This window comes from Hemitrygon akajei, chromosome 9, assembly GCF_048418815.1.
Source record: "Hemitrygon akajei chromosome 9, sHemAka1.3, whole genome shotgun sequence".
Taxonomy (NCBI): domain Eukaryota; kingdom Metazoa; phylum Chordata; class Chondrichthyes; order Myliobatiformes; family Dasyatidae; genus Hemitrygon; species Hemitrygon akajei.
In genome coordinates this window covers 88,895,898-89,184,255 of record NC_133132.1, presented here as the reverse complement: position 1 = coordinate 89,184,255, position 288,358 = coordinate 88,895,898, and the positions used below count along the sequence as shown (strand labels likewise).

The window sequence follows — 288,358 nt, the reverse complement described above, 5'->3', positions numbered from 1 at the left end:
CCTCAAAGCATGGGAGAAACACCACCAGGATCTTTGAAGTCTATTGTAAAGATAACCAAACCAATGTTAGAGTCTTCTCCTTAGCCAACATTCACAATACTGAGAGCCTGATACCAGACACTATCATGAGTTTGTACATTTTGCCTGTGACTGTGAGTTGCCACTTTCCTCACACATTCTAAAGACATATGAGTTAAGGTTAGTAAATTGTCTGCCTGATAAGATTAGCTTTATTTGTCACATGTACATCAAAACATTAAAGCTAATAGTAACTTAGCAAGGGCCAATAAAAAGAAGTGAGATTTAAGCAGAGTGGTATTTGTTGATGCAGTCAGGCTTGGGCGAAAACATGTGCAGGCTAAAATTTGTTTTTGAGAAGTTAGAGATATGTCAAGTGTAGTGTGGACAGTAAAATGCTCCTCGTGAGAGATGAGATTTCAGGGTACTGAAAGTGGAAAGTAGCCAGTGAGGCTTTGACGAGAAGAGGCGGAGGACGAGCTTGTTCCCAGTTAGGCTTTACAATGCCTCCTGAGACGGTGATGTGCCTCTCATGTGAGATGTGGCAGTCTTGGGGGAACTCCCCTCTTCCATAGAGTCACAACTGCCAGAAGTCCATTCGGCTGGGCGATATGGAAGACTATGTGAGGAATCTGGAGCAGCAGCTGGATGACCCTCGACTCATAAGGGAGAATGAGGCAGTCATAGATGAGAGCTACAGGGAGGTAGTTACACCTAGGCTGCCGGAAGCAGGTTGTTGGGTGACGGTCATGGGGGGGGGGGGGGGGGAAAGCGAAGGTGAGTAGACAGGTAGTGCAGAGCACCCCTTTAGCCATTCCCCTGAGTAATAAGTTTACCGTCCTGGATACTGTTGGTGGGGATGACCGACCAGGGGTGAGCCACAGTGGCAGGGCCTCCAGCACTGAGTCTGACCCTGTGGTGCAGAAGGGTGGGACGGAGAAGAGGAGAGCTGTCGTCATTGGGGACTCTATAGTCAGGGGAACAGACAGGAGATTTTGTAGACATGAGAAGGACACCTGCCTAGTTTATTGCCTCCCAGGTGCCACATCCTGGTACGAGAGGGAAAGCAACCAGAAGTCGTGATATATGCTGGTACCAACAACATAGGCAGGAAGAGGGATGAGGTTCTGAAGTGTAAGTTTTGGGAACTAGGCAGAAGGCTAAAGAACAGGACCTCAACGGTGACGTTCTCAGGATTGCTGCCAGTACTCCGTGGTAGTGATGGTAAGAAATGGAGGAGATGGCAGTTGAATGCATGGCTGAGGAGTTACTGCAGGGGGCAGGGTTTTAGATTTTTGGATCATTGGGATCTCCTCTGGCGAAGGTGGGACCTGTACAGATTGGATGGGTTTCACCTGAACTCGAGGGGGAGCAATATCCTTGCAGGTTAGGTTTACTAGCATGGTTCGGGAGGGTTTAAACTAATTTGCAAGAGGGGTGGGACCCGGAGCGATAGAGCAGTGAAAGAAGTGAATGGAGTAAAGGCAGATCTAACAGATAGAGAGGCTTTGAGGAAAGAGAAGCAGAATAAAAGGTGTAAAGGTGGTAAGGTAGAAGGGCTAAAGTGTGTGTACTTCAATGCAACTTCAATACATCAGGAACAAAGGTGATGAACTGAGAGCTTGGATACATACATGGAATTATGATGTAGAGGCCATTACAGAGACTTGGCTGGCACCAGGGCAAGAATGGATTCCCAATATTCCTGGATTTCAGTGCTTTAAAAGGGATAGGGAGGGGGGGAAAGGGGAGAAGAGGTGGCATTACTGGTCAGGGATACTATTACAGCTACAGAAAGGGTGGGTAATCAGAATCAGAATCAGACTTTAATCGCCAAGTACCTATGCACATACAAGGAATTTACTTCTGGCAGATGTTGTCTCTCTGCTCATAACAATAATAATGATAAATATAAATGAAAATATAAATTGTACATACAGCTAGTGCAATCCAAGTAATAGTTAGCTGACAGTTAACCGGCAGTTAACTGTTCAGCAAAGTGACCGCAGTAGGGAAAAAACTTCTCCAGTGCCTATTAGTCTTAGTCTGGAGGGATCTGAAGCGCCTACCAGACGGAAGCAGATCAAACAGTCCGTGCACAGGATGGGAGGAGTCCTTTATGATGTTCCCTGCCCTCTTCTTCAACCTGGAAGAGTACAGGTCCACAATAGAGGGCAGGGAGGCTCCAATGATGCGCTCGGCAGTCCTCACTGTGCGCTGTAGTCTGGTTCTATCCTGCTTGGTGGCGACTCCAAACCACACAATGATGGAGGTGCACAGGACAGACTCAATGACTGCAGTGTAGAATTGCAGCAAGATCCTCTTTTGAATCAGTATGGGTGGAAGTCAGGAACAGGAAGGGAGCAGTTACTCTACTGGGGGTATTCTATATGCCCCCTCATAGCAGCAGAGATACCAAGGAGCAGATTGGGAGGCAGATTTTGGAAAGGTGCAAAAATAACACGGTTGTTATCATGGGTGACTTTAACTTCCCTGATATTGATTGGCACCTGATTAGTTCCAATGGTTTAGACAGGGCAGAGTTTGTTAAATGTGTCCAGGATTGATTCCTGTCACAGTATGTTGACAGGCCAACTAGGGGGAATGCCATACTGGATCTAGTATTAGGCAATGAACTGGGTCAGGTCACAGATCTGTCAGTGAGTGAGCATCTGGGGGACAGTGATCACCGCTCCCTGACCTTTAGCATTATCATGGAAAAGGATAGAGTCAAAGAGGACAGGAAAATTTTTAATTGGGGAAGGGCAAATTATGAGGCTATAAAGCTAGAACTTGCGGGTGTGAATTGGGATGATGTTTTTGCAGGGAAGTGTACTATGGACATGTGGTTGATGTTTAAGGATCTCTTGCAGGATGTTAGGGATAAATCTGTCCCGGTGAGGAAGATAAAGAATGGTAGGGTGAAGGAACCAAGGGTGACAAGTGAAGTGGAAAATCTAGTCAGGTGGAAGAAGGCAGCATACATGAGGTTTGGGAAGCAAGGATCAGATGGGTCTCTTGAAGAATACAGGGTAGCAAGAAAGGAGCTTAAGCAGGGGCTGAGGAGAGCAAGAAGGGGGCATGAGAAGGCCTTGGCAAGAGGGTGAAGGAAAACCCCAAGGCATTCTTCAATTATGTGAAGAAACAAAAGGATGACAGGAGTGAAGGTAGGACTGATTAGAGATAAAAGTGGGAAGATGTGCCTGGAGGCTGTGGAAGTGAGCGAGGTCCTCAATGAATATTTCTCTTCGGTATTCACCACTGAGAGGGAACTTGATGACGGTGAGGACAATATGAGTGAGGTTGATGTTCTGGAGTATGTTAATATTAAGGGAGAAGAGGTGTTGGAGTTGTAAAGTACATTAGGAAGGATAAGTCCCCGGGGCCCGACGGAATATTCCCCAGGATGCTCCACGAGGTGAGGGAAGGGATTGCTGAGCCTCTGGCTAGGATCTTTATGTCTTCATTGTCCATGGGAATGGTACTGGAGGATAGGAGGGAAGCGATTGTTGTCCCTTGTTCAAAAAGGGTAGTAGAGATAGACTGCATAATTATAGACCAGTGAACCAAACGTCTGTGGTGGGAAAGCTGTTGGAAATCAAAGCAAGAGGCTGAGAGTAAAGGAATCTCAGAGAGAAGTCTTTTTTTTTTTACACTCCTCGGGGAAAAGAGGCTAGACTGCGCAGGAACGTGATGTAGAGCGCCAAAGGTTTAAAAAAAGACCACCATATACAATGGGCAGCGGAATGAGAGGGAGCAGAGTGGCACGGCTTTGGCATGAACAGGCAGAGGCGAGGGTAGGTTCCAGTAAGTTTTGTTTGTTTAGAGTAGAGAGAATGCCAGGCAGGATGTTGGAAGTCAGGAAGACCTCCAGTGTCCCTGACAACGATACCTGCAAGAAGTGCATCCAGCTGCAGCTCCTAACAAATCGCGCTAGGGAACTGGACCAGGAGCTGGATGACCTCCGGATCATTTGGGCGAATGAGGAGTTTATAGATAGTGGTTTCATGGAGGTAGCTACGCCAAAGGAGGTAATTGGGTTACCCTCAGGTGAGGGAAGTGGAAAGGGCAGGCAGAGCAGGTTTCCCCTGTGGCCATTCCCCTCAACAACAAGTATACCGATTTGGATACTGTTGGGGGTGATGACTTACCTGGTATAAGCTGTGACAGCTGGATCTCTGGCACTGAGTCTGGTTCTACAGCACAGAAGGGAGGGTGGAAGAAGAGGAGAGCGGTAGTGATAGGGGATTCGATTTTTAGAGGTACAGACTGGAGGATTGTGGTCATGACAGAGACTCCCAGATGGTTTGCTGCCTCCCGGGTGCAAGGGTCAGGGATGTTTCTGATCGTGTGCACAGCGTTCTGAAGTGGGAGGGTGAGCAGCCAGATGTCATGGTACTCATCGGTACCAATGACGTAGGAAGAAAGAGTGAGGAGGTCCTGAAGAGTGACTATAGAGAGCTTAGTAGGAAGTTAAAATGCAGGAACTCAAGGGTAGTAATCTCAAGATTGCTACCTGTGCCACATGCCAGTGAGGGTAAGAATAGGATATTCTGGCGGATGAATACATGGCTAAGGAGCTGGTGTAGGGGGCAGGGTTTCAGATTTTTGGATCATTGGGACCTCTTCTGGGGCAGGTGGGACCTGTACAAGAGAGACAGGTTACACCTGAACTACAGGGGGACCAATATCCTTGCAGGGAGGTATGCTAGTGCTTTTGGGTGGGTTTAAACTAGATTTGCAGGGGGATAGGAACCAGAGTACCAGAGCAGATAGTGGAGCAGGGGTGAAAATAAATGATGTTAAAAGTTCCTGCAAAGTCAGAGATAGAAGGGTTGTGTGTGATGGTGGTAATCTTCTGAGGTGTGTCTATTTCAATGCGAGCAGTATTGTGGGGAAGGCAGACGAGCTGAGGGCATGGATTGACACATGGAATTATGACATTGTAGTCATTAGTGAAACTTGGCTACAGGAGGGGCAGGACTGGCAGCTTAATGTTCCAGGGTTCTCATGTTTCAGACATGATAGAGGCAGAGGAACGAAGGGTGGGGCGGTGGCATTGTTAGTCAGGGAAAATGTTATAGCGGTGCTCAGGCAGGACAGATTGGAGGGCTTGTCTACCGAGGCCATATAGGTGGAGCTGAGAAACAGGAAAGGTATGACCACATTAATGGGGTTATATTATAGACCACCCAATAGTCAGCGAGAATTGGAGGAACAAATCTGCAGAGAGATAGCAGAAAACTGCAGGAAACAAAGTTGTGACAGTAGGGGATTTTAATTTTCCACATATTGATTAGGACTCCCATACTGTTAAAGGTCTAGATGAGATAGAATTTGTAAAATGTGTTTAGGAAAGTTTTCTAAAATCAATATTTAGAGGTACCGACTAGAGAGGATGCAATATTAGATCTCCTATTCGGAAACGAGTTAGGACAAGTGACGGAAGTCTGTGTAAGGGAACACTTTGGGTCTAGTGATTATAATTCCAATTAGTTTCAATTTGGTCATGGATAAAGATAGATCTGGTCCTCGTGTTGAGGTACTAAACTGGAAAAAGGCCAAGTTTGAAGAAATGAGAAAGGATCTAAAAAGCATGGATTGGGACAGGTTGTTCTCTGGCAAGGATGTGATTGGTAAGTGGGAGGCCTTCAAAGGAGAAATTTTGAGAGTGCAGAGTTTGTATGTTCCTGTCAGGATTAAAGGCAAAGTGAACCTTGGTTCTTTTTTTTTTTTTAATTGATTTTTTAATGCATTTCTACAAACCAACTACAAACAAAAAAATCCAACAACAAAGTGAAGATTAATACAGTGCCAAATAAGCATATCAATTATATAATTCATAACAATAAGGAAACAGCACGCAGAATAAAATCACATATAGTATCCTTCACTCCCTCCCACTATGAAACTCCAGGCCAACCATTATAATATGTAAAAAAAAATTAATCCGAACTTTTGGCCCCACAAAACTGTAAATATAAATTAAGAAAAGAATAATAGTGCCTACTACCAAAACTATAATGTAATTTCCATCAAAAAGAAACCATAAAACTTACAGAGAGGAAAAAAAAGCTGAAAGTAAGGGATTAAAAAGAATAAACTTAATCTAAAGGGGTGGGAACCTTGGTTCTCTAGGGATGTTGGAACTCTGATAAGAAGAGAGAGATGTATGATATGGATAGGCAACAGGGAGCAAATAAGGTGCTTGAGGAGTGTAAAAAGTGCAAAAAATACTTAAAGATATCAGGAGGGCTAAAAGAAGACATGGCAGTCAAGGTGAAGGATAATCCTAAGAGCTTCTACAGGTATATTAAGAGCAAAAGGATAGTAAGGGATAAAATTGGTCCTCTTGAAGATCAGAGTGGTCGGCTATGTATGGAACCAAAAGAAATGGGAGAGATATTAAATGGTTTTTTTGCATCTGTATTTACTATTTACTAAGGAAACTGGCAAGGAGTCTATTGAAACAAGGCAAACAAGTAGGGAGGTCATGGAATTTATACAGATTAAAGAGGAGGAGGTGCTTGCTGTCTTGAGGCAAATCAGAGTAGATAAATCCCCAGGACCTGACAGAGTATTCCCTCCGACCTTGAAGGAGACTAGTGTTGAAATTGCGGGGGCTCTGGCAGATATATTTAAAATGTCGATATCCATGGGTGAGGTGCTGGAGGATTGGAGGATAGCTCATGTTGTTTAAAAATGGCTCTAAAAAGTAATCCGGAAAATTATAGGCCGGTAAATTTGATGTCAGTAGTAGGTAAATTATTGGAAGGAGTACTAAGAGATAGGATCTACAAGTATTTGGATAGTCAGGGACTTATTAGGGAGAGTCAACATGGCTTTGTGTGTGGTAGGTCATGTTTATTTAACAAATCTATTAGAGTTTTTCCAAGGAGGTTACCAGCAAAGTGGATGAAGGGAAGGCAGTGGATGTTGTCTACATGGTCTTCATTAAGGCCTTTGACAAGGTCCTTCATGGGAGGCTAGTTAGGAAGATTCACTCGCCAGGTATACATGGTGAGGTAGTAAATTGGATTAGACATTGGCTCAATGGGAGAAGCCAGAGAGTGGTAGTGGAGGATTGCTCCTCTAAGTGGAAGCCTGTGACTAGTGATGTGCCACAGAGATCTGTGCTGGGTTCATTGTTATTTGTCATCTATATCAATGATCTGGATGATAATATGGTAAATTGGATCTGCAAATTTGCTGATGATACAAAGATTGGAGGTGTAGTGGACAGTGAAGGTTTTCAAAGCTTGCAGAGGGATTTGGAACAGCTGGGAAAATGGGCTGAAAAATGGCAGATGTTGTTTATACAGACAAGTGTGAGGTATTGCACTTTGGAAGGACAAACCAAGGTAGAACATGCAAGGTAAATGGAAAGGCACTGAGGAGTGCAGTAGAACAGAGGGATCTGGGAACACAGGTACAAAATTCCCTAAAAGTGGCGTCGCAGGTAGATAGGGTCGTAAAGAGAGTTTTTGGCACATTGGCCTTTAAATCTAAGTATTGAGTATAGGAGTTGGAATGTAATGGTGAGGTTGTATAAGATATTGGTGAGGCTGAATTTGGAGTATTGTGTGAAGTTTTGGTCACCTAATTACAGGAAGGATATTAATAAGGTTGAAAGAGTGCAGAGAATGTTTACAAGGATGTTGCCGGGACTTGAGAAACTGAGATACAGAGAAAGGTTGAATAGGCTAGGACTTTATTCCCTGGAGTGTAGAAGAATGAGAGGAGATTTGATAGAGGTATATAAAATTATGATGGGTACAGATAGAGTGAATGCAAGCAGGCTTTTTCCACTGAGGCTAGGGGAGAAAAAACCAGAGGACATGGGTTAAAGTTGAAGGGAGAAAAGTTTAAAGGGAACATTAGGGAGGGCTTCTTCACACAAAGAGTGGTGGGAGTGTGGAATGAGCTGCCAGATGAAGTGGTAAATGCGGGCTCACTTTTAACATTTAAGAAAAACTTGGACAGGTACATGGATGAGAGGGGTATGGAGGGATATGGGCCAGGTGCAGGTCAGTGGGACTAGGCAGAAAAATGGTTCGGCACAGCCAAGAAGGGCCAAAAGGCCTGTTTCTGTGCCGTAATGTTCTATGGTTTTATGGAAAAGATTCTTAGAGATAAGATCTATGGGCAGTTAGAGAATTCTGGTCTGATCAGGGACAGTCAGCATGGCTTTGTGAAGGGCAGATCGTGTGTAACAAGCCTGACAGGGTTCTTTGAGGAGGTGACCAGGCAAAAAAATATCGGATAGGTATATGGACAGGACAGGAATGGAGGGTTATGGACTGAGTGCAGGTAGGTGGGACTAGGTGTGAGTAAGCGTTCAACATGGACTAGAAGGGCCGAGATGGCCTGTTTCCGTGCTGTAATTGTTGATGGTTATATAGATGAGTGTAGTGCAGTGGATGTGATCTACATGGATTTTAGTAAGGCATTTGACAAGGTTCCACACAGTAGGCTTGTTCAGAAAGTCCGAAGGCATGGGATCCAGGGAAGTTTGGCCAGGTGGATTCAGAATTGGCTTGCCTGCAGAAAGCAGAGAGTTGTGGTGGAGGGAGTACATTCAGATTGGAGGGTTGTGACTAGTGGTGTCCCACAAGGATCAGTTCTGGGACCTCTACTTCTCGTGATTTTTATTAACAACCTAGATGTGGGGGTAGAAGGGTGGGTTGGCAAGTTTGCAGACGACACAAAGGTTGGTGGTGTTGTAGATAGTGTAGAGGATTGTCGAAGATTTCAGAAACATTGATAGAATGCAGAACTGGGCTGAGAAGTGGCAGATGGAGTTCAACCCAGAGAAGTGTGAGGTGGTACACTTCGGAAGGACAAACTCCAAGGCAGAGTACAAAGTAAATGGCAGGATACTTGGAAGTGTGGAAGAGCAGAGGGATCTGGGGGTACATGTCCACAGATCCTTGAAAGTTGCCTCACAGGTAGATAGGGTAGTTAAGAAAGCTTATGGAGTGTTAGCTTTCATAAGTTGAGGGATAGAGTTTAAGAGACACGATGTAATGATGCAGCTCTATAAAACTCTAGTTAGGCCACACTTGGAGTACTGTGTCCAGTTCTGGTTGCCTCACTATAGGAAGGATGTGGAAGCATTGGAAAGGATACAGAGGAGATTATGATCAGAGATTAAGGGAGCAAGGGCTTTACTCTTTGGAGAGGAAGATGAGAAGAGACATGATAGAGCTATACAAGATATTAAGAGGAATAGAGTGCACAGCCAGCACCTTTTCCCCAGGGCACCACTGCTCAATACAAGAGGACTTGGCTTTAAGGTAAGGGGTGGAAAGTTCAAGGGGGATATTAAGGAAGGTTTTTTTACTCAGAGTGGTTGGTGCATACAATACAGTGCCTGAGTCAGTAGTGGAGGCAAATAATATAGTAAAATTTAAAAGACTACTAGACAGGAATATGGAGGAATTTAAGGTAGGGGTTTATATGGGAGTCAGGGTTTAAGGGTTGGCACAACATTGTGGGCCGAAGGGCCTGTACTGTGCTGTACTGTACTATGTTCTAAACAGACTCCCTGATATCCACATCTGCAGGAAGTGCACCCAGTGGCAGCTCCTGACTGACATGGTCAAGGAACTAAAGCTGGAGCTGGATGCACTCAGCACCGGAAAACTTCATAGATAAGTCTTTTACGGAGTTGGACAGACACACAAACAGTGCAGGCTTCAGATAGTAGATGGGTGACCAGCAGGAGAAGTAAGGGGAGTACAGAGCTTACCTGTGGCCATTCCCCTCAGAAACAAGTATACTCCTTTGGATACTGCTAGGGGAGTGACCTATGAGGGCACAGCAGTGGCAGCCAGACCTGTGGCATTGTTCACAGCCCTGATGCTCAGCAGGAAGCGCAAGGTCAGGCAGAGCGATGGTGATAGGAGACTCAATACTTAGGGAGATGGAGAGCAGATTCTGTGGCCACAAAAGAGAAGCAAGAATGGTACATTACCTCCCAGGTGTGAGGTTCTAAGGCACAAAGCGGTTGCAGAAGATTCTCAAGAGAGAAGGTGAACAGCAGAGGGCCTGGTGCACATTGGTACCAATGATATAGGTAGAAAGGGGGAAGAAGTCCTGTGCAGTGAGCATAGGGAGGTAAGGAAGAGGCTGAGGAGCAGGACCTGCAAGGTAGTAATCTTTGGATTACTTCCAGTACCATGTGCTATTCAGGGCAGGAATAGATGAAAGCACTGATGAATGAGCGGCTGAGGAACTGGTGCAGGGAGCAGGGTTTCATATTTCTGAATCATTAGAATCTCTTCCGGGGAAGGTATGACCTGTACAAAACAAGCAGTTTACACCTGAATCCGAGGGAGACCAATATCCTTGTAGGCATGTTTGCGAGAGCACTTGGGGAGGGTTTAAACTAAGTTGGCTGGGGGATGGGAACCTGAGTGATAGGGCTGAGGATGGGGAAATTAGTACTCAAGTTTATGCGGTGTGTAGTGAGGAAGGACTGGCAGATGAGAGGGCAAAAGTGCAGTCAGTGGAGTGGGATGAAGTGAAGTTTAATGTGAAGGCAAAAATAAAAAGGGTGATAAAACTGGACTGAAGGTGTTATATTTGAATGCACAATATACGGAATAAAGCAAGTGATCTTGTAGCATAAGTAGAGACTGGCAGGTGTGACACTGCAGGCATGACTGAGTTGAGGCTGAAAGCAGATCATAGTTGGGATCGTAACATCCAAGGATATGCCTTGTAACAAAAGGACAGGTATGAAGGCAGAATGGGTGGGGTGGCTTTGTTGGTAAAAAGAAATGGAACCAAATCCTTAGAAGAGGTGACATAGGATCAAAAGATGTAGAATCCCTGTGGGTAGAGTTAAGAAACTGCAAGGGTAAAAAGACCCTGATGGGTGCGAAATAAACGCCCCCAAAAAGTAGCAAGGATATGGCATATCAATTTCAGCGAGAAATAATAAAGTCCTATAATATGGACAATATTATGGGGGATTTCAACATGCCGGTTGATTGGGAAAATCAGGTTGTTGCTAAATCCCGAGAGAATTTGTAGAATACCTACAAAATGGCTTTTTAAAAGCACCTTGTGGTTGAGCCCACTAGGGGAAAGGCAATTCAGGACGAGGTGTTGTGTAATGAACCAGAATTGACTTGGGAGCTTAAGATAAAGGAACCATTAGGAGGCTGTGATCATAATATGATAGAATTCACCCTGCAGTTTGGAAATGGAAAAGATAAAGTCAGGTATACAAATTTTACAGTGAAGTAAAGGAAATTACAAAGGCATGAAAGAGGGGCTGGCCAAAGTTGATTGGAAAGGGTTACTAGCAGGGATGACAGCAGAACCGCAATAGCTGCAGCTTCTGAGGACAATTCGAACAGTACAGAATAGATACATCCCGAAGATGAATAAGTATTCTAAAGGGGCAGGGAGGAGTAAGGGGGAAATGAATCAACCATGGAGGACGAGGGAAATCCAGAGGGCATATAGCAGAACAAACATTAAAGGGAAGTTAAAGGATTGGGAAGCTTTTCAAATTAATAAAAGGTAACTAAAAAACATAAGGAAGTTGAAAAATGAAGGTAAGGTGGCCAATAATATCAAGAAGGATACCAAAAATGTTTTCAGATATACTGTATAAAGAGTAAAAGAGTAGTGAGAGTGGATATTAGACCACTGGGAAATGTACTGCAAAGGTCGTAATGGGGAACAAAGAAATGGCAGACGAATGTAATGTATTTTACATCAGTCTTCACTGTGAAAGACATTAGCTGTATGCCAGAAATTTGAAATTGTCAAGGAGAAAGAGGTGAGTGTAGTTGGTAATACTAAGTAGAAAGTGCTTGGGAAGCTGAAAGGTCTCAAGATAGATAAGTCACCTGGATCAGATGGACTACATCTCAGGGTTCTGAAAGAGGTAGCCGAAGAGAGAGTGGATGCATTTTTAATGATCTTTCAAGAATCACTAGATTCTGCAATGGTTCTGCAGGACAGGAAAATTGCAAATGTTGCTACATTCTTTAAGAAGAGAGAGAGAGGCAGAAGAATGGAAATTATAGGCCATTTAGCCTGACTTAAGTGGTTGGGAAGACATTGGAGTCGACTATTAAGGATAAGATTTTGGGGTACTTGGAGGTGCCTGATAAAATAGGCCAAAGTCAGCATGGTTTCCTTAAGGAGAAATGATGCCTAAAAAAATAAGTTGGAATTCTTTGAAGAAATAACAGTCAGGATAGACAAAGGGGAGTCAGTGGATGTTGTTTATTTGGATTTTCAGAAGATCTTTGACAAACCACACATGAGACTGCTTAACAAGATAAGAGTCCATGGTATTACAGGAAAGATACTAGCATGGATCTGATTGTCTGGCTGCCGGTAACTAGTGGTATTCCACAGCAGTCAGTACTGAGACTGCTTCTTTTCACATTATACACCAGCAAATTGGATAATACAATTGATGGTTTTGTGGCCAGGTTTGTAGACCATACAAAGATAGGTGGAGGGGCAAGTAGTGTTGAGGAAGCAAGGAGTCTGTGGTAGGACTTGAATAGGTTGTGTGAATGGGCAAAGAAGTTGCAGATCGAATGTGGTGTAGGGAAGTGCATGGTCATGCACTTTGGTAGTAGGAATAAAAGCATAGACAATTTTCCAAACAAGGAGAACATTCAAAAGTCAGAGTGTAAAAGGACTTGAGAGTCCATGTGCAGGAATCCCTAAAGGTTAACTTGCAGATTGATTCTATTTTAAGGAATGCAAATGCTATGTTAGCATTAATTTTTGAGAGGACTAGAATATAAGAACAGGATGTGATGCTGAGGATTTATAAGGCACTGGTCAGACTGCATTTGGAGTATTGTAAGCAGCTTGGGGCCCCTTATCTAAGAAAAGGTGTGTTGGCATTGAAGAGGGCCCGGAGGAGGATCACAGGAGTTATTGTGGCAATTAAAGGGTTAATGTTCGAAAAGCATGTGATGACTCTGGGCCTGTAATCACTTGATTTTAGAAGAACAAGGAGAGATCTCATTAAAACCTATCAGATGTTGAAAGGCTTTGATAAAGTGGATTTGCAGAGTCTGTTTCCTATAGTGGGTGAGTCAAGGACCAGAGGCTACAGCTTCAGAATAATTTGATAGATTCTTGATTAGTCAGGGCGTCAAAGTTACAGGTCAAAGGCATGAGATTGGGGTTGAGAGGGATAATAAACCAGTCATGATGGAATGGTGGAGCAGATTCAATGGGCCAAGTGGTCTGGTCTAATCTTACTAGGTAGACATAGGAAGATACAAGTGTTGAAAGTTTCCTTTGATAAAGTGCAACATCTACACTGACTCTTATGAATCACTTGTTCCTGACTTCTCAAAGTGGAAAGCATTCAGGGTGACACTGAGGCCCTCAAGTCATTGGGAGTGCAGGAACCCAGCAAAGGACAGCACCACCTCACAAACATCAGGTATCTCCTGGCCCACCTGCAGAAAAGTTTGCAATTCCTGTAATGGCCTCATCGGTCACCATCGAGCCCAAGGACGAGACTGGAAGCAATTATCCTTATTCCTTGAACTGTGAGAAAAAAGACAATACTTTAGAGATGATATTCTAGGCTTTTCAGAGCTAATGGGGAAATACAAGAAACTGTAGTTGAGAAACAAGATGGTAAACCACTGTGGGGTTGGAGAGAGTTAGAAGAATGGGAAGGATAAGGCTATGAAGGGAATTTGAAAACTCAAATAACAACTCTATAAATGAAAATTTCAAGACACTAGAACATTCTGGTAGAATATCTGCAGAATATTTAACAGGTTTAAAAGTAAACTAGTATATTTGATTTACTACATGCTTTGCATAATTGAAAATAAGACATTATCATAATAGAACCATAGAACATTACAGCACAGAAACAGGCCCTTTGGCCCTTCTTGGCTGTGCTGAACCATTTTTCTGCCTAATCCCACTGTCCTGCACCTGGACCATATCCCTCCATATCCCTCTCATCCATGTACCTGCCCGAGTTTTTCTTCAATGTTAAAAGTGAGCCCGCATTCACCACTTCATTTGGCAGCTCATTCCAAACTCCCACCACTCTCTGTGTGAAGAAGCCCCACTAATGTTCCCTTTAAACTTTTCCACCTTCACCCTTAACCCATGTCCTCTGGTTTTTTTCTCCCCTAGCCTCAGTGGAAAAAGCCTGCTTGCATTCACTCTATCTGTACCCATCATAATTTTATATACCTCTATCAAATCTCCCCTCATTCTTCTACACTCCAGGGAATAAAGTCCTAATCTATTCAACCTTTCTCTGTAACTCAGTTTCTCAAGTCCCGGCAACATCTTTGTAAACCTTCTCTGCACTCTTTCAACCTTATTAATATCCTTCCTGTAATTCGGTGACCAAAATTTCACACAATACTCCAAATTCAGCCTCACCAATGTCTTATACAACCTCACCATAACATTCCAACTCCTATACTCAATACTTAGATTTATAAAGGCCAATATAACAAAAGCTCTCTTTATGATCCTATCTATCTGTGACGCCACTTCTAGGGAATTTTGTATCTGTATTCCCAGATCCCTCTGTTCTACTGCACTCCTCAGTGCCTTTCCATTTACCTTGCATGTTCTACCTTGGTTTGTCCTTCCAAAGTGCAATACCTCACATTTGTCTGCATTAAACTCTGTCTGCCATTTGTCAGCCCATTTTTCCTGCTGGTCCAAATCCCTCTGCAAGCTTTGAAAACCTTCCTCACTGTCCACTACACCTCCAATCTTTGTATCTTCAGCAAATTTGCTAATCCAGTTTACCACATTATCATCCAGATCATTGATATAGATGACAAATAACAATGGACCCAGCACAGATCCCTGTGGCACACCACTAGTCACAGGCTTCCACTCAGAGAAGCAATCCTCCACTACCACTCTCTGGCTTCTCCCATTGAGCCAATGTCTAATCCAATTTACTACCTCACCATGTATACCTGGCGACTGAATCTTCCTAACTAACCTCCCATGCAGGACCTTATCAAAAGCCTTACTGAAGTCCATGTAGACAACATCCACTGCCTTCCCTTCATCCACTTCCCTCGTAACTTCCTCAAAAAACTCTAATAGATTGGTTAAATATGACCTACCATGCACAAAGCCATGTTGACTCTCCCTACTAAGTCCCTGTCTATCCAAATACTTGTAGATCCTATCTCTTAGTACTCCTTCCAATAATTTACCTACTACTGACATCAAACTTACCGGTCTATAATTTCCTATATTACTTTTAGAGCCTTTTTTAAACAACAGAACAACATGAGCTATCCTCCAATCCTCCAGCACCTCACCCATGGATACCAACATTTTAAATATATCTGCCAGGGCCTCTGCAATTTTAACACTAGTCTCCTTCAAGGTTCGAGGGAATACCCTGTCAGGTCCTGGGGATTTATCTACTCTGATTTGCCTCAAGATAGCAAGCACCTCCTCCTCTTTATTTCTTTCTTTATGTATTTGCACACTTGTTGAACGCCCAAGTTGATAGGATCTTTCACTGATTCTGTTATAGTTGAATCTGCAAATGGTGGCATAGAAACATTGAAAACCGACAGCACAATACAGGCCCTTCGGCCCACAAAGTAGTGCCGAACATATCCCTACCTTAGAAATTACTAGGCTTACCTACAGCCCTCTATTTTTCTAAGCTCCATGTACCTATCCAAAAGTCTCTTTAAAGACCCTGTCGTATCTGCCTCCACCACCAGTGCCAACAGCCCATACCATGCACTCACCACTCTGAGTAAAAAACCTACCCCTGACATCTCCTCTGTACCTGCTTCCCAGCACCTTAAACCTGTGTCCTCTTGTGGCAACTGTTTCAGCCCTGGGAAAAAGCTTCTGACTATCCACACGATCAATGCCTCTCATCATCTTGTCCACCTCTATCAGGTCACCTCTGTCACTCCAAGGAGAAAAGGCCGAGTTCACTCAACCTATTCTCATAAGGCGTGCTCCCCAATACAGGCAACATCCTTGTAAATCTCCTTTGCACCCTTTCTATGGCTTCCACATCCTTCCTGTAGTGAGGCAACCAGAACTGAGCACAGTACTCCAAGTGGTGTCTGACCAGGGTCCTACATAACTGTACCATTACCTCTCAGCTCTTATACTCAATTCCACGATTGATGGCCAATACACCGTATGCCTTCTTAACCACAGAATCAACCTGCGCAGCTGCTTTGAGCGTCCTATGGACTCAGACCCCATGATTCCTCTGATCCTCCACACTGCCAAGAGTCTTACCATTAATACTATATCCTGCCATTATATTTGACATACCATAATGAACCACTTCACACTTAGCTGCATTGAACTCCATCTGCCACTTCTCAGCCCAGTTTTGCATCCTATCAATGTCCCGCTGTAACCTCTGACAGCCCTCCACACTATCCACAACACCTCCAACTTTTGTGTCATATTATGTATGTACTTTGATAATAAATTTACCTTGAACTTTTTGGAGACTGTAGTAAGTGAATGAGAACAGTTTCCCTCCAGTGTAGGATTGTAAGATTGTGACTGGAATTCTTGTAAGGCTAGAGTTATTAAGGGTTTACACAGGTGAATTGGAATTGGGTCATAATCAATGTTGACAACGGCACAACGGCAAAGACTGGAGCAGTCACTGTATTACCCCACATACCGTTCAGAAAAGAAGAATTGTGCCTTGTCGTGCTGGGCTATGAGCAAATGATAATATCCCTCGTGGTTAACTTCAGAGAAAATGAACCTTTATCACTTGACATTTAGAGGCCACTTCATACTTTTAAAGTGGATAATACAATATCAAGGACACCTTCAAAACACAATGCCTCATAAAAAAAGACTGCTTCCATCATTAAGAACCCCTGCCACCCAAAACATGCCCTCCTCTCATTACTCCCATCAGAGAGGAAGTACAAATTCTGAAGACTCAATGTCTTATGAACATCTTTTCCCTCCTCCATCAGATTTCTGAACAGTGAACCCATGAACACTACCTCACTATTTTCTCTTTTCCGCTACTTATTTTACATTCTATACTGTCTATATTTCTTAATACACTGTACTGCTGCTACAATTTCACAACATACGTCAGTGATAATGATTCTGATGTTCAGGCCTTTTCATTCTATTATAGGGGTTGATTAAAAGTCAGTGCTCACTTAGCATCCCTGTCATTACAGACTACAAACCAAGCCAGAATCCTTGGTATTGCGATGGACTGATTGAAATTTTAACTATCACATTAAGATAATTGCAAAGTCAGCCTACAACCACCTTAAAAATATAGCAAGAGTTAATGGGCTTATGTCTCAACAAGATCTATAAAAACTTGTTCATGCATTTATTTTTAGTAGTCTTGACTTCTGTAATGGCATTTTCACAGGACTCTTAAAAAAAAATCCCTCAGAAAGCTGCAGCACATTCAGAATGCAGCTGCTAGAGTCCTCACTAAGACCAAGAAAGTAGAACTCCAGTTCTCAGATCGCTACACTGGCTTCCTGTTCAGAGGATTGACTTTAAAATATTACCACTGGTTTAGAAAGCACTGACTGTGTAGGGCCAAAATACATCTCTAATATCTTACTGCATTATGAACCTTCCCGAGCTCTCAAGTCACCTGGGGCAGGTCTGCTTACCAACCCAGGGTCAAAACTAAACATGGTGAAGGAGCTTTTAGTTACTATGGCCCACATATCTGGAATAACCTTCCAGAGGATCAGAGGTCTGCTCCATCTTTAAGCTCTTTTAAATTGAAACTTAAACTTTTCGCTGTAGCTTTTAGTTAGTCTCCTGCACTGTAACTTCTGTTTATCAAATCTATTTTTGTGTGATTTGTCTTTTCTCATATATTGTCTGAAATTTGATTTTTGTATCTGGTTCTATGTAAAGCACTTTGAACTGCCTTGTGTTTGAAAAGTGCTATACAAATAAACTTGCTTGCTCTTCCATTCTGTATAAACCTTTATAAATCCATGGAGATTTTACATTAAGAGCTGGATTCTGTTCTTTATGGCTGAGGAGTGAAGTTGGCCAACATCTGACACAAAACTTGCAGAAATAAGCCCCTCTCAATTCGGCAGTAGATTTACTTAATATTTATTTTCTCAGTTCTCTGAGGCTGTAAGTGTAACTGATGGAATAAACACATCTCTACACGTAACCACACTGCTATAAAATAAAAAAGTGTATTATTACCTGTCGAGGACTTGATGGGAAAACAACTGCAGCCAGTCTTCCAAATCATCACCTTCAATGACAAGAATAGCAAGATAGTATTTAATTGTATAGGTAGTTTATTTGAATGGGAATGAAGAGAGCATAGGGAAGTGTTGTTGAAACCATAACTGAATTAATATCTATCTAATTAAAATGAGAGCAACCTTGGGATAGTTTGGTCTGCTTTTAATATATTTGTTCTACAACAGCTGTGATGTACATACCAAGATGTTCCACTGGAACATCATAAACCAATTGAAAAGGTGCTGAGCCACAGAACCTTGTCATCACATTCTCAATTTTATATACTGACATGTTTGAGATATACAAAAGGCCACATGCTAGTTCTGCATGCTTTCTTTTGGGTCATTGATGTGTTTTTTTTTAGGAAGGCATTCAAAATAGAAAGAGAGAGGATGAGGGATTTGGGGATAAAATGCAAGAGTTCAAGGTCCTTGTAGCTAAAAGTGCAGCTGCTATTAATCGAAGAGTTAGACAAGGTGCAGAGATTATGGAGGACTGGAGTGGGTCATGGGGGGAAGGAGGACTGAGGCCACGGAGAAAAGAGACAAAATGAATATTTGTACAGCAAATGAAATAGTATCTCTTTGATGATAGAGGCTACTGAATAAAGTTTCAGAAGTGTGCATGGGTTCAGACTGAAAGGAAGAACTGCTAATACTACGTTAATGTATTTTTCACAGGACAACCCAACACCGAGCAAGCATGAATGGGATACTTACAAGAACCCGAGTGACTACCAACACTATTCGCCAATGAATGTACTGGATACAGACACAAAAGAAGCATTAGAATTGAGACAAGCAGAGTGGGAAAAGTGTCTCTCTATACCCTTGGACGTGCAGGAAGGGGATTTTCAAACTGAAGTTTAAATTCAAGTCAATTATAAATAAAATCTCTTGCACTTGCACTTCAGAAATTTTTACAAAAACCTGGTCAGTATGTCTGGACTCTCTTAAGAGTAATTTAGGGACTTTATGCACCAGGAATAAGATGTCCATGTCTTTAACATTTCTCACTACCTTACTTAGTGAGAATACAAGATGTACAATTATTACCATCATGTGTTGTACGTTCATGTGGAATGAATTTGTAAGGTAATCTTTATAGATAAACCTCAAGCAAAGATACATGTTGTAATAGCTTCATTTGGTTTAGTTTTACAAAGAAAACTTCACCATGAAGCACAATGTATATATTTATGCAGTTTTTAAGATTTATAACAGTCTGTTTGGCCATTACTACACTTTTTACTTTATAATATAAAAGCAAACAATTTTCTGTCATTTAAATGAATGGTTGTTGAGCTGCGTTCTTCATTGCTTTCAATGCAATAAAGTAATACTCTCACTTTTATATGAATAATATATTTCACATCTTTATTATTGCAGATCTCACATGAAAGCACAGAAATAGCTTTCTTGGCTGCAAACGTGTATAAAATATTTAAAATGTTGTATGGTGTAAATAAATTTTTGTCTACATATTAGTTTCATCTACTTCCTACATTTTATAGATTAGTCATCACTTGGTGCAGTTCCTCAGTTGTATTGTCTGCCCCACAAACCAGATGTCACACACCAATTTCATTAAACTCCTAATGAAGGGTCTCAGCCCAAAATATCGACTTTTTAAACCCCTTCATAGATGCTGCCTGACCTACTGAGTTCCTCCAGAATTTTGTTTGTGTTGTAGCCCAAGGTTATTTAGCTCAAGGTGCTGTTGAGTTAGTAGTTTCATGATGGTGACCAGTGAGGTAAAAACATGCTGACGAGGTGAGATGCAGAACACAGCAAATGCTGGAAATTTGAAACAAAAGAATCCATTTCCTGTACAACTGTATTTCCCTCAAATCTGCACTCACAGTCTCAGAAAGGGAGTTTTCCCTTTGTGGCTCTTTCAAATAATGTTCTAAAGCAGTCACAGGCTCCAAAATACTTCCAAAGTGCCGGCACCAATAATTGGAAACATTCATCCCCTTTCTTTGCAACAAAGCTCCACAGTCAATTCAAAGATCTATGTGGAGGTAATCTGTTCTTGTGATATTGACACAAAAAAAAAAACTTGGCCAAGATATCCGGGAGAATTCCCTACCATTCTCTGAATGGATGGTGTTAGTCATAAAAAGAGGGATTCTATATGATGCAATGACTATTTGTGATCTGGAGTGCACTGCTGTGGTAGGTAATGTAAGGCGATCAATGATCTAAAGGGAGATCAATAGGCATCCAAGCATTAGTGCACAAGGATATAGATCAGGTGTTATTTGTTTGAACAGAAGAAAATCATGGCATATCAATGAGAAAGTGGATGATTTAATCACACAAGTTGATGGGTTCAACCATCTGAAAGGAATGAATAAGTCCCTTCAGTCATTCATGTGGATGCTCCTTGCACTGTTCACTGGTTGGCACTTTCCAAGCCAAAGCTACTTTGTTCCTGACTGAAGGATCTGCTGCAGGCTGAGAACTAGGATGCCTATCAGACAGCAGAGCAACAGTCGTAAATCCTTTGCCTAGCGGTGGAAACAGATAACATGGGGGTGGTGTGAACTTGAGTTTCGCTAACAATAGACATTTTGAACGAAGACAAATTATTGACCTAAACTTCAATTCTGTTTCACTCCTCTACTGCTGCATGGCTTGTTGAGTATTTCTGGCAATTTTATTTCAGTTTAACAGTATCCACAGTATTTGACCTGTTATGGTGATCATGTATTTCAGCTGATTCTAAGCACCCAATCCAATTCTGCTAACAAATGAATATTACTGTACTTCAGCTCTATACATTGGTGTTCCAAGTAGTTCAAGCTATGCCTAGAATTAAGTTTTTCCACAAAACAAATTCCTCGGTCAAAGACCTACATCAAGTGCTCTCAGAGTGGTTCTAACTGTGCTTGATTGGTGTTAACACTATAGCTTCCAGGTCACTACACTTTATATTAGAATATAGAACAATACAGGCCCCTCGGCCCATAATGTTTAACCTACTCTAAGATCAAGCTAACCCTTCACTCCCACATAGCCCTCCACTTGTCTTTTTTCAGGAAAATATTGCAAATGTTTTGAATCCAAATGAAAAGCAATGCTGGATACACTGAGATGTGAATGGATGAACTATACAGCTGTTGTTAAGGTCTAATTGAGTTCGCCTCTGCAATTTCACTATGCAAGTTCTCAAAAGCAATAATTAGATCTGTTAGGATGAACAATGACTCATATTAAACACAAAGTACACTGCAGATGCTGTGGTCAAATCAACACGTACAAACAAGCTGGATGAACTCAAAAGGTCGGGCAGCATCTGTGGAAACGAGCAGTCAACGTTTCGGGCCGAGACCCTTTGTCAGGACTTTCATATTGCTCCCTCTAGCTTGTACTCCTTCTCCTCCCCATCTTATTCTGGCTTCTTTTCCCTTCCTTTTCAATCCTGAAGGATCTCATCCTGAAACATCAACTCTTTATCATTTCCACAGATGCTGCCTGACCTGCTGAGTTCCTGCAGCATTGTGAGTGTGGTACTCTGACTATATACCCTGTATTTATTTTATATCATTCAAACAGGTCACCCCTCATCCCTCCAGAGAAATAATCCAAGTTCGTCTAATACACCATATGGGTCCCATTTCTCTCATGCCAACTTTACAACCAATTTTCTGATCCATTGATTCTGTGCTAATTTGAAAATGAGGCCATTAGGTCATTATGAGCAGCCCTGCCACAAGAGCTTAGTGCAGCTCAGGAGTTGCACCATATAAAGGGGAGTGGGTTGACTCGCATATAATCAATACAACCTTTTAGATCAACAACCTTTTGCCATCAATTCCATGGCAGGTCATCAGCTTCAGACATTATATCTTTTCCTTCACCACCCGCAATAGTGGTGCTGTTGAAGATCCTTACCAAGCTGGCTGAGTATATCGTATAATCATTTAGATTTACGATGTACCGTCTGAGAAGCAGATATAATTCAATACTTTGCCTCAGATTAATGACCTCATCCATCTGCTGTAGTGAGCAGTGTGATAAGCATCTGATCTAGAATAACAAACATCACACAGCCAGATGTGATTCAGTTACACAGATTGTTGCAGGTTGAAGTTGATTTTGACTCAAGTTCAAGTTTATCGTCATGGGTATACGTACCCAAGGGGTAAATGGCATGGAAATTAGCTTTTTGCAGCAGCAGCTCAGTACATTGCAACCATGACATACACAAGTTGACGCAAGTTAACTTAGGTGTAGTTGTGATTGAGAAAGAAAGGGAAGACATTAAACCCAGATTGTTTTTGGACAATCCTTGTTGGAATCTTCTGGAGTTATCTTCCCCTCAGGCTTGCCCAAAAACCCAGTAAGAATGGCCACAAATATATACAATTATGCAGCCAAAAGAGAAAACATGCCAAATTCCTTCAAGCAAGGGAGGGAGGGCAGAAAACTGGGGAAGAGATATTGCCACGTGGGCACCAATTGCTTTACTGTGCAAGGGGAGTTTAATTTCACACAATCACCTGAAATATGTCATCTTGAATCTATCATCTTCACAGAATACAAAGATAAAAATGAACCACTTGATCTAACAAGGTTATGTGAATTTAGCTTTTCTACATCATATCAGATCGATTTACATAAATCTTACAGCCATGCCTGCAGAATTTTAAATAAAATAGAGAGCTCTTCTTTACTCTAGTAGTGTTTTATGACCCATTGATGAATAGATCTCACTGCCAATAGATCATCGGGTTTTGCACACTTAGAGAGTTTAGTTATATGAAGAAATAGATGTTTTCATATGCATAAATTTTAAGTATAGAGTTATATTTAGGAAATTCCCTCCCTTAATGAACTGTTGAAGCTGGGGAGGGGCTTGGCAATTTAAAAATTTACAGCGGAGATCAATAGGTTTTTGTTTGTTAAAGGTTAAGGAGACATGAAAAATGGGAACAGGATGACCATTTTATTGGGCCTACTTCACAATTCAGTATCATAATACAGTCATTTCCCCATCATAACTTTGGTATAAAAGAAACATACAAGACCTAGGAGCAGAATCAGGCCATTTGGCCTATCGAGTCTGCTCCACCAGTTCATCACGGCTGATTTGTTAACCCTCTCAACCCCATTCTCCTGCTTTTTCCTCACAACCTTTGATGTCCTGATTAATCAAGAACTTATTAACCTCTGCCTTAAATATACCCAAAGGCTAGCCTGCAGAGTCATCTGTGCCAAAGAATTCCACACCCTCTGGATAAAGAAATTTTTCCTCAGCTCTGTCTAAATAGTCATCCATCAATTCTCAACTGTGCCTTCTCGTCCTAGACTCTCACACTAAAGGAAACATCTTCTCCACATCTACTCTATCCAGACCTTTGAATATTCAATAGGTTTCATTGAGATCCACCCCCCCCCCCCATTCTTCTAAACTCCATTGAGTGCAGGCCCAGGGCCATCAAGCCCTTGTGATATGTTAACCCTTTCATTTCTGGGATCATTCAGTATTGCTGTTGTCTGCGGTTTTTCACAGATTCGATTGTGTTTCTATTTCTATACTCTGAATGCCCGCAAGAAAATGAATCTCAGGATAGTGTATGGTGGCATAGATGCATTTTGATAATAAAGTTACTTTGAAGGTTACATAAACAGGCAGGAAATAAAGGTACAAGAATCATGTGCAGGTGAGATTAGTTTAAATTGACATCATGGTTGGCTTAGACATAGTGGCCTGCAAAGTTCCTATGCTGTGTCGTTCTGTGTTCTATGTTTATTAGTCAATTCCAGCATCCTAGCTATCATCGCAAAACAGTCGGGGATGGGGGTGGGGTGGGGGGTAAGATGGACTCAATGTGCAGATGGTCTGTTACATTTTAATGGGAAAAGGCTTGTGAGGCTGAACAGTCACCAGTTTTTCCTCCTGTTCGGAAAGAACTGATTTCACAAAATTTTTTGAAAATAACTTCTTACATTCTATTTTGCCATCCATCCACTGACCAGAGGGTAAAATATGGATATACTAATGGATATCACAGAATGATACAGCAAGGACAGACTGTTGTCCCCACATCCTGTTGTCATATTCACCTGGATCTTCCTGAGAAATGCCACCTCTTCATTATGCTTTGGTGCTTCCCTTTGTGAAAACAGGTTTGGATTCAGTGTCTGTGTGCACAAGTGTGGCTGCTCTTTATCTCCTCATAGCTAATCATTTACATTTTACTGAATACATCTTGTCACTGATCCTCAAGTACATTGGAATAGCAGCACCTGGATATGTGGGGAAGAACAGCTAGAGGGACCAAGGTAGGTACAGGATTAGGTCATTTATATCCCCTTAAATTAATAAAGTTAAATAAATTTAATTATTTTGAAGTGGCTTGATGTATAAAGGCCTTTGACAAAGTGCCACAGGAGGCATCTTAACAAGTTAAGAGCCCATGGTCTTACAGGAAACATGGATAAAGCAGTGGCTGATTGGCAGGAGGCAAAGAGTGGGGATAATGGGAGCCTTTTCTCTTTAGATGCTGGTGATTAAGTGGTGTTCCACAGGATTCTGTGTTGGGAATGCTTCTTTTTACGTATGTGCCAATGACTTGAATGACAGAACTGATGGCTTTGTGGCACAGTTTGCAGAGGACATGAAAATAGGTGGAGGGGCAGGTAGTTTTGAGGAAGCAGAGGCTACAGAAGGAGAATGGACAAAAGTGCCAGAAGGAATACAATGTTAGGAAGTGTATGGTCATGCACTTTGGTAGAAGAAATAGAGGGCAAACTATTTTCTAAATGGAGAGAACATTCAAAAATCTGAGGTGCAAAGAAACATTGGAGTCCTCGTGTAGGATCCCCTAAAGGTCAATTTGCAAGCTGAGTCAGTGGTGTGGAAAGCAAATGCAATGCTAGCATTCATTTCAAGAGGACTAGTATATAAAAGCAAGGATGTAATGTTGAGGCCTCACTTGGATTACTTTGAGCACCTCATCTAAGAAAGGATACACTGACATTGGAGAGAATTCAAAGGAGGCTCATGGGAATGATCCTGGGTTGAAAGGCTTGTCATATGAAGAGCAATTGATAGTTCTGGGATTCTCACTGGAATTCAGAAGAATGAGGGGTGACCTCATTGAATCCTATTGAATGTTGAAAGGCCTCGATAGAATGGATGCGAAGAAGATGTTTCCTATGGTGGGGGAGTTGAGATCAGAGGACACAGCCTCAGAATAGAGGGTGTCTTTTTAAATTGTGGCTAAGACAGAAAATGGATCAGCCATGATGAAATTGCAGAGCAGACTCAATGAGCCAAATGGTCTAATTCTGCTCCTCTATCTTATGGTCATATATTAATTTATTTGTTTTTATTTTGAATGATATTTTCATTTAAATAGTTTGTCACATTTGAATATGTTGAGTGTTTCATTCAGATTAGCACACCAGATTAGCCTGTTGGGTTACACAGCTGCCTGTCAATGTATTATTTTTCCTGACAGACATTTCATCTCCAAAATAATCATTTATGGCATCAAGGGGCTCTGCAGTGAAGCTTTAGATCAAGCAAGCATGTTTCAGCTGGCTGATGAGGTCCTCCAAAAGTAGCTGAGAGCGGAGATTCTCAGTGGGTTCTGAGGAAGTGACTGGCTGCAGCACCATGCTAACCTGAAAAGTACAGGGTATGGGAATGTACTCATTGTATAGTTGATATTTATATCAGTCTTTTTCCAAGAAAGATCTTTCCTGGTTATGCCACTGAAGGTGCACCACAACATTTGAATCAATTGTTTTCAGAACAATCCATTTCAGTTCTGACTGAAGTCCAGATGCCATTCTTTGGCTGATTAGTGGAATCTTCATTTCCCTTGTGGGGTCAACTCTGCTCCAGAGGCAGAGCACACAGTATCTAAACTGATATCCCAAGGCAGTGCTGAGGAAATGCTGCACTGTTAGGCTGTTTTCAGGCAAGCTACAGAAGATGTCTTCTCACTGATTTAAAGAAGTTCTCCATGAATCCTGTGGCTGGAGAGGGCAGCTCTGAAGGCAGGTCCCCTGGAGATCGCTCCGCCTGCTCCACAACCATGCAGAGCAGCAAAGGCGTGGGGAAGGGAGCGGGACACGAGGCAGAGAGATACGAGAGTAGGAGAGTGATACAAACATGAAAATAAAATGTGCAGGAAGGAGGGAGCTGAGTGGGATGAGGGAGCAGGGTGCGTAGAAGAGAGAAACATGGGAGTGTGAAAGAGAGTGGCATATGGGATTACGGGAGAAAAGAAGAGAGTAGGATGTGAGGGAAGCAGAGTGACAGGCTGTGAGGGAGAAGTGTAGGGACACAATACGATGCATTCTTTGCTACAGGAATACCAGAAAAAAAGTGATGATCTCTTGTGCTCTGAAACTATTGGAGAATGGCAGATAGAGGGAAGCCCATTATCAAGCATTTAGCACAGTAATCTGAGCATCCACATGATCCAGAAATGGCCGAGGACTGGGAGTAGGGATCCTGGCAAATGAAGCCCTTACATTTCTTTTCCAGTTACCTGATCTGTCTAAGCTTTACCGCTTCAACTGGGCTATTAATGCAGACCATTCCAAGTCTGACACTGACAACTACTGTTGATTGAGGACAAAACAGCTGGAGCTTTTTATTTTAGTGGATTAGCAGGGCATGCAAAGAAAGTCTTTCAATTGCATCTTTCACAACCTTGGGATGTCTGAAACTGTTTTGCAGCCAATATATGAAAAACAAATTAAGTTTCACCATCCTTAATCCGCTACAATTTACTGTCAAGTTCTAGGCTTGAGTGAAACTGAAAGTTGGAAATGTTTGTGGTCAAGAAGGAATTATGAAGAAAAATACTGGATGTTCATGTTGGTAGCTGCAGTGATGCTGCTGACAGCTTTAAATTCCAGAAACCATCTCAAAAATCAAATGACATTGACAGTCCCAAGTCCAAGAGTTGTTTGATCTTAGCCACATTTTTACATATTGAATATTTGAGGTTTACGTCCAATCCAAGACGAATCGATTTTGTTCCCAATCTTACAGTAATAATAGCAAATGTAGACATTGATCAGCGCCAGGGCAGAGCTGTGATAATAGACCTTTGTGCGTTCAGTGAGGATGAAGATACCAAACTAGTTGCATAAATTACTTGAAACATAATGTCCTCTTCATCTGGCAGCATTCAAAAGAGCAACAATGCTCATAAGGGCTCCTCCTAAACAAAGCATGGAGTAAGTACCTTGATATAGCATGGAATTAGGAAATCAAAAATGTGTTGGGTTTGGAATACAAGAATAAAAGTCTTAGAAAATCTTGAGACAAGCAGTGGTGCGCAGATTTCCTGGACCAGAATAAATACGATTTCATTGCCAAGCTTCTTTGCACCAAATATTTATGCCATTCTGACCTTATGATGGTTCTAGAAAAAAGGTTCTTGTTTAGAATTTGCCTAGGCACTATATAAATTGTACTTTTAACTCTCCAGCACTAATCACACTCAAGCTCTCTTCTTTATCAAGTTATTGTCACTTTAATATTCAGCCTAACGAAGGGTCTCAGCCTGAAACACGACTCTTTATTCTTCTCCATAGATGTTGCCTGACCTGCTGAGTTCCTCCAGCATTTTGTGCATATTAATTGCTCAGATTTCCCACTCCCTATCACGGCATTTCTGGACTCAAGACTTCTGTCCAATTTTATCTGTCTGCACCTCTTTCTGGATGGTATTGCAAGCAGCTGAGGGGGCAATGAGAAGAGCCACAGGAAGGCTCATTACCCAACTCCAGGATTAACAGGCTTGTCACAGGCACAGCTAGACTCCTCTGAGAAGCAATGTCCACACAGCCAATCTATATCAAGACAATCTGCCCTGTGATTTTCTGCAACACTTCATACATGTGCCTGGAGGGTTTTGGTAGTGGAGATTAAGGTCACAGTCACTCAAAGTTCAAAGCAAATTTATTATCAATATGTATATGTCACATTATTCTATCCTGAGATTCATTTTCTTGCAGGCATTTACAGTAGAACAAAGAAATACAATAGAATCAATGAAAGACTACACACAAAAACAGACAAACAACCCATGTGCAAAAAATACAGCCCAATCCATCACCGGAGAAGCTTTCCTCATGTAATGCCTTTGTTCACATCTTTACTGTTATGCTGTAGGTATTTCATTTAGCAGCTCTGTAAGAGCTGGCATTCTGCTTTCAGCCTGTTTGAGTTATTGTTGAAGATACTTAAAGGGTTGATGGTGGATATGCAATAGCAAGCATTTAAAGATCGCGTGGATAAACTACAACAATTGTTCATCCCAATTTGGCAAAAGAATAAACCAGGGAAGGTAGTGCACCCGTGGCTGACAAGGGAAATTAAGGATAGTATCAAGTCCAAAGAAGAAACATATAAATTAGCAAAAAAAAGCGGCACACCTGAGGACTGGGAGAAATTCAGCGACCAGCAGAGGAGGACAAAGGGCTTAATTAGGAAAGGGAATAAAGATTATGAGAGAAAGTTGGCAGGGAACATAAAAACTGACTGTAAAAGCTTTTATAGATACGTGAAAAGAAAAGGATTGGTCGACAAATGTAGGTCCTTTACAGTCAGAAATAGGTGAATTGATCATAGGGAACAAAGACATGGCAGACCAATTGAATAACTACTTTGGTTCTGTCTTCACTAAGGAGGACATAAATAATCTTCCGGAAATAGTAAGGGACCGATGATCTAGTGAGATGGAGGAGCTGAGGGAAATACATGTTAGTAGGGAAGTGGTGTTAGGTAAATTGAAGGGATTAAAGGCAGATAAATCCCCAGGGCCAGATGGTCTGCATCCCAGAGTGCTTAAGGAAGTAGCCCAAGAAATAGTGGATGCATTCGTGATAATTTTTCAAAACTCCTTGGATTCTGGATTAGTTCCTGAGGATTGGAGGGTGAAGGAGGGAGAGAGAAATCAGGGAATTATAGACCGGTTAGTCTGACATCGGTGGTGGGGAAAATGCTAGAATCGCTTATCAAAAATGTGATAACAGCACATTTGGAAAGAGGTGAAATCATTGGACAAAGTCAGCATGGATTTGTGAAAGGAAAATCATGTCTGACGAATCTTATAGAATTTTTTGAAGATGTAACTAGTAGAGTGGATGGGGAGGGCCAGTGGATGTGGTATATTTAGATTTTCTAAAGGCTTTTGACAAGGTCCCACACAGGAGATTAGTGTGCAGCCTTAGAGCACATGGTATTGGGGGTATGGTATTGATGTGGATAGAGAATTGGTTGGCAGACAGGAAGCAAAGAGTGGGAGTAAACGGGACCTTTTCAGAATGGCAGGCAGTGACTAGTGGGGTACCGCAAGGCTCAGTGCTGGGACCCCAGTTGTTTACAATATATATTAATGATTTAGATGAGGGAATTAAATGCAGCATCTCCAAGTTTGCGGATGACACGAAGCTGGGCGGCGGTGTTAGCTGTGAGGAGGATGCTAAGAGGATGCAGGGTGACTTGGATAGGTTAGGTGAGTGGGCAAATTCGTAGCAGATGTAATTTAATGTGGATAAATGTGAGGTTATCCACTTTGGTTGCAAGAACAGGAAAACAGATTATTATCTGAATGGTGGCCGATTAGGAAAAGGGGAGGTACAACGAGACCTGGGTGTCATTGTACACCAGTCATTGAAGGTGGGCATGCAGGTACAGCAGGCGGTGAAAAAGGCAAATGGTATGTTGGCATTCATAGCAAGAGGATTTGAGTACAGGAGCAGGGAGGTTCTACTGCAGTTGTACAAGGCCTTGGTGAGACTGCACCTAGAGTATTGTGTGCAGTTTTGGTCCCCTAATCTGAGGAAAGACATTCTTGCCATAGAGGGAGTACAGAGAAGGTTCACCAGATTGATTCCTGGGATGGCAGGACTTTCATATGAAGAAAGACTGGATTGACTAGGCTTATACTCACTGGAATTTAGAAGATTGAGGGGGGATCTTATTGAAACGTATAAAATTCTAAAGGGATTGGACAGGCTAGATGCAGGAAGATTGTTTCCGATGTTGGGGAAGTCCAGAATGAGGGGTCACAGTTTAAGGATAAAGGGGAAAACTTTTAGGACCGAGATGAGGAAAAACTTCTTCACACAGAGTGGTGAATCTGTGGGATTCTCTGCCACAGGAAACAGTTGAGGCCAGTTCATTGGCTATATTTAAGAGGAATTTAGATATGGCCCTTGTGGCTAAATGGATCAGGGGGTATGGAGAGAAGGCAGGTACAGGGTTCTGAGTTAGATGATCAGCCATGATCATACTGAATGGAGGTGCAGGCTCGAAGGGCCGAATGGCCTACTCCTGCACCTATTTTCTATGTTTCTATAAGGGATGATGTGGAACATGTGCTATCCAATTGGCAGGAGGTTTTCTTAGTGAAAGACAATAAGGTTGGGCTTGAGATTTATTTTTTGTTCGAGAGGAGATGAAGAGAGAAGACGCTGGGAGAACTGGTTGTAGCATACGATCGGTGGGGGAGCCATTTGCTCGAGATGGATTGTGAGCGACGTTTGGAAGGTGGTATGTGCTTTCACGTTGACCAAGGGCCCAGCATATGAGTGACAGAGAAGTTCAAGATGAGCTCCAACTTGTGCACATTTGACTGTTTAATTAGAATGGGCCCTTTTCTTTCTGTTATTCTTTACTAAACCTTTAGTTAAGATTCATAAATATAATTCCTTTAATCTTACACAGTGTACTGTCTGTTATTTTGTGGCATTAATTTGTAACAGGGTAGTAAATGACACAGCATCCACACAAACTGAGGTTTGGGGTGGGGTCAAGCGCGCCTCAGTCTCACGAGTTTGGCAGGGCCGGAGGTTGTCTTCCCTGGACTTACGCAGCCAAGGATACCGGCGTGTTTCACTCACTACTGAGCACATCCACGAGAAGCGCTGCCACAAGAAAGCGGCGTACATCATCAAGGAACCCACCATCCTGTCAATGCTCTCTTCTCGCAGCTGCCTTCAGGAAGGAGTTACAGGAGCCTTAGATCCCACACCACCATGTTCAAGAACAGTTATTACCTTTCAACCATCAGGCTTCTGATCCAAAGTAGGTAACTTCACTCACTTCAACATTGAACTGGTTCCACAGCCTACGGACTCACTTTCAAAGACTCTGCAACTCATGTTCTCAATAATATTTATTTATTATTAATTTGGGAGTTTTTTTTGAACTCTTGGTTTTCCAGCCTTAGCAGCAGTCCAGCCCACTGCTGCTGATCTCTGCTACAGCTCACATTTTGCTGCCAACGGCTGCACATTCAACAAGAGGAACCCCTGTCTGCTTTTCCTTTAGGACATGGGAGCTTCAGCGCTTGTTCCCTGGAACTAGCAGTCTTTCCATTAGGTAAGCTCAGAAAAATGTATCTCCAAATTAGTTATATTATAAAGTTCATGTTCACAATTACTGGTGTGTGTGCATGTGTGTCTGTCTGTGTGTGTAGCATAGTGGTTAGCATGATGCTTTACAGTACAGGTGACCCAAGTTCAATTCCTGCCACTGCCTGTAGGGAGCTTATACATTCTCACTGCGGCTGTGTGAGCTTCCTTTGGGTGCTCTGGTTTTTCCCAACAGCTCAAAGACAATACCGTTGGTAGATTTGTTGGTCATTGCAATTTATCTTCTGATTAGATGAAGATTAAATTGGGGGATTGATGTGTGGTTCAGCTCAAAGGGCCAGAAGGGCCTACACCACACTGTATCTCAATAAGTAAATAAATAACAGATACGGTGTGTTGTTTTTGAAACTGAATGCTAATGCAACTTAGGAACCTCAAAACTATGGTCAAGGACAAGGGACACTTATAAATCTGGCTCCTGTATCCAATAATTAGCTAAGGAAGCTACAGAGAACAGGAGAATTAACATTTCAGAACAAGGAACAGATAGAACATGAACATGTCCTGTGTTACAGAGAAGCAGGAAGAGAGATTGACCATACCACATTGAAACAAATGAATGTTGCCAGCTGAGACAGAGTGGTGAAGGCTTATTAATCTGCTCGGTCTGGAGGAGATGTAAACAAACAAAAACAAGAGAGAAGGAAAATAACATCAGGCATCTCCTCTTGCAAGGATCATTTGTCGGTAACCCTGGGATATCTGCAAGGCCACTTTGCAAGCAGCACATCTCTCTGGTGGCTCATTAAATTCCGCCAGTTCCTCTGGGCCTCTTTCACTGAACCTTGGAGCATCCTCTCCTCTGCCCTTGTACCACCATACCTATTCCTCACAGAGCATCACTGTGGGCCTCTTGTACAGTGACGATGTTCCCTTCTGGTAACACTCCTGAGGTAGCTAAGTTGCTTAATATAGAAACTCATTGGTTTAAATCAAGATTAACTGAACTGGTAATAACATGCCGTTACAACAGGGAATCAACCAAGGCCACATTTGACAATCACAATCCCAAGAATATTTTTCAAACAGTTTCAATGTGCTATGAAATGATGTTTCAGAGTATCTGGTGTAAAAATGGAGTGTTTTGACCAGAAAATCTTGCTGCAATTGTATACATGTTTAATAAGATCACAGACATAATGTTAGACAATTTTCTTCTCTGTGTAGGAGGAAAGGGTTAGATTGATCTTACAATAAGTTAAAATGTCAGAACAACATCATGGACTGAAGGACCTGCGTGGTGCTGTAGTGATCTATATTCTACACAAGACCATGAGACATAGGAGCAGGATTAGGCCATACAGCCCAAGTTTGCTCCAACATCCCATCATAGCTGATCTATTAACCCTCTCAACCCCATTCTGATTTATCCCTGTAACCATTGTCCTAACTAATCAAGAATCTATCGACATCTGCTTTAAATATACTCAAAGACTTGGCCTCTACAGCTGTTTGTGGCAATGAATTCCACAGATTCATCATCTGGCTAAAGAAGTTCCCTCTCATCTCTGTACCAAATGGAAACCCCTCTATTCAGAGACTGTGTTCATTAGTGGCAGACTCACCCACTAAAGGAAACAACCACTCAACATCTGGTCTATCTCGGCTTTTCAATATTCGATAGGTTTCACTGTGATCTCCCCATCATTCATCTGAACTCCAGCAAGTACAGGTCCAGAGCTATTAAAACAGTCCTCATATGTTAACCGATTCTTCTGAACCTCCTCTGGACCCTCTCCAACACCAGCACATCTTGTCTTCAGATAGGAGACCAAAACTGCTCATTATATTTTAATGCATTCTGACCAATGCCTTGTAAAGCTTCAGTTCGAAATCCTCACTCTTATATTCTCGTCTTCTCGAAGTCATTGCTAACATTGCATTTTCCTTCCTAAACACTGACTCAACCTGCAAGTTAACATTTAGGGAATCCTACAGAAGGATTCCCAAATCCCTTTGCACCTTTGATTTTTGAATTTTCTCCCCATTTAGAGAATAGTCTCTGCCTTTATTTCTTCTATCCATGTGCATGACCATATACTTCCCTACACAATATTCCATCAGACACTTCTTTGCTCATTCTCCCAACCTGTCCAAGACCTTTTGCAAACTCCGTTTTCTCAACACAACCTGTCCCTCCACCTACCTTTGTATCATTTGCAAACCTGGCCACAAAGCCATCAATTCTGTCATCCAAATCATTGACGTCAAACATGAAAGGAAGTGGTCTCAATACCAACTGCTGCGGAACACCACCTGTAACTGGCAGCCAACCAGAATAGGCCCCCTTTATTTTGATTATCTTGCCTCCTACCAATCAGTCAATCAGATACTATTTATGCTATCATCTTTTCTATATCATTGGCTCTTATCCTGTTAAACAGCCTCATGTGCAGCACCTTAACAAAGGCCTTCTGAAAATCCATGTAAACAACATCCACTGACTCTCCTTTGTCTATCCTGCCTATTATTTCCTCAAAAAAATTTAACAAATTTGACAGGCAAGACTTCCCCTTGAGAAAATTATGCTGACTTTGGCCTACTTTATCATGTGCCTCCAAGTACCCTGAAACCTTATCCTTAATAATGACTCCAACATCTTCCCAAACTGATGTCAGTCTATAATATCCTTTCTTCTGTCTCCCTCTCTTCTTAAAGAGTGGAGTTTCATTTGCAATTTTCCAGTCCTCCGAAACCATTCCAGAATCTAGTGATTTTTGCTAATGCCTCAACAATCTCTCAGCTACCTTTTTCAGAACCCTGAGGTGTATTCCATCTGGCCCAGTGACTTATCTACCTTCATATCTTTCACTTCCCAAGCATTTTCTCTTCAGTAATAGCAACTACACTCACTTCAGTCCCTTGACACTTGAATTTCTGGCATACTGCTAGTGCCATGCTGCTAGTCATATTGAAGGCTGATGCAAAATATTATTAACTTCATCTGCCAGTTCTCTGTCCCTCATTGCTATCTCTCCAGGGTCATTTTCCAGTGATCCAATATCCACTCTCGTCTCTCTTCTCTTTATACATCTGAAAATACTTTTTGATATTTTGGATAGTTTACCTTCATATTTCATCTTTTTTCTCCTTGTTTTTTCTTCAGTTGCCCTCTGTTGGTTTTTAAAAAGGTTCCCAATCCTCCAACTTCCCACTAATTTTGCTATATAATGTTTGCTCTTTTGCTTTTATGCTTTGACTTCTCTTGTCAGCCTTGGTTGCCTCATCCTCTCTTTGGTATACTTCTTCATCTCTGAGGTATATCTATGCTGTGTCTTCCAGAGTTTCTGGGGACAATTCAGTATTATGGTTCTCTGCTAGTGACTGCATCCCATCAGCTGCCGCCAGCTCCTCTTTCATGACTCCAATTCCCTTTCATCCACTGTAATGCTGATTCATCGGACTTTGTCTTCTCCCTCTCAAACTGCAGGGTGAATTCTACCACATAATGATCTGCTCCCCAGGGGTTCCTTTACCTTAAGATCCCTATTCAAATCTAGTTCATTACACAACACCTAATTTCTCTCATGGATCAATCATAAACAGCTCTAGAAAGCCATCACATAGGTATTCGACAAATTCCCTCACTTGGGATTCAGCACCAAACTGATCTTCCCAATCTACCCGATATGAAATTCCCCGTGACATCGCCCTTATTACAGGACTTTACTATTTCCCATTGAAATTTATATCCCACATCCTGGCTACTGTGTAACTCCTATCAGGGTCTTTTTACCCTTGTAGTTTCTACACACAAGGAGTCTATATCTTTTGTTCCTATGTCACCTCTTTTTAAGTATTCGATTTCATTTTTACCACCCTAACCCCTCTGCCTACCTGCCTGTCCTTTCAGTGCAAGGTGTATCCTTTGATGTTAAGATTCTAACTATGATATTCTTTTAGCCATGACTCAATGACACCCACAAAGTCATACCTGCCAATCTCTAACCGCGCTACAAGATCACTTACTTTATTCCATATATTGTGCATTCAAATGTAACACTTTCAGTCCTGTATTTATCACCCTTTTTGATTTTGTCTTCATGCTACACTTAACCTCATCCCACTGACTGCAATTTTGCCTTCTCATCTGCCTGTCCTTCCTCACTGTCTCACTACACACTGCATAGACTTGAGAACCAACTTCCCCATCCTCCACCCAATTGCTCAGGTTCCCATTCCCCTGCGTACTTGGTTTAAACCCTCCCCAAGTGCTCTCGCAAACCTACCTACAAGGATATTGGTCTCCCTCGGATTCAGGTGTAAACTGCTTGTTTTGTACAGGTCATACCTTCCCCGGTAGAGTTTCTAATGATTCAGAAATATGAAACCCTGCTCCCCGCACCAGTTCCTCAGCCGCTCATTCATCTGTACCATCATCCTATTCCTACCCTGAATAGCACATGGTACTGGAAGTAATTACTACCTTGCAGGTCCTACTCCTCAGCCACTTCCTTACCTCCCTATGCTCATGGCACAGGACCTTTTCTCCCCTTTCTACCTATATCATTGGTGCCATTGTGCACCACAACCTCTGCTGTTCATCTTCCTTCTTGAGAATCTTCTGAGGCCGCTTTGAGACATCCTAGAAACTCGCACCTCGGTGGTAACACACTGTTCTTGCTTCTTCGTAGCCACAGAATCTGCGGACTGTCCCCCTAACTATCAAGTCTCCTATCACTATCACTCTACCTGACTTTATGCTTCCCTGTTGAGCCTCAGCTGTGCACAGTGCCACAGGTCTGGTGCCTCTGCTGTGCCCTGACAGGTCATTCCCCCAGTCGTACCCAAAGAGGTATGATGTTGCTGAAGGGAATGGCCACAGGGGAACCCTGTACTCCCCTTACTTCGCAAACACGAGGAAATCTGCAGATGCTGGAAATTCAAGCAACACACACAAAATGCTGGTCAGGACAAAGGGTCTCGACCCAAAACGTCGACTGTACTTCTTCCTATTGATGCTGCCTGGCCTGCTGTGTTCCACCAGCATTTTGTGTGTGTTGCTCCCCTTACTTCTCCTGGTCACCCATCTACTATCTGAAGCCTGCACTCTGGGTGCGACCACCTCAGTAAAAGGTTTTATGAAGTTTTCAGTCTCCTGCATGGTCCCGAGTGCATCCAGCTCCACTTCCTTGACCTTATCAGTCAGAAACTGAAGCTGGCCAAACTTCCTGCAGATGTAGTTATCTGCATGAATCTAGATGTTGATCTGGGATAAAGCTGTATCACAGGCAAAGTAGTGTAGACCACTGGGCCTTACGGTGAAGCAGAAAGCTTGTTGGTCGGTTGAACTTCTGCTGATTCTGGAAAAATGCCAACCAGTTTATGCCTCAGGCTTTCTCCCACACACAACTGCTTTTAAAATGTGTCTCGAGAATTCAGCACTTTTACCTCCCTGACTTAAGGATTGCAGAGAGGGAGAGTCAGGGTTTAAACGAGGCCATCGTTCGACAGAATTGATGGCTTTGTGGCCAAGTTTGTGGATGATATGAAGTTAGGTGGAGGGATAGTTAGTGTTGAGGAAGCAGGGTGTCTGGTTACACAGATTGGGAGGATTGGCAGAGATGTGAATGCCCATCCACTTGGGTAGAAGGAATAAAGGCATTGACTATTTTTGAAACAGGAATTCAGAAATCAGAGGTGCAAAGGGCACTCTCCTACAGGATTCCCTTAAGGTCAACTTGTTAGGTTGATGGTAAGGAAGACAAATGCAATGTTAGTATTCATTTCGAGAGTATTAGAAGATAAAAGCAAGGACGTTTTCCTGACTGGGAGACCATCTCGCTGGTTCTTGATTAGTAAGGGCGTTAAGTGTTATGTGGAGAAGACAGAACAAGGAATGATAAATCAGACATGATGGAATTGTGAAGCAGACTGACGCTCTGAATGGCCTCATTCTGCTCTTATGCCTTATAGCGCTATGGTCTTGTGACAGGCACATCACAATAGGACTGAGAAGTTGCATTGAAATGGGTTGACACCAGAAATTCCTGCCTTTTGAAGTGGACAGAGTGAGGTTCTCGACAAAATGGTTCTCCCTATCTGAGTCAGGCCACACGAGGAGTGCCAGGTACAATAGATGACCCTGACAGGTTAACCATCACCTTACCTCGAAGGACCGTTTGGGACCCTGAATGGTGGTGAGGGAAGAGGCATAGGGGCATTTGTAGAACTTGTTGTACTTGCAGGAATAAGTTTCAGGACGGAGAGCACCGAATATGGATAAGGGAGTCATGTAGTGATTGATCCCTACAGAAAGCAGAGAGGGCTTAGAGGAGGCCTTTGACAAACATGTCACAATGAGAATGGAAAGTAGAATTAAAATGAGTGGCCATTCAGAGACCTTGCCTTTTACAGTGGAAAGAGTGAAGGTGTCTGTTGAAGCAGTCCTCCAATCTGTGTCAGATCTCACTGATGTGGGGGGGGGGGGTACAGTCGATGATAGACTCATAGGTGAAGTGTCACCTTGCCTAGAAGGACTATGTGGGGCCTTGCATGGTGAGGGAGGAGGTATTTTGCAAACATCAATCGATACATATATTTCTCATTTTCAAACAAGTTCTTTTGAAGATTGTTTTAAATGTACAGAATATTGACATCACTGAACTGACCAATGATTTAGAGATGGGACAGAGTGGATAATTCACAGCACCAGTTACTCTGGTTGATTACGTTACTGTCACTAGTGAGGCTTACACTTCTTTATTAGAGATATAATGCAGAACAGGCCCTTCTGGCCCACAGAGCCACACCACCCAGCAACAAGCCGAATCACAGGACAATTTACAATTACCAATTCACCTAATAATTTGTACTGTAGGAGGAAACTGGAACACCCAGAGGAAACCCATGCATTCCTCGGAAAACCAACTTCTTACCAATTTCTTATTGAGAGCTCTGGAATTGAACTCTGATCTCCGAACTCCAATGCCCTGTGCTGTAATAGTGGCGTGCTAACCTCTATGCTATTGTGGTGCCCCTCAGCACACTAGTTATCAAGCTTCTCATATGTGAAAAGAGCTTTGATAGAATCGCCTCTAATGCACAGTGACATAGCTAATCTTACCTTCCTTTCTCCTATGGTCCACTCTCCTTTTCAATCAGATTCCTTTCTCTCCAGCTCTTTACCTTTCCTACCCACTTGGCTTCACATATCACCTTCCAGCTACCTCCCCTTCCCCTTTTCTTCCCAGTCTTGAAGAAGGGTCGCAGCCCGAAGCTTCGACTGTTTATTCACTTCCATAGCTGCTGTCTGACCTGGTGATTTCCTCCAGCATTGTGTGTGTTGCTTTGGATTTCCAGCAAATCCAGAATTTCTCATGTTTATAATCAATTAGCTGTCTCACAACACTAGAGACTTGGGTTTTATCCTGGCCTTCAGTTTGAAATCTACACAGTTTCTCAGGGTTTTTTTTGCACTTTTGTCACCTTTTGCAGATTGGCTGTTTGGCATTCCTTATGTATGTTTTTTTAATAAATTCGATTGTATGTCTTCATTTTCCTATAAATGCCTACAAAAAATGAAACGACATACTTTAATAATGAATATACTGTATGTACTTTGACTCCCTGTTATCACATTGGTCTCTCCCAGTGTGCTCCAGTTTCCTCACACATTCTAAACACATGCAGGTTTGAATGTTAATTGGACACTGTAAATTGCTCCTCTTATGTAAGTGAATGGTAAAATCAGGGGAGAGTTGATGGGAATGTGGGGAGAACAAAGTGAGTTGGGCTAATATTGGATCGTTGTAAATATTTGTCTGACAGGCAGCATAGTATTGGTGGGCTGAAGGACCCGTTTCTGTGCCTTCTCTTTCTACAACTCTATAAAGGCCATTATTATATTAGTAGTATTACGATCACTCAAGTTGAGTATGATGTTTTCCTATGGTGTTGTCTATTGATGGGTCCTCGGGTGGCTGTGAAGGCTGATCGAGGATGTTAGGGTGGATTTTCGTAATGGAGTTTGCCTGTGTTTAACGTAAAGAGGATGATATACAAGCAGCTTGGAGTCGGGGTCTAATGGCACAGAACGCTAGATGATTGGGAACCTTTCACCGCTGAGCCTTCATCCACCTTCACTGCCATTGTGATATTTCATCATATTCTGCCAGCTCCACCATTGCGGCTTTGCCTGGAACCTCTCCCTCATCATGCGTGACCCTACCAGAAGCCAAGTGACAGACAGCTAAACCCCAGATGACATTGCTCTCATAATCGCAGGAAGTCACAAGCCTGTCCAACATGACAAAGTGATGATCCACGAAGATAGTAGGTGCACACATGATCGGTATTACATTGTACGTTGTCATGACTTCATTTCGTCAATCTTCAACAAATAAATTTAACTAAAAATATTATGTTGTTTGCAAGAAATGATCCAAATGGGGGATATCACGTGATGACGTAGGATCGAGACGTGGAAATCCAGATCTCCCGTAAAAAAGTTAAATAACGTTTAAGTGAAGAAAAGTTAGTAAATACTTTTTAAAAACTACTTATAAACTATTCAGGATTGTCTTAAGATATGCCTCCTAAACAGAAGCAGAAGAAAACTACTACTTTGAAGACAACACAAGTTGGAAAAGAATCAAGGCCGGTCGCTATGAAAGAGCCTCGGGCTCAACTGCATTTTACCTCTGGTGATACAGAACAGGAAACTGCGGCAACATCAACCGTTTCCAAAAAAAAGAGCAACAGGAATTGCGCATGCGTGAAGGAAAGGGCATGCGCAAACATGAGCAACCCAAACTACAAATCCCAGCTACGATCGGAATTGAAAGTAAAAGTGAAGATGAGGTGGAATCAGCTTCTCTGGATAAATCAGATGAAGATGAAGAGACAAACAAAGAGCAACAGGAAGAGGTTGGAGGTGATGGAGACATAAGAAAAACTTTGATGCAAATAATGCATGAATTAAAACCATTAAAAGTAATAAAAAGATATTAAAAATATGAAGATTATGTTTGATAAAATGATGAAAAGACAGGACAAAATGGACAAGAAAATTAAGAACTTGGAAGAAACAATGGGAGACACCATTGATATAGTGAATAAAATGGAAGATAATATTTCTGCCTAGACATCAGAAAGAAAACAGTTGTTGGAAAAAGTGGATGTGCTTGAAAATTTTAGCAGACAAAACAATATTAAGATTGTTGGACTTAAAGAAGGTATAGAGGGAGAGGATCCCATAATTTTATTCAAAAATGGATCCCAGAAATTTTGGAAATGGAAGAAGGAACCCAGTTAATTGAAATTGAAAGGGCTCACAGAGCCTTAAGACCAAGACCTCAAATTGATCAAAACCCATGATCAATCTTGATAAAATGCTTAAGATATCAAGATAAAGAAAAGATCCTGAAGGCGGCTGCCCAACGTGCCAGAAAGAGAAACAATAGACAATAGGTGCAGAAGTAGACCATTCGGCCCTTCGAGCCTGCACCGCCATTTTGAGATCATGGCTGATCAATTACTATCAATACCTGGTTCCTGCCTTGTCCCCATATCCCTTGATTCCCCTATCCATAAGATACCTATCTAGCTCCTTCTTGAAAGCATCCAGAGAATTGGCCTCCATTACCTTCCGAGGCAGTGCATTCCAGACCCCCACAACTCTCTGGGAGAAGTTTTTTCCTTAACTCTGTCCTAAATGACCTACCCCTTATTCTCAAACCATGCCCTCTGGTACTGGACTCTCCCAGCATCTGGAACATATTTCCTGCCTCTATCTTGTCCAATCCCTTAATAATCTTATATGTTGCAATCAGATCCCCTCTCAATCTCCTTAATTCCAGCATGTACAAACCCAGTCTCTCTAACCTCTCTGCATAAGACAGTCCAGACATCCCAGGAATTAACCTCGTGAATGTACGCTGCACTTCCTCTACAGCCAGGATGTCCTTCCTTAACCCTGGAGACCAAAACTGTACACAATACTCCAGGTGTCGTCTCACCAGGGCTCTGTACAAATGCAAGAGGATTTCCTTGCTCTTGTACTCAATTCCCTTTGTAATAAAGGCCAACATTCCATTAGCCTTCTTCACTGCCTACTGCATTTGCTCATTCACCTTCAGTGACTGATGAACAAGGACTCCGAGATCTCTTTGTATTTCTCCCTTACCCAACTCTACACCGTTCAGATAATAATTTGCCTTCCTGTTCTTACTCCCAAATGAACCATTGATGATAGAAGGGAAAACAATTCTTTTCTATCCTGATATAAGTTATGACCTTTTGAAGAGAAAGAAGGAATTTAACCCAGCAAAAAAGGTTTTATGGGAAAAAGGCTATAAATTTATATTGCGCCACCAGGCAACCCTGATAATTTTTTTGGATGACAGAAAAAGATGATTTTTTTTACTAATTATCGGGATGCAGAAGAATTCACACAAGAACTCCCAAATATTCGCTAATTACAGTCAAAGATTTAAAAGTGAAACGGATTAAAGATGAAGATAGGGACAGTGAATGGAACTGAGGGATGTTTAAGGACAGAAGAATATTTAAATATATTCTTGATTATATGATACGGGGCAGAAAGGTTAAAATTTGAGAAATATTAATCGAGAGTAGTGATATTATTTTTTTTCTTCTCATATATACTTTTTTTATCTTACGGGGGAGCTGGGGGACCTTCGGATCGATTGCTACGGGATTCATGTGTGTAATCATGGCAATTGCCATGACCCGCACAATGGAGGGGGGTAATGTGTTTTTTTTTCCATTCGCAACATTAGTAGGGGGGTATTTTGTTATTTTTTTCTTTATAATCTATTTTTCTTTTTCTTTCTTTGCCTGGACAATCGGCGGGGGGGGGGGGGGGGGGTGGGGAGACACATAGCAACATGAAGAATTTTAAAAAGATTCCCCAAGGTACTATGAAAGTTGAAAGATTAGGTATTATTATAGATTGGAGTAACCCTGTTAAAAGTAATGACTAATTTACTGAATTTTTAAAGTTTTAATGTTAATGGGCTTAATGGACTGGTGAAAAAAAAAGAATTTTAACATATATTAAGAAAATGAAAACAGATATAGCTTTTTTACAACAAACACACTTAACAGAGATAGAACATCAGAAATTAAAGAGAGATTGGGCCGGAAATGTTATTGCAGCTTCATTTAACTCAAAGGCGAGGGGAGTTGCAATTTTGGTTAATAAAACTTTACCACTTAAATTACAAAATGTATTAATTGATTCTGCGGGGAGATATGTAATTATACATTGTCAAATTTTTTCAGAACTATGGACTCTTATGAATATTTATGCACCAAATGAAAATGATGTAAAATTTATACAAGAGGCCTTTTTGAATTTGGCTGACACATATGACAAAATATTAATAGGTGGAGATTTTAATTTTTGTTTAGACCCAGTTTTAGATAGATCAACAAAGGTTGTTACAAAATCAAGAGTAGCAAAATTAACTTTATCATTGATGAAAGATTTAAATTTGATTGATATATGAAGAAGAATTAATCCAAAAGAAAGAGATTATTCATTTTATTCAAATAGACATAAAACTTATTTCAAGGATAGATTTTTTTCTATTATCAATGAATATTCAAGACAGAGTGAAAAATATGGAATATAAAGGAAGAATATTGTCAGATCATTCCCCCTTGATAATGACAATGATAATGATGGATAAAGAGGAATCGCTTTACAGATGGAGATTTAATTCAATATTATTAAAACATCAAGATTTTTGAGATTTCATGAAAAAGCAGATTCAGTTTTTTTTAAGATACAAATTTACATTCAGTTGATGATAAATTTATAGTATGGGAAGCAATGAAGGCATATTTGAGAGGTCAGATAATAAGTTATACTTCTAAAATTAAGAAGGAATATATGGTAGAAACAGATCAATTGGAGAAAGATTACAAAATTAGAAAAAGAATCTCAAAGATATATGACAGAAGAAAAAAGACAACTTGTTAACAAGAAGTTACAATATAATACACTTCAGACATACCGAACAGAAAAAGCAATTATGAGAACTAAACAGAGATATTACAAACTAGGTCAAAGATCACACAAGATTCTTGCTTGGTGGTTAAAAATAGACCAGACTTCCAGAACGATAAATGCAATTAGAACAAGTGTAAATAAAATTACTTATAGACCTTTAGAAATTAATGAAATTTTAAAGAATTTTTATTCTGAACTGTGTCAATCAGAATCACAAAATGATAATGTTGAGATAGAAAGGTTTTTATCACAAATAACCCTTCCAAAATTGAATTCTGAAGAACAGAAGGGATTAGATATGCCTTTTACATTAAAAGAGGTCGAAGAAGCTCTAGGATCACTTCAGAGTAATAAATCCCCAGGAGAAGATGGTTTTCCGCCTGAATTTTACAAAAAGTTTAAAGATTTACTAATTCCTCCTTTTATGGAGTTAATACACCAAGCGGAAAGAACGAATAAACATCCAGAATCTTTTTCGACAGCTATTTTAATAGTATTGCCAAAAAAAGATAGAGATCTTTTAAAGCCAACATCATATAGACCTATTTCTTTGTTGAACACTGACTATAAAATAATAGCAAAAATTTTAGCTAATAGATCATCTAAATACTTACCAAAATTAATACATATGGATCAAACAGGATTTATCAAAAATAGACAATCGGCAGATAATGTAACTCGGTTACTTAGTATAATTCATCTGGCACAAAAGAGGGAGGAAATGAGGGTGGCAGTTGCTTTAGATGCAGAAAAAGCATTTGATAGATTGGAATGGGATTTTTTATTTAAGGTATTGGAAAAGTATGGGTTAGGAAAATCTTTTATAAAACAGATTAAAACCGAAAATACTAATCCCAAAGCTAAAGTAATGACAAATAGTCAAATTTCAACATCATTTCAGTTAACAAGGTCAACTAGACAAGGTTGTCCATTATCACTTGCTTTATTTGTGTTGGCGATAGAACCATTAGCTGAATTAATTAGAACAGACCCAGATATTATGAGTTTCAGAGTTAACCAGGAGGAATATAAGATTAATTTATTTGCTGACGATGTTTTGCTTTATTTAACAAACCCATTCTATTCGCTGCATAAATTATCTTCTAGATTGGAAGAATATGGGAAAATATCAGGCTACAAAATAATTTGGGAAAGAAGTGAAATTCTACCCCTTACTAAAGGAGATTATAGTCAATGTCAATTAATAACTCAATTTAGATGGCCGATAAATGGTATAAAACATTTAGGTATAAGAGTTGATAATGATATAAAGAATTTATATAAATTAAATTATTTACCATTATTGAAAAAAATTCAAGACCTTGATAAATGGATGATGTTACCAATAACATTAGTAGGCAGAGTAAACGCTGTAAAAATGAATGTATTCCCTAGATTACAATATTTATTCCAAACACTACCAATACAATTACCACAGAAGTTTTCTCAAGAGTTAAATAAATGTGTGAGGAAGTTCCTTCGGAAAGGTAAGATGTCAAGAATATCATTGGAAAAATTGACATGGAAATTTGACCTAGGAGGGTTACAACTTCCAAACTTTAAAAATTATTGTAAAGCAAATCAACTTAGATTTATTGCATCTTTTTTTGATGAAGATAAACCGGCATGGATTAGAATAGAACTAGATAAAATAAGAGAAAATATACCAGAAGATTTTATTTATAAGTGGGAATCTAAATGGATACGGGAAAAGAAAGAATCTCCTATATTAAAACATTTGATTGATTTATGGAATAAGATAAATGTTGATGATAAGATAAAGAAATCTTTATTAGCAAAAGACCTTGAATTCAAAATAAACTTATTCCTTTTACAATGGATAACCAACTTTTACACAACTGGTTTCAAAAAGGGATTAGATATATAGGAGATTGTTTTGAAGGAGGTATATTAATGCCATTTGATCAATTAAAGAATAAATATAAAATATCAAACAACACTCTTTTTTGTTATTTCCAATTAAGGGCTTATTTAAGAGATAAATTGGGTCAAACAATGTTATTGCCGAAACCTAATGAAATAGAAATTTTAATTCAAAAAGGAAAAATTAAAAAATTTATTTCTTGTAAGTATAGTTTGATTCAAAAGCAGGCAATTGAACAAGGAATTCATAAGTCAAGACAAAAATGGGAAACTGATTTGAATATTAAAATTGAAGAAACAAATTGATCAAGACTATGTCTTGACAGTATGACAAATACAACAAATGTCCGGCTAAGACTAGTGCAATATAATTTTTTACATCAATTATATATTACACCACAAAAAATAAATAAATTAAACCCAAATTTATCTGATCAATGCTTCCGATGTAATCAAGAAATTGGTACTTTTTTACACTCTACTTGGTCTTGTTTTAAAATTCAACCTTTTTGGACAAATTTAAGAGTTTTACTGGAACAAATTATTGGAATACAACCCACATAATTCAACATTATTTTTACTAGGCGATATTGAAGGGATAAAATCAAAATCCAAATTGAATAAATATCAGAAAGAATTCATAAAAATTGCATTGGCAGTAGCCAAAAAGGCTATTGCAGTTACTTGGAAATCGGATTCATACTTAAGTATAGATTGTTGGAAGAATGAATTTTTAGCTGCATTCCACTTGAAAAAATTACTTACAATTTAAGAGATAAATATGAAATATTTCTGAAAATTTGGCGCCCTTATTTACAAAAGATAGGATTAAATATATAGGTGCTCCAAAGATAAAATTATTGGTTATCTGGGGAAAGAAATAAATATACATATTAAAGCTATTATGAACTCCATGGAGCATGTGGGGATCTTACGATATCCAGGCATTCTATCTTTCTTTTTTCTTCTCTTTTTTTCTATAGGGATATGTTGGGGGGGAGGGGTTAAGGGGGGGGGGGGAAGTGTTGATAATTTTTTTTCTTTCTGTAACCTATTTGAAAATTCAATAAAAAAATTTATTTTAAAAAAATGATCCAAATACTTGGGGAATGAGCCAGTCCAGGTGACAGACTTGATAGTGGGTAAACATTTTGGGAATAGTGGCCACAATTCAATATTTTAAGAGTTATGAGTAAGGATAAAATTGGATCTTGCAGTCAGGTTCTAAAAGTTGGAGTAGAGCAAATTATGACAGGATAAGACAAGGGGTGTTGATTGGAAGTAACCACTTTGCAACAATTTAACATCAGACATGTGGGAATTGTTTAGAAAAACCTTGCCGATCAGAGTTCAGGACTGGCATGTTCCAGTGAGGAATAAGGACAGGAATGGCAAGGTCAAAGCTTAAGAAGGAGAGGATTTGCGGGCTTTTTCAGCTTTTTAAAATGGCTAACCAATTGGGTGCAGAGGAGCTGAAGACAGCGGGTCAGCTAGCGCACTATAAAAGAAGTTTCATCTAGCAAAGCGGCCATTGTTGGAGTGGACTGAGTCCAAGTGGGACGGCTTTGGCTCAACAGGCTTTGGCGTGAACAGGCAGAGGCGAGGGTAGGTTCTGGTAACTTGTTGTTTATTTTCTCATTCAATTTCTTTTTTTAACTAGTAAGTTTAGAGAGAATGCCAGGCAGGATGTTGGAATGCTCCTCTTGCAGGATGTGGGGAATCAGGGAGACCTCTGGTGTCCCTGACAATGACACCTGCAAGAAGTGCATCCAGCTGCAGCTCCTAACAAACCGTGTTAGGGAACTGGAGCAGGAGCTGGATGACCTCCAGATCATTTGGGAGAATGAGGAGTTTATAAATCGTAGTTTCAGGGAGGCAGTTACACTAAAGGAGCAGAGAACAGGTAACTGGGTTACTGTCAGGCGAGGGAAGGGGAAAGGGCAGGCAGAGCAGGGCTCCCCTGTGACCATTCCCCTCAACAACAAGTATACCAATTTGGATACTGTAGGGGGGTGACTTACCTGGGACAAGCTGTGGCAGCCAGATCTCTGGCACTGAGTCTGGTTCTGCAGTGCAGAAGAGAGAGTGGAAGAAGAGGAGAGCGGTAGCGATAGGGGACTCGATAGTCAGAGGTACAGACAGGAGGTACGACACAGAGGTACTGTGGTCGTGTCAGAGACTCCCGGATGGTTAGTTGCCTCCCGGTGCCAGGGTCAAGGATGTCTCTGATCGCATGCACAACATTCTGAAGTGGGAGGGTGATGCACCATCAATAACTCTCTGAGACGTGAGGCGAGATATTGGCTTTTATTGACTGGAAGGAAGAAAGAACAAGCAGCAATTGACCACCATGCTACATCCTGGAGACTGAGAGGCAGGGCTCAGGCCCCAAACGCCTTTATACAGGGGTCTGTGCAAGGAGCCACAGGAGCAGTCAGCAGGGGGGCGTGTCCAGACAGGTATATGTAGTTCACCACAGAGGGTGAGCAGCCAGATGTCATGGTACACATCGGTACCAATGACGTAGGAAGAAAGAGTGAGGAGGTCCTGAAGAGTGAGTATAGAGAGCTTAGTAGGAAGTTAAAATGCAGGACCTCAAGGGTAGTGATCTCCAGATTGCTACCTGTGCCACGTGCCAGTAAGGTTAAGTGTAGGATGCTCTGGAGGATTAACATGTGCCTGAGGAGCTGGTGTAGGGGGCAGGGTTTCAGATTTTTGGATCATTGGGACCTCTTCTGGGGCAGGTGGGACCTGTACAAGAGAGACAGGTTACACCTGAACTACAGGGGGACCAATATCCTTGCAGGGAGGTATGCTAGTGCTTTTGGGTGGGTTTAAACTAGATTTGCAGGGGGATAGGAACCAGAGTACCAGAGCAGATAGTGGAGCAGGGGTGAAAATAAATGATGTTAAAAGTTCCTGCAAAGTCAGAGATAGAAGGGTTGTGTGTGATGGTGGTAATCTTCTGAGGTGTGTCTATTTCAATGCGAGCAGTATTGTGGGGAAGGCAGACGAGCTGAGGGCATGGATTGACACATGAAATTATGACATTGTAGCCATTAGTGAAACTTGGCTACAGGAGGGGCAGGACTGGCAGCTTAATGTTCCAGGGTTCTCATGTTTCAGACATGATAGAGGCAGAGGAACGAAGGGTGGGGCGGTGGCATTGTTAGTCAGGGAAAATGTTATAGCGGTGCTCAGGCAGGACAGATTGGAGGGCTTGTCTACCGAGGCCATATAGGTGGAGCTGAGAAACAGGAAAGGTATGACCACATTAATGGGGTTATATTATAGACCACCCAATAGTCAGCGAGAATTGGAGGAACAAATCTGCAGAGAGATAGCAGACAACTGCAGGAAACAAAGTTGTGACAGTAGGGGATTTTAATTTTCCACATATTGATTGGGACTCCCATACTGTTAAAGGTCTAGATGAGATAGAATTTGTAAAATGTGTTTAGGAAAGTTTTCTAAAATCAATATTTAGAGGTACCGACTAGAGAGGATGCAATATTAGATCTCCTATTCGGAAACGAGTTACGACAAGTGACGGAAGTCTGTGTAAGGGAACACTTTGGGTCTAGTGATTATAATTCCAATTAGTTGCAATTTGGTCATGGATAAAGATAGATCTGGTCCTCGTGTTGAGGTACTAAACTGGAAAAAGGCCAAGTTTGAAGAAATGAGAAAGGATCTAAAAAGCATGGATTGGGACAGGTTGTTCTCTGGCAAGGATGTGATTGGTAAGTGGGAGGCCTTCAAAGGAGAAATTTTGAGAGTGCAGAGTTTGTATGTTCCTGTCAGCATTAAAGGCAAAGCGAATAAGAATAAAGAACCTTGGTTTGAGGGATATTGGAAATCTGATAAAGAAGGGAGAGAGATGTATGACAGGTATAGGCAACAAGGAGCAAATAAGTTGCTTGTGGAGTATAAAAAAGAGCAAGAAAATACTTAAGAAACTCAGGAGGGCTAATAGAAGACATGAGGTTTCTTTGGCAGTCAAGGTGAAGGATAATCCTAAGAGCTTCTACAGGTATATTAAGAGCAAAAGGATAGTAAGGGATAAAATTGGTCCTCTTGAAGATCAGAGTGGTCAGCTATGTATGGAACCAAAAGAAATGGGAGAGATATTAAATGGTTTTTTTTGCATCTGTATTTACTAAGGAAACTGGCAAGGAGTCTATGGAAACAAGGCAAACAAGTAGGGAGGTCATGGAATTTATACAGATTAAAGAGGAGGTGGTGCTTGCTGTCTTGAGGCAAATCAGAGTAGATAAATCCCCAGGACCTGACAGAGTATTCCCTCCGACCCTGAAAGAGACTAGTGTTGAAATTGCAGGCGCCCTGGCAGATATATTTAAAATGTCAGTATCCACAGATGAGGTGCCGGAGGATTGGAGGATAGCTCATGTTGTTCTGTTGTTTAAAAATGGCTCTCAAAGTAATCCTGAAAATTATAGGATGGTAAACTTGACATCAGTAGTAGGTAAATTATTGGAAGGAGTACTAAGAGATAGGATCTACAAGTATTTGGATAGGCAGGGACTTATTAGGGAGAGTCAACATGGCTTTGTGCGTGGTAGGTCATGTTTATTTAACAAATCTATTAGAGTTTTTCCAAGGAAGTTACCAGCAAAGTGGATGAAGGGAAGGCAGTGGATGTTGTCTACATGGTCTTCAGTAAGGCCTTTGACAAGGTCCTGCATGGGAGGTTAGTTAGGAAGAATCACTCGCCAGGTGTACATGGTGAGGTAGTAAATTGGATTAAACATTGGCTCAATGGGAGAAGCCAGAGAGTGGTAGTGGAGGATTGCTTCTCTGAGTGTAAGCCTGTGACTGGTGGTGTGCCACAGGGATCTGTGCTGGGTCCATTGTTATTTGTCATCTATATCAATGATCTGGATGATAATGTGGTAAATTGGATCTGCAAATTTGCTGATGATAAAGCTTGGCGGTGTAGTGGTCAGTGAGGAAGGTTTTCAAAGCTTGCAGAGGGATTTGGACCAGCTGGAAAAATGGGCTGACAAATGGCAGACAGAGCTTAATGGAGACAAACGTGAGGTATTGCACTTTGGAAGGACAAACCAAGGTAGAACATACAAGGTAAATGGTAGGGCACTGAGGAGTGCAGTAGAACAGAGGGATCTGGGAATACAGATACAAAATTCTCCAGAAGTGACATCACAGGTAGATAGGGTCGTAAAGAGAGCTTTTGGCACATTGGCTTTTATATATCAAAGTATTGAGTATGAGTTGGAATGTTATGGTGAGGTTGTACAAGACATTGGTGAGGCTGAATTTGGAGTATTGTGTGAAGTTTTGGTCACCTAATTACAGGAAGGATATTAATAAGGTTGAAAGAGTGCAGAGAAGGTTTACAAGGATGTTGCCGGGACTTGAGAAACTGAGTTACAGAGAAAGATTAAATAGGTTAGGACTTTATTCCCTGGAGCGAAAAAGAATAAGGGGAGATTTGATAGAGATGTATAAAATTATGATGGGTATAGATAGAGTGAATGCAAGCAGGCTTTTTCCACTAAGGCTCGGGGAGAAAAAAACCAGAGGACATTGGTTAAGGGCAAAAAGGAAAAAGTTTAAAGGGAATGTTAAGGGGAGCTGCTTCACACAGAGAGTAGTGGGAGTGTGGAATGAGCTGTCCTTTGAAGTGGTGAATGCAGCCTCACTTTTAACATTTAAGAAAGACTTGGACAGGTTCATGGATGAGAGGGGTCTGGAGGGATATGGTCCAGGTGCAGGTCAGTGGGACGAGGCAGAAAAATGGTTCAGCACAGCCAATAAGGGCCAAAAGGCCTGTTTCTGTGCTGTAATTTTCTATGGTTCTATGGTATGGGAACCTTGTGTGATGCAAGACATCCTAAATTTAGTCAGGAAGGAAAAGGAAGCTTATGTAAAATTTAGGAAGCTAAAAATCAAACTGGACCCTCGTGGAATATAAAGACAGTAGAAAAATACTCAAGCAGGTTATTAGGAAGGGCAAAAGGGGCCATGCGATGTTCTTGGTGAACAGGGTCAAGATAAATCCCAAGCCATTTTATGCTTCTATTTAGACAAAGAGGATAATTAAGAGAGGATAGATCCACTCAGGGATCACAGATTGAATTTGTGCTTGGAAGCAGAGCCAGTAGCTAAGATGCTAAATAAATACTTTTCATCAGTACTTACCAAGGAAGAGGACTTGGAGGAGAGCAGTAACAATTACATCCCTAACCTTTTATGAAAAGAAGATCAATTTATTTCACCACTGGACTAGTACCTACTGTACAGTAAGCCTACCTCTTCCCTAGGCTTACTGGGATTTATATCCATCACAAGATTTTATTTGTCTAATACTCTCTTAATGCTCCTCTTAATGCATCCACAGTGTAGAAGTGTCACAGATCAATCACTTGACTGCTGTTATGCTACCATCAAGAACACACACTATGGCATCCCATGTCCACACTTTTGGAAATGCTGATTATCTGGCTGTACTTCTACTCATGCTGTACAGATAGAGACTAAAGACCACAGCACCAGTGGTGAGGACTAAGGTGGCACGTTCACAGGAGGTGAACAAGCACTTGCAGGACTGCTTTGAATTGGTTCACTGGATAATATTCAGGGATTTATCTTCATATCTGTCACTGACTTCATCAAGATCTATATGGATGTGTGTGCCTTTGAGAACATACCGGACATACCCAAACTAAAAGCGATGGATAAACCAGGAGTTTTATAATCTGCTGAGAGCTGGAGCTGTGGTATTCATGACCAGTGATCGAGAATTATACAAGTCCAGATATGACCTACGGAAAGCTAATTTAAGAGCTAAGGCTAAGTTGGAGATGGAATCAGATGCACATCAGCTCTAGAAGGGTTGCAGAATAAAACTACACCTCTGTAAATTCTTGCAGTATCTGGTGACCCTGTGACCTCTATCTTGGAGACCGACATCAGAACATCATACAAGACAGTGAACCCTCATAAGGAGTCAGGCCATGATGGCGTACCTGGTAGGACACTGAAAACCTGTGCCAACCAAATGGCGAATGTGTTCAAGGACATCTTCAATCTCTCACTGCTTCAGCTGGAGGTTTCCACCTGCTTCAAAAGGGCGACAATCATACTGCTAACCAAGAAGAGCAGGGTGAGCTGCCTCAATGACCATTACCCGTGGCCCTCACAACTACCATGATGAAATGTTTTGAAAGGTCATAGACAGAATCAACTCCTGCCTAACCAAGGATCTGGACATGCTGCAATTTGCCTATTGCCACAATATGGTGATGAACTGTCTTCTATATTGCATTGTTGTCATAAATTGCTATTTGACTATTTGCTATTGTTCTTCATTACTCTAGTCTGAGGGACAATCTCTCCTCCGTTTCCATTGCCCCTTTCAATTATATATGGACGATGGCAATACATACATCAAACTCAAACACAAGGAAATCTGCAGATGCTGGAAATTCAAGCAATACACACAAAGTGCTGGTGGAACACAGCTGGCCAGGCAGCATCTATAGGAAGAAGCACAGCCGACGTTTTGGGCCAAGACCCTTCTTCCTGACGTCGAAACATCGACTGTGCTTCTTACTATAGATGCTGCCTGGCCTGCTGCATTCCACCAGCATTTTGTGTGTGTTGCATACATCAAACTGCTGTTTATTGATTACAGCTCAGCATTCAACACAATTATACCCTCCATATTAACCAACAAGCTCCAAAACTTGGGCCTCTGTATCTCCCTCTACAACTGGATCCTTGACTTCCTCATCGGGAAACCACAATCAGTGCAGATGGAAAATAACATCTTCCCAGATACAGAAGCCTTAAGATACCGCCTCAGCGATTCAGGGACAGCTTCTTCCCCTCTGCCATCCAATTTCTAAATGGGTATCAAACCCATGAGCACCACCTCACTACTTTTTTTATTTCTGTTATTTTATTCTTATTTTAGCTTACCTATTTAATATATACAAACACACTTAATATAAATCAGTTTTTTCAACTATATTTATCATGTACTACCGCTGTAAAGTCAACAAATTTCATGACATATGCCAGTGATATTGAATCTGATTCCAATTCTTCACTGGCAATTAACCCTGAGGCACTTCATGGACATTTGCTTAGGGCAACTCCTCTACTCTCTTTACACCCACGACTGTGTGGTTCAGTACAGTTCAAACAACATTGATAAATTTACTGATGACACAACTCTTGTTGACAGAACTTCAGATGATGATAAGGCATACAGGAGGGAGATAGATCAACTGGCTGAGTGGTACAGCAACAACAACATTTTACTCAACACCAGTAAGACCAAGGAATTGATTGTGGACTTCAGGAAGAAGTCAAGGGATCAGCAGTGGAAAGGGTGAGCTGTTTTGGAGTTTCTGGGTGTCAACATCTCTGAAAATCTATCCTGGGTGCAACCTATTGATGAAATTACAAAGAAGGTACAACAGCAGCTAATTTTTGTTAGGAGTTTGAGGAGATTTGGTGTGTCACAAGTCTTGTAAATCTCTACTGATGTACTATGGAGAGCATTCTAACAGCTTGCATCACCATCTGGTATTGTAGAGCCACTGCACAGGATTGGTAAAAGCTACAGACAGTTGAAAACACAGCCAGTTCCACCATGGTCATTAGCCTCCCCAGCACTGACAACTTCTTCAAAAGCCAATGACTCAAAAAGGCAGCATTTATTATTAAGGGCGCCCATCACCCAGGATATACCCTCTTCTCATTGCTAATGAGAAGGTGGTACAGGAGCCTGAAGACTCACACACAGCACCTTAGGAACAGCTTCGTCTCCTCCACCCATCCATGACCAATGAACATAATCTCACAAACGTTTTCCTTTTTTTAAAAACTACTTATTTAAAAAATTTACATTCATATTTCTTATTGTAAGTTATGTAATGTTTTATTATGGTTACATATTGCCATGTACCATACCACAAAACAACAAGTTTCACAACATATGCCAGTATATTAAATCAAAATCTGATTCTGATTTATGGAAACAGGCTATTTAGCTTAACAAGTTTGCTTCAACCATCAAGCACCCATTTAGTACAAAACTTCAGGAATCCCATTTGATTCTCCTCACATTCCCAATAATAACCACCAGATTTTACTACTCAACTACACAGCAAAGATAACTTACCATTAAATTTCTCAACCTATGCGTCTTTTGAATACAGGAGGAACTGGAGCACCAAGGGAAGATGCTGTCAGGCCTGCACAGGGAGGCACCTCCCAGTAGCCATCCAGCTAATAGGAATCACCTGCAACTCATTTCCAACTCACCAGGTGTCACCTATTTAAACCCTGCTCTCATTCATTGTCCTTTGTCCACCCATTGATCTAGCCAGTCTCAACCAGTTGCTCCTAGCCTTCAGTTAACTTGTTGCCTTATTGTGTTAATTATCTATTCTCTCTTTTTTGTAGGCCCTTGTGGCTTGTTATTTTGTAGTTTATTATTAAAGTGATTACTCACTTCTAAGTTGTCTCTGGTGCTCTGCATTTGGTTCAAACCTCCTCTATATTTCCTGAGATATATACATGGTCACAGGATAACATGCAAAATCCATTGAGACACCACTGAACTTGGTTTGCTGAGACTGTGTGGCAGCATCTCCTCTGGATGTGTCGTTCTGCTCCCTATAGATTCCAATGCACGTGATTTTACTTCTAACCTTACCAAAGACCTGTCACGTTTTCTTCTCCAGAGTCGAGGTTGAAAGCTTTGTCCTTAACTTTTCCTTCATTCATTTCCATTATCTCCTCTCCTGTTGCCACAGCTGACTGTTCCATTTCCTTACTTGTTCAGGGATTGTCTTTTCTTGCCAGCTGTCATAAAGAAACTAAGACCCCTCTCCCTTGCCTCCTCCCTAGTCTGTTTCCAAAAGCTCCTAAATATCTTTCCCTTCAATGTTATTTTGCAGTTCAATGGCTTATTCACAGAATTCCATTACATTTCTGCAGAGGGCTCTCAACAACCATGATGTTGTTCCAGCATTAAAATATTTAGGGAGTATTTCTAAAGTTGTAAAGTAATTTGCTGGTTTTTTTTTTACTACTGCATGTGGTTCATTTTCCACATGAAGAAAATATTTTTCCTCTTGGAAGGTAAATTGAGAAAAGAGGTTGCATGTTGCACAGTGTGAAATATCAAATTATGGTAATATTGTTGGTGAATGTTTAGTTTGTATCATATCTGTCATTTGTTATGAGTAACTTCAAATGCCAATTAGAGCAAGGAAGTAAGACTACAGAGCAGAAAGTAAAATAGTCGCTATAGGAATTCTTCTGGTTGGTAAAGGCTGGGAACTTCAGTAAAGTTTCCATAACTTGTTCACTGTCTGCTTGTATGATATAGTTTCACAACTTAGAAATACAATTTCTAAACCTAATGTGGTGAAGGCAAATGCTAAAAGCCTTTAATTTTCAAAGTGTGGTATTTTGGCAAGAACATATAATCCATTCCAACACTCAAAAATATCAAAGTGAATTCTAATCAGCCTCCATTCTCCCTCAACCTCTGTGGATATTTAACTCAAGTGTTGTATTTGTTGTAAAATGGGTTATTGTACAATGATTTTGCTTTTAGTACAAATGTATTCAAGTTAGAAGTTAATGCGTCAAATTATTCAACTTGCACCAATAGGTTTAGCAGCAGAGTGGATATGCTACTAAACTGGGAACCAGAGTACTGGACCAGTAAACCAATATTCCGAGTTATTACCAGAACATGGTAACTGGGAAATTTAAATTCAAGCAATTAATTAATCTGGAATTAAAATTAGCCTCAGTAATTTATAATAGAAAATTAATTTACCTATCCACACATCAAGATATGAGAGGAAATTGGAACACTTGAATAAAACCTTTCATAGATCCCATGTATATTAATCTTCTGGGTAACCTACCGCAATGGATCTTTGCAAACTCGTGACTGAAGTCGATGCAGGCAACATCCACTACCTCTGTTTAACTGATCAGGATTTTGATTCCCACCTCAGTCTATAAGGAGTTTGTACATTCACCTCATGACTGTGTGAGTTTCCTCCGGGTGCTCTGCCCACATTCCAAAGACATATTGTTAGGGCATGCGATGTTGGCACCAGATGTATGGTAACACTTGCCTGCTGCCCCCAGCACATTGCAAACGATGACATAAATGACGCATTCATTTCAATGCACAGTATATGTGTCAGATAAAAACTAATTTTTAATCCTTAACCCTGTTTTTACATCTTTCTATGGTTTGCCTGCATAGGCATTTCTCTGGCCTTTGCTAGCTATTAGGAAGTCTTTACTATAGCCCAATCATTGTAGTTTCTTATTCCTGAACTCTAACTATCTGGCCTTGTAGGAGGAGCCCTTTAAGATGACCTTCATAAATGCATCCATAATATTCTCCCTAATTAGTAATGCATTTCTTCTATTTCTTTTACATCCTTCTCTATCATGTCTGAAATATCCATACATTGAAATATTGAGCTGTAAGTCCTGACTTTCTCTCAACCAGTTATTAGAAAAAAAATTCAAAGAGCCAAGATTTACGTTCACTTGAAAAGTCAAGGACTGATTAAGAGAAATCAGCATGGTTTTGAACAGGGAAGGTCCCACCTCACTAATTTTATTGAGTTTTATTGAGGAAATAAGGCTAGGTGTTACTCAAAGTACTGTATACCTGGAATTTTGATGAGGTTCTGCAGTGCAGGCCAATCCAGAAGTTTAAAGATCATAGAATCCAAGTTGCCAGCAACTAACAGTGATGTCCTGCAGACATTTCACAAACCCATTCTTCTTCTTTTAAATATACTTCTACCACTAATCTGTGTGCAATTTATATTTTGATAATGTGTTTTTGGGCCGACTGGGCCACCTGGCACTCTGAGGGAATTCAGTGTGGTTGAAAGCAAGGTTGAGAACAGAGTGTGTGACCTAACGGCAGAGTGCAAACCCATGATCAGCTCTATTTCTCACTGATCTCACTAATTAACGCGTGGAGCAAGATTGAAAGCAATGAGAATGAGCGCAGAAAACCAGCTGATGTTCAGCAGCATCTGCCTGCATTTGACCAGTCTATCTCTCCCTCTTGCTCACTCTGCTGGAGGAAGGTGCAAAAGTCTTGGTTCGATCAACACAATTTGTGTATTGGACTCATTTTCAGAGAACTCTCAGTTCACGTTATATGTGTTTCTGGTTACTCATTATTCTTATTACTATTTTGTGTGATTTTGATCAGGGTGGACTGGCTTGCAGTCAGCGAACGATACAGCACTAAATTGAACTGAAGATTCCTAGACTATTTCAAGGACTCTACAGTTCATGTTTAATATTCTCAGAGTTATTGCTTGTTTTTGGCCGTTCACACTATTTTTTTGTATGTTAGGTTTTTGATGTTTTTGCTGAACAGATTCCAAGGTGTTTCTTTGTTTCACAGCTGTCTATAGGAACATGAATCTCAAGGTTGTATATTGCATACATACTTTGATAATGAATGTCCTTTGACTTTGGTGATATTTGGTTCTGATGGAAGGTTGTTAAAACACCAAATCTCTTTCCCTCTCCTTAGGAGCTGCTCAACCTGCTAGGCATTCCCTGTTTCACTTTCAGATTTCTAGCATCTGCACTATTTATTTTTTTAAAGTGATGCTTCATTTGAACACAGATCTGATTTTACTGCATCTAGATACAGAGTTTTCAGTTTTGGATCTCAGGATAAATTTTCCTCTATAGTATAACAGTGCAAATTCAATGAAATACTACTGGGGGCATAAATTTCAAGTATATGTTCATTACATGTACAATAAATGAATTGTGTTGAATTTCAGAGAGTGGGTGGTGACATGATTAAAGGGATTTATGGGAGATATGCAGAGAAAACTACTTCCTCTCTGTAGAGAAAAAAACAGAATGGGAGAATCTAATAAATTTCAAGCTAGTTCATTCAGCAGCAACATCAACTGTTCATAAAAAGAATAATAAAAATGAAGAAATGTTTCTGCCCTAAAAGGACTGTGAACTGAGAATGCTGGAGACAGTGAATCTTACTAAACTGAGGTGAAATCAGTATTGGTTACATAAAGAGTAGTGGGTTGGAGATGCATCTCTACTGTTATGACCGCAGCCCCCTCCTTTGTGAGAATCGCAGGTGTCATGCCTGCAGCCCCCTCCCTTGTGAGAATTGCAAGAGCACTAAAGGGGGGGGGGTGAGTCAGTGGACCCAGGAAATGGGAGAGAGACGTGCAGTCTGCCTCGTTCCCCGGCGATGCAAAGTAACGCAACATTGGCCATTGTCTCTTGGAGACACATTTGTGGATTGGGGACTGGGCTACGTGCAAGCCCTCGGGCAAAGTGGACCCAGGAAATGGGAGAGAGATTGCATCACCCCCAACCTGATTGACATCTACTGCCCTGCGAGTCAAGATAAAAGAGGGGCTGTAGAGACGGCCCCTCAGATGCACCAGAAGACACGCTAGCGATCCCGTAATAGTGGGCAGCCATTTGAAGAAAGCCACGTGCGTTCGGTTCCCTTGCCTGGGAGCCGGTGGCAGGTACCACAGAAACGATTTTCTTGAACTAACAACGGGGAACCAACTCCCCCGACTCAACAGATTGGCCTCATCAAAAGACCCGGGCAAGTTTCTTTTCTCACAAATCTCTCTCTCTCCAACAAGTGAAAACCCAGCGGTCCCCAAAGGCTGAAGCCTGCAGAAACTGAGTGACTTTTATATTTCCATCGGACAATATTTTATCCCCTAGACAAATGATAGAGCAATTTCTTATTGATGATTATTACTATACCCGCACTTTAGATTGAGTATTGACGACGTATATTATCTGAATGTTTGTATTAACCTTATTTTTGTGCCCCTTTATAAATAAAAACTTTTAAAAATAGTACCATCAGACTTCAATGGACCTCTCTATCTTTGCTGGTAAGTGACCCAGTTACGGGGTACGTAACACTACCAAAGGAGGTGTAAGGTGCTCCTTCCCTCTGCTAGCCTACAGCTCATCTTTGTGCTTAGCTAAACTTAGCTGGATGAGAATTTAACGTTAGTTCTAATTAACAACGAGAGCTATGAAAATATACTTGCAGAGCAGCAGACATACAAACACAAGAACCACAGGTTAGCACTGCTTAGCTCCCCGATCAGGGTCACGTGGAGTCATGGGAGCAGGTGCTGGTTAGTCATAAGAGTAGTTGGTGCATATCATAAGTCCTGGTTATGTGATTACTGATGCCAGGCAGATAATATCTGCAGAGTATTGATAATGGATGGGGTCACCTGCCTTGTAAAGACACTACTCAGAAGAAGGCACTGGTGAACTATTTCTGTTGAAAAAGTTGCCAAGAACATAATGTTCATGCTCATGGATAGTGAAAAGTATAAGCTCAGTTCAGATTAAAGACAGATGGAAGACCATGGTCGCTCATGTTTTACAACATTGCACATAATGATGATGAAGGGTGTTGACGGCTATGATGGGTAAGACGCGCAGATCAGCTACTATTTAACTAAAGGATAATCGGTAATTGCTTTATTATTACATATACTGGGATGTAGTGACAAGCATTTTTTTTTGCATGGCATCCCGGTAGTTCATTCCATTCATACTGTACCTACACTGAAGCAGGGCAAAAAGAAAAAAATGAAGAATATAGAGTTAGATTTGCAAAGAAAGTGCAGTGCAGGCAGACAATAAGGCACAAGACTGAGAGATCAAAAGTTCACCTTTAATATAAAAGAGTTTTCTAAGCATGAGATACAAGCTGTAATTAAGGAGAGCTCCTGAACACCAGTTCTGAACTAGGGAACATGTTGAGCACGGTAAAATAAAGCAAACAAGTTGCCTTGGGTGAGCTTCAGTACCCCTGGGTGTTTACAACTTGGTCAGGGAGATGAAAACCTGCTCCTTATAGAGATGATTTAAAGTTAGCTAAATGATAATTTAACCATTAATTCTAATTAACAACTAGAGCAATGAAAATGTATTTGTGAAGCAGCAAACTTACAAACACAAGGACCTAGGGTGAAGTGACATTAAAATTGGAATTCCAGGTTATTGAAATGATCTTGATGGAATGATTTAGTGGCTAAATACAGCACACAAAATGTCAGGGCTTTACTGAAAAGTATTTGAGTTGACATCTAAATGGCAACATTAATCATTGGAGAACTTTATTTTAAGCATTCCATCCATCTAGGTTTGGCATTACCTCTTGGATGTTTTCCTGAAAGCACACCACAACATAACCTTCCTGCCTCCATGAGACCATAAGACACGGGAGCAGAATCAGCCTAGTCAGCTAGTCAGCCTAGTGTCTGCTCTATCATTTCAGCATGACTGATTTATTATTTCTCTCAATCCCATCCTCCTGGTTTCTCCCTGTAACCTTTCATGCTATTACTAATCAAAAACCTATCCATCTCCACTTTAAATATACCCAGCGACTTGGCCTTCACTTCTGTCTGTGGCAATAAATTTCACAGATTCACACCCTTTGGCTAAAGAAATAAGGGGAGTCCTTGCCTTCTGAGGCTGTGCACTCTGGTCCTAGACTCACCCACTGTAGGAAATATCTCCTACATGTCCACTCTATATAGGCCTTACAGTATTTGAAAGATTTCACTAAGACCTTCCGTTATTTTTCTAAACTCTAGCAAGTTCAGGCTCAGAGCCATCAAACTGTTCTCATACATTAATCCTTTCATTCCTGGAGTCATTCTTATGAACCTCCTCTGGACTCTCTCCAATGCCAGCACATCCTTTCTTAGATAAGGGGCCCAAAACTGCTAACAATACTCCAAATCTGGTCTGACCAATGCTTTATAAAGCAGTGCCCCAACCTCCACATCACTGGTCACCTAGCTGAACTCCACATCCCTGTATCTCAGTAAATCCCCATCAACTCTAACTCCCCACATAGACAAAAAAAAAATCTACCATTCATCTACATAATAAGGGAAATTTAGTCTGGCCTAGTGATGCACCATCAATAACTCACGCTGAGACTTAGGAAGTGAGATATCGGCTTTTATGACTGAAGAACAACACTACATCCTGGGAAAATGAGGGAGAGCAGCAGACCACAGTCGCCTTTATACAGGGGTCTGTGGGAGGAGCCACAGGAGCAGTCAGCAGGGTCTGTGGGAGGAGCCACAGGAGCAGTCAGACAGGTATATCTAGTTCACCACATTCACCCCCCCTTTGTTTAAAAAAAAATCCCCAAGTATATTTACAGGTTAAGTCTATCAGGTGGTCGAATCGTTCGCTGCGATCTACGTAGCTCCGGCTGCAATTGCACAGGAGCCGGAGGTGGTGATGGCACAGGTGCCGGAGGTGGTGTTAGCACCGGAGGCGGAGAGTGGGTTGGTTCTGTCCCAACAGGAGGTGTCAGGGATCCCTCGCGTGTGAGCGAGGTCCCTGGAATAGACGCGTACGAGATGCCCGGTACATGAGCGTCGTGAGGAGTCTGGGTGTGGCACGGTGCGTGCGGTGTCACCTCGGGTACAGGGTGCATAGTTACCGTGGAATGCTCGGGGTAGCGGTCTGCTGCTCCGGCGGGCGCCAGGTCGTGGACAGAGACCGTGTCCTCCCGCCCATCAGGCAAGACCACGTAGGCATACTGGGGATTAGCATGCAGGAGGTGAACCCTCTCGACCAGCGGTGAGTACTTATTACTCCTCGCATGTTTACGTAGCAGCACTGGCCCCGGGGACGTCAGCCAAACTGGTAGGGTGGTCCCACTGACAGACTTCCTGGGAAAAGAGAATAGGCGTTCGTGAGGGGTGGCATTAGTGGACGTACACAACAGGGAGCGGATAGAGTGGAGTGCCTCAGGGAGGACCTCCTGCCATCGGGAGACCGGCAACCCTTTTGACTTAAGGGCTAAAAGTGTGGCCTTCCACACTGTGGCATTCTCCCTCTCCACCTGGCCATTCCCCCGGGGATTATAACTTGTGGTGCGACTAGTAGCAATGCCCCTAGCTAGCAGGAACCGGCGCAACTCGTCACTCATAAAGGAGGACCCTCTATCACTGTGGACATAGCAGGGATATCCGAACAGAGTGAAGAGCTGGCGCAGGGCTTTTATGACCGACGTGGTAGTAGTGTCGGGGCAGGGAACGGCAAAGGGGAATCGCGAGTACTCGTCAATAATACTGAGAAAATAGACATTGCGGTCGGTGGAGGGAAGGGGGCCCTTAAAGTCAACACTCAGTCGCTCAAAAGGGCGGGTGGCCTTGACAAGCTGCGCAGTGTCAGGACGGTAGAAGTGCGGTTTGCACTCAGCGCAGATCTGGCAGTCCCTGGTCATCGTCCTGATGTCCTCCAGGGAGTACGGCAGGTTCCGGGCTTTAATGAAATGGTAAAATCGGGTGACCCCCGGGTGGCAAAGTTGGGCATGAAGGGCATACAGCTGGTCGAGCTGGGCACTAGCACATGTTCCCCGGGATAGGGCATCAGAGGGTTCATTGAGCCTGCCAGGCCAGTACAGGATATCATAATTGTAGGTGGAGAGTTCTATTCTCCATCGCAAAATTTTATCATTTTTGATTTTGCCCCGCTGTTGGTTGCTGAACATGAACGCAACCGAGCGCTGGTCGGTCAGCAAGGTGAACCTGTTGCCGGCGAGATAGTGCCTCCAGTGCCTAATAGCTTCCACTATGGCCTGGGCTTCTTTCTCCACCGCAGAGTGCCGAAGTTCAGAGCCTTGAAGGGTACGAGAAAAAAACGCCACTGGTCTGCCTTCCTGATTGAGGGTAGCAGCCAGCGCGACGTCAGAGGCGTCACTCTCTACTTGGAAGGGAATGGTCTCGTCTACCGCATGCATCGTTGCTTTGGCAATGTCACCTTTAATGCAGCTGAAGGCCGCGCGGGCCTCGGCAGAGAGGGGAAAAGTGGTAGACCGGACCAGGGGGCGGGCCTTGTCTGCGTAATGGGGAACCCATTGGGCGTAATAGGAAAAAAAACCCAGGCACCGCCGGAGGGCCTTGAGAGTGGTGGGAAGAGGGAGTTCTAACAGGGGGCGCATACGGTCGGGGTCAGGACCAATGACCCCGTTCTCCACGACATACCCAAGGATAGTGAGTCGTGTGGTTCTGAACACACACTTGTCCTTGTTATAAGTGAGGTTCAAAGCATCGGCCACTTGGAAAAAGCGTTGGAGGTTGGCGTCATGATCCGACCAGTCGCGACCACAGATGGTGATGTTATCTAGATAGGGAAATGTGGCCTTCAGTTTGTACTGGTCCACCATCCGGTCCATCCCCCTCTGGAAGACTGAGACCCCATTTGTGACACCAAATGGGATGCGCAGAAAGTGATAGAGCCTGCCGCCCGCCTCAAAGGCGGTGTAGGGGCGGTCCTCTGGGCGGATGGGGAGCTGGTGATAAGCGGATTTCAGATCAATTGTCGAGTACACCTTGTACTGAGCTATCTGGTTGACCATATCCGCAATGCGGGGTAGGGGGTACGCGTCAAGCTGCGTGAATCTATTGATGGTCTGGCTGTAGTCCACAACCATCCTATTTTTCTGCCCAGTCCGAACAACGACCACCTGGGACCGCCATGGGCTTGTGCTCGGCTCAATGATCCCCTCCCCGAGCAGCCGCTGCACCTCTGAATGAATAAAGGCCCTGTCCCCCGCACTGTACCTCCTACTTTTAGTTGCCACCGGTTTACAGTCGGGGGTCAGGTTGGTGAACAGCGATGGGGGAGGGATCTTGAGGGTGGAGAGGCTGCAAGTAGTGTCAGCAGCACAAGGTGTGGGTCGGTGTGTATGTGCGTGTGGTAACGGAGTATATGGCGAAGTCCCACCAAACTGAGGATTCCTGACAGTGAGTGGTGGGAGGGGCCCGTCATATGCCATAGTCACACTTTTGAGATGGCTCTGGAAGTCCAGCCCCAACAGCACAGGTGCGCACAGTCGAGGCATGACCAGGAACGCAAAGTTCCGATATTCTGTGCCCTGCACCACCAATGTCGCTACACAACCCACCCGGATGTCTGTGGAATGCGACCCAGAAGCCAAGGTGATCCTGTGACGTAACGGCCGTGTCACGAGTCCACAGCGTTTCACTGTGGCCGGGTCAATAAAACTCTCAGTGCTGCCCGTGTCAAACAGGCAGCTAGTCCTGTGCCCCTCCACCAGGATGTCCATCATCGACCTTGCGAGCTGGTGTGGAGCGCTTTGGTCGAGGGTCACGGAAGCCAGCGTTGAACGGGGCGAGTCGGTGGCGGGGCCTGGTGACGCCGGCAAAGATGGCCGCTCACATCCGGGCATGCAAGATGGCGAGTCGGGGGCGGGGCCTGGTGACGCCAGCAAAGATGGCTGCTCACATCCGGGCATGCAAGATGGCGGCTCCCAGGTCGCACACGGGTAGGTAGGGGCGGGGCCTGGTGACGCCGGCAAAGATGGTTGTCCACATCCAGTCATGCAAAATGGCAGCCCCCAGGTCTCAGACGCAGCGCTGCTCGACCCCGGGCGCGGTTTAGATTTACAGACCTTGGCGAAATGGCCCTTCTTCCCGCAGCTGGAACAAGTTGCTTCGCGAGTCGGACAGCTGTTTCTGGAATGTTTCTGAAGCCCACAAAAGTAACAGTGTTTTATACTCGGCGAATTCGAGGAGTTCGTGATACCGCGACTGGCAGCGGCATTGGCGAATTCGCTCGGAACCGGGGAATCGCGCGGCTGGACCGCTTCGGCGTACAGCTGCGCAGCCTCTAACGTATCGGCCGTCTCTATCGCGGAGCGTAAGGTAAGATCAGCTTTTTCCAGCAGCCGCTGGCGCAAATACACTGACCGGACTCCAGTCACAAAAGCGTCTCGGACCAAGAGTTCCGTATGCTGTTCCGCTGTGAGCGCTTGGCAGTCACAAGTCCGCACGAGTGCCTGTAGAGCTCGGAGAAATTCAGCAGTCGACTCCGTAGGCCACTGTTTTCGTGTTGCCAAGCGGTGCCGGGCATAAACTGCGTTTACCGGCCGCAGGTACTGTCTTTTGAGGGCGGCAAGCGCCCCCTCGTAGGTGGAGAGGTCCCTGATGAATGAATAAACTTTTGGGGCGACCCTCGAGAGGAGAAGTCTGTGCCGAACAGCCGAGTCGGTGGCACGAACCTCCTCCAAGTACGATTGGAAGCACACAAGCCAGTGTTCAAAGGCAAGAGCTGCTTCAGGGTCTCGGGGGTCCAAATCTAGGCGTTCTGGGCGTAAAGCGGTTTCCATGTTGTAATTTCAGTCAATAAAATTGATGCACCATCAATAACTCACGCTGAGACTTAGGAAGTGAGATATCGGCTTTTATGACTGAAGAACAACACTACATCCTGGGAAAATGAGGGAGAGCAGCAGACCACAGTCGCCTTTATACAGGGGTCTGTGGGAGGAGCCACAGGAGCAGTCAGCAGGGTCTGTGGGAGGAGCCACAGGAGCAGTCAGACAGGTATATCTAGTTCACCACACCTAGTTTCTCACTGAGCTACATGTTTCTGTGATCTTGAAGGAAAGTGGAGCACCTAGAGGAAACTCCTTTGCAAAGTTCACATAGACAGCACTGGAGAATCAGGATCAAACTTGGATCACTGGAGCTCTGAAGAACCAGCTCTCCAACATTTGTACCACTATTGCTTTATTGTGGAAACTTGGGAGTCACTTGTATCTGGCAGAAATATATTGAGTCAGGAACTGGTAAATTGAACCCTGATGAGGAGTTTTGGCCTGAAACATCAACTATAGATGCTGCTTGACTTGCTGAGTTTCTCGGGGAGGGGGAGGGGAGATTTTGAGCATCTGCAGAATCTCAGGGAACTGGTGGTGTCTGCCCTCAACACTAAAGTTGATTTTGCCTTTCTAAACTGTGACAAGATAATCTTACCAATACCGGCTGTTAACCACTCAAATCTAGTGTGTAGGACCTCTTTGTTTCACTTCAAATGTGCTCCTTAAAGGCACCCTCAAAGGTTTTTTTTGGAAGTAGCTTGTGTCAGAGTTCTTTGGAAAGCATTTCAGTGCTCATTTGAGGGAGGAAATTACAACTGCTGAACTTGATAACAATTGCTGTGGACTCTCACTTAACCTTTTGGTTTCCTGCTTGCCCACTGGAGAGTGGAGGAAGAGAAGATACACAATCTTGTCATAAGGGAGGAGCAAGAGGACAGGATGGAGAACTCAGATGACTCACCTCACACAAATGCTTAACCAAGGAGCAATAATTGGGGAGTCATTCCTTCAGGAAAGATCTGCCAGTACACAGACATAATTGGAGCCTGAGGCTGTGTCTGGATTATGTTAGCTGTGACTGTGCTGGTTACTTGTGGCCCAAGCCTCTTCATCTGGGGTTGTTAAAGACTACCATTGGCAACATCAACAATGGTTTCTATTGCTGCATTCTCTATTCACAGGAAAATAAAGCTTTGCATTGGAGTTTATTTATAGTTTTTCATAAATTCTATTGTTTTCTTTATTTTCCTGTAATGCCTGCAAGAAAATGAATCTCAAGGTAGTATATGATAAAATATACTTTGGTAATAAATTTTACTTTGATTTTGATTTGGGAGAGTACAGAAAACTCTAGATGTGGGACTCAACACTTCCCTTTATAAGTGACTTCCTGACCAACAGACCACAATCAGTAAGGACAAGCAGCAACATCTTCACCACCATTACCTTCAACACCAGTGGCCCACAAGACTATGTCCTCAGTCCGTTACTCTACTCGCTATTCACTCTACAAATATGCACAGGACACCACTGTAATGGGCTGTAACTCAAATAGGAATGAATCTGAGTACAGGAGAAGATAGAGAATCTAGTAACATGGTGACATAACAAAAACCTTTCCCTCAATGTCAGCAAAGCAAAAGAATTGGTCAGTGACTTCAGAAAGAGGGGCTCAGCTTGCCAGGCTCAACCACATTGATGCCACAACCAAGAAAGTTTGCCACTGTTTCAACTTCCTCAAAAGGATAAAGAAGTGTGGCACATCCCTCTTGACCATCATGTTTTTATCAATGCAACAGAGAAAAAATCTACCTGAACACTCCATGGCATGGCAGCTGCTCTGCCCGTCACCACAAAGAACTGCACACAGTTGGGGACACAGCTCAGCACATGACAGAAACCAGCATCTCCTCCCTGCACAGACTTCATCTACACTTCTCACTGCGTCAGTAAAGCAGCTAACAGAATCAATGACCCACCCATCCTAGGCACTCCCTCTTCTTCCTTTAGGCAAAAGATACACAAGCCTGAAAGCAACAATCAAAGATAGCTTCTATCCCACTATTATAAGACTACTTAACATTCCTAACACAATTAGATTGACTGTTAACCTCACAATCTACACTGTTATAACCTTGCACCTTATCGTCAACCTTTACTGCACTTTTTCCTGTAACTGTAACACTTCATTCTGTTCTGTTATTGTTTTACCTTGTACTACCTCAATGCACTGCTGTAATGAAATGATCTGAATGATCAGTATGCATGTTTTTCCACTGTACTTTGGTCCATGAGACAATAAAAAAGGAATTTACCAATTTTACACCGTACTCAAGAAGTAGCATTTCCCCCTCCTCTCAGTGTTGCGATCAGGGAATAATGGTGATTCAGCAACAATATGGGCTTCTTATGTATCACTTTGCCTTAAGGAATCCAACCAAAATTGGGAACTTCTCTGCTACTTCAAATAGGTTTTGCTCCTTCAGTGTTCAGTCAGTCTAATGAGACTTGCAGGTCACTTTAGGAGGATATGGACAGCAAAGTAAATGGGTGAGGAATTTTGTTAAAATGCAGTAGTATAAATGGTGCAAGAAATATAGTTGTTGCTGTAGAGGTAGGCACAAGGCACTCTTGCAATTGCATAGACATGCTTAAAATAACTAGTCAGCTGTGAAAATGTTAATTAGCCCAGGCATGCCCCACTTGACCCTTACCTCTTTTTATCAATGTACCATAGAAAACATCCTAATTAGATGGTCAAAGCTTGCAAAGTCAACTGCTCTGCACATGACCACAAAAAACTGCAGAAAGTTGTGGACATGGACTTGTCTATACTTCTCACTGCCTCCATAAGGCAGCCAGCATAATCCAAGTCCTTACCCATCTGAATATTCTCTCTTCTCCCTTCTTCCATTGGGCAGAAGATAAAAAGGCCTGAAAGCATGTACTACCGGGCTCAAGGACATCTCCTGCTGCACTATTATAAGACTATTGAATGGTACCCTAGTAAGTTAAGGTCTCACAATCTACCTTGTTATTGTTTACCTGCAATGTACTATTTCTATAGTTGTTATTGCCAGCAGCTGAAGCAGGGATCCAATCGCAGACCCAGTACTGTGCACACATTGATAGTAATTGAGTAACAAATTCTGAGGTGCAAACAAAGTCGGCGTCAAAGTTCAGGCAGAGATCAAAATATCTAGAGAAATACAAAATACAAAATCATCCAGAATCAGGAAACAGGCAGAATCGATATTCAGACAGAGTACAGATACAAATGCTCGAAAGGCTCAGGAAAAATCACTGGCACAGTCTGACAACAAACAGGTGAAAACACAGGACTGAAATACACTGAGCAATAAACAGAGAGGCAGATGATAGGTGGAGCATAATGAGACTCAGGTGGCAGCAATACAGGTAATAATGAGAAACAGATGAGAGACAGAGTACTCAGTGATTACAGGGGCTGGAGTAGAGCAGGAGCGGGGACAGAAGCACATGGCAATTACAAAACCACAGACTGAGAGCAAGAGGGAAAACACACAAAAAGACAGAGTTCAGCTGGAGGTACTGACAGTTATACTTCATCCTGCATCTGTTGCTTTACCTTGTATTACTTCAATGCACTGAATAATGAAATGATCTGTATAAACAAATAAGGCAAACTTTTCACTATACCTCGATATATGTGGCACTCATAAATTGATCCAATCTATCGAAGATTTGAGGAAACATCATGATCCCTTCAAAGGCATAGCAAGAACACTGCCAATATTTCTAGTGGATTGCATAAAATAGTTAAAACCACTGGGGAAATATGTAATAGCCCAGAGTTATCAGAGATCCAAAGTTTTGCATAGCCCTATGGGCTGCAGAAATCTTGGGCACAATACAAGTATCTCTCCACTGATCCATTACTAGGCATAGAGCCCATATTTGCATTGAACTCAGAACCAAGTCCATACCTCCTTTGCCATGACCGGTTCCATGTATCTTTAATCTGCAAGCGGAGGAAGAATTGGGTAAGTTAAATAGAATGGGTGTCGAGGGAGGTCCAGGATAGTGAATGGTACCTAAATGCGATGGCACAATAGCGTAGTGGCTAGCACAATGCTTTACAGTACAGATGACCCAGGTTCAATCCCCACTGCTGCCTGTAAGAAATTTGTACGTTCTCCCCGTGACCATGCGGGTTTCCTCCAGGTGCTCCGGTTTCCTGCACAGTCCAAAGATGTACCATTTGGTAGGTTAATTGGTTGTTATAAATTGTCCCGTGATTAGGTTAGGATTAAATTGGGAGGTTGCTGGGTGGGGCAGTTTAAAGGGCCAGAAGGGCCTATTTCATGCTATCTCAATAAATCAAAAAAAAAACTGATGGTGATCCCCAACAGATAGAACTTTTTGCAAGATTTATTTGTGCAATTGGCAGTTTTTCAATAGCTCAGGAGCCTGACTCTTGTTCATGCAGATGAAAAGTCCATCAGCACCTGTTGACCCATATTGAGAGATACATGATATAATATGTAGAAGTATGCACACACTAAGAGATCAACATTAAAGTCAGCCCCAAAGATCATTCAGTCTGGGCTGAAAGAGAGGAGATAGCCAGTCAGGACATGAAGGGATACAGGAAGAAGGCAGGAGACTGGGGCTGAAAGGGAAAATGTATTAGCCATGATGAAATGGTGGAGCAGACTCGCTGGACCAGATGGCCTAATTCTGATTCTACATCTTATGGTTTTATGATCTTATAGTATAAAAAGATGGGAAACAGTGACAAGAGCCAGTGGGTGAAAGGCAGTAATGGGCAGATGAAGGAGAGAACGATGTCAGACGTTGGGAGGTGATAGATGGAAGTGACAAAGGGCTGGAGACAATAGACTCTGATTGGAGAGGAAGGTAAAACATGGAGTAAAGGAAAGGAGATGGGGAGGGGAGCCTGGCTTTACACTAGCTCTCTTTCCTTTTTCAGTCCAGATGAAAGCTACCTGCCCATTTCCCTCCATAGTTGCTGCCTGACTTGCTGAGTTCCTCCATCATTGTGTGTTGCTGCAGATTCCAGCATCTGCAGTCTCTTGTGTCACCAATTAAGCAGGCTGTCTAGACCCAAATGGTGTTTAGCTTCTCGTGCACAGTGAGAGCTGCACACATCCAGTCAAGCAGAGGCCACTCGTGGCCTGTGTTTTGTTAAAAGAAACACCCAGACACCCAGTTTAGGATCTTCTTTCATCAGCGCAGTCCAGTGCAATCATGACCCTAACATAGTAATACTGAAGGACTCAGTGAACGTAAAGCCTTGAATTTTGTGTGGATCTGGTTAGACTCCATCTCGTTGAGACAGTCATTGCTTAGCATTTGTGTGGTACAGATACAGTCAGCACCTAGGTGTAGAATTTGACTGAAAAATGTTCTACTGCATAATACTTCGAACTTAATTAAGAGTGAAATACATGATTAAGTTAGCTGTAATAAGCAATTTCAGGAGGATGTTAGTTTTAAGCACTCTGGAAATTAAGCTTTAGCAGTCCATGTTAAGACATTCTCTTTACCTGCTCTGTTTCTTGACAGAGTTCTTTCATCTCAAGTTCAAAGCTGCTTTTGGCCTTCTTTCAAAGACACGCTAGACATAATTAATCTACGGATCCAATTTTCTGCAGAAATTGGGTCAATTTTCCTCCAGCTCTCCCTGACAACGAATCTCTATTCTGCTACCCTCCCAGTCTTTTTAGTTGTAAAATAACTCTAACATGTATTTTTACAATTCTACTTAGAATATTTCAGTCATACATTTCAAGTTCCCTTGAGTACATCTGTCCCCAGCTAATGATATCATGCAGCAATAATTATTGCAGCCAGACTTTTATCTTCCATTCCATATCAACTTGTAATCACGCAAAACTCTTCTGCTCACACCTTGAATCATGCCAAGTACTGATCAGCAATCAACCCTGTGCTCACTGCCCTGCATCTGCTGAGGCTCCAGGAACACCGAGGATTTAAAGTTCTCAATTTTGTTTTAAACCTCTTCCATTTCCTTTCCAACTGTGTCACTAAATAAGTCCAGGTGATGACTTCTTGCATGTTCTCAGTTTTGTTTTGATATTAATGAATGTCTCTGTTGGGCGAGTTCAACACTGACTGGCAACTCCGAAGCTGCTGGTGCCAAACTGTATCAATCTCTGCTCTTCCTTTGGATTCATCAGCTGCATGGAGAGGGCTGTTTGCTACATGGGCAGCAGCTTGTGCTGCATATCATACTGCCCTGGCTTGCATATCACATAGACAGCTGGGATGCTACATCCATGGTCAGCGCCAACCCACGGAGAGGCGTCCACTGGGCATAGCTTGGTGCTTCATGTCTTCACACCTGTTAAACTTCCCTTGAAGGACCTTGAGAGCCATTTTGCTGCATTAAAAGTTTCATATAAATTTCACTTGTTTCTGTTAAATCTGGAAAATACTCCTAATTTACTTAGAAAGCTGAATGTCTGGGAGTTTATGTGTAGGTGGCGTTATTTTCACCAAATTGAGATAAGGAGCCATAGTTAGTGATTAGTTGGGAACTGGATAAGGGAAAGGGTCTTACTGAGTTGTGAAGCAGGATTGAGGATAAATATTTGTAGAGTAATCCTGCCCAGAAACAGGTCCATGGACCCAACAAATCCATAACAATCATTGACCACCCATTTACAGTGTTCCTATTTTGTCCTCTGCAAATTCCCCTCAACACTACACCCAGAGTTAACTCCAGCTGTTCATTAAGAAAGAGGGTTCTAAGTACTTGCAAATCTCTGAGAGAAAAACTTTCACCATATCTTAAATGGATAACAGGTTACCAGAGAACAGTTACAGTTTTTCCAACAAGAGAAAACACAAGAGAATTTGGAGGAACTCAGCAGGTCTATGGAGGGGAATAAACCGTGGACCCTTCATCAGGATTGGAAAGGAAAGGGGGAAGAATCCAGAATAAGAAGGTGGGCAGGATGGGAACGAGCACAAGCTGACAGGTGATAGTGAGACCAAGTGAGAGGAAGCTGGATGGGTGGCTGAGGTGTGATGAAGTGAGAAGCTGGGAGCTGATAGGTGAAACAGGTGAAGTGATGAAGTAAAAGGAATCTGATAGAACAAAAGAGTTGACCACACATCAGGGAAATAGGCCCTTTGGCCTACTCTTAGAGCCAGCCATTAAGCATCCATTTACACTAATCTCCCCACATTCCCATCAACCCTTCTCAGATCCTATCACTCAGCTACACAATTTGCAGCAATTTACACTGGCCAATTAATCACAATCAGGTTTAATGTCACTGGCATATGTCATGAAATTTGTTGTTTTGTGGCAACCATGTATAATAAAAATTTTACATAAACTACAATATGGAATAATAATATAAAAATTAAATTACATAAGTAGCACAAAAAGAGAGGAAAAAATAGTGAGGCAGCGTTCATGGGTTCACTGTCCATTCAGAAATCTGATGACAGAGGAAAGAAGCTGTTCCTGAAATGTTGAGTATGTGTCTTCAGGCGTTGTACCACTTCCTTGATGCTAGCAATGAGAAGAGGGCATGCCATGGGTGATGGGAGTCCTTAAGGATAGATGCCGCCTTTTTGAGGCATCGCCTTTTGAGGAAGGTAGGCCCATGACAGAGTTGGCAGAGTTTACAACTTTCTGCAATAGTGCAGTGGCCCCTCCATACAAATGGTCATACAATCAGTTCAAATGCTCACCACTTTACATCTGTAGAAATTTGTGAGTATCATTGCTGACAGAGCAAGTCTCCTCAAACTCCTATTGAAATACAGCTGCTCTTATGCCGTCTTTGTAATTACATCATAATATTGGGCCCAGGATAGATATCCAGAGCTGTTAACACACAAAAACTTGAAACTACTCTTTCTTTCCACTGCTGATCCCTTATTGAGGACAAGTGTGTGTTCCCTCGACTCCCCTTTCCTGAAGTCCACAATCAGTTCCCTGGTCTTATTGACATTGAATGCATGTTGTTGTTGTGACACCATTCAACCAGCTGATCAATCTCACTCATATACGCTTCCTCGTCACCATCTAAAATTCTGTCAACAACAGTTGCGTCATCAGCAAATTTATAAATGGCATTTGAGCTTTGCCCAGCCACACAATTATTGGTGCAGAGACAGCAGAGCAGTGGGCTAACCATGCACATTTGAGCTGCACCAGAGTTGATTGTCAGTGAAGAGGAGCTGTTATTTCCAATCTGCACAGATTGTAGTCTCTCAGTGAGGAAGTCCAGGACCCATTTGCAGAGGGAGGTACAGATACCCAGGATTTGGAGCTTGTTGATTAGAGCTGAGGGTATAATGCTGTTGAACGGTAAGCTGTAATCAATAAACAGCAGCCAACAACGGTATTATTATTGTTCAGGTGACCCAAGGCTGAGTAAAGAGCAAATGAGATTGCATCCACTGTAGACTTGCTGTGGTAATAGAAAAATTGTAGCGGGCCAACTCCCTGCTGAGGCAGGAGTTGATTCTAGCCATGAGTGACCCTTCAAAGCACCTCATCACAGTACATATGAGTGCCACTGGGTGATAGTCATTGAGGGAGCTCATTCTGCTTTTCTTGGACACTGGTAGGATTGCCGCCAGTTTGAAGCAGGTGGAACCTCCAACAGAAGCAGAGAGAGACTGAAGATGTTCTTGAACACTCCCACCAATTGGTTGGCACAGGTTTGCAGTGCCCTTGCATTTACACCATTAGGGGCTGACGACTTGCGAGGATTTACCCCCTTGAAAGATGTTCTAATGTTGGGTTCTGAGAGGGAGATCACAGGATCATCAGATGCAGCAGGCATTTGTACAGGTGTACTTTTATTCTTTCTTTCAAAGCAAGCATAAAAAGTGTTAAGTTCATCTGTGAGTGAGGCATCTCAGCCTTGTAGGAAGTAATTGCCTACAAACTTTGCCAGAGCTGACATAATCTAATTCTGTCTCTAACCTCAATTGGAATTGTTTTTTTGCTGTTAAAATATCCTTTTGTAGGTCATACCCGGTCTTTTTGTATAGATCTGGAACACCAGTCTTGAATGCCACAGATCTAGTTCTCAGCAGACTTGAAATCTCCCAGCTTAGTTAATCTACCAACCAGCATATTTTTGGGATGAGAGAGGAAGCTCGAGCACCCAATGTAGGCTGTGCAGTCCCACAGAAAGTATGCAGTCTCTGAACAGGCATTCATCCAGATCAGTACTGAACCCAGGTCAATGAAACTATGAAGAAGCGTCTCTACGAGTTCTGCCACTTTCCAAATCCATCCTCCCTGTTTCCCTTGTTTCAATCAAATCCTCTCATGCTCTTCTAAAATGCCAGATGATAAAAAGCAAAAACTAATGTAAAAAATGATGCTGGAAACTGGAAATAAATGCAGAAGTTGCTGGAAAAACTCAACAGTTTCTGTGGAACGAGAGTCAACATTTCACATCAATGGCCTTTCACTGAAACTGGGGAAATAGGAAAGTAATTTCTATATCAATATCCAGACATATATTTTTGCTGTTTAGTTATGTTTTTTTGCCAGTTTGATTAGCATCATAACAATTTCTCTTTGGATGAACTTCATCACTAGGATGAGAGGTTTGAGTTAAGTGAACCAATATGACTGGAGTCTGGAAAAATGAGGTTATATATTGTGATTGTGGCAACAACTGAAAGAAATAATGAATTCTAGATGACTTTCAGACCTTGGGTAATGGGATGGATAGCAGCAGGCTACAGAGGCATTGATGGAGAAGTACAAAGGGGGAAAAATGTTCTGTCTAAGTGAAGCAAGACGGCTGTGGAAGAGTGAGAGAGCTGTGGCAGTCAATGGAAGAAGCCAAGTTTCAGGCATCTGTGGCACACTGCACCACCAAGTTCCACTGGTATAAAAGTTCAATAGCCTTACGTGCAATAGTTTATGTCCATCGATCACTTCCAGCAGCCATCTCTGACCAAAAGCATCAGCAGCCTCAAAAGCTGCTCAGTGCATCACACCCCTGCCATCCACCAAAAGATCGCTATCAATTAGGAATCAAAGCAAATGTCCTTAAGCACCGATGCACCTCACACAGCCCTGCAGCCCCCCTCACAGCTTGTACACAGTTCAAACATAACAGGTACTGTACATGTCAGGGTACATCAATCCCTTCTTACTTATGGGAACAGTTCACACATCATCACAGGCAAGGACAAGGCTGAAACACAGAATGGCTTCAGCAAAGAAAGAGTCCATTCAGTTGCCACTCCAAACTGGCTGTATATATCAGCAATCCATTGAGTCACACATCCTGTCCTTTGAAATTCCATCCACATCACTAAAGCCCTTCACCTCCAGGACCATTTTGTCAATGACTTCTATACCTTCTCACCTTTTTCCTCATGTATAGCCGTCAGAGGTAAACATAATACTTCTGCTGTGGCAAACCATTCTTTATAAAAGTTTGTCATAACTTCTTTGTTCTTGTATTCTATACTTCTATTTATAATGTCCAGGATCTTGCATGCTTTTTAAACATTTTCTCAATGTGCCCTCTCACTCCAAATGAACCATGCGGGATGACCCCGACCCTGGCAATGGACCCAGTGATCGCTTGTACGTGCCCGTCTCCATCAGGCCTCAGGTTCTCCAATGGGGTTCCCTGCCACGCCGGGAATGATCGGACCCTGGCTCTCCTGAGGAAGCACTTTTGGTGGCCGTCCATGGAGGGGGACACCCGTTCCTACGTTTCTGCATGTTCCATCTGCGCCTGTGGAAAAGCCTCCCATTGGCCACCTGCGGGATTACTCCGTCCCCTACCTGTCCCTGGGCGTCCCTGGTCCCACATCACCCTAGACTTCATCACCAGTCTACCCCCCTCCTGCGGAAATACCACTGTCCTCACCGTGATAGACCGATTCTCCAATGCCCCATGTATCTCTGTTCTTGTACCACTTTTAAGCTATGTCCCCTATATGATCCCCCCCCCCATTCCTTCAACCAAATGCAACACTTCCCACTGCTGAGTATTAAGTTTCACCTGCCACCTCTCTGTCCATTCCACCAGCCTGTCCTTCCCAGCCTGACTAGCCCCCTCACAAAAACAGAGATCGTAGTACATTAGGCAGTATTCATGGGGAAAGAAAATTAGTCAACTTTTACAGAGAGGGCTTTGTGCTTTTCCTTTGGATTGTCACCATCAACTGTTTTTGTTCCGATTGCTATGTCCTCAGAGTTAATTACATTTAAAGCTTATCATTTGCAGATAAGGAACACACAAGTCCAAAATATTAATTTTCATTTATGAAAGTACTGATCCTTGGGGAACCCCACAGTATATTGCCCTTCTTCCACTACTATTCTGCTTCCAGGTACTTGGCTAATCTTCTACCCATGGTGCTACAGCCCTGTTTATGACCTTCGGACTTAACAACAAACCCATCATAGGCAACACACACAAAATGCCAGAGGAACTCAGCAAATCAGGCAGCATCTATGGAGGGGAATAAACAGTCAACCTTTTGGGCTGAGACCCTTTATCAGGACTGGAAAGGAAGTGGGCAGAAGCCAGCGTAAGAAGATGGGGAAAGGGGCAGGAGTACAAGCTGGCAGGTGATAGGTGAGACTAGGTGAGGGGTAAAGTGGGTAGGTGCAGAAGGAAAGGAAGTAAAAAGCTGGGAGGCAATTGGTAGAAGAAGTAAAGAGTTGAAGAAAAGGGAATCTAATGGGAAAGGACAGTGGACCATGGAATAAAGGAAAGGAAATGGGGAACCAGACACAGCTGATGGGCAGGTGAGGAGAAGAGAAGAGGTGGGAAAGGGGGAGGGGGAAGGGTGGAGCAATTACCAGAAGTTATAGAAATTGATGTTCATGGCATCAGGTTGGAGGAATTTGAGATGTTGCTCCTCCAGCTTCAGTTTGGCCTCATTGTGCAGCCACTATGGAGCAATTCATCCGGTATCATTGGAAGTTTGTGTGTACCATATCAACTTCTCATCCATTTCTCTACTAAATTAAATACAGTTTGTCTTAAATAAATCCATGCTGCCTTTCTCTAATGTCAATGAATGGATAATTAAATTGAGCATTGTGTTATCACCATTGAATGTCCCATTCTGATCTTACGATGGAAGGAAGGTCATTTTTGGGACAACTAAAGATGGCCGATCTTGGGACACGGTTTTAAGCAATCCATGTAGTGATATCCTGCTGCTAGATTGATCTCTGACAATGAGATTCCAGACGTTCTTTCTTTTCCTCTCTCCCATTAGGCAGAAGGTACAAAACCCTGAAAGCACATACAAACAAGATGAAGGAGAGCTTTTATCCCACTGTTACCAGGCTCATGAATGGACCCTTTGTACGATAAGATGGACACTTGGCCAGACAATTTACCTTGTTATTGTTGTGTTCGATATTGAGGGAGAGTGCAGAGCTCACACCAGGAGGCCAGCCTGCAGGATATTCCACTGAACTTCATTGATACTCTGCTTGTATAGTATGTGAACTCCTCCCATGTGGGAGCGGCTAACTGAGTGGCATTGGAATAACACTAGTAACTAGCACAACATCTCCCCTTCTTGAAAAAAATATAGAGAAACTAGGTATGCACTTATCATCTATAGAACTACACTGAAATTGAGTGATTCAGTTCACTTCACACACAGCACTAAATCTAATGGAGGTCAAATTAGGCTACCTGAACACTCTGGCAAAGTGAGATGATTATTCTGCCTCTTTAGTCACTTGCACTAAGCTATTAGGCTGTGGAGTACATCTCTGTGGTGGGACAAATAAATAACCATTTCTGGTACAGGTTCCTGGCAGTGTTAGAGTAGATGGAGATTCTTGAACAGGTGAGTGGTCCTTGTCATCAGGATTGGGACACTATCTCTTCCTCTCCCATTCATAGAATTTGAAGGTGCATGAGGGCACACCTGTTTCATCTGATTTCCCTTTGTGATGTTCTGATCACAAACAATTGTGGTGCATACTGCCAGACTATTCTTCCTTTGCTGGATTGGTCTGAAACCCAAATGGCTTCACCACTCCTGAGCAGTGGCAAAGGATTTGCTCTATGTCTGTACCACACATGCTCTCCATTTTCTCATGCTGTGTTATCTCAAAATGTCTCACTTTATCAAGTCCAGTAAGCGAGGTTGGAGATGGAAAAGAAGAACAGACTCTGGCCCATTGACACCTCCGATAGACTGTAGCCATTCACAAGATAAGCTGGCAGTGCTTCGTAGACGTCTTTTGCCTTCAGTAGGAGACTCTCACCAGTTTGCACTGTGCTTTTGGCTTCTCCATTTGACTGTAAGTACCATGGACTGCTGTCTGGTGTTTGAACTCATAGTCCTTAGCAAAGGCTTTGAATTCTGAGCAGCTGAGTTGCGAACCGTCATCTGACACAAGTGTTTGGTATTCCATGATAAGCGAATAGAGCTTTCTGGTGCTGTATAACTGCTGCTGAGGATGTAGAGGACAGTTTTGACACCTCAACAGAAAGGTTCAGGACGGTTCTAATTCCGTTTTCTGCATGCTTCACATTGCTTAACATAATCTCCCAGCTGTGTGCTCAGACCAGGTCACCACCTGGATTGCCTTGCTCTTAGGCAAAATGTTTTGATGCCTTCATGATGACCTTGGTGGATTTGACTAATGATTTTGGTGTGCATAGAAACAGGAATGATGAGTCTGAAGCCCTTTAGCAGCAAACCATCAAGAATGGTGAGTGTGTCTCTTTCCAACCAGTAAGGAATTTTGGAACAGCTGGCCATTCATGCTCACAGTATTGCAAGACCTTGCTGCAAGATTTGTCCTATTTCGACTCAGTGCAAATTTCATCTGGTTTACTCTGTGATGCAGAAAAGGTTTCATGTAATTGAGCTAAGATGTTAGTATCTTCCATGAGGGCAGAGTCAGCCTCCATCCATTCATTCTTGTAAGTCATCCTTGACAGAATGTCAGGTATTGTGAAAGGTATGCCGGGGACATTTTCAATGTTATAACACTATTGCATAAGCCCATTCTGAATCTTTGCAGACATGGAGGTAAATCATCCAAGTGTTTCGAGCCGAGGAGGTTGACAAGTGGCTTGTGGTCTGTTTCAAGTAGCAGCTGAAGCCTTCACAAACCCTCATGAGAGCCAGCGTCTCCATTTCAATTTGAGCATGTTCAGTAGGAGTCAGCGCTCTTGACACATGCACCACTGCAGTTTACTTCCCTTAGGCTAAAGGAAGAGACATCTGCTGAGGCCTTAGTTGTCTTGTTCAGAGCAAAGAACATTAATGTTGGTGAAGAGATGAGCTCTGAGTGATGAGAATGACTTTTCCTGCAGTGTGTCCCAGGGTCCAAAAGTTTATCTGAGAGAGGAGGTCAGATAGTGGCTTCGTTTTCTCTGCCAAATCTGGAATGAACATTCCCAGCTGGTTTATCATGCTCTGATACATTCGTAGGTTGTTCCATGTTCCAAACTCCCGCCAATTTGTCTAAATCTGGTTGCACTCGCTCCGAGGACAGTTGGTGGCCTAAGAACTTCACCTCCAACTTTGCAAGTTCACATGACTTTTCATTCAGGATGATTCCAGCCTGTTTCAGTTTCTCCAAGCTGCTTCCACTTTTTTGTCATGCTCCTCACTTGAGCTTCCGAAGATGAAGAAGATCCATAGAGCAGACCACACCTTCCAGTCCCTTCAAAATTTCGTTCATCCTCATCTGAAAGAGTTCAGGGGCTTAGGAGAAGGCAAAGCATCCTTATGGTGTGACAAAGGCTGTGTGCTTCTGTGACTCAGAAGCTAAACAGATCTGCCAGAACCTTGAGTTGCATCTAGTTTGGTGAAAAACTTTGTTCCACCAGGCATACCCAATGTGTGCTCAACAGAGGGTAGAATAAACTTCTCCTGCCTCACTGCATTATTTAATTTTGTTAGATCAACACAGCTCCTCACTGTGCTATCTGGTTTGGGAACAGGAACGCACCAGTCGGTAGATCCATTCACTCCAGTTATGATGTCAGGTGCCTCTATTCTCTCAAGTTCAGCTTTGACTTTGTTCATCAATGGGACTGCTATACACTTCGCTGTGGTCACTCCTGCCCTCAGTTGAATAAGCTACTCTTCTTTCAGTACCCCAGGCTGCAAACAGCTCTGGGTACTTCTCCTGCCATTGAACATTATTTAGTGAATTCAACCTTGCAGTGAGGTTCAGCCTCTCAATGGCTTGTTGTCCCAGAAGTGGAGCGAAGAGATTCTGAACAACATAGACATCATCTTTTAACTGCTTCTCATTTTTATGGATGGAAGTCATACGCATTCCTTTCACACTGAGCTTATGCTTCCCTGACCCCATGAGCATTTTCTTTGTTGGGTTTAGCATAATGTCGGTTTTCTTCACCAGTTTTGTGAACAGACATTTGGGGATGGCTGTGACATCTGCCCCAGTGTCTATTTTGAATGTCACTATCTCATATTGCAACTGAACTGTGGTACATCAGCCTTGTCTATTTGAATTTAAGGCCCCAAGGAAAGCTCTCTCAACATCTGAATCATAGTACTCCTTGACCCCCTGAATAACTGCTTTTGAGTTGACAGTGGCTTTTATAATGGCTAACTCCATTGCTCTGGTGGCATTTCACTTCCTTTGCTGGACAGAGCACTTTGGCGTGGAATGGAGACTTGTCGCATCTTATACAGTTGGACATTTTACCTGCTGTTTTTCTTGACTGTTTTGTTTGAGCTTGAGCTGAACTGTCACCTCTCTCTGCGGTCTATCTGACTGCACTGTTTCAGTAGTTTTTACACTTTATTCTGCATTGTCATTGTTTTACCCTATTCTAGCTCAATGCACTGTCTGAACAGTATGGAAGGTAGGCTTTTCACTGTCCCCTCATACATGTGACAGTAACGAACCAATACCAAAGCAACAATCTGCAATGTAGATTCAGATTTATTTATCACACATGCCTGGAAGCGTACACTGAAAGGTGTCATTTGTGGTTACAATCAACATACATTTCAGTACCAACATGGCATGCCTACAACCTTTGATTTAATTCTTGCTTGAGTTCCTTGATGCCACACCTGGTCAAAAGTTGCTTTGCAAAGCAGTCACTCTGGGATTTAGCCCTTTAAACAATGTTTAAGTCAAAGCCATGATGAGATCCGAAGTACAGTAATGCAAGAGAAACCTAAACCGAGCATTGGTGCGTGGGGTTATTGAGGAACAAGTTCCACTCCATACTGGGGTGGAGTATGAAGGGCCTTTGCTCAGAAATATTAACTTTGTGTTTCTTTCCATAGATGCTGCCTGACTTGCATTTAGATCAGCTGTATTTGTCACATGTACAATTCATCAAAACATCAAAGCATACAGTGAAAATGCTGTTTGTATCAGAGATGTTCTGGGGGGTAGCCCACACATATCGCCATGCTTCCATCGCCAGCATAGTGTTAACAAGTTGGTGGCATACTAACCTGCACGTCTTTGGAATGTGGCAGGAAACTGGAGCACCTGGAGAAAACCCGGAGGAAAGGAGTTTTCTGCTTTTATTTCTTTATCCAGAAGATATCCAGAAGAGTGGGGCTCTTACTGCAAAAAAATAGTCAAAGTGAATTTATAAAACATACAAACACAAAACCTACAGCACAATACAGGCCCTTCAGCCCACAAGGCTGTGCTGAACATGTACTTACTTTAGAAATTACTAGGGTTACCCATAGCCCTCTATTTTTCTAAGCTCCAAGTACCTGTCCAGGAGTCTCTTAAAAGACCCTATCGTATCTGCCTCCACCACCGTCGCCAGCAGCCCATTCCATGCACTCACCATCCTCTGCGTAAAAAACTTACCCCTGACATCTCCTCTGTACCTACTTCCAAGCATCTTAAAACTGTGCCCTCTCGTGCTAGCCATTTCAGCCCTGGTTTTGTTACATTCCAGTTGAGAGGAATAGCATAATTTGAAATAATTAAATAAACATATAGGAGGTTGCTCAAGAGGGACATAGACCCAAATGCAGAGCAGTTGAGTTTGTTCTGTGTTCTGAGTCTACCTTTTCACTCACTGACCACTTTACTTGGTACACCTGCTCATTGAATCAAATAACTAATCAGCTAATCATGTGGCAGCACCCCCAATGCATAAAAGCATGCAGACATGGTCAAGAAGTTCAGTTGTTGCTCAATTCAAACATCAGAATGGGGAAGAAATCTAAGTGCCTTTGACTATGGAATGATTGCTGGTGCCATATAGACTAGTTTGAAGTTGCTGATCTCCTGGAATTTTCATGCACAACAGTCTCTAGAATTTTCAGAGAACAGTAAAAAAAATTCAGTAAGCAGCAGTTCAGTAGATAAAAAGGCATTTTTAATGAAAGAAGTGAAAGAAGATTGGCCAGACAGCTGCCAGCTGACAGAAAGGTGACAGTAACTCAAATAACCACGCATTACAATAGTGGTGAGCAAAAAGGCATCTCTGAATGCACAACATGTTGAATCTTGAAGTGGATGAGTTACAGCAGCAGAAGACCACACAAGGTTCCCTCCTCTAATCAAGTGGCCACTCTGTGTAGATTTCTAAAGTTTCTTCCTACCTCATTGATTAGGAAGAAAGCCTTCAACCCAAGGGCTATGTTGTGAGTTATTAAGGAAAGCTACTGAAGCAAAAAGGACACAATTATACAGGTGACAATTAGATATGCTGCTGGAAGGAAACTGACTTAAATGAGATCGTGACAAGATTGAAATGATTCTTCCAAAGCTTGCAGATCTTAATTTGGCCTTTTAAAGTTATCAGAAATTTCTACTTTTTAAATTACAATTACTCGCTGCGCAATTCTCTCTTGTGGTTTATAGATAATTTTACAAACATTTTTTGAAATCAAATTCCTGCAGTCCCTAACTCATTTTGTACCACAATACTCAATTAACAGCACCACGGTTGAGGCTGCTAATTAAGCAAACAGCTTCTCCATGCACAAATATTTATTAACAAAAATCAGCTGATTTAATCCAAAATGGTTATAAAGCAACCACAAAAGAATGCAAATTCCTGTCCTTCACTTTACCCTCCAAGGTCCCCATCAATTTTGTTTAATTTCAATAAAAATTGCCTTTTCAGCATTTAGCAATTCTCAAATGCACTTAGATCATTAGATGTCAAATTTGATATGATTTCAATGAAATTAACAATAACAATCTTACAGCAACAGAGGACATGCTTTTGTGCCCCATCAGTCCATGATATCTGCCCAGGGTGCAATGCTATTAGTATCCTTTTCCCTTATTCCTTATTTCTTTCTAGCTCTATAACTCATCTACTTTTACACAAGTCCATCAACAACCCTCAGAATTAGGTTTCGTATACTGACATGCGTCTTGAAATGTGTTGCTTTGCAGCAGCAGTACACTGCAGGACATAAAAATTACTGTAAATTACAAAATATATAAGCAGTGCAAAAGACAAATAATGGGAATAGTGTTCACAGGTTTATGGACTGTTCATAAATCTGATGGCAGAAGTGAAAAAGTCTGTTTTTAAAACACTGAATGTGAGTCTTCAGGTTACTGTACCTCTTCCTGATGGTAGAAACGTGAAGAGGGCAGGTTTCAGATGGGAAGATCTTTAATAATGGATGCCGAGTGGAGCAGATCAGCACAACATAATGGGCCAAATGGCTTGAACTGTGTTGTTCAGTTCCATGTTCTATGTACTACAAGAGAAAAGATAAAATGATCAACAACAAAAAACTGCACTGCAGGAAAATGCACTGCGGAGGACTAACTCCCTGATCACTGTTTTCAAATTCCATCCAAAGTATAAGGGTTCTTCCCATTTGGAGAATTGTTTAGAAATTGAAATGTTACTTTTCTGATCCTTTTCAATTGAATCTGCATTCACAAGCGGTTACAAAATACACTTGCACATGACATCCCAGAGATTAATTGGTTGGTTGACAAAGACTCTTGTTAGAAAGCCCAGGTTGGTTTTAATGTGGGAAGTAACACCTGACCAACCAGAATGCTACATTTATTTGCAAATGCTAATCATTTTGACTCACTGCAGTGAATACATTTGTCCTGTTTAACTTTAATGAGATGAAGACAATTACTTAGCACAAAAATAATTAGCTGTCACCCATAGAAAATGCAGCCCTCCTGCAAGTGCACATAAAACAAAATTTAATATTCTTAAAACTGGTCGAGTGCAAATAATTTCTTTTAGAATATACAGAGGTGAAGAACAACTACAAACAGGAGATTTTGCAGATGCTGCAAATCTTAAGCAATGCACACAAAATGCTGGAAGAACTCTGTAAGTCAGACAGCATCTATGAGGGGGAATAAGCTGTTAACATTTTGTGCCAAGACTTCATCAGGACTGGGAAGGAATGGGGCAGAAGCCAAAATTAAAAGTGGGGGAAGGGAAGAAGTCTATGGCAGGTGATAGGTGAGTCCAGTAGAGGGGGGTGGGTGAGCGAGTCAATGAAGGAAGGAGGATAAAGTAAGAATCTGAGAGGGATAAATTGAAGAGGTAAAGGAAGTAAAGCACTGAAGAAGGAGGAATCTAATAGGAGAGGACAGTGGACCAAGGAAGGAAGGGAAGAATGAAGGGAACCAGAGGGAGGTGATGGGCAGGTGAGGACAAAAGGAGTGAGAGAGGAACCAGAATGGGGAATGAAAAAGGAGAGAATGAGGAGGAATTATTGGAAGTTAGAAAAATTGCTGTTCATCCCATCTGGTTGGAGTCCATATGAGCTGTTGGCAGCTGGGGAGGCCAAGGCTAGACATACCAGAATGAAATGAGAAGTTGAATTGAAATGGGTGATCACCAGGGACCCTACCTTTTGTGACAGACAGAGCAAAGATGCTTAACAAAGTGATCTCATAATCTGCATCAGGTCTCACTGATGTGTAGGAAGCCACAGCAGAGGCATTGGATACCATAGATAAACCCTGCAAACTCACGGGTGGTGTGCTTCCTTACCTGGAATGAGTGTTTGGGGCCCTGAACGGTGGTGAGGGAGGAGGTGTAGGTGCACGTGGAACACTTATCACATTTGCAAGGATAAGTGCCAGAAGGGTGATCAGTAAGAAGGGACTAGTGGACAAGGGAATCATATTGAGAGTGTGATTCCCTCTGGAAAGGTTGCATTATACAGTGGCTCAGTCTTACAATAATGTGACTTTACAATAAGGTCTCATCACTGTACAATCATGCCCTTACAATAATGCTGCCATTATTGTCAAGCCAGAGTCTAGACAGGTTACTGAAATATTGGCATCACTGATTAGCTTGATGGATTTATTGCCTTTCCCATCTGTCCTTAGGGCATTTAGGTTTCTCTTGAGAACATCTGATGATTGGGGTCAACTATGGAAGTTGTGTCTCAGCTGTCTACATGATACACAAGCCAGAGACGCATGCCACCCGAGAGCAAGCTGATGCACTTGTAGGAGCCCCCACCCCCACACAGCTGATGAATCCAAAGGAACAACAGAGACCAATACAACTTGGCACCAGCAGCCAGTCAGCATTGAACTAAATGTAGGATTGCCTTAGGAACTCCAGCTCCAGATATTTCCTCAGGGTTTACTCCCAAAACCTTCACGTGAGTGTGTATAGATATTGAGATCAGAGTTTTTCTTTTCCTAGATGAGCTGCCAACCATGACAGACAAGCCCCATCTGCCTGAAATGACTGGTTTTAAGGTGCCAGTAACCCACCTTTGCCCCTTCTCCTGTCAGTAGAAATGGTTCATGTGTAGCTGAGCGATGTATGAATGCCAGGATCTTGACTTGGTTGTCAGAGGGTGTGTTGGCACGTGGCCTAGTGAATAAGGCATCGGACTAGTAATCTGAAGGTCACTGGATCAAGCCTCAGCTGAGGCAGCGTGTTTGTGCCTTGAGCAAGGCACTTAACAATACATTGCTCTGCAATGACACTGGTGCCAAGCTGCCTGGGTCCTAGTGCCCTTCCCTTGGACAACATCGGTGGCGTGGAGAGGAGAAGGCTTGCAGCTTGGGCAACTGCCGGTCTCCCATACAACCCCGTCCAGGCCTGTGCCCTGGAAACCTTACAAGGCGCAAATCTATGGTCTCATGAGACTAATGGATGCCTATTGTCAGAGGGTATTGGAAATGCTCATCGTTGAGATCATTTAATAGGTAGTGGGAACGTATCCCCCCCTATAACAACCTTAAGAAGTTTCTCATATAATGACTAGCTGAAGTTACAGTACAGTACATCTTCGTTAAAGGAATCTCCAAGTATTCAGTGTTGGAGATTATTCTGTTGACTGACTTCAAAGACATTAGGGTACTATGGTAAAATAACATCCAGCAAGAGTGAAAGGCACTATTTAAGAGATCCTGGATAACAAAGGATTTGAGTAGTTGATAAGGATTAAAATGAATGCACATCATGGCAACAGAAAACAGCAGAACACTGAGAATGTAGAATACTCAAGTAGTAAATTAGCAGTGCAAAAGGGCCTTTAAGTATCACTGGCAGACGTTAATGTGAATCCCAAGGCATTCAATTAGAAAGAGAAAGAGAGTAACAAGGGCAAGAGTAGGCATTAATAGATCATGTGGCAATCTGTGCATGAATCTAAGGGGGAGGGTGTGGGTGAGGTTCTCAATGAATGCTCATTTATATTCACCAGGGAGAAGAATATTGTAGGAAAGTTCAAGGCAAGGGCTGTGTTACACTGGAGCATGGTAGCACTGAGAAATAAATGCCTTGATGGATAAATCCAGAGCTCGAAAGAGATGATTCCCAACACTATTATTGGAGATGATGGACGAGATTGCTGGGGCTCCAACAGACATTCTTGTGTCTTGGTTAGCCGTGGGTGAAGTACTGGATAACTGAAGGAACGCAAAGGTTGTTCACTTGTTCAAGAAGGGAAACACAGATGAGCCAGATAACTGTAGGTCAGTGAGTTTTCCATCAATGGCAAGGAAATTACTTATGTCCCTTAGAATTTTTTCCAAATAATCTACACTTGAAAATGCAGGGTTTGATTGGGGGCAGTCACCATAACTTTGTTCAAAGGAGATCCTGCTTTGTAATTTGAATTTCTCCTGAGATAACTAAGGATATTGATGAAGGGAGCATTGTTGAAATTATCTACATAGACTTTAGTAATGTTTTTGACAAGGTCCTAATATGGTTGACTGGTCCAGATGGTTAGACCCCAAGGAATTCAGGACAAGCTGCAAATCAGATCCAAAATCGGCTTGGCAATACAAGGCAGAGGTTGTGGCAGTGAAAAGTTGTTTATCTAATTGGAAGTCTGTAACCATTAGTGTCCCACAGTTATCAGTGATGGGAATCTTGATTTTTGTAATACCCATGGGAAACTTTGATGTGAATGTACAGGTTATGATAAATAATGAGATTATTCATTATAGTGAAGTAATTAAGTGATGAGGTTTGTCTATGACTGCAATGTAATGTAGATCAGCTGGAAAACTGTGAGGAGCAATGACAAATGAATTTAACAATGAAAAGAAGCAAGGCAATGTATTTGATAAGAAAACAATAATAGGATGTACACAGTAAATGGTACGGCCCATGGGAGTATAATAAACAGAGGAAAACTTGGATACAAGTCCATAGATCCTAAAAGTGATAATATCGGGTGGATAAGGTGGAGAAGGTGGCTAAGGGGATCCTGTAGAATAGAATATCATATTACAGCTTTATAAATCACTGGTTAAACCACACCTGGAGTATTGGGTGCAGTTCTGGCCACCATGATACTGGAAGGATTTAATTGCGTTGGAGAAGCTGCAAAGGAAATTCACCAAGATGTTGCCTAGTTAAGAGCATTACAGTTATAATGCAAGAATGGATAGACTGGCAACACACACAAAATGCTGGAGGAACTCAGCAGGCCAGGCAGCCTCTATGGAAAAGAGTACCATTGACATTTCAGGCCAAGACCCTTCAGCAGGACCTTAATGCTGCCTGGCCTGCTGAGTTCCTCCAGCATTTTGTGTGTGGATTTCCAGCATCTGCAGATTTTCTCTTGTTTGTGAATGGATAGGCTGGATTTGTTTTCTTCTCAATGGAGTGGAGGCGGTTGTTGACTGACCTGAAAGAAGAATGTAAAATTATGAGAGGAAATGAGATAGAAAGACACTTCTCGTTTCCTTAGCAGAGTTGTCTGAAGTAAGCGGGTATAGGTGTAAGGTGAAAGGTAGGAGGTGTCAAGGGTGTCTGAGGGGAAGTTTTTTCCAAACAGAGGGCATTTGGAATCTGGAATGTGATGCTTAAGACGTGGTGGAGGCAGATAATGTGACAACATTTAAGTAGCACCTTGCCAAATAACTGAATCACCAAGTCATAGAAGGGTATGGGCCTAACATTGGTAAATGGGATTAATGATGATATGTACAACACTGGCATCGACAAGATGGGCAAAGCCACTGTTCTGTATGGCATGACTAGGAATAGAAATGGTGTCTAAAAATGTAATGGGAAGTGATTTCATGAATAATTGTAGAAGGTTATAAGCAATCTTACCTTCCTGTTTATATAATTCTATGAACATGTTTATAAATGTGAACTGTGCATGAAGAGAATGCTACAATAGAAGTCAGATGAACTCAGCTGGTCAAACAACATCTGAAGGAGGAGTGTATCTTCTGGGTCAATAACCTTCTTCAGAACTGGGGAAAAGATGGAAGGTTTTCATAGTGGAGCAAGGCATGGAGGACATAGAAGTTGAGGATTGTGGGAGACGCCCCTCAGCTCTTGTTAGCCTGTCATAATTTTCCCTCCACCAATTTAGTACTTTCCCTCAAGATCCAATTTTACCATTATTTATAACCATCTTAAAACATGATGAGATGTGATAACCGTTCTCAAAATGTTCAGCCACAATTTGGGTCTGTAACTTGGCCTGGCTCACTTCACAAAACTAGGTCCAGTATGTTTTCTCGTCTAGTTGGACTCTCCACATAAAGTTTCAAGTTAGTCAATACTGGGGAAGTTAGTCCCTCACTGTCAATCTTGTTACATATCTGCTCCTTCGACTGGCAGTGGCTAATGGGAGGCTTGTGTTACAATACTATCAGCATATTTGTCCCTATTTCTGAGCTCCACCCAAATTACCTGTAGGTGAGCTCTCCAGTATGTCCTCTTTTGAATACCATTGTGACATCCTTCTTTACAGGTGTACAACCCTTCCACCTTTCTCCCCCCACGCTACCATGTCTAAAACAAAACTCAGGAACACTGAGTAGCCAATCTCAGTGTCTGTAATGGCAACATTGTAATGCCATGTGCTGATTCAGGCTCTAAGTTCATCTCCTTACCCATAGTATTCCTAGCATTGAAACAAACATTTTAGCCTACTTCAATGAGATCTTTCCTCACTCTTCTGAATTCCATGATCCGGGACATAACTGACCCAGTCTCCGCTTATACACCCCAGGTATCGGTTTGGTAAATGTATTAACATTACAATATAGCTTTGGATAGCAACACACATCCATCAACTACTGTCAAATTCTTCCAGTGAGATGACAGAATTCATTAATTGAGAATTTTTTTTCGAAGCATTCTTCCTAAAAGGTGGGAGTGTTACTTTCCTTTGAATTCATTTCGTTTAGTTATAACTTGTTTATGACAATGGAGACATCAAATCAGCAACATTTGATTCCATAGTGAGGGATTAATGGCAAGTTGTTAGAGGGCCTCCAAAGGGCACAAATGACAGGGTGACTATTCAAGGCAGCAGATGGAGCTGTGATTAATAGAAGGCTTTGTTCTGGATAGTGTCAACTATGTTAAGTTGTTCTGATATGTCAGTCCATTGTCTCCATATGAAGAGCAACTCTTCATATTTCATCAAGGTAGCCTAAAACCAAATGGCACGAACATCAATTTCTCCTTCTAATTTTTCCCCTCCCACTTCTTCTATTTCCCATCTAGCCTCTTACCTTTCCTGCTCATTTTCCTATCACCTCCCCCTGGTGCCCAACCTTCTTCCCTTTCTCTCATGGTCTGCTCTGCCCTCTTATCAAAGACCTTCTCCAGCCATTACACTTTTCCCACCCACCTGGTTTCACCTATTACCTTCTAGCTAATCCTCCTTACCTTTTTATACTGACATCTTCCCTCTTCCTTTCCAGTCCTGAAGAAAGGTCTTGACCTGAAATGCAGACTGTTTATTCATTTCCATAAGATGCTGCCTAACCTGATGAGTGCTGCCAGCAATTTGTGTAATTATGTTAAGTGTTACCAGAGAAGAACTTACCTAGGTAAGGAGTGAGCCATCCCACTCCTGACTTCAAAGTTCAAAGTAAACTTATTATCAAAGTGCATATATGTCATCAGACATTAACTTCCAACAATCACACCATCTTCTTTTGAACAAGGTAAGATTCCAGTTATGAAGAGTTCACACCCAAATGGCCTCTCGAGTTCAGGTTTACCTGATTTGTTTTGAAGCCAAGTAGTCCTAGCAAAACAGACTGGTTATTTGTGAGTTTGTAGGACTTCAAAGCACTATCAATCACTGATGCAGTCCCTTTACTGATGATTGGGAGAAAGCTAAGGTGTAGCGAAGGATTAGATTAGAATTCTTCTGTTTATATTGAGCAGTGTATTTTCAGTAACATTCCACTGGGCAGATTGTAGTGTTATAGCTATATGGGAGAGGCAGAGTGAGAGGTGGGAGCCTTGTCACAACTGAAACTTTTGATCACATCTACCTGCTGAAGATGGTTGAAAATACTTCAGTCTCACCTTATGTGTTCACCTTGTTGGACTCCATCAGTGCAGAGCAGGGGTTTTTTCCCAGTACTCCTTCCCTCCCTGTTAGCTTTTTAATGATTCACTACTGTTCACAGCTGGATGTAGCTGGACTGCAGAATGTTAATGAGATCCATGACTTGTGGGAGCTCTTATCTCCATTAAAACATGTCATTTCTGTGTTTAGCAGAAATTATGTGAAGGCATGTTGCACTGATTGAACTAAAAGAACCTGCTCATATCAACAGTCTATGTTAAAACAGCTTAATATTTCATACTTGGCTTAGTCCTTTTAACACTGACCTGGATTTGGCAGTAATGATGCAAAGCTCCTAGCTATGCCATCAATACTCCAAAGAACTGAGAGAAACATTCATAAGGATGTAAGAAAATGAATAGGCTAATTGGTCCCTTATGTTTGCTCCATTACTGAGTAACCTAATGGCCGATCTGATCTTGATCTCAACATCAGCTTTCCTGCTCTCCCCTTATGCCTCCCAGCTTCTTTACAGTTCTAATATCTTTCTTTGTATCATCAGCAAATTTCCTAAAGTACATTTGGTTCCGTCATCCAGGGCATGAATATAGATAGCATATATTTGAGAACCCAGCACTAATACCTATAGCACCCCAAGTGACTGATTTCCAAACCGAAAAAGACCTACAAGTATTCATACCTGTTCTTCACTTCCTATATGTTATGACAATGGAATCCAGGAGTTTCTGTCAACAATTCACCATGAACCTCTATGTTGTCGATCATCACTGAAACCACAGAATTTTCATGAGCAATTGGGACTTTGTGCCACTCATTCATCAACAGAAGAAAGAACCCAGAAACTGTGCCTATTTTGAGAACAAAAGCTTCACAACAGCATAGTTAAAATAGTAGTGGTGAGGAGCTGCCAGCAAGTTCAGGTGATCTGTGATCATACAGACTAACTGCTAAACTAGAAAATACCAGCCTTTTCACATAGAACTGCCAGGAATTTCAGTTGCAGTGTAGTGTCAGTTCTAGTAAATCTATGGTTTGAAAGTTTTTTTAAAGATGGTGCCAGTGAACAACACTACAAAGGGCAACATCCTCAAGATGGGTCATGGAGCAATTCCTTTCACTTCTTTTATGTCTTTTTATTTCAGATGTGGTTCTACTACTGTAAAAGCCTGTTATCTAATCTCTGTAAGTGTGTTTTTGGGTCAATCAGGCGCTTTGTCTCCGAGAGTGTCCCACAAGACTGTGAGCTAAGTGTATGGCATAGAGGCCAGAAAGCCTGGATACGGGGCATGGGTGCATAATGAACACCATCTCTCACCGATCTAAGCACCAAAGATTGAAATCATCGAGGAACATGTGGAGGACGAGTGTTCAGCACTGTCTGCCAGCCTCTCACTTGCTGCTGCCAGAGGAAGGTATCTGCATGTGATGGTCTCTCTTCTCTCTTTCTCCACCAATGCTGTCAGAGGATGGTGCTGGGGCAAGGTTTAATCAATGCAGTTTGTGGATTATGGACTCTAATTCACATTTTATGATGTGTTCTTGTTTTCAGGTTGCTTTTTTGAGCAATTTTGAATCGAGTCAGCCTGCAGATAATAATCACTGAGTGGAACTGAAATATGCCTTTTGATTGTGTTTTTACATCATGCTTTATTTTTATTTGTTGCTATTCGCCCAATTGTTTCTTTTTGGGTGAGAGTGATGTTCTTTTATCTTGTTTAAACAGGTTCTTCTTTGTTTTGTGACTGTGAGGAAGAAGAATCTCAGAGTTGTCTACAGCATACATTCTTTGAGAATAAATGTACTTTGATTCCTTCAATGCTTTGACTTCACCTTGTGGCATTTTTATTTCTGGTAGGTAGAATTATATTTGAATAACCAATATCAGTTCAGAACTACTTAGTTCCAGAAGGCTTGTCCATACACTCATATCCCAGCCTTATAAGTAGTGGGGGAAACTATGATTCAAGGTGGTTGAGGTTCTGTCGGAGTCCATGATCTATAGTTCAAACTGCAGTTCTTTGCAAGTGGTGGATATTTGGACTGGCTGTGAAGCCTGGTGTTTCACTATTTCCAAGAATGGCCTGGAAGACGTATGGCTTCGAGGAGTGGCCCCGTAGACAACCTCATTCTTCACCAATTTTGCTGACTTAAGCATCATGGGAGACTGAAATATCAGGATAGCGGGCAGCATGCACTGCTATTGGAAGGCCTCTGTACTTGAGCGACCCCTCTCTTGATGAAGAATGAGAGCCTGTTGGTCCCCGAGACCGGGGGGGGGGGGGGGGAGGTACTTGGAGAAGTGACAGGGAAGATTGTAACATCAGAACTGTGAGTTGCTGATCTCCACTCCTGTTGTTGCAAGTGATCGCTGATCACTCCCTCTCGCACTGGTAATAGAGCCTGTCTGAGATATCAAAATGCCTGTTTATGGACTGTAATTCTGATGAACTTCAGATCAAGATCTATTTTGGAGGGGGGCATATGCTATTGCTTGGTTGTGGGTGAGTGGGGGGGGGTTGGTACTTCTGCTGGTGCAGAAGGGGGACAGGGAGGATTGATACTTATGCTTTGTGTGGGGGAAGGAGGTCTTTGGGGTTCTGATATTTATATCATTCTATACGGTTTCTTGTCTGTGAAGAGTAAAAATTTCAGGCTGTGTACTGTATAAATTCTCTGATATTAAAATGAACCATTTGATTTGAACCATTATGAAGATGGTCTCTAACTGCAGACTCAGTGGACAGAGCTAGATCCCAGTGGAATAAGTTTAAGTTTGCACAACCAGCATGTACAAAATCTAGTGGCATTTTGGGTTCTGCTATGTAACATCACCATCTTTTCATACTTTATTAGCAATGGAGCACAGCAGTTAAAATATAAAATTTCATTATCTCTACATCTGCCTTCATTAAGATTTGTTTCAGCCATTTGTTTCAGTGACACGAGTTGCTTGCGTCAACGACCAACACAGTCCAGGGATGTGCCAGGTCAGCAAGTGTTACCACGCTTCTAGTGCCAACATAGCATGTCCACAACTTACTGACCCTAATCTATACGTCCTCTAGGAATGTGGGAGGAAACTAGAGCAGCCAGAAGAAAACCATACAGTCATGGGGAAAATGTACAGACTCCTTAGAGCAGGGGTGTCAAACTCATTTTAGGTCACGGGCCGGATCAGTCGGACGCGTGCGAACGCAGCTTTCGTTACCTCCGTTTTTTCAGCTTGCTCTCATGTGTCTCAGTCTCTGCTATAACTACAAAGTGTTTCACTTTACAAATTCCGTTTCTTATGAAGACTGCCGAATAAACACTAAAAACCCTGAAAACCTGGTACCTGAATAAACTCAGCATTAGCCATATCATACGCCATAGGCGCTTCGATTACTGGGGCCAGCTTTAATAGTAATTAGATATCATCTCACGGGCCAAAGATAATTCCACCGCGGGCCAAATCCGGCCCGCGGGCCTTGAGTTTGACATATATGCCTTAGAGACAGGAGTGGGAATTGAACCCAAATAAGGCATGATTCTAACTGCTGTGCTATCATGCTGCCCATATCCCACTATTAATATGAACAAGGTTTGACAATAACGCTGCCAATGCACACCCTTCGCAAAAAAAAAAAAATTACATGCTTACTGTCATATTTCCCACACCAATCTGAAAATCTCTGCTTTAAGGACCGGAGAGCATAGACCAAACCAAAAAATGCAGCCATGTCATCATCCAAGCAGGTGAACTCAAAAATACTCGATAGTTAGTAAGGGGGCAACACAAAATTAAAGATTCCAAACAGACTGAAGTTGATGTTAAACAAAGTACTACATTAGAGGTTAGGCAAATTAACTAAAGTAAATAGATCAAGTTACGATGTAGGTCAACTATGAATAAACAATGTCAGAACAGACTCAAAGGGTGAAAGGCCCATTTCTGTTTCTGTATGCCGACTGACATTTCTGCTTTCAGTAAAACATTGAAGAAGATAGATAGATAGATAGATACTTTATTCATCCCCATGGGGAAATTCAACTTTTTTTTCCAATGTCCCATACACTTGCTGTAGCAAAACTAATTACATACAATACTTAACTCAGTAAAAAATATGATATGCATCTAAATCACCGTCTCAAAAAGCATTAATAGCTTTAAAAAAGTTCTTAAGTCCTGGAGGTAGAATTGTAAAGCCTAATGGCATTGGGGAGTATTGACCTCTTCATCCTGTCTGAGGAGCATTGCATCGATAGTAACCTGTCACTGAAACTGCTTCTCTGTCTCTGGATGGTGCTATGTAGAGGATGTTCAGAGTTATCCATAATTGACCGTAGCCTACTCAGCGCCCTTCGTTCAGCTACCGATGTTAAACTCTCCAGTCCTTTGCCCACGACAGAGCCCGCCTTCCTTACCAGCTTATCAAGACGTGAGGCGTCCCTCTTCTTAATGCTTCCTCCCCAACACGCCACCACAAAGAAGAGGGCGCTCTCCACAACTGACCTATAGAACATCTTCAGCATCTCACTACAGACATTGAATGACGCCAGCCAACGAACCCTGAAATATGACAATAGAACTTCCTACTGAAGGGAACATAATCTCACCAAATGGTGCTGGTGGATCTATATTACTCCATTCACTTAACCCCATATTTTTGTATTTGTAATCAACCCCTTCATGGACTGAAGAATATCCAAAACTTTTGACAAGGACTGGGACACTTCCCAGGTCTCTTTCCTCCAAAGAACACTATGATTAGAGCTGGATTTGACAAGTCTTGCAATTTTAAACAGATGTGACATTGCAGGATTTGTTATTTTCTTTATACAACTACAAGCTATTTTAAGTATAGATTATGGGTCTAGTAACATTTTCAATTCCAGATGTTTAAGAATAATCTACATTAGCACTTTTTATGTTGTCTGAAAGCTAATGCAGTGGGCAACAGAAACTAACATCATTAATATAGCTGCACAAAAAAAGCTCTTAATAGGTCAGTTTCCCATATTTTTATTCTGATGATTTACAGAATAGTTTTGTTCACTTGAATGAGTTTAGATACACACACTTTGTTATATAAAATTACTATTTTATATTTGTGTAAAATTCAGTTTGAAGCTACTAAACCTTTAATAAAAAAAATCTAAGAGTCTAGCAAATTCACCAACATATGCACAATTATTCTGGGCTCCACATCAATTTTCTTTCATTCTAAAGCATCCAATATAATCACAATGCAAAATCTAATTACTCTGAATTGTTTTCCTCTATCACAGAGAAGATCCTTAATTATTTCAAATTATAAAGGATCACCTGGTGGAGTAAAAAGACTGATTGACAAGGTCTTTTGTACAAATCTCATTTCACAAAGGGCTAGTTTTCATTTTTTCCCTTCAGGTGGGTTTTAAGCACATCATAAATGTCAGTAAAATAAAGTGCAATTCTGAGATGTTTCTTCAAAAATCACTGAGACACAAGGGCATACACCTACAATGCAAATCAGAATATTAATTTTCTAGGTGTCATGGTTCCCATTCAAACAAGCTTTAAACACTGTACTTCCTTTAACATTTAAAGCATTAACTGGCATATATTTGAGAAGGAAGTTTAAAATCAACATACTCTTAATCCTATCCTCCTGTAGGTAGATAATTTTATCCAATTTACTGTGCTTATAAAAAGTATTCACCCTCTCCCCTTGGAAGTTTCATGTTTTATTGTTTTACAACTTTGAATTACAGTGGATTTAATTTGGCTTATTTTTGATACTAATCAACAGAAAAAGACTTTCATGACAAAGTGAAAACAGATCTCAACAAAGTGATCTAAATTACCAATAAATATAAAACACAACATAATTGATTGCTTAAGTATTCACCCCCTTGGCAGCAGTTAAGAGTTTTGAGTCTGTGTAGATAGGTCTTTAACAGCTTTGCACATCTGGACACTGCAATTTTTCCCCCATTCTTCTTTACAAAACTACTGAAGCTCTGTCAAAGATTGCATGGGGATTATGAGCAAACAATCCTTTTGTGGCAAAGTCCAGCCACAAATTCTCAATTGGATTGTGGTCTGGACTCTGACCACTCCAGGACATTAATTTTGCTGTTTTTGAGCAATTCCTGTGTAGCTTTGGCTTTATGTTAGTCGAGATTTTATGCTCTTTGCCACTCTCCCATAAAGCTGTAACTGGTGAAGCAACAGTTGTACGTGCAGTCTCTCCCATCTCAGCCACTGAAGCTTGCAACTTCTCCAGAGTTGTCATGGGTCTCTTGGTGGCCTCCTTCACTAGTCCTCTTCTTGCATGGTCATTCAATTTTTGAGGATGGCCTGCTCTAGGCAGTTTTACAGTTGTACCATATTCTTTCCACTTCTTGATTTAACTGCACTCCAAGGGAGATTCAGTGACTTGGCAATTCCCTTGTATCCATCTCCTGACTTGTGCTTTTCAAAAAACTTTTTGTGGAGTTGCTTGAAGCATTCTTTTTTCATCATGATGTAGTTTTTGCCAAGATACAGACTCACCAGCAGTTGGACCTTCAATACAAATTAAATCCATCATGATTCACTGTTGTAAAACAATAAAATATTAAAACTTCCAAGGGGGATGAATACTTTTTATAGGCACAGTAATTCTGATAGGGAACCATCAAGACACCAACAAATTTTTACAAGGTTTTTTTTTGAAATCTCATGTTTTGTCATCCACTTTCTATAGACATTGTAAAGCAATTACAGTTCAGGATAACTAACTGCATAAACATATGAACCCACATAACATCACAATAATTGGACTGTGGTAATATTATATAGTTCATATACATAATTCAAAAATAAAGCAAATGTATGTGTTATATTGTGATATAGGCACTCCATGAAGGAAAATCTGAGCTCTAACTCTTATGGTAAGATCAAGATTACAGTTCAAAAATACCTTGCTAGTTACCAAGTACCTTGGGACATCCCGTAGGGGATTTGAAAGATGTAATAGAAAATTTGAAGGAACTTAGTTTTCATCCCAGTAGTCTGATTAAACATTCAGAATAAACATGCTGAATACTTTGCTGGAACAGTTTTAATAATAATATGGACAAGGATGAGATCACTCATTATGTTTACACTTTATGAAATTAACTGTTTTCTCAAACTACATTTATATTAATATATCATCTCACCATACTGAAGAGTTAGCAATGTGATAACTTGTTACATTAGATCTTAGTGATCCATCTGGGTTTGAAACTGATCTCACAAATTTCTCTGGGGACAGTACTTTAGTTACCTGATGTTACTGAATTCAGCTTCAAAGTTTACTAAGGTAGAGGTTTTTTATCCTGGGCTCTGGGTCTCTAATCAGCAAGTCAGAGTTCAGAGCATCTGTGACTAATACTGCTTTAACAAACAGATTTTGAGTGCAATGAAATGATTAAAATTTTCTATTTGAATTGTCCTCTCTTCATGATACAGTTTGGCTTTTTGCTGCTTGCGGCTGCAGCTTCAGATCCAGGGCGTGATAGGTGCTAACTCAATGTTGTCTGAGGTATTGCCTTTCAAATGTACGAGATAACTGAATAATAACATCTTTTGAGATTTTGTTGATCTTGGTTGTATTAAACAGCATCCATTCTTTGGTATGGAAGCCACTAGTCATTTCCATCTTAACAAAAACTTTATAAAGCAATACTCAAAATGCTGGAAGAATGCAGTGAGTTGAGCCTTTATCAGGGCTCTCCCTATGTCTTCACAGAACTTTTAGTATTAGACTAAGAAAACTGCACTGGTCCAAAGAGTGCTATATGAGGTCATTCTTACCCTCAACCATTAGGTTCTATAATGAGCCAACCTATAGCTGAGGAAGTGATGATCCCCTCCTGTTAAGACTGTTTGAGGCAACTTATCTTTTACACTTACTTCTCTTCTAATATTTGTATATTTGTAAATCTACACTTGTACCTCTGACACTAATTCCTCTGGGATCAATAAAATATCTATCTACTGCTTGACCCACCGAGTTCCTTTAATAGTTTTTTTTAATATAGCAAAACTTTAACAAAACACAGCAATGATATTTATAACATTTTGTTTGATGTTTTTATCAGTTATGGTAAAGATTGCTTGTTATGGAAACAATATCTATTAGCTGCACTCAACATAACAAGACCTAAGAACTTATTGTAGACTTGGAAGGGCAAATCTGGAGAAGGCACACCAATTTTCATTGAAGGGTCAGCAATGGAAATGAAGAACAGTTACAAGTTCACAAACATGAGAAAATCTGCAGATGTTGGAATCCAAACAACATACACAAACTGCTGGAGGAACTCAGCAGGCCAGACAGTATCTATGGTAAAGAGTAAACAGTTGACGCTTTGGGTTAAGACCCTTAATAGGACAGCTTGAAGTTCTTGGTGTCAACATCTCAGAGAACCTATCCTGGGCTCACCATATTGATGCAACCATAACAAAGGCATGCCAGCAGCTGTACTTTATTTGGAGTTTGAGTAGATTTAGTATCTTACCAAAAAAATGCCAATACATGTACCATGGAGAACATTCTGACTGATTGTATTACTGACAGAAGATGGCATTGCACATGAATGAAAGAGACTTCAGAGGGTTGAGGACTCAGCCAGCTCCAACATAAGGACAGGCCTCCCCACCATTGTGGACATCTTCAAAAGGCACTAGCTCAAGGAGGCAGCATCCATCATTAAGAGCTCTCACTATCCAGGACATGGCTTCTGCTCATTACTACCACTAGGGAGGAGGTACAAGTGCCTAGGCCCACAACTAATGTTTCAAGGACTGTTTCTTCCCCCTGACATATGATTTCTGAATGGTCCATGAACACTACCTCACTGTTCTACTTTTGCACTATTTTAATTTTTTATTGTAATTTATAGTTATTTATTATGCCTGCACAGTGCTGCTGAAATAAAACTGCAAATTCCACACTAACAGTAGTGACAACAAACCTGAGCAAGATGGTGTGGGTAACATTTTGCAGGCAGCTCACGAAACTACTCAATACTCTACTAGATACACTTCTTCTGAAGTACGATCACTGCAATTGGCAGACTGTAATTTCCCTTAAGAAATGTACTTTTGAGAATGCAGGTATGTCCATTGTTGTGGCAGCCATTGCTGGAGGCGGATACTGTATCAAGGCCTGAACATAGAACATAGAACAGTACAGCATAGTATAGGCCCTTTGGCCCACAATGTTCTGCAGACCCTTGAACCCTGCCTCCCATATATCCCCCCACGTTAAATTCCTCCATATACCTGAAAGCCGAATACATGCCCATGCTCAGCTACATTATCCTATGCTGATTAAAGCATGGAGGCAAGAGAGTAGAAAATGAACCAGCATCTAGCACCGTCTGCCTGCATTTGACCCATCTCCCTCTCTTCTTGCTACTACCATTGATTAGATTAGATTAAACTTTATTGTCAAGTACAGATACAAAGCCAATGAAATGCAATTAGCATCTAACCAGATGCAAAATAAGTGTTATTTACAAAATAACTGTGAATAGAAAGTGCTACAGCATACAGATATAAAAGTACTGAGACAGTACAATAGGGGTGCAATACTGCTTAGCACTGTGATGTGAGGTTCAGCAGGGTCACAGCCTCAGGGAAAAAGCTCTTCCTGAACCTGCTGATGTGGGAGTGGAGGCTCCTGTAGCACCTACTGGATGGAAGGAGGGTCAAAAGTCCATAGTTAGGGTGACATGCATCCTTGATAATGCTTTTCGCCCTGCCTAGGCAGCGCTTATGGTAGATGTTCTCAATGGTGAGCAACTGGGTGCCGATTATCCGATGGGCAGTTTTCACCACCCACTGGAGTGCTTTGCGGTCCGATATGGGACAATTGCCATGCCACACTGAGATGCAGTTGGTGAGTAGGCTCTCAATGGTACAGCGGTAAAAGTCCGTGAGTATCCTGGGACAGAGGTGAGCTTTCTTGATGTTCCACAGGAAATAAAGGCGCTGTTGCGCCTTTTTGATCAGGATGGAGGAGCTCAGGGACCAGATAAGATCATCGGAAATGTGGACACCAAGGAAATTGAAGCTTGATTCATGCTCACTGCAGCTCCATTGATGTAGATGGGGACATGAGGGTGGCTCCTAGCATGCCTGAAGTCCACAATGATCTCCTTGGTCTTCTGGGTGTTAAGTGCCAAGTTGTTGTCGGCACATCACGCGGCCAGGTGCTGGACCTCATCCCTGTAGGCCGTCTCGTCATCCCCCCTGATCAGGCAAACCACCCTGGTGTCATCTGCGAACTTGATTATGGAATTAGAACCATGTACAGGAATGCAGTCGTAGGTGAAAAGGGAGTACAGAAGAGGGCTCAGCACACAGCCTTGAGGCATGCTGGTATTCAGGGTGAGAGTGGAGGTGGAGAGGTTCCCTAACTTAACAGATTGGGGTCTGATAGTCAAAGTCCAAGGTCCAGCTGCAGAGGGGTAAGCTGATACCAAGCTGGTGAAATTTGGCGATCAGCTTGGACGGGATCACTGTATTGAATGCCAAACTAAAGTCAATGAACAGTATTCTGACGTAAGAGTTGGGGCCGTCCAGGTAGGTCAGGGCAGAGTGAAGTGCCGTGGAGATGGCGTCCTCTTGTTGACCTGTTGGTGCGACAGGCAAATTGATGGGGGTCCAGGGTAGTGGGCAGACGGGATTTCAGATGTGATAGAACCAGTCTCTCAAAGCACTTTGCAATGATGGGGGTGAGTGCAACTGGGTGGAAGTAACTCAGGCTCGAAGCAGTGGAATGCTTTGGCAGGGGCACGATGGTGGTGATCTTGAAGCTTGTGGGGACAACTGCCTGGGCCAGGGACAGATTGAAAATGTCCATGAAAACCCCGGCCAACTGCCCTGCACAGACTCTAAGCACACGGCCAGGTTGAGCAGGAGGTGCAGGAATCTTGGATTCCACGCTGCCAAGTTCGAGAGCAGTTGTTGCCTTGCAGCCATTGGGCTCCTGGACCAGCTTCACTCACCTCAGTGTTGAACTGACTCCAAAGCCGAGGGACTCACTTTCAAGGACTCTGCAGCTCATGTTCTATGTATTACTTGTTTTCCTTTCTTTAAATAAAACTACTTGCACGATTTGCCCTCTTTTGTACATTGTACGTCTGTCAGTCTTTGTTGTTCATGGATTATGTTATGTTTTTTTGTTTTGTGGGTGCTTGCAAGATGAATCTAAAGGTTGTATGTGGTATACATACAGTATTTTGATAATAAATTTGAAATTTGATAATAATAAGATTCTGATTCTTATTATACATGATTCCTTGCATTAATATACAAATAATATTACAATGAAGCTCAACTGAAAATGTCAGCAAGTTCAAAAACATTTATAATGTATACGTTATCAGCTATGATTGTTCCAGGTTAGAGCTTCCTCCACATATTACATTATCCAAGGAGGCAATATGGAACTTTGTTAACTGTTCTAATCATTTTGATGCAGTGATCAAGGATGTAAATTATCTATTGTGGCCACATTTCAACTTGTTGCCTTCACTTTAATGTCACTTATAGGTGAAATAAAATTGAGAAGAATAAACAAAAGATCAAAAGCCACAGCAACATGCCTCATTTTTAAGTGGTGTATGACTCCAACATACGATGCTACACCACAAGGATTGACACCTGGCAACACAATGACTAAAGTACGAGGGATATTGGGAGGTAGTCTGTGTAACACCATGGTTGACAGAAAAGGTAAAACAAAAAATCCTATACGCTTCTGTAGTAGTTTTATTATAAAATTAACAACTTCTACATCACATTAGATAACCTTTGTAAGCTGCTCAATTGAACTTGGCAGTCAGTGATTACCCAAGTTAAATTTATCAGGAAAACTGTTAACCAAAACATACATTACACTAGTGAGTTTTGTATGCATCCAAGCTAAAAAGAGCATATTTTACCCAAGTCTGTGACTTCACGGCAAGTGGCAAAAAACACAATATATGTAATTCCAGAGATTGAGTGCAGAGATCAGCAAATTATCTTGCTTCATTTGAGGCTGTTTAAGAATGATAGAATCCCATTCCAATGCCTTTGTGAAAGTTTGATTAAGTTTTGAAGTTAACATTTATTCAATTTTATTTAACTTCACACACCACCTAGACCCCTTTGTCAAAGTTTTCACTCAAAAGAGGAACAAATGAAATAGATTTTCCATACTGTCATAAATACTGGAATATGAAGATTCTTTTCACATGTATGCATCATGGAATTAAGCTTGCTGTCTCTCCATGAAATCGTCATCACTCAAGTCTGAATCATCATCATCTACTTCCCCCTCAATGACTGATCGCTTTCCTTTGCAACAAGAGACAATTAGCCCAATTACGAAGATCTGCAAACAAGAAACATTAATGCAAAGCATTAATTGTAAATTTAAAAGGTGACATTTAAAACAAGAAGTTTCATGATTGCAATGCTCAGTGAGGTATAGAAATCACAGGGTAACCATTAGGAATAAAACTAAATGTTGAGTTTGTGATTAAGAATAACAATGTTATCATTAAGAATTCCCAAGCAACGTAAACACAGTGCAGATCCATTCTCCAAATAATACCTTCAACAACAGCAACATGAATAACTAAAGTACCAAATGATACCAAAGCAAAATTGAAGTCAAGATATAGGGGGAAAATGTCAAGAAAAATTATGTGTTACTCAGTGATGGGTTTTAAAGAAAGAGACACAAGACTGCAGGTGCTGCAATCTTGAATCAATAATGAACTGCTGAAAGTGGAGCAGCATCTGTGGAGACAAAGGATTAGTCAATGTTTTGAGTTGAGACTTGCTTCATGTCTGGGGTTTAAAAGAACATCCAAGGAGGAGGAGGCGATTTAGACAGGGCAATTAAAATAATTTTTGTTAATATATAAATTTATAACTTTTTTTGAGAAATATATAAAAATCATTGCTAGTTTGATAGCCAAATACTATGGGGATGTTTTTCATGGTTTAAGAGTCTGTTACATTTCCTGCAATGTAACATTAGGAAACACTTTTTTTTCCTCAGGGTGAAACTCAGACTGGAGGAATGCACATGAAACCAAACTAAGGAGCATAAAGATGGAAAGAGCTTAAAACAACAAAGATTTGCCATCTAGCATTGCCACAGTTCAGATGCCATTGTTTTCTTTGAACATATTTTAGATATTTTAGCTTTTCTACATCTAATTATTATCATAAGTACTTCACATGTACGTTATTTCAGGGATCTAGCTAAAGGTTTGCTGATGAAAATCAGTATTGGTAGGGAACACTTTCTCACATCACTGCTCTTGGTCATCAGTAATGCAACAACTTATGGTGCTACAGACAATAATCATCGAGAAAGCAAGAGTATCTCTGTGGACAGACATGAATAAACTGGAGCTACAGTAAATATACTTAAATACTGCATTGCTTCTGACAGAAAATCTCAAAGGTGACAATAAAAATAGGCAGTTAGAAAATTGGCTTCTGGTGTCTTTCCCACTTCATTGCTCTGGAGTTGCATTGGTTTCCTGGAAAATCCACTCATATTTAGAAGGAAAAATACAAAGAGATCAGCTACACCTTAAAGTTACAAAGTGTGACATCACATCACTGGAAAAGCAATACCTTCCATCGGTCTACACTTCACTGCAAGTTTTAGAGAGATCAGTTCAAACGTTAAAATTTTCCAGCAGTCAAATTATGATCTTAACAATAACAAAGAACTTACTGCAATGAATGCCCAGTTGCCAAAGTAGTAAACAACATTGAAGAACCAGAACTTGTGAAGGAAGAGGTATGTTCTTGTCACGGTGCATTGATCTAAAGTTCAGAACAAAAATCATGTTCAATGGCTTGAACAGAAAACGGTCAATAATTCTTGACTAAATTATATCATAGAACAATTTGATTTGCCTGTATAAATTTTTTTTTTTACCAGTCTCAATTTCTTCGCTTGCCCTGAATTTTCTAAACATGCTGAACACCCTGTTCAGTCAAGCCTAAATGAGAGATTATTAGGTTCCAGCACCACCACATTCAAATTCAAAAGATTCTAACCCGATGACACCAAAATGCTACTGAATGAATCTGAATGGATTTCCCTCAAGGAGGATCCAAATACAAGCTTACATCCCAACATCTGTTATTTCAAGCAGTTTGAATATTTGCTTGTTGCTGAAACCACATAAATCAGTATGAGAGTTTTAATTCAAAAATATTTTAATTCATTTTCACTGAGCATTTTATCAATTTAATTTTTTCAGCTTAAAATATTTGCAATTGAAGTAAAAACCTGTAACTGGATAGCTGTTTCAGAAACAGATTATGAGAATAGCACAGTGTGGGTAGTGCCAACATTTTAACCCATTCCATGGTTGATCCCTTCCCTCCAAAACTGCTCATAATGCTCCATTTCCCTTCTTTCATCCTTGTGCTAAATAATGCTTTATTATTACGAAAATGAACAAATATTGCAATAATGCATTAGAATTGTTTTCTCATTATAAGCATCAGAATAGTGTGTAGCCTTAATTCAATTTGACAAATGCTATTTGAAATGGGTGAGAAAACATCAGATTAATTACATGGTATGCAATAACACAACTTACAATATTTTTAGTGAACAATATATTTTACTTCCTTAGTAATCTTCCACCCTTGCACTAATCTGATTGCTCAAAATGTTGTTCTACAACCCCCAAGAAATCAAAGACTAGAATTGTTGAAATTAACTCAAATTAACAATAAACAAGATTGAAATGAAAAGCAATACAAGAAAAATGGAGGGTCATGGGCTGTGTTGGAGGGAAGGGTTCATCATGGAGCAGATTTATATACTGTAGGTCAGCACAACATCGTGGGCTGAAAGCCCATACTGTGCAGTACAGTTCTATATTCTATGTATAGAAAAAGTTACAAATCTCCCATGCAAGCTGCTTTCATGGTTTGAAAATTCAATCAAAGAAATGCAGTTGTCTTCCTCACAATATCCGAGGATTGGCGACGTGTTTTAGATAGGACAATTGCATGCGTCACTCTGGCACTGAATAAAGGTAAAAGAAAGATACCAAAGAGAGACTGTCAGGAAATTAGTGAAGTCCATAATTATAGACAGGACAATTGATCACCTTGAGCACGTTGAGCTTTTTCTGTAAAAAATATGCCGATAATTACCTGTGCTACAAATGAAGTACTTCAGCAAGAATTTAAAGACTGAGGCTCCAGAGACCCACATGGCTGGTTCTTTTTGCCTCACAAACAACCTATCAATTCCAAACCTACAGGAGCTGTAAGGTATCCATAGCTTATGGGCTTCTGTGAAGTCCACTTTAATTGGCAATTGTGAAGAAACTCTTGGCTTCTCCAGCAGTAAGAATCAAGATTGATTTGATGAGAATGAACAAGAGATCCAGGAGCTCATTAACTGCAAGCACACAACCTTCCTAGATTGGAAAAAACTACCATGCCTCGGGGAATAAAGCAGCTTTAGAGGCACCTGAAGGCAGAGATCCAAGGAACCCTAAGGAAATGATAATGATGACAGAAAATGCAGGAGACTTAATGATTTGCTGACAGTCATGACACACTTGTGTTCTTCAGCAATGCAAACACCATGTAGAGTCCAAACATCTAAGGCCCCATATAAACACAAGCTTTTCTGCAGATGCCGGAAATCCAAAGCAACATTCACAAAATGTTGGAGAAACTCAGGTCTGGCAGCATTTAGGTAAATTAATAAACAACTGACATTTTGGGCAAAGACCCCTCTTAAGGTCCCATATCACTGAAAGGCAGGAAGTCAATATCTGCTGGAAAGGACCTTAGAAATCTTCTTCAACTCCAACTTACTCCTTCACCTTTGAGTGCATATGACTTTATCTGGGCTCACCCTCAATAACATTCTTGACCAACAAGGCAATGAAAAGGCTACATCCCAACTAAAACCAAAAAAGCCCTGGCAGCAAGATGGCATTTTCCCTGAAATAGCAAAATGTAGCAATGAAGAGCTTTAGTCACAAATCCAAAAGTTATAGCTTTGTTGTCTATAACTGAGAATATTACAGGGGACCCAAGTGCTACTCTACACAGTTGCTCTGAACAGTGTAGATTCTGTTCATAAGAGATATAATCTTCACTGCACAACTCCAAGAGAAAATTAATTTTCATTCCTACTTTAAAGCTTGTAGTTATTAGGCTATCCCAATCCTAAAAGACATCCTTCTGAAATTAATGGACAGATAGTGCTGAAATATTCAAGACTCCTAAAGCAGCTTGAGAAATTAAGCTGCACATTGGTCTCAGATAATTATAAGTAATTTACTCAGGTTTACTAAGTGACAGAAAATGTACTAATTGAGCATAATGAGGGGAAAATATTAAGTTATATCCTGTTGTGAAAACATGAAAAATCTTGTCATTTTAAACATTGACTAAACAATAAATATTTCTGTACAGAAAGATCGAAATGTGCTGGCTCACTGAATGAAGAAAGCAAACTTGCAGGTGGTGAGTAATTAGAAAGGTGAACATCAAAAACATTTTTGTTATGACTGAGTTCAAGTATAAGTAAGGAAATCTGAGATACAGGAAATTTTGTGGAGAGCACTGGAGCTATTCATGAGTTATAAAATTATGGAGATAGTTAATTCAAATGAGGACTGTTGTGGTTGTGACTGAGTCACTGAAAACTAGAAATGGTAGATATAAAAGACCTTTATTTAAAATACCGTAGATTTCGCACTACAGAGCGCACCTGATTAAAAGCCGCTGGCTCTAATTTTAGAAAGAAAATCAATTTTGTACTTGTACAAGCCGCACCGGATTTTAGGCCGCAGGTGTCCCACGTTGTAATATGAGATATTTACACAGAAAGATATTACACGTGAGGATTTTTTAACTTTTAATTAAATCCATATGGTAACATAAACAAATACATATTGCAAATGCTTTTTTTCGAACCGTGCCTGTAACGCGGCTACTTTTAAATATACATACGTATCGGTAACACACAAATTACGTTGCGTATACTTTTTTACTGAACAACATTCCAATATCTCCTAACGACTGGTAAAAAATATATATACTGCAGCCTACCAGGAAAAGTTATTGATCGCCTTTAACTTAAAAGCAGCGTTTCGCTCGGGTCTAATGCCGCTCGCCCCCCACCTTCCCGTTTATCGCAAACCGGTATTTCCCACAAGACGCGGCGAAACCGGATGTGACGTCATAGCATCCCGGGATGTAGTACAGAAAACAAATATAGTTAAAACACTTCTAACTTTAACTAGAAAATACTAACAAATGAATTACTAAGCGAAAATATTATAAACTAAATAACTGCCATAAAGGCAGCACAATGCTTTTCTTCGAGTGTTTTCCATGTTGATGAGGGTGAGTACAAATGACTGATTTACAATCATTTAATTGTGAAAGTGCGCTTGATTTATCGTACAATTTCATTGGACCTCTGTGAACTACTCATCAATTTTATTGGTCTACTGTTACGAGGCAAAATGTTTTTGGCGGCATGAAAAAAAATCATGCATTAGCCGCATTGTAGTAAAGGCCGCAGTGTTCAAAGCTGTTCAAAATGTGGGAAAAAAGTAGCGGCTTATAATCCGACATCTACGGTAAATAGATCTTCTAGACTGAATCTATTCCTCTTCTCGTGGCACACAACACTACAATGTTGTGTTCTACTTCTCCATGATTAACTGCAGTTTAAATGGCTATAATTACCTACTTTTAATATCTTGAGTTTAGACACATTAACATTCCAAAATTCCTATTACAATGGGAATACATCCCAATTGCTGGATCCGCTTTGAAGGTCCCAGTACCAGAGCCTGACCTGAGCACAAAACACCAAACACCCAATATATACCTCTCTGTCACATCGCTGAAGGATGGCACCATGCAAATACAAACATCCATAATTTTAAGTGACAAAACAGATGTCCCAAACTGTATTAAATGACAGGGAGATTTCGTTAACAATGTGAACACAGGAGATGGCATGTTTTATCTTCTCATATTTTACACGGGGGGGGGTGGGAAGAGTGGGGGGGGGAATGGTGGGGAAGAGGGTGGGAGAGGTGGAAGAGAGGAAATCAGTCATGACATACAGAAAGGCAGAGCAGGTTTGAAGAAATGAATGTCCTATGATTACACCAGGTATTTCACCATCCCCAGTTTGGTCCTAAAAGGTTATTATTTCTATTATTATTATTTCTATTTGGAACAGGAACACTGGCCTTGGTGGAACAGATGCTTGTCTGATTAAGTAGTTAGAAATAACCATGTGTGGAATTACTTATTCAGCCAACTGGCCCCAGACTGGATATCTAAGGAAAGCAAGTTTTGAGGAGTGCTTACTTAAGGTAAACAAGAACTATCATGTTAGCTGGCTTATGAAATTGGGCAAGTGAGGTGGTGGGCATAGCTGAAGTAGTGATTTAATTATACTGTATATTGTTGACTCATAATTGGCAGCCCAGACCAATAATTACAGAAAAGCAAGAAGGCTAACCCAATATCAAGACTCCATTATGAATACTGCAAAGATTAAACTATAAAAGCTGTGAAGCGAGAGAGATGAATTGTTTTCACTTGGAATAAACTACTTGATTCCTCAACCCTCTGGATAATCTGCATACTTTACAGCTCAGGGCCAGCTATTGTTTCTGTCCTTATCACATGAGCTGACCAGAATGTAACACTGTAGCACCCTGAGAGATATGTGCACAGGGCAAGGAGGAGGAGGAAACAGTAACTCAAAGTAATTAGCCAGGGGCTGGTGTAGTGATAGATAAGTGTATTGCACTCATGAATAAAATGCAGTCACTGGGAAAGAAAATCTTTTGCAAGAGAACTGGCATGAATCAATCAGATGAAGACCAGAGGAAACATTCAGGAAAAAGCTCCGGGGAAAGTGGAAAAAGAACAAGCAGAACCCTGACGGTGGAGAGCTTTGGGAATCAGAAGTCCAATGTGATCTCGTCCTCCAAAACCAGCTATAGTCACCACATCATTTTTCCAAATTGCTTACATTATGTATTTCAACTTGTTATTTCGTCAAAATGTAATTTCCATTTGAATGAATTAATGCTCTCCACAGAGTAGGTTCCTTATATTCATGATTTACTGAAATATTAGATTTGAGAGTACGTGCTACAAATTAATTTACTGAGTCAAGCATGAATAAAGCAACGAATATGCATTTTAGGATGAAAAAGAGAAGAGATGGGGTCCCGGAGGATGGGGAGAAATTATCTCATGGAAAATGTAATCTATCTATTGATAATACATTTTGCTCCCATCATAAATATTCAGCTGTCTTTGTTATAATTACAAGTTTCATAGCTTTAGTTGGCCCACTACACCAGGACATCCAATGCTAATCTGAATTAAATTTCAGGTTTTTTTTCCCAATGTGATCTGATCCTTATACACTTCAATCTCTATATGTTATCAGATATCTATGTACACCACTTTCTTTATTAGACAGCTGATTCAGACAAGCTTTTTACAATGAATAGCCTTTCAACACCAAATTTCTTGGTGTTAACCTGGCAGAGAATCTCACCTGGTCCCTCAACACCAGCTCCATAGCAAAGAAAGCCGAGCAGCTTCTCTATTTTCTGCAAAGGCTGAGGAAAGTCCATCTCCTAACCCCCCATCCTCACCACATTCTACAGGGGTTGTACTGACAGCATCCTGAGCAGCTGCATCACTGCCTGGTTCAGAAATTGCACCATCTCGGATCGCAAGACCCTGCAGCGGATAGTGAGGTCAGCTGAGAAGGTCATCGGACATTTACACTACACGCTGCATCCACAAAGCAAACAGCATTATGGAGGACCCCATGCACCCCTCATACAATCTCTTCTCCCTCCTGCCGTCTGGGAAAGGACTCTCTCACAACCAGACTATGTAACAGTTTCTTCCCCCAAGCTATCAGACTCCTCAATACCCACAGCCTGGACTGACACCTTGCCCTATTGTCCTGTTTATTATTTATTGCAATGCCTGCACTGTTTTGTGCACTTTATGCAGTCCTGGGTAGGTCTGTAGTCTAGTGTAGTTGTTGTGTGTTTTTTTTTTTACGTAGTTCAGCCTAGTTTTTGTACTGTGTCATGTAACACCATGGTCCTGAAAAACGTCTCATTTTTACTATGTACTGTACCAGCAGTTATGGTCGAAATGACAATAAAAGTGACTTGACATGTCTGCCACTCTTTTGGAATAGGCGAGAAAGAAGGATAATGAGGCTAGATGGATGATACGAGTTCATATTAGTGGCTTTAAGTGGAATCAGTTTTCTTGGCTTCTGCATACAGAATAAGTAAATTAACTTATTTACAGAAAACTATACTCTTCATTTCTCTTCAAATGAAGTTCATCTGTGTGAATGTCTAACAATAAAACTGAGTCCCATCATCCCTTTGTAATTCCTAAAGGTGTACTGGGGTCTTTTTAACATGGAATTTGAAGCTTGCTCCAGATTCAAGCTTTGGTTATATTTAGTCATTGAACAACATTGCAACTGCAAGTTCCAATTTAAGAAATTTAACTGACCCCTTAACATTTTCATTTTAACAAATGCAAATATTCTATTAGAGATGGATTACTGAATTTATTTCCTTGTACTGCTGCTAATGAGGGTCAGGAGGAAAGGAGAGCCTAGCAATATGAGGCTATCAAATAAAATCATCATGACTAAGTTACATTTGAAAAATCCACAACCACTTTGAATTGTAAAACTATTAACAATCTAGAAATGTTAAAAATTATGATGTAAATGGGCAGTCACATGTACGTCACATTCACTTCGGTATATATACTTACTCCAACTTCCAACAAAATACAATGCCTATAAAAAGTATTCACTACCCCCACCCCCCCCGGAAGTTTTCATGTTATATTGTGTTACAACATTGAATCACTATATTTAATTCATCTTTTTTGACATTGATCAACCAAAAAGACTCTTTTGTGCCAAAGTGACAACAAATTTCTACAAATTGGTATAAATTTATTACAATTATTAAACACAAAATAATTGATTGCATAATTACTCAACTACTTCGAGTCAGTATTTAGTAAATGCACCTTTGGCAGCAATACAGCCTTTAGTCTGTGTGGATAGGTCTCTATCAGCTAGGGCACATCTGAAAAATGCATTTCCCTCCCCCCATTCTTCTTTACAGGTCTGCTCATGCTCTGTCAGATTGCATGGGGATTGTGAGAGAACAGCCCTTTTCATGTCCAGCCACTAATTCTCAATTGGATTGATGTCTGAACTCGGACTTGAACCCTCCAGAACATTAACTTTATTGTTTTTAAGCCATTCCTATGTAGCTTTGGCTTTATGTTAGCTGAGATTTCACATGTTTTTTCTTCCAACAGTGGCTTTCGCTCTGCCACTCTCTCAAAGCTGCGGTTGGTGAAGTACCTGGTCAACCTGTATGTGCAATCTCTCCCATCTCAGCCACTGAAGCTTGGAACTCCTCCAGAGTTGTCAATGGGTCTCTTAGTGGCCTCCCTCACAAGTCCCCTTCTGCACGGTCACTCAGTTTTTGAGGATGGCCTGCTTTAGGCAGATCTACAGTTGTGCCATATTCTTTCCATTTCTTGATGATTGACTTAACTGTACCCCAAGGGATATTCAATGACTTGGAAATTTTCTTGTATCCATCTCCTGACTTGTGCTTTTCAGTAACCTTTTTGCTGAATGGCTTGGAGTGTTCCTTTGTCTTCATGGTGTAGTTTTTGCAGGTCACTGACTCACTTGCTTATCAATTTCTTCCCCAGTTTAAACTTTCTGGGGGAGGCTAGCAGGTTTTTATTTTGGGTCTTTCTGAATTTAGCAGCATTCATCTTCCCATCAATCCTGAACAGATTTCCAGTCCCTACTGCTAAAAAGCATCCCCATAGCATGTTACCTCCATCATACTTTATAGTAGGAATGATATTAACGGCTGGTGCATAGTATTAGATTTACACCACACACCTACCGCTTACTGACCAAAATGTTTCATTTTAGTCTCATCAACTACAAAGACTTTCTCACACATCTTTACAGCATTTTCGAAGTGACACTTTGCAGTGTTACTCTGGGGCCAGCATGCAAAACATAGTACCAACAGTCATTCACACAAGGCACACACAGCACGTACAAGACAGTAGTACAATACAGTCACACACAAGTAAATATGGTCAAGTCCTGTGTCTGTAAGTGTTGCAGCAGTCTGAAGTCAAACACAATACATCTTGTCCTCTGCCGAGTGAACATAGGAGAGCAGCACCGACTCCAGCATGGATGCTGCACAGTCTCTGGTGGAGCGCAAGGTCTTCAATGCCTCTCTCCTGGGTGGCTGCAAACAAGCAACACAATGGTTTGAGGTCATGCAGCTCTCCCACCATTTGTCTATAAAACAGTGGACTGGACTTGCAGCATTCCACATTAGCAATAACAGGGTCTTGCGATCACTAGAGAAGCAGCTAAGACAATCACTCGCTGTTAGACTGCACCAATGCCTCTCCAACGCAGGCAGCAGTAGGATCTGCACCAAGTCCAGCTCCTTCAGTTCTCCCCCTACGATCAACTCGCTAATATGGTAGACCTATAGTACTTTATGTCCAGCAAGGTCTTGCCATTGTAACAAATACACTTAAAAAGAGAAACAACACCCTCTGTTGGCCCCGTAGAAGTTACCACATCTGAGTAGCGCCACCACCTTACCGGAATTCAAGGTGCATTCATTCTGTTACATTCTATTTGGTGATCACTTTGACCTTCATTTCTTACTCATTATCATGTTGGGATCATCACCTGCATAATTCTACTCACACTTTCATCCATCCTTTAAAAAAACATTAGTAGTAAAATGTTATTGCAAAAGCAATGAAAGCTCATAATTTGTGGAACAAACACAAAGACAAATCAGCTGCATTGCAGACCATCTGCAGTTCTCTAGCAGCACACCTGAAGTACATGGCAGCAAAGTGTCATCCACAAATAGTTCACTGTAGCAGCCCAGTCATCAAATTATTACAACAAAAAACACTAAACTTCAAAATTGACAAAGCTTTACCATATTTAAGGTAAGAGAGTGCTCACTTTCTAGCAATGGAATGTACAGTTCAGTTAAATACTTAAAATAAGCCAATGGCAAACTGACCTCTTGTTGGGAGAAGACAGTTAAAATCTAAAAATGAAAAAATGTGCTTAAAATAGTCTCAATTTATAAATCAATATTATTGGATGAGAAAGGAACTAAGCTGATTAAAAAAAGATAAACTGATGCCTGTAAATTCAGCATGCATATGCTGAAGGAATGCTTACCATAAAGCTAAAGGGTGAATGAATTAAGTTTTACTCTAAGTTATCACTGTTTTATAATTATCCTCTGAAACTGATATATAGTCTAATAATTGAAAGATTAATTACTTGCAAAGCAGATACCTTGCAAGAAGTTGTTGAGCTTTTCTACAAAATATTAAAAGTTCAACAGGAAAATTTGATTTGCATTGCTTTGCAGAATCATATTTTCTTAAGGATTCTAAAAGTATCATTAAGAACCATCACCACCTGGGTATACACTCTTCTTATTTCTACCTTCCAGGTGGTGGTACAGGAGCTTGAAGAGCCACACTTAGTGTCTTAGAAACAGCTTTTTCCTCTCTATCAGATTTCTGATCAGTCCATGAACATTACATAACTATTCCATATTTGTGCTATTTAATCATTTATTAATTTATGTTTATTGTAACCAAAAGCAATTTTTATGTCTTACCCTGTACTACTATCACAAAACAAATTTGATGACACATATCAGTGACATCAAACCTGATTCTGAACATATATCCATGAATACAGGCCACTTTACATTCCCACAAAAGAACAATTTATAATTCAAATCACGATGAGCTTTGGCCACGACACCAAAGTGTAACATTTAAATAACCTACCGTAGATGCCGGATTATAAGCCGCTACTTTTTTCCCACGCTTTGAACAGCTTTGAACACTGCGGCTTTTACTACAGTGCGGCTAATGCATGGTTTTTTTTCATGCCGCCAAAAACATTTTGCCTCGTAACAGTAGACCAATAAAATTGATGAGTAGTTCACAGAGGTCCAATGAAATTGTACGATAAATCAAGCGCACTTTCACAATTAAATGATTGTAAATCAGTCATTTGTACTCACCCTCATCAACATGGAAAACACTCGAAGAAAAGCATTGTGCTGCCTTTATGGCAGTTATTTAGTTTATAATATTTTCGCTTAGTAATTCATTTGTTAGTATTTTCTAGTTAAAGTTAGAAGTGTTTTAACTATATTTGTTTTCTGCACTACATCCCGGGATGCTATGACGTCACATCCGGTTTCGCCGCGTCTTGTGGGAAATACCGGTTTGCGATAAACGGGAAGGTGGGGACGAGCGGCATTAGACCCGCGCGAGAACGCTGCTTTTAAGTTAAAGGCGATCAATAACTTTTCCTGGTAGGCTGCAGTATATATATTTTTTTACCAGTCGTTAGGAGATATTGGAATGTTGTTCGTGCACTGTTCAGTAAAAAAGTATACGCAACGTAATTTGTGTGTTACCGATACGTATGTATATTTAAAAGTAGCCGTGTTACAGGCACGGTTCGAAAAAAAGCATTTGCAATATGTATTTGTTTATGTTACCATACGGATTTAATTAAAAGTTAAAAAATCCTCACGTGTAATATCTTTCTGTGTAAATATCTCATATTACAACGTGGGACACCTGCGGCCTAAAATCCGGTGCGGCTTGTACAAGTACAAAATTGATTTTCTTTCTGAAATTAGAGCCAGCGGCTTTTAATCAGGTGCGCTCTGTAGTACGGAATCTACGGTACTTTGATCCATATGAAATGTACTGACAGAACATCAATTGACAAGACTTGCAATAATTGATCAAATTCAACGTGATCAAAATCCTGTTAAATTTTGCAAGTGGACAGCCAAAGTATCTGTTTTACTCTCCCACGTGAATGTTTCAGTGGCCCAAGAACAAAAGAAACAAAAACCGGGACAGATCAGGACCCATGTCTGCTCTGCTATTCAATAAGATCAGGCTGACCTTTCATTTTACTGCTGCTTTCTCAATATCCTTACACTTCCTTAAGATCCATAAATCCATTGCTCTGACCTGAATATCCTCAAGGACTGCACCCTTATGATCCTCTTGGATAGAAAATTCAAAAAATTCACTACCCTTTGAATGAGAGCTCTTCTTTTGTCCCAATTTTGAATGCCATCCTTTTATTTTAAGGTTGTTCTCTGATTTCAGTTATCTCGCATCTATCTTTGTCAAGCTAAAGATTTTTTTCCAAACAGAGAAAAATTTTAATTCTTCAGAGCTCTGGAGTACAGTTCCAGTTTTCTTAACATTTCTTCACAATACCCATCTGACAAATCATCCTGATGAACCTTTGCTGCATTTCCACTTTCCAAATACAAGGGAAATCAGGTAAGTATATATGATTCCAAATGCAATCTCACCAGAGCCTATGTCATTTCACCAAGATAACCTTACTCAAAGCTTCTCATAATAAAGGCAACTGACCTGTATATTACCTTCTAGTGATTTGTGTGCAAACATGGATAGATGCATTTGATATCCCTCATCCAAACTATTGAAATAGATTTGGAAAAGCTGAATGTCAAGAACCAATTCCTGCAGTACCCCATTAGTCACAACCACCTGAGCTCAAATTACTTAAAGTAACTCTGTTAATTAATCCTCCTTCTATAAGGGTTAATAATGATTTGTTGATTACCACTTTTGCACCATAATAAAAATTTACTTGTTCTGGGTATTGGTCATAAATTTGATAATCTAGTTCTCTTTTCATCCCACATTCACTCTCTTTTACAATAATGTCTTTAAGTTTTATGAAGGATCCAGACTTCTGTTTGAATTTACTTTATTAACTCAGAAGAACTACACTACAGTCAGTTGCTTCATTCTACAACCTCTGTGCGACCTTATTATTTACTGTGTATGTATTTCCCTTATTTGACCTTTCATAATGGATTACTTCGCACTTGTCAGGATTAAACTATCTGCCATTGCTCTGCCCAACTTTCTAGTGGATCAGTATCATGCTGTAGTTTAAAACAATCCTCATTATCTATAACACTACAAATTTTCATGTCTATTGCAAACTTATTAATCATTCCTCCTACATTCACATCCAAGTCTTTAATGTGTATCACAAACCGCAAAAGCCTCAGCTCCAAACAAGAGAAAATCTGTAGATGCTGGCAATCTAAGCATCACACACACACACAATGCTGGAGGAACTCAGTAGGCCAGGTAGCAGCTATGGAATAGAGTATAGTCGCTGGTTTGGGCTGATACTCTTCACCAGGACTCACCAAGAGCCTCAGCCCCAGTTGTTCTGGGCAGAAAATCAATCCATCCTCTATTATCAAAACAATTTTAGATTTAAGTTACCCTGCAATCTAACCTTTTGGATCAGCCTAAATGTGGGATTCTGTCACTAACTTTCATGAAGTCCATATTGAAAATACCTCGTCAATATACCTTGTTAAATTCTATCATTAATATTATTTTCAAATTGGTGAGGCAGGATTTCCCAAGAACAATCAAGCCCTGTTTTCCAGGTGTATATAAATACTGTCCCTTAGAATTCTTCCCCAGCATTCCCCTATACACTGATATAAGATTTGTGAACCTGTAGTCACCTGGTTCTTCTCTGTTGCTCTATTTAAATAAAGGAACCAAAGAGTGGTGGAATTCTCTACCCCATGGAGCTGCAGTGGCTGATTCATTGAATACATTCAAAGCAGAGACTGAAAAGACATTCAAAATACAAGGGAGTCAAAGTTTAAAGATTGAAATTTCAAAGTTTAAACTAAAATCTATTATCCCAGAGTACATCCATGTCACCACACCCAACCCTGTGATTCTTTTTCTGTGGGCAGACTTAGCAAATCTATAAAACAGTAACTATAAACATCAGGAGCTATTAACTGTACAAATACCAATAAATACATAGCAATAAACGAGCATGAAAAAAAAAGGATAAAAGAGTCCTTAAACAAATGTACTTATCCTCTTTGCTCAAGAGCCTGACATTTGAGGTGTAGTAACTGCTCTTGAACCCGGTGGCACGAGTCTTGAGGCAACTGTACCTTCCGCCTGATGGCAGCAACAAGTAAAGAGCATGACTTGGGTGGTGAGAATCTTTGATGATGTATCCTGCTATTCTACAGCAGATGTGCTCAACAGTTGCGAGGATTTTACCTGTGATGTACTGGGCCAAATCCACTACGTTTTGCAGAGGAGTCATCAGCAAACTTGTATATGGTGATACTTAGTCATAAGTGTAAAGCAAGTAAAGCAGGGGACTAAATATACATTCCTGTGGTGCTACTGTGCTGATGGGGTCTGCAAGTGAGGAAATCTAGGATCCAATTGCACCAGGGAGGGGGCTGGTATTGAGGCTCAGGTCCACATTATCTTTGCTACCAGTGAGATAGCAATAAATATTATCAGAAAGGATAGATATTAAAATGCCAGTATTAAAATGTCAATATTTATCTGGTCTGCTCTGGGATCTTTTGAAATCATGTTCTTCAGCTCTCATCATTAACAAATAATGGGAGTTTTCATCAACAGTGCTATTTAGTGGCACTACCTCACCAATAACCTGTTCCCAAAGCGTAGTTTGGATTTTTCCTGATTTCTCAGTCCCAGACCAAACAGCTAAATTCCAGTGGTGAGATGAGCATGATTGCACTTGACTTCAAGACAGCATTTAATCAGGTGTGGCATCATTATTTCACCCTCTTTATGCACTTTTTAAAATATATTCTTAATCATAATTTATAGTAATTTGTAATAATTATATATTGCACTGTACTGCTGCTGCAAAACAACAAATTTCATGACATATATCAATATTAATAAATCTGATTCTGATCAGCCTTCAATTTTCTAGTGCCCATCTGACTTCCCCAATATGACATGTGCTTTCACAAACAACAGTAAATCTACAGATGCTGGAAACCTGAGCAACACACACAAAATGCTGAAGGAACTCAGCAGGCCAGGCAGCGTCTATGGAAAACAGTACAGTCTAAGTTTCGGGCCAAGACCCTTCGTCAGGACCCTGATGAAGGGTATCGGCCCAAAACATTGACTGTATTCTTTTCCATAGATGCTGCATGGCTTGCTGAGTTCTTCCAGCATTTTGTGTGACATATGCTTTACTGGACTTGTACAACTCACGGACAAGCTTGAATTATTATTAAACTCTTTGAGCTCTTCCTAACCAGTTTTCAGTTTTTTGGAGCATTCAAAATATTTAGTGAATTAAATAGTAGACAGACAAGAAGGATGATAAAAAATGATCCATTTAAATTCAAGTCTTGTCTATCAATTCCCACCAAAGCCCTCCTCAATTTAACAACAATTAGCACAATAAATTCAGGCATTTCTAGTAGCATCTGCATTCTGCAAAGAATGTTTGCAACCATAAAAAAAAAGTTGAGCAGGCCAAAATGAAAAGTGCTGGTTCAAGACCAACTTAATATGGGGTTTCAACAATTATAAAAGGGCTTGATAGTACAGATGTAGAAAAAGATTTGGGGGAGTTTAATACTTGGAGACATAAGCATATTGTTACTAACAAGTCGTAAAGGATTTCAGGAGAAGCTTCCCTATTTTGAAAGTAGTTCGACTGTCTAACTAATCACATCAAACCTGTGGAGTTCAAATGCATACGAATACACTTTAGTAAGGCAGAGACAAAGAAAACTAGAAATGGATACTCAAATGGCCATAAAAGAATCATAGTAAATAAGAATTTAAAAAAAGAAAGAAAAATTGCACACTCTGGAATTCTAAATTGAAACAAAAATGCAGGAAAAACTGAAAAAAAGACATTTTTAACATCATGAAGGCCATAGATATACTGTGGAGAGCATTCTGACTGGCTGCACCAACGCCTGGTATGGGGATGGGGGGAGGAGGTGGTTACCGCACAGGATCAAAGATGCAGAAACTTGCAAAATTAGTCAGCTCCATCATGGGTACTAGCCTCCATAGTATCTAACATCTTCAAGGAGCGGTGCCTCAGAAAGGCAGTGTCCATCATTAGGGACCCCCACCACCCAGTACATCCATCTTCTCATTGTTACCATCAGGAAGGAGGTACAGAAGCCTGACGGCATACACTGAGCAATTCAGGAACAGCTTCCTCCTCCACCATCAAATTTTTTAAACGGTCATTGAACCCATGAACACTACCTCACTACTTTTTTTTTTTAAACTTCTGGTTTTTCACTACTTATTTAAACTTAACTGTTTAATGTACATATATACTCACTGGAATTCAGGTTTTTTTTCTATATTTATCATGTATTGCTTTGTATTGCTGCCGCAAAGTTAACAAATTTCACAATATATACCGGTAATATATGATAGGAAAGACAGTCCTTTTCCCAGAATTCAGCAGGCTAAAACTGGAGAGTATACCTGAGGATGTAAAGATTTAAAGGGAACCTGAGAAGAGCATTTTTTCCCCATACAGAGGGTGGTGGGTAAATGAAACTAGATGCCAGAAGAAGTGGTAAAGGTGGGTGCAGTTATATTATTTAAAATATATTTGTATAAGTATATTGATAGGAAAGGTTTAAAGGGATATTGATCACATATAAGCAAACCTGATGAATTCAGGAAGGCATGTTGGTTAGCAAGACCTGAGTTGGACCGAAAGGCCTGTTTCTGTGCTGTACAATTTTATGACTCCATGAGAATCTACAGGAGAGTTCTCTGCTAAATGTACTGTAGCTTGACAGGCATATATTGGCCTTGAAGAGAGCACAAGTTTACCTCATTTGGTATAGCACTTTCACATGTTAAGTTACAACTTTAAGTCACCAGGAACAATGCATGAGAATATCACCATAAATTTGAGATGTCAATTGGTTATCAAGGATGGTATAGATACATATTATTGGGCTTCAATCTTTCAAGATAAACTAGCTTTAAATAATTGAGTTTGGTATTAGCAAGAAAATGGACTTGAGTTTCACCACTTCAATGCAATGGTACAAGTTAACATTCTAAAAGTATAAAGTTGATGTAATAGGGTTTAGGGTCACACCTGAATTTAATCTGGTTCAACTGGAGAGAGTGGCTAAAAGTATATTATCAACAGGGAATATACAGTGCACTCCCATTTATCCCAGCCATATTAAGAAGCACATATTGCCTCATTTGTAACCCGGTCCCATTCAATATCCATTGCACATACTAAACTTAGCAAGTTCCAAAAACCTCTTATAGTTTGTATTTTGTCTTTAAGGTAACTCTATTTGTTCACTTGCCAAACAAAGGGTTACAGGGAAGTGGCACAGTGCTCCACATGGTGGAGTTGCTGCCTCGTAGCTCTAGGGACCCAAGTTTAATGCTGATGTCCAGACCTGTCTACACACAGACGGCATGTTCTCCCTGTGACCACATGGATTTCCTCCGCTACTTTGGTTTCTTTCCACAGGCCAAAAATGTGCAGATTGGTAGGTTAACTGGCTAATATATATTGGCACTAGTGTGTAAATGAGTGGTAGAATCTAGGGAGTTGATGGAAATATGCGGAAGAGAAAAACGGGCAAGGGCAAGTTTAATATAAAATGGATGAAGAATGGTTGGAATAAATTCGGGGAGGCGGAGGGCCTATTTTTATCCAAGATCTCTCTATGACTCAACTCACCCTCAGGTGCCTTTGCATCACACATCTTTGTTACCCAGGTTGTATTTGAATCTTCTTGCTTTGAGTTGGATACTGTCTGGTTCACCTGAATACACAAATCAAAAATAATCTTTATTACCATGGATGTACAAAATCTAACATACTAGTCATAACTTCCCTTCCTATTGCAAACTATTAGACCAAGGCTGCAAGATTCAAATTTATGGGAAACTTTATCTGATAGAAAGAGGCTGGAGTCCACTTCCCCAATTATCTCCTGGTGTAATACCTCAGACCAAGTTAATTTGCTCTCCAAATAAGTGACTCAACATGAAAATATTACGTCATCACATAGCTATTAAAAGGTTGAACTATAAACAATAGGAAGCAACCACAACATAGAGTAAGGGTAAAAATAGAACTAAACCAAGAAATATGATTCAACTAATTTCAATCAAATTTAACAATGCAAACCACATTACAGGGATATCTTTACTTTTACTTTACTTTATTGTCACCAAACAATTGATACTAGAGCGTACAATCATTACAGTGATATTTGTTTCTGCGCTTCCTGCTCCCTGAAGTACAAATTGAAATAAATATAATAAAAATTTAAATTATAAATCATAATTAGAAAATAGAAAAGGGAAAGTAAGGTAGTGCAAGTCAGGTCCAGATATTTGGAAGGTACGGCCCAGATCTGGGTCAGGATCTGTTCAGCAGTCTTATCACAGTTGGAAAGAAGCTGTTCCCAAATCTGGCTGTACGAATCTTCATGCTCCTGAACCTTCTCCCAGAGGGAAGTGGGACAAAATGTGTGTTGGCTGGGTGGGTCTTGCCCTTGATTGTCCTTGTCTTTGGTCTCAATTTAGTCCTATTGAATGTACTAATGTCACTCTCAGAGCACCATTACCAGAAAGAGTGGAGCAATTTAAAAAGTGAGCTCATTTACATTTTCTTAAAATAAATGCTGGTGTAGCCAGTGAATTACATGTGCTGTAGTCCACTGATAATTATTGCATCCATACAAGTACTCCATCTTTTAAATAAATGCTTATTCTGCAAATATATTATGTTCAGAGTTTAAAATTTAAAATGTCATGACAAATAGTTGATTTGCATATAAAAACTTAAATAAATGAAGAAAAATTCAGAAGCAAATAGCAGTGTGTTTAAAGAACAGGATAATTACAACTAAAGCATTCCAATATTATTCAAAACAAATGACAATTCAAAAGGTTACACAAATAATTCAATAATGACTTGATTATCAACTGCCTTGACATAAAAATAAACTAAGAAGATTTTATAAAATGTTAAAGTAATGACAGATCAGACCATATGAAGCAGTTTTTAGAACATTGCCAATGATTTAAAGAAAGTAGTGATATATTTTTTTATAATATTTTACTATCTGTACATTAATTTTGTTCTCAAATTACAATAATTGAAATGCAGAAGAACAAATATTTCAATGACAGATCATGAAATTAAGGATGTCCACTAATAAAATTAAGGTAAAGAAAACTATAATCTGGCAAATAATAACAATAATTTGTTGAAACTTTAAGAGGAGCAAAACTGGACCACTACCAAGTTCAGACTGAATCAAATATTTTGTGTAAGGTTTTTAAAAATCATTTAATATAATAAAATCTTATACAATTTGGAAAGCAACCTGACAATGAAAATGCAAACTTTTCAATGCAATTAAAATTTGTATAATTTAGCAATTTTATTTTTGACAATGTACTCACCATGATTTACTCACCAATACAATTCTCCAAGATTTATTCCACAGTATCTCCAAAACAAATTACTCTTACTTCCTAGCATAAAGACAGCAGTAAAATGGGACCACCACCACTGCTCAAATCACACATTTTCTTCATATAAAACTGTTGTATATCAGGTGGCACAGTGGTATAGCTGCCTTGCAGCAGAAGAGATCTCAGATCAATCCTGACCCTGGGTACTGTGAGTTTACATACTCCCTCTGTGACCGAGTTTCCTCTAGAAGTTTCAGTTTCCACTCATCTCCCAAAGACATATGAGCTGGTAGGTTAATTACCTATTGTGAATTACCCCTAGTGCAAAGGAGAGTGGCAGAATCTGGGCTGAGATGAAGAATAATAAAAAAAAGGATTTGTGTAAGTGGGCATTCTTGTGCTGCATCTTTCAATGACTCTATGTTTCAATTGTTTCAGCAATATTGAACAGAACCATAGAACTCCCTATCTAAAGGCACCGTAAAAAAAATACTGCACATTTTATAGAATGCCTAAATCTCCCAATCATCTGATGAGAATGACTAGAGATCAGCAATAATTATATGTACAGCAGTGATACATCTGTTAATGTACTGGCAGTCCAGAGAGCTGAGTACAAACCACCATTATAGCAGGTGTAGAATTTCACTTCAGATTAATAATTCAGAAATAAAACAACTTATGCATTATAAAAATGTATCTGGTATATTTCACAGATTAGCAAGCTCCCCTTTAGCTCCCAAGGACAATGAGGCATAATTGTTGGCCATATCAGCATGACACATACTAAAAAAATGAATTCAAAAATTCCTAAAGTCTACATTCAGAAAAGCAATGGATAAGGTGATGCTGGGTTATCTTTATGGTTCATCTATGTTATCAGTATGCATGAACATCCTTGCTATTGTGATACAGATAGCATTAATATCGATGCAAAAGTGCGACAGAGTCAAAAACAATCATGTGGGAATCTATCTTAAAGCATATGGACCCAGCTTGAGTGGGCTTGGCGTTAGTAGTCAAAAATCATTAATGAGTAAAGAATAATGTTCACTGGCATGGAATTATCACTGAAACTTCACACATTAACCATGCTGTATTATAAATGGAGTGAAGGCCAATAAAACACATGTGGTGATGACATGAAAATCAACAGAAGGGCATGTTGCAATAATCACAGGTTATACTTAGATGGCAAAAAGTTGGCAAGTGAGGTTTAATACAAGTATGAGGTCACACAAAAGTATGAGGTCATAGTGTTTTGTATATACATAAAACTGAAATAAATGTTTTAACTTCATACTCTTCCATATAAATAAAGCCTCTGAAATAATCTCTGCCTATTTTCATTATTCAAACTCTTGATGTAATTGCTATAAATGTACCATAACATTTATCAGAGTTTAACAAAATTAAGACAACATTTCTTCCCAGTGTAGTTGAATCACCTTGAGCATATGATCCACTTTTCAACTCAGTAGCCTGACCTGGAATTAATAAAATGCCAACTGCAACAAACCAAATATAGTACTTACTCACAATTTCAGCCCTATACTTAATAAGAACATAAGAAATAGGAGCAGGAGTAGGCCATCCGGCCCATCGAGCCTGCCCCGCCATTCAATAAGATCATGGCTGATCTGTCCGTAAACTCAGCTCCATCTGCCTGCCTTTTCCCCATACCCCTTAATTCCCTTACTATGTTAAAACCTATCTGTTTCTTAAATATACTTAGTGAGGAAGCCTCAACTGCTTCACTGGGCAGAGAATTCCACAGATTCACCACTCTCTGGGAAAAACAGTTTCTCCTCAGCTCCGTCCTAAATCTTCTCCCCTGAATCTTGAGGCAATGTCCCCTAGTTCTAGTCTCACCTACCCATGGAAATAACTTTCCTACTATCTTATCTATCCCTTCCAAAATTTTGTATGTTTCTATAAGATACCCTCTCATTCTTCTGAATTTCATATAGTCCCAGGTGACTCAATCGCTCCTCATAAGTTAACCCCTTCATCTCTGGAATCAACCTGGTGAACCTCCTCTATACTGCCTCCAAAGCCAGTATATCCTTCCTCAAGTATGGAGACCAGAACTGCACACAGTACTCCAGGTGCAGTCTCACCAGTACCCTGTATAGTTGCAGCATGACCCCCCTGCTCTTGAATTCAATCCCTCTAGCAATGAAGGCCAACATTCTGTTTGCCTTCTTAATAAACTGTTGTACTTACAAGCTAACTTTTTTTGATTCATAAATAAGCACTCCCAAGTCCCTCTGCACAACAGCATGCTGCAATTAAATAATTTAAATAATAATCTGCTCTTCTATTATTCCTTCCAAAATGGATGATCTCGCATTTACTAACGTTGTATTCCATCTGCCAGATGTTGGTCCACTCAGTTGACTAATTCATATCACGCTGCAGACTCTCCACATCCTCTGTACAATTTGCTTTTCAAGTTTAGTGTCATCAGCAATTTTTGCTACGCTACACTCAGTCCCCTCTTCCAAATCATCAATGTAAATGGTAAACAGCTGCGGGCCCAGCACTGACCCCTGCGGCACCCCACTCACCACTGACTGCCAGCCGGAGAAACACTCATTTATACCAACTCTCTGCTGTCTATTGGTTAACCAATCGTCTATCCATGCTAATACACTTCCTCCGACTCCATGGATCCGTATCTTATTTAAGTCTCTTGTGCGGCACCTTATTGAACACCTTCTGAAAATCCAAGTATACGACATCCACCTGTTCCCCTCTATCCACTGCACTCATTACGTCCTCAAAGAACTCCAGTAAGTTTGTTATAACAGGACCTGCCCTTTCTGAATCCAGCTGTGTCTGTCTAATGGAACCTTAGACAAAACATAAAGCTACTGGTGGAAAGCAATCAAATGTATGAACACTCAAAACATCAACAGTTATACAAGAGGAAATAACAATTTTGTTCTTTTGGAAGTTGGATTAAGCTCCTATCATAATTAATATTTTCACAACTAGGAAATTTGAGAAATGTTAATATTTTTGTGTACATTTCACAAGAGAACTCAAGGAAGCAGAATTCAGCAGTGCAGAACCCATTTTCTGAAAACTTTAGATGTTCAATTTCATTCATATTGGCTTGCTAAACATGCACACTTACATTATGTAACATGAGTAGAATCTAGCACTGAAAACCTGCAATCTTTCTGTTGAAAGATGCTGGCATCTACTTGACAGAAACAAAAATTGCTTTGCTATGTTCAGGAAATAGACAAATCCAGTTAGTTTTATCCTCAATCAAAGTGATAGAAAGTGCCAGCAACTGTGCTAACTGAGAGGCACCAACTCACCAGTAACCACCTTATTGACGCACACTTTAGATCAGGCCAGACCTCTCAGCTCTCAACCTCACCTTATCCTTGGTTCAAACACGGACTTAAGAGCTAATTTCACAGATGTGGTAAGAGTAATTGTCCTTAACATCATGCCAGCATTTAACCAAGTATAGTATCAAGGAGCACTGGTACAATTGAAGTTATGAGCAAACGAGAAAAACACACCAGTGGTTGGGGCCACACTTTGTACAAAGGAAATTGGTGTGGTGGTGGTAGGTCAAGCATCCCAAGCTGATGGACATCACTGCAGGAATTTCTCATAGCAATGCTCTAGGAAAAACCATCTTCAGTTGCTTCATCAATAACTATGCCTTCACCAAAGTCAGTGTAAGATTTGATTTGACTTTATTACTTACATCCTTCACACACGAGGATTAAACATCTTTATGTTATGTCTCCATCTAAATGTGCAATGCGCAATTTGCAATAAATAGTATGTACAACAGGACTGACAACATAACATAGAAATATAATTGTATCAGCATGAATTAATCAGTCTGATGACCTGGTGGAAAAAGCTATCCTGGAGTCTGTTGGTCCTGGCTTTTATGCTGTGGTACTGTTTCCCAGATGGTAGCAGCTGGAACAGTTTGTGGTTGGAGTAACTCAGGTCCCCAATGATCCTTCAGGCCCTTTGTACACACCTGCCTTTGTAAATGTTCTGAATAGTGAGAAGTTCACATCTTCAGATGTGGTAGGCTGTCCACACCTCTCTGCAGAGACCTATGATTGAGGGTAGTTCCCATACCAGGCAGTGATACAGCCAGTCAGAATGCTCTCAATTGTGTCCCTGTAGAAAGTCTTTAGGATTTGGGGACTTATGCCAAACATCTTCAACCATCTGAGGTGAAAGAGGCTCTGTTGTGCTTTTTTTTCACCATACAGCCAGTATGTACAGACCACGTGAGATCCTTGGATGTGTATGCTGAGGAACTTAACACTCTCAACCCCAGATCCATTGATGTTAATAGAGGTTAGCCTGTCTCCATCCCTCCTGTAGTCCACAAACAGCTCCTTTGTTTTTGCAACATTGAGGGAGAGGTTGTGTTCTTGACACCACTGTGTCAGGGTGATCACTTCTTCTCTGTAGACTATCTTGTTATTATTTGAGATTGGGCCAATGTACAGTCATCAACAAATTTAATTAGCAGATTGGAGCTGTGTGTGGCAACACAGACATGGGTATACACAGAGTAAAGAAGGGGGCTGAGGACATAGCCCTGAGGGGCACCTGTGTTGAAGGTCAGAAGGGCAGAGATGAGGGAGCCCACTATTACCACTGCCGGCAATCTGACAATGTTTGCTAATGGTTGCACGATGTTTAACAGTCTCTCAGGAAATGAAGCAGTCCATGCCAGCATGCAGCAAGTCCTAGACAACATTCAGGCAAGGCTGATTAAACAGCAAGTAAATTCATGCCATAAAAGCACCCCGATAAGAATCCTGACAAAAGGTCTCGGCCTGAAACGTTGACTGCTTATTTGCATGGATGCTACCCGACCTGCTGAGTTCCTCCAGCTTGTTTGTACGTGTTGCCCTGGTAAGAATCTAACTGCTTACCTTGAGGTTCGGTACCATCACCCAGTACACTATTAACACCTTGGGGATTACTAATGACCAGAAATTCAACTACACCAACTACATAATACCATGGATACATGAAAAGGTTAGAGGCTGGGTATCCTCTGGAAAATGCCATATCTCCTGATCCTCTAAGTCTTCCCTCCATCTACAAAATACAAAAGCAAAAAGGAATTTTCTCCACTAACCTGGATGAATGCACTATGGCAATTCTTAAGAAGCTGTCACAGTTCAGGACCTAGCAGCTCAACTGATTGGTTTCTGAGTCTGAATTGTGTTGAAGACTAAATCTACCTATTCCTGCTATAAACCTTATTCTCTACATCACCAACTGTATGGCTGCAGTGTGGAGCATCTACAAAAAGCACTGCAGTTATTCCTCTGAGCTATTCTGTCAGCACTTCCTTATCACACAACTCCATCACAACAAAGGGCAAGGACAGCAGCCACACGAGAACATTTTCTCTGTCATTCACTTATGACTTGAAAATATATCACCACTTATTCACTTCCACTTTTTCTAAATCCTGGAACTCCCTAGTCCATAGCACAATGGGAGCACTTTATTCAGAAGGACTGCAATGCTTTAAGGAAGTAACTCACCATCTCGTCCTCAAGGGCGATTTGGGATAGGCAACTGAAAATTGTTTCAAGTATGCAGAGTTGGGAGATTCTGTCATCCTTTAGCAAAACTTGTTGATTTGAACTCTGTGCTTTCAAACTGTAACTCAACATTAAGTTAATGCCACATTAATTGAAAACATGTAAAGATGCATGCAGCAGCAGAAAGTTACTTCATCAGCAACATTTAATATATCAACTACCTACAACATTTTTCCTAATTAAGTTTTTACTGAGTTGTTCTGACTCAACTACTGTTCTTTAAATGCAAGTACAGGAGATCAAATGCCTCTAATAGAATTTTCTCTTTCCGTGGGAGCCATTTGCAAAGGCACGTCTCTAAAAACTGTGGAGCCATACAGCAGAAGCAGGACCCTCAGCCCAGAATCTGTGCTGAGCTTTAGATACCAATCTACACTAATACCATTTAGTTCCCACATTCCCCTCAACCAACCCATATTCTATCACTTACTTAATGGAGAGGTTGAAGGATGACCGGAGGACAGGGGAGGAGGAGAAGGGAGAAGAAGATAAAGTACCAGGAGGAGGAGGGAAAAATGGGACAAGGATTGCCATGGAAAGGAAGGAAGGAGAAATGGAAGGGAGAAGAAATGTGAGTAGGCAGGGCAGCAGAACAAAGAGGCAGAGCAGAAGAATCAGGATACAAGAGAAATGGTGAAGTGGAGGGTAACAGTTCAGAAATATTTTCAATGTTTCTTTATTACAACATACATCTGATCTCAATGCCAAAATCAAACCCAACAAGAAAGCTGTTACTCGAAGCTAAATTTACATATTAAATAATGCCATATACTCTATCACCATTGATTAATTAGAATAGGAGAAACACCCTGTGATACTGCCAGTTTCGAGGAGGTAGAAGGTGATACTTCTGGAAAACTCACTGATCAATAGTTGGAACTATTTTAGGTTAATGCACCAAATTAATTAGATGGAGTAATGAGGAAACGTGAACTCTCTTTTGTGTTGGATGGATGACATGAACTAGGCTAAATTATTTTCCTCAACTACATTTATACTGTCTTCAGACTCAAAGTGAAATGACAAAACATATGACTACCTAATTCCAAGATTAAAGGAAATAATTATACAATACTTACATGCTCTTGATACTTTTGGCTTCCATACATAACATACTGGGGTGCAAGACTGTAGATCAAATAACTTGTGTGAAGAACGATCAGGAGCAGAATCATACAAAGAAAAAGGAGAGCTTGGGGGCGTGTTCTGCCTGGTCTAATCTTGTACAGCTATTTGAAAAAGGAAAGAAACAAAGAACAACTTAAACCACTTAAAATTCTGCATGGTGGTGTAGAGTCTTCATAATTCAAATCCAACCATAAATTGTCAGGCTGGAACCTAACCCTTGACGACATGATTTCCCAAAGCACAGGAAAAAATTTTGCATGGTCAGCAACTTCATTGTTGCATTAATCTACTTAAATTTTAAGTTTCTTATGATGCCATAAACTTGAACAATTATAATCCTATCAAGTTTTATATAGCGTTAGCTTTTCAAAACATTTCTTTTGCCCATTTTCCTTTGAATTTTATTTAAGATTATTTGTACTTTCAGATTTTTTGTAAAAATGTAAATACATGAAGTAGTTGAAACAATACCAACTTAATGTGGGAGAATCATTGATTAAGCACCTAAACTTCTGAGCACAAGACAATCCTAGACCACCAAAATTAATCATTCCTACCATTAACAAATCTTCACTTTTCAAAATCAGCAATTTATCAAAATGCTACTTGTTGGCCACGTGTGTAAAAGGGTGCTCGTAACAAAATTGACAATAAAAAGTAATTATTTACTTTTTCATTGAAAATTCTAGCATTATCTACATTCTGATTATCCTTCTCTCCCACTCTAACTTTTGGACATGTAACACGTTTTCTCAAGAGACGAACTTACCCTTATCCAGAAAAACCAGATGCCCATGTTTCGGATCCCTGCCATGGATGTGAAGACTATGTACATTGTAATGATAGCAATCAGGATATAATCCAATGGAAATACCTGAGGAAGAAATTTAAAGACAGGAGGTAAATGCAATGTTTATATAAACAACTTTCAACATTAACAATTGAACTAGAAAAAATGTACACATAGCTCAGAATTTTGTCAAGCCAATTAAAATCTTTTTTCACAATATTTACTAATTCAGATTCTGATTTTTGAGGCAATTATATAACATTCCATGAACAGTCCTTTAACACACAGGATTCTATGAGAAAATAACAATTTTATTTGTAAATCTAGTGGATGTTTTGGATCCCTTTAATAACCTGAAGCTCAAAATACTTTTAAGAAAGTCATTCTCCTTCAAGATGCATAGGAGTAAAAATGAAAAACATTGTATCAATTTAAAAAAATGAATAAATGGAGAAATTATTAAAATTGAAATCCTGCATGTAATGTCAAAATAAACAGCCATCCGTAACAATGAGAACTCCCTGCATTCTATACAGCCAATACATTTGAACATTTACAGAGCCAAAGAATGAAACTGATGAATGATTCTAAACCTTCCAGGAACATTCACACGTCCAAACTAACTAGCAACAGAAAAAAAATCAATATAGTGGCATTTCAAATTGCTGCAGCCATCTGGGGAGCATTGCTGCTTGGTACATGCAACAAGTACTGTATGAAAGATCTTATACTTTATGTAAATATGTTTTCATTAAAGCACAATACATGTAACTGCCCCAATCTTAATTAAGAATCTTCACATGCATTGGACAGTTAAAACATTTAAATTAACAGCTACTGACAGTTTCCATAACTCTATTTCACCGTGATGGAGGACAGCTGAACTACAACATTGATAATGTTTCTCCCTCTAGAGACGTTGCCCAACTAGCTGAGCATGTCTAACATCTTCTTTTATTTCAGATTCCTAGCATCTGCAGTTTTTTGAATTTCATCGTTTTAAACACAACCCATTATCCTTGAACATTATTCAGAGTAGAAGACATTTAGAAACTACAGTTTTTGACACATTTTTACTCATGATGAGATAGCAGTCCCAATATAGTTATACAGCTTGTTTTTAAAATTTTAAATATGTAAGCTATGGCATTTAATTGAAATTGCAGGTGAATGTATGTAAATACAAGACACCAAATCAAATGTACACCATCTTTCAGTTTAAAGAATGCGTAGAAAACATCAATCATCCATGACACAATCCTTAGTTAATCATTTGAAATTAGTGTATGGCTATGAATTGGAAACTAAAGTAATAATCTTCAGTTCAAATGATAATTCAAGTTTAATTGTCATTCAACCATACATGAATACCCCTGAATATAGCCAAACAAAACAACATTACTTCGGGGCCAAGATGCAACATGCAGTGCAAAGCTTACATAGCACATACCTAAATAAGACAGCAAGCACATATAAGCTATCAGTAAAACATAGTCACACAAAATGTGCAGTCGAACAAAATGCAGCTTGTCTTCTGCTGAGCGAACACTAGGGGACAGCTTTAAAAAGTGTACAGAATAAACCAAAGTACCACTGAATAGTGAGGCTATGGGTAGGACAAGTACTGTGAAGCACCCTGGACAGGTATTAACTAATACGCATAAGCCTAGAGTATGGAAGGAATTTCTGTTTTAACATTTTTATTAGAATTCAGTGAACTGAAGAAGTTTGATAGTGCAAAATATCTGTAAGTTGTGTTGTGTATTCTATTCTTAACTCAAAGTTGGTTAATTCAAATGAACTGACGATGCAGTTGTTAACAGTTATTACTCTTTGTTATGTTATTAAATGTCATCTATTTCAGAGCACTGGATAGCTCATTTTTTAAAACACAAGTATCTTTTTAACTTCCTGTGTTCGAGAACAAATTCTAGTGGAACTTTTGACATATTGCCATACAAGCCAGTACAATACACACACACGCACACAATCAAATTGTGGAATTACTCTATTTTCATACTTACTGTCTGTAGAACAAGCAATAATTCATTTAAAGGATTTCCCAAGTTAGTTTCAAATATTATAAATCCAGAATCAAAACCCATCGAATGTAGTGCCTTATCCAAGCTGCAAAAAAATTGAGAGAAACAAAGAATAGTTTAAATCTCCACAAATGAATGAGTGGAGGGGGCTGTTTATTGTCCTAAAATACATGTCAGAGCACAAGATAATAGTAAACACAACTCGGAGATGCTGTTGAGTTAAATGAAGCAGCCAAAATAGGAGCAATGAGAATTATCCAAAGCTTATAAGAGTACAGAAGCTCTGTTGATAATTCAACCGCCCAGGCATATTCTACTATTCAATATGATCATGGTCCCAGCCCTCACCTCCTCTCAGGCCCTCCATAGCCCTCAATTCTCTGACCTTTCAAAGCTGTATCTACTTCCTCATTATATACCCTCAATGATCTATCTTCCACAACTTTTTTGGGTACACAGTTTGATACAAAAAAAAAAGAACTGTACGCCTGTTTTTAAAACACTACTCCCTAATCATGAAATTAAGTCCTTGCATTCAAGATGATCCTACCTGTGGAAACAGCTCATCATTTGAACACCCTTAGTCATAAATCCTTAGGATCTAATGTGCTCACTCCTTCCGAACTCCAAGGAATCATTCTAATTTCTTTTGCTGCTCATCATAGGTCAAGTGGTAATTGGTTTATGATTGTCACTTATGCCAGCGTATTGACTTTCTTATAAGGTTAAGGAGGTGCAATTTGTTGAAAGTATCCTGACGATTGCATCATAGTTTGGTATAGCAATTCCAATATACAGGAACAAAAAATGCTGCAGAGAGTAGTGGACCTGTTGAATACATCACAGCACATCCTTCCCCATCATAAATAGTATCTCCAGGAAACAATGAAACAGGATGGCATCATTTATTACCCAGGCCATGACATCTTTTTGCAGCTACCATAGGGCAGGGGGTACAGAAGACCAACAGGTTTAAGAACTAAAATAGTCTTCTTGTTCAAAGTGTTTTCTTAAAAAAATTGCAATGATCAACTTACTTTGAAAGAAAGAGAGCAACCACAAATAGAAGAGCCACCAAGATGAAAACTGTTCCTAGAACAATCTGTAAAACAGGAAACACTTTTAAGTTCATGCCATGGATACCTAAATATTTATTTTACAACATAAGCAAATAACAGCAGTATGGGAAAATCACTTAATCTACTTCCCACATCCTAGCCAATCATCATATAAGTTATGGTTCTTCAAGTACTACTTTGATGAGGATGAACGCGTTGCTCTTTCAGTCTTTAATGCATAAAAGAGAAAAATGTGTATAGGAATTGGGGTTCTGCAGATTACAAGTCTGGTGAGTGAAAACCTGCTCATGAGGCTGCAAAAATGAGATTTTACAGGGATGTTTTAAATAGAAGAATTTAAAAATCAATTAATTATCAAAATATATTCAGCCAAATGCAACAGAGAAAGTGATCAAGTTCATAGACAAGGAACATGAATTTGTGACATTTGAGACAGGGACTCAACATAATGGCATTTTCCCCCCCACTTTTTGTAAAAAGATCCTGCTCAGAATCAGAAAGATTAGTGGCAATTGTTATGTTACTTCTGTTTAAACGTACCGTGGGTTAACAATGAAGAATCATATTCTGAAAGAATTAGAGAACTTTTATTTACAGTAATAAACAAACACGTCTTAACCCAGCCATGTGCTGGAACATTCTAGCAATCCTGCACATGCTCAGTTCTCTGTCCAACCATGTACTGGCACATCATTGCACGTGATATCACCACAGCAATGAAGAATGGGAGGGAGATGGTACTGAGGTGGAGCTAGGCTTCATTAGTGTACATGCGGAAAATAAAGCTTGGTTTTTAAATGATGTTGCTGCAGAACAGCATGTAGGTTAAAAAAAAAATGAAGCAGGCACAGATCCTGGGGAGATAGCAGATTAAATGTGCAGCTGTGACAAATAGCTTTTACTCTGACTGGGTAAGGACAGAACGGGGTGGGGGGGGGGGGGAAGAGAAGGGGTGTGCATATCGGCCCAGGATGATGATAGGACTGGCATTAGCAAACTGTAAAGGTTATAGATAGGTCTAGAAGGAAGTAGTAAGATTATGTTTGTCATAAATAATTTTCTAGGATATCAAACATAAGTTCCTATATACCAAACAGGATTTGGCATAGCCAGGATTTCTTCCCAGGGATTGGGTGCTAAAAACAAAAGGTCATTAGGTTTGAAATTAGAGGCAAGAGAATTAAAAGGGAAAACTAGGGTGCTTCTTTATGTAAAGTGCGGTGTGAAATGAGATAGGCAAATTAGCAACATTTAAAAGCCATGGAAAGGAGAGATTTAGAAGGTTATATGCCAAATGTGGGCAGATGGAACTAGGTCACTGGACAACACTGTAAGCAGGGATGACTTGGGTCGAAGGACCATTTCCCTGCTGTATGACTATTTTCGATATCTCTTATTCTAAGTTGACTGAAAGAAGATTTTGCAATTTCTAGCCACAATGATTCTGCTGTAGCCTATTCAAAGCCTCTCATGGTTCAACGTACATTTATTGATGTATACTGTATACAACTTTGAGATTCATCTCCTTGCAGGCAGCCACTAAACAACCAACTACCATAGAACCAGTTTAAAGAAAATCCCCACACAAGACCATCAAAAGTGCAAAAAAAAAGAACAATTTGCACAAACAACAAAAAGCCAACAAATAACACAAACACAGAAAACATTAAACATCAAACCAGAGAGTCCTCCAAAAGTGAGTCCACAGCCATGAGCCACCGAGGTGAGTGAAGCTAGTCCAGGAACTGATTGGCTATAGCTACAGCCACAGAGCCAAAGTTGGTTCAGCACTGTTTCGATGGCTGCAGGCCACAGCCTCAAATCCAGTTCCACGCCGAAGCATTTCGATCAAATAGTGCAAATAATAAATGGGTTCACACCAAGGACATTAACAATTAAAACCAAAAGTGACCCCACAGCAACTGGACGCCGAGGCCATCGAACGTTGCAGCATGGGACCCAAGACTCCTGCACCTTCTGCTAGCAGTAACGAGAGGGAGTCTAGTCAAAAGCAGGCAGATGTCAATTTTAATCTTGCTCAACACTTTAACTGGCACCAAACAATGGAGCCGACCACAGGTTTGTGTTTCACCATTCGGAACTGAGGCAGCATACACCCACAATGACAGCCTTAGCCTCATTCCATGGCAAATCCCCCTGAAGATTGTAGAAACATTGGTCGACCCAAAAATACATACTGAAAAGGAAAATTACACGCTACAATCGACCGCACTTCAGAAGACGAACAAGTACATTTGGAAGAATATCCAGTAGTTTTGTTAACTGTAAGATGCTGCCGTTAGTCACTGGCTAACGGCAACATCTTACAAAATCTTGACAAACGGCAGCTTGACAAAAGGTTCACAGAACAGCAGTATCCATCTGGCCTCCACAGCAAATGAAGGTTGCCGAGAAAAATGTTTAAAAAGAATTTTTGTACATCAGACCAGAACTCAGTGCATAAACTTTTTAAAAAATTGCCAAATATATTTTATCACAAGTTCATAAAAAATTCCTTTAAGCTTTGCATTTTGCAATTTATTGTCATAAATCACTGAATTCATCCAATGTCAAATTCCTTTTTCAGTCTGTTACACATTTCCATTTTTCTGTTTCAATGACAGTGCTACAAATTTCTGCTTCAACCCTTTTCTGGGGGCATTCTTATTTAACATAGTGTTTAAATGGGAGGAATACAACAGTTTATGCAGAAGAACTGGAACCAAGCACCACTTAGAAAGATACGTATAAGCTGATGGGAGACATTGCATAAACAAAATTGCATCAACCCAGCATTACTTCAGATTCTGAAAAGTATGAAATTGTTTAATATACTTAAATGTTTTTGCTGATTGTATGAGAATTATTTAGTATCATACAGATTTACTGTACTTCATAAATACATATGAAAGCAACAATTTGGCAACATCAGAAAGCAATATTACTTGCATTTGCACAGTGACTATATATTTCAGAAGCACTTTGGCTTCGATCTTCATAGCTTTCTCATCAAACACATTACGGAGTATTCAAAAATTGTTAACTTTAAATTGCTGCCATCAGTAATAACGTTAAAGAGGATCTACAGCAGAAATTCTGTGGGTTTCTTTACAATGTGAAATATAACTTGTTTTAACTTTATCAGAAAGGTAAAATCCCAAAAAGATTTCCAGATTCTATAAACTGATTATTTAGCTGCCAGAAAATAATACTGAAATGAAGTTCATTTTGTAACAAAGCAGAAACGTTCTCTTAAATATGCACGGAGAGAAATAAGAATAGAACAAGTGATGAAAGAAAAGAAGGTACATGTAAGATTCAAAATTAAGATGTGCGTTTCTGAAAGAGGTCTGGGTTAAGGTCAAAGGACAAAGGTGATTTAATTATGTTTAGGGACAAATGTGATTTAATTATGTCTGGGTTAAAGTCTGTAAACAAGTGTGATCTAATTATGAATGCAGAAGCCTTGACAAAATTAACTGTTTGTGGAATCATTGAAGTCCTGAGATATGGACTATTGTTTTACAGAAACGTGTAAAAAAACAACTCCAAATATGGAATGGGAAAACACTATGTACCTCCCGAGTCAAGGAGGAGGGGTGGTAAGGAAGAAGGATAAAACCTGCTGCCCTGTAAGGTTCAGGGTTCCCTTCTCTGAGGGGGCCCAGCTCTGCAGAACTGTTAATAAACTTTGTTTCCTTGAATTTGTCTTGAAGCCATTATTCGGGAGCGTGGCTCGTTTCTGACAGTACATTAAATGCAGCAATCAACTGTTATGAATGTACCACAGCTCTGAGGGGCCGAAGGCTACAGGGGTAGCCCCCTCCTTTGTGAGAATCGCAAGATCACTATTGAGTCAATTCAGGAGACCCAGGAAATGAGAGAAAGACATGCCAAATCCACAAGGCATTGGAATGTGCCTTGGCCTCCGAGAGGCGGACCCATTGATGCCGGCTATTGTCTCTTGGAGACGGACTTGTGTATTACATCCTGGACGATGCATCGACGCCCCAGGCAATGAACCAAGGAGGAGGTTGGTGGAGGGATTGCATCATCCCCAACCTGATTGACACCTGAACCCCTGTGAGTCAGGATAAAAAGAGGGTCTGTGGGAACAGCCCCTCAGACACACCAGAAGAAACGCTAGCAATCCCGTGATAGCGAAAGCCGGTGGAAGGCCACGTGCGTCCGCTTCCATTTGCCCGGAATCGGTGACCTTTGCCACGGAAAAACAGTTTTTAGCTAACAACGGGGAACTCAACTCTCAACGACTCTCGAAGGATTGACATTATAAACCGAATGGGCAAGTTTTAATCCGTCTCTCTCTCTTTCTCTCTCTCTCTCTCTCTCTCTCTCCAACAATTGCCACACAGGGTCCCCAACGGCGGCAGCCTGTATGAACTGAACGAACTATATATTTCCATCAGACAATTCATTATCCCCTAGACAACGATACAGCTTATTTCTTATTGATTATTATTATACCCGCGCTTTTAGATTTAGTATTGACGACGTATATTATCTGTGTGTTTGCATTGATATTATTTTTGTGTATTTCTATCAATAAATACTGTTAAAAATAGTACCATCAGACTTCAACGGACCTCTCTATCTTTGCTGGTAAGTGACCCAGTTATGGGGTACGTAACAATTGGGGTTCTCGTCTCGAGATTTGATACCAAATTGGGGAGCCAGTGAATCGGGCTTGTAAGTCCAAAACTTGGATCTGGTTATGCGGGTAGCCAGACGGGAAACCAGCAAAGATCGACGTGGGGGAATTTATAGAAAACCCGACTCTGGAGGCGGCCACCAAATCAGACTTGATAAATTTGGCGAAGGGGTTAAACCTCGCAGAGGTGAGGTTGTCAATGAAAAAGCGGGAGGTGCGAAGGGCAATAACTAAGTATTATATTGGGAAGAATGTGTTTACAGCTGAGGTATTGGAAAATATCCCTGAAAAGGTACCAGCTAGTGGGACGGCTCAGTTAGAGTTGGAGAAGTTAAGGTTGGAACATGCAATTAAGTTAAAGCAGCTGGAAGCAGCTGAGAAGGAGAATGAAAGAGCTGACAAACAAAGGGAGCATGAGCTCCAGCTAAAAGAGTTAGAGCAGGACAGAGCTGAGAAGCAAAGAGAGCATGAACTTCAGTTAAAATAGCTGGAAGCAGCTGAGAAAGAGAAGGAAAGGGCCGAGAAGGAGAGGGAGGCAGAGAAACAGAGGAAACATGACTTGGAGATGGAGAAGTTAAGGCAAGGGCAATGAGTTCAAGGGTCAGACCAAGAGGAGCGGTTTAATGTTAGTCGGGAGTTGAGGTTAGTACCTCCGTTCGAGGAGACGGATGTTGATAGTTATTTCTTGCTTTCTGAAAAGGTGGCAGTGAATCAGAAGTGGCCCAGAGAACAGTGGGTGGCGTTGTTACAAAGTGTGTTAAAAGGGAAGGCACAGTGGGCATATACGGCGTTGTCCATGGAGGAGGAAGAGGAGGAGAGTTATGACAAAGTGAAGGCGGCCATTCTCCGGAGTTATGAGCTAGTACCTGAAGCGTATAGACAGAAGTTCAGAAATTTAAAGAAAGGGTGGAATCAGACATATACCGAGTTTGCCTATGAGAAGGGTGTGCTCTTGGACCGTTGGTGCACCGCATAAATAGTGGACGAGGATTATTGGCGTCTCAGGGAGTTAATTCTGATTGAGGAATTTAAAGGTTGTGTTTCGGAGGATATCCGGATGTATTTGAATGAGAAGCCGAATAAATCCATCTCAGAATTTGCTAGGTTCGCAGATGAATATGCCCTAACCCACAAGACAAAGTTTTCCTCGAATAAAAGTTCCCAGAGAGACCGTGGGAACGATCGAGAAAGCCCGCCGGCTGAGGCAGAGGTCCCGCCGGGAGCTAGTGGTAAGATTGAGGGGGAAAGGCAAGACGGCCAGAGATTTCCGGGCTTGACCTGTTTTAATTGTGGAAAGGGGGGGCATATTGCATCTAGGTGCTTTGCTCCGAGGAAAGAGACAGGAAAAGGAATGCAGTCCTTGTGGGTCAGATAGACTTGGTTCAGTGAAGAAAGGGTTAACCTTGATAATAGTGGGAAGTGAGAGTTTCCAGGTGTTTGTGCTCGAAGGTGTGTTAAAAGTTAATGCGGAGATCAAACGTGGGGAGATGAATATTATCACTGAAGAAAACGGGAAATATGTAGTTCCCAAATCGAATGAAAAAAATTGAAAACCCGCGGATCACTTACAGGGTGAGTTGGAAGATGACGGGGCCCCCCATGCTATTGTTATTCCAGAGTGTGGAGTGAAAAGGCAGAATTTAAAATGCTGCTTGAACAAAGAGTTTGAACTGAAAACTAATAGCCTGAAAGGTCCTGAAGAGAAAGCTAGCAACTTGCGTAAAATTAAAGAATTGGGTGGAAATTCAGAAGATGGTCTAAGTTTGGGACACCGTGTTGATAAAATAACTCCTATGAAAGAAGCGGGCAGAAGCCTATTTTGCCAGGCTACCCCAGCTCCCCACGTGGGAACTAACCGGAAAAGAGATGAGGGTTAATGGGGACGCCATTTTGAAATAGCAGAAACCGGTTTTAAGGGATTTCGACAAAGCCTGTGAATAATAAAAGACAACCTCCATGGAAACCTGCCTGTTAAGTTTGAAAGCAACATAACGATTGGTATTTGCATGAACTTTTGTAGTATACACATAAGCTTAAGATCACAACTCTTTAGTTTTGTTGGCTGAAAAAAAAATAGGTGGTTACTAAATTGGAGTCTGATGCTATAAGACTTTAGTAGGGTACAAGATGTTAAGATATTAAAGGAAGTGACAATTGTAATCGGTAACCATCTAGATGCTGAATTGAATGTATAACTGTATTACTCTGTAGTGAAAAAGAAAAGCTTTTGTATTGTGTTAGATTCTAAAATCCTGTAAGACTCTGTACTACTTCGTTTTCACCGCTGGTGAAAACGCTTTAAAGAAAGGGGGTGTTATGAATGTACCACAGCTCTGAGGGGCCGAAGGGTGCGGGGGTAGCCCCCTCCTTTGTGAGAATCGCAAGATCACTGTTGAGTCAATTCAGGAGACCCAGGAAATGAGAGAAAGACATGCCAAATCCACAAGGCGTTGGAATGTGCCTTGGCCTCCGAGAGGCGGACCCATTGATGCCGGCTATTGTCTCTTGGAGACGGACTTGTGTATTGCATCCTGGACGATGCATCTACGCCCCAGGCAATGAACCAAGGAGGAGGTTGGTGGAGGGATTGCAACATCCCCAACCTGATTGACACCTGAGCCCCTGTGAATCAGGATAAAAAGAGGGTCTGTGGGAACAGCCCCTCAGACGCACCAGAAGAAACGCTAGCAATCCCGTGATAGCGAAAGCCGGTGGAAGGCCACGTGCGTCCGCTTCCATTTGCCCGGAATCGGTGACCTTTGCCACGGAAATACGGTTTTTAGCTAACAACGGGGAACTCAACTCTCAACGACTCTCGAAGGATTGACATTATAAACCGAATGGGCAAGTTTTAATCCGTCTCTCTCTCTTTCTCTCTCTCTCTCTCTCTCTCTCTCCAACAATTGCCACACAGGGTCCCCAATGGCCGCAGCCTGTATGAACTGAACGAACTATATATTTCCATCAGACAATTCATTATCCCCTAGACAACGATACAGCTTATTTCTTATTGATTATTATTATACCCGCGCTTTTAGATTTAGTATTGACGACGTATATTATCTGTGTGTTTGCATTGATATTATTTTTGTGTATTTCTATCAATAAATACTGTTAAAAATAGTACCATCAGACTTCAACGGACCTCTCTATCTTTGCTGGTAAGTGACCCAGTTACGGGGTATGTAACACAACATTTACAGCTTCCTTTGCACAAAATATGATACAAATATCTGAACAAAATACTTTGAAAATAATAAATTGTAATTTGTGGATGAACATGATGTACTCATATCAAAATAATGCCTTATGATCATAAATGATAAGAGTGTGGGATAGCATTTTAATTGGCAATGGCAAACAGATCAAGTTTGTCTATAAAATATGATTTTGTTTTCAATATGGGCAAGTTTTGATATCTATGACCTTTCAGATTTATTCATTGTTGGAGATTTTTCTCTGAAGCCATCTTCATTCACTTACCAGGGTAAGCTTTATATTGAAACTGTTCTTTTCAGTTAGAATAATGGAGTAATATTACTGCAGATGCAGTATGTAATACCCCCTACTACTGCTACTACAAAATAAAAAGGCAATACAGTCAGGGAGAATCATTGTTTAATGTGTTTGTGGGTGGAAAGAAAATGAGGGAAAAGAGAAACATTTACTAACAAGCAATCACTCAAAAAGGATTATTAGGGGTTAGAATGGGAAAAATTTTTGGTACTCATTAACTTGAGGTGCATTAAACCAGCAAATTAATTTTCCAGATTTCCCAAACCCTCACTAAGGTTACAAGACTCCCCATGCAAAGCATGTAAACTGTGCCATCAATGTCATGTTAAATATTGTATTGCAGATCTATATGTCCACAGACATTTTCAAACAAGTTTAATATTGATACAGTTATCTGCAGTAACATATAGAAACAATTTAATTCTCTCCTATAGAAATATGTTCCCTCATGGATATTCAGCTTTGCTGAGAAATGCATACAGGGACTATTTTCTCAGCTATATCATATGATAGATAGCACTGTAACTATCAGAATTTATAACGCCATCAAAAATGTAGACAGCACTGAGATCAGATGTATAAGATACATATATCCAATCTATATACCTTAAGAGGTCGAAGAGCACAACAAATTTTCAACCAGCAACTTTGCTCAGCTGTTTCCAGATGTCTGCCTCTTCTTCTAAGTGTTCGCAATTTTTCTTCTAGTTTCTGTAAAGCTCTACGGTCTTTTGTGGACAGAGGGCGACCATCTTTGCACTGATGAAATATTCAAGGACATACATAAGGTTCAGGTAACCATTTTCTCTGACCTAATCCTACAGTCAAGCAGGTTTACAATTTATGAATAAAAGTAAGTTCTTAAGTTTTATCAGGTGGTAAATTAGGTTGCTTGTGCAGTGCTCATAGAAAGTATTCACACCCTTTGCAAGTTTTCATGTTTTTTTTACAATATTGAATCACAGTAGATTTAGTTTGCCTATTTTTGACACTGATGAACAGAAAAAGACTTTTGTGTTAAAGGGAAAACAGATCTCTACAGAATGATCTAACTTAATTACAAATATAAAACACAAAATAGTTGATTGCTTAAGTATTTACCTCCTTTAATAAGGCATATCAAATCATCACTGGTGCAGCCAATAACTGAGTGACCATGGATGAAGGGGACTAGTGAGTGGAGACAGCAAGAGACCTATGGCAGCTTTGGATGAGTTACAAGCTGCAGTGGCTGAGATTGGAGAGACTGTGCATACAACAACTGTTGCCTGGGTGCTTCACCAGTCGCAGCTTTATGGGAGAATGTTGAAAATAAACTCACGTGAAATCTCTGCTGGAGTTTGCAATAAGGCATGTAGGAGACTTGGAAGTCAGAAGATTCTATGGTTGAATGAAACCAAAATTGAGCTAGACTAAATGCTATGTTTGTTGTAAGGTAAGCACCATACATCATTAAAAACACACCATTCCACCGTGAAGCATGGTGGTGGCTGCATCATGTTGTGGGGATGGTTCACTGCAGCAGGCCCTGGAAGGACTTGTGAAGGTAAAGGATCAAATGAATGCAGTAAAATACAAGAATATCCTGGAGGAAAACCTGATGCAGTCTTCAAGAGAATTGCGACTTGAGAGAAGATTTGTTTTCCAGCAAGACAATGAGCCCAAGCATAAAGCCAAAGCTACAAAGGAATGACTTAAACACAATAAAGTTAAATGTCCTGGAGTGACCATGTCAGAGTCCAGACCTCAATCCAATTGAGAATTTTGTGGTTGGTCTTGTAAAGGGCTGTTCACTCATGATTCCCATGCAATTTGACAGAGCTTGCATTTTTATAAAGAAGAATGGGGAATAATTGCAGTGTCCAGATGTGCAAAGTTGGTAGAGACCTATCCACATAGACTCAAAGCTGTAATTGCTGCCAAAGGTGCATCTACTAAATCAGGGGTTCCCAACCTGGGCTGCCCGCACCCCCAGGGGGTGCGAGATGGAATTTCAGGGGGTGTGACAAAGAGTGGCTTGTGTCCTTGAGTGACGAGTCACAAGTCATCACTCAGCCAGATGCCAGTGTGTCTTGAGAAGTGGTAGTAATGTTTGTCCCAAGCACGCTCCAGTCTCCCGCTGCCCAAGTCGAGAGAGATGTAAACTCACTCCAGTCTCCCGCTGCCCGAGTCAGCGTTGAGGATTCTCATTAGTGTTACCTGGGAAGTTACACCTCAGAGTCAAGGAGTCTCATCATTGTTAGCTAGAAGGTTACATCTCAGAGTTAAAAATCATCTCATAATGCCAAAATCTTTATATATCCCGAATCAACCATCAAGTAACGACTTGGCGTTAAAAACAAAACTGCAGACAGTAGGTAAATTATTCAATTATAAAATTTTAAAAAGCCGCATTTTGATAAAAAGCAGCTGAAGTCATTCATTCGTATTTGTCTCAATGCATTAAAGAAGTTTTTGAATTTGAAAGGTTTATTTCCTCTTAAAAATGTTTTTTTCTTGAATCATTGATAATTTTGAATTATGTTAGTTGAGGAGGTATCATGGTTAGCACCGAGGAGTTTGAATCATGTGATGGGAGTTCATATCTCCAGTAATCATCGGAAATAGGTGTGTAAATTCAAAAGAGAGAAGCATTATAATTCGCGTCGCGTCCCCGTAGCATTTCCACCTGACAATTTATCTTGGCTTAACCGCAGATAATATCATAATACAATATTCGAAAGCGTATTTCTCGTGATACTTTGCTATAGGCGTGTCTGGTTGAGTAAAATGGTCATCCCTGACTTAGTCAGATAGTTTTTCTCATATTAGCTCATATTTTTCCCTTCATTAACCCTTCATCATGTCAAAAAGGAAATGGAATGATGACTATGTGTGCTTTGGTTTCACATGCACAACAGGAAATGCTAGCTTGCAAAAAACCCAGTGCATTCTTTGTAGTGTTGTGTTTTCCAACTCAAATCTGAAGCCATCCAAGCTTCAAGAGCACTTCATGGCGGAGCTGATGTTGAAGGACATGATGTTGGGTCATTGAAAGTCAAAAGAGCTCATTTTGATTCACAAGGAACTCTTCCAAAATTAGGTTTTGTTTCTGTTGAAAAACCACTACTTCTTGCTTCATACCAAGTGGCATATAAAGTGGCCAAATCCAAGAAGCCCCATACAATTGCGGAAGATCTCATCAAGCCATGTGCATTGGAAATGGCAACAATTATCCTGAGCAAAGAAGCAAGAAAAAAATTTGAACAGATGCCCCTGTCAAATAATGTCATTCACCACCGAATCAGTGATTTGAGTGAAGATATTTTGGGCCAAGTCATCTCAGATGTCAGAGCTAGTCCTCTTAAAATCTCTATTCAGTTGGATGAGTCAACTGATGTCTCCAGTTGTAGTCAATTCATCACATTAGTGAGGTATGTCAATGATGGTGCTGTGAAGAAAGATTTCCTGTTTTGTAAAGGTCTGAAAACAAACACAACTGCAAAGGATGTGATGCAGCTGGTGAAAGACATCTTTGTCAAACATGATTTAGATATCAAAGTCATTGGTTCTGTGTGCACTGATGGGGCACCTGCAATGCTTGGAAATAAATCTGGCTTTTCTGCATTGATGAAAAAGGAGATTCCACACTTGCAAGTTACCCATTGTTTTCTTCATCGGCATGCTTTGGCATCAAAAGCATTGCTTCCAAATTTGAAGAAAGTCGTTGATACTTGTGTGAAGATCATCAACTGGATCAGGGGGCGTGCTTTGGACCATCGCATCTTCAAATCATTTTGTGAGGATCTGAGAAGTGAGCATTCAGTTTGGCTTTTCCACACTTTGTCCATTGGTTGTCATGAGGACAAGCTTTAACCCGCTTCTTTGAACTGCGGGAAGAAATCAAAGTTTTTCTGGAGGAGTGTGAATGTGATCTGGCTGGGGCAATGGAATCACAGGAATTTGCCCAAATGCTGGCTTACTTAGCCGACATTTTCACTCATATGAATGACCTGAGTGTTTCTTTTCAAGGAAAAGGGATAAACATATTGAAGGCTTGTGAAAAGTTGAATGCCTTCAAAGAAAAGTTACGTCTTTGGCATCGAAGGATGGAAAGGGGTAGTCTCTCAAATTTTCCTTCACTAGAAGAGATGGTTGATGATGCTGGATCCATAACTCCTACTGTGCATGAAGAAACAGTGGCTCATTTGGAAATGCTGTCAGAACTGTTTGATGGATATTTTGCTGCTGCAGACCTGAAGATTTCAGAAGAATAGATATTCTCATATTCATATTCTCATAATCCATATTCTTCAATTTGGAGAAAATGTCAGATGATGAAGAGCTGAAGGAAGATCTTATTGATTTGTGGACAAATTGAGCTCTTGAAATGCAATTTGAAAGCAAGACTTTGGAGGAATTTTGGTGTGCAGCACTGGATATGTTCCCAAGACTTGGTAGAAAAGCACTCCGTATCCTCACTCCATTTGCAACAACATACTTGTGTGAATCTGGATTCAGTTCCCTTTTGTCAATCAAGACAAAATCTAGGAATCACCTGAATCCACAGGCAGATCTGCGGATCACAGTCAGCAAGAAAGTTCTACATGTTGACAAAATCATGAATGAGAAGCAGGAGCAAAGAAGTCATTGAATTTTATGTTCACAATTGGGATTGATTTTACTGTTTACAATTTTTTCTGAATAAATTAGAATCTAATTGCTCAATTTATATTTGCATTTTATGCACTGAGTTAAAAGCTTTTTTTTTAAGTTCAATTTGTTCACCTGCAGTATTGTATGTGGTTCAATTTGTGGTTCAAAAATTAGAAATTAGACTTAATCTTCAAATGTGATATTACTTTTGTAGGGGGCACGAACATTAATCAAACATTTCCGAGAGGTGCGGGACATAGAAAAGGTTGGGAACCACTGTACTAAATACTGACTTGAAAGGGGTGAGTAATTAGCAATCAATTATTTAATGTTTGATAACGGCAATAAATTTAGAGCAATTTTAAATCTGTTTTTACTTTGATGTGAAAGAGGTTTTTCTGTTGAACAATGTCAAAAAAAGCCAAGTTAAATCCATTGTGATTCAATGTTGTTAAACAGTAAAACATGAAAACTTCTGGGGTGAATACATTTTATAGCCACTGTAAATGTAACTTAACACAGATTTCTTAAGAGGCATTGAAACTCCTTGGGATTTGATGTGAAAAAATGTTCAGATTTTGTCCTCAAAAACAGGAAAAACAAATTCTCTGCAGTTACAATGTATCTGCATCAGCTAGACACCTGATAATAGTGTTGAGAAAATGCTTTTAAATAATGGGTTAAGCTATCATAGAATTATATAGATAGATTAGTTCACTGTTTTAGTACAAAGGAATAGTTGCTAAATCCACATAACTTGAAAATGAAGCCGAAATATTATTACACATCAAGGGTATACTCATCTTTAACTAGTAAAAGGAGGTGGTGATGGTCTTTCAGCACCTGTGCATGCTCTCCCATTCAAGAGGTCTTGACTGATATTTTACTAGAGTGCCAGTTTGCTACACTAACTGCTGTTAGTTTACTGACTTCACATTGAAAAATATGTCCATCTGGTTTGAGTTTATTCACCTGGACAGAAAATTCCAGACATTCACCACCCTCAGTGAAGGAATTTATTTTACTGACAGTGCTGAATAGTTGTTCCTTGCTTTTTGGAGACTGACACTCAGTTCCGGTCACGTCAACAAGGGTAATGCCTCCGAGGGAATATTTTGTCAAGCCTCATAAGTATTTAATATCATTTAATGAGATCTTTTCTTAATTCTTCTCATATACTAATTCCCTCCTTGCAAGACAAACCTCATCATCCTAAGAATCAATCTTTCTATTGCACTTCGTTTATCACTGATCCATCCTCCTTTACATCTGGTGACCAGACTTGTATATATTATAAAATATATCTCAGCAGGGCACTATGTAATATTAGTGAGGGATCTATACTGCTGTATTCAGTCCTCTTGTATTAAAAGCTTAACATACTACTTATCATCTTAATTACTTTCTACACCTACATTTTAACTATCAGTTATTGATGTACAAGGACATCTGGATCTTACTGAAAGCTGTTCAATCTCTCAGTTCAAAAAAAAAACTTCACATTTTCACTTACACTAGCTATACCATCCTCCTCCTCTCAACTTGATTTGGTGCTTAGTTTTGTATTTACCTGTCACCAACATTGATGACATCATTAAATCATCATTCCTTAGCTTTACAACTGAAGGTCGATTTGATAGTTGAAAGTTGATTCTTTTACTGAAGGCCTGTGAGGCCAAATTTGGATTCTGCGCAGTTCTGGTCACCTGCCTATAGCAAAGAATTCAATAAGATTGGAAGAGTGCAGAGAACATTTACAAAGGTGTTGCTGGGTCTCAAGGACCTAAGTTATAGGGAAGGGTTGGAGAGGTTGGAGCTTTATTCCCTAGAACATAGAATGATGAGGGAAAATTTGATATATACAAAATATGAGGTATATAAAATTGAGGAAAATAAATAGAGTAAATTTAACACACTTTTCCCTCTGATGTTGGGCAAGACGAGGTCATGGGTTAAGGGTGAAAGGTGAGAGGGGATCTTCTTCAGTCAGAGGTTGATAAGAGTGTATAAAGAACTACCAACAGAAGTGGTGGATGTGATTTCAAAATTTAAGAGACATTTGGAAAGGTATATGGAGGGGAAAGGTATGGAGAACGACTGTCCAGGTGCAAGTTGATGGGACCAGGCAGATTAAAAGTTTAAAAGATTAAAAGTTTACCACAAACTAGATGGGCCATTGGGCCTGTTTCTGCGGCTGTGACTCTGTGACAAGTGAAGTGCCCAGGGGTCAGTGCTGGGACCACAGTTATTCATTGTTCTGGAAATGATTTGGATGCATGGCATGACTAGCAAGTTTGCTGAAGATACTAAATAAAGTCAGCACACAGAAAATGTTGGAGGAACTGAGCAGGCCAGGCAGGCAACATCTATGGAAAAAAAGTACAGTCGACATTTCGGGCCAAAGCCCTTCAACAGAACTTTTTACCATAGATGCTGCCTGGCCTGCTGAGTTCTTCCAGCATTTTGTGGGTGTTGCTCAGATTTCCAGCATCTGCAGATTTTCTCTATTTTGTAGTTTGAATACTAAATAAGGGTCTTTTTGACAGTGAAAGAAGTTACAATGAATTGCAAAGTGATCTTGATCACTTAGGCAAATGGATTTTAACTTAGATAATGCAATTTGGACATTCAAAATGGGGTAGGACCAATACACTGAATGGCAGGGCACTGATGAGTATTGTGAAACAGAGGGATCTGAGTGTACAAGCGCCAGTTCGCTGAAAGCAGGCGCACAAGGAGACGACGTGATGAAAGCTTTTACCATCAAGTTTACAAACTGGAACATTTTGTTGCAGTTAAAGAAGTTGTCAGTGAGGTTGCACTTGGGGGTATTTTGCACATTTTATGAAGGTTGGCTACACACTGGATCTTTATTCCCTGGAGTGCAGGAGACTGAAGGGTGACATAAGATTTTACAAAATCATAAGGGGTATGGATAAGGTAGACCATCAAAGTATTTTCCCAGAGTTGGGGTACAGATACAAGGTAAGCGAGGAGAGATCGACAAGAGACCTGAGAGATATCTTAATTACACAGAGTATAGTGACTACCTGCAGTGAGCTGCCAGAGGAAGTGGTCAAGGTGATACAAAACACATCGTGCAAGAGGTGTTTGTTTAAGTACATAGAGGGGAGGGTTACGGGCAATTGGGATTAGCAAGAAGAATGCAGTAGTTAGCATGGACCATTTGGTTCAAAGGGCCTGTTTCCATGTGGTATTAGTCTAGGACTCTAGGACTTTAGAAGGCAGGATAAGTGTTATTCAATTAGTTCAATGCAACTTTCTGGGGTATGAAATGGGATCTATAGAATGAAAATAAGAGAATGGATTTAATTAAGGAGAAGCTCATTACAGTATGTAGAATGCATACAAGATGGTTTGTAGAGCAACTCATGGCTGAGCCCACGAGGGGATCAGCAAATCTGGATAGGGTGTTGTGCAATGAACCAGAATTGATTAGACAGCTTAAGGTAAAAGAATCCTTAGGGGAAAGTGATCACTGAAATTTGAGGAGAAGCTAAAGTCCGATGTATCAGTATTGCAGTGGGGTAAAGGGAATTACAGAGGCATGAGAGGAGTTGGCCAGAATTGATTGGAAAAGAGCACTGACAGGGATGACAGCAGAGCAGCAATGGCTAGAATTTCTGGAAACAATTCAGAAAGCATGGGAAGTCAAAGCCAATATAAAAGCCAAGAGAGGGCATATAATAGAGCAAAAATTAGTGGGAAGTCAGAGGATAGGGAAGATCTTAAAAACCAACAGAAGGCAATGAAATAGGTCATTAAGGTAAAGATGAAATATGAAAGTAGGCTAGCCAGTATTATTAAAGAGGATACCAAAAGTTTCTTTAGATATGTAAAGTGTAAAAGAGCTGAGAGTGGATATTGAATGGCTGGAAAACAATGCTGGAGAGGTAGTATTGGGGGACAAGGAAATGGCAGATGAACTTAACAAACATCTTGTATCAGTGTGGAAGACACTAGCTGTATGGTGGAAGTTACAGGGGCCATGAAGTGTGTGAAGTTACCATTACTAGGGAGAAGGTTCTTGGCAAAACCGAAGGTAGTTGAGTCACCTAAACCAGATATATACACCTCAGCGTTCTGAAAGAGGTGGCTGAAGAGATTATGCAGCCATTAGTAATAATCTTTCAAGAATCACTAGATTCTGGAATGGTTCCAAAAGACCAGAAATTTGCAAATTCACTCCACTCCTCATGAAGGGAGAGAAGCAGAAGAAAGGAAACTAAGGCCAGTTAGTTTAATCTCGGTGGTTGGGAAGATGTTGTAATCAATTGTTAAGGATGCCATCTTGGGGTGCTTGGAAGCACATGATGAAATAGGCCATTGTCAGCATGGTTTCCTCAGGGGAAAACCTTGGCTGACAAATCTGTTGGAATTCTTTGAAAAAATAACCAGCAGGATAGACAAAGGAGAATTGGTTATGTGTACTTGGAGTTTCAGAAGGCCTTTGATAAGGTGCCACACAAGAGGCCGCTTATCAAATTACGAGACAATGGTATTACAAGGAGGATTCCAGCATGGATAAGTAGTGGCTAACTTGCAGGAGGCAAAGAATAAGAATAAAGGGAGCCTTTTCTGGTTGACTATTGATGACTAGTGGTGTTCCACAGGGGTCTGTGTTGGGATTGATTCTTTTTACATCATGGGTTAATAATTTGGATGACATAATTGATGGCTAAGTTGCAAAGTTTGCAGACGATTCAAAGAGAGGTGGAGGGGCAGGTAGTTTTGAGGAAGTAGAGAGGCTACAGAAGGACTTGGATAGATTAGGAGAATAGGCAAAAGTGGTAGATGGAATAAAGTGTCCGGAAGTTTATGGTCATGTACTTTGGTACAAGAAATGAAAGAGCAGACTATTTTTTAAATGGAGAGAAAACACAAAAAAACTGAGATGCAAAGGGACTTGGCAATCCTTGTGCAGGATTCCCTAAAGGTTAATTTGCAGGTTGAGTTGTTGGTGAGGAAGGCAAATGTGATGTCAGCATTCATTTGAAGAGAACGAGAATATAAAATCAAGGAAGTAATGTTGAGGCTTTATAAAGCACTGGTGAGGCCTTACTTGGAGTATTCTGAGCAGTTTTGGGCCCTTTATCTTAGAAAGAATGTGCTGAAACTGGAGAGGATTCAAAAGCTGTTCAGAAAAATGATTCCAGGATTGAATGGTTTGTCATATGAAGAGCATCTGATGTCTCTTGGCCTGCGCGCCCTGGAATTAAGAATGAGAGGTGACCTAATTGTAACCTATCAAATGGTGAAAGGCCTTGATAGAGTGGATGTGGAGAGGATATTTCCTATGGTGGGAGAGTATAAGACCAGAGGACACAGCATCAGAAAAGAGGGGCATCCTTTTAGAATGAAGATGAGGAGGAATTTCTTTGACCAGAGTGTGGTAAATAGTAGAATTCTTTGACACAAGCAGATGAAGATTGGGTGGGCAAAGTTCTGCTTTTCCATATAAATTCTATGTAAAATCAAGCCAATCCACAACGTCAATTTAGGTTTTTTTAGTACTTTCACCTCGAGTGTTTTAGCTCTGAGAGCTAGGCTGCTGAAAAGTATGGGCAAGATTAAAAATAATGTGGAATTTTCTTAGAATCTCATTCCATGTTAATATTAACAACATACGGGAAATTCAATTCAGTTTTCAATTCAATTTACCACTGTTTTAATTGTTCAGCTTTTGGAAAGCTAGCAATTTGTACTCCAAATAAAAATGGAAAGAAATGCTGAGCAGGTCATGTTGCAAATGATGAAAGAGAATTTTTTTTTGGCCTTTCACCAGAACCAGCCAAAGAATCCAATGCATGGTAATTGACCCAAAACATTATCGTTTTTCTCTGTACAGATGCTGCCTGCCTGCTGAGTATTTCTAGTATATTTTTGATTTTAATCAATGTTTAGCCAAAATCTTGAAAAGATCCAAAATGTTTTTTTCTTATTGATAATTAACATTTTAACCTTAGATTTAATTTTCTCTATTTGCTGTTCCACTTCTTCAAGGTCTTCAGTATTTTGCAATCGTTCATACACCACATTCCTCGTACCTCTTATCAGATTTAGTGGCAATGCAGACATGCCATAAGCCTGGAAAGCAAAATACACAGGATGAGTACACAAAAGGAACACATGTGAAGTCCTTTTGTGAAGGACTTGTAAAGTACTTTAGTAATGTTTAATTTTAATATAATTTGAAAGCAGATACCAACAGTGGAAATTCATGTGATTAACAACATATAACATCACTAACACAGAATAAAAATACCTAGAGCAATGCAGTATGACTTTCTTTTCACTTGGGAAAACATTATTTCAGATCACTTCTAGATTAAATTAGTGAAGCCACAGAGTAATTCACTATCCTGATGAATAATCACAAGAAATAATTCACCATTAAGAAATGCAGCTCTAAACTGGTTCTTTTTGGAAATCATAACAATATAGTGTTGAAGATAAATAAAGATTTTACCAAGAGATCAAAGAAAATTCTTATCTCTTCATTGCATAATTAACTTTTTTGCAAAGAATTGGAAACAAAAATCATATTAGCATCAATAACAGATGACGATTAAGACAAAGGAGGAGAATTAGGCCATTCAGCCCACTGAGTTCCTTCACCGGTTCAGTTATTTTTCTTTTTAATCCCACTCTCCAACCTTTTCCCCATAAACCTTACTAATTAAATCGTATCAATTTCCACTTTCAATGCACCCAATTACATGGCCTCCACTGCCATCTGTGGCAATGAATTCCACATATTTACCACCTTCTGGCTAAAGAAACTCTTCCTTATCTCTGTTCTAAAAGGACATCCTTCCTTCTGTTCTTAGACTCTGCTTTCTAGTCCAAAACTCTCCCTCTACTGGAAGCATCCTCTGCATGTCAACACTATCAAGACCTTTCAATATCTAGTGGCTTTTAATGAAATTTCCCTTCATTCCTCTAAACTCCAGCAAATGCAGACCAGGGATCTTCTGGAAAAAATAAGTCTTCAATAGACCTTTTGCCTCTTCCCCCATGGCATTTTGTTTTATGCCCAGTAGAGACAATCTGTACATTACATCATCATGAGAAATTCTACACATGTTGGAAAGCCAAAGCAACACACACAAAAATGCTGGAGGAAATCTGCAGGTCAGACAGCATCTACAGAAATGAACAAACAGTAAACATTTCGGGCTGAGACCCTTCTTCTGGACTGGAAAGGAAGGAGGGAAGATGCTAGATAAAAAAGGTAGAGGGGAGGGGAAGAAGGATAGCTGGAAGGTGATAAGTGAAGCCAGGTGGAGAGGAAAGGTAAAGGGCTGGAGAGGAAGGAATCTGATAAGACAGTAGACCATAGGAGAAAGAGAATGGGGTGACCCAGGGGGAGGTGACAGGCAGATGAAGTAAGAGGCCAGAGTGGGGAATAGAAGAGGGGAGGGGAGGTAAATTTATTTATACCGGAAGGAGAAACTGATATTCATGCCATCAGGTTGGAAGCTATCCAAACAGAATACAAGGTGTTGCTCCTGCATCCTGAGGGTGGCTTCATTGTGGATCAACATGTTGGAACAGGAATGGGAATTAAAATGTTAGGCCATTGGAAAGCTCCTCTTTTGGCGGATGCAGCAGAGATGAAGTGGTCACCCAATTTACGATGGGTCTCACCAATTCAGAGGCCGCATCAGGAGCACCTGACACAATAGATGGCTGCAGCAGATTTGCAGGTGAAGCATTACCTCATCTGAAAGGACTGCTTGGAGCCCTGAGGGAGGAGGTGAATGGGCAGGTATAGAACTTTGGCAGCTTGCCAAAGGCTGTGCCAGGAGGGAGATTAGTGGGGAGAGATGAATGGACAGGGGAATAAAAGTGACAAATGGACAGAGGAATACAAGTGGAAGTGATTCCTATGGAGAGAAGGGGGGGGGGGGAGGTAAAAATATGTTTGAGGGACTCCTTGGAGATGGTGGAAGTTGTGCAGAATGATGTGTTGGATGTGGAAGCTCATGGGGTGGTAGGCAAGGACAAAAGGAACTCTATCACTGTTAAGGCAGCAGGAAAATGGGGTGAACATGGATGTTTGGGAAATAGAAGAGATGTAGGTATGGGAACCATCAATGGTGGACGAAGGGAAACAATATTCTTTGAAGAAAGAGGACATCTCTGATATCCTGGAAAGGAAAGCCTAATCCTGATAACAGATGTGGCAGAGACAAAGGAATTGAGAAAAGGAATATCAATTTTACAGGAGACAGGATGGTAAGAGGTATAGTCAAGATAACCATGGAAACTGGTAGGTTTATAAAAGATGTTGGTTAACAGTTTGTCTCCAGAGATGCAAACAGAGATCAAGAAAGGGAAGGGAGATGTCAGAAATGGACCAAGTGAATTTAAAGCAGGGTGGAAGTTGGAGGCAAAGTTGATGACAATTACGAGCTCAGCATGGCTGCATGAAACAATGCAGTCATCAAGGTAGCAGAGGAAGAGTGGGGAGCATTAGCAGGGAAGGCTTGGAACATGGTCTGTTCTACATAGCCAATGAAAAAGCAGGCATATCTGGGGCCCATGCAGGTGCCCAAGGATACCCTTCAAGAAAGTATGCTATTAAATTCAAATCAAAGCACATTTATTATCAAAGAATGTATAAATTATACACATTAAAATTTGTCTGCTTACAGGCAGTCCCAAAGCAAGAAACTCAAATAACCCAATTTTTAAAAAAAGACCAAAAAACTGTGCTGAGGGGGAAAAAGATGACACACACACAAAAAAAAGTAAGCCAACAGCATCCCAAACCAGGCTGGGTCCCTAATCTGCACCAGGAGCAACCAGAGTAGGCCCAGACCAAGCCTAGATCCCTAGTTCAACACAACAGCAGGGAAGAAACTAACAGCATCTAGATCAGCTCATAGCCTTGGTGCTGTGGAGAAAGAAATAAACATTCATGGGAGTGTGAGCAAAATCAGCCTGACATTCACCTCCATTCCCAACATTCTGTATTAAATGTACAGATTGTCTCGATTGGGACAATTATATTATGCACTTCCACTAATTTATCAACTTGTGCTTATATAAAAACAAAACTTTTGCACAAAATACATACTTTAAAGCTAAATGGAAAATCATTTGTACTAAGATTGCAGCAGGGACTAAATTTCTCGGTCTTTGGTCATTTCATGCCAGTGTAAACAATCCTCATTAAATTTACATAGGTGAAAGCAGTTTTGACCAAACTCTCACATTCATGCAGCTTCAAACAATAGCAATGGCTGTGCTAAATTTTGATAAATTCAGCAAGTTTTCAAAAACACCGAGCAGAATTTCTAAATACCTAGCAACGTTTTTAAACATCTAGCATAACTCATTTAAGCAAAAACTGGTCTGGAAAATGAAACAGCTGTTACAGAATCCTAATCAAAAGAGATTTTAAGGTAATGAAATCAATTGTTAAGGTTACAATACAGATGAATTCAGAGATGCAAACACCTTTATTGATCTTCGTTCAGAATATTTTTCTACAATATTATGAGCTGTTAGTTGATCATCATGTGAACTACCGGTAATCAAGATACTAGACTTCAGAGTAGGTTAAAGTTAAGTCACCATGGAAGTGGCAAAAAACCCATTTCTTGTTGTCACAAAGAAATTTGAAAAGACTATTTCCAAAGACAATAAAAGGCATGACTTCTGTCTTTCTTACTTACATTGTGTATATTATGCAGAGAATTATAAAAGCTAAGCAAAAACAAAATAACCAGACTTGATAGAAGCCCACTAATCTTCCATATCAAAAGAATCTCTCCTCTTAAATAAAAATTGATGATGCTTGCCAACTAAGTCCCTTTGTCAGATCAGTGAATTCTTTAAGTAGATTCCATTACACTCTCCATTTAGTGTATGATTCACCAGGGGCAAATTGAAATTAAGTCAGATAGATATACAATATGGAAACAGGCACTTCGACCCAACAAGTCCATGCCAGCCAAATGCCCATCTCAGCTAGTCCTATTTACCCACATTAACCCATATTCCATTATAACTTTCCTACCCATGTACCTGGAAAACCTATAAAAACATCAAAGCCTGATCAAAAAATGGCCTAACCATCTCTCTCTATTGACTGATAATGCCCACGACTGTTCACAAGCTGGAATGCTCATCCTCCATGCCAAGTCAATGACTGGAGGCCACATTATAACATTTAATGGTCCTTCAACTACCTAAAATATGCAATTGTCTGACAAATCCTCATCAACTAAAAGGCATTGGTTATTGAGCAGAGCATTTCAGTTGGTAAAACTCAAAGAAAATGTTGTTGTTAGGAACCATGAAGGAAGTACAGGAATTTATATGGGGATTAATATATACATTACAATAAAAATAAAAGCATGCTGGTATATCTATCACATGGCCTAAAATCAGCAGCTCGTACTTGGGATTATTTTTCAAGTTATCACAAGTATCAGGCTTTGATGAGTCAAATTGATCAAATAGTGAAGGGTGGAGTTACTATTTCAAGATACACATTTCAACCATAAACAGATAACTGATAAAACCTTACCTCCAAAGCCCATTCCCTCATTTAGTTAACTTACATTTAGATCTAGAGAAACTACATATAAAGTACTTCACATATGGATAACATGCTTATTGGACAACCTTGGTAATCCACCTGGATTTCCTTCTCTCTGAAAATCTGTTTTGCGGCACAAGCGACACTGCCAGTACTAAGCATTAACTGTAGAGTCACCTCTTTCTAAGATATTGAACACATTGTTATAATCTAGAAGGAAGGTACTTTAGATTGTGTACAACATCTTATGCTTGGTTGTGCAAATATGAATGATCAAACTAAACGAATCAGACTTTTTTTTTATTGAAGCATTTTACATGTTCTACCTTGTCAACTAAACACCAATTTTCCTCTCCCAGTCTGACAAAAACATTGATTATAGCTATGCATTTTTGCTTCAATTGTGTTATGTCATATTTCTGCACTCAAATCTTCAGTTTTTCAATGAGGTAACATTATATTTTCTAGTTACAAAATAGCTTACAGTTTGAGATTGGTTGATGCAATGAAGATTTATAATTACACTTAATTTATCCAGATATTCCTGAACCAGCAATTTGATAATGCAGAAAAGGCCTTCAAGCAGGTTTTTGTATTTTGGAGAATATTAGTGATACAATTGAATTTTTTTTCCTGTAATTAGCTCTCAGTATGGCTATTCATCCAACATTCCATCTAGTAGTACATGGTAAGAAAGCTGCATTGTTTGCAAGTGAGCATATTATTAAGGAGAAGTGCACAAATAAACATTACTACATTTTAAGATTTATTCAAGGAAGCTTAAGCAATGTTTTTCTAGTTGCCAAATAGATTTATCAACATTCAGCAACTTGAATCCTACTTCCCACATCACCCAACATCTGAAGTAAATTAGAAACTCAAAGCCAGCAAGGGTCACCAACTGACATATGCAGCAGCCTCTTTGATTAAAACTACAGCTAAAAAAGGCACTTCAGCCCATCTAGTCCATGTGAACTGTTACACTCCCTCTTTCCAAAGACTTGCACCATAATGTTAAGGATGCTGCAAATTAAACCTGGTGCTACAAGTATAATTAGTTCCAGAGTCATTCTATACCAGCTATGCAGATTGCACAGCATCTACTCAGTCACACTGACAACCAACAAAACAGAAAACATTTATTTAGACTAAAATTAAATCAAATTACTTACACCAACTATTTAAAACCCCTGAAAACAAAACATTAAACATTTCATGAAGTTCTACATAAAGATACTAACATATCAACCAAATTGGATAAAGGAATAACTAAAATAAGGAAGACAAAAATATGCCAAACTTGCTTCTTTAAAGAACATCGATATCCAAGCCAAATATCTCACAGTCTTGAAGCTTACACTTTTTTTGCATTTTATTTGTCAAAAAGATTGGGACAATTTTAAGATTTCACTTGCATTTTAATTAAGTTTAGATCTCATGTATCTTTTAAGTAATTACTTGTAATTAAGGTGGTAGTAATATCCATATAATAAACATGGAGCAACATGTGCTTCAAAGAATCTGTGTTCCTGTTATTGTAAATAAATTGCCAATGGCTTTCAGAATTAATCAGCATTATGAATTAGGTTCATAGAACGTAGCACTGTGAAGAATTCACACACTGAAATAGCACAGCATACAGATTTGGGAGCAGAATTCAAGGTTTGTGGCTGTTTCACAAAGGACATGTTTACTGAAATATAATAAGTGTACTGCGAACTAATTGTTTTAATATGAAAAGAATGTAATGGATAGAAACTTTAGATAAGGATGAGTAAAACACCACTAAGAGCAAAGAAATCGCTCCATAGCAAAAATAGAGTTTAGCACAATGAAGTGTTATGTGTGCCAGCTCAAAATCACTCAGAACATAGCTGCCTTACAGCCCCCTCTCGTGGCAGAAATTAATGCAAACAGTGCATAAAATTTAAATAAAATCTAATTTAAACACTACATGATTCGCATAATTTTTCTTTGTAACATTTGAATCACTAAGTTCAATCACAGCCTACTAAGGAGCACCAGGCCATTGTCTCCTATACCATCACCAAAGTTATCAACTCTGGGGATCTCCCATCCACTGCCACCAACCTCATAGTTCCCACACCCCGCACTTCCTGTTTCTACCTCCTACACAAGATCCACAAACCTGCCTGTCCAGGTAGACCTATTGTCTCAGCTTGCTCCTGCCCCACTGAACTCATTTCTGCATTCCTTGACACCGTCTTATCCCCCCTTGTTCAATCTCTTCCCACCTATGTTCGTGACACTTCTCATGCTTTGAATTTTTTCAATGATTTTAAGTTCCCTAGCCCCCACCGTCTTATTTTCACCATGGACGTCCAGTCCCTATATACCTCCATCCCCCAGCGAGATAATCTTCGTTTTTTTTGGATTCCAGACCTAACCAATTCCCCTCTCCCACCACTCTCCTCCGTCTAGCGGAATTAGTTCTTACTCTCAATAATTTCTCCTTTGGCTCCTCCCACTTCCTCCAAACCAAAGGTGTAGCTATGGGCACCCATATGAGTCCCAGTTATGCCTGCCTTTTTGTTGGCTTTGTGGAACAGTCCATGTTCCAAGGCTATACCGGTATCCATCCCCCTCTTTTCCTTTGCTACATCGACGACTGCATTGGCACTGCCTCCTGCACAGATGCTGAGCTCGTTGACTTCATTAACTTTGCCTCCAACTTTCACCCTGCCCTCAAATTTACCTGGTCCATTTCTGACACCTCCCTCCCTTTTCTTGATCTTTCTGTCTCCATCTCTGAAGACGGCCTATCTACTGATATCTACTATAAGCCTACAGACTCTCACAGCTACCTGGACTATTCCTCTTCCCACCCTGTCTCTTGCAAAAATGCTATCCCCTTCTCACAATTCCTCCGTCTCCACCACATCTGCTCTCAGGATGAGGCTTTTCATTCCAGGTTGGAAATGTCTTCCTTTTTTAAACAAAGGTGCTTCCCTTCTTCCACCATCAACTCTGCTCTCAAGCGCATCTCTCCCATTTCCCGCACATCTGCCCTCACCCTATCCACCCGCCACCCCACTCGGGATAGGGTTCCCCTTGTCCTCACCTACCACCCCACCAGCCTCCAGGTCCAACGTATAATTCTCCGTAACTTCCACCACCTCCAATGGGATCCCACTACCAAGCACATTTTTCCCTCCCCCCCTTTCTGCTTTTCACAGGGATCGCTCTCTACGCCACCCCCTTGTCCACTTGTTCCCCCCCCCCATCCCTTCCCACCGATCTCCCTCCTGGCACTTATCCTTGTAAACGGAACAAGTGCTACACCTGCCCTTACACTTGCTCTCTCACCACCATTCAGGGCCCCAGACAGTCCTTCCAGGTGAGGCGACACTTCACCTGTGAGTTGGCTGGTGTGGTATACTGCGTCCGGTGCTCCCGGTGCGGCCTTTTATATATTGGTGAGACCCGACGCAGACAGGGACACCGTTCCACTGAACACCTATGCTTGGTCCGCCAGAAAAAGCAGGATCTCCCAGTGGCCACACATTTTAATTCCACGTCCCATTCCCATTCTGATATGTCTATCCATGGCCTCTACTGTTAAAATGAATCCAAACTCAGGTTGGAGGAACAACACCTTATATACCGGCTGGGTAGCCTCCAACCTGATGGCATGAACATTGACTTCTCTAACTTCCGTTAATGCCCCTCCTCCCCTTCTTACCCCATCCCTGATATATTTAGTCGTTTGCCTGTTCTCCATCTCCCTCTGGTGTTCCCCCCACCTCCTTTCTTTCTCCTGAGGCCTCCCGTCCCATGATCCTTTCCCTTCTCCAGCTCTGTATCACTTTCGCCAATCACCTTTCCAGATCTTTGCTTCATTCCACCCCCGCCGGTCTTCTCCTATCATTTCACATTTCCCCCTTCCCCCCACTACTTTCAAACCTCTTACAATCTTTCCTTTCGGTTAGTCCTGACAAAGGGTCTCGACCCGAAACGTCGACAGCGCTTCTCCCTATAGATGCTGCCTGGTCTGCTGTGTTTTACCAGCATTTTGTGTGTGTTGTTGTTTGAATTTCCAGCATCTGCAGATTTCCTCGTGTTTGCTCAATCACAGCCTATTTTGCTTTGGATACATGTACTGATAACCCAGAGGCCGATGGCTTCTAAGTTGTGCCATCTTCAGAATGGGCTCTCTTGTGCCTTGCCTAGTCCAAGATCATTTCCTTAAATTAGCACTGGCAGCAATCTTGGATCGATTCCGGAAACTTAATCAGCCATAACCATTTCACTAAAATTCAAGGTCTCTGAACAGTAAATTTGTTACCACTTACAGATGAATTTAAGGGAGCTAGGGCTTTATTCTTTGAAGAGAAGGATGAGAGGAGACATGATAGAGGTATACAAGATATTAAGAGGAATAGATAGAAAGGACAGCCAGCGCCTCTTCCCCAGGGCACCACTGCTCAATACAAAAGGACATGGCTTTAAGGTAAGGGGTGGGAAGTTCAAGAGGGATATTAGAGGAAGGTTTTTACTCAGAGAGTGGTTGGTGCATGGAATGCACTGCCTGCGTCAGTGGTGGAGGCAGATACACTAGTGAAGTTTAAGAGACTACTAGACAGGTGCATGGAGGAATTTAAGGTGGGGGGGGGTTATATGGGAGGCAGGGTTTAAGGGTCTGCACAACATTGTGGGCCAAAGGGCTTGTACTGTGCTGTATTCTATGTTCTATAACTGTGGCCTGGCAGTTCTACAGTACATGTAGGCACTTCTTTAGCTTTGAGAGCAACATAATCCTGTTTGAAGTGTTAGAGGAATTTCATAAAATACCAGCAAATTCCAATTGGAAAAAAATGAACTCCTTGTGTTTATTGTTAGAGGTAAATTGAAAACATCTGTTGATTAAATGTTGTACAGGCTTAGGTTGAAAATACAGACCAGGTCTTGTGTGGTTAATCTGAGTAAAGGTCTTCCCCTAGCTGACAGATCATTATGTGCATCTCTTCACAATTTGTCAAATGTTGCATGCCATTACAATTGTCAACACATGATGAATCAGGATGATAAATCAAGATCACAATGATCTTATTCTCATCTCACTGATGTGATCATCTAACAAATACTTGCCTCTCTAATAAGAAGTTGCTACATTAATTTCCTCTACGATTTGAGTATTTATCTGGTGTCTTCCCTCACAAATGCTCATATGCATTTCCTTTTTTTTTGCTTGTGCTACATTTGTACAATGACAAATTTCAAAGATCAACTTTATTTGTCACATGTACATCAAAACAGTGAAATGTGTCGTTTGCACCAAATCAAATCACCCAGGATTGTGCTGGGGGCAGCTGCAAGTGTTGCTATGCTTCGAATGTCAACATAACATGCCAACAATATACTAACCCTAACTATACATCTTTGGAATGTGGGAGGAAACCAGAGCACCCAGTGAAAACCCACACGTACAAAATCCTTACATATGGTGGGAATCAATCCCAGATCAGTGATTACTGGCACTTTCAAGCGATTGCATTAATCGCCAGTCTACCGTATCACTTGTTATCCTATACTACTTTGGACTGAATAGCTGAGTTATGATTGAACTCCCCTTGGCCATGAAGCCAAACCTCTCTTTTGGCCTTTTCGCATCACTGCCTTGTGTCCTCAACTAATTTTTCACCCATCCAACTTCTTCCACTTCCATTCTAGCTAATCTTTTAAGTGCCTTCCTCTCCTCTGGAAATGTTATCTCAAAAATCGTCATCCTCAATTCCTTTGTTCTATTGAACCACCAATTCATCTGCAACTTTTTTTCCCCCTTGCGTTCCAGAGATGTATGGCTAGGTTTAGTAAATTGTGGGCAGGCTATGTAGGCATTTGAAGCGCAGCAACATTTGCATCTGCACCCAGTACATTCCTCACTGATTTATTTTGGTAATAGATAGATTGATATCATGTTGCTTTCCTATACCCTTATTGTTTATAATGTGCTTTTCCAATGGCAAAGATCACTGCACTCCAAAATCTACTCTGCATTTAAGTGGTGTAAACATGAACACATGAATCATCCTGGTATGAAATGATGATGAACTAAGTGCTGGAAGATGGGATTAATACAGCATGGATGTGGTGGGCCAAATAGCTTCTTTCCATGCTGAGTGAATAAATGACTACACTCTATGAAATGTGGAATAATGCAAGTTGAATTCAACATCAAGTCCTGAAGGCTGCAAATTGCTAGTTCAGAAAATAAGTTTACTTTGAGTTTTTATTGAAATAGCGTAGGAGGCAAGGTACAAAGAGGTTAGAGTAAGACAAAGATTTAAAGTGACAAGAACCGAAATCTCAGATCACATTTGCAAAGTGAATAGAGGAATGCTTGAACCATGAAAGAATGCCCAAAAGCAGAGTGAAAAATCAAGACAGCAGATGCCGGAAATCTGTGACAAAAGCAGAAAGCACTGAGGATATATAGCACATCAGGAAAAAGAAATAAACTTAAAGTTACAGGTTTTGACAGGATCTCCGACCTGTTTTTCTTTCAAATAATCACAAGTAATTTTTATTCCCTGACATGCTTTTACTTTTCTGGTTCCTTTCACTGGATCTACACGGTGATATCACTAGACAACATTACCAGGTGGGATTAGTCTGTAAAGTGAGGTCTGGAATTCTTGAAGCATAATGGATAGAAAAGCAATTTCTAATATAAGCATTTATTGGAGTTCAGAGAGTTCTATCAAACTAAGACTTTTCTCAGGAGGGTATATGGAGACATTTTGACTATTTATTAAAAAACTATATATTCTGTCCTTTAAAACTCGCAAGCTTCTTGATACATGACTGCCATTGATTAAGCAATGGCCAAGATGCAAAGACTTATGGTGATACATGCCATTTAAAAATTTCAAAACCATCAAGTTAACTGACTTCATTTCAGCAAACATCAGAATCACATCTACAATTTTTTGCTTTGAATTAGGATTTTTTCCTAATTACAAATTTCTCCTCATTACTGCACAATGCTGTTATTCCCATTTCTGTACCACTTAATGAATGCCCAAATTTTCTGTTTTAATTTAATAAGGTTTCTATCTGCTATTAAGGTTTCTTTCTGATCAACAACCTGGAAAATTCATTTATTTAATGTACCGATTATTTTCAGATTTTTTATTCCTATTTAAATCTATTTCTTCCAAGTTCTTTATTTAAAGTAATAAAGCTAATCTCTGATTTTAAAAAAAGTACACAGGGATATCATAGAAGCTGCACACAAGTTCAGCAAGGCTTTCTTGTACAGAACTATTTTTCCATTTAAAAGATATTTAACACTGTCAGATTAAAGAGTGATAAAATGAATATTATAAAAATATAACCACTATCACTGCAAATGTACAATATTAATATCCCTAATCTGAGTCAACCATTGCATAGCATGCACTCTTAATAATGTGTCTTTCAGTCAGACCCAGAACAGTGCATGCCCAAATCAAAAGCTGTGGATGAACCAGGAGATTCAAAATCTGCTGAGGGCTGATGTGTGGCATTCAAGTATGGTATTCCAGGACTGTACAAGAAGACCAAGTACAACTTAAGGAGGCTATCTCAAGAGCAAAAGAACAATTCCAGTTGAGGTTAGAGGTGGAATCAGATGCACGTCAACTCTGGCAGAGTTTGCCAGCCATTACTTCCCACAAGTGAAACCTAACATCATGAATGACAGTGATGCTTCACTCCCAGTTAAGTTCAACGCCTTTTATGCACTTTTAAAGGGAGAGTAAACCTCCTGCTATGAGGATCCCTCCAGCACCCATTGACCTTGTGATCTATGCCTTGGAGGCTGACGTCAGAATGTCTTTCAAGAGGGTGAACCCTCACAAGTTGATAGATACTGACAATATACCTGGTAGGATTCTGAAAACCTATGCCAAACAACTGGTGGGTGTATTCAAAGACATTTTCAATCACTTATTACTACAATTGGAAGTTCCTAAATGCTTTAAAAGGGCAACAATCATACCAGTGTCCAAGAACAGGGCGAGCTGCCTTAATGACTATCATCCAGTAGCACTCACATCTATGGCAATGAACTGCTTTGAGAAATTGGTTATGGCTAGAATCAACTCCTGCTTAAGCAAGGACCTGGAAGCTCTGCGTTTGCTTATCACCACAATAGGTCTACCACAGATGTGATCTCATTGGCTTTTCATGGGGCCTTTCATCACCTGGACAATACAAACACCCATAGTGGCATGCAAAAGTTTGGGCACCCCCGGTCAAAATTTCTGTTACTGTGAATAGTTAAATGAGTAGAAGATAAACTGATCTCCAAAAGTTATAAAGTTAAAGATGAAACATCCTTTTCAACATTTTAAGATTAGTGTATTATTTTTGTTTCATACAATTTTAGAGTGGGGAAAAAAAGGAAAGAAGCACCATGCAAAAGTTTGGGCACTCCAAGATATATGAGCTCTCAGATAACTATTACCAATGTCTCAGACCTTTATTAGCTTGTTAGGGCTATGGCTTGTTCATAGCCATTGTTAGGAAAGGCCAGGTGTTGCAAATTTCAAAGCTTTATAAATACCCTGACTCCTCAAACCTTGTCCCAACAATCAGAAGTCATGTGCTCCTCTAAGCAGCTGCCTAGCACTCTGAAAATTAAAATAAATGATGCCCACAAAGCAGGAGAAGGCTATAAGAAGATAGCAAAGCGTTTTCAGGTAGCTGTTTCCTCAGTTCATAATGTCATTAAGAAATGGCAGTTAACAGGAACAGTGAAGGTCAAGTTGAGGTCTGGAAGACCATGAAAACTTTCCGAGAGAACTGCTCGTAGGATTGCTAGAAAGGCAAATCAAAACCCCCGTTTGACTGCAGAAGACCTTTAGGAAGATTTAGCAGACTCCAGAGTGCTGGTGCACTGTTCTACTGTGCAGTGACACCTGCACAAATATGACCTTCATGGAACAGTCACCAGAAGAAAACCTTTCCTGCGTCCTCACCACAAAATTCAGCGTCAGAACTTTGCAAAGGAACATCTAAACAAGCCCGATGCACTTTGGAAACAAGTCCGGTGATGAAGTTAAAATAGAGCTTCTTGGCCACAATGAGCAAAGGTATGTTTGGAGAAAAAAGGGTGCAGAATTTCATGAAAAGAACACCTCTCCAACTGTTAAGCACGGGGTGGACTGATCATGCTTTGGGCTTGTGTTGCAGCCAGGTAGCACGGGGAAGATTTCACTGGTAGAGGGAAGAATGAATTCAATTAAATACCCGCAAATTCTGGAAGCAAACATCACACAGTCTGTAAAAAAAGCTGAAGATGAAAAGAGGATAATGTTCCTAAACACACCTCAAAATCCACAATGGACTGCCTCAAGAGGCGCAAGCTGAAGTTTTTGCCATGGCCCTCACAGTCCCCCAACTTAAACATCATTGAAAACCTATGGATTGACGTCAAAAGAGCAGTGCATGCAAGACGGCCCAAGAATCTCACAGAACTAGAAGCCTTTTGCAAGGAAGAATGGGAGAAAATCCCCCAAACAAGAACTGAAAGACTCTTAGCTGCCTTCAAAAACCATTTACAAGCTGGGATACTTGCCAAAGGAGGTGTTACTAAGTACTGACCATGCAGGGTGCTCAAACTTTTGTTTTGGGTCCTTTTCCTTTTTTGTTATTTTGAAATCGTAAAAGATGGAAATAAAAAAGTGATTTTGCTTAAAATATTAAAGAAATGTGTCATCTTTAACTTTATGCCTTTTAGAAATCAAGTAATCTTTTACTCGCTTAGCTATTCATGGTAACAGAAATTTTGACCAGGGGTGCCCAAACTTTTTTTAAATTTTTTTTAATTTTTTTAATTAGTTTTTCAAAACATTTTACAAAATTAAAAACCCCAAATCCCAATGAGGAACATTAATACAGTGCAAGATTGTTATAGCATACAATAACAATATGCTACAAAGGAAGAGAATTTAACAAAAAAGCACCTAAATTAAAGACAAGTGAGCTTAGCATCCTCCCCAAGCCCCACAACACAAGAAAAAAACAACAACAACTCCAGACCAACCACCACACAGTATAAAGAGTATAAGTCCGGACAGTCAAACTCCCAGACTGTGAATACACTTAGCAACAGAGGATAATAATGCCTACTACCAGAAAAAAAAGGGAGCTGAAAGCAAGGGACCGAAAAGAAAAAAAAAAGAGGAAAAAAAAACCCTAGTCAAGAGGAAGGTTATGAAAGTACTCGATAAAAGGTCCCCAGACCTTATGGATCTTTAGATCCGAATTAAGAACCGATTGAATAGCTAAGGCAGATTTAGTAGGTGATCTGGTAACAGAGGACGATCGGTCCAGTTTAGGATCCAACCAACAGTTGAAATCACCACCCAATATAAGAGAGTATGAGTTTAAGTCTGGTAGTGAGGAAAAAAACCGTTCAAAAAAGTTAACATCATCGAAGTTGGGGGCATACAGGTTTGCTAGTGCAACTTTAGTGTTATATAGTTTACCGGAAACAATAATAAAACGGCCATTTGTATCAGTTATTTTATTATGGAGTTCAAAAGGAATATTTGAATTAATAAGAATGGAAACTCCCCTAGCTTTAGCGGCAAAGGATGAATGAAAATGCTGACCCGCCCACTTTGACAGAAGCCGGGAGTTATCAAAACAACGAATATGAGTTTCTTGAAGGAAAGCAATGTCAGCTTTGAGTTGTTTGATATGTGAGAATACCTTCCTCCTTTTAACAGGGTGGTTCAGTCCCTTTACATTCCAGCTCACGAATTTAAGTGCACTAGCCATTATCAATTACTAATGCATAAAAGGCAGCAGGCATATAAAAAGTCAAGCAGTACAATAGCAGTCTGGGAGCAGAGATGTAAACATAGATTCGTAAGGTCAAAATATAAAAATATGTCCTAAGCAATAAAGAGATGTTGGAACTGGAAAATCCACCACACCCGCACAACCCAAAACTAGAATGCTACCAAAACAAGTAGCCAGCTCTACCAAAAAAATTAACCCAAATACAACTTCCAGATCTGTGTCATTGACAGCAGTTCCGTATAAATGCTATAACAAACAGTAACTAGTTTATGCACTAGGAAACATAACTACAGATTAGAACACCTTCTGCCGAGATATACAACTTAATACAGAGAAAATCGGAAGAAAACCAAAACTAACCTACCCGCGAAACATTATAGAAGAATAAAGTAAGAGAAAGGGGAAAAAAAAGGTAAGAAGGAAAAAGAAAAAGAAGAGGAAGGGAAAAGTTATAAATTCAAGACGAGTGCTTATCAACCATTTACAGAGAAGGGAGAAAAAAATTCAGAGATTAGAAAAAAGGGGTGAAGAAAAGAAAAAGATAACATAAATAAATGTTTAAAACAAAGGAAAAATAAATCAGCAGTTGAACTGTGAACCGACAAACAGGGAGGCCTTCACTAAAGACTTCGAACCTCCAAAACAAGTTAGAGTTAGTTGCAGAACTCTGTAGGTAAAGTTATACAAGAATAAAAATAGATTACACACACACCAAATCCCGGGAGAGATTGTCAACGGCCCTTAAAGTTTCAATGAATAATGTCCGAGTGATTCAAGTGAATTCCGAGTCCAGAGAAAGTAATTTTACTACGAGGAGTACTTATCCACCATTTTATGAGGTCCGATCAGATTCCGAAGATGGTTGGATAGCCGGAAGACTTGCCACAAACGCTTCAGCTTCCTTCGCTGATTTGAACCACTTATATTTCCCGGTATTAAGCTTGATTCGTAGATCAGCAGGGTTACGAAGGGAAGGTTTGAAACCACGATCAAAAAGCACTTTCATTGCGCCTTTAAACTCAGCGCGCATCTTTAAGGTCTGGGGTGCAAAATCTTCCACAAAGCGAATGGTTGTATCCTTGAAGGGAAGCGACCCCCTGCGACGCGCCTCCACGATCAGACTATGTTTTACCTGGTATTGATGGAAACACAAGATTACTGGTCGCGGGCGGGAGCCCAGAATTCCGGGGGGAACGTAAACTCTGTGTGCCCGTTCGAGCTCGGGCGGCTTCGGAAGCAAATCTTTCCCGAATAACTCACAGAGAAACTCGGTGAAAAACTTCACGGTTGATCCCTTTTCAGTCGCCTCTGGTAATCCCAGCATTCTGATATTACAGCATCTGCTACGATTTTCGAGATCCACCATTTTGGAAAGAAGTTTATTAGATTTTTCCTCTAAGCTGGAACAGAGAGTCTCCAAGTACCGAACACGACCTTCTAAATCTTCAGAAGTCGAATCGATGCGAGATAAGTGTTCAGCATGTTTGTCCACTTTCTCGTTGATCCGATCCAGTTTGTCTTCTAACTGTTTGACAGCGGTTTTAAATTCCTTTCAGATTTCGTCTCGGAGCTTTCCAAGCGCGACCAGCGTCTCGTCCGACAGGGTCACGGCTTCTTTTCCCCCGGGTTTAGAACTCTTGCGGAAGTCCCCAGCGGTTTTAAATTCCTTTAAGATTTCGTCTCGGAGCTTTCCAAGCGCCACCATAGTTTCGTCCGACGGGGTCACGGCTTCTTTTCTCCCGGATTTAGAACTCTTGCTAGATATTGTAAGTTAGATATATTCACAGGCAAATAAGAGATACCGAAATAATTCCTAACTAAGGTTTAAAAAATTGAGACATTTAGTGCAAAGGTAGCAACAGTAATGGAACAAAAGTTCGGAGCAGCTAAACAATCGCCATCTTACCGGAAGTCCCAGGTGCCCAAACTTTTGCATGCCACTGTACATCAGGCTGCTATTCATTGACCACAGCTCAGCATTTAACACAATCGTTCCTACAGTTTTGTTCAAAAAGCTTCAAAACCTGGGTCTCTTGTACCTCCCTCTGCAACTGGAAGCTCAACTTATTCACGGGAAGTTTGTTAGGATCAGAAATAACATCTCCACTTTGCTGATAATCAACAACGGCCACCTCAAGGGTGAGTGCCTTACCCACTGCTCTACTCTCTCAATGCACACAACTGTCCAGCTAGGCAAAACTCAAATACCATCTATAAATTTGTGGACAACACAACTCTTGTTGGCAGAATTTCAGATGGTGATGAAAAGGCATACAGGAGCAAGACAGATAAGAATGTGAGACTAAAATGAGGTTAGTGCAGATTATTGTAAATGGATGCTTTATAAACAGAATATCTTTGGATGGCCTGTTTCCATAAATTTATAAGCACAGATCTGATTGTGAACTTCAGGGAAGATAAGAAAAGGGCACACACACACCAGTCCTCAGAGGGACCAGAAGTGGAAAGGGTGAGAAATTTCAAGTTCCTAGGTGTCATCATCTCTGATGATCTACCCAGGGCCAAGCCAATTGATGCAGTTACAAAGAAGGCACAGCAGCAGGTATATTAGGCATTTGAGGAGATTTGGTTATGTCACCAAAGGCACTTGCAAATTTCTACAGATGTACCATGGAGAGCATTCAAATAGGCTACATCACCATCTGGGGGTGGGACAAGGCACAGGATTGAAGTAAGCTGCAGAAAGTTGTGAACTTAATCAGTTCCATCATGGGCACTAGCCTCCCCAGCATCCAGGACATATTCAGGGAGTGGTGTGTCAGAAAGGCAGCATCCATTAATTAAAGACATCTATCTTCCCAGACGTGCCCTCTTCTCATATCTACCATCAGGGAGGAGGTACAGGAGACTGAAGGCACACAGTCAGTGATTCAGGAATAGCTTCTTCCCCTCTGCCACCAGATTTCTGAATAGATATTGAACCCATAAATACTACCTCACTACTTGTTTTCACTTTTTGCACCATTTAACATTTATTAATCTATTGCAATGTACTGCTGCTGCATAACAACTAATTTCATGACATATGCCGGTGACACTAAACCTGATTCTGAAAAGCGAAAGCCTTTCACTTCTTGCACACCAATTAGAACTTCAAAATCTATTCTATAGATAAGCAATTCCTTCAGGTGAAGTTTGTAAACAATTTTCTACAGACCAATAATAAAATGAAAATTGTCCAAGGATCAGTTCCAACTTATATCAAATTGAAGCCTCCATTAGAATAATGCAAGTTCTATATTAGCTACCTGATAATAAAGTTTGGGATCTGGTAAAAAAGAGGGTTAGTGGCCACAAAGGTAGCTCTGGAAAAAAAAAGTGGGATAACAGGAAAAACATGCATCCAACACCAGCTGGACAGAAAAGGAAATGTCAGAACACAAACTCTAAAGGACAAACATAGCAACGTTAAATGGTAATTTCATTTTACTTCATTAGAGACCATATTCTGGTCCGTGATTCCTTCAGGAGGGTGAACCCATGGAAAGATGGGGTATCTGGCCCGAATACTAAAGACCTTTGCTGATCAACTGGACAGAGTATTTACCGATAACTCCAACCTCTCACTTCAGCAGTCTTAGGAACCCAACTTCTGCAAGCAGGCTTCAATTATAGCAGAGCCTAAGAAGAACATGGTAATCTACTTCAATAACCATTGTCCTGTAGCAATTATATATAGAGTGAGGGGTTGATGATGAAATATATCAATTCCTGCTTGAGGAGCGACTTGGATCTGCTCCAATTTGTCTACCAGGACAACAAGCTCTACAGCAGATACCATCTCACTGGCTCTTCACTCAACCCTAAGACATTTGGACAGCAATGATGTCTATATCTGGATACTCTTTATCAACTACAGCTCAGCATTCAATACTAACATCTCTTGAAAACTAATCAATAAGCTTCAAGACGGCCTCATTACCTCTTTCTGTAATTGGATCCTGGATTTCCTCACTTGCAGAACCTGGTCAGTTCAGATTGGCAACAACATCTCCACAATTTCCATCAGCACAGGTGCACCACAAGGCTGTATGCTTAGCCACCTGCTCTACTCTCCTTATACCTATGTCTGTGAGGCTAAGCACAGCACCAATGCAAGTCTGCTGATGACATCATAGGGTGAATCAAAGGAAATGATGAATCAGCGTATAGGAGGGAAATTGAAAATCTGGCTGAATGGTACCGCATCAACAAACTCTCACTCATGTTATTAAGCCCAGGAGCTGATTATTGACTTCAGCAAGAAGCAACTGTTCATCAGGAGATCAGAAGTGAAGAGGGTGAGCAACTTTAAATTCCTCAGTGTTATTACTTTAGAGGATCTGTCCTGCATCCAGCACATAAGTGCTATTATGAAGAAAGCACCATATCACCTCTACTTTCTTAAAAGTTTCCTAAGATTTGGCACATCACCTAAAACTATGACAATCTTCCACTGATGTACGAAGGGTGATTGATAAGTTCATGGCCTAAGGTAGGAGTCAATTTTTGAAAACCTAGCACATTTATTTTTCCTACATTTACACACTTAGTCCAGCGGTCATGGAGCATATGGATCCCTTCTTTGTAGAAGTCGGCGTCTTGGTCCACAGTATGGGGTGATTGATAAGTTTGTGGCCTAAGATAGAAGGAGATGAGTTATACAGCTCTCGTTACATGCACATGCAGTTCAACTCTGAGTGAAAATGCAGAAAGTTTGAAGTTAATAACTCATCTCCTGGTGATAAGTTGCCTTCATGAACTACTGCAGTCCCTGAGGTGTAAATATAACAACAGTGCTGTTAGGGAGGGAATTTCATGATTTTGACCCAGTGACAATGAAGGAATGGCAATACGTTTCCAAGTCAGGATGGTGAGTGACTTGGAGGAGAGTTCCAAGTGGTGGTGTTCCCAGGTATCTGCTGTTCTCGTCCTTCTGGATGATAGTGGTTGTGGATCTGGAAGGTGCTGCTTTAGGAACTTTGGTGTTGTTGTTGCAGTGCATCTTGTAGACAGTACACACTGCTGCAACTGTTCATCGATGGTGAAGGGATTGGATGCATGTGGTAGGAGTATCAGTCAAGAGGGCTGCCTTGTACTGGATGATGTCAAGCTTCTTGAGTGTTGATGGAGCTGTACTCATCCAGGCGAGTGGCGAGTATTCCATTCCACTCTTGACCTGAGCCTTGTAGATGGTGGACACGCTTTGGGAAATCAGGAGGCGAGTTACATGCCACAGAATTCCTAGCTGTTGACCTGCTCAGGTAGCCACAGAGTTTATATGGCTAGACCAGTTCAGTTTCCTCTCAATGGGATGTGGTCTTTCATTGATTCTATTATGTTTCTTGGACTCAGTGAGCGTGCCCCGAAATAAAAAATGAATCACAGTTGTATATGATGATATACATGTATTTTGATAATAAATATACTTTGAACTTTGAATTAATATCAATTTGGTGAACAGCCCATTACATAATCTTAAATAATATGATCTATGAATTTAGAAGTGAAAAGCTGACCACATGTATAAATAAAATGAACCAGGACATACTGTAGCTATCAATCCCTATAATTTCCAACCTACAAGGTGAACTTCCATTTCAATTGATTAACATGTCCTAGGATGTTGCACAGGAGAGATACAAAAACACTTTGATTTTCAGATAATCAACAGCTTCGTGAAAGAGATTTTACTGAGCTTCTTAAAAGGAGCCAAGAAAAGTAAAGGATTAGTGAAGATTTTCCAGAAGTCACCTTTTGCAGATGAAAGGCACAGCCATAAAGGCAAAGATCTGAACATTGTAGTGCTGAATAGTTACAAAAAAAAATGGGGGAGACTTTGGAGGAACCCTTTACAATCTTTAAATTTCATTACTCCCAACTTTCACCAACATGTTAGATGCACCGAAGACTTTGCCATCCGAGTATCAGCTCATAATGCACCTCAGAAAAATAAAATGCACACCAAAAATATTACAAGCTAAAGGATTCAAGAATAAACATGTGGCATCCTATGAGATGCACCATAACCAGGAATATCTAAGCCAATATATTATGCCAAACAGTATTAGAAACATTTGATCTTTGCCATGAAATTAAACCCTGCTTCCCCTCCCTCCGTCATTTATTCAGTCTTCTACCCCTTCCTTTCCAGTCTTGATGAAGGGTCTTGGTCCAAAATGTCAATTGTTTATTACATTCCATTGATGCTGTCTGACTTGCTGAGTTCCTCTGACATTTTGGGTGTGTTGCTCTGGATTTCTAGCATCTGCAGAATCTCTTGTGTTTATGAAGTCCTTTTCTATTTAGACAACCACACCTTACTCTTAAGAAAGAGAATAATGGTTTTCAACCACAGTACTTCCTATTCAAGTTACTAAAAGAATTTTTCTTCTTAACATAATTGGCTTGGCATCCAAGTCAAAGCAAGCTAATTATGATCTGTATCCTAAAGCTGTGCCAAACAAATTCAAAATTCAGTTGTACTTCTCACACTAATTATTGGCATCATAAGTTTGGGATTTTCTAATTAATCATCTCACTTTATTAAATATTCAAGTTCTTTTCCAGTCTTAATGAGAACACTGATTCAACATCATTCATAAAACACTCATGTGAGAACGAGAGAGCGCGTGACTGTACTATCAACAGTAACAACCGGTTAGTCAAATTGCTTACTGTTTAGGATTATGATTTTCACTAGATTCAGCACATTGCTGAGATTAGTGAAGTGTGAATCTGATCATGCACTCAAATCTTGCAGTTTCAACTACAACATTCTGATTCTACTTCAGGAACACTATAAATTGCTTGACATCCTTTTCTGTCATTCTGATGAAAGCAATCTATTCCTCCTCATGCTTAAATTGTCTACAACAGAAAGAATGTCATGCACCTCTAAAACCTCTCCATCATTCAGGGCAGTGTAACTGTGCCCATCAGGTTGCATTTTCTGTCCTTAGAAATTCTTCCGCTAGGCCTCCTCCCCAGGTCACGAGACTACTTAACACCCTGCCACCACCCAGGTCTCATCACTTACGAAGCAACAGTGGCATTATAAGGCTTACTTATTTAAACTTGTGTTGTAAATGCACCTTATGCTAAACGTCAGTCACCTGGAATACATTTTATTATTTGTAAATTTATTTGTGGTAATACTATATTATGTGTTGTGTGTCAGTTATATGCATCATATTGTGCACCTTGGTCCAGAGGAATGGACTTTCATTTGGTGTATGCATAAAAATGGTTGAATGACAATAAAACTGAACATGAACTTGAGGCACCTCTCCCCATATACAGACATTATTCCTGGTGTCACTCAAGGGCTGCTCCTAGCATCTTCCTCATTTTTCTTATCTACATACTGCTCTTTGGCACCATCATCTGAAAACAACTTACCACCATTTTCCATAACTAACTGTTGGAAAAATAAAATTGAGTTTTTGACTTGAGGTAGTGACTACTTTGTTCTCGCTAACAATTGTGCAGAGCTGAATCAGGTTGTTGGCAACTTGTATCATGCTTGACACTGAGGTGGGCTTCAGACAATTATTCAGTTTGCTTTTATATGATTAACTGTCTTCATGCCCTCATCCCTGTACCGTTGTATTCCAATAAACTATTTACCCCATCCTCCAATCTATACTCTGTACATTTGATGTCTTCTGCAATTTTGCTGCCATGTCTAAATTTGTATTAAAACTGTTTACCCAATTATTTCAAAATCTAACTCGTTTTCAATTTCTTCATTATCATGCCCCTTTACTGAAAATTCTGCCAACCTTATTACCCTCTAAGTAATCTGTAACCCCCTACTCCTGCTCTCATTATAGTGCCCAATGAAATGTCCATGACTTCAGGTACCTAACATTAGGCTCTAGAATCTCATATTTTAAATCTCGCTGCTGTTCCACCTCACTTTAACTCTTAAATTCAACCTTCGAAATTTGTTTTTGTTTTAATTATATGCCCTCATATATCTAAGCTTGGTTTCAATTTTTACTTTGCTAACTCTTCCACAATGCAAGTAAATATATTTTTCTATGCTTAAGTCTGAATATGAGCTCAAAGTTGTTGAATCTAACATTTCACTGAACTGAATGTAATTCAATGTTAATGAGACAGTAAGTACATACTGTGTAAGTTATAACCGCTAGCATCCCAATCAAGGTCAGTGTGCTTACGGAAAAAGACAAGGCAGCCAGACCATCTGTGAGCAAAAGACACAAAAACACAAGTTTATTAGCAGCAGCTCGTTTCTTTATGAGATCATTAAAATGTGTAGTATATCAATTAGTATTAAGGATCAGCTGGCTTAAAAATCAATCCAGGTTTTCTGCTCAATAGAACAAGGCTGAAAATCCAAAATTGTTCTGACAAAGGATCTGTGATATTAAACATTAATTGTTTCTTTTCCCACACATGCTGCTTTGCTGAATGTTTCCAGTATTCTGCTTTCATTTCTGAGGAACTGGACTCACAGCTGACCTTGAAACAAACATCCATAATGATTTAGTAGCCCCTGAGGCACATGTTTTCTCCTTTATCGTATTACATTTGTCAACTGCCTTTACTAAGGATCATTAGTATTTAGCAAGACGCTGAGCTTCCCATCATATTAAGGAATCCTTGAGAGACAAGCAGCCATGTAAAAAGCACCAACTTTTATCTTTCATTAACCATTTTACAGAAAGTGAAATAAAGGGAAGGTTATACACCTTCCTTCCAGGTGAGGCGACACTTCACCTATGAGTCAGCTAGTGTGGTATACTGCGTCCGGTGCTCCCAGTGTGGCCTTTTATATATTAGTGATACCCGATGCAGACTGGGAGAGACTGTTTCGCTGAACACCTACGTACGCTCTGTCCGCCAGAGAAAGCAGGATCTCCCAGTGGCCACACATTTTAATTTCATGTCCCATTCCCATTCTGATATGTCTATCCATGGCTTCCTCTACTGTCAAGACGAAGCCACACTCAGGTTGGATGAACAACACTTTATATACCGGCTGGGTAGCCTCCAACCTGATGGCATGAACATTGACTTCTCTAATTTCTGTTAATGCTCCTCCTCCCCTTCTTGCCCCATCCCTGATTTATTTATTCCCTCCCACCTCTCTCTCTTCCCATTACTCTTTGCCTGTTCTCCATCTCCCTCTGGTGCTCCCCTCCCCTGTTCTTTCTCCCAAGGCTTCCAGTCCCATGATCCTTTCCCTTCTCCAGCTCTGTATCCCTTTTGCCAATCACCTTTCCAGCTCTTGGCTTCACCCCACCCCCTCTGGTCTTCTATCATTTCAGATTTCCGTCTCCCCCTCCTACTTTCAAATCTCTTACTATCTTTTATTTCAGTTAGTCCTGATGAAGGGTCTCAGCCTGAAATGTCAACATTGCTTCTTCCTATAGATGCTGCCTGGCCTGCTGCGTTCTACCAGCATTTTGTGTGTGTTGATACATGGGAGTTTTGGGATATGGACAGTCCCCAGTTATGACATGGTTCTGTTCCTGAGAACTGCTCGCAATCTGAATTGTTTGTAAATTGAAAATGAACAAAAACAGTATGCTGAAGAGGACTGCAGAAACAACTGAGAAGAGAGCAAGGTGAGGGAAGAACTGCTCTGGCTTCACTGATTCAGTGGGCAAGTGAGTTAGTCTGCTCAGCTCAGCACTCCCAGCTCTGCTCACAGAAGTGCCCAGTTCCCACCCAGCAAAAGATGCCTGCAGCCCTGCAACATCTAGCAAATCCATCCTGTTGGTCTCCTAAGCACTTAAATATAGACAGTCCATAAGAAGGGCATTCGTAATCTGGGGAAATCCTGCAAACAATGAAGTATTAAACAACAAGGAAAACCAAAACTTTAAAAATCATGAGCACTACATGTTATACTGAGGGTGGAACAATTCAAATGCAAAGAAACAACTGTCAGAATTTGAAAGGTTGCACCTATGTCTTAATATATCATTAAAAAGTCAATAAAAACTTGCCATTTATAGCAAGAATAGAGTACTTTCAGTGAATCTAGATGCTGCCCTGCATCCACTGCAAAATTTAAATAAATTTACCATTGAGGAATTAGGGTATTCTGATGTCTAGTTCTGCCAATGTGAAGATTACATGTTCTTCCTGTATCTGCAAGTGTTTCCTCCATGTGCTCTGGCTTCCTCATACACCCCACAAATGATAAATGAGATTAGTGTGGGTTAAGTATACTGAATGCTTCATGATTTAATATACATTTACTGGATGAAGGCGGATTTTCTATGCCATCACTAAAAACAATTTGTAATTTATTCTTGCAGCTAGGCACATGACAATGGCTGTGGATGCTGTTGATTTCATGGGGGTAAAGGAGGTGATACACACAGTTCCATGATTTGCGAATTCAATGCAAGTAAATAAAAATTCTTGAAAATACATTAAGGTTAAACATTTTTCATTTAATGCATTAGTAAGGAAATAGTAGGAATTAGCATATTCTATCAGCAATTAACAAGAAAAATTACAAAGACTACAAACTTAATGCTTACTGCATCAGAAATGCCACAGTGGTGTTAAGTACATTTCCATGCCACCTTATTGTGACAGTAAATCATCTGCAGGTGGATTATAGGCAATTGTGAAGGATTGGATTGCACTTCTAAAACAGATAATGGGACACCAAAATTTTGAAATAAGGGCATGCAATTAATCTGATTTTAATAAATGAGAAATTCTGCAGATGTTGGATAGCCAAAGCAACACACACAAAATGCTAGAGGAACTCAGAAGGTTAAGCAGAATCTGTGGAAATGATGAACAGCCAATGTATTAGGCTAAGACTCTTTCAGGACTGGAAAGAAAGGGGGAAGATGACAAAATAAAAAGGTGAGAGGATGGGAAGGAGGATAGCTGAAAGGTGATAAGTGAAGCCAAGGGGGTAGAAAAGGTAACGGGTGGAGAGGACAGAATCTGACAGGAGAGTGAACCATTAGAGAAAGGGAAGGAGGAAGGGGACCCAGGGGAGGTGACAGGGAGTGAGAAGAGGTAAAGGTCCAAAGTGATGCATAGAAGAGGGGAGGGAATTTTTTTTCCAAACTGGAAGGAGAAATTGATATTCAGCAAATCAGCTTGGAGACTACCCAGCACGTGTTGCTTCTCTGCAGTGAGGGCGGTGCTATCTTTCCCTAATTTATGACAGGTCACACCAATGTACAGGAGGCCACTTCTGGTGCACTGAGCACAACAGACAACCCAAGCAGATTCACAGGTGAAGTGCTGCCTCACCTGGAAAGACTGTTTGGGGCCCAAAATGGAGATAAGGGAGGAGATGAATGAGCAGATGAAACACTTTGGCTGCTTGCAGTGATAAAAGTGTTGGGAGGGAGATTAGTGGGGAGGGACAAATGGACAAGGGAATCATGGAGAGATGCTGCTAAGTGGAGCAGGGTAGGGGAGGTAAAGATATGTATGGTGCTAAGATTCCTTTGGAGATGGTCTAAGTTGTGGAAAATGATGCGTTGTGAATAAAATAAATCTGCCATAACATTGTATGCCTCATTGAAATACATGCTTCAATTGGTTAATCATTTTTCTTCATTAAAATCCTCTTCCATCATATGTTGGCCCAAAGACCTCAGCCCCTCCCCTCTCAGTCACATGAATTTAGAATCTTACATCAGCCTTAACGGCAATTCATGCTGAAGTATTACTTTATCCAAAAAGAGTATGGATCCAGATGAATTAAATATGTAAAAGATTAGCCAAATTTTACACACCAATATTGGTCTTCATTTGATTGTTTAGTACCTGTAAATAATCACCAAATGTTGACTACAAATCTTAAATTCCAAACTCTGTGCACAATCCACTCTTTCATGCTGCATTGTCAAGTTATTACAGTACCTATAAAAAGTATTCACCCACCCTTGGAAGTTTCCATGTTTTATTGTTTTACAACTGTAAAGGTGGGGTTTCTTTTTCTTTGTTACTGCGTATGTTAATCAAAATGGCTTCTTTGTTTTGGTAAAAGTAGGAATGCTTCTTTGTTGCGAGAGAGTGCTGGAAGCTTGTTTGGGTTAAAATTTACTGATAACGAGAATTGTATTCCTTTGTTAACCAACTGGGATTAATGTTGTTCTTTCTTCTGAGTCTGTAAGCTATTGTTGGCGGGCTTTTGGGGAGATCGGCGCGAGGGGGTGAGAGAGAGAGGACGCGATGTTGTAAACTGGGCGAGGAATGGACCCCAAGCAGGGGGTCCGAAGCCAGGAGGTACCCTGAGGAGAGGAGATGAGGATAGATGTGCTTGGTTGACCACTTCGGGTGGTCCTGAGCTGCGAGTCGAGGAGTTCGGAGGGGATCGAATGGTGGCCAGAAGACTTCAGTAATTGAGCTCCAATGGTTGTGCACGAAGTGGTTTGGACTTTGATAAGTTTGCCGCCTTTTCTTTTTTTTCTTTTCCTTCATGTATACTGTATCGTTATTAATTACTTAATTATAGTAATCTTTATAAACTGTAGTCATTTAATCGCATATGGTGTCCTGTTTGTTCTTTGGCGAGGCGGGGACATCACACAGCATCCACACAAGCTGATTACCCAGTTTGGCGGGGCCGAAGGCTGCTCCCCCTAGACGAGAATGAGCTGAGCGAGCCTGAGGCGACCCAGGGGGTTACACAACATTGAATCACAGTGGATTTAATTTGGCGTTTTTTTTTCATACTGATCAACAGAAAAAGACTCCTTCTTGTCAAAGTGAAAACAGATCTCTACAAAGTGACCTAAATTAATTACAAATGTAAACCACAAAATAATTGATTGCATAAGTATTCACCACCTCCCCCGCCCCCTTCAAGTCAGTATTTAGTAGATCTATTTTTGGTAGCAATTACATCCTTGAGTCTGTGTGGATAGGTCTCAAACAGCTTTGCAAATCTGGACACTGCAATTTTCTCCATTCTTCTTCAAAACCTGCTTAAGCTCTGTCAGAGTACATGGGGATCATGAGTGAACAGCCCTTTTCAAGTCCAGCCACAAATTCTCAATTGGACTGAGGTCTGGACTCTAGCTTGGCCACTCCAGGACATTAACTTGGTTGTATTTAAGCCATTCCTGTGTAGTTTTGGCTTTATCCTTGGGATCACTGTCTTGCTGGAAAACAAATCTTTTCTCAAGTTGCAGTTCTCTTGCAGACTGCAACAGATTTTCCTCCAGGATTTCCCTGTATTTTGCTGCATTCATTTCACCCTTTACCTTCACAAGCCTTCAAGGGCCTGCTGCAATGAAGCATCCCCACAGCATGATGCAGCCACCACAGTAGTGATGATGTATTTTTGATGATCTGCAGTGACTGGCTGACACCAAATACAGCGTTTGGTCTGATAGCCAAAAAGCTCAATTTTGGTTTCCACAGACCATAGAATCTCCTTCCAGCTGACTTCAGCTGTATCCCACATGCTTTCTGGCAAACTAGCTGAGGTTTCATGTGAGTTTTTTTTCCCAGTGGCACTCTCTTTGCCACTCTCCCATAAAGCTGAAACACCCGGTCAACAATTATTGTATGCACAGTCTCTCCAATCTAAGCCACTGAAGCTTGTAACTCCTCCAGAGTTGTCATTGGTCACTTGATGGCCTCCCTCACTAGTCCCCTTGTCGCACTGTCACTCAGTTTTTGAGGAAAGTCTGCTCAAGACAGATTCACAGCTGTGCCATTTTCTTTACATTTCTTGATGATTGACTTAACTGTACTCCAACAGATACTCAGTGACTTGGAAATTTTCTTGTATCCATCTCCTGACTTGTACTTTTCAATAATCTTTTTGTGGTGTTGCTTGCAATGTTTTTGTGCCTTCATGGTGTAGTTTTTGCCAGGAGACTGACTGCCCAGTAGTTGGACCTTCCAGATACAGGTGTACTTTTATTACAATCAATTGAAACACCTCGACTGCACACAAGTCTCCCAAAAACAGACCACAGTTTAACTAAGTGTGACTTTTAAAACCAATTGGCTGCATCAGTGATGATTTGGTGTCATATTAAGGGGGGGGGGGGGGTGGTGAATACTTATGCAATCAATTATTGTGTTTTATATTTGTAACTAATTTAAATGACAGTAGAGATACGTTTTCACTCAGACACAAAACAGTCTTTCTAAGTTGATCAGTGTCAAAAAAGCGAAATTAAATCCACCGTGATTATGTATTGTAAAACAATAAAATATGACAGCTTCCAAGAGTGTGAATACTTTTTATAGGCACTGTACATTGCATTTTTACTTCCTTCTTGGTAATATGGCTTCATGTACAAGGGCTTACTATATCTAGATGAAAAAAATGAAGCATCAAGGCAAAGAAAACTACAAGCAAAGTGATGAAAAATGGTATTAATACAGATAAGTAGTTAATAGATAGCATAACAATTGCCAGTCTTGAATGCTTATCTACACTAATTATCATGTTCCAGCACACCATCTCAACAGTGGGCTGAAGGGCCTGTGTTGGCCAGCACACAATATGCTGCAGGAACTCAGCAAGGAGGGAAATGAACAGTTGCCACATTTCAGGGTGAGCCCCTTCATCAGGACTGGAAAGGAAGGGGGCAGAAGCCAAAATAATGCAAGGAGAAGGGAAAGAGTACAAACCGACAGGTGATAGTTGAGACCAAGTGAAGGGGAAGGTGGGTAGGCGGGGGAGAGTGATGATGTGAGAGGCTGGGAGATAATAAATGCAAGAGATAAGGGGCTGAAGGAGGAATCTGCCAGGACATACAGTGGAATAAAGGGTAGGATATGGGGACCAGAGACTAACCAAAAACACTGACTGGTTATTTCCCTCCATAGATGCTGTCTGACCTACTAACTTCTTCCAGTATTCTGTGCAAGTTATTCAAGTTTTCCAGCATCTACAGAACACCTTATGTCTCTGTGGGCCTATGTTTTACTCTGCGATTTCATGACACCTATGTTACTAGGCTACTGACTTTTATTCATTTAAATATTTACATATTTGCTCCATTAACAATATTTATTGACCCAATTTTCATGGAAGATCTCAGCTTCTCTGTTCTGCTGCTGAAATTTTCAGCATGTAGCATTTAATTTCATTATCTGTCTTGAATTTGTAATGTTATGTGTTGCTGGATTGTAACTCCACTGTCAGTTTGAACATTAATGAAGTCCAATTCCTACAAAGTTCAAAGCAAATTTATTATCTATGTCACCATATATACAATGAGATTCATTTACTTGCAGGCATTCACAGTATAACAAAGCAGCATAATATAATCAATGAAAAATTGCACACAAAGACTGACAATGAGCAAAAGAAGATAGTGAAAATACAAAAAGTAAAAGAATAAGATTGAGAACATGTGTTGTAGAGTTCTTGAAAGTGAGTCCACAGGTAATGTAAATCAGTATTGATGCCATGTTGGCAGCAGAATGGGTGATGACACTTGCCTGCTGCACACAGGACATCCTTAGGTTGTATTGGTTGTCAATGCAAATGACTCATTCACTGTATATTTTAATGTACATGTGATAGATAAATGAATCTGAATCTGGATTTTTTTTTCAGATCCTGATCTAAAATAGTAATTATTAAGGAATTAGTGATTATTGAAGCATTGCATTCCTTATTATTATTTTTGTTTTTGAAAGAGATGGAAGTAAACATTTTTTGTTATCAAGCCTGACCTGCAGAATTAATTTTGTACACCTAGTCTGCAAGGAGCAAGATCATGATGAATGGCAACATCCTAAGAATGGAAAGAACATAATGTAACCTATCAACTATTTTTACTCCCATGGTCTTGTGCTTTTTTAAAAATTGTAAACATGCTGGTTGTCACAAATGTGGTGGGCCAAAAGGCATGGCTCTAAGTAAATAAAACTCTAAGACCATGAATTATCAATGCAAAATGAATGTTCTACTTACGACTGCTTCCTAGCTCTTCAAAAAGAAATTTCACCTTTTCCCATTCTGTAGAGTTTTGATTTGCTGGAATATTCAAAGGAACAAAAGCACTACAATAGAAAAAAAGATTAACTTCAGACATTGCACTTACTTTACATAATGAACACCGTATGGTGTTCTAAAACGAACGTACATTTTATGAATATAAATAAAAGTGTCTCAAAGTGCCATGGATAATGGATTTAAAATTTATCTTTAATCTTTCAATTTCATTACTTCAATCACACAACTTAAAGATATTTGGGAAAACAATAATTAACAGGAACTAATTGTACAGAAACCTACATGGCATCAAATTTTAAAATTACATTTCAACAGAAAAAACTGTAGTGACCTCAGCTTTTGAAAAATCTACCCTGTACTACTGCAAAATAATTTGTACGTTATTAAAAGGAAACCATTTAAACTTAATCAAGCGCTATCCATAAAATTCTCAAAGCAGTGTGAAATAAAAGAATTCAATGGTAATTCTTTACATCCATTGGATCAATTGAAATCTAATGCATTTCATCAGACAAGGTTGAGAATGAGACTACAGTGTACATTTAAATAAAAACTTAAAAAACAATATCAAATTTGATTTATGTTCAAGAGAGTATTTAATTTCCTGAATTCAAGTCATTCATTGTAGTACTTTGCTCACTTTTCCTTTCATTGATTTCAGGACTATTGGGAGTGGTTTTTCAAATTGTCAAACACAAAGGAGAACACTCCCCAATTATTCAGTCCGTAACCATGCCCATTGATAATCCTTGTTAGTGTCATTCATTACATGATCTTGGAGCAACTGATCTTCAACATTTTCATAGAAATTGTGGCATGTATACCAAACTGAAAAAAATGAAGCTCCATGTCAGAAGAATAAGGTGCAGCAAAATAAATAAAATTCATAAGGGTGCAGCAAAAAAAAACACCAATGGGTGAAAATACAATAATCTTTAGAGATGACAGGACAAATCTGGAAAAGCAATAATAACAACAAAGTACTAAGCTCTACAAATAAAGACACAAGTTCAAAAACTGGAAAACAATGGTTAACCACTTAAAAAGTTAGAGCATCATATAATGGAACAATGTCAAGATTTTGGAAAGGATACAAAAGATACTTAACAAAATGTTGTATTAAAAAAATGAAGGAATGAGGGATTTCAATCAGAGGGAAAAGAAAAACTAGGGTTGTCCTGATGCACTTTCTGGCCCGAAACATTAATGACCCCCCCCCCCCCCCACTCACCACGGCCCAAGCAGTTTGTTCTTTTGACAATACTGTTATCACAATAGAGTTGTAGAGGTGTTCAAAACTTGGATAGTTTTTGAAAGGAGAAACTCAGGCATCTTCAACGTTCAAAGTAAATTTTGTTACCAAAGTACATATACATCACTTTATAAAACTCAGATATTTATTTTCTTGTGGACATGCACAACAAATTTGTAGAATAGTAACTATAACAGGAACAATGAAAAATCAGAATGCAGAAGATCACACGCTATGCAAATATAAATAAATAGTAATAAGTAACATGAATGTGAGGTAATGAGATAAAGTCATCAAAAGGAAATCATTGGTTGTAGAGACATTTCAATTATGGAGAGAGTGAATGTAATTGGCCCCTTTTATTCAAGAGCCTCATGGTTGATGGATAACAACTGCTCCTGAACCTGGTGGTGCAAGTCCCGGGGCCCTTGTACCTTCTACCTGATGACAGCGAGAAAAGACCGTGATCTGGATGGTGGGGATCTCAGGTGATGGATGCTGCTTTCCTATGACAGCTCAGAAGAGAAGTGAAGAGAACTTTAGTGGTGACAGGAAATTCCACAGTCAGAGGAACAGAAACGAGATTCCATGGGTGTGATAAAGACATCCAGATGGTATGTTTTCTCACAGGTGCCAGGGTCAGAGATATCTTGAATCAGGTCCATGGAATTCTCAAGGGGGAGGGCTTGAAGTCTTAGAACATATTGGCACCAATTACATAGGTCGGAAAGGTGAGCAAGTCCGAAGAGAGATTTTAGGGAACTAGATAGAAAGCTGAAAAGAAACAGGATCTTCTGGGTAGTAGTAATCTCTGGCTTGCTGCCCATACCACATGCCAGTGAAAATAAGAATGTGATTGTAGATTTTCACAAATATAATTGCAGAGGTATTTTATCTTTCAGAAAAGCCATGGCAACACATTTCTGAACACAAAGCATGCTATAAACCCTTTACGAAATTGCATTATCACATCAGAGCAGCCTCTTAAAGAGAAACCCCAACTCAATGTCAGTTTTTAATTATGTACTGCACATTTCCACCAATTATGTTACCCTATAGGACAATTTGGTAGATGGATACATAGCTAAAAAACTGGCAAATGGGGCAGGGGCTCAGATATATGGATCAATGGAATCTCCTCTGGGGATGGTATGACCTATACAAAACAGATGGGTTGTACAGCTGAATCCATAATGTAAGCCACCTTGATGACAATCGCCCAGTAGGCCTCACATCTGCAGTGATGAAATGCTTTGAGAGGTTGGTCATGATTAGCCTGAATTCCTGTCTCAGCCAGGACCGGGACCCATTGCAATTTGCCTATTGCCACAATAGGTCAACGCCAGACGCAATCTCAATGGCTCTTCACATGGCTTTAGACCACCTAGACAACACAAACACCTATGTCAGGATGCTGTTCATCAGAATTTAATACCATCATTCCCACAATCCTAATTGAGAAGTTGCAGAACCTGGCCCTCTGTACCTCCCTCTGCAACTGGATCTGTGTGGATTGGTGGTAACAGCTCCTCCTCACTGATGATCAACACTAGTGCACCTCAGGGGTGTGTGCTTAGCTCACTCCTCTGCTCTCTCTCTCTATAACCAAGAGTGTGTGGCTAGGCATAACTCAAACATCATCTATAAATTTACTGATGATATGACCATCATTGGCAAAATCTCAAATGGTGATGAGAGGGCATACAGGAGCGAGATATATTAACTAGCAGAGTGTGTCGCAGCAACAACCTGGCACTCAATGTCAGTAAGACGAAAGAGCTGACTGTAGACTTCAGGAAAGGTAAGACGAAGGAATCCTCAGAGGAATCAGAAGTGGAGTGAGTGAACAGTTTCAAGATTTCTGAGGATCAAACCTGGTCCCAACATATTGATGCAGTTATAAAGAAGGCAAGACAGTGACTATACTTCATTAGGCGTTTGAATAAATTTGGTATGTCAACAAATACACTCAAAAACTTCTGTAGATGTATCGTGGAGAGCATTCTGACAGGTTGCATCACTGTCTGGTTAAGTGGGTGGGGTACTACTACACAGGACCCAAAGAAGCTGCAGAGTTGCAAATTTAGGCGGCTCCATCTTGTGTACTAGCCTACAAAGTATCCAGAACATCTTCAAGGAGAGGTGTCTCAAAAAGGCAGTGTCCATTATTAAGGGCTTGCCCTTTACTCACTGTTACCATGTAGGAGGTACAGAAGCCTAAAGGCACACACTCAGTGATTCAGGAACAGCTTCTTCCCCTCTGCCATCCAATTCCTAAATGGACACTGACCCCTTGGACACTACCTTACTTTTTAAATATATGTTCATTTTTTGCATGTTTTAATCTATTCAATATACAGTACATATACTGTAAATCATTTATTTATTACTTTCTTTTCTTCTATTTTATGTACCTCAGTGAACTGCTGCTGCTAGGTTGACAAATTTCTCAATACATGCTGATGAGAATAAACCTGATTCTGATTCTGAAATTGCGGTCAACAAGATAAGTTGCAATGTAAAAGCAGACAAAAATCAAAGAGGGTAATGAATACAGGACTGAACCTATTATATATGTGAACACATGCAGTATAAAGAATAAGGTAAATGAACTTGTAGCACAGTTACAGATAGGCAAGTATGACATTGTGGGCATCACTGAACTGAGGCTGAAAGATGATTATAGCTGGGAGCTTAATATCCAAGGATGCACATTATGTCGAAAGGATGGCTTGGTAGGCAGGGGAGGCTCTGTCGGTAAAAAATGAAATCAAATCATTAGAAAAGGTGACATAGGATTCGAAGGTGTTGAATCATTGTGGGTAGAGCTAAGGAACTGCAAAGGCAAAAAGACCCTGATGGGAGTTATGTCAAGACCCTGGACAGTAGCAAGACGTGGGCTACAAACTATAATGGGAGACAAACAATGCATATTAAAAGGGCAATGTTACAATAGTCATGGGGGATTTCAATATGCATGTAGATTAGAAAAATCAGGTTGGTGCTGGAACCAAAAAGGGGGAATTTCGAGAACGCCTACAAGATGGCTTTTTAAGAGTAGCTCCTGGCAGGGGATCAGCTACTCTAGATTGGGTGTTGTGTAATGAACTGGAATTGACGAGAGGTCTCAAGATGGCGCTTACAGAGTAAACCGCTTTTAGGCTTTGCTCCAAACCTTTTACGTCTTTTTAACCTACAAACACCCCTTAAATGATCTTTCTATACTTATTCTAAAGGGGTCTAAACATACAGAATTTTTCTTTTTAACTATTTGAATTATTTTCAACTTGCTGAAATGTCTAAAGTAAAAGAATCGAAACAGACGAAAGAACCGATAACTTTAGAAACAATTGCGAAGCTTATAGAAGACAAATTTGAAGGACTGGAGAAAAAAATAACCGTAAAGCTCTCTGCGCTTGATGAGCGTTTAAAGTCATTCGAAGGAAAACTCCAAACACTTACACTGGAATCACAAAAACAACAAGCAAGTATTTTGGCTCTTGAAGAAGCCGCTCGCAAGAAAGATCGTATAATTGAAACTTTACAACAAGAGCAAACTTCGACTTCTCAACAGATGGATTGTTATAAATCTAAAATTACTGATCTTGAAAATCGCTCTCGAAGACAAAATCTTCAGTTAATTGGGATTCCGGAAAAATTTGAGAGCAGTGATCTTACCGTTTTCTTCTCTAAATTTCTAATGGATGTCTTTGGTTCAGATGTACTGGACTCTCCTCCGATAATCGACTGTGCACACCGTGTCTCCCATTTTCGGTCTGATTCAAGTTTGAAACCACGACATGTAATTCTCCGGATCCATTACCCTCATACCAAAGAGCGTCTGATTCGGGCGGCCCGGAAAAAGGGTATGATCAGCTTTCAAGAGTTTAAATTTCGTATTCTGGAAGATTATAGCCCTGAAGTCTTAAGGGCAAGAATGGCTTTTAGATCGGTTATGTCGAAAATTCACCAGAAAGGCTGCAAGCAAGCGCTGTTATTTCCAGCACACTTGAGAGTTACTCTTGATGACGGAACTTTTCGGCTGTTCAAATCTCCAGCGGATGCTCAAAGCTTTTTGGAACAATGACACTCTATTGGGTTGACTAATGTAATAATTAGTCTATAGATTTGGATCTTTTACAGAATGATGTTTGGTTTTTTTTTGGGTATGGCTTACATGTATTTTTTATACATGGTAAAAGCTCTTTTTTTCTTGGCTTATTTTGACTTTATTATTTTTCCATATTATTAATCTATTAGCTTTGAAAATAACTTATTAGGGTTTTTTTGTGTTTTTTTTAAGTTTGTATATGCTTTTTTATATTTTTAACATTTAAATATTAAGATTTAAAAAAAAATAAAATGTCATTTCTTCTTCCCGACAGACTTTAGTGCTTGGAACGTCACATCCGTTTTGATGTGCTTGAAAGTTTTAAACTCTCATTTAAAATACCAATCCAGTATTATTCATTTATGGGTTTTATCATTTTAATTTTTTTTAACCCTTTTGTATATATATATATATAATACTAATTTTATATTTTAACTTTTGTTATACCAACCCTTTCTTATAATGTGGGTTGTTTGTATTTTTTTCAACTTTTTTTTGTCTGAGTTCCCGTCTTAAGACATGGGGGTAATTTTAGTGTTAGATTGCCTGCATGCCTCTTTTTGGCTTTTTTCCTGGGGTTTTGATGGTGGAGGGAGGAGGATTCTCTTTTTTCTTTTCTTTTTGCTTAGTTTTATTTCATGGGCTTATATGAAACTACAAAAATGGTTGCAGTGCTGTGACTTCCGGTTTCTCCTTGAACTTACTTCCTTCTTCCGGGTTCATGAGTTCACTTTTTTTTTTAAACTTATGTGTTAACTGTAATAAATATTGTCAATATGGATAGGATTATTAATTTTGTTTCTTGGAATACTAATGATTTAAATCATCCGATCAAACGAAAAAAAATATTCAAAGTATTCCATAGAATGAATGCCAATGTTATTTTTGTGCAAGAGACTCATGTAAGGAAGGTGGATAGTCAACGCTTTTTTAGGTTTTGGAAGGGCCAACAGTATCACTCAAATTCAAATTTTTTTACCTTTAATTGACCAAATTAAGCAACTTGCTATTAGGTGGTCTCCACTATCTTTGTCATTGGTTGGCAGAGTTAATGCTATTAAGATGATGATACTACCTAAATTTTTATATTTATTTCAAGCATTACCAATTTTTATTCCTAAATCTTTTTTTGATACTGTTGACTCTAAAATATCTTCTTATTTGTGGCAGAACAAAAATCCTAGACTAGGCAAAAAATATTTACAGAAGCCTAAGAAGGAGGGCGGCTTGGCTCTACCAAACTTAAGATTTTACTATTGGGCAGTTAATATACGGTATTTAATATTCTGGACACAAGAATTGACTATAGCTGCTTGCCCACAATGGGTAAATTTGGAATGTAAATCTGTGCAAGATTTTTCACTGATTTCAATCTTAGGATCTTCACTTCCTTTTTCTTTATTCAAATTGAATAAACAGATAACTAATCCCAAAGTCAAATATACATTACGAATTTGGTTTCAAATTCGTAAATTTTTTGGTTTCAATGAGTTTATTTTATCATGTCCTATAATGTCTAACTATTTCTTTCGGCCTTCATCTATGGATCAAGCTTTTCTTTTATGGAAAACAAAAGGTATAACATGTTTTCGTGATCTGTTTTTGGATGATAACATTATGTCCTAATAAATATAATTTACCTAAAACCCATCTTTTTTTAGATATTTGCAAGTCAGAAATTTCTTGTATAATGAATTAAAGTCTTTTTTGAAAGAATGTTCATTGGACATTACAGAAAGAATTTTAGCCCTCAATCCTTGTCAAAAGGGTTTAGTAGCTATCATTTATAATATGATTATGAATGTACAGCCAGATGTATCAGAAAAAATTAAAAAGGAATGGCAAGAAGAATTGCATTGTCCTATATCCACTGAGCAATGGGAAAAAAATTTATTATTGGTAAATTCGTCCTCTATTTGTGCTAAACATGCCCTAATACAATTTAAGGTTGTACATAGAGCTCATATGTCTAAGGATAAACTTGCTCAATTTTATTCTCATGTTAATTCAACCTGTGACAGATGTCATTCTGATGTTGCTTCATTGACTCATATGTTCTGGTCTTGTCCTTGTTTACAAAATTATTGGAAAGATATTTTTAATATTATTTCAAGAATTTTAAATATCAATTTCCAACCGCATCCTTTTACTGCAATTTTCGGTTTACCAATGATGGATAATAACCATTTATCTGCTTCATCTCAACGAATGATTGCATTTGTTACATTAATGTCTAGAAGATCTATTTTACTGAATTGGAAAGAAATTAATCCTCCAACTGTATTTCAGTGGTTTTCTCAAACTATCTCTTGTTTGAGTTTAGAAAAAATTAGAAGCGTGGTTTTTGATTCTTCAGTTAAATTTGAAGAAACTTGGAGACCATTTATTCAACATTTTCATATGAGTTAAATGGTCTTTTCCTAAACCTTACTTTTATTATCCTTGATTATTTGGATGGAGGTTCGGAGTTATTGGCACTACTGTATGTATTTAACATTATATACCGTAGATGTCGGATTATAAGCCGCTACTTTTTTCCCACATTTTGAACAGCTTTGAACACTGCGGCCTTTACTACGGTGCGGCTAATGCATGATTTTTTTCATGCCGCCAAAAACATTTTGCCTCATAACAGTAGACCAATAAAATTGATGAGTAGTTCACAGAGGTCCAATGAAATTGTACGATAAATCAAGCGCACTTTCACAATTAAATTATTGTAAATCAGTCATTTGTACTCACCCTCATCAACATGGAAAACACTCGAAGAAAAGCATTGTGCTGCCTTTATGGCAGTTATTTAGTTTATAATATTTTCGCTTAGTAATTCATTTTCTAGTTAAAGTTAGAAGTGTTTTAATTATATTTGTTTTCTGTACTACATCGCGGGATGCTATGACGTCACACCCGGTTTCGCCGCGTCTTGTGGGAAAAATACCAGTTTGCGATAAACGGGATGGAGGGGGCGAGCACATCACGCGAGCGGCATTGGATCTGAGCGAACGCTGCTTTTAAGTTAAAGGCGATCAATAACTTTTCCTGGTAGGCTGCAGTATATATATTTTTTACCAGTCGTTAGGAGATATTGGAATGTTGTTCAGTAAAAAAGTATACGCAACGTATATTTAAAAGAAGCTGCGTTACAGGCACGGTTCGAAAAAAAGCATTTGCAATATGTATTTGTTTATGTTACCATATGGATTTAATTAAAAGTTAAAAAATCCTCACGTGTAATATCTTTCTGTGTAAATATCTCATATTACAACGTGGGACACCTGCGGCCGAAAATCCGGTGCGGCCTAAAATCCGGTGCGGCCTGTACAAGTACAAAATTGATTTTCTTTCTAAAATTAGAGCCAGCGGCTTTTAATCAGGTGCGCTCTGTAGTCCGGAATCTACGGTAATGGCCCATGTTGGTTAGTTTTTTTTCTCTTTTTTTGGTTTTTTTTTTTCTCTTTTTCTGTTTCTTTTACATAAATACTGTTTTGGGAGGCCTTATATATTGATTATTATATATCTGATTGTCTATTTAAACTATTAATTATGTATTCTCAAACGCTCTGTATTCATATTTCATCTATGTTTTTCTTAAAATTAATAAAAATATTTTTTTTAAAAAGAAAGAAAAGGAATTGACAAGAGAACTTAAGGTAAAGGGAACTTTTGGAGCCATTGATCATAATATGACAGAAGTCATCCCGCAATTTGAGGAAAAGCTAAAGTCAGATGTTTCAGTATTACAGTGGAGTAAACGGAATTACAGAGGCATGAAAGAGAAGCTGGCTTAGAGTGATTGGAACAGTACACCAGCAGGGATAACAGCAGAGCAGCAAGGTTGGAATATCTGGAAGCAATTCTGAAAGTGCAGGACATATACATCCCAAAGTGTAAGCAGTATTCTAAAGCTAAGATGATACAACCGTGGCTGACAAGAGAAGTCAAATCCAAAATAAAAGCTAAAGAAAGGACATAGTCGTTAGAGGATTGGGAAGCTTTTAAAAACCAACAGAAGGCAACTAAATAAAGTCATAAAAAAAGGAAAAGATGGAATACGAACGCAATAATATTGAGGATACCATAAGTTTCTTCCAATATACAAAATGTAAAGAGAGGCAAGAGGAGATATTGGAGTGGAGGAAAATGATGCTGGCGAGGCAGTAATGGGAGACAAGGAAATAGTGGATGAATTGATTAAGTATTTTGTACCAGTTTTCACTGTGGAAGACAACAGTAGTATGGTGGAAGTTCGAGAAGTCAAGGGGTAGGAGTGTGTGAATTTATCATTACAAGAGCGAAGGTTCTTGGGAAACTGAAAGGTCTGAAGGTAGATGAGCCACCAGGGCCAGATGGCATAATAGACAAATATAGAAACATAGAAAATCTACAGCACAATACAGGCCCTTTGGCCCACAATGCTGTGCCGAATATGTACTTACTTTAGAAATTACCTATCTAAGCTCCATGTACCTATCCAGGAGTCTCTTAAAAGACCCTATCGTATCCACCTCCACCACCATCTCCAACAGCCCACTGCACGTACTCAGCACTCTCTGCGTAAAAAAACTTAACCAACATCTTCTCTGTACCTATTTCCAAGCACCTTAATACTGTGCCCTCTAGTGCTAGCAATTTCAGCCCTAGGAAAGAGCCTCTGACTATCCACACAATCAATGCCTCAAAGGATTCTGAAAGAGGTGGCTGCAGAGACTATGGAGGCATTAGCAATGATATTTCAGGAATCACTCGATTCTAGAATGGCTCCAGAGGAATGAAAAATTGCAAATGTTGCTCCATTCTTTAAGAAAGGAGACCGGCCAAAGAAAATAAATTATAGGTCAGTTAGTCTAATTTCAGGGGTTGAGAAGACATCGGAGCTGATTGTTCAGGAAAGATGTGGTGTTGGCCATGGAGAATTTAAAATATGTAAGAAAATGTCGAACTCAAATGGGTCAAGGATAGTGGAAACAGACAAATCACTGTCTTTGTTCCTGTCGTGTGCTTGGAGATGAAGTCTGCCATTTTGTGGAACTGTTTTACATCCTCCATTTTGCGAGATGAAGTTGCTTTCCTTTCTGTTTTAAAGTAGACACAATGATGTTTCAGGTAATATGCTGAACTAGAGATCATTTCCAAAGAAGTTACTTGTGAGGTGTTCTTTGATACAAAATATGCAGTGTTATGAATGTCAGGGTTGGTGCCTGCCTGGAGTGATTTGAGCTGGTTACTGAAGAGGACCAACAGCCATAAATTACTGATTGTCACTTGCTGGGAAGAGGGCAATAAATGGATGCTGGCTTGGCACAGAGCCAATAAAAAGGTATTAAAGGTCAATCAGATGACCTACAGTCAATGACACTGGAATGCAATATTTGAATTAGTAAGGAACGAGTATAGAAGTGTGTTATCAGCGGTAACTCTCTCAAGAGACCCATCATCACAAGAAAGAACTGCCCATGCCAAGGGCTGGGTGAAGAAAGGATCGATCATCTAGCCAAAAGATATCCCCTATTTCAGTGTTATAAAATTGGAAAAGTGGTCTGAGAAGGTACTGGTATGCTGAGAACAGTAGAATTCATGTTCTAAGCTGTTGGCCCGGGATCAACATAGTTACGTTGTTGTTTGTACTGAGACAAAGTGGGAGCTTCAATTAATTATGTGTTGCATAGTAAATTTCCTAACCTAGTTCTGTTGACGAAAGATCAACAGTGGTTTCAGGGTCATTGATAGCACGATAAAACTGTCCATAGTCAGCATGGTTTCCTTCAGGGCAAATCTGGCCTGACAAATCTTTTGCAATTCTTTGAAGAAATAACAAGCAGGATAGACAAAGGAGAATTGGTAGATGTTTTATACTTGGATTTTCAGAAGGCCTTTGACAAGATGTCATACATGAGGCTGCTTAACAAGTTAGGAGCCCATGGTATTACAGCAAAGATACTACCATGGATAAAGCAGTGGGCTGCTGGTGACTAGTGGTGTTTCACAGCACTCTGTGCTGGGAGCACTTCTTTTTATTTTAATATATCAGTGATTTGGATGATGGAATTGATAGCTTTGCTGCAAAGTTTGTAAATAATACAAAGGTAGCTGGAGAGGCAGTTAGTTTTGAGGAAGCAGAAATACTACAGAAGGACTTTGACAGATTAGAAGAATGAGCAAAGAAGTGGCAAGTGGAATATAGTGTCGGGTGGTGTATGGTCATGCACTTTGGTAGAAGAAATGCAAGGGCTAACTACTTTTTAAATGAAGACAAAATTCAAAAATCTGAGGGGCAAAGAGACTAGGGACTCCTTGTGAAGGATTCCCTAAATGTTTATTTGCAGGTTAAGTCAGTGGTGAGGAAAGCAGTGGAGGCCAATTCTCTGGATGCTTTCAAGAAGGAGCTGGATAGGTATCTTATGGATAGGGGAATCAAGGGATATGGGGACAAGGCAGGAACCGGGTATTGATAGTAGATGATCAGCCATGATCTCAGAATGGCAGTGCGGGCTCAAAGGGCCGAATGGTCTACTTCTGCACCTATTGTCTATTGTCAAATGTGATATTAGCATTCATTTCGAGAGGACTAGAATATAAATGCAAGGATGTAATGTTGAGACTTTATAAAGCACTGGTAAGGCCTCACTTGGAGTATTGTGAGCAGTTCTGGGCTCTGATCAAACACTGATCCTGGGGGTTCAGCTCAAAGCTGAAAACCCTGACTGATCAAACAAAACTGTTACAGAAACAGCAATGAAGAATCCTTTTACATCTATATGAGACGGTATTTCTGAGGCTCCACCCGGGACTTGCATGGCTGACAACTGTGAAAACCAAGGGGAAGTTACTGGCTTCCCTGAACACCACTGGAGATGGAAGACCTTCACTGTTGCCCTAAACACCAGCAGCATAATGGATGAAAACTGGGAAGGAGGAGGAGCATAACCTTAGGGAGAGAGGGGAAAATCTTAAAAGGGACTTGAGGGCCAACTTTTTCCAAGCAATGCAGCAAGTATACTGAACAAACTGACACAGGAACTTGTTGAGACAGGAACAGCAATAGCATTTAAGAAGCACTTGGGTAGGTACATGGAGGGGCAGGGCTTGGAGGGATATAGGCCAAATAAAGGAAACTGGAACTAGCTGGTGGGCACTGTGGTCGACATGGACTTTACGTACTGTTGTCACCTGCAAAGTTTTGAATTGTTGCCAGCTTAGAGTAATATTACTACCACAGGTTCCCTTCCAAGTCACACAACATCCCAAACCTGGAAACATATAGCTATTCCTAAATTGTTGTTACAACCAGCCTTGAGTGATAACTTTTGCTAGCAGGACTACAGCAGTTCAAGATAGCTCACCATATCTTTCCCAAGGTGCAATTAAGGGATAAATAATAAATGCAGGTTATGCCAGTGATGCACCATCAATAACTCTCGGAGACGGGAGGCAAACGATAGGCTTTTATTAGCTGCAAAAGTGACCACAGCATCTTGGAGATTGAGGGAGGAGCAGTGCCTCCAATTGCCTTTATACAGGGGTCTGTGGGAGGAGCCACAGGAGCAGTCAGCAGAGGGGCGTGTCCAGACAGGTATACACATAGTTTACCACTACCAGCCATGTTCATATCCTGAAAAATTAACATGTCATAAAGCAGCATTGGGGTAGACAAAGACTGATACCAAGGGGTATAAAAGGGTAATGTTCTGATGTTTTTAGATTTCTTTACTAATCATTGAATGTGTACAAATGGTTTAGAATATTGACAAGTGGCTGTCTTTTATTCTTTCTTAGCAAACATTCTGATAAAGAGGGAAAGCAATGCAACAGTTTTGTTCATTCAAACTGTAGGTTAGACAGCTGTTTACGTCACCATCTATCTTCCTTCTTCTCTCTACCTCAAGCTCCACAGTTGCTGGTTAGAGCTAAGCCTGCATTATTGAAGCAGACCAAAAAACAAAACTTGACTTCTGCTTTGCTTTATGCTAAGTTCTCTACTAGAGCGATTCAGCAATTAAACTATTGGTTGAAGCTATTAATCAATCACTCTGAGCTGCAGACAGCAGGACAGTCACCATGAAAGAGACTTTCAAAATAATCTTCAAGCTTGTCAATAACAAACACAAGAAGCAGATGAAAATAGGAACAGGAACAGACCACAGTGCCCTATCAGCATGCTGTGCAACTTGACACAATCAGCTTATATGCTGATCCCAACTCACCTGTGCCAGTTCTTTTTCTCTCTCTTTCAAATATATACATCAACCTCCACCTTAAATACATCTAATGATCTGGCCTCTACCACCTTCAGGGTAGAGAGATTCACTAACTTTTGAGAGAAGAATTTTTCTAATCACTTCAGTTTTAAATAATCTCCACCTATTTCGTGGCTATGCCCACATTGTGACTCTCCAACTAGTGAAAACATATCAGTATCCATCCTGTTAAACTTCCTTAGGATCTTACATATTTCAATTAGCTTATAAGAACATAAGAGATAGGAGCAGGAGTAGACCAATCGGCCCCTCAAGCCTGCTCCGCCATTCAACAAGATCATGGCTGATCCAATCTTAACTCTAGTTTTCACAAAAAACTGAGTTATACCTCAGTCTTCTAAGCTCCACAGAATACAGAATTAAACTGCTTGAAGTGGGGCTTGGGAGCCTGATCTGTTTTGCTCTGATTTTGGGCAGGAGGAGGGATTTTGGGGGGTTGATGATTGCGCTGCCATTCTTTACTTTCTTGATTTTCCAGCTACACAGAGAACTGAAGAATTTCAAAGTTGAATACTTTGATAATAAATGAACCTTTGCCTACCCTCTCATGTCAGGAATAATCCTGATGAATCTCATTGGATTGCCCCAAGCTACCATATCCTTTTCTTCAATAAGATGACCAAAACTGTAGATCAAATTCCAGGAATGGCTTCACCAACATCTATACAACTGGCACAAAACCTGCTCCATTGCTTAAACTCTGACCCATTCACAATAAAATCTAGCATGTTGTTTGACTTCCCAACTTTGTACTTGCCTGCTAACCTTTTATAATTCATGAACTAGAATACCTAGAACCCTCAATCTTTGTACTTTAACAATTTGCCTCTATTTAGATATAAACACTCCTTGTGATCCCTGTCAAAGAGAATTTCCTACATTAAACTATTTGCCAGGTTTTCACCACTCAGTCTATCTGTATCCCATCATGGCAGTTAGTGCAATACTGTTACAGCTCGGGGTGTGGAGTTTGGAGTTCAATTCCAGGGACCTCTGTACATTCTCTTCGTGGAATGCATGGATGTTCTCTGGGTCCTCTGGTTTTCTCCTACATTCTAAAGATGTAAGGGTTGATTAATTTGTCATTATAAGCTGTCCCATGATTAGATTAGGGTTAAATCAGGGTTGTTGTGGGTAGCTGGGTAGTGCTGCTCGAAGGGCCTATTCTGTGCTATATAGGTAAAGAAATTTAAAAAAAGCAAAATCATCAAGTCTTCTTCAAAATGCCCTTCTGCCTTATTTTATATTGGTAAATTTGGAAATTATAAATTTCTTTCCTTTCTACGATCATTAGTAGAAATATTAAATTATTGGGAGCAAAGAACAGATCCCTGAGGCATTCAAGTAGAGATGTTCCTCCGGTTATTCCAAGTTTTTCCTTTCTTCAGTGTAACAACCAATTTTCAATCCATGTTTAATACCCCGGTTACGAACATGTTTTATTGTATTACTACAGTTATGCTGTTGGGTATTTTATTTATTGCAGATCTTATGTAAAATGCAAAATTTTCTGTTAATTAAATTTCTAGTCTAGTATTTTGTTTTCTGTTAAGATAATGAGTCATTTGGTTAGCTTAGGAATGCTGTATCAGCAAATTACGTTTGTCTTGATAACATTCTATCCAATGGGATGCCACAAAACATTCAAGAGAGATGGGTGACATGCAATTTCTAGGAGAACATGGGTTTTTGGGGGTCTCTTTTGCTGGAGTTGGGGGGGACAAGTGAGGTGCTGAAAGGAGCACAATGGAAGATGCCTAGGGAACCCCTCCTGAAGGACAGACACTGTTGTAAGAAATTCTTTGTGCAGCCAAATGGTTCCACAGATTAAGTGCCAATACTCAACTAGTTAGCCAGTTAGTTCATAATGGACTTAGAGGAAAGTTCAAATCATGGCCGGTGCTTTTCACGCAGAAAGTGGGTTCAGCGCCAAGAGCAATTAAAGTGAAGTGCACAACTACCCAGCTCCAACATTTATGGGCACATATTATAGACTGGTTTAACTGTAATGGGTCTTTTTCTGTTAACTGTCTGTTAAAGTTGAAATATTTCCAAATATACTTCCACTTAAGTTTATGCCAGTATAAGTTCTGTTATTTCATGGAGAACAATAACTTCTGCACAGAGCAGTATTTATACAGCATTCACCATAATTTTCATTCCCCTAATGGAACATTCCAACTTTACTGTTTGTGTTGAACCTAAATCTTACTGACCCTAGATGTGTGTTATTTGTTGGAAATGACTCATTACTCATGCATTGCTAAGTCAAATAGCTGTTAGTCGGATAGCTAACAAGCTTTTGTTATGAGCCATGGTGAGAGGGTTACACATGCTAACATATTTAATCCAATACATTGTGGTCTAACTTATGCACCATCCTCTGACATGGTACATTCTCAAATATCTTTTGGAAATCTAAATATACTGGACCTGCAAATTCTCCTCTATAAACACTGTGTCACAAACTCAAAGAATTTGAGTAAATATGTCAAACATGATTTAACTTCAGAATCTGGCTTACTGTCACTATCTTATATGAAGTGACATTGCTATCTGAGATTCTGTCAACAACAGTGATATCATCAGCAAATTTACAGATGGCATTTGAGCTCCATCTAGCCACACAGTCATGAGTGCAAAGGGAATAAAGCAATGGGCTAAGTATGTATCTAGATGTTATTACCAACCTGCACTGACAGTAGTCACAATTTAAATCAAATCTGTCATTCTACCATACTCATGAAAATAGCGAACAGTGTTTTCCGTGGCCAAGGTGCAAAACGCTGTATCAACAGTTACACACTGCACAAAGCACACACAAGATAGCAAGCATAAATGGTATTACAATCACACAATAAAAGAGACAAACTCATGCCATCAATCCACAGTCGACCACAATAGAGCCCGTCTTCTGCTGAGCAAATACAAATAACAAATCCAGTTGCAGGTGGAAGTACTGTGGTCCAAGATTTGTAGCTTGTTGATTAGTAATGAAGGGAAGATGGTTTTGAAAGCCAAGCTGCAATTGATAAACAGCAGCTGGACATTTATATTGCTGTTTTCCATTACTTTTCAGGACCTATCATGTAGTTATTTGGTATTTTCATCACTGAAAACCACCAATTTTTAATCCATGTGATCAAGTTAAGTATGTAACTCAACAATGCAATGCCAGTGAATAAAGCATTATAAAAAGGTATCATATTTCATGTGAGGAATTAAACTAAGAGGCTCCTTCCTATTCTTACCCAGCATTATGGTTTGTAAAGATGCACTGACTTTTCATAAAGTTTTGCCTAACATACCTCCCTTGAATTTTGCTGCAGATATTTTTGCAGCTAAAACTGTCAGCACAGGAGACTACATTTCAAATATGGACACATGCAAATACCAAATACTCAAAAAGACAGTACATAAATAACAAATAGAGGGTGCTATGACTGGACACTAAATTTGATTTTTGGAATGAGGCTAAATAGATAATGATAGAACACACTAGAAAGGGTACTTTGGCTAGAATTAAGTGATTAAACAATGAGGAAAAACTGTTAGTTGACGTTGTTTTTCTAAGAGCAGAGGCAGCTAAGGAAAATCTGACCTGTCTCCTCAAGTATCACAATTATAAAGGAACAGAGTAAATAATGAGAATTATTTTCTTTTGGCAGAGGTGTCTATAACCAGAAGTACGAGATTTCAAATAAAGAACCGATATTAAGACAGCAATTAAGGAAAAAAAAAATCATCCAGAGACTCAAGGGGGTAATAGAGACTAATTTTAGTAGTATTTAGATGAACATATAAATATCATTGTTTAAAACTCTATGGGCTAAGTGCTAGAAAATGGAAATTACATAAATTTTTGATGGCCAACACAGCCACAATGGGTGAAGGACCTGTTTCTGTGCAGTTTCACTGGGACTCTATTTAACTAACATTTTATCATTCCAAACATGAATGCATACTGCTCCAAAACTTTGCATCTTATTCTGAAAAACTTACCCAATTAAGAGAAGAATGGAGCAGACAAACACAAATCCCATGGTATACATCAATGCATTCTTCACTTGCTTTAAGAAACAATGTGAAAATAAGCAATAGTGTTGCATACATCCAATTTTATTACAGATAACACACAGCTTCCTTAAACCTAACATTTTGTCTAAAAGCATTTTATTTCAGTTCTGACAAGAATATCCATGTGCAATGTTACGCCTTCCCTTTTTCACGAGACTGCCAGGCTTGCTAAGTGGTTCCAAAATATTTGTTTTCAATTTCAGATTTACAGTACTTCAGATATACATTTTTTAATTTCCATTCAATTCCTTATCACATTACATATTAAGAATGTAGATAACTGTAGAAATAACATTCCAAGAGCTCAGATTTTTCGAGTGAAGGAATGATAGGAGACATTATTTCTTTTCCCAAATGAAAGATACAGTTTTCTTCAAATACCCAAAAGAACTCATTCTAATGCATAGGATAATAAAACACTCATTGGTAACACAATCCAGGAGCACTATATTCAATTTTCGTAGAAAGAAACTTTTTTCCAACAGCATGATTACACTACTCAGCTCTCACTAGTTTCACAGTAACTAAGTAGCACAATTGAGAGGCTGTGACCTGCATGGTGCCACATTGATCAATGCTGGGGCCCCAGCTATTCACAATCTAAATCAATTATAATGATAGATTATTTGTCTAAACTCATAAGATACAAAATTATGTGGCAGCATGGAATATGAAGAGATTACAGATGCTTCATGGGGATATAAACAGGTTAAGTAAATAGGCAAGGAAATGGCAGACGGAGTACAATGGGTTAAAATGTGAAAATTTCAACATTGGTAGAAAAGTATAGAAATACACCTTTTTTAGTAGGTTGAGTAAAAGGCGTTAATGTTCAGGGGGATCTGGCTGTCCCTGTACGCAAATCACTAAAAGTAAACATCTAGGTACAGTGAGAAACTAGGAAAACAAAATAGCTGCCCTTAATTGGAAGAGGACTTGAATACAAGAGCTGAAGCATCTTGTTCTACACAGCAATGTGAGACCAGATCAGGAGTATTGTGCACAGGTCTATTCTCCCCACCCAAGGGAGGACCTACATGTTTTCTGGAGTGCACTACTAAGTCTCTACATTCAAAACAGGATATTAATATATTAGAAACAGTTCAGTGAAAGTTTACTCAAATAATAACTCACCTGTGTGGATTACAGGAAGGACGTGATTAAACGCGAGAGGACGTGGAAAAGCTTCACAAGGATGTTGCCTGGATTGGAGGCTTATGTTTTCAAGAGACAATGAAAAGGGTAAATCTTTGTTTTCTGGAGCAAAGGGGACTGAAGGAGAGGACCACTTACATTGTAGGGGTGTCTAAAACAAGGCTACATAGGTTTAAAGTGAGATGGAAAAATGTTTATAGAGTATCATTTATTATCAAAGTATGTTGACGGCATAGAACCTGATAACCTACCAAATATTGAAAAGACTAGATAGGGTGGATGTGGAAAGGATGTTTCTCAGGGTGGGGGTATCCACAACTAGAGGGCACATCTGCAAAATTGAGTGGAAACCTTTTAGAACAGAGGTAAGGAGGAATTTTTTAAAACCAGAATGGCGAATCTGTGGAATACTCTGCCACAGGCTGCAGAGGAGGCCAAGCCCATGGGTATATTTAAGGCTGAAGTTGATAGCTTTCTGATTGTTAAGGGCATCAAAAAAAATGTCGAGAAGGTAGGTATATGGGGTTGAGTGGGATCCAGGATCAGCCATGATGGAATGGCGGAGCAGACCTGATGGGCTAAATGGCTTAATTTTGCTCTTATGTCTTATGGTCTTATGAATTTGACCGGTAAATTATTCAAATAAAATAAGTTGGCTTCTGGAATGAGCTGTCAGAGAAGGCAGTGGAGGAAGGAACAGTAATAGTATTTAAAATGGATCATGATGGGTACTGGAATGAGCCAGGCACAGAGGGATATGGAATTGATGCAGGTAGCTGAGATTTATACAGATTGGCATAACAGTTGACACAAATGTAGTGGGACAAAGGATCTATTTCTGCGCTGTACATCTCAATTACTAATTTTAGAAAGAATGGCTGGACGGATTAAGTTTTACTGTAAGAATTAAAGGAGGCTTGATAGATAGATAGATAGATAGATAGATAGATACTTTATTCATCCCCATGGGGAAATTCAACATGGAAGCATACAAAATTCAGAGAGGTCTTAGCAAGTACATGTGGAAAAGATATTTCTTGCATGGGAGAACCTAGACAAAAATGTGTAACTGTTTAAAAATGGGAGGTTGAAATACCCATTAAGTCAAGTAACATTTGTCACAATGGAACCCGACTTCTTTGAGGGCAGCATGCCCTACAAGACGAGATTCAGCAGATTGGGTCAAAATTCTCAATTTAAAAGAATGAGAAGTAATCCCATTGAACATAAAAAAAATTCAGGAACTTAAGGATTTATGCAGGTTTGATGTTACTAGTTGGGCTGCCTAAATTCCTGTATCTGTCTCAAAATCTTACAATTATGCACAGAGCTAAGAAGAATGGTGACTTTTGGGATTCTTTACTCACTTTGAGCAGCAGCCAATCAGAGAAATCAGAAGCCTGAGAAGACACAGTTCACTCAGGTTCACTGATTGAGTAGAAAAGGCAGTTTGGAGCGTTGAGGAGCAGCCAATCAGTGTTCGAGATTGATTTGCAAGAACAAATTAAAGTAAGGCAGGGCCATGCAAAGTAGCTATTGTTATAGTGGCCATCATTGGAGTGGACAGAGTTAGATGGAGATTCTGAGGCTTTTGCTCTTCAAGGCTTCAGTCAGAATACACCTATGAGAAGTGCATCCAGCTGGAACTGGATGAACTGGTTATTTGGGAGGCCGAGAGGATGATGGAGAGGACGTATACAGAGGTAGTTACACTCCAGATGCAGGACACAGGAAATTGGGTGAGTCAGGAAGGTTAAACAGCTGGTGCAGAATTCCTCTGTGGCCATTCCCCTCAACAACAGGTATTCTGTTGGGGGAAGTGGGTGGATGACCTAGCAGAGGAGTCAAGGTGGTCAGGTTTCTGGCACTGTATCTGACTCTGGGACTCAGAAGGGAAGGGGGAGAAGAGGCAAGCCGTGGTGACAGGGGATTCATTAGCTAGGGGAACAGAAAGGAAATTCTGTGGACAAGAACAAAATTCCCGGATACTGGACATCTCAGATCAAGTCCGCAGCATGCTTAAGTGGGAGTGTGAACAGTCAGAGGTTGTGGTCCATGTAGGTACCAATGATATAGGTAGGAAAGATGACTAGGTTCTGCTAAGTGAGTTCAGGGAGTTAGGCTCTAAGTTAAAGAGCAGAACCTCCACAGTTGTGATCTCATGTGATCTCATCTCATCTATCTGTGCCACGTGCCAGTGAGGCCAGAAATAGGAAGATTATTCAGTTTGGTACTTGGCTAAGGAGTTGGTGTAGGAGGGAATGTGTTAAGATTTTTTGGATCATTGAGCTCTCTTCCAGAGAAGGTGGGACCCATACAGGACAGTTTGCACTTGAACTGGCAGGGGACCACAGCAAGAAGAATTACTAGTGCTGCATAGTGGGGTTTAAATTAGAATTGCAGGAGGATGGGAACCAGAGTGCCAAAACAGTTAGTGGAGAGGTTGTGGCGACAGATATTGTTAAATCCTCAGGCAAAGTCAGGAACCAAAAGGCAGAGCATAGTGTGCCTAATGAACTGAGCTCTGTATATTTCAATGCAAGAAGTATTGTAGAAAAGGCAGATGAGCTCAAGGCATGGATGAACACCTGGAATTATGATATTGTAGCCATTAGCGAGATGTGGTTGCAGGAGGGGCAGAACTGGCAGCTCAATATTTCGGGGTTCACTTGTTTTAGACAGAAGGATTAAAGGAGAAGGCTGCCGTTGCCAGTCAGGGAAAATGCCATGGCAGTGCTTCATCAGCATAGACTACAGAACTCCTCAAGTACGGTGCTAAGGGTGGAAATTAGAAATAAAAAGGGGTGACCACGTTAATGGGGCGACATTACAGACCACCCAAGAGTCCAAGGGATTTAGAGGAATAAACTTGGAGATTGTAGACTGCTGCAAGAAACCCAAGGTTGTTATAGTATTGACTGGGACTCCCATGCTGTAAAATGAATAGATGGGATAGAGTTTGTCAAACATGCTCAGGCAAGTTTCCTTAGTCAGTACATAGAAATCCTGTGTGCGATACTTGATCTGCTATTAGGCAATGAGACAGGACAGGTGACAAAAGTTTGTGTAGGGGAACACTTGGCATCTAGTGATCACACTGTCATGAGGTTAAAATTAAAAATGCAAAAAGATAGATCTGGTCTGAGATTGGAAAAAAAGCCAATTTTGACGTCATCAGAAAGGATCTGGCAAGTGTTGACTGGGACAGGGTGTTTTCTGGCAAAGGTGTGCTTGATAAGTGGGAGACCTTCAAAAGTGAAATTTTGAGAGAACAGAGTCTGTCAGAATAAAAGGTAAAAATGAACAGGTGTAGGGAACCTTGATTTTCAAGAGATATTGAGGCCCTAATTAAGTATAAACAGAGGAGGTGCATAGTAAGTACCAGCAGGTAGGAACAAATGGGTGCTTATGGAGTTTAAGAAATACAAGAAATTACCGAAGAAAGAAATCAGGAGGGCTAAAAGAAGGCACGAGGTTGCCCCACCAGACAAGGTGAAAGAGAATCCAAAGAGATCCACTGATGTGTTAGGAGTAAAATGATTGCATGAGACTAAATTGGTCCTCTGAAAGTTCATAATGATAATCCATGTGTGGAGCCAAAAGATATGCGGGATGTCTTAAATAAATTTTTTGCATCTGTATTTACTTAGGAGATGAACACAGAGTCTATAGAAGTGAGGTAAACCAGCATCAACTTTATGGACCCTATACAAATTACAGGAGAAGAGGTGTTTACTGTCCTGATAAATCCCTAGGGCCTGACAAGATATTCCCCTGGACCCTGCAAAAGGCAAGTTCAGAAATTGCCAGGGTCCAAGCAGATATATTTAAATCATCCTTAGTGACAGGTGAGCAGATACAGGTGTCCCCCGTTTTTTGAATGTTCGCTTTACGACAACTCGCTGTTACAAAAGACCTACATTAGTACCCGTTTTCGTTAACCAAAGAGGATTTTCACTTTTACGAAAAAAAAGACGCCCGCTTTATACGTGTGTTTACCCCGAGAAAGACTACAATGACCGTGAAACCTTGTGCAGGCAGTTGTTTGCGCATGCGTGTACGTGCTAATTTTTTCTCTCTCCAAATCCATTTTGGCTCACTGACTTCCCGATTTTGATAAGTGAAACTACACAGTACATACAATATTTCTACTTTATATAGGGTGTATAATTATTATATCATTCCTGCTTTTACTATATGTTAGCGCTATTTTAAGTTTTATGTGTTATTTGGCAGGTTATTTTTTGGGTCTGGGAACTCTCAAAAATTTTCCCAATTTAAATTAATGGTAATTGCTTCTTCACTTTACGACATTTCGGTTTACAAACTGTTTCATAGGAATGCTCTACCTTCGGATTGCGGGGGAAATCTGTATATTTAATTCATCCTTAGTGACTGGTGAGGTATCAGAGGATTGTCAATGTTGGCTCCAAAAATAAACCAGGAAATTATAGGCCGGTGAGCCTGACTTCAGTAGTGGGAAGGTCATTAGAAGGTATTCTGAGGGACCATATATTTTAGTTTTACATAGACATGAACTGATTAAAAGGAGTCAGCATGGCTTCATGCTTGGTAGGTCATGTCTAATCTTAAGAGCTTTTTGAAGAAGTTACCGAGAAAATTGATGAAGACAAGGCAATATATGTTATCTACATGGAATTTAGCAAGGCCTTTGACAAGGTCACATATGGGAGATTAGTCAAGGCGACTCAGTTACTCGGCATTCAACATGAGGTAGCAAATTCGATTAGACTTTGGCTTTGTGGGAGAAAGTGGTCATAGATGTTTGCCTCTCTGACTGGAAGAATGGAACTAGTGGATCTACATCCACTGGAAAAATGGGCTGTAAAATGGCAGATTGAATTTAATGCAGACAAGTGCAAGGTGTTGCACTTCAGTTGGATCAACCAGGTTAGGTCAGTGAATGGTGGGGCACTGAAGAGTGCAGTAAAACAAAGGGATTGGAAATATCAATACATAATTGGTTGAAAATGGCATCACAGGTAGATAGGGCTGTAAAGAAACTTCTGGAATATTGGCTTTCATAAATCAAAGTACTGAGTGCAGAAGATGGGATGTTATGTTGCCATTGTATGAGACATTAGTGAGGCCTAAATTGGAGTATTGTGTGCAGTTTTGGTCACCAACCTACAGGAAAGATGTAAATAAGTTTGAAAGAGTGCAAGGATAAGTTTGAAAATTTACAAGGACGTTGCTAGGTCTGGAATTATGAACCTGAATTATACGGAAAGATTGAATAATTTAGAGTGTAGAAGATTGAGAGATTTCTTAGAGGTATACAAAATTATGAGGGTTAAAATAGGGTAAATGCAAGCACATGGTCCCAGTGCAGGTCGATGCAAGTAGGGAGTTTCAATGGTTTGGCACAGATCACATGGACTGTACGGCCCGTTTCTGTGCGATAGTTTTCTATGACTCTGTGCTTAAGAGATGAGCTTATTCCAGAAAGATTTTATATTATGAAAACCAAAAGATACCAGTTTATGCCAGAATGAAGCCTGTTGGGTAAAAGGTTAACCGAAGGATGGTAAAAGGAATCTTTGAATGTCAAGCAGAAGTAGAAAGGTGAACTATGATTTTATATTATGGTAAAGTTGATCCCAGAGAGCCTGTTCCTCTTGTTCTGTAAAATAACTCCACTCACTCACACATTGACTTAATATCTAATCATTCCTTCATCTAGCAAATATCAAACAAACCATTTTCAAGTTAGAATTTTGTTAAAGAGTGATCCACATTTTACTATATTTTTGAATGGAAAATTGTTCCTCAGTTTTCTTAAATGGCTTGGATTGACACCAGGTGATTGCTCCAGTTTTGGCTTTATCAACAAAAAAAAATCTTTCTCATTGTCGACCCTATAGCACATTACAAAGCTTAAATCTTTAATCTAACTATCCGTAATTATTTATATTCCACAGAATGGTAGTCTGGTACTGATGACACCATGTACGATTCATAAGTAATTAGGAAGACTTACTGCGCATTTGTTAGGTTCAAGATCCTCCTTCTCTTCATAGTAAAAGTAAACAAATGGAATCCACAGGAAGACACAGAAAAGGATGATGGAGTACAAGGCTGTAATGAGAAACAAGATACAAAATAACTTCAGATAAACTGCAAAAAAAATTATTTGCATGTTACAGGGGCTACTTTCTGAATGTCACACAAATATTAGATAGCAATTAATCCAGTTCAGATTTTTATAAAACATATTCTATTGATACTGCTTGAGCAAAATGCCAAAGACACAATTTTTCTCAATTAATAGGCACAACAAGACACTTGACTCAGTGGCACAATCAATAATTTCACCTTCCTTTTTGCCCATTTAACTGTTTTTAAATAAGAGTCATTCAGCATGAAAACGCACTTTGACCCATTGAGTCCACACCTACCATTAAGAATGCATTTACACTGATCTTGTACTAATCCTAGTGACTAAAAAGATTTCAAATATGCTGCAGAAAAAAAACTGATTTTAATATGCTGATTAAAAATGAAATTTAAAGGGAAAAAAACAGGATCAGAGGGATAAACTCTGGAATCCACTGCATAGAACAGTGTGGAAATTGCACCTTTGAAAGGGAACTAGATCGACATGAGAGATAATGATTTTCAGAGTTATGAAATAAGAGCATGAGAATGGGACTGACAAGAATGTTCTGCCAATAACTACTCTATAATAATTCATTCAGTCACCACACAGGTTCTGTTCACTCCTGCATCATTCCAACCCGCAGCTTCCCCACCCCACATAGATTTAATACTGTCTCTGAGTTCCTTCCAACCAGCTTCCACAATATACTTCCACAACTTTCTCCACAACATTTCGTTTGTGAACTAAGTTCTCCACAATTATGGAGAATGCTGAAGAAATTCCACTGAATACAACACAATAAATTCTCTGTACAGTTGAATGTATGGAGCAGGCTAACAAGTCAATGTGAAGACTTGTCATTGGTATTTAGCTACATGGATGATACCAATGCAAGAAAACATAGTACAACTATCTACAGCAAAATGCTAACTTAAAAAATAAGTCATTTTGAACACAGAGTTTATCATCTTAGAGACCTAGAATCTGAAAATGCATACTGAAGTCACTTAAAAGTACCTAATTTGTGTCTTTTGATAAAGCATCCATAAACACCTTAAAATTTTGCATGGCGAGTTGAATTTACAAATTAATTGTGGGCAGGCATCAAAAAAAATTTTGTGTCAGAAGTCCCTCCAGAGATCAAAGCATATAATACAGACAGAATCCTCAGAATCAGGTTTAATATCACGGGCGTATGTCGTGAAATTTGTTAACTTCACAGCAGCAGTACAATCCATTACACGATAATATAGAAAAAAAAGTAAATCAATTACAGTGTTTATGTATATTAAATAGATACATTTAAAAAGTGCAAAAACAGAAATAATATTTTAAAAAAGTAAATTACTGTTCATGGATTCAATGTCAATTTAGGAATCAGATGGCAGAGGAGAAGAAGCTGTTCCTGCATTACTGAGTTTGCACTTCCATGCTTCAGTACCTCTTTACTGACACTAACAATGAGATGAGGGGTGATGGAGGTCCTTAATGATGGATGCAGCCCTTCTGAGACAACACTTCTTGAGGATGTCTTGGATACTATGGAGGCTATAACCCAAGATGGAGATGACTTATTTTACAACTTTCTGTAGCTTTGTTCGATCCTGTGCAGTAGCCACCCCCCACCTCATAGCAAACAGTGATGCAGCCTGTCAGAATGCTATCCACAGTACATCTGTATAAGTTTGAATGTCTTAGGTGACAAAACAAATCTCCTCAAAATACAGTTGCCGTCTTGCCTTCTTTATAGCTGCATTGATATGTTGGGACCAGGTTAGATCCTCAGAGATCTTGAGGTCCAGGAACCTGAAATTGCTCACTCTCCACTTCTAATCCCTCAATGAGGTTTGGTTCATATCCCCTCGTCTTACTCTTCTGAATCAGTTCTTTGGGTTTACTGACATTGAATTCAAGGTTATTGCTTCAACACCTCTCAACTAGCTGGTATATCTTGTTCCTGTAAGCCCTCTCGTCTCCATCTGAAAATCTATCAGCAACGGTAGTATCCTCAGCAAATGTGTAGATGGCATTTGAGTTAAACCAAACCACACAGTCACAGGTATAGAGAGAGTGGAGCAGTGGGCTTAGCACACATCCTTTAGGTGTACCAGTGCTGATCAGCAGCGAGGAGGAGATATTACCAATATGCACAGATTGTGGTCTTCCGACTAGGAGGTTGAGGATTTAATTGCAGAGGGAGGTACAGAGGCCCAGGTTCTGTCGCTCATCGATCAGAACTGGAGGAATTATGGTATTAAATGCTGAGCTATAGTCAATGAACAGCATCTTAACCATATAACCTTGTAACAATTACAGCACGGAAACAGGCCATCTTGGCCCTACTAGTCTGTGCTGAACGCTTACTCTCACCTAGTCCCACAGACCCGCACTCAGCCCATAACCCTCCATTCCTTTTCTGTCCATATACCTATCCAATTTTACTTTAAATGACAATATCGAACCTGCTTCTACCACTTCTACTGGAAGCTCATTCCACACAGCTACCACTCTGAGTAAAGAAATTCCCCCTCGTGTTACCCTTAAACTTTTGCCCCCTCTCAACTCATGTCCTCTTGTTTGAATCTCCCCTACTCCAAATGGAAAAAGCCTATCCACATCAACACTATCTATCTCACTCATAATTTTAAATACCTCTATCAAGTCCCCCCTCAACCTTCTACGCTCCAAAGAATAAAGACCTAACTTGTTCAACCTTTCCCTGTACTTTCAGCACTTAGGTGCTGAAACCCAGGTAACATTCTAGTAAATCTTCTCTGTACTCTCTCTATTTTGTTGACATCTTTCCTATAATTCGGTGATCAGAACTGTACACATTACTCCAAATTCGGCCTTACCAATGCCTTGTACAATTTTAACATTACATCCCAACTCCTATACTCAATGCTCTGATTTATAAAGGCCAACATACCAAAAGCTTTCTTCACCACCCTATCCACATGAGATTCCACCTTCAAGGAACTATGCACCATTATTCCTAGATCACTCTGTTCTACTACTGCATTCTTCAATGCCCTACCATTTACCATGTATGTCCTATTTGGATTATTCCTACCAAAATGTAGCACCTCACACTTATCAGCATTAAACTCCATCTGCCATCGTTCAGCCCACTCTTCTAACTGGCCTAAATCTCTCTGCAAACTTTGAAAACCTACTTCATTATCCACAATGCCACCTACCTTAGTATCATCTGCATACTCACTAATCCAATTTACCACCCCATCATCCAGATCATTAATGTATATGACAAACAACATTGGACCCAATACAGATCCGTGAGGCACACCACTAGTCACCGGCCTCCAACCTGACAAACAGTTAACCACCACTACTCTCTGGCATCTCCCATCCAGCCACTGTTGAATCCATTTTACTACTTCAATATTAATACCCAACGATAGAATTCCTAACTAACCTTCCATGCGGAACCTTGTCAAAGGCCTTACTGAAGTCCATATAGGCAACATCCACTGCTTTACCCTCATCAACTTTCCTCGTAACCTCTTCAAAAAATTCAATAAGATTTGTCAAACATGACCTTCAACAAATCCATGTTGATTGTTCCTAATCAGACCCTGTCTATCCAGATAATTATATATACCATCTCTAAGAATACTTTCCATTAATTTACCCACCACTGACGTCAAACTGACAGACCTATAATTGCTAGGTTTACTCTTAGAACCCTTTTTAAACAATGGAACCACATGAGCAATACACCAATCCTCCAGCACCATCCCCGTTTCTAATGACATTTGAAATATTTCTGTCAGAGCCCCTGCTATTTCTACACTAACCTCCCTCACGGTCCTAGGGAATATCCTGTCAGGACCCAGAGATTTATCCACTTTTATATTCCTTAAAAGCACCAGTACTTCCTCTTCTTTAATTGTCATAGTTTCCATAACTTCCCTACTCGTTTCCCTTACCTTATACAATTCAATATCCTTCTCCTTAGTGAATACTGAAGAAAATAAATTGTTCAAAATCTCCCCCATTTATTTCGGCTCCACACATAGCTGTCCACTCTGATTCTCTAAGGGACCAATTTTATCCCTCACTATCCTTTTGCTATTAATATAACTGTAGAAATCCTTTGGATTTATTTTCACCTTACTTGCCAAGCAACCTTGTATCTTCTTTTAGCTTTTCTAATTTCTTTCTTAAGATTCTTCTTACATTCTTTATATTCCTCGAGCACCTCATTTACTCCATGCTGCCTATATTAATTGTAGATCTCCCTCTTTTTATGAACCAAGTTTCCAATATCCCTTGAAAACCATGGCTCTCTCAAACTTTTAACCTTTCCTTTCAACCTAACAGGAACATAAAGATTCTATACCCTCAAAATTTCACTTTTAAATGACCTCCATTTCTCTATTACATCCTTCCCATAAAACAAATTGTCCCAATCCACTCCTTCTAAATCCTTTCGCATCTCCTCAAAGTTAGCCTTTCTTCAATCAAATATCTCAACCCTGGGTCCAGTCCTATCCTTCTCCGTCATTATATTGAAACTAATGGCATTGTGTTCACTGGACCCGAAGTGCTCCCCAACACATACCTCCGTCACCTGACCTATTTCATTCCCTAACAGAAGATCCAATGCTGCCCTTTCTCTAGTTGGTACCTCTATGTATTGCTGCAAAAAAACTATCCTGCACACATTTTACAAACTCCAAACCATCCATCCCTTTTACAGTATGGGTTTCCCAGTCTATGTGCGGAAAATTAAAATCTCCCACAATCACAACCCTGTGCTTACTACAAATATCTGCTATCTCCTTGCAAATTTGCTCCTCCAATTCTCGCTCTTCATTAGGTGGTCTATAATACATCCCTATCAGTGTTACTACACCTTTCCCATTCCTCAATTCCACCCAAATAGTCTCCTTAGACGAGCCCTCTAATCTATCCTGCCAGAGCACCAAACTACCCTGTGCTTACTACAAATATCTGCTATCTCCTTGCAAATTTGCTCCTCCAATTCTCGCTCTTCATTAGGTGGTCTATAATACATCCCTATCAGTGTTACTACACCTTTCCCATTCCTCAATTCCACCCAAATAGTCTCCCTAGACGAGCCCTCTAATCTATCCTGCCAGAGCACCGCTGTAATATTTTCTCTGACAAGCAACGCAACACCTCCCCCTCTTGTCCTTCTGATTCTATCACACCTGAAGCAACGAAATCCAGGAATATTTAGTTGCCAATCACAACCCTCCTGCAACCATGTTTCACTAACAGCTACAACATATTTCCAAGTATCAATCCATGTTCTAAGCTCATCCACCTTACAATGCTCCTAGCATTAAAATAAACGCATGTAAGAAATTCTCCACCTCTTTCTCTCTGTTTATCTCTAACAGTACAAAGAACTTTACTGTCTTTTTCTTCCTTCTCCCATACATCTGTTCCTACACTCTGGTTCCCCTCCCCCCTTGTATCTAGTCTAAATCCACTGGAGCCTCTCTAGCAAACCTACCTGCAAGAATATTTGTCCCCCTCCAGTTCAGATGTAAACCGTCCCGCCGGAACAGGTCCCACCTTCCCCGGAAAACTGCCCAATTATCTATAAATCTGAAGCCCTCCCTCCTGCACCATGTCTTCAGCCACGTGTTGATCTGCACTATCTTACTATTTCTAACCCACCTGCACGTGGCACTGGTAGCAATCCTGAGATTGCTATCCTGGAGGTCCTGCCCTTTAACTTGGCACCTAGCTCCCTAGACTCACCTTTCAGGACCTCCTCACTCTTCCTACCCACGTCATTGGTCCCTACATGGACCACGACATCCGGCTGCTCACCCTCCCTCTTGAGGATACTGAGAACTCGATCCGAGATATCGTCGACCCTGGCACCAGGGAGGCAACAGACCATCCGGGATTCTCAATCTCTTCAACAGAACCTCCTATCTGTCCCCCTATCAAATCCCCTATCACTACTGCTCTCCTCTTTTCCCTCCTTCCCTTCTGAGCTGAGGGTCCAGTCTCAGTGCCAAAGACGTAACCACTGCAACTTGTCCCTGGTCGTCCCCACCAAAAGTATCCAAAATGGTATACTTATTGTTGATGGGAACGGCCACAGGGGTGCTCTGCTCTTCCTGTCTATTCCCCTTCCCTCTCCTGACAGTCACCCAACTACCTGCCTCCTGACTCCTAGGGGTGACTATCTCCCTGAAACTCCTGTCTATTTCTGCCTTTGCCTCCCGAATAACCCGAAGTTCATCCAGCTCCAGTTCCCTAACACGGTTTGTCAGGAGCTGCAGCTGGATGCACCTTTTGCAGGTGTAGTCATCAGGGACAACAGTGCTGACCCTGACTTCCCACATACTGCAAACGGAGCACTCAACTGCCCTAACTGCTGCTTCCATTACCTACTCCTAATCTAATTAGATTAATTAAAGGAGCTTACCCGGCCTTACCTCACCTGGAGTGAAGCCCATACTCAGCCTCTGCTCGCTCTTTAAATTCTCCCGCTGATCTCAGAAGCCGACTTTCACATGCTTGCGCAGTTGTGCCCCGTTCAAACCTTGCCTCTGCCTGTTCTCGCCAAAGCCTGATTGAGCCAAAGCTGTCCAACTCTGCCTCAGTCCACTCCGACGATGGCCGCTGTATATGGTGGTCTTTCTTTTTAAACCTTTGGCGCGCTACATCACGTGCCTGCGCAGTCTAGCCTCTTTGCCGCAATCAGTTAAAAAAAACAGCTTCTCTCCGAGCTTCTTTTACCTCTACCCTCTCCGTCTCTTGCTGCAATTTAAATCTTGACACAGGTAATTGTATAGTCCAGGTGATTTAGAGCCACGTGAATAGCTACTGAGATTGCATCTGCCACAGACTTGTGTGGCAATAGGCACGATGCAATTGGTTCAGGTCCTTGTTAAGGTAGCAGTTCATTCCAGCCATGACCAACCTCTCAAAGCATTTCATCACTGGAGATGTGAGCACCACATGATCAACATTAAGGCAGCTCACACTCCTCTTTTTGGGCACTTGTATAATTGCTGCCCTTTTGAAGCATGTGGGAGCTTCCAACTGCAGCAGTTAGAGGTTGAAAATGTCCTTGAATACTCCTGCTAGTTGGTTGGCACAAGTTTTCAAAGCCTTACCTGGCACTCAATCGGGGCCTGCTGCGCTGCAAAGGTTCACCCTTGTGAAAGCAGCCTGACACTGGCCTTCAAGACAGAGATTGCAGGATCACTGGGTGCAGCAGGGATTTTCACAGCTGTAGTACTTTTCTCCCTTTCAAAGCAGGCACATAAGGCATTGAGCTCATCTGGTAGTGAAGCACCACTGCCGTTCATGCTGTTGGGTTTCACTTTGTAGGAAGTACTGCAGTGCAACGTTGAAGGTAATGTGAAATACTGGATGAGTACTGAATCTTTGTGAGAGATATGTAGAAGGTATGAGAGTAAGTTTTCTTTTATGCCTTTTCACTTATGACTCTGGTGCTCCCCTCCCCCTTTCTTTCTCCTTAGGCCTCCCGTCCCATGATCCTTTCCCTTCTCCAGCTCTGTATCCCTTTTGCCAATCACCTTTCTGGCTCTCAGCTTCACCCCACCCCCTCTGGTCTTCTCCTATCATTTCGCATTTTCCCCTCCCCCTCCTACTTTCAAGTCTCTTACAATCTTTCCTTTCAGTTAGTCCTGACGAGGGTCTTGGCCCGAAACGTCGACAGCGCTTCTCCCTATAGATGCTGCCTGACCTGCTGCGTTCTACCAGCATTTTGTGTCTGTTTGTGTTGCCTTAAGGCATTTGTTTAGCTTTATTATATTTTCGCTTTAGTAATTTGTTTGTAATTATTTTCTAGTTTAAGTTAAGGTTGTTGAAAGTAAATTCGTTGTCTGTGATGTATCACTGCATGCGATGACATCACACCCGGTTTCGCCACGTCTTGTGGGAAAATACCGGATTGGAGAAATGGGAAGGAGGGGGCTTGTGTGTGCAGGATCAGCGCGAGAAAAGTTTCTTTCTACGCACTAAGAAACATTATAGAAGCAACGCCTTTTCACCATACGTTAATGTGGAAGAGTGAACAGTAAACAGTTAATCTTACTGTGATTGTCCCTCATTGACTATGGTTTAAACTCAGTGTTTAGTTCAGAGTTCTTACACCTGTCCAAGAACACTACAGTGAAAAGGCAGCATTACCAGGTGTTTCAACAAGTGGTACGATGGCATCGCAATCCAGTGTCAAGTCATTGCCATCCAGCGCCAGGAGCAGTAGAGCATCAACAAATAAGGCTGCCCACGCAAGAGCTAAAGCAGAAACCGCCAAGATGCGAGCGTCATACGCTGAACAGGAAGCAAAACTGAAAATGGAAAAGGCTGCCAGAGAAGCCGAAAACCAGTTGGAAAGGGTAAGGATAGAAGCAGAGTTAGAAGTGTTGACGCTACGCCAAGAAGCCGAAGTTGCCAGGGTGGAAGCAGAAATATTAGAAAGCACTGAAGAAATGCACGTTCTGGATGAAGTAAAATCTACTTCAGAAAGGACCAGTTTGGAATGCACTAGCGACTACGTCCGATCTCAAATGGACCTGAAGATTTGTTCTTCCTCTCCATACTTATATGCTAATGTCTCATTTCATGAGGAGTCAGAGAGGCCCAATTGCATCGCAACCATCTGAGGAAGACAATTTACCCTTGCAACTTTGCGACAAACTCAAGAATGAAAGGGCTGCCGACAAATACTTCTCAACACCAAACTTACCAGATTTGGCAAAAGAAGAGGCAAAGGCTGAATTCAGAACAGCAAATCCCATAACGAACGTACACCCTCAGTCATACGTCCACCAACATATTCCCCCAGCCAACATGCCACTTGCAGTTGAACTCACGGCACAGTATTTAGCACGACGAGATCTCATCACTTCAGGATTATACCAGTTTGACGATAAGCCTGAAAATTACCGTGCATGGTACTCCTCATTCGCCAACGCTACCGGCGGAGTCCAGCTCAAAGCAACCCAAGAGTTGGATCTTATGACAAAATGGCTGGGAAAAGAATCATGTGAACAGGTGAGACGCATACGTTCAGTGTACATCAACAACCCCAAGCTAGCCTTACGCAAAGCATGGGAGAGACTTCGGGAGTGCTATGCGGCCCTGAAATTATTGAAACAGCACTATTTCAACAGCTGGAAAATTCTCCTCGGGTGTCAGCCAAGGACCACACTAAATTAAGAGAACTCGGAGATTTACTCATGGAGTTTGAAGGCACTAAAGAAGATGGCTATTTCACTGGCCTGTCATATCTAGATACTTCATACGGAATTAGACCAATCGTGGACAAACTTCCATTTGGGCTGCAGGAAAAGTGGATGTCTGTTGGCTCAGAGTACAAGGAAGAGAACGGTGGTCGATTTCCTCCCTTTAAGTACTTCACTAGGTTTGTGTGCAAGGAGGCGAAGAAGCGAAATGACCCTAGCTTCATCAGTCAAGGTAGCAGTACAATTCACACCAAGCCAGTCAAATCCACTTCGAATAATTTTAACATCAATAAACTTGTCTCAGTGCATAAAACTGAAGTCTCCACAACTAACAATGACCCTAGCAAGAATTGTCCATTGCACAACAAACCCCACCCCCTCAAAAAATGCAGAACATTTAGGAAAAAACCCTTTGACGAGAGAATGGCCCTTCTCAAGGAGAAAAAAATGTTTTAAATGCTGTTCCTTTACCTCTCACCTCCCTGTGAAGTGCTCGGAATGTAACAGCACTAATCACAATGGGGCCATGCATCCTGGCCCGTTACCGCAAACTGACAAAGCTCCTTCACCCTCACAAGACGGCAGGGAGGGAGAGGATCACTCCAAGAAAACTGTTGTCAGCTCAAGCTGCACAGAAGTTTGCAGTCAAGGTCAGTCAAGCAGTTCTTGCTCAAAGATCTGCCTCACTAAGGTATACCCTAAGGGAGCCAAAGACAAGGCCATCAAAGCCTATGTAATTCTGGATGACCAGAGCAATCGCTCACTAGTCAGACCAGAGTTCTTCGACTTCTTCAACATAGAGTAATCAGTTCCCATACTACCTTAGAACTTGCTCAGGCAGCGTAGCAACATATGGTAGGAAGGCAGAAGGCTTCCAGCTCGAGTCGCTGGATGGTAAAGTTGTCATCTGTCTCCCTCCGCTCTTAGAGTGCAATGAAATTTTGAATAACTGCACTGAGATCCTGATGCCAAGTGCAGAGCTACACCAGCCGCATCTCCACCACATTGCCAAGCACATCCCAGAACTGGATCCAAAAGCAGAAATACTCCTGCTACTCAGAAGAGACATCCTCCAGGTGCACAAGGTCAGGCAGCAGGTCAATGGGCCACACGACGCCCCCTTTGCCCAAGGCCTGGATCTGGGCTGGGTGGTGATAGGAGAGGTGTGCCCTGGCAATGTACACAAACCAACAGTTAACACACTCAAGACTAACGTGCTAGAGAGTGGCCGCCATTCAATTTTTCAACCCTGCACAAGCTTTATGTGTATCAAGGAAGCACAACAAGGCTTTAACAAGTGTAAAGTAACCGACAAGACACTGGGACAGTCAGTCTTCGCTCAAACTGAGCATGATAATAAACTTGCTCCATCAGCGGAAAAAACTCAAATGAGTGAGACATTTGAGCTGATCGAACCCAAAAGAGACTCGGAAATTCAGCCGCAAATACAAACAGGAGTCACCTACCTCAAAGAATCAATACGTACCATCGAACGCTTTTAGCGGTTCTCCACTTTGAATTCCTTAGTGAGAGGACTTGCGTTCCTCATTCACATGGCCAGATCCCACAAACACTCATCCTGAAATAGTAAATGCAAGAGTTGGCACAAATGTAACTTACCTCGCACTGCGGATGAATTGGCCCAGGCAAAGGACGTCATCCTTAAAGCAACTCAAAGAGCAGCTTTTGCGAAGGAGTTTTCGGCCCTCCAAGCTAATAAACCAATACCAAAGGACAGCCCTTCTTTGAGGAAACTCAGCCCGATCCTGAAGAACAATCTCATTTGCATTGGAGGCCGGTTAATACACTCTCACCTTTCAGCTGCAGAAAAGAGCCCAGTAATCCTGCCCAAAGACAGCCACGTGTCCTTATTGCTCACACATCATCACTATGACCAGGTAAGGCATCAGGGCCGTCACCTGACAGACGGAGCAATCAGGGCAGCGGGACTGTGGATCCTGGGAGGCAAAACACTGATCAATTCAGTACTTCACAGATGTGTAACCTGCAGGAAAATGCGAGGGAAGCTAGAAGTTCAACGTATGGTGGACCTCCCACCAGAATGCCTCAATGCCTGCCCTCCTTTTACATATGTGGGGCTCGATGTACTTGGTCCCTGGACTATCATCACTAGATGCACCAGAGGAGGACAAGCAGAAAGCAAACGGTGGGCCATCATGTTCAGCTGCATGAGTTCAAGAGCGGTACACATTGAGGTCATCGAATCTTTGGATACATCCAGCTGCATTAACACTCTCAGGCGCTTCTTTGCACTAAGAGGCCCTGCAAAACAGGGCCTGACTGCGGCATGGACTTTGTTGGAGCGTCCAAGGAGCTCGGGATGGACAAAATGGTGCAAAGGTACCTCAGTGAGCAGGGATGCAACTGGGAATTCAACACACCATACGCCTCTCACATGGGAGGCTCATGGGAGCGGATGATTGGTATCGCCAGAAGAATCCTTGATTCAATGTTTCTGCAGCAACGCACCCGACTGACCCACGAAGTACTGTGCACACTAATGGCAGAGGTCACAGCCATTATAAATGCACGACCACTCCTACCTGTGTCTTCTGACCCGGAAAGTCCCTTCATACTCGCGCCATCAATGCTCCTTAAGCAGAAGGGAGGAGATCCCCCTCCACCTGGGGACTTCTCAGACAAGGACTTGTACACAATGCAATGGAGACAGGTTCAGGCTCTCACAAATCAGTTCTGGTCCCGTTGGAGACATGAATACCTACCTTTGTTGCAACACAGACAAAAGTGGACAGAACCTCGCAGGAATCTTCAAGTTGGAGATTTAGTCCTCCTCAGGGACAAGCGGATTGCCCGCAACTGCTGGCCAATGGCTAGAATCACTGCCACATTCCCTGGTAGGGATGGACATGTCAGGAAGGTTGAGTTGAAAACTTCTGACCAAGGTGATGTGAAAACTTACCAAAGGCCAGTTGCAGAAGTCGTTCTACTTCTACCAAAAGACTGATCTGGAGACTGAAGTTTTGTATCATGTTCATAGTGACCTTACAAAGGTCAGGCGGGGAGTGTATTGCCTTAAGGCATTTGTTTAGCTTTATTATATTTTCGCTTTAGTAACTTGTTTGTAATTATTTTCTAGTTTAAGTTAAGGTTGTTGAAAGTAAATTCGTTGTCTGTGATGTATCACGGCATGCAATGATGTCACACCCGGTTTCGCTGCCTCTTGTGGGAAAATACCGGTTTGGAGAAACGGGAAGGAGGGGGCTTGTATGTGCAGGATCAGCGAGAGGAAAGTTTCTTTCTACACACTAAGAAACATCATAGAAGCAACGCCTTTTCACCATACATTAATGTGAAAGAGTGAACAGTAAACGATTAATCTTACTGCGATCGTGCCTCATTGACTATGGTTTAAAATTGGATGTTTAGTTCAGAGTTCTTACACCTGTACGAGAACACTACAGTGTCAGTTATCAGAGCCTGTGGTGTGTTGAATACCGGGTGAATAAGTAGTCTTTGGAGTACCGCAAGTCTCTGTCTTTGCTGTTGCTATTGCTCACGCTTGAGAGCTTGGTGGCAGGTGTCGATGCTTGTTATTACCAGTGGGGGGGGGGGGGGACTGTTGCTCGCTACCATTTCCACACGAAAGGCAGAGGAGCTGGGGGGGGGGGGGATATGACTTTGGGGTTCTAACATTTAACTGTCCATTATTCTTTGGGGCATATCTCTGTTTTCATGGATGGTTGCAAAGAAAAAACATTTCAGGATGTATATTGTATACATTTCTCTGACGATAAATGTACCTTTAAAACCTTTGAATATAATCACTATGACAATTTTAATTTGTCTGGAAAAAAAAGTAATTTTCAGGGTGACAACCAGCCTATCAACATTCACTGTTTATTACTAAATGGCATAAAATCTAGCTGCTCTAACTATATCAATTTTTGCAAATTCAGTGGAAATTAGCCATTCGGGGGCAATACAAAACCAAAGAACAACAATGAACTGATAGTATTTTATACATGCAAATCTTGATTCTTTACTTTGTAATCCCAAAGCCAAGAACAAATTAAATAAATGTATATGGATTCAATTTAATTCAAGTAATCGTAAAATACTGCAATGTGGAGAGGAAAATACAATGAACAAAATTTGAAGATAAAAGACCAACTTTGCAACCCAAGCAGTCCAGGAAAACCAAACTGAATGCTAAAGTACACATTCAAGTCAGATGAAATTATAATCAATAACCAAAATATATGTTGCATTATGCATTGAATATCATCAAAAATAGTGAGCTCCTTAAACAATGAACATAGAGCCAGGTGCACAACCTGAATTCTTACAATAAACTGGAAAGACGTGGATCTTTCAGTACGGAAAGGAAGCTTCTGAAGTTCAGACACAGAAAATAATCAGGGAACTGAGAAATCAATCAGAATTAAATTGTGAAAACATGGAAGGAAACATAATTCATGGCAGAAAAGGTTCACTTTCACAGGGTGTGAATAACCAGTGGACAGTGATGGAGCTGGTAGAGATGCTGCGTTCAGTGTCAGCAACCCTGTTTTAATCCTGACAATGTAAAGTTTGCACATTCTCCCTGTGCCTGCATGGATTTCTTCCAGATGCTCCAATTTCCTCCCACAATCTACAAAAGAGTTGTTTGGTTGGTTAATTGCCCACTCTGTAATTTGTCCCTTGTGTGAGTGAGTGGTAGAATCTCAGTAACGTAGAGCAAAACCAAGAAGAAAAATGGCATTAATATAGGATTAGTGTAAAATGGATGTCTGACAAATGGCACGGACTCAATAGGCTAAAGGGCTTGTTTCCATGCTGCATGTCTCTGAAAAGGGCATTCTAAATCTTAAAGGATTATGCCAACTATTCCAAGATTACTGAAAGAAAATTAATTCTATCTACAATGCATGCCTTTAACCAAAAATTTTAACACAAGTTCCTCTGCTTGAAATACAATTGATCTGCATGTGATTTCTTGCATTACAACTGGTTAAAATTATCAGCAACTACTTCATGAACAAGAGACAACAAATCAGCTGCATGAGTCCTGTGCAAAGTGTTTAATGAAACTAAGCACAAAAGGTTGCCAGGTCGAACAGATATGAATACAAATCAGACATACTATACATGTTTTGCCAACAAATAATCTATATAGCGATCTTCCATAACACAAAAGTGTGTCATCTGTGCAGGTGTCAGGAAATGAGAGTTGAAAAGAAAACAAATTTCCATTTACTTTTTGTTTCCCCATATAAATTCTATAAATGTAATTTTCTCAAATTTTTGAGCAGTGTCTTTACAAATTCTGGAAGAACAAATTTCTTTCAGCTATTATGTAATATTAAATATAATCTCTAAAATGTAGCCAGATACACATATTTACAGCTTTAAACATTCAAGTCATTATTCTGTGTCCTCACTTATTCTCAACGTCTGTAAACCACTACTAAACCCAACTGCTCTGTCATGTTCATTTCAAAGGTACTGGGATACAATCTGGAACAACTGGAAATTGTCACAAATTCTGACAACATCTGAGTAGACAGAAACAAGTTAATATTTCAGGTTGAAGAAACTATTTATCTTTTCATATATGTTGCATTCTGAGTTGAGTACTTCATAATATTGTCTTTTTTATTTTATATTTCCAGCATTTGCATTTTGTTTCTAATTTTCTTTTTAAAGCTATTGGATTGATGATATAACTTAAAGCTGTTTTTCCAGGCAATTTTAACAAATTAAATATTCTTTTTAATCTGTAAATAAAGCATCTTATAAGCAATTCAACAGAAATTAAGTTTTAATTTTTAAAAATCTAAGTTAGGTTACTCAGATATTGTACTCACAGCTCACAAATTTTATGGACAAACCACTATGGAGGTCAAGGCAGCCCTGATACATATTCCGTAACATCTGTCATAGCACTAAGCCTTCTAAACAACATGCTGGATATTAAATAAACCGACATTCAGCATTCTATGGAGAAAACTTGTTCTCCACTGTTAATAACCTTTCCAATCCCAGCTGACTCATCTGAAAACAAATGGGATGCTAAAATGCCACACAACGCACTACCAGCATATGGCTGGGGAAGTCTAACAGATGATATTCATCATGCAAGTATGAATATTTAGGCTCAATGGGAATGCATGAAACAGCATGAAATCCTGTTTTATCCAATACACCAAAACAGCAATAAAAGCCTAGGAGACCACATCTGACCAAATAAAAAGTATCTAATTAATTCCCTAGGCAATGTGAGACTCAAAATCCATAATGCTGAGCACACTTTTCAAATACATTTATCATTTACTGCTGCACTCCAGTTGTTACTTGGTAATCACCATAAATGTTGCTGGTCTTAACAAAATAGAGCATAAGATTGCCTGTGTACATAGCAGTCAAACCTACATAGATTTTAAGACTATATTCATAAAGACTATATCATTTGCAGGGCATCTTTAATCAATTCGCATGGAAAATAGTAAATGGAGGAATAATACTTGCACTGTATCCACATAACAATATTGATCATGTATCTTAATTTCTTGGCTGAAATCAATGGCATCAATTTTGCAATCCAGGTATCATGCTGAACTGCTTTATTACAAATGGGAACACTTCACATTAAGTCTAGAGATGAGACTACATATTTAACTTACTATTACAGAGATGACACACCATGAATGCCTATTAGCTTTATGAATATGGTTTAATGGACTATCATCACTTTTTCATAGCTTCAGAAACTTAAATATTAAATAGAAATAAAAATTTGAGTTAAAAGATTTTTCACAGTCCAGCATTTTCTCAGCATTTCTGTCATGAACAGCTCTTGCTTTCAGACCTTAAAAAAATGACTCACCACTCTATATAAACACAATAAAGAATGCATGATTACATCTCCATATTTGTGGCTTGTATGTGTGCACTGGAACTTCATATTCAACGGATATTCAACATACATTTCGCCACATACATTCACTCCACTTAAATACCTATGGTCACTCAGTCATATTGTTCTGATCTTTCCAAACCCAAAATAATTTGGGGGAATTTCTAGAGTTCCTATGAGATGGCTTTTTAGAACAGCTCATGGTTAAGCCCACTAGAGGATCAACTATTCTGGATTAGATGTTGTGCAATGAACTTGAATTGATGAGATAGCTTAAAGTAAAAGAACCCTTAGGGGCAAGTGATCATAATATGACCAAATTCACTCAGATATTTAAGAAGGAGAAGCTAAAGTCAGATGTATCAGTATTACAAAGGACAAAAGGGAAGTACAGAGGTATGTGAGGAGTTAGCCAGAATTGACTGGAAAAGAACACTGGCAGGGATACAATGGCTAGAATTTCTAGAAGCAATTTGGAAGGAACAGGGTATCTACATCTCAAAAAATGTCATATTCTATAGGAAAGATGACACTACCATGACTAACAAGGTCAAAGCTAACATAAAAGTCAAAAAAGGGTATATAATAGAACACAGATTACTGGGAAGTTAGAGGATTAGGAAGCATTTGAAAAACAAGAGAAAGCAACTAAAAAATTTATTAAGACAAAGATGAAATACAAAAGTAGGCTAGCCAATAATATTAAAGTGTAAAAGAGAGGCAAGAGTGGATATTAGATCACTAGAAAATGATGGTGGGGAGGTAATAATGGAGGACAATGAAATAGTGAACAAATTCAATAAGTATTTTGCATCAGTCTTCACTGTGGAAGACAATAGTAGTAGAGTGGAAGTTCCAGATGTTGGGGGCATGAAGTGTCTGAAGTTACCATTACTAGACAGAAGGTTCTTGGGAAACTGAAAGATCTGAAGATAGATCAGTCACCTGGGTCAGATGGTATACACCTCAGAGTTCTGAAAGAGGTGGCTGAAGAGACCGTGGAGGCATTAGTAATGATGTTTTTAAGAATCACTAGATTCTGAAATGGTTCCAGAAGACTGCAAAATTTCAAATGTCACTTCACGCTTCAAGAAGGGAGAAAGGCAGAAGAAAGGAGGTAGAGAGAAAATACAAAAAATTGAGACGCAAAGGGACTTTGGAGTTCTTGTATAGGATTTCCTCAAGGTTAATTTGCAGGTTGAGTCTGTGGTGAGGAAGGCAAATCATTTCAAGGGGACTAGAATATAAAAGCAAGGATGTAATGCTAAAACTTTATAAAACACTGGGAGGCCTCACTTGGACTATTGGGATCAAATATGCGCCCCTCATCTTAAAAAGGATGTGCTGAAACTGGAGAGGATTCAAAAGAACTTCACAAAACAGGTTCCAGGTTTGAATGGCTTATCATATGAAGAATGTCTGATGGCTCTGAGTCCGTATTCACTAGAATTCAGAAGAATGAGGGGTGAATCTCTTTAGCCAAAGGTTGGTGAATCTGTGGTAAACGTTGCCACAGGCAACTGGAGGTCAAGTCTTTTTGTATATTTAAGGAAGAGATTGATAGATTCTTGATTGGTCAGGGCATGAAGGGATACAGTGGACAGGAAGGAGATTGGGGTCAAGAGGAAATTGGATTAGCCATGATGAAATGGCAGAGCAGTATCAATGGGCCGAATGGCCTATTTCTCCTCCTGCATCTTATGATCTTATAGTCTTATAAACAGCTGTAGAACATGTCAAAAGATCAACAAATTATAGTACAGTACAAAAACAAGCCCTTTCTGCCCAGTCTAAATATGCTGATTATGATACAATTTTCCTGCATTAGGCTTGCATCCTTCTGTCTTCTATTTCACTACCTATCCAAATACCCTTTAAATATTATAATTGTATTTACTTCTACCATCTCCCCTGGCAGCTCGTTTCAACTTTACATGAACGATTTCTTCAAATCTGCTTCAAATTTCTACCCTCATAGGATCACCATTCAAAGCGAAATTGGAAATATGGGAATGTTATATTTCCACATTGTTTTCCCAATAATATTTGCTCCAAAATTCTTGTAAAAGCTCCTAGACTTCACTCCAAACTGGTGAGTGCTGAAATAATGTATTTGAAATTATTCTCTCCAAGGAACTAACAAGAATTTTAAAACAGTTTAGTAATTTATTTCTAAACATTTGTATTCCTCATCAGTTAATATGGAATTCAAGTACCATTCCTTTTTATAGGATTGGTTTCTGAAAATATTGGTAATCAACATTTCAATATTAGCATGAGTTCATATGAATAATTACAGTAAAAAGTATCCCAATAGCTGGACAATATTCACACCAAAATAAAATGACATTTGTGTAATAGGATTATGCAATTCCACTGAAAACATTGCTTTTGGATTTTAGATCAATAGAATTAACACGTTAATTTCAATCCAATGCATATTTGAATATAAATACAACTGCCTAAAAATTAAATCTGACAGTGACCTGTCACAATTCTGGTGGTGGTGCAATTCAAAAATGTTTCTAAAGATTGAAGGTATATTTGCAACAGGCCAATATTTCAGATAATATTACAACTCTTCTGATATTTCCTCAGGAGAATAATCACAAATCCTTTTTAAAATAAAACTTGAAAACATAATTATTTCCTGAATTTACAGCCAAAGCCAACATTAGTTAAAGTTGTAAAAAAAAATTATTCCCTCAGACATCCCCACTTCTTCCTGGTCTTTGTGGTTCATGGGCTTAACAACTCAATGGGCTTATTTCACGCATGGATAATCGGAGCAAGTAAGGGAAGGTAATGAATCCATCCTAAGGTGCACTGAGACATCATCAGAGATGTAACCTGGGGTCATTGGGTGTTACTGGTCTTTCAAAATCAGATACTCACACTCAGGCAAATGTGCCTTGGCAGTTTACTCATCAATAGCAACCAATGGAGCTGTGCCTAACTTAACCAAGCATAAACACACGTGTACACACATAAATGCCAAATTATTGATAATTGCAGGAACCCAAGCCAAAAATTACCTTTCAAGGCAAAAGGCATTAAATTGTAATTGAGATTCAATTACTCAGAGATTCAATGCTAATCCTTTCAGTTTTGCAAAATATCCATTAATACAATAACGTGTACGTTATCAACAAAATGTCAAAGAAAGTAATCAGTTTAAAACCTTCAAGCCCTTTGTCTCGATGGGAAAAACTATAACCTAAAATTTCAATCAAAAATCAGCACTTGAATGTTCAGTTCGATCTAAAATTGGTTAGCTTGTGATGCAGGTAACAGATTTAAGACAAGAGCAGATGTAATTTCTAATTTTAATGAAAGAAGTTTACTACCCATGTACAAAGAGCTAATAAAGAAATTAGATCAGAAATACAAGTTATTCAGCATAATGGAAACTTCACTTGCTACCCATTCTGAAAGAACCATCTGAAAAGATCTCACTGTTTCTATGCTCAGAAAGGCAGTTTTACTTTAAAGACCAGCGGAATATCATTAAGTACAGAACAGAATCCTTCACCTAATTTAAAAATATGATCAAAATTCAGCATCATAAATTGAATTAAATGATGAATGAGCTGTTGTGAAGAGTTACTGACACATTTTCATAGAGGAGTTCACTGGGGTTTCAACTGGCTTGGTTAATAAAACATCAGCCTTTCATGAAAATGAAGGCCTGACACTGATCACTGCTGTTATGTCAGTCTGCATATGCATCTGTTAGCGATCAAACAGCATATAGAAGTTATAATGTGATAACTCAATGTATGAAAATAGGCACAGACATTTCATGCCGATCACCTTAACCTACAATCAACATGAACTTATCTAATTCATAATTATCAAAATGACTGATTCTAACCTACAAAATCAGCCCACCAGAGGAATGCACCCAACGGGAAATAATGAGCAGCAATAACATTGTTTTTCTGTGTCTCAGGTTAAATGCTCTCAATGTCAGCAGTGTGGGAACCTACATCACCAACTCTTTTGAACCACAACGTAATGGCATAAATTAAATTTGACAGGCTTTCTGCAATGAGGTGAAAGAAGAAAATTGATAACAGATTATATCACCTAAAATCAATATGACCAAAGTACCGTAGATTCCGGACTACAGAGCGCACCTGATTTTAAGCCGCTGGCACTAATTTTAGAAATAAAATCATTTTTTTAAATGTAAAGGCCGCACCGGATTTTAGGCCGCACCGGATTTTCGGCCGCAGGTGTCCCACGTTGTAATATGAGATATTTACACAGAAAGATATTACACGTGAGGATTTTTTTTAACTTTTAATTAAATCCATATGGTAACAAAAACAAATACATATTGCAAATGCTTTTTTTCGAACCGTGCCCGTACGCGGCTACTTTTAAATATACGTTGCGTATACTTCTTTACTGAACAACATTCCAATATCTCCTAACGACTGGTAAAAAATATATATACTGCAGCCGACCAGGAAAAGTTATTGATACCTTTAACTTAAAAGCAGAGTTCGCTCAGATCCAAAGCCGCTCGCGTAATCCGCTCCCCCCCTCCTTTCCGTTTCATCGCAAACGGCATTTAAAAGCAGAGTTCGCTCGGATCCAAAGCCGCTCGCGTAATCCGCTCCCCCCTCCTTTCCGTTTCATCGCAAACGGCATTTTCCCACAAGACGCCGCGAAACCGGGTGTGACGTCATAGCATCCCGCGATGTAGTACAGAAAACAAATATAGTTTAAACTAAGTAGGGTAGGTAGCACAATGCTTCGAGTGTTTTCCATGTTGATGAGGGTGAGTACAAATGACTGATTTACAATAATTTAATTGTGAAAGTGCGCTTGATTTATCGTACAATTTCATTGGACCTCTGTGAACTACTCATCAATTTTATTGGTCTACTGTTACGAGGCAAAATGTTTACGAGGCGGCATGAAAAAAACCTTGCATTAGCCGCTTCGGATTATTGGCCGCAAAGTTCAAAGCTGTTCAAAATGTGGGAAAAAAGTAGCGGCTTAAAATCCGGAATCTACGGTATTATCATTTTGTTTCCATGCAGTTTTGTGCCATTCTTGCAAGACTTCAACTGCATTTGTAACTCACTAGTATAGCATTTTACACAAAACACCCAAACCATATTCAACTACTTTTATATAAATTATGCATCACAAAAACAAGTAATTCTAATTCCCATACAATACCATTAAGGTCCCATAGGAGCCTCCATCCCCATAACATTCCATTCCACCACACCAACACATCAATATCTACAATCATTTGCACTTCAATTGAAATTCACTGCATACTATGTGATACCAGGAACACTGATTGATTTTTCCTTCCCCAGCTCACAGACACTGTGGTAAAACAGCTATACTAAACAGAACATTACTAAGATCCTAAAATGGGAAGAGAATTTCAAGTTCACCCCCAATGCCACTAATTTATAGGAATATTTAAAACTGCTACAGAATCATGGTGGTTCCAACTCAATCTAATGTCTAATCTGCACAACCTCCAAATCAGACAGGGAAATTGTAATGCACAATTATTCAGCATTAACTGATTGCTATGTGCAGTAAAACATTGATTATGTTACTGGACCATAAGCCAGAGCTCTGGACCTTTGAATCAAAGACATGAGAGCAATTCCAATGATGACAGCTGGAAAATTTAACTTCAAGTAATTAAATAAATCTAATTTAAAACACACCTAGTCTCAGTCAAGGTTAGCATCAAACTACTTAATTACATAAATCCAGTTGGTTCACCGATGTTCCTCAGGAAAGGAAATCTGCCAGCCTTACTGACCAACTTTCAACACCACATTCACCACGTGGTTGACTTAAATACCTCCTTTATTTCAGGAAATATTAAGTATAGAAAGTACATGTTGCTGTTCCCAGTGATGACTACATCTTATGAATTAAAGCATAGGTTTAACAGAACAGTTGTTAAAAAATATCAAAACTTGTAAGGATGGCACAGGCGAGATGCAGGAAATCACAAAAGTAGGACAATGATGTCAATCAAAGTGCTTCTGTGCAACAGAATTTGACACACCACTCTTCAGACAAAATACGCACAATTCTACAGTTTCTGGCTCACACAGAGTAGGGAAGGTGACAAAATATGCTAAGTGAATTTCTGTGCTGTTTTTGAATATTATTGACTAACTTTAGGCATGAGCTAGGAATTATATTTTGCTGATGACCATTACTAACTCCACTACGAATAGGTTCTCCTCAAGATCGGCTGCCCCCGAAACTCCAAACTATCATCAAGTCATTCCATGATGACGAGGGTTACTGTTCAGTACGATGGCAACTCATCAGAACCCTTCGCTATTCGTAGTGGAGTCATACAAGGATGCGTGTTGGCGCCAACATTTCTCGGCATCTTCTTCTCTATACTATTGAAGCACGCCTTTTGGACGTCGAAAGAATGCATCTACATGCACACCAGGTCTGACGGGCGGCTGTTCAACCCTGCGCGCCTGAGAGCAAGAACAAAGGTGTGCAAGATCTTAATACATGACATGCTCTTTGCCGATGACGCTGCTATAACCTCACACACCAAACAGCAACTAAAAACTCTCATGGACCGCTGCTCTAAGGCATGCAAGGACTTCGGGCTTATCATCAGCTTAAAGAAAACAAATGTCCTTGCCCAGAACATAGTGGAGACACCAGTCATTTCCATCGACAATTACGATCTAAAAGTGGTCTACAAGTTCACATACTTGGGGTCGACCATTAGTGACACTCTCTCCCTCGATGCAGCAATCACTCGGCGTATCGGCAAAGTAACATCAATCCTTGCTCGACTCTCCTTGCAGGTCTGGGAGAATCCGAAAATCACTACAAAGACTAAGACTGCCTTATACAATGCATACGTTATCAGCACCCTCCTGGATGGTACAGAGACTTGGACCATCTACTCCAAACAGGAGAGGAAACTCAATATTTTTCACCTGCGCAGCCTTCGCCGCATCCTCGGCATCACCTGGAGAGACAAAGTCTCAAACTCTGAGGTCCTCTACTGCGCTGGACTTACCACAATGTTCACTCTTTTCAGACAATGCAGACTGCGCTGGCTGGGCCACGTCCATTGTATGAAGGATGGTAGACTGCCAAAGGACATCCTCTACGGAGAATTAGCAACAGGCAAGAGGAACGTTGGTAGATCCCAGCTTCGCTTCAAGGACCTCAGCAAGCGCGACATGAAAGCCTTAAAAATGAGCAGAGTGCTGGGAGGATACAACAGATGACCGCAACAAATGACAAGGTACTCTTCAGCAACACCTAGAGCATGGAAAAAGAGTGATCCTGAGTCAGTTTGAGGAGCAGAGAGCTAAACGGAGAGCACAGCGGACAGCAATCCACGACGCCCTACACATGCAGCAACTGTGGCAGAACCTACTGTTCCAGGATTGGCCTCAATAGCCACAGTCGATGCTGCTCGACAAACCAGTGACTACCAGAGCCGCAGTAGCCATGGTCGACCACGACCGACGGAGGCCACATTACTAACTTGTGAAAGATTGGTGGATAGCAAACACTATTTAAAGCTAAACTCCACCCCACTACTGCTCTTAAAGAGCAAATTAACCAAATTGCAGTGCATATCAGCATACACTCAGTGGCCACTTTATAGGTACACTTGCTCATTAATGCAAATATTTAACGAGCCAATGATGTGGCAGCAACTCAATGCATAAAAGCATGTCAACATGGTCAAGGTGTTCAGCTGCATACAAATATAATGCAGTCTTAGTGACTTTGACCGTGGAACACCATGGTTTGAGTATCTCAGAAATGACTGATCTCCAGGGATTTTCACACATAATTGTCTCTAGAGTTTAGAGAAAGATGCGAAAAACATCCAGTGAATGGCAGCTTTGTGGGGAAACGCCTTGCTAATGAGAGATCAGAGCAGAATGGCCAGACTGGTTCAAGCTGTATGGCACATTAGAACAGTGGCTGAAGCAGAAGACCATGAGCATTAGCCTTCCTAAAAAAGTGGCCACTGAGTACATGTCTCTGTTTTTCAAGGACATGCACAAACAGAAAAAAATTGCAGCAGTCATACATGAGGGGAGAGATAGACTAGTCTTCCCTAGCTCTTAGTTTGCCACTATTGAGATGGCAACAGCAGGGGCATAGCCAGCAGTGATGTTGCACCTTTTAATAATACCACTTTCCTAATATCTAATTATTCTACTTTTACTTCACTTGTCCCTATACCTCCTTCAGAATTGCAACCTGCAAGTAATCTAAGCAAATATCATTGTATGCCTTCTATACTCCAGATATTTGGAGGGGCAAGCTGGACCATTAGTGAAAAACCAGCAAGAGAACAACACTGAAAACAAAGTATCATCTGACTATATATTTATTAACAAGTGTAAAGTTGTGATTATCATGCATCTTAAAGGATAAACACACAAAAGATATTTGATGAAACACTGGACAATAGCTTCCACCCATGGTGAGGATCAAGAATAACACAGATGCCGATATGTTGAAGACTGAAGGCTCACACAGATTCCACTGAAGAAGGTAGTTTCAGAGAGGTAGCCTTTAGACTGAAGCCTGCAGTGAATGACCATGGAAGAGTCCAGAACAAAATTGGTACAGGCATTTTGTAGAACCTGGTGTCCATTCTTTTAAGTAGCAAATTGGTGATCAACTTTGTTTATACAATCAGGATTCCCAACCATGATGCACGATTTGACATCTAAAATGGCACAGGAGCAACCAGAACTGCTCCTTTGGAAGCTTGAAGTCGGAGTTAGTGATTGTAGAAACTGGCCTTTAGGTCCAACAAATCCATGCCAACCATCAAGCAGTCATTTACTAATTCCATTTGATTTTCTCAATATTCTAATTCACTCTTCCCTGATTCTACCACTTGTTATAATGTGGCCTTTATTTGGTCCAGGGAATTGTTGAGAATGGCACACCTACCATTCTAATGTTATTCTTGCTGATGGCTGTGTTACCCATGCTACAGTAGTACAATTCAGCACTACTTCAGAGCTGCGATGTAATCCTTCAAGGTTACCTCTCTAGAGTCTCCTTCACTGATGATGTGCACCATTTCACTCACAGTACTGCAGACACAGTGGCAACAAGGTTATTTCTGTGATTACTAAGCAGTGTTATGATTCACACCAGGAAAAAGTAGTTAGAAAGAAAATCACAATTAGGATCAGCGTTCTTTTGTATACAAGGTAGCCCACTTTTATTTACAAACACTGTTTGGAGTGCTTATTTTCTTTCAAAGGGTTTGCATAAGTCATATGTAATTTTTAAATAGCACTTTGGCTCCATCTATTGGTGGAACATGGTACCTCTGGAAACAATACACTTACTCCAGCACACGAGATTTCATCCACCATTCCGAAGCAATACTTGTACAAATAAAGGACATGTTTTATCAAATTTGTATTTTAGGATTAGTGAACAGGCCAGAGATTTGCTAGTTTTCTAGTTACATTCCATCATTGAGTTTGTCAATAAGTCATCAAGAGAAATCAAGCAGCTATTTTTAGCACCTGCGACCTAATGTCATATTCTTTGGAGTGTTACTCAGCAAAAATAGCTGGCATGAAAGGGAACATGAAGGCACTGTACAATTATCCTTTTGCAAGGAAGAGTGAGTTACAAAACTGAGCAAAAAGGCAAATACGTTTTTCTGAAATCCAAATCTGAGAACTGAAAATCAACTAATTGTCTTAATTAGGAACCATAATTTCATTAGACTATGAACTATAAAGTTAAGGAAAAGATAAATAATAGTCTGTTGATAAAAAGTTTGAGAAAAAAATCTAGTTATCATCTCATAACCATAAACCAACAAGGACCATCACTTGCAAATGTTTTACCAGACAATGGTTCTGATAATAAAGATGAATCACTCAGTACCATGTCAATTATTTTTTTTAAAGTACAGATCATATACAGGCAGTCCCCAGGTTATGAACGAATTCTATTCCTGAGTTCGTCTTCAAGTCGGATTTGTACGCAAGTCAGAACAGGTACATCCGGTATTATTTAGCATCAGTCAGTCAAACGTTTGTCTTATTATATAGTATATATTTTACCTTTCTATGCATATAAAACACTTAAGAAACGTATGTATTTCAATAATTAAACCACTGCGTTGCTTAGTAATAATTGTAGCTTTCATCGGGGCAGGGCCTTCACATGCTCCATTGTTCTCACTTTATCCTTTACCTGTATCCTTTAAAGTTGTTATGATCGTTGACTGACTGTAGCCTAACACTTTTCCAATGATCGATGGTGTTTCACCTCTTTCCAATCGCTGTATTATTTCCACTTTATTTTCAATCGCAATCGTTTTCTGTCAATGGAACAGAAAACTGCGGATTTTATGTTCTATTGCTGAGCAGCAGTGAACCGTCTGATTGGCCTATCGGAGTTCTCTTTAGGAACTAGTTGACTTGATCAGCATTTCTGATCTGGCTATTGCTCACGATTGCACTTAATAAAAAAAAATATAGCAGCAGCCACAGGCGGCGGGTCACTCCGGGGTCCTAAAGTCGCGCTAGACAAGTTAAATGGGACAAGTGGGGGCGGTGCTGACTGGAAAAGGAGGAATCAGGGTGAATCTTGCTAAGAAATATTGAAGCCAAATACGAAGTTACACACTCAACACAGTGTTAACGGCAACAACTTAAAATGGTGGACGGTGCTCTCCTCCCTCCGTTCGTAAGTACGAGTTGTCCGCAAGTCAGATGTTCGTAACTCGGGGACTGCCTGTAAATTATTCCCAGTCAGTTCAACATCTCCTCCACAATCTTCACCAACACAGGTGCACCACAAGGCTACATGCTGAGCCCACTACTCTACTCAACATACACTTACAACTATGAGGCCAGGCACAGCTCCAATTCCATATTCAAGCTTGCTGACGACATCATTGTCATAGACTGAATCAAAGGTGGTGATGAATCAACATAGAGGGAAATTGAAAAGCTGGTGCCATAAAAACAACCTCTTACTTAATGTCAGCAAGACCCAGGAGCTGATTATTGACTTCAGGAGAAAGAAACCAGAGGAAAATAACCTAGTACTCATCAGTATCAGAGATAGAGAGGCTCAGCAACTTTAAATTCCTCGGTGTTATTATTTCAGAGGACCTGTCCTCAGCCGAGCAAATACTGTAAATGCAATTATGACAAAAGCACGGCAGTGCCTCTACTTCCTTAGGAGTTTACGAAGATTTGGCATAACATCCAAAACTTTGACAAACTTCTATAGATGCGTAGTGCAGAATTTAATGATAGTTGTTTCACAGCCTGGTATAGACACAAGTGCCTTGAAAGGAAAATACTACAAAAAGTCATGGATATGACCTAGTCCTTCATAGATAAAGCCCTCTCCACCATTGAACACACCTACATAAAACATTGTCGCAGGGAAGCAACATTTATCTTCAGAGACCCCCACCACCCAGATCATGCTCCCTTCTTACTTCTGTATCACAAGGTGGTACAGGAGCACAGGACTCACACCACCAGGTTCAGGAACAACCATCTGGCTCTTGAATCAAAGGTGATAACTTCACTTGCTCCATCTCTGAAATATTACCACAACCAGTGGACTCACTTTCAAGGCCTCTTCATTTCATGTTCTCGATATTTATTTACTATAATTTCTTTCAGAAAGCTGGGAGCTGGGTGGGAAAGTCAGAAAGATGCAGGAAACTCCGATGTGAATGGACAAATGCAAGGCAGATGCAACAGATTATTGATAGGTGTGAGATTATCCCCTTTGGTGGCAATAACAGGGAGACAGATTATCTGAATGGTAATAGATTAGGAAAGGAGACCTGGGGTCCTTGTATACCAGCCAATGACAGTAAACATGGAGATGAAGCAGGCAGTTGAAGTCAAGTGGTCCATTGACCTTTACAGCAAAATAATTTAAGTGCAAAAGCAGAGGTGTCTTAATGTAATTGCACAAGGTCTTGGTTAGACCACACCATAAACACCAATGCTGTTTTGGATCCCTAATTTGAGGGAGGTTGTTCTGTGGATCAAGTGCAGTAAAGGTTCACTGGACTGACTCCTCAGATGACAAGACTGAGTATGAAGGGAGATTGGAATACAGGGCAAGCATTCACCAAAAGACTGAAAGGAGATCGCAATGAAACTTGAAAAATCTGATAGGAATGTACAGACTACTTGCAAACAAGAAGATGCTCCTGATGGTGGAAAACACTAGAAGCACAAATCACTGTCAAAAGATAGAAGTCATGTAGGACTCCAACACGGTCCTGACAGGATCTGATACAAAATGCCAATCCAAATGGTTAGACCCCTTGACATCCAAGTTTCCCAATTGAATCTGGTTATCTTGGTAATAGGAAACAGACGATTTTCGTAAAGAGTTAGGTTTGAGACAAGAAGTCTATAACTGGGGATCCAGGCTCGGATCCTTGCTGCTTGTCATAAAGATGAATAATTTTAATGAATACAGTAGGCATGATTAGTAAACTTACAGATTACATGAGAATCAAAGTGTTGTTGTTAAGTGAACACCATTTTAAATTGAAAACAATAATGATCCACTGGAAGACTGAGCAGAACAAAGGCAAATGGAATTTAACCCTAATAAATATTAAGTGATGCATTTTGGAATATCTAAAAAGGTAAGTAGCTACACCGTAAATGGTATGGCCCCAGAGAGCATTGAGAAATGCAGGGACTCAAAATACATGTTTACAGATTCCTGAAGGTGGCAGCACAGATAAAGTAACAGAAGACAAACAGGGTGCTGGATTTTGTGAACCAAGTCAGAGAATAGAAGAACTTAGATATCAGAATACAACTTCATAAAAAGCGTTGGGCAGTTGGGGTACCATGTGCAGTTCAAGGCACCATTTAACAGAAAAGGACATGAATTCACTGGAGCTGGTCCAGGAAATTTACCAGGGTAATGCCTGGGATAGAATATTTCAGTATAGAAATGCTGGGTATGTTTTCTTTGGAGCTGAGAAGGAAGATGGAGGACCCGATATAAAAAATTATGATGGGCATGGATGGATAGACTGGGTATGGGATGGTCAGAATGAGCATAATGGGCTGATAAACCTGTCTCTGTGCAACATGACTGAGACCAGGAGAAACTTCATCACCCAAATATTACTGAATTTGGAGAATTCTCTACCAGAGAACACAGTTAATGTCAAAACATTAAATATGTTCAAGATGGTAGATATGATTCTCATAGTAACAAGAGATATGGGAAGAAATTGAGAAGCAGGGCATTACATTTTGATCAGCAGCCTGGATCATATTAAGCAGTGGAACAGGAACCTAGGCTCAAATAGCCTTCTTCTATAGCTTTCCACATTTTCTACATTTCAGTGTGTTCTCTCTGGGGTCACTAGCATTGGTTATATTGTAGGAACATTCACTCCAAGCTTCTCACACAATTCAGACACACAGCAGGTTGTCTAACACTAACTATCCTTTAGAAGTGAGGTTCAGGCAAGTACAAGCTCACAGTAACTCCCGCAGACTGTTAGTTTCATGTTCTGTCCCATTCCCATTCTAATCTGTCTGTGGTATGCTGCACTGTTATAAAGAAGTCCAATATATGCTTGAGGAACAGCAAATCATCTTTGAGCTAGGCACATTACAGCATCCCAGGCTCAATAATAAATTCTACAGCATCAGGTAACTAGCTTTCTCCGGGCATATCAAAAGAAGACAGGTCATCTGTCTGTGATATTTACTTAGCTGATGATTGGGCTTCATATTATGCTGCAAACTTCGAGGAATATAACCCTTCTGTAATACAGTAATCACTTGTATTTTCTGTTTTCCTTTGCAAAGAACCTTTAGACTCCGTAATAAAAATGGAAAATACTAAAAAAAATTTAAAACATGAAAATATTTAGCAATTCATCATAATCTTTCAGATTTCTAATATCTGGATTATGTTGTTTGTGGATTTAGCCTTAATTTCTTGGTTGGTTTAGATCTCAGGCCGAATGATCCAATGTACTCCAGATGAGCAAATAATAACAGGATCCTGGAAAAATTCCCTGATGAACTCTGTACTCATCATTAATGATGGCTGATGCAGGTGGTAATAGCATCAAATTAGATAGTGACCCAATGATAGATGGACAAATGCAATGATAACCCAGGTACAGATCCTTGCTGAGCTCTGTACCCACCATAAATAGCAGGTGATGCAGATATTAACAATTAAAAGTGATGAGCCTGTATTAAATGAAAGAAGTTCAAATTTAGACAAAAGTGAACTATACTTAGCTTCTATACAAAACTTAATGAATGAAAGAATGAGATACTAGTTTTGCCAATACATAATCAAAATATCTTAAAATGGATGCCATTTATCCTAGAGATTCACAAAAGTTGAGCTTTAGAACTGGCTCAACCTCATAACCAATGTTCACTCTAATTTGTAATGACCAGTGTGTGCAAAAATTTTGTGTTGTGCAATTTTTTGCCTAGTGATGACAACATGTGCACACTGAACTTTATATATAGAGGTATTCATTTTAACAGCTCGCAAAACACTGTCAATAAGAACTTTGATCTCCTCTGGGCTTGATTGTTTTCTCTCTCATTCATCTGCATTCTCACAAAACATGCCTGTAGCAGGTAATGAAGTATTTGCTCACCAGAGTTTTTGCACACTGTCCATGTGTGATTTGCTTGCTAAATGATGCCTTAAAAAGTCATTTCTAAATACCTCTCCTTCCCACTTACAAATTTTCCAGCAACTTTTGTATTGTGACAATACATGCAGGTAACACCAGTTTCTGTATTGTACATAAATACTTCTCGTAGCTGCACATTCCTGACCTCATGAGCTTTAGGTGTAGCAATTTCTACTGTATCATTCTGCTTTAAATGATCTAGTAGTTCTTTTGCACTTCACACCCTTTGCTTCTTTGGAATTCAACATAGCGAATCAATAATCTCTTCAATAAGACCAGTATAAATAAGCTAGTTCTAAAATTGGCAGACGTATCACAAACTTCATGTTGTCTACGCTGTCCACAGAAACCATACAAGACAATGTGATTGTGTACAATCATGAAATATACTTAACATGCCAATGAGGAGAAGGTGACAATCTTTTGTGCGCAGTTTAAATTCCTTAATTAGCATTCGTTACATTATTTACATTTGTAATTATTTACCTCAAGTCCACTGCTGGGAATTTCGTTTGTCTCAGCACAGAAACGCTGTGATATTCAATGTATATACCAAGAACAAAATGTTATTGCTGCTAAGGTCATGGCAGTACAGTCCAATTCTGACAAGTTTTGGATATTAACATTTAACTACAGTAAATTCTACTTCAACAATTCCTTTGTACTTTCTTTGTAGAGTCAATGTGTGCTATATTTTTGGTTATTATTCATTCACAGGATATTGGTACTACTGGTAAGATCAATATTTATTGACTGTCTTTAAAGTGCTCGTAGATAGCTTGTTTAGCATCATCAGAAACCAGTCAGTCAACTAATATGTGTCTGGGGTCACAATGACACCCTATTTCCGTCCCAGAAGAAGTGAACAAGATGGGTTATTTTTATGACAACCAGCAGCATCCTGTTCACTATTACCTATGGTTTAGTCAGACTAACTTAAATTTTCAGCTCCTGTTATTGAATTTGAACTATTGTCTCTACATCAAGCTCGTCAAGTTTCTGGATGTTAGTCCAGTAATCTCACTACTCTGGGACCGTAACAGTTTGTTTATTTTTTTTACAGAATGTACTACAAATACATGAGGGAAATATTTGTATCCAATCTTTTCCAAGGGAGAAGCAAGGTATTATTTAAAACATTAAATGGATTAAGGAACAGATGGTAATCTGATTTAAGTGTATTGTTAATGCTGCCATGCTGAAAAGTTACCTACTTCTGTTATTCACTACGTGTTCCGAAATAAAAACAACTACCAGTTATTGAGATTGTTCCTTTAAACCATGTGAAAATAATTCAAACGCTTGATCAATATCAGATTCCATGGACTGCTATGGAAATTTGGGCCAAGATGTACAAACATGTGGCTGAATAAACACATTTTATACCAGTGGCCTATCAAACTGACTTCCAATTCTTTTCCACCTTAGAAGAAACATTTTTGAGTGGCTTCTTTAATTTTTAATGAAGTCAGATAATAAAAAAGTACACTAAAATTTTTTAGTTAGACTCAAAAACTAAAAGCAATGAGTACCTAAGCATGCAGTTCATAGGTTTTGAATTTGTTTTACATTATATTTTGAAATACTAAAAAATTAGAAAATAATTTATACAACAGCTGCAAGAACTAATTCACAAATGAGAAATACACTAATAAAGAAAATAAATACAGTAACTATTTGTTTATATTATTCCATCATGCGACTTGGATGTTACTGGAAAGACCCTTTAATGCCCTTATTTTTCTGAAGGTGTGCTGAGCACATTTCTGGAACTATTGCAATCTATATGTGAATTTATGTCCAAAGCTATGAAGCAAGGTGTTCTAGAATTATAAGCCTCCAACACTGAAGAATTAGCATTATATTTTGAAGTCACTACAGAGTCACTTGAGGAAAATTGTTTTAAGATGACATTACCATGCACAAGCTGCTCTTATCCAAGTAGTGAAGGTTATATGTCAAGGAATTATTGCTTAAGTCTCAGCAAATTAAAACTTTCTTGAAATATTGAATCTGCTGTGTACTAGTGGAAGAGGAAATAAATGTTAAGAGAGGTAGAAAAAACTTTAGCTAAGTGGGCCACTTTGTCCTGGAAGATTGTAAGTTTCTCAAATATTGTCAGAAAAGCACTTACCCAGGAATTTTAGATTCCCATATGCTTTGCAGATCATAGAAATACTTCTGGCAGTCAACACTGAATCAGTCACTGGAGACAATTCATTATCTGATCTTATCTTGCGGCTACAATATTTATTTGGCTGGTCCAGTTAATTTTTAGTCAAGAGTGACTCCCATACAGGATTTGGATTATGAGGAATTTTGGCAATGATAATACCATTGAAACTCTTTTACATTTTATTGCAGTTTGTTACTGTATTTGCATGCAATGAATATTATGTGTCACCAATCAATGTATGTCAGAATGTTATCCAAGCCACACTGCAGACGAGAATGAACTGTTTCATCACGTAAGCAGCTGTGGATGGAACGAACTACGGTATATTCAGGAATGGTGGACAACAATCATACAATGGATCAGTTGAAGACAGATGAATCAAGGACATTCCTTGACTGAACAATGTCCTGAGCTTGATGAACCGCCATAATTATTTTACTTTATGATTGTATTACTCCAGTTATTTGAAGAGTTTATCCCTCAATTCCCATTGATGTCTTCCCAGGAATCTTTAATGACAAACTCAGAGAGTGTCAAAAAATTTCTGATTTTTGTGGAAAGAGGTCAATGATAACTTTCCAAATGGACTAAATGGATAGTTTTCACAAATATATGCTAAATGCATCATTTGTCTTCCTATCATCCAAAATATTTCAACAACTGATTTTGCATTGTTACTTTTATCTGCATTTCTTAGAGTAATATATAGATTGTTGTAAAGTAAAAACTTCAAATAAACTGTGCCAATACTCAGGTTTTGAAGAATCTATGGAGGGAGCAACAGAAAAAAAACAACTTTTTCATGTCTATAATCTGTCATCAGAATTTTGTTTGCCGTCAGAAAGGTTACTTAAATAATAGTATTTTAGAGTTTAAAAACATGGAAAGGTCAACAGAGTAATTGTACTTGATGATCTGAAACAGTGAAAGGTCACTAATTTAGTACTCCAAATTATAAGTTATTGCGTTGGTAATCTAAGATCATAAAGACTATAAGACATAGTCCATCTGGCTCATAGAGTCTGCTCCGCCATTCAATCATCGCTGATCCTTTTTTCTATCTCCTCCTCAACCTCAGTTCCTGGCCTTCTCCCCGTCACCTTTGATGCCATGTCCAATCAAGATCTATCTCGGCCTTAAATACACCCAACAACCTGGCCTCCACAGCTGCATGTGGCAACAAATTCCACAAATTCACCAGCTTTGTTAAAAAAATTTCTCTAAATCCGTTTCGAAAGGGCGCCCCTCTATCCTGAGGCTGTGTCCTCTTGTCCCAGACTCTCCACTTTCCCACCATGGGAAACATCCTTTCCACATCAACTCTATCTTGGCCTTTCAACATTCGAAAGGTTTCAATGAGATCCCCCCTCATCCTTCTGAATTGCAGCAAGTACAGGCCCAGAGCTATCAAACATTCCTTCTATGATAACCCTTTCATTCCTGGAATCATCCTTGTGAACCTCCTCTGGACCCTCCCCAATGCCAACACATCTTTTCTAAGATGAAGGGCCCAAAACTGTTCACAATACTCAAGGTGAGGCCTCACTAGTGCCTTATAAAACCTCAGCATCACATCCTTGCTCTTGTATTCCACACCTCTTGAAATGAATTCTAACATGGCTCGTGCCTTCCATATCACCAACTCAACGTGCAAGTTAACCTTCAGGGTGTTCTGAACAAGGATTCCCAAGTCCCTCTGCATCTCAGATTTCTGGATTTTATCCCCGTTTAGAAAATACTCTGTAGATTTATTTCTAGTGCATGACCATGTATTTTCCAACATTGTATAAAATTTGCCACTTTCTTGCCCATTCTCCTAATCTGTCCAAGTCCTTCTGCATCCTACCCATTTCCTCAACACTACCTGCCCCTCCACCAATCATCTGCAAACTTGGCAACAAAACCATCTATTCCATCATCTAAATCATTTATATACAGCAAAAAAAGAAGTGGCCCCAACACCGACCCCTGTGGAACACCACTAGTCACTGGCAGCCAACCAAGTATCCTTTTTTTCCCCACTCACTGCCTCCTACCAATCAGCCAATGCTCTAATCAGGTTAGTAACTTTCTGTAATACCATGGGCTCTTAACTTGGTAAGCAGCCTCATGTGTGGCACCTTGTCAAAGGCCTTCTGAAAGTCCAAATACACAACATCCATGACATCCCCTTTACCTATCCTACTTGCAATCTGTTCAAACAATTCCAACAGGTTTGTCAGGCAGGATTTTCCCAGAAGGCAACCATGCTGACTTTGTATCATCTTGTCCTGTGTCACCATGTAACACCCTGGGAAAGGCTTCACTGCTAATGTAATGGTTTTTCTGTAGCAGCAGTGTTTGGGTTATGGCTAAAGATAACTGGGCTTTTGGAATGTGCGCCATCTAACAAAGGGAGTGTTCTTTTCTTGTTGTGTGCCTGAGAACGTGATAATCTGGGTCTTTTGTTCAGCGAGAGATGGAGAGAAGACGCCAGAAAGGAGAGGTCATGGACAGCAGAACGGAATAGACTTGGAGTGGGGCCGGGAATCGATGAAGGGAAATCGATGGAGGACCAACGGAAGGAAACTGTGTGCTCCAACGTGCACATTAGACAGTTTCATTAAAATAGGCCCTTTTCTTTTCATTTTTCTTTACTAAGCCTTTCATCAAAATAATAATTCAAGAGTTAAATCATTTAATTTCATCTGGTGTACTTTCTGTTATTTCGTGGTACTGATTTGTAATGGGGAACAGATCACACAGCATCCACATAAATAAGGGGTTGTGCACCTCAGATTTCACACGTTTGTCTTCCCTAGACTAAAGCTGCTGGCCGAACCTGAAGGTTACACCCGGGATTGATTTCGCTGGATGCTGGGTGATTGCCTCGAGCATTGAACCAGTGGGTTGTGTGTTTAAGTCTGTGCGAGTATGGATGCTGCTGGGGTTGACTGGTGGCGTGCATCCACAGGGTTACCGGTAATGAATGCATACATGTTGAGTGGGGTAGGTATTCATACTCCGGATGAACTGTTAATTCAACTTTTAAGTACTGTTAAAGCTGTCGGCAAAGTTACGATTGTGGGGCGGAGGTTTGATAAAATAGCGGGCACAGACCTTGCTTTAGTTCATTCAGACTAGTGCTGACGTAACAGCAGTGGAACTGCCTGGTACTATTGGGGCCCCAGCTGAGGTGAGGCTACGGCCTGTCCATACCGTCAGGGAGAAGAATGTAGCAGAACGAGCTGAGTCACAGGTCGAGTTTCCCATAGCTGAGGGCAGACACTTCAAAGACAGGGTTCTCTCGTTTCTGAGGAGTGAGGGGAAGGAGTCACCGAATTTGGAATGTCTAATTAGTTCCCATCCCCCAGTGAAGAGCGAGCTTTCTGAGTCAATAGCAGCCTTTACCTCTCTGCCAAATAAACGACCCAGTGCACAGGCAGAGGGTCCTAGTTATTGGAAGCTAAGAATATTCTCCAAAATAATGCCCACTCCTGAGGGGGAAGAGGTGTGTGAGACTTGGGTGGAGCAGACCTCTCAGTTGTTAGATGAGTAGCAGTGCTCTGATGATGTAAATAGACAGAGATTGGTAGAGAGTTTGAGGGGGCAGGCTGGCTGCTGACCTTGTGAGAGCCGTAAGGTCCCAGTACCCCCTTGCCACTGCCTCTGCTTACATGCAGTCATTGGATAATGTGTTTGGCATGACGGGAAGCCCAATGGAGCTCATGACAGGACTTCAGAACATGCATCAGAAGGGGTAAGAAGCTTTCTGCCTACATCTTTCGGCTAGAGAAGCAGCTAAATTGCTTGTGGCGCAGAGGGGCCATTTAGGCAGCTGAGGTGGATGGACCAAATAGCAAAAGGCGCCCAGTCTCAGGACCTGATCGCTTGGGGTCGCCAACTGTTTCCTAAGACGCGGCCCTCCTCTCCCTCATTTGTTTAGCTGATCAGAAAAGCTCTGGAGGAGAAGAACACGCTGAGGGCTCCAGCAGCAGCGTACAGTCCCCACGGACAGCCCAACCCGGGGAGTGGTAAAGCAGATCATGGCAGAGTTGAGAACTGAGATGTCCTGGTTGTTATCAGCAGGTGTGGGCTCGCCCCCACCATATGATGAAACTGATAGAGAGGTGGACTCCTTAAGGCAACTGACTACACAGGGGGCTGCAGGTGGGCAGGGTTCTGCAGGAAGGTAAGCAGTAGTATTTTTTGTTATAACTGTGATGAAGAGGGACACTTGAGGTCCTGGACTTATTTCCACTTGTCATAATTTACTTATTATCATTATTATTTAATTATTTATGGTTTTATATTGCTATATCTCTACACTATTCTTGGTTGGTGTAACTGTAACAAAACCCAATTCCCCTCGGGATCAATAAAGTATGTCTGTCTGTCAGTCAGAGTGTGGCCCCTACCGCTTTGGAAAGCTATGTCACTGCCTTTTACACCTGGGTGGGACTTTGTACTTTGCAGGAAGGGTTGGCAAATTATCTCAATGTCATGAGGACATGACTAAATTTGGTGGGGGAAGAGTGTAACGCTCTGGGAAAAGTTTCACTGCTTAAGGTAATGGTTTTTCTGTAGCAGCAGTGTTTGGGTTATGGCTAGAGATAACGGAGGCTTTGGAATGTGCACCGTCCAATGAAGGGAGTGTTCCTTTCTTGTTGTATGCCTGAGAACAAGGTGATCTGGGTCTTCTGTTTGGCGAGAGATGAAGAGAGAAGACGCCAGAAAGGAGAGGGGTCGTAGACAGCAGGACAGAGTGGACTTGGAGTGGAGCCGGGAGTTGACGAAGCCCAGGGAAATCGATGGAAGACCAACAGAAGGGAAACCTTGAGCTCCAACATGCACATTACACTGTTTCATTAAAATGGGCCCCTTTCTTTTTGTTCTTCTTTACTAACACTTTAGTCAGACAGACATACTTTATTGATCCCGAGGGAGATTGGATTTTGTTACAGTCGCACCAGCCAAGAATAATGTAGAAATATAGCAACATAAAACCATAAATAATTAAATAATGATGATAAGTAAATTATGACAAGTGGAAATAAGTCCAGGACCAGCCTATTGGCTCAGGGTGTCTGACACTCCGAGGGAGGAGTTGTAAAGTTTGATGGCCACAAGCAGGAATGACTTCCTATGTCGCTCAGTGTTGCATCTCGGTGGAATGAGTCTCTGGCTGAATGAACTCCTGTGCCTAACCAGTACATTATGGAGTGGATGAGAGACATTGTCCAAGATGGCATGCAACTTGGACAGCATCCTCTTTTCAGACACATTAAGAATTTCAGTCAAATTAAGAATTAAAGAGCTAAATCATTTAATTGCATACAATGTACTTTCTGTTAATTTGTGGTACTGATTTGTAATGGAGGAACAGATCACACAGCATCCACACAAACAAGAGGTTGTGCACCTCAGATTTCACACACTTGGCAGGGCCAGAGACTGTCTTCCCTAAACTAACGGCCGCTGGCCGAACCTGAAGGTTACATACATGTCATCCTCAGTGGTTGACTCTTAACATCTACCCAACCACTGAGGTCAGGCTAACTGGTCTATAATTTCCTTTCTGCTGCCTTCCACCTTTCTTAAAGGGTAGAGTAATGTTTGCAGTTTTCCAGTCCTATGGCACCATGCTAGAGTCCAATGATTTTTCTCATTTCTCATGCCACCGCAATCTCTAACACTACCTCTTTCAGAACCCTAGGGTCCAGTTCATCTGCTCTGGTTGACTTATGTACCTTTAGGTCTTCCAACTTTTTGAGTACCTTCTCTTGTAACAGTAACTGCACCCACTTCTCTTCCTTCACACACTACATCAGGTATACTGCTAGTGTCTTCCACAGTGAAGACTGATGCAAAATACTAATACTGATTAGCTATCTCCTTGTCCCATTATTATTTCTAGTGCCTCATTTTCTAGCTGTCCTAAATCCACTCTCATTTCTCTTTTATTTTTAACTACGTGAAAAAACTTTTACTATCCACTTTTGATATTATTTGCTAGCTTGCTTTCATATTCCATCTTTTCCTTTCTAATGACTTTTTAGTTGCTCTCTATAGGTGTTTTTTTTAAACTTCCCAATTCTCTATCTTCCCACTAATTTTTGCTTTGTCATATGCCTTTTTGCTTTTACAATCACTTTGGCTTCCCTTGTCAGCCATGGTTGTACTATTTTACCATTTCAGTATTTCTTCATCTTTGGAATACACATGTCCTGCACCTTCCTCACTTTTCCCAGAAACGAAAGCCATTGCTGCTCAGCTGACATCCCTGCCAGCAGGTCCTTCCAATTTACTTTGGCCAGTTCCTCTCTCATGCCACTGTAATTTCCCTTGCTCCACTGAAATACTGCTACATCAGACTTTATTTTCTCTCTTCAAATTTCAAATTGAACAAAAACATATTGTGATCACTGGTTCATAGAAACATAGAAAACACAAACAGCACAATACAGAAACTTCGGCCCACAAAGCTGTGCCGAACATGTCGTTACCAAAGAAATTACCTGGGATTACCCATAGCTCTCTATTTTTCTGAGCTCCATGTACCTGTCCAGGAGTCTCTTAAAAGACCCTATTGTATCCACTTCCACCACCGTCGCCGGCAGCTCATTCCACACACACACACACACACCACTATGTCTAAAAAACTTACCTTAAACTCCCTAATCCCCTCCGGTTCATTACATAACATCCAATCCAGTATAGCTGATCCTCCAGTAGGCTCAATGACAAATTGCTCAAAAAGCTATCTCTTAGGCATTCACTTTCTTGAGATCTATTACCAACCTGATTTTCCCAATCGACCTGCATGTTAAAATCTCCCATGGCTGCCATAACATTGCCCTTTTGACTGGTCTTTTCTATTTCCTGCTGTAATCTGTGGTCCACCTCCCAGCCACTGTTGGGAGGTCTGTATATAACTGTCCTTCTTAACTCAACCCACAAGGATACAACATCTTCCGTTCCTATGTCACATCTTTCTACTGATTTGATGCCATTCTTTACCAGTAGAGCCACACCACTCCCTCTGTCTACCTTGCTATCTCTCCCGATACAATGTGTAACCTTGAACATTCAGCTCCCGTAGTTGGGAGCTGACCTATCCTACAGCCATGATTCAGTGATGGCCACATCATAGCTGGCAACAACATTCCCTTTAATTTTTAGTAGTCAGTGTACGCAAAAATCTTAAGTTATGCACATTTTTTTCCTGTGACAAAAGTATGTGCGCACTGAATGCACACACGGCACAGTTTATGTAGGTTTACAAAATATTTGACATAATACTGCACAGAATAACAATAAAATAGGATATTTAAGTTACTCAGTTATTTTTTCTCTCTCCTGTCTAGCATTTACCCATGTTCATTTTGAAGTACAAATGTCACCATTTAAGCAAAGTTTGAAATCAGTTTGGATTTAACTTTTTCTTGCACGGAAAATTTGAAATCATTATACTGTCCAACTATTACAGTATCTTCAGCTGGAAAATCATGATATTTTAGACATAAGGCATTAACTTGTTCATCGCCAAATGTGAAGTTTACGATATGAACACTGTCCGCCAAAGATGGCTGCTGCCGTGATGCAGCTGTACAAACCGGAACAGGAAAGATGAGGTGATGTAAATTAGTGACATGCATTGTGGTTATCTGAAAAGCCGACTTAACTACCGTAGATTCCGGATTTTAAGCCGCTACTTTTTTCCCACATTTTGAACAGCTTTGAACTTTGCGGCCAATAATCCGATGCGGCTAATGCAAAGTTTTTTTCATGCCGCCTCGTAAACATTTTGCCTCGTAACAGTAGACCAATAAAATTGATGAGTAGTTCACAGAGGTCCAATGAAATTGTACGATAAATCAAGCGCACTTTCACAATTAAATTATTGTAAATCAGTCATTTGTACTCACCCTCATCAACATGGAAAACACTCGAAGCATTGTGCTACCTACCCTCTTAGTTTAAACTATATTTGTTTTCTGTACTACATCGCGGGATGCTATGACGACACACCCGGTTTCGCGGCGTCTTGTGGGAAAATGCCGTTTGCGATGAAACGGGACGGAGGGGGTCGAGCGGCGGAGCGGCTTTGGATCTGAGCGAAATCTGCTTTTAAATGCCGTTTGCGATGAAACGGAAAGGAGGGGGGGAGCGGCGGAGCGGCTTTGGATCTGAGCGAAATCTGCTTTTAAATGCCGTTTGCGATGAAACGGAAAGGAGGGGGGGAGCGGCATTACGCGAGCGGCTTTGGATCCGAGCGAACTCTGCTTTTAAGTTAAAGGTATCAATAACTTTTCCTGGTAGGCTGCAGTATATATATTTTTTACCAGTCGTTAGGAGATATTGGAATGTTGTTCAGTAAAGAAGTATACGCAACGTATATTTAAAAGTAGCCGCGTACGGGCACGGTTCGAAAAAAAGCATTTGCAATATGTATTTGTTTTTGTTACCATATGGATTTAATTAAAAGTTAAAAAAATCCTCACGTGTAATATCTTTCTGTGTAAATATCTCATATTACAACGTGGGACACCTGCGGCCTAAAATCCGGTGCGGCCTTTACATTTAAAAAAATGATTTTATTTCTAAAATTAGTGCCAGCGGCTAAAAATCAGGTGCGCTCTGTAGTCCGGAATCTACGGTAGTTAACAGAAACATTTAGCTAAAAGATTATTTTCAATAAGTATAATTATTAATTACAACATTATTTTAGGTAACTAACCTTTTGTGCGCACATTAATTTCCTTTGTGCGCTGGTTGAAAAACGTGTGGGCGTGCACACGCGCACAGCTTAGAGGGAACATTGCCTGGCAATCTGTAATATTGCAACAAGATCATCCACCTCATTTCTTATACATGCATTTAGATGCAACACCTTGAGTACCGTATTTGCTGTCCTTTCTGACTCTGCATCCCTAATGATTTGATACTCAGCCAGTTGGCTGCAACTAAGCTCCATCACCTGCCTGCCCTTTCTGACAATCTGACTACATGCTATCTTTACTTTTTCACTATCCGTCCTTTCCTGATTACCTTCACTCCAGTTCCCAACCATTGCCAAGTTAGTTTAAACCCTCCCCAACAGCTCTAACAAACCTGCCCGTGAGAATACTGATCCCCCTCGGGTTCAGGCACAACTCAATTATGAACAGATCATACCACCCCCAGAAGAGATCCCAATTATCCACAACCTGAAGCCCTGGTCTCTGCACCACCTCAGCCATACATTTATCTGCCAAATCATCCTGTTTCTACATTCACTGGCACATGGCATGGGTAGCAATCCAGAAATTACTACCCGGGAGGTCCTGCTTCTCAGCTTTCTACTTTGCTCTCTCAATTCTCTTTTCAGGACCTCATTACTTTTCCTTCCTATGTCATTGGTACCAATATGTACCAAGACATCTAGCTGCTCCCCGACCCTCTCGAAAATGTTGTGGACACGATCTGAGACAACCCTGATTCTGGCATCTGGGTGGCAACATATCATTGGGGTGTCCAATTCACAACTACAGAATCTCCTGTCTGTTCCCCTCACTATCAAGTCCTCTATCACTACCGCTCCCTTCTTCGCTCTCTTTCCCTTCTGCACCACGGACTCATGCTCAGTGCCTGTAACCCCGTCGCTGTGGAATTCTCCCAGGAGGTCATCCCCTGCAAAAGGATCCAAAGCGGTATACTTGTATTTGAGGGGAATGTCCACAGGGGTGTTGTGCTCTAACTGCCCATTTCCATTTCTCCTGACGGTCGCCCAGCTACTTGCCTCCTGCAACTTCAGGATGACTACATCCCTGTAACTTTGATCAATTATATCCTCACTCTCCCATACAAGCTGAAGGTCATCCAGTTGCTGCTCCAGATCCCTAATACGGTCTTCAAGAAACTGCAGCCCAATGCACTTCACGCACATATAATTCCCCTGGAAACTCAGGGTCTCCCAGTTCTCCAACATCTGGCACAAAGAGCACACCACAGCGATTTAAATCGTACACTAAGAGAGGGGGGGAAAAAAAAACACTAAAAGGAAACCTTAACAGATGCTTTACATAGAGCCGAAGCCTCCTTTGAGGCAAAGCCTGTCGCTTCTACTCTCGCCACTGGCCTACTCCTGTACAATGGCTGCCCTGTTTATCCCTTCTGTACTTTATTTAGTTCCTTGAGTTCTGTTGACGCCGCTGATAGGCTTTGTACAATGGAGAAACACTTTTGATGCAACCTTTTTAAATAACCATCGCTGACCTGTGAGAAATCCCTCTTGGTAAAGCTCTGTTGATGCCGCTGATAGACCACATAAAATACAGGAGCTGAATTAACAAACCAGCTCCGAGTCTCTTCCACCATTCAATCTTGGTTTAATTTTTTTTCCCAGCTCCATTCTTCCACATTCGCATTACTCTAACACCCTTAGCAATCACGAAACTATAAATCTCTGCTTTTAATACACTATCTATTAAGGAATTCAAGCAGGAACAGTCAGGGCCATGATATGCTCCCAAGAACAAGATTCAAGATTCAAAAACTTTATTGTCATTCTAACTGTACATCAGCTCTGCAGGGCAGAATGAGGCAGCGTTTCCCAGGGGCAGTGCAATCATAACATAACAAACGCAACACTAAATAATAAACACAACAATAAATAGTAAAACACAGCAGCCACATGTCAGTTAAAATCAAGTTATAAGTGTCCAGTGCAAGTTAAAAGTGTCCAAAGCAGAGTCAGATAGAGCAGTTATTTAGCAGTCTGACTGCCTGTGGGAGGAAGCTGTTTAGTAGCCTTGTGGTTTTTGTTTTGATGCTCCTGCAACGTTTGCCTGATGGCAGAAGAACAAACAGTTTATGGAGAGGGTGTGAGGGATCTTTAATGATGTACCGTGTCTTCTGGAGGCATCGACTCTGAAAGAGGTCTTGGACAGAAGGTAGGAAGACCCCAATAACCTTCTCTGCTCATCTAACCACCCTCTGCAAGGCTTTTTTGTCGGCAGCACTGCAGCTGGAGTACCAGGCTGTGATGCAAAAGGTCAGCACACTCTCAACCGCGCCTCTGTAGAATGGAGTTCAGATGTTAGTGGGGAGTGATGCTTGTTTAAGTTTCCTCAGAAAGTGCAATCTCTGCTGGGCCCGTTTCACAATCCCAGTGGTGTTCCTGGACCAGGTGAGATTGTCCAAGATCTGCACCCCAAGGAACTTGATGCTTTCCACTCTCTCCACTGTGGAGCCGCTGATGCTGAGCGGTGTGTGCTCAGGCTGAGACCGTCTGAAATCGACGATCATCTCCTTGGTTTTGGTGACATTAAGCATCAAGTTGTCACTGCACCAGCTCTCTAGGTGTTTGACCTCCTCCATGCACATTGTTTCATCATTTTTGCTAATGAGCCCCACCACTGTGGTATCATCAGCAAATTTAATGATCAGGTTCCCCTTGAATCTTGCTGCACAATCATGTGTTAGCAGTGTAAACAGCAATGGGCTGAGCACACAGACTTGTGGGGATCCAGTGTTCAGTGTGATGAAGTCAGATGTTCCTACCAACACGGACTGACTGTGGTCTCTCTGTCAAGAAATCCAGAATCCAGCGACCCATGGCAGTATTAAGGCCAAGCAGCAACAGTTTCTCCACTAGTCTCTGCGGAATGTGGGATATCAGGAAAACTTTCAGAGCTAGTGGTGAGCATGTATGTAGAAAATGTGTCCAGCTGCAGCTCCTGACTGACCACATTTCACTATATGTTGATGCATTTCACTGTTTTGATGTGCATGTGACAAATAAATCACAGCACAGCTGAGACTGTGGATGGACTCTGTGAAGTACCCGCACCACTGGGAGTATTGTGGATGGCACCATTTTGCAAACCAGTCACACCTTAGGTACAGGCAATGGCTGATTACCAAACATAAGGCAAACAAGAATACCTGGTGACCATTTACCTGGTATAGCATTTCAGATATTGTTTTGGGGGGTGGGGTCCCCTTTGGGGAAGGAAGCACTGGCCAAATTTGTGGCACCACAGTATTGTACAGCAGGAGAGGAAGACTAAGAAAGCTACAGTGGTACAGAACTCACTAGCGAGTGGAGGTGAAAGGCCTTTCTGCAGTGAGGAATAGGACTTCTTAATGGTATACTGCCTCCTTGGAGTAGCCATTAGATGCTGCAAGACAATCTCCGATAGAACGGTGACCATCCATTGGTCATGGTATACGCAAGTACTAACAGCACCGGTACAAAGGGAGATGAGATCTTGCAAAGTGAACTTAGTTAGGTAGAAGGTTAAAGAGCAAAAGAGAAGGTTGTTACAACAGGACAGATTGCACCCAAACTGAGATGGTGTACAACATTAAAACAAGGTTGCTTATGCAGCTGTGGAGAATAAACTCATATGGCAAGGGGACGGAATGCAAAATAGTAATACTGCAGGTGGTGAGAGTAAAATACAGAATATAAACCGAGATTTAGTAGAAAGAATACATTAGGATATTTAAGTAAATAGGTTAAACTGCATTTACTTAATGCAAGGAATCAGATGGCAAAACTGATGAACTTTGAGCATTAATCAGCACAGAAATATGCCATTACAATCACAGCAACATCAATGAAAGGAGGTCAGGACACCAGCTCAGCATTTCAGGCAATAGAGGCTTCAGACATAAAAGACAAGATGCTAAAAGAAGAAGTGTAATATTGATTAGGAAGAACATTACTGCAGGGAGGACATCATGAAAAACTTTTCCAATGTGGCTCTATGGATAAAACAGAATAAGAATGGGCAATCATCTGCTAGGGCTATATTACAGGACTCCCCTAACAATCAGCAAGAGAAACAGCAGCAATTATGTTGACAAATCTCAAAGTCTAATGATAGCAGTCAGCTGCAGCTGTGGATTTTATCTTCCCTAATAGTGTCTGGAAGTTCCTTAATGCAAAGGGATTAGATGGGAAAGAATTTATAAAGTTTATCCAAGAGAGTTTGTTTTAACCAAAATGATTCTGCTGGATTTAATATTGGGAAATGAAGCTAACAAATGGTAGAAGTGTCACTGGCATCTTGCAAAAAGTGATCATAATTCCTTAAGTTTCAAGGTAGTCACAGAGGGGGGTAAGGATGGTCTACAAGTTGAGGTCCTAAATTGACAGAAAGTTTATTTCAAAAGCAAGTAGGACTTGATAAATGTAGTTTGAGAGCAGCTGCCTTTCAGGTTAAAAAATGCAAATAATAGGAATTTTAATAATTAAGAGTTCAGAGGTAATGCAGTAGATTGTGAGGAAGGTTGTTTAAGGCTACAAAATGATACAGTTCAGCAGAAGGTTGGGCACAGCAATCACAAATGCCATTTTATCCTGAAAATTGAAATGTAATACATTTTAGGAAGGTAAACAAGGGGAGGACATACACAGTAAATGGTAGGGCACAGATGAAGAGAGGGGTTTTGAGTACAGGTCTATAGATCAATAACATTGGAAGCACAGTTGAAAAAGGTGGTGAAGAAGGAACAAGGAATTATTGTCTTCACTAGTCTTGGCATTGAATGTAAGAGATGGGATGTCATAATACAGTTTTATGAAAGTTAGACCAGGCCTTGCAAGATCCAATCACCACACAAAAGGGTGTGATTGTGCTGGAGAGAGTGGAGAGGAGATTCACTGGGATTGTGTATACCAACGAGGACAGATCCTTTATTTCTTGCTGATATGCGATTGCCGAGATGGGGGGGGGGGGTGTAGTAAATTATACAGCATTTACAAGAACGGGGCTTGGGTGGACAAGACACCCAAACTCACAAATCTGGCTGGACCAAAGTCATATCCACCCTAGACATGTGAAGCCTGAGAAAGCTGGGTTTGTCGCCGTGGAATCCAGTGGCTGTTATCAAGGGGCAAACGAGCCATATTTCCAAAGATAACAAGTAAAAGGGGGATCTCACTAGTAAATGGGATTAGAATAGGTAGTCACAAAGGGCAACATGGGCATGGTGGGCCAAAAGGCCCATTTTAAAAACCTATTGGATTCAAACTAACATAGGAAACAAAATCTAGAAAAAAAATCAAAATATTGAATATTGGGGATGGTGTATTATGTTGAAGTTGTAAAAGATGTTGGCAAGGCCTAATTTGGTATATTGTGGGCAGTTTTGGTGACCTACCCACAGTAAAGATGTAAATAAAGTTGAAAGAGTATGGAAAAAAATTTACAAGGACATTGCCAGTTATGGAGGACCTGTGTTATAAGGAAAGACTGGTTAGGACTTTATTCCTTGGAATGTCGAAGATGGAGAGAAGATTTGATAGAGGTTTACAAATTTATGAGGGGTATAGATAGAGTAAATGCAAGCAGGCTTTTTCCACTGAGTTTGGAACCAGAGGTCATAGGTTAAGGGTGAAAGGTGAAAACCTGAGGGGAACACAAGGGGAAACTTCTACACTCAAAGGGTCATGACCTACCAGTATAAGTGGTGCATGCATGTTCCATTTCAACATTTAAGAGAATTTTGGATAGGTACATGGATAGTAGGGGTATGTATGGAGGGCTATGGTCCTGGTGCAGGTCGAAAGGAGAAGGCAGTTTAAATTGTTTAATACAGACTAAATTGGCTGTACATTTCTATGACTCTAAAAGTGGGAAGTGCCCTTTAACATTAATGAAACTCCAAGAATTCAATGTCATTGGAATGAATTTAAACGGATTTGATGGCTTTCAGATTTGGTTTTCTGTGGTTTGGCTTAATTTTTTTCTGCATTTTTAGCCTTTGACTGCTTTTTTTTTTTTTTTTTAAACTTGCCTACGTTGAAACTTGAAAGGTGTAAGGCGAATTCCCAACAAAAACAAATAATGAAGTTTGTTACAGGAACTCTCTCATTTACAAGCCATACTTGCTCCTTAGGAAGAAATTCAGAAAATACTTTAAGAAATGACATACTATCTATAAAAGATGCAGAGAAAGTCTTCTTTTCCACCAAGTGGTCTCTAAGGTAAGATGTCTACAAGACAATAGCAAGAATAAAGGATTTTCATTCCATTTACCATTGATAAATCTACATGCTCTCAAAGATTTAACAATATTTACCTCACTAGTAATACATGACTCTTAAATCACATCAAATTGAAGCAGGCACTGTGGTAACTCTCTTGATAAAGTTATGTTAATGAAATATGTATATGAAAAAAAAGAAAGAAAAAGAAAGGCTCGTCCACTAATGCCCATATCTTGTGAATGAGTGACAAAGTTGCTAAGTTGTCACAATGTGAGGTCAATATAATACACCCAACAAATGTTGCTTAAATGGCAATCACAATCTTTAAGGACAATTGTGTGAACTCCCAAAGAATAAAAGATAAATTTAATTTTAAAAATTGTAAAAAATAACATACTGTAATATCCATACAAGACAGTGTCTTCAATATTCTTCCTTGTGATGTTATCTGCTGCCCATTCCTTAAAGGAAAAAAATAGCTGGAGGTTATTAGGAGAAACAATTTGGTCCAGTAAGATTTATTTTATTCAAATACCAACACACTCAGAATCCAATAATAATGGTTAAATCTCCAACATTGTCAGAGAAGCTTATGTGATATCCAAGATTACACAGATTCTCTCAGGAAAAAAAACATACTGAATGACGTATTCCATATCTGGTGTACCGTATGTGCCTATCTAGATAAACTAGGCTTGTTTTAGTTGGAGCAGTGAAGATCAAGGGTGTGTATAACTGAGATATAAAAAAAAAATTATAAAAGCCAGAGACAAGATAGATAATAAGAAACATTTCCCCCTAACATAAGGAAATCTGCAGATGCTGGAAATTCAAACAACACACACAAAATGCTGGTGGAACACAGCAGGCCAGGGAGCATCTATAAGGAGAAGCACTGTCGATGTTTCGAGCCGAGACCCTGCGTCAGAACTAACTGAAAGGAGAGATACGAAGAAATTTGAAAGTAGTGGGGGGAGGGGGAAATGCGATATGATAGGAGAAGACTGGAGGGGGTGGGATGAAGCTAAGAGCTGGAAAGGTGATTGGCGAAAGTGATACAGAGCTGGAGAAGGGAAAAGATCATGGGACGGGAGGCCTCGGGAGAAAGAAAGGGGAGGGGGGAAGCACCAGAGGGAGATGGAAAACAGGCAGGGTGATGGGCACAGAGAGAGAGAGAGAGAGAGAAAGAAAACAAACAACTAAATATGTCAGGGATGGGGTAAGAAAGGAAGGAGGGGAATTAACGGAAGCTAGAGAAGTTAATGTTCATGCCATCAGGTTGGAGGTTACCCAGCCAGTATATAAGGTGCTGTTCCTCCAACCTGAGTGTGGATTCATCTTGATAGTAGAGGAGGCCATAGACAGACAAATCAGAATGGGAATGGGATATGGAATTAAAATGTGTGGCCACTAGGAGATCCTGCTTTCTCTGGCGGACCGAGCGTAGGTGTTCAGTGAAACGGTCTCCAAGTGTGTGCCGGGTCTCACCAATATATAAAAGGGCACACCGGGAGCACCGGACGCAGTATACCACACCAGCCGACTCACAGCTGAAGTGTCGCCTCACCTGGGAGGACTGTCTGGGACACTAAATGGTGGTGAGGAAGCAAGTGTAAGGGCAGGTGTAGCACTTGTTCCACTTACAAGGATAAGTACCAGGAGGGAGATCGGTAGGAAGGGATGGGGGGGACGAGTGGACAAGGAAGTCGCATAGGGAGCGATCCCTGCAGAAAGCAGAAGGGGGGGAGGGAAAGATGTGCTTGGTGGTGGGATCCCATTGGAGGTGGCGGAAGTTACGGAGAATTATACCTTGGACCTGGAGGCTGGTGGGGTGGTAGGCGAGGACAAGGGGAACCCTATCCCAAGTGGGGTGGCAGGCGGATGGGGTGAGGGCAGATATGCAGGACATGGGAGAGATGCATCTGAGAGCAGAGTTGATGGTGGAAAAAGGAAAGCCCCCTAATAGAAGTTTCTATAACCAAATGACATAATAGTGCACGAAGCGCCAGAGCCAAGTTGTTTAACTAATTGCCTGAGCAAGAGCAGAGTCAATTAAATTATCTGGATCATGTCGGTTAATGAAAGTTGAAGGGTTTTTAAAGGAAGATTTTTTTTCATCCAGAGGGTGACTGGAATCTGAAATTAAATGCCTGAAGAGCTGGAGAAACAAGTACTCTTATACTTTTTGTGTTCAGATTAACATTTGAAATGCTAGGACATATCTGAGTGCAGGGTAATAGGGTTAGTGCACATAGAGCTCTCAATGATTGGTAACTTAAACAGAATTTGTGAATACAGGTACAAGTTATGGAAACACAGAGTGCACAAACTTTGTTCTGAAATTAACTATCTCTAGAATCTGGCACATTTAAAAATATAATTTGCTGAAAATTAACAGTGGACGAGATCCTCAGCATTACACAGAAAGTATGAACTTTACTGGTATTGCAAAGTCTACTTTGAATCATTAATTTTTATTCTTTTGGATGAAGGTTGAGGGAAATTTTCAGGTGTGGCGTACAAACAGAGTTCCTCCAGCAGTTTGTTTGTGTTGCAGGATTTTTTATGTGTTTTTATCTCCCTTATGTTAGTTGATATTTTTCTTTCCATCACCAAGAGAAACTACCACACCACTACAATGACAGGGAGGAGGAGGTGGTGGTATTCTATAGATAGTGATACAGCTGGAACACCATGCCAGAATGGGAGAGATGCAAACAGAAAGCTGTCTTTTTCCGCATGTTCACATATTCATGTGGAAAACACATGGCCATTGTTACCAAAATAGCACCACAGAAAGTGACTCATTGTAGTGAACAGCTCATTATCACCTCACAATAAAACCAGCCTGGAATACTGGGAGAACTTGAAACATTAAAAATACAAAAAAAAACTAACTTTAGAGAAATGACTCAAAGCCAATAACAAAAATTAAACACAATAAAAGGACAAATTTTATCATGCCGATAGTTAACTTGTACTGACTCAAGTGGTTCACATTCGTAAGTGATTTCATGACAGTATACCAAAACTAGAAAATTAATATCATCATCTTCCTGGTAGATCTAACTGCTGACTTTTTGTTTAGGTGAAATCAGCTATTTGTATATTTATACATTTGTTTTAATTTAAAATCTTCAGGTTTTCTTCTTAACCTCTGAATTTTGCTGATTAACAGTTAAAATAATGTAGACTGCTGAATGCAACTTCTAAAAGCCAATTAAGATATTGCAATCCGTATAAGCAGTGATTACCTAAATAATACATTTAGTATTGTATCTCAGAATATTTCAGCAGCTCAAAAGCATGTTGTGTGTTCTTGATAAGATGTTCTCTGCCAATTAATTAAGCTCAGTTGCTCTGCAAATTACATACATAATAATTCTCAGTGGTGTTAAGTACAACTAATAAATTGCCAGTTTAGCAGATGAGGGAGATGAGTGTGTATTCAAAAGGTGATGCTGCCTTATCCTGATGACTACTTCCATACCTCTTGTATTGTTACAGAGGGGTGGGATTGTATTCTCAACAGATGGTTTGCTTTTCCCAGAAATTTCACAAGGGCAAATTTTATTCCATATCTCAGATTTTTTCCCATGATTTTTAAATTCCGAAAGAGAAAATTACCACTACCCAAAATTTGGGGTTGCCTCTAATTATAAACACTAAACCTGTAACAACTAGATCATGACAAAGTCAATTACAATATATCTAGCTGAATTCCAAACATGTAATTGAATCTATACCAATACTTAACATATTTGATACTCCATACTCTTTATAAACCATATATTTTAGTTATCAAATTATACCACTATCAATGCTAAATATGATTAAATACAAAAGAAAATAAATCTCAGGGTTGTACATGGTCACCTATGTACTTTGATAATGAACTCATTGTGAGCTTTGAACCAAATCCACTAAATAATATTCCAGAAATCGGAATGAGGGGAGAAAGGGATGAGAAATATGAAGGCAATCTTGCAAAATCAGAAGTCAAACTCAAACCAATAAATTCTAAAAATGAAATCCATCAACTACTGGGTAAATCTGGAGAGAAAATCTGTTGCCTGCAAGCTCTGGGAGGAGTCAACAGAAAAAGCTAATGAAGATGCACCAGATGATGCATTTAACAAAGTTGGGCACTGTTTATTCCTCTCCATGGAACTGCTCATCCTGCAATAAAAACTTGAGAAGCACTTTGAAAAAGACAAATACAACATTACAACTGGTTTAGAAAGGGGGAAGGTGTTCGCAAACGAGAATGTGGGATACCTTTATAAAATTTCCAGCTAAAGATAAATTATGAGTAAAACCAGACAGTGGTTATACACTCTGGGAAATTCACTGAATGCAAAAGTAATAGAAATGGGGCCTCAAGGAATTAACTAACCATAAACAAAATAAATGTAGTGCTATGAGGCATGGGACCACCCAGATTACTTCACCAGGAGTCAACATATTAGACTGACTGACTGAGTAAGTTTCCATCTGTAATGAAAGAATTATTTTATTTTAATACTAAATTGAGTTTTGGAAATAGTAATTTCACCATAGATGTTATAATTCCAAAAGTATATTTCAATCACTGTACATTTTGAATGTCTCTATATACTAATTAAATTTATCTGTTGAGCAAGTTTAATACAAGTAATGTACCTTGTAAGATCCTTTGGAGTCCTTCATGTAAGATACAAGGAATATATCAACCGGTAACAAGGCTGAAGTGATCAGTGCAAGAGCAAGTGCACATATTGCAGTTATGGTGGAGACAACCTCACTTTCTTGTTGACTCTGGTATCGGCGGATATATATCCAGCAGAATACTAGAATTGCCTGCAAAACACAAGTAAAGTGTCACTGGAAGTGATGTGATCTTAACACTGGAGACACCAAATGTAGGTTGTAAAACAAAGGTGATCTTGAGCATCAAGTTGGCTGACAATTCCTGAATATTTTTTTGTAACCTTACCTTCCACCGAGGCACATTGCAACCTTCTGGACTCAGCATCGAAGTGAACAATTCCAGATAACCAAGATAATCATTTTGTTTACCCCTTCCCTTCCCCTCACCTGTCTATCAACTCCTTCTGGTTTCCTTCCCCACCCCCCCCCACCCTCTTAGCTTCTGATTTCATTCCCTCGCTCCAGCATCGACCTTTTTCCTCCTCTAGTCTCACTTATTACCTGCCCACTTGTACTCCTCCCCTTCAACCCCCAACCTTCTTTCTCCAGCTTTTGCCTCCTATTAAATATGCCTCTTCAATAACAGGGCAACCAAAACCATACAGTACTGCAAGTGCAGCTACAAAAATGACTTTTAGAACTACAGCATGATGTCCCAAACTCCTCCACTTAATATCCTGATTGATAAAGGCTTCAACACCTTCTCAAATACCCTGTCCACCAATGATGCTGCTTTCAACAAGCTGTCCTCTTGTACTCCTTGGACCCTCTATATTTACTCTCTATAGTGGCCTACCAGCCATAGTGCAAATCCTGGAGGTTTTTCTCTAGGTGTTCCAATCTCCTTCTATATCTCTAAGACTTGCTAAGAGCACTTTTGCTGACCTGTTATTTTTATAACAACTAAGCTACCTAAACATTTCACTACCTAGTACTTGCAACCCTTTCATTCTGGGGTGTTAGACTCCTAGAAAGGAATCTGTATTGCAAATTTCTGTAAGTCAAAGATACATCATACATCATCAAGAAATGAGGGTTTTAAAAAATGTATTTATTTGCTTGTTCTCCTTCATATAAATTCTGTTATAGTAAATTTCAATTCATATCTTAAATTTTTGGGTAGTAATTTGTGAATTCTGCAGGGGTGAATTTTGTTTGCTCAGACTGCAGGGTTTTCCTGCATATTATGTGCCTATTGTCTGTAGCTGATAAGCTGATGCACAATATCAAAATGGTAATACATTTTTAAAACAAAAGTATTACTAACAGTTTATTTGTATAAAATGGCATTTTTGAGTATGAGTTTGGTCAGTTATTAGCTAACAACAAATGTCATGGTAAATGTTGCGATAATAAACATGATTCTAATTCTAAAAGTATAACAGCCGTCAATGCAAAATAGCCTCCTTTTTGCATTAAGATGTAAATACAAAAGGATTAAAAAGGATCCAGTGCTTTCCTGGAGTATATAATGACTAAAATTCCCGGACTTCCAGCCAGGTATAGGTATCAATTATTTCAATGATAAACTCTTTCATTTTCATCCCTGTACCCAGCTGGAAGAGTTTAATAAACTCTGAAAAGAGTTCATTCATACAAAAGGGTTGTTATTGTTGCAAAAATCAAACAACTTAATAGAGCAAATTCACACCCAAAATCAGCACCAGCTATATATTCTTGTCCCAGTCACAACTACAAAAAGGCTGATTAAACAACATCCATAATAAGCAAAAATCTAAAGTTGTAAGAATCCAGAACACAAAAATGGGAAAGACAAAGAATAATCACCAAATGCAGCATCTTTTGTGAAAAAAATACAGGATTTCAAACTTCAAGATGCCTGGGTTTAAAGGAACAAGCAATTCATCTGTCCACTACATTATCAATCTACAGTGTATCAGCATTTGTTCTATCTTTAACTTTACTCCAAATTTATCAACCGCATTGGGGAAAAAAAATCACCTTCAGCATAGTCATAGTTATACAATGTTGAAACACATTCTTCAGGCCAATTAATTCATACCAATCAAGGTGCCTTCCTCTGCTAGACCAATTCGCCTGTATCCCTCCAACCTTTCCTATCCATGTACCTGTCCAAAATATTTTCTAAATATTCCAACCACCATTTTCCACGTGAAAATCTTGCCCCTTCTATTCAAACCTATTCCCCATCACCTTAAACCAATGTCCTCTACATTTTGACTCCTGTATCCTGAGTAAAATACTCCAACATTTACCTTATCAATACCCCTCATGATTTCATAAACCTCTACAAGGTCATCTCTCAGTTTCTTTGCTCCAAGGAATACACTGCCAGCCTATCCAGTCTCTCCTCAAAACTCAAGTGCGCTACTTCCAGCAATATCTATATCGATCTTCACGGTATCCTCTAGCTTAATCACATCCTTATAGAATGGTGACCAGAATTATACATTGTTCCAAGTGCAGCCTCATCGATATCTTGTATGCTATAACATAATACCGCATCTCTTGTACTTGATGCCCCTTCTTCACTGACTATCCACCCATGTTGCTACTTTCAGGAAACTATTAACTTCTAACGCTGGGATCTCGGTTCTACAAAACTCTTCAGCACATTCTCTACGTATGTCCTGTCCCAATTTACCATCTCAAAATTCATCACTTCAGATTTGTCTCAATTAAATTCCATCCGCTATTTCTTTACTCCCTTTCCCAGTTGATATAAATCCTGTTGTAACCCAAAACGACCTTTTTCACCATCCACTAGAGCAGTAATTTTGATGTCATCCACAGAAACATGCGAACCATGCAAACTACATTCTCATCCAACTCAACATATACTCTTAATGACCACGTTATTAGATACAGGAGATACACAATAAAATAGCAACTAATCGCAGTCTGGCTTAATAGCAGCACATGTTGTGAAATTTGTTTTCTTTGCAGCAGCAGTACAATGCATAATAGAAAAAACTTAACTACAGTACAGGTAGTCCCCGAGTTACGAACGTCCGACTTACGGACAACTCGTACTTACGAACCAAGGAAGGAGAACGCCGTCCGCCATTTTAAGTCGTTGCCATTGACATTGTGTTGAGTGTTTAACTTTGTATTAGTAAGACTCACCCTGATCCCCCCACCCCCCGTTCCAGTTGGCTGGTGGCACAATCAGATCAGCACCGGGCTAGAGAACGGAGGTTCCCAAGTTCGATTTAGTGACAGACCGCTCTCGTGCCAGGTTGACGTCAATCCAGTGACTCCCGTACTATCCGTGCCGGGTTGATGTCGAGCTCACAACTCGAACTCGTAAGAAAAAACACTGCCATCTCCAGTTTAAATTCCCACGCGGAATATTGTGGAGGATCAAATACCCAAACCCAGCACAGCCCCCACTTGTCCCATTTAACCTGTGTCAGTGCTGTGGACTTTAGGACCCGGGGAATTCAGTGCTGTGGTCTTTAGGACCCAGCGAACCTCGGGAGCCAGCGCAGGTCGGGACCGCCACCTGCAATGTTTCTGTTCCATTGACGGGAAGCGATCGCGATTGAAAATAAAGTGGAAATAATAAAGCATTTGGAAAGCGGTGAAATGCCATCGGTCATTGGAAAAGCGTTAGGCTACAGTCAGTCAACGATCGGAACAATTTTAAAGGATAATGGATAAAGTGAGAATAATGGAGCATGTGAAAGGCCCTGCCCTAATGAAAGCTACAATTATTACTAAGCAACGCAGTGGTTTAATTATTGGAATACATAAGTTTAAGTGTTTTATATGCATAGAAAGGTAAAATATATACTAAGACAAATGTTTGACTAACTGAGTATTGAGGTTGAGTTCATAAGTTCAATGTCCTTTCGGGAATCGATGGCAGAGGGGAAGAAGCTGCTCCTGAATCGTTAAGTATGTGCCTTCAGGCTTCTGTACCTCCTTCCTGATGTGGCACGACTTGGGTGATAAGGGTCCTTAATGATGTGAGACATCTTTTTGAGGTATCACTCCTTGAAGATATCTTGGATATTACGGAGGCAAGTGCCCTTGATGGAGCTGACTAAGTTTACAACTCTCTGTGGCTTATTTCAATCCTGTACAGCAACCTCTATTCCCCCATATCAGAAACGTAGGAATGATTGTGTTAAAGTTTGAGCTGCAGTCAACAAACAACATCCTGACTTAAGTATTTGTATTGTCCAGGTGATCCAATGTCAAGAGCCAATGAGATCACATCTGCTGTAGACCTATTGTGGCGATAGGCAAATTGCACTAGGTCCAGGTTTTTGCTGAGACAGCATTCTTCCAGCCATAACCGACCTCTCAAAGCACTTCCTCACCAGAGATGCGAGTGCTACTAGTCTTTAAGGCAGCTCACCCTGCTCTTCTTGGGTACCAGTATAATTTTTGCCCTTCTGAAGTATGTGGGAACTTCGAACTGTAGCAATAAGAGCAAAGTATATTTCTGTATGTTCGTGGTCTTCTGCTGCTGTAGCCCATCACTTCAAGATTCATAGATGCTCTTCTGCACACCACTGTTGTAACACCTGGTTATTTGAGTTACTGTCACCTTCCTGTCAGCTTCAATCAGTATATTTACCTTTGACCTGTCTTAGCGAGGCATTTCACCCACAAAACTGACACAATGGATTTTTTTCTGTTGTTTCTCCACACTATTCTCAATAAACTCTAGAGACAGTTGACTGTGAAAATTCCAGATAAGCAGTTTCTGAGATTCTCAAACCATTCTGTCAGGCATCAAATCTCATTTCTTCTCCAGTCTGAACAATTGAACCTCTTCACAATGTCTGCATGCTTTTAAGCATCCAGTTGCTGCCACAAGATTCACTGATTAGATACTTATATTATCAAGCACGTGTTCATGTGTAACATATAAAGCGGCCTGAGTGTACATAGCAAACAACAGGGATCCCAGCACTGATCCCTGTGAAACATGACTGATCACAGGCCTCCAGTTTGAAAAGCAACACTCCACTATCAAGTCAATTTTGGATCCTATTACCGTAGATTCCGTACTACAGAGCACACCTGATTAAAAGCCGCAGGCTCTAATTTTAGAAAGAAAATCAATTTTGTACTTGTACAAGCCGCACCGGATTTTAAGCCGCAGGTGTCCCACGTTGTAATATGAGATATTTACACAGAAAGATATTACACGTGAGGATTTTTTAACTTTTAATTAAATCCGTATGGTAACATAAACAAATACATATTGCAAATGCTTTTTTTCGAACCGTGCCTGTAACATGGCTACTTTTAAATATACATACGTATCGGTAACACACAAATTACATTGCGTATACTTTTTTACTGAACAGTGCACGAACAACATTCCAATATCTCCTAACGACTGGTAAAAAAATATATACTGCAGCCTACCAGGAAAAGTTATTGATCGCCTTTAACTTAAAAGCAGCGTTCTCACGCGGGTCTAATGCGCTCGCCCACCTCCTTTCCGTTTATCGCAAACCGGTATTTTCCCACAAGACGCGGCGAAACCGGATGTGACGTCATAGCATCCCGGGATGTAGTACAGAAAACAAATATACTTAAAACACTTCTAACTTTAACTAGAAAATACGAACAAATGAATTACTAAGCGAAAATATTATAAACTAAATAACTGCCATAAAGGCAGCACAATGCTTTTCTTCGAGTGTTTTCCGTGTTGATGAGGGTGAGTACAAATGACTGATTTACAATAATTTAATTGTGAAAGTGCGCTTGATTTATCATACAATTTCATTGGACCTCTGTGAACTACTCATCAATTTTATTGGTCTACTGTTACGAGGCAAAATGTTTTTGGCAGCATGAAAAAAAACCATGCATTAGCCGCACCGTAGTAAAGGCCGCAGTGTTCAAAGCTGTTCAAAGCGTGGGAAAAAAGTAGCAGCTTATAATCCGGCATCTACGGTAGTCAACTGCCCTGGTTCTCACTTGATCTAAATTCTAGACCAGCCTAACATGTCGGACCTCATCAGAAGCCTTTAATGAAATCCATATACACAACATCTCCTGCCTTGCCTTCATCATTCCTCTTTGTAATTAAAAAAAAATCAACCAAATTCTTGAGACACAATTTCCCATGCACACTATCCTTAATAAGTCCTTGCCTTTCCAAATGCAGATGGATCCTGTCTCTCAGAATCCCCTCCAGCAAATTTCCTCACTACCAATGCTAGGTTGGCTGCAAATAGAATTAATATTTTCTTTAAATCTGTAGTTCTGTCCTGGTCTTGCAATCTTTAAGGCACAACATCATTAACCACCTTCCAGTGTTCTGCTGCCTCAGCTGTGGTTAAGATACAAAAACTCTGTGCCACAGCACCAGCAGCCTTTTCCGTCTTACTTCCTAAATTAGAGGATATACTTAGTCAAGCTCCAGCTTAAGTCACTGCAATAGAGAATTCATTATTAATATCCCAATGGTTTACTCATGTTTTCCTTAGCTGAACCATTTTAAAAAGTACAATAGTCAACCCTACTTTAGGAACAGTTATACTTAATACTGGATCACTCAGCTATTATAATTTTACTGGGACCACTGTCATTCATCTATTGTGCCAGATTTAATTTGAGATTGTCTGTTCCAACAAGGAGTGCTTTACAGAACATTAGGTTGAATTGCAAGTAATGATTGCCTATTTGTGTCCCAACTTGAGTAACTATCCAAGATTATTTGATAGACTTTTGTCTTAGATCACAGTTTAAAGTGAAGTATTTCTGTAATTATTGCCCTTTATGAAAGTATTTTATGATCTGTGCTCTACTGAGCAGCAGAACAAATAGTGGAAACCTGCAATAAATATTTAAAACATTAGCATTTTTTTACAAATGCACTACCAGTTAAGAATTATTGAACAGAAAAGTGCATTAAAATATTAAAGATCAAGGACAATCACACTAAATCAAGTGGAACCTGCTATACCAGCTCTTTTCTGTTGGAGCATATTCACAGTTGTAGCTTGAGATACAATAAAGCTTATTAAAGTATCATTTGTAGTCAGCGAACAATTTTGTTTCCCGTGAATGTGTTGTTTAAATGGTCTTATTGTTCACACTACATGGTAAATTGTTTGGCTTATGAGATCACATTACTGTTCACAGCAGCATGGATTTGCTTATAAAAGCAATCCTCTCCTGACTGGGTACAAGAATAGGAATCAAGGAATCACCCATATAGTAACGCATGCCTGAATCCCTAACACCCAAGGGCAAATTCTCATTTTTTTTTTACAACAGCACTTCTTGAGCTTCTCAGACTGAAACATTAGAAAGGCAATAAAATATACTTTCTTCCCATTGTCATCCACATTGCTTGAATGCCTAATCCCAATGCAATTTATACTGCAAGATTACTTTGTTTTATTCTTGTGCTTGTGCAAACTAGACATAGCTTTAGAATCAGAATCAGGTTTATTATCAACGCAAACACAAGTAGATGCTGGAAATCCAGAATAACACAGAAAATACTGGAGGAACTCGGGAGGTCAGTCATCAACTATGGAAATGAACAACAGTCATCATTTCGGGCCGAGACCCTTCATCAGGGCTGGAAAGGAGGGGGTAAGAAGCCAGAATAAAGATTCAAAGTACATTTCTTACCAATGTACGCATGCAGGATGCAACCCTGAAATTTGTCTTCCTACAGGCAGCCACAAAGCAAAGAAAACCATGGAGCCCATTCAAAGAAAAGCCTTAAATCCCCTCCCAATGTGCAAAAAAAAAAGTCAAATAGCACAAATGGCAAAAAAAAACACAGAATATAAAACATAAAATCAAAAGAGTCCAGTCATATTCACAAACACGAGATGAAGGGTCTTGGCACAAAATGGTGACTGTTCACTATTTTCCAGAGATATTGCCTAACCTGTTGAGTTCTTCCAGCATTTTGTCTGTGTTGCCAGGCATATTCAGGTCAGTGCAGTTCAGGCCGATCCAAGGTTGTGTTGTTCAATATCTGCAGGGCACCCCAATCAAATTTGCCCAAAAAGCAATATATTTTAAAAAAGAGTGACTAGAAACCAGAAACACATCATAACATGAACTAGAGTCCAATCCACAAACCACAACCCTGGAATCAGGCACCTCGGGGAAGAGGAAGAACAATGGGACACAGAGACATTCCTCCGGCAGTACCCAGCAAGAAGCTGGTAGACAGTACTGAACAGCCATTTCCCTTCATCTCTTACCTCGATGATTTCAATCTTCCTCAGCTCTTTAATCAGTGAGAAATGGAATCAATCATGAACTCACAACCTGCCTCCAAGCTTCTTCACCTCAAAGCCACAAGTTTCACTCAAAACCTCACAGAAGTCTCTCAGAGACAGCAAAGCACCAGATTACTCAATAGGCCTGAAAACACACCAAAGTGCAGATCCAGAGTCCAACAGCAGCAGGAACACATTTGAAAGAGCAAGACGTAAAAGTGAAAGTAGCTTCATAAAATATCTAGAGAATATCACCCTTGGATGCGTTGTTCACTGGCACCGTCTTCTTCCAGAAGAAGGTGGAAGATGAAGTAAGAAGCTAGGAAATGAGGTTGAAAATGTCCTTGAGGACTCCCACCAGTTGGTTGACACAAGTTTTCAAAGCCTTGCCTGGTATTCCATTGGGGCTTGCCACTTTGCGAGGGGTTCACCCTCCTGAAAGACAGCCTGACATCGGCCTCCGAGACAGGAATCACAGGGCAACTGGGTGCAGCGGGGAATCCTCTTCAGTAATGGCCCTCTCACAATGGTATTGTTTGAATGCTGACAAAGTTAACTAAATAACAAATGAAACGTATGCAGTACATTCAAGTTGGCACGGTATACAAGTTGGCGAGCATCCATGCAGTCAAGGTTCCTAAAGCATTCATATTTTAATCTTACTTAATGCAGAAGCTTCTGGGGAAAAATTGTAATGGCTTAATGTAAAGTGGATGGTTGATCAGTGGTGTGTACTTGATGGGCCAAAGGGCCCATTTCCCTGTTATTTCTGATATGATGCTGCAACTTAACTACTTGGTTAAAGGTGGATGGGAAGGTTGAATTGTTTTCAAAAGAGGAGAGGATAGGAAGGAATCAAGCCAGTGGTGGCAAATTATTTGGCCTCTTCCTTTGCTGGTCCAATATTTGCTGCTCTTATGACTCAGCCTTTGGCCAAATTAAGCCCTTCCATTTAGACTCTTTTGAAAAAGGGACTTCCACTATAATTGATGATTTTCTATAAATCAGGGGATATACATGAATTTACAATAATGAAAACCATCCAAAGCACAGAAAAGCAATTAATACGACATCAGTGTCAATTCATCTAAAAAAAACCTATTCCACTCCTCCCGCCAGACACATATCATTGTATACAGGTAGTCCTCCAGTTACGAATGTCCGACTTATGAACAACTCATACTTACGAACCGAGGAAGGAGAACACCATATGCCATTTTAAGTCGTTGCCGTTGACGCTGTGTTAAATGTGTAACTTTGTATTTGGCTTAAATTTTTCTTAGCAAGATTCACCCTTCCCAGTCGGCTGGAGGCGCAGTGAGATCAGCACCGGGCTCAAGAACAGAGGTTCCCAAGTTCAATCCAGTGACAGACCGCTCCCGAGCACGCTCTCCATCCATGCCGGGTTGATGTCAAGCTCGCAACTCGACCTTGTTAAAAAAAAACCACTGCCACCTGCAGTTTAAATTCCCACACAGAATATTGTGGAGGATCAAATACCCAAACCCAGCACAGCCCCCACTTGTCCCATTTAACCTGTGTCAGTGCTGTGGACTTTAGGACCCGGGGAATTCAGTGCAATGGTCCTTAAGACCCGGTGGAGCTTCAGACCTGCCGCCTGCAGTGTTTCTGTTCCATTGACGGGAAATGATCATGATTGAAAATAAAGTGGAAATAATAAAGCGTTTGGAAAGAGATGAAAAGAGATCGGTCACTGGAAAAGCATTAGGCTGCAGTCGGTCAACGATTGGAACAATTTTAAAGGATAAAGTGAGAATAATGGAGCATGTGAAAGGCCCTGCCCCGATGAAAGCTACAATTATTACTAAGCAAAGCAGTGGTTTAATTATTGGAATACATACGTTTCTTGAGTGTTTTATATGCATAGAAAGGTAAAGTATATACTATATACTAAGACAAATGTTTGAATAACTGACGCTAAATAATACCGAATGTACTTGTTCCGACTTATGTACAAATCCAACTTAAAGATGGACTCAGGAACGGAACGCATTCGTATCCCGGGAACTGCCTGTATTCAGTTACCTTAAATATTTGTCCAATTTAACACAAAGATGCAGTCAGCAATAAAATATTTTGAGCAGTTTTTGATTAAATAAAATCAGAAATTAAACCATTTTTTCCAATCAACATTTCATAGCTGAATCAACTATGGTAATAAAACATCTTGGAATGTTTTACCATGTATAGAAATAAGATCTGATTGCATCTTCACCACATATTCTTCAGCTAATTAATATACTTTATCAGGTTTTTTGCATAGTAATCATACTAAACAATAAATACCCTTATACATCAACATACAAATTAAAACTACATAACTCAGTGTAACAGAACAAACTTATAAGAATTGATGAACCACAAAATAGATTCATGGCTGCAATACTAACAAATTGTTCTTGCTCCTTTTTTTAAACCACTACAACATAATAAAGTGGCCACACTATAATTAGGTACCATCTGTACCTCAGAGTGGCCACTGAGTGCGTTTGTGGACTCTGCAGCTGTAGTCAATCTACTTCAAGGTTCGACATGTTGTGCATTCAAAGATACACTTACACACACCACTGTTGTAACACATGGTTATTTGCATTACTGTTTCCTTCCTCTCAGCTTTCTTTTTGTATCAAAACTATAAAAGTTTATTTACAACACGTAGACATAAAACAATCAATATTTACAATTATACTTAAATTACTATACAGTCACTACCGTCTATAACACAGTCTATACCATGGGGAGCCCACTGCTCACAGATATCCCGCAATGTGCCCACCGCGACCGTGCGCTCCCTCTCCAAGCATAGCTGGTCACAGACATATCCTCAGAATAGGGGCGTACAGTCTGCCTGGGCAGTGCACTCCACCTTCCGTCGCCTAGACCTGTGGATGGTCATAATTGGCCTGGCCCAGGACCAAGCCCACCAGGAGATCCTCATCTTGCCCCTGCTCCCTTCCGATTGGGTTCCTGTAGATGAATAGCATGGGACTAAACTGCAGCCAGAATGGCAAAGCAGCTCTCTGACGAATTCGGAGCGGCTGCAACCTCTCACATTCCATATATGCATGGTACACCAACTCCTCCCGCCTGCAGAATGGCCAGCTGGATGGGGTGTCGTGAACCTGCACAGGAACCTGTTATTCAGACTGCCAAATGTACAGGGGAAGCATTCCTGGTAAAGAGACTTCCACTGGGGACCTCCTCCACTGACAGATGGTAACACCGACCACCAAGGTGTATCCGGTCGGCAGACGAAGGCAAGAAAGTGAAAGGTGTGCAGAAGCAGCCCTGTCAATGAACCAGTCTAACCATTCTCCTCTGACCTCTCTTATTAACAGGACATTTTCACCCAAAGAACTGCTGCTCACTGGACGTTCTTTTTTGTTTGTTTGCATCATTCACTGTAAACTCTAGAAACTACAATGTGTGAAAATCCCATGTTAGCAGTTTCTGGGATACTCAAACCAGCACACCAATTTCATTCCACAGTCAAAGTCACTTAGATCTCGTAATAGATCTGAACAGCAACTGAACTTCTTGACTATGTCTGCATGCTTTTATACATTGAGCTGATGTCACATGATTGGCTGATTCGATTTTTTACATTAACTTGCAGGTATACAACTGTACCTAATAAAGTGACCACCATGTGTATATGGGTATAAGTATTTCTTTGCTCCAGGCCTCCATCCACTCCCCTCCCCTCCTCCAACTCCTCTTCCTCACATGCAAAACCCCTCGCTAACTGATATTGTAATAGGTAATTTAATATTCAAACTTCTGAAAAAGTTACTGACCTGAAAATCCTCTCCACAATATTTCTGACCCACTGAGTTATTCTATCTTTTTGTTTTCATCTACTGCAAATATCTAACTTTAATATTTAGAACAACTGCTACAAAGAATTCCATTGAACAATACCAAAATGTTATTAATTTCAATCTTTCACCACCCAAGTAATTGCTAAAATACAATAGTTATCCTTAGGAAGTTTCGAGATACAAGGAATACTAATGATTCCATTTTCTTCTCTCCTCCTACTAAGCTTAACTCATTTAAGAATTCTGATACTTGTCCAATTAATATCCATTTCCCCAGTAAATCAATTAATTTTAGGAACTAAAGGTTGATTTCAAAGTACTTCGACGTACATGACTTTCATGGTGAAAAAGCACATTCAACACACTTTTCTACTTTCAGAACAGTGGTGCAGCTGTCTCACACTCCAATGACATGGGTTAAATCCTGGTGCTGTCTGGTGCTGTCGATATGTCATTTGCATCTTCTTCCTGCAAGTGTGTGGGTTTTCTGTGTTTCGGTTTCCTCTCACATCCTTGGTTGGTAGGTTCAATGTCCACTGTAAATTATCACTACTGTAAGTGAATATGAGGATTACAGGGCTGGGGTTGATGAGATTGCCTAGAGTAGGCATTGATTTGATAGGCCAATTTATCTCATTCTGTACTTTGAAAAATGTGATAAAGTTGAAATAAATGATTGATCATAAAATTAGTCTGTTACTCCACTTTCTAAAATTAAGAGACACCGTGAATACAAGAGATTACAGATGTTGGAATCTAGAGTAACAAACAATCTGCTGGAAGAACTCAACAGGTCAAGAGACATTTATGGGATCCACTGTTCCTTTCCTCCAACAGATGCTGTTTGACCTGCTGAGTTCCTGCAGCAGATTGTTACTAAAGAGACGGAGTGTTAGGCCCCAAACAACCACCAATGTAGTGATGAAAACAATTGAAGCTAAAAGTTGAAAAGGCTCAAATAACTGGCAGGATTGTAAGGAAGGAGCTAGCCATGACAGGATTAAAAAAGGCCAAATTTTTTTAAATGCACTGCCAGATCAACAAACACAATAATGATTGGTGGATGAGTAAGACCAGGTTTTTTAGTAGCTCTTTTCAGTAGGTATGACAGAAGAGTCAATAAAAGGAAATGGCAAGATTCTGAAGAAATATTTTATGTTTTCATTGTAGAAAATACTGAAAGCATTCCAATATTAGTATAAAATCTGGAAGCAAATGGGAAGAAAGAACTTTAAATAATCGATAATCACAAGGAAAAAAGTAAACTATTGAGTAAAAGACAGCTACATCACTTAGACCTGATGATTTGCATTCCTATTGTTTAAAAGAGGCAACTGCAGAGGTAATGGATAGTAGTTAATTTCCTCTAAAATTTCCTAATATTTGTAACTGTTCTAGGAAATTAGAACTTGACCAATGAATCTATTCAGTAAGAAAAAAGAAAGCAGGAAAATAGACCAGCAGCTTACATTCATCATTGGGGAATATACAAGAATCCAATTCAGAAGCAACAGTAGAACATTTCAAAGATAATTATACATAAAACAGAACAGGACAGTGGAGGGCCATCAACCCAAGATGCTGTGCCAGCTTATATAAACCTGCTCTACGATCAATCTAATCCTTACTTGCAACAAAGCCCAAAAAAACTCAATTTTTCTTACATCAACGTAACAATCTAAGAATCCTTTTAAATATCCCTATTTTATCATCCTTTACAATTCCAACAATATGCTCCAAACACCTACCTCTGCCATCTCCCCTGAACTTTCCTCTACTCAACTTGAATACATATCCTTTGGTATTGGCCAACACCAGCCTGGCTGTCCATTATATCTATGGTTCTCAATCATATACGTGTCTTTCAAGTTTCCTCTCATCCTCCATTGCTCCAAAGAGAAAAACTATCTCATTCAACCTCTGCTAATAAGATATGTTGCCTGGTTTAGTGACCATGCTGGTAAATCACCTCAGCAACCATTCTAAAGCTCCCACATCCTTTCTGTAATAAGGCAGAAGACAACCCTTCAAAATCAAGATTCAGATTTATTTATCGAAGCATACAGTGAAATGTGGGTTTGCATTAACAACCAACACACCTAAGGATGTGCTGGGACAGCCCACAAATGTCATTACACATTCCAACACCAAGAAAGCAACCTACCCACAATACTTCGCAGAACAACACAAAAAAAAATGACAAAACAACATCCCCAAAACAAGCCATGTTCCTCCCTCCTGCCCACCCACAGAGTCCTCCAACCCCAGAAAAGGCCATCTTTAGCTTCAAGATGACTCAGACTCAAACTCAGAGCTCTGGCCATCAGACCTCAACTTCCAGACTTTTGATCATTCTTCAAGCTTTGATCTTTGGTATCAAACCATGATCCACTGACCACCAAATACTGGGTCTGGAACCTTGAAAACTTTGTTTGAGAATAAACAATTCTGTCAAGAGCAGTTATTCTCCATTCCTACCAGCTATGTTGCATTAAAAAAAACTTGTGAATCTTCCATGTCAAAGTGTTTGCTTATGTAGTTCAGCAGCTTGCTCAGCCACTTTATGGGAAACAAAATATTAACCAATGTTTAACTGCAGTCACATGCCTACCAAATCAGGTAGTTTTCATCCATTTTTAAAATACAGCCTATGGTAACATCAGTAGCCAGTTTTACTTCCATAAATAGTTTAATGGAATAAAAAAACTGAAATGCTTCATTCCAAGTTATTTATTACAAACAAGTTACAGCAGCTTAATTGTTTAAGCAGTCAATTTATACATGAACTGTAACAAAATATGAAAAGCAATAAAAACATGGAGCCCTCCATTATTTCTATGACTTTTAATCACTACAAAAATTTCAAGTTTCTCTATATTGGCCAATGATATGTTAAATATATAGCCAAATATTATCCTTAACACTTGGTTGCTTCTCAGCTCCATGAAATGAGAAACCAAGCAAGCTGGTGATTTTTTTTTTTAACAAATTTATTAGTTTGATTTAATCATCCATTTTGTCAGAAGATCTCATCTTGTTCCCACTTTGTTTGTTAAATTGAGTTAAGGCAGAGAATCCTGCTTTAAACAAATATATTGAACTGAAAGGCAAAAATCACTCTCACAGCATAGTGAGCAAGAGCACAATATTCTACAATAGTGCTGTACCATAATGATGAAAAGCTCATTTCAGCATATTCTTTCCACAGATTGTGAATGCACAGTAAATCATTAAGTATACTAACAAGTAAATTAATAAGCTGAGATAATTCCTCTCTACTCAAACACGTTTTCCAATTTAACACCCATGTGATGTTATATCCATTCGTTGCCCTTGTGTTGCTCACCTGGTAAGTAATCACAGAATTGAGTACCTCCTCCTTACCAATATTGACCACACAAACATTTTTATTGTTTATATTAAAATACATACAAAACATCTTTAAATAAACACTTAGATTTCCTTTCGGCATAGGCCATCAGGCCCATTAAGTCCACATCAGTTTTCAGAGCAATACCATTCTCCCACTATACTTCTTTGCATTCTAATCAATTCTGTCCAGATTCAACTACACTAGGGAAAACTTAATGGCCAACTAACTTTCAAACATGTGTGTGTTTGGAATAAGACAGTAAAATACAGGAGCAGAATCAGGCCATTTGACCCAGCAAGCCTGCTCTGTCATTTCATCATGGCTGATCCATTTCTATGCACTGACTAATCAAAAATCTATCAACCTTTGCATTAAATATACATAGACTGGCCTACACAGCCACCTGTGGCAATGAATTCCACAAATTCATTACTCTGGCTAAATAAGATCATCTCCATTCAAAAAGGATGCCTCTCTATTCTGAGGCTGGTCTTAATACTCACTCACCATAGGAAACATCCTCTTTACAACCACTCCATCAAGGTATTCCAACATTCGATAATAAGATCACCACCCCTACTTCTGAATTCAGTAAGTACAGGTCCAGAGCCATCAAACGCTCTCCATATGATAAACATTTCAAACACAGAATCAGTGAACACGCGGAAATTTGCAGATGCTGGAAATTCAAGCAACACATACAAAATGCGGGTGGAACACAGCAGGCCAGGCAGCATCTATAGGAAGAAGTACAATCGACGTTTTTGGCTGAGACCCTTCGTCAGGACTAACTAAAAGATGAGATAATAAGAGATTTGAAAGTGGGAGGGGGAGATCCAAGATTATAGGAAAAGACAGGAGGGGGAGGGCTGAAGCTAAGAGCTGGAAAGTTGATTGGCAAAAGGGATGCACAGCTGGAGAAGGGAAAAGATCATGGGATGAGAGGCCTCGGGAGAAAAAAAGGGGGAGGGGAGCACCAGAGGGAGATGGAGAACAGGCAAGGAGTGTTTGTGAGAGAAACAGAGACAGAAAAAGAGAGAGAAAAGTAAAAAATGGGGGGAGATAATAAATAAATAAGGGATGGGGTAAGAAGGGGAGGGGGGGCATTAACGGAAGTTAGAGAAATCAATGTTCATGCCATCAGGTTGGAGGCTACCTAGATGGAATACAAGGTGTACAAAAAACTCAGCAGGTCGGGCAGCATCTGTTGAAAGGAGCAGTCAACGTTTCGGGTCGAGACCCTTCATCAGGACTTGTCAGGAATATAAGCTGTTGTTCCTCCAACCTCAGTGTGGCTTCATCTAGACAGTAGAGGAGGCCATGGATAGACAAATCAGAATGGGAATGGGAAGTGGAATTAAAATGTGTGGCCACTGGGAGATCCCGCTTTCTCTGGCAGACAGAGCTTAGGTGTTCAGCGAAACAGAGTCCCAGCCTGTGTCGGGTCTCACCAATATATAGAAGGCCACACCGGGAGCACCGGGCACAGTACATCACACCAGCCGACTCACAGGTGAAGTGTCGCTCACCTGGTAGGACTGTCTGGGGCCCAGAATGGTGGTGAGGGAGGAAGTGTAAGGGCAGGTCTGGCACTTGTTCTGCGTACAAGGATAAGTGCTGGGAAGAAGATCGGTGGGAAGGGATGGGGGGGCAACAAATGGACAAGGGAGTCGCATAGGGAGCGATCCCGTTGGAGATGACAGAAGTACGGAGAATTATATGTTAGACCCAGAGGCTGGTAGGGTGGTAGGTGAGGACAAAGGGAACCCTATCCCGAATGGGATGGCAGGAAGATGGGGTGAGACCAGATGTACGTGAAATGGGAGAGATGCGTTTGAGAGCAGAGTTGATGGTGGAAGGGAAGCCCCTTTCTTTAAAAAAGGAAGACATCTCCTTCGTCCTGGAATGAAAAGCCTCATCCTGAGGGCAGATGCTGCAGAGACAGAGGAATTGTGAGAAGGGGATAGCATTTTTGCAAGAGACAGGATGGGAAGAGGAATAATTCAGGTAGCTGTGAGAGTCTGTAGGCTTACAGTAGATATTGGCAGATAAGCCATCTCCAGAGATGGAAACAGAAAGATCAAGAAAGGGCAGGGAGATGTCGGAAATGGACCAGGTAAATTTGAGGGCAGGGTGAAAGTTGGAGGCAAAGTTAATGAAGTCAACAAGCTCCGCATGCATGCGGGAAGCAGCACCAATGCAGTCGTCAATGTAGTGAAGGAAAAGAGGGGGACAATACCAGTATAGGCTTGGAAATGGACTGTTCCACAAAGCCAACAAAAAGGCAGGCCCAGCTGGACCCATATGGGTGCCCGTGGCTACACCCTTGGTTTGGAGAAAGTGGGAGGAGCCAAAGGAGAAACTATTAACAGTAAAGACTAATTCCACTAGACGGAGGAGAATGGTGGTAGAGGGGAACTGGTTAGGTCTGGAATCCAAAAAGAAGTGGAGAGCTTTGAGACCTTCCTGGTGGGAGACGGAGGTGTATAGGGACTGGACATCCATGGTGAAAATAAGGCGGTGGGGGCCAGGGAATTTAAAATCATAGAAAAAATTAAAAGCGTGAGAGGTGTCATGAGCATAGGTGGAAAGGGATTGAACAAGGGGGGATAAAACAGTGTTGAGGTATGCAGAAATGAGTTCGTCGACTGTACTTCTTCCTATAGATGCTGCCTGGCCTGCTGCATTCCACCAGTATTTTGTGTGTATCATTTTGTGAACCCCCTTTGAACCCTATCCAAAGTCAGCACATCATTTCTTTGATAAGGGACCCAAAACTGCTCACAATACTCCAAGTGAAGATTCATCAGTGCTTTGGGAAGTGTCAGTGTTATATCCTTGTTTTTAAATGCAAGTGAAAACCAGAACTAGGCATGCAAATTCCACACAGACAGCATTGGAAGATTGCTAATGCTGTGCAGCAGCGAGTCAGAGTCATAGAAAAGCACAGCACAACTCAGAAGTAGACCATTTGATCCATCTCATCCACGCTAAACCACTTAAACTGCCCAGTCCCATCAACCTGCTCCTGGACCATACACATCCATATCACTACTATTCATGTACCTACCCAAACTTCTCTTAAACATTGAAATTGAGCTCACATAAACCACTTGCGTTGGCAACTCTTTAACCTCTGAGTAAAGAGGTTCCCCCTCAGGTTCCTATTAAACATTTCACCCTTCACCAATGACCTCTAGTTGTAGTCAGACCCAACCTCCGTGGATCAAGGCTGCCTGGATCTACCCTATCTATACCCCTCAATTTTGCTTACTTCTATCAAATCTCCCTTCAATCTTCTACATTCCAAGGAATAAAGTCCTAACCTATTCAATTTTTCCTTATAACTCAGGTTCTCCAGTCCTGATAACATCCTTGTAATTTTTCTCTGTATTCTTAAACTTATTTACTTCTTTCCTGTAGGTATGTGACCAAAAGTGCACACTATACTCCAAATTAGGGTTCACCTACATTTTATACAATTTCAACCTAACTTCCCATCTCCTGTACTCAGTGATTTATGAAGGCCAATGTTCCAAAAGCTTTCTTTACAACCCTATCTACCTGTGCCTCTATTTTCAATGAATTGTGGACCAGTATTCCCAGATCTTTCTGTTCTACCACATTCCTCAATGCTCTACCATTCACTGTATAAGACCTACCCTGGTTGGTCCTACGGAAGTGCAACACCTCACACTTGACTGCATTAAATTCTATTTGCCATTTTTCAGCTGGTTCAGATCCTGTAAGTTCTGATAGTCTTCTTCATTGTCCACTGCATCCCCAATCTTGGTGCCATCCACATACTTGCTGATCCAATTAACTACATTATCATCCAGATCATAGATAAAAATGAAAAACAACAATGAACCCAGCACTGATCGCTACAGCACTCCATTTGTCACAGGCCTCGAGTCAGAGAGGCAAACATCTACTACATTCTCCCATTTGGATAAGTAGGGCAACACAGTGACAATCATGTTTTTGATTTCTCAAGTGCCTTCAATATCGTACAGCCCTCATTGCTGGGGGGAAAGCTCCTTTCAATGCAGGTTGCCACCTCCATTATATCCCAGATAATTGACTACCTGACTGGCAGACCACAGTTTATGTGGCTTCAGAGCTGTTTACACTGCATACCTGTCTTTAGATAAAACACTTGAGTCATGTCATCTACAGAAATTCCCTTATGACTCAGCAATAGCTGGGTGTATAAGGGGAGGATGGGAGAATGGGAGAATAAATACAGAGCCCTGGTGGAAGACTTTGTCAAATGGTGCAAGCTGAATTGTCTGCAGTTCAGTGTCAGTAAAACAGAGATGGTAATAGACTTTAGGAAGACTAAATTTACACTACTCCCAGTTACCTTTGATGAGGATGTGGATTTAGTGAGGACCTACAAGTACCTGGGGGTGCACCTGGATGACAGACTTGAGTGAAGCACCAACAGAGGCAGTGTACAAGAAGGGCTAGAATCACCTCATCTACTTGAGGAGACTGAGGTCCTTTGGAGTATGTAGGCCTCTCCTTCACGTGCTCTACCAGTCTGTTGTCACCAGTACAACCTTCTATGTGATGGTGTGCTGGGCCAATAGCATCCACACGAGTGATGTCAACAGGCACAATAAACTGATTAGAAAGGCTGGCTTTGTTATAGGAGTCACACTGGACACACTGGAGGCTGTGATAGAACAAAGAACCCTACAATCCTGGCAATTCTGGAGAATGTTTCACACCCTCTGCATGCTCTCATGGCTGAACAGAGGAGTACTTTTAGCAATAGACGAAGACAACTGCACTACTCCAAAGAGCTCTCTATGAAGTCATTCTTACTCTTGACCATTAAGCTCTATAATGAGTCAACCTTTGGCCAGGGAAGTGATGACCCACTCCTGTTAAACTGTTTGAGTCAACTTATTTTTTTATTCTTTCTACTCCTCTTCTGATACTTGTATATCTGTGCACTTTTTATGCTACTGTGACACAGCAATTGCCTTTAGGATCAATAAAGTATCTACCTAACGACCATTCTCTGGCTTCTCCCACAAAGCCAATATCTAATTCAATTTACTACCTCATCTTGGAAGCCAGCTAACTGAACCTTGCTGACCAACCTCCCATGCAGGACCTTGTCAAATGCCTTACTGGAGTCCATATAGACAACGTCCACTGCCTTGCCTTCATCAACTTGCCTGATAACTTCCACAAAAAACTCTTAAGATTGGTTGGACAGGACATGACCTAACACGTAAAAAGCCAAGCTGACTATCTCTAATCAGTCCATCTACCCAAATGCTCATATCTGGTCCCTTAGAACACCTTCTAATAACTTTCCCACTACTGATGTCAAGCTCACTGGCCTATAATTTCCTGGTTTATTTTTTAGAGCCTTTCTTAAGCAGCTTGAGTATATTAGCTATCCTCTAATCCTCCAGTACCTCACCTGTTGCTAAGGATGATTTAAATATCTCTGCTAGGGCTACTGCAATTTTTGTTGTTGCCCCTCACAGAGTCCAAGGGAACACTTTGTCAGACCCAGGGGATTTATCCACCCTGATTTGCCTGAGGACAGCAAGCACCTCCTCTTCTGTAATCTGTATAGGGTCCATGACCTCGCTGCTGCTTTACCTCACTTCTATAGATTGTGTCCATCTCTTGAGTACATAAAGAACATTTCAGATCTCCTGCATCTCTTTTGACTCCATGCAGAGATTACCATTCTGATCCTCCACAGAACCAACTTTGTCCCCTGCAATCCTTCTCCCTTTAACATATCTGTAGAATCTTTTAGGATTCTCCTTCGTCTTAACTACTAGGGCAACCTCATGCCTTCTTTTAAGCACCACATTTGTTCCTACCTGTCTATACCTGCTATGCACCTTCTTTTATTTCCTCTTCAGTAGGGCTTCAATCTTTCTTGAAAACCAAGGTTCCCTAAACATGTTATCTTTACTTTTTATTCTGACAAGCTTTGTACTCAAAATTTCAATTTTGGATGCCTTACCAAGTACACCTTTGCCAGAAAACAGCCTGTCCCAATCCACATTTGCCAGATCCTTTCTGATACCATCAAAATTTGCCTTTCTCCAATTTAGAAATTCAAACCACAGACCAGACATTGTTTTTCATATTTATTTTAAAACTAGTGGCATTATGATCACTAGATGCAGTGTTCCCCTATAAACTTCCGTCACCTGCCCTGTCTCATTATCTAATAGCAGATCAACTCCTGCACTGTTAATGGGCCTTCTTTGTAATGATTAAACTTTCCTGAACACATTTGACAAACTTAATCCCATCTATTCCTTTCACTGTATGAGAATGCAATATGTGAAAAGTTAAAAATCACCTACAATAACATTCTGAACTTTCTTGAAACAGAATGTAATCTCTCTACGATTTTGTTCTTCAAAACACCATGAACTGTTAGGTGGTCTATAATATAGCCCCAGTGTTTCTGCTAACTGCATTACCAAAACATTCAAGTATGAATCAGTTGCTCAGCTTGGAACAAAACAATTGCTCATCTCAGTAATGTTTCATACAATCAGGTACTTAAATTCAATCCTTTCTTCCAAATACACTTTATATTTGAATTACATTAATAAGCTATTCAATGCCCTCAGTGCCCTTGGGCACGGCAGAGAAATTTCCAATGTGTTAGTTTAGCAAAGTATGGTTTACCCAACAAAGTATTTCATGAGAAGCCTCTGAATATTATTTCATCATTATTGTTTGCAAAAATATCTTCAATCTTAAAGGATGTATATTTTAATTAAAAACTAAGTGATAAAACTTAAAAAGATGTTACAACCTTCCATAAGTGAAACCACTTGCATTTCCGGCGCAACTCTTTACTATTATAAGAGTTACAGTTTAATACATGGAAACAATCTGTGATAACAGCAATCTAGTCCAATAAAACCTAAGCCAGGTTAGCCCCAGTTATTCAGAACATAAAACAGCACAAGAATAGGCCCTTTGGCCCATAATGTTGTAGCGAAGTCATTAAGCGAGTGTTTAAATTCCTAACTGAAAATTCCCTTCTGCCTGCACAACATCCAACATACCTCCATTCTTTGCGTATTCAGGTACCTATGCAAGAATCCCTTAAGAGTCTCTATCATATTTGTTTCCACTACTGCCATGGCTGCACATTCCAGGGATTCACCACTCTGTGAAGGCAAAACTTGCCCTGCACATCTCCTTTGAACTTAATCTCTCTCACCTAAAATGTTTGCCTTCTTGTATTAAACATTAGAAATGTTGACAAATGGCCTTTCGAGAATATACCAAGTCTTCGTGAACCAGGAGATCTGGAGGAATGCAGTTTACTGAGGGCTAGATCTCTGTGGCATTTAAGACTGGCAATCCAAAACTCTAAAAACCCAGACATGAAAGCAAAAAGGCAATGCCATGTGAAGTTAGAGTAATCATCGGACGCACGATAGCTATGGCAGAATTTGCACACAATTGCTTCTGACAAAGCAAAACCTAATAGCATAAATGACAGCAATGCTTCACTCCCCAATGAGCTCAATGCCTTTTATAAATGTTTCGAAAGGGAGAATAACACTACACCTGTACAAATCCCCACAACATCTTGCAACCCTGTGATCTCCATCTTAGAAACATCAAAACAGCCTTCAAGAGAATGAAGCCTCACAATGCATCAGGCAGGATACTGAAAAACTGTGCTATCTGGCTGGTGTATTCAAGGACATCTTCAGCCTTATTGTTGCCGTCAGAGGTCCAGTGGGCTTCAAATCTGCATTAATCATACCAGTCCCAAGAACAGCAAGGCGAGCTGCCTCAACAACTACACCCAGTAGCACTCACATCTACTATGAAGTGCTTTCAGAGATTGGTTATAGCTAGAATTAATTCCTGCCTCAGCAAAGAGCTGAACCCCCCCACAATTTGGCTAAGGCTACAACATCTATAGTGGACTCAATCTCATTGGCTCTCCACTTGGCTTTGGAATTCCTTGACAAGACCTATGTCAATGTGCCATTTATTGATTACAGTTTTATGTTCAACACCATCATCCCCCCAGTATTAGTCAACAAGCTTTCAAGACTCTGTACCTCCTTTTGCAACTGGATCCTTGACTTTCTCATCAGACCATCTCAGTGCAGATTAGTAAAAACATTTCTTCGCTGACAATCAACATAGGTGAAGCTCAAGGATGCATGCTTAGCCTACTGCTCTATTCTCTCTACACTGACACTCATGCCGAAACACCACCTACAAATTCAATGACATCACTGTTGGTAGAATCTCAGATAGCAGCATAATGGAGTGAGATTGATCAGTTGGTTGAGTGGCATTGTAACCACCTCACATTTAACAAGATCAAGGAATTGTGAACTTCAGGAAGAGAAAGTCAGGAGAACAGTACTCATTAGTCCTCATTGAGGGGTCAGTGATGGAAAGGGCGAACAGCTTAGATTAATTGGTCATTGTAAATTGTGCCATGATTAAGCGAGGGTTAAATCAGCTGTTGCTCAGCAGTGTGGCTCAAAGAGCTGATTCCATGCAGTACTTCAATAAATCAATGTCAGTGAATCTATTCTGGGCCCAACATATTGAGGCAGTCAGGAAGAAGGCCATGAACAGCTCTACTTCATTATGAGTTTGAGGAGATTTGGTAGGTCACCAAATACTCTTGCAAATTTCTATTGTAAGGTGTAAAGCATCCAGATTGGTATGGAGCCTCCAAAGCACAGAATTGCCAGAGGTCACAGAGGGCTGTAGAATCAAACTGTACAACCCTCCCCACCATCCAGAACATCAAAGGGCAGTGCCTGAAGAAAGAGGCATTAAGGACCCTCACCTTCTGGGGGCAGGGGTGCCTTCTTTGCATTACAACTATGAGGGAGAAGATACAGGAGCCTGTAGACCCACATTCAACCTTTTAGGAACAATGTCTTCCCCTCTGTCATCAAATTCTGAGTGATCCATGAACCCATGATAGCTACCTCATTATTCACCTTTTCCACTATTTCATAACTTGTAGTGATTTTTTTTTAAAGTCATGCACTGCATTACTGCCATGAAGCAACAAATTTGAGGACATAAGTCAGTGACAAGAAACCTGATTCTGATAAATTTCAACCTTAGGGAAAAAAAAAGATACCAGCTGAATACTCCATCCATGCCTCTGAACAATCTTGTAAACCTCCATCACGTCTCCCATCAGCCTCCAGTGCTCCAGTAAAAACAACCTAACACTGTCCAACCTCTCCTTATAGCACATGCCCTCTACTCCTAGTATCTTAGTAAATTTCTACACCCTCTCCAAAGTATCCACATCAGTTACCCCTTATCCCCAAGAACCTATTGGGTAATTACAACAACTGCCTAATGGGAGTTTCTCTGCACAAACTGATTGCTATTCCCTTAATTTAGAAGTTGACAATATTTATGTTGTCTTCTTCCTTAACCATTTCTTTCTCGCGATTAGCCTCAATACTGCCTAATTAACTTGCAACAAACTAAAGGAAAATTTGTTGTAAGTACAAGTGTTAGCTATTCAACCCTGTGAATTGCTCCCCATTTAGTCGACTATAGTTAATCCGTTCCATTTACGGAATGAAAGAACCATTACCAGTTACACCTAACCTCAAATTTCTCGTTTATGGAAGGTACTGGTTAACTAAGGTCACCCTTCTGGTTCTGCAAGTGACATCACCCAGAAGTTTGAAGAGTAGAGTTAGCAGTGTGAATACACTGATATACAGAACCACGAGTAACTACTGTTTACTTTCCTCAGTAAACTTTTCCTCCTACGGCCAACCAACACAGAGCACCGGTCCGGGTTCCTGGAATTACAGAGTGATCCAGACCCGGGCCTCCCTGACTTAGCCTTCCCTCTGCTCTCAGAACTGGGCTGAAGTCTACAGGGAGAGCCGCGCAACGCGGCCATGCCGGCCGTGGAAAGGCGTCGCTCGAAACCTCCGCCTACCAGCAAAACGAGGGTGAATATGGACCATCCCCACACGGCCTCGGTGAGCACCGACCCCATTTCCGAACAGTCACCACCACCTCCCAGCAACAGCGACGTATATACGCAACCGCTCCTCTACGTACCCGCGCACCGGCGACGTGCGCAACGCCTCTCCTCAACGCGCCATGCGTATGTGCGTCACGGGTCACGGCCCGCAAAGGCGCACTCGAGCGCGGCACCAGCAACGCTTGGGTGCTGCTCCCTCCCTTCCGACACGAGGAGATGGTGTTTGAAGATTGAAGCTTCAAACCTATAACAAAACTCATGGAGTGAGACCTATTCTCAGCAGAGAAAAATCCTTCGAGTTTACTGGAAGATGAAATAAATAAATGTAAAGGGACCTCTCCTGG

The 288,358-nt window shown here is 40.4% G+C and overlaps 2 protein-coding genes across 10 annotated transcripts in view; one reads left to right on the top strand and one right to left on the bottom strand.

The window, feature by feature from the left end:
• Nucleotides 1-19,754, top strand: part of adgrb3 (adhesion G protein-coupled receptor B3) — a 766,644-nt gene extending 746,890 nt beyond the window's left edge. For all 9 annotated transcript variants that reach the window (XM_073056508.1, XM_073056504.1, XM_073056509.1 and 6 more), the window contains one exon: nucleotides 18,954-19,754. In XM_073056508.1, the coding sequence (XP_072912609.1) occupies nucleotides 18,954-19,142 (189 nt within the window). In that variant the 3' untranslated portion in view covers nucleotides 19,143-19,754. The remainder of the gene's footprint in view (nucleotides 1-18,953) is intronic.
• An 83,565-nt stretch (nucleotides 19,755-103,319) lies between these two features.
• lmbrd1 (LMBR1 domain containing 1) lies at nucleotides 103,320-288,094 on the bottom strand. Its single transcript, XM_073056502.1, has 16 exons — nucleotides 287,967-288,094; nucleotides 262,554-262,730; nucleotides 258,289-258,352; nucleotides 209,784-209,881; nucleotides 202,553-202,620; nucleotides 184,891-184,979; nucleotides 177,122-177,195; nucleotides 153,575-153,700; nucleotides 143,564-143,716; nucleotides 134,731-134,795; nucleotides 133,676-133,778; nucleotides 131,631-131,735; nucleotides 130,813-130,962; nucleotides 122,362-122,446; nucleotides 105,310-105,401; nucleotides 103,320-103,944 (listed from the first exon to the last, which is right to left on the bottom strand). The coding sequence occupies exons 1-16, from the start codon at nucleotides 288,024-288,026 to the stop codon at nucleotides 103,822-103,824; spliced, it is 1,632 nt and encodes a 543-aa protein (XP_072912603.1). The 5' UTR covers nucleotides 288,027-288,094; the 3' UTR covers nucleotides 103,320-103,821.
• Nucleotides 288,095-288,358: the final 264 nt, after the last annotated feature.

Coding starts and splice junctions, on each gene's coding strand:
- lmbrd1 (XM_073056502.1), bottom strand. CDS start 288,026: ATGGGGTCGGTGCTCACCGAGGCCGTGTGGGGATGGTCCATATTCACC. Junction 184,980..202,552: donor TCCATTCTTCTCTTAATTGG/GTAAGTTTTTCA, acceptor TTTCTATTGTAG/TGCTTTTGTTCCTTTGAATA. Junction 103,945..105,309: donor GCAACTGGGCATTCATTGCA/GTAAGTTCTTTG, acceptor TCTTGTTTGCAG/ATCTTCGTAATTGGGCTAAT.